At 40.9% G+C, this 288,358-nt stretch overlaps 1 protein-coding gene across 1 annotated transcript; it reads right to left on the reverse strand.

The window, feature by feature from the left end:
- Positions 1-269,313: 269,313 nt before the first annotated feature.
- On the reverse strand, positions 269,314-271,000 carry LOC128833507 (uncharacterized). Its single transcript, XM_054021443.1, has 2 exons — positions 270,551-271,000; positions 269,314-269,493 (listed from the first exon to the last, which is right to left on the reverse strand). The coding sequence occupies exons 1-2, from the start codon at positions 270,948-270,950 to the stop codon at positions 269,417-269,419; spliced, it is 477 nt and encodes a 158-aa protein (XP_053877418.1). The 5' UTR covers positions 270,951-271,000; the 3' UTR covers positions 269,314-269,416.
- Between the last annotated feature and the right edge of the window lie 17,358 nt (positions 271,001-288,358).

Here is a 288,358-nt window from a genome sequence, read left to right on the forward strand (position 1 = left end):
AGAAGTAATAAGGCTATAAATGGTTACAAACAAAATTAAAGATGCCCTTCTAAGACTAAAACTCAACTTAGCAAACTAGAATGTTTTGCTCAAATATGTTGTTCTCACCACAGTCATTCTACCAGCATGGCTGGCCCGTTCTTTAGCCAGGACCCAACATAAACAGAACTCAAAGTGCTTGGTTTCTTACTCTCTGAAGGATGCAAAAAAATCTTTTACTCTCTGCTTGTAACCTCAAAGTTTTATCTTTGTTTTCAAAGTCAGGAAGCCCTCATGGGGGTTCAACTTGCTGTGTCTACCAGAAAGATGACACAATGTTAACTTTTGCAGGCTCTTCGCCCATCAAGATAGTTAAGAGGCCATAACCCCCACTTGTTAGATTAATGGCTTAGTTTATCTTCTATGTAAATGTACTTTCATTGTCCCTCTTTGCTTAATTTCCATTCGAGACACATTCAAGCAGGTGGGATCGTATTCCTTGGTCGAGGGTGAGGTGATGTCACCCGAACTTGCCAATCACATTTAAAGGAAATATTTCCCAAACATATTTATAATTTGTATATATCACCCATACATACACCCCATCATAAAATTAATTACCAGTGTGTTACCAGTTCACCTATGCTACCTTACATGGCACCTTTTAGATACAGATTATGATACCAGTTAGTTGGGGCAATGAGTATGTCAGTTGCTGAAACAAAGTATTTAACCACCAATGGCTTTTTTTCACTCCTGGTTTCATCTGTGTCTACATCCCTGTAGTAACAACAGCGGATAAAATACAACAATTAAAAAATAGACTCAACAATGTATAAAAGGCAGCACTCTCAAACTATTTTATTCTGCCCAGTATAAACATTGAGATTGAGGCACAGATACAGAAGTGTGCACACTGAAATCAGGCAGGCAGCGTTTGAACATAACCTGTTTACAAGCAACACTGACATGACTGAAATTTTCCTTTCCTCTTAACAAAAGTGGTACATTGTTGTATGGCAATGTCATATTATTAACAAAGACCTGGTGCACACACAGTGTTTGTACCAATACAGTTATTTAGTTTGGCTGGGGGAGCAGGTGATTTTTTACTAGAATAGTTATCCTAGTACAAGCCCTAAGTTTTTTGCAAAAAAAGGTGGGGTGCTCTAATGTGTGTAGGTAACAGTTTGGATACAATTATACTAGTGTGAAGGTGTCTTCAACTGATATTCTTTATTCCCTTCCTGTGCAGGAATAAGCTATACCAGTATCAGCACTTTTATACCAGTATAAGTACATCCACATGAGGGGGAGGGATTATAGTGCTTTAACTATACCAGTATAAACAACAAGGAGTCTGGTGGCACTTTAAAGACTAACAGATTTATTTGGGCATAAGCTTTTGGTTACCCATGAAAGCTAATGCCCAAATAAATCTGTTAGTTTTTAAGATGCCACTGGACTCCTTGTTGTTTTTGTGGATACAGACTAACACAGCTACCCCCTGATACTTTATACCAGTATAGTTACGTGGTTTGAGCATTGGCCTCCTAAACCCAGGGTTGTGAGTTCAATCCTTGAGGGGGCAATTTGGGGATTTAGTTAGGGATTGGTCCTGCTTTGAGGACTCCTGCGATCCCTTCCAACCCTGATATTCTATGATTCTAACTGCTGCATGTAGACAAGGCCTTTTTAGTTCTAATTTAATATATGTCAATCAATTATAAATAATTACACACTGAGAGACAACATAGCATGGTCCATTGCCTAAGACCCTGCACTTGAAAGTCAGTGGACCTTAGGCTTCTAAAGCCTAGATTCACAAAGGGACATAGCTGTTGCAACACTCACCAATGTAAGCCTAATGCTGAGGGGCTCCACCGCCTAACTGACTTCAATGCCCTGAGTTAGGCACCCTAGCAGAGGAAAGGGGTGGGGCTTAGGGCCTAGATTCCTCAAGATACTTAGGCACCTAATTTGCATTGATCTAGGTCTCTATGTGCCTGACTGACAGGCCAGAGGGAGGCATCTCCCTCTACACATGAGTCTCAGCCTTCAACTCTTTCCTGGAGTTAGGTCCCTAAGCCAAGAAAGCCATTTCTCATGAAAAGCTAGAGCGAAAGAGCGAGAAAAAAGGGTGATGTGAAAAACACATTTATTCACCATAAAATCACAAAGAAAACATGTTAGAAAATATTATATGACTTAAATATAATATATTACAATATACACATAGCAAGGCATAAATAAAGATAAATACACCCCAGACATCCATTACACATGGAGCACCAAGGAATCGCCATCATCCAGTCCACCCAAAATATTGTTAACACACCAGGTTAACCAAAAGGTATACAAATTACAAGTCCGTTTCTGAGTGGCGTAGTCATTCTGCAATCAGGTGACAGTCAATGCACACAACAACTCCAGTACATCGCATGCCTCTGCCCCTGCCACTCTTTCCTTGTGAAATTTCAAAACAGTCAGTTTGGCCTGACCCAGTTAAAAAATTGCCCAGGCACAAAATAGGTGCTATGCAAACATTGTATCTCACTTCCAGAATAAACATGGCCCTGGAGAAACCCAGTCCTAAATGTCTAAAAAGATGCGGGAAAAAAATCAAAATGAGAAATCAAACAGGAATACTGGAGGGAAAAAAAAGAACACTGTAACTGAGGCCAAACAGGAGCACTGCATCATTACAATGCTGTGCAAGACTCTCCACTGCACGTCACCCACGCATTTAAGATGAAGCTTGTACAGCATCCTTCAGACCAGAGACAGAGTTACTCAAGGGCACATGCATCATCCAGGATGTGTCAGAGAGATCAGAAAGGGTGGTGTAATGCCACACCTTGACACAGTCTTCATACAGCTGCTTATTGCTCATGGATGGAAAAGGAATTTATATCAGGCCCTTCCAGGAGAACAACTTGCCCAACTGTGCACAAATCCTGTTGTCAGAAGGAGAGACAACCAGTGTAGGAACACAGGATTGCCCCCTGTAACAACAGAGCCTGCAGAAACCCTCTGCAGATAGTATGCAGCCTGTTGAGGGAGCATCAACTGGAAATCAGAGAGGATCTTATCCAAAAAAACCCAAACAGACTGGTTTCTGGTCTGAGCAGCAGAAACAGCTGCTAACTTCCATCCTGGGAGCAATCAGATGAGACAGTTGGTAAACCCAGCCTGGGTAAAAGCGGAAAATAGGCTCGTGGGGAGACAGCCTTGGAGGGGAAAAGAGGGTTAAAAACAGAGGGTTAAAAACATGGTTCTTCCAAGAACCATGGCCTGAAAAATGCCTTATCTGGCTGAGCATGTCACAGGAGTTCCCAGGCATTGAAAAGGCCATTGCAGAATGGAGCCAATTCAAGCTCTCTAAGCAACCAGGTGCTGGCAGAAACAAGTGAAAGTCAAAGCTCATTCCGCTAGCATAATGGAAAGAGTGAGTCAGGGACTCTCAGGCCAGAACAGAGCCAGAGGACAGCAGCAGCTGAACAGACTAAAAGTGAAAAGCCACTCCCCTACTGTCCAGATCAATGATACCCTGCCCCCCTCATTTAATGGCGAGATCAGCAATGGAAGGTGCAACCAGTGATAACTGTTTCAAAAAAGGGGTCAATGTCACTCTGAATCTGTTCCAGGAGCTACAGGGGAGGGTCCAGCCACATCAATCAGTGCCACGACACTTAGGCCCTGAAGTTATTGTTAACCAAAACACCCCTCCTAAAGCAAGTCCAGGAAGGAGCCAGTGTCATTTCTGCAGCCAGCCCTGCATCCTCTCCTCAGATCCCTTCAAATTCTTTAACATATATTGTTCAGATTAAAGAACAATCCAACACTTTAATCTGAGACCAGGTTGCACATCAACCCCTGGAAAATGGCAGGACACCAAAAAACACCCCAAGATATAGTTTAAGTGACAAGAAGCCTGGAAGACATATAATTTTTGGAGTACATTATACAGTAAATAATTTAACCTCCAGTATCAACCCCCTCAGAAATGACAAAGCTGATGGTCTAGATGACATGTGTACTGAACAAATCAACACTTTAAACCAGCAATAAAGAACTGGTTACTCAGGTTGTTTAAAACATGCTCAGCTACATAAAAAGAACCCAAGATCTAGCAACAATCATAGAGTCATAGAATCATAGAATATCAAGGTTGAAAGGGACCTCAGGAGGTCATCTAGTCCAACCCTCCTGCTCAAAGCAGGACCAATCCCCAACTAAATCAACCCAGCCAGGGCTTTGTCAAGCCTGACCTTAAAAACCTCTAAGGAAGGAGATTCCACCACCCCCCTAGGTAACCCATTCCAATGTTTCACACCCTCCTGTGTTGTGGCACTCCTGAAGCTAGGTAAGGATGCAATGCAGCCAAAGAATTTCCAGTCTATATCACTAGAATGACACCTCTACAAGCTGTATGGGCATCCCATCCTTAATCAACTATCACCAAAAGGCACCTAAGCCCAGAGGAAGTTGGATTCCACCCAGGCAAGTCATGCACCAGTCAAGTTCTGAACATCAAAGATGGCTTTGAAAAGCATATGGTAACAGGCACCACATTTATCAACCTATCAGAAGCATATAACAGAGTAAATCACCAAAGGCTCCTCACTAAAATATATGCCAAAACAAAAGATCATAACTTTGTACATCTGATACAATTGCTACTAGAGACCCAATGTTTTTACATTGAACTATGTGGGAAGTAGAGCTGATGGTGGCATCAGAAAAAACAACCCACCACAAAGAAGCATATCCTCGACAATACACTTCAGCATCTATATGCATGATCAATTGATCCATCTTGGTACAGGATATTTTGTCTTATGCAAATGTCCTATGCGTTGCTGCCCAAGATCAGAATCTTGCTCAGATTGAAGCTATGCAACATTGATGCCGTTTGCATTCGCAGACTATTACATCAAGAACCAATTGCATGCCCGCATAGCCCAAACCCAAGTGAGTCTCTTCTATCTTCAGAATTGTAAGGCCAATAGACAGCTCAAGATTATCTGGAATGGAGTATGGCTTGCCCACTGCTGGGCTACCTTGTTTTCTTCAAGGCACATGTGGAGAAGACAAAAGGCAAAGTTAGCACCCAGAACAACATACTCAGGAAGCTGTAAATTAAAAATGAGGAACCAACCTATCAATGCCACGATCCACTGTACTTGCACTTTGCTATTCAATGGCCAAATACAAATGCCTAAAGTGGGAAAAATCAGTTCACACAAAGAAGTTGGATCCTGTGCTGAATGGCAGCTGCGGCTACATTACAGGATATCTAAAACCAAAATATCTAACCAGAATTGCTCCACTGGATATGAGAAGAGCAATCACAAATAAAATGGAATGATTATGACAGGTCAAAGATACCAGATAACCACTACATGGCCACATCCTGGCTTGAAATGACAGATCATCTTCTGAGCTGCAACAGGACTGGTTAAAAAAAATCACTGATGGCTACACAACTCAAATTGCTTGATGAGGCTGTCAAAATGCACATCAACATTCTCAAATGCCTTCCCACAGGCAAGGAGAAGGATAGGTCAATGTGGAGATGTTTAAATCACCGCTGAACAAGAGTTGTATGTGTAAGTGTGTTATTCCAACAACCCAGACATATTACTGCAGTGAAACACAAAACCTGGCTCCTGGAGGAACTGTGCAACACAGAAGAGCTCACTAGGGATACAAAATGGGCCAAATCATGTGCCCAACACTAGAAAAACCTATGATTGTGGTGGAAGGACACGAGAATAAGAAGATCTCAAAGGTGCCCCATTGCAGTTGCTGGGGAAGAAGAGGGAAACTGCTGCACTGTCAAGAGGCCAATAAGACCAAATTGCTCTTAGGCCAGTTGATTCAGGCAGAGTTTGCCTGTTCATAAACTTGTGAACAGGTGCAAAATGCCTGCACCTCACCCTCAGATGGGATAAAATGGAGATGTCATTAGCATAGGTCAATAGACACTCTGGTAAGCATCCAACACCCCCGGTGCAAAGATGCTGGTTATTCTGATTCTTGGGAGGTGCAAGAATGACTCCTTGTGCAGGGCATACAATGTCCAAGACAGACGGCACCCCCGATGAACACTTCTCTCAAGCAGGGCCGGCGAGTTATATGGGCCCGTGGTGCCTGGACTCCAGCAATATTCAGAGCCCAGGGGCTCGGCTCCACCAATGTTTGAGGCCAGGTCTCTCCCCCGGCCCTGCCTGCCGCCACGTGCGCCTCCCCAGAGTGTCCCCTGACCCCCACACACCTCCCCCGGGCCCCAGAGCAACCCTGCCTCAAGCCAGTGGTTCCCCCCTGCAATTCCATGCTGCACTACACTCTGCCGGCTCCCGGCATCAACTGATGTTGCAGGTTCCTAGTGCCCCCCAACCACTAGTGCCAGGTTAGGCTGACCCTGACCCTGCCCTTCCACCTCGGACCCTTCCTTTTTCCAGCAGGACCCTCCACCAGCACAGGGGGTCCCCCCTGCCCACAGTCATTGTTACTGTCCCACACTGGGCAAGGGGCAGGCCTATCCACCACCCCCAGTGAGGTTACAGTGAGGGGCAGCAGCAGGGGAGGAGGCGTGTGATGGAAGACCCTTCACCCCCAGTACCCACCACAGGTGAGGCAAGGGGGCTCCTTGAACCTGAGAGGATCCCTAGGAGCACATGTTGAGACAGTGGTGCAAGGTGAATGTGCTGCCAGGAGGGGGAGGGGGAGGGCTGGGGGGGGAGTCCTCCTCTCTGGACCCAGTCCTGGGGCAGCCTGCCTACACCCCAAACTCCTCACCCCCAACTCCATCCCACCCCACCCCAGAGCCCTCACCCCCAGCCAGAGCTCTCTCCCCCAACACCCCAACCCTCTGTCCTAGCCCTGAGCTACTCCCACACTCCAAACCCCTCATCACCAGCCCCACCCCAGAACTCTCACATTTTTACATTATTTTTAAAAATATATATTGGCTTACAAGGCACATGTGGGGGGGTGGGACTTGGACCTGTTATGGGCACCACGAAAAATTATACCAACCTGCCACCCCTGCTTCTGTGTACTGGGAAGCAATAGCCAAGACCCACATCAATCTTTAAAACACTAAAAACATGATGTTACAATTATTAAATAAGCACCCTGGTGGGCCGGGCCAGTTTGTTTACGTGCCGCGTCCGCAAGTTTGGCCGATTGTGGCTCCCACTGGCTGTTCCAGGCCAATGGGGGCTGCTCACTGAAATATGAAACATCTTCAGGATAGTCTGCCTGTGGAAAGTCACTTCCTGAACCAGACAGTCATGACGAAGAAGGGGGTGTAAAATGCACCCTCTTAGCCATCAGCTAGGCTTTGTGTGCATCCGATAATTACAATCCCAGTGTTTCAGTTTCTTTGAATGAGAGAAGCAGTCCTCAGAGGATTAAGCTAAGAGGGCACTCATCAGTATCAAGTATGTCTTTGTCTCTGAGAGGACTGGGTGTGTGTGCTGTAATAGTCAAGTGTTTAGGAAGAGAAGGCTAAGATAGATGTGTAAAATGGAGCTTTTCATTTTGGGGGGAATGGCCAGCAAGAAAGAACCCAGGAAAGCTAAAATGGAGGAGGGTGTACTAAATTTTATACACAGCCAACAATGAGCCAGGGGGTACCAGAGAGCAAGGTTAGGCCTTTGTTGGCGAGGCAGACCCAGAAAAAGAAGCTTCAGCCCCAAGTTGTATTCAGGAAAAAGCCTCTGAGGCTTAAAATTGCTCAAAGGGTAAAGCCAAGCACGTCTGTATTGCAATACTTCAAGAAGCAAGTGAAGCTAGATGTCTAACCTTGGAGGGAAGTTCAAGAGAGCAGAAGTCCAAAGCTCCAGTCTATAGAAAATATCCAGAGATGAGACAGTAGGAGATTCAGCCCAGAGAGCCAGAAGTAGAGTAGCTGTAGGAAGACATGTATGCCCAGAACAGATGTGCACTAATGACTTAAGAATTCCTATTTGGAAATTACTTGTATTGTTAAGTGTGTTATCCTATCAGAGAAAACATGGGCCTGTGGGTGTTGGATCAGGTGTAGACCACAGATTTATTCACTGGCACCTCTTTGAACATTTTTAGTTGTGTTATTTATGTCAAGTTCTCATTTAATGTTCTTTGGTGCAGCTTTTCTTGAACTGCAGGACATGCTAGACAACATGATTTAATTGCCTTATTCCTCAAAGTTTGTGGAGAAGGCCTATCATCATTTTGTAACCCCTCATCCTTGGCTGAACCACTAGGTGTCATATACCCATGAAAGTCTAATGTGTGGAGCACTTGCTGAATTTGCCATAGTTTTCTGCAGCTTCCAAAAGCAATAATATGATATTCAGAGAGGTTCAGGCTTTCACAAGACAATAGGGAGGAAGCTACTGTATGTACAAACTTTGCAATATATAGTAATTCCTACATACAGTACAAGGTGTCAGTTAGAAAAATCCCTTCAGCCCCAAAAACTTTTAGAGCACAGCTACCTTTCTGCTCTTTGCTTGTAATTATTTTTACTCACACTTCAGAGGTTTCAATTTCAGGTCTCTTCAGTTCCCTGCTGTTTTATATAGACTTTCTGAACAGGGTGTCTAAACATCTTCACTCTAAAATATTTCACCTTCAGGTTTACGTTTACTTTATTTTAGTGATGGAGAATAAGCCTTAGCTCTTACTTTACAACGATGTTACATTAAAACATCCATGTACATTTTCCTGGAATTATATAAGGGACAATGTCCAGCAATTATTTTTGTCCACCATCCTGTAGTACATGCCTTTGTAGAATCCAGCTGACGTTGGCGGCTCTGATTCTCCATGACCTGTACCTTGCATAATCAGTTAGGCCAGGTCTACACTAACCCCCTAATTCGAACTAAGGTACACAACTTCAGCTACGTGAATAACGTAGCTGAAGTTCGAAGTACCTTAGTTCGAACTTACCTTGGTACACACGCGGCAGGCAGGCTCCCCCGTCGACTCCGCGGTACTCCTCTCGTCTAGCTGGAGTACCGCAGTCGACGGCGAGCACTTCCGGGTTCGACTTATCGCGTCCAGACAAGACGCGATAAGTCGAACCCAGAAGTTCGATCGCTCGCCGCCGAACTACCAGGTAAGTGTAGACCTACCCTTACACCTGTCCAAAGGAGGCATAAAATGCGCCAAATCAGAAGGCTAAAGTTTTGCACCCACTTTGCACCGGTGAGAATGGCTATATAAGGTACAGTGCAAAGGAGAATCAAGCCCATTGGTTTTCACATGGGAGCAGGGAGCGGGGGGTAGGGTTGCAGGAAGATCATGTTGCGGGATTGGGTCTATATCTGGAATATGTTTTTACACTCCACTTTATGTAACAACCCAGCAACCTGTCATATATTTTCCTACCCTGTGTTTTTTTTATTTATTTTGCAACCATTTTTCTGTAAATTGCCAAACATCTCTGGGAAGGTGCTGAGTGCCCTCAATTCCCATTGTCCTCAGTGTGAGCTGAGGGTATTCAGTACTTTATAAGATTGGACCCATCAAATTTTATGCTGTGTTCTGGATTTATTTAACCAAGATTAAAGGCTAGGATTTATCTGGATCTCAGTGGTTTGCTCTACCTTTATTGACCACATATCCGCTTCATGGCCTATACAGCATTGCTTCAAGGCAATGCAACTTTTTTTGTGTACGTGCATTATCAATCAGTGTTATTAGAGCAAGAACAATAGGTTGTGGTTGGGGCATGCTCTCGATCACTAAATCAGGAAAAGGTGGTGAACAAAGTTGATGCTTGGGCATATTGCCAGCTGTGTGCAAATCACAGGAGAGAATTGTAATGATGCACTTAACCCAAATATCTCTTCGAAAACTAGAATAGAGAAACACAGAAAACATACTATGTTCTGGAACTGTGTCAATGGCAGTGGCGGATTTATGCATGGACTCACGGGGCTCTGGCCAATTTGGGGACCCCCCAGAGGAATCTCATGATGCGAGGGCAGGATGATTTAGCTGCTGCATCCTCTGCTCTGCTGGCCGGGCTGGCAGTGCTTGGGCCAAGGCTTCTTGGATGAGCCTATGGGAGGGGATCAGCTGGTGAGTGTGACTGGAGGGAGCAACAGAAGCTGCTGCCTCTTCCTCTCCTGCTTGTTGTTTTCTTCGCTGCTGCCCATGGCTTCTCGCCACCACTGATGACAAGCTTCTCCTGCATCCTCCTGTGCCTAGCCAGGCGGCTGGGGCTTGGTGGTGAAGGAAGATGGGGATCACAATCTCCTGCTGTAATTTCTCCAGCCCCGAGCTGCACAGGAATGCCCATTCCCAGCTGGAGTCCTACTGCTCCAAGTCAGAGCTCAGTAGTAAGGACATGGGCTGCAACCTGCAGCACATCTGTGACCGGAACAACATAGATGGTAAGAGGGACAGGTGGGACAGGTGGGCCACTGGGATGGGGAGCTCCCTGCAGCTGGAGGAGCCAGGAAAATCCTCTCTACCTACAGATGCAGCCCCCAGGGAAATGCAACCCCTACAAGTGAATGGGGAGCCAAGGTGGGGGGAACTCTCTGCTGTCCTGCTCCAGGGGGGGAACATGGAAATCCCCTACCCTCCCCCCACACATATTGTGGGAGCACCCATCGCCTTTTCCTTGTCTCTCAATGTTCATTCACTTGCCCCAGGGCATGACCTATTCTCTCCCCTCCTCTTCCACTTTTTTTCATGTGTCTTTTGGTGATTGTAAAATATATGGTGAGACAGAGGCTTTGTTTCGGTTTTTTATGCCTCCATCCTTTGGATGCCCCATCCCTGCATCTCACAATGCAGCATTATATACCCCATCCTAATATGTCATAATATAGCTCTGTTTACCCCCACCTGCACCGCTGAGACCTTTGTGGCTCCCACCTCCCCATGCATGTTGTTCACAGCCTTGGGATCTTAGTGTGGATTCTTGCCATGTACATTGGGATAAGGCATTATGTACCTGCCTGCTCAGGTGATATAAGGCCTTTCGTAGTATAATTCTTCCACCTTAGCATTGGATGAAAGCCTGTAGTGCTATCTACCCCAGACTGTACTTTTCAGATCTATGCATGTATTTCCCCCTTCACCCAGCATGTGGCACTGTTTACACTGGTCCACAGCTTCCATATCCAACTCATTCAACTATGAATTTCACAAATAAATTATGGCCCATCCAAATTTACTTAACAAAGATGGTCAGTGGAATCAACTGTTGTCATAAGCTAATTGCCATCTGTTGCTATGTGAATGCCAAAGCCCAGCCTGGTTGGGGGATAAAACATAAAGGAGAAACCCAGATAGTTATAGAAGTGGGAATAATTAATCTTGAGAGGACCTTCAGTTCCAGTGACTTTTTTCCCTCCATTACACTGATTATGAGGCATTGGTATAATGATGAATCTCTCTGTAGTATTATTGGAAAAACTATATTCTTGTTGGTTTAGTAATGATTAACCATCCTGTTGTGTGCTCTGGCTAATCAGAACCTGACCTATTCTTAAAAGTGAGATTTAATGTGTACGTTTAAACTAGTTTCTGATTAGCTGAAAAAGTTAGTCCTAAACTTAATTGGTAAAATGTCAACTTTCTCATGGTTTGACATGAATTGCCTTTGGCAGAAAGCCAAAAGAGTCACTGTGGTATACATCAGATTCTTTCAACAGTTTTTCATAGTTTATGTGATCAGTTGCAAATATTGTTTTAAACCCAGTTCTCACTATTGGCTGAAACTTAAAGTTCTTAATAATAGAGTAATTTTACCTCAGATTAGGATTATATCTTTTAAGTAAATTACTTTCTGGAATTGTGACTGTTGTCTTTCCGACATCTTTGCTTCCGCAGTAGAAAAAAATGGATTGTAACAGGATCAATAGGTGGAAAAAAATGTGTAATAGTCAGTTTTAAGAAAATTGTGGGCAATGAAAGAACCATTTGGTGACCTGTGGACGACTGATTCTTGTAACATCAGTGTTGTCCAGATTAGCAGTGAACACCTTTGTCTAATGGTGTGGATAATATCTAGCCATATTAATTTTCCATGTGGAAAAATTCAGTAGTTAATTTAGGCATAAATAACTGGGATATGATTTATTATTAATGCAGTGTGTAAGCATTGAATGAAGTCTTTGTTTTAATGCATTTTGATACATTTGTGATTTTAATAGGTGTGCAGGGCCCAAATATTCTTTGTGCTCAGGGCCCCAATAAACCTTAAGCCGCCTCTGGTCAATGGCAACTTTTGTTCCAGAGGGAAGAGCAAATCGCCATGAGTAAAGTTAATATTAAAAATTCCCTGTTCAATGAAGATGAAACCAGAGATTATAAGGTTTTTGTTTAGAGTGTAAGACCTTTGGGGCAGAGACAGTTCCTTCTTTTGTAATTGCACAGTGCAGCATTGAACACAGGAAGCGCCGTGGGCTGAGGGATGTGCTGGCTGCCGCTTCCCACTGCCCTCATTGGCCTGGAGCAGCGAACCGCGGCCAGTGGGATCCCCGATCGGCCGAACCTGCGGATGCGGCAGGTAAAGAAACCAGGGTGCTTACCCTGCGAGCCGTGTGCCAAAGATTGCCGATCCCTATTATAGACAGTTGAAGTAGATTCCAAAAGGAGGTTCTGGAATCACTTTGCCCTCACCAGAAATATCCCTGGCTAGACTAGACACCCATATATTTGGAATGGGTTTGGAATAATTAAATACAATCCTTCCATGATGTAGAGAGATGAGCTAGATGACCTGGCCTGGTTAGAACTGCCTCCCAACCAAAATGGATCTATATTCTGATAAAAAATGCTCCAGACAGATCCCAGAATAGTTGTTTTGTGCACCTAACAAAAATTTGCTTTACTTTTTAGGAATAGAATTTTTGAAACTGGATATTTTGAATACAATTGCGTCCCACCCTCCCATTCCCCATTTAGAATGGTGTTTTCAAGATAGGTCACGTTTTGTGCCTCTAAAGCTTATCATTATCCTTTTAGCATGCAAAAGGCATAAGCGTCCTTTTACAGCAAGAGGTCTCCATTAAAATGTAAGTGTTTTCCTTCACCTCAACTAGTTTCATTAGTTTCTCAAAACATTAACACAGCAGAGTGAATTACATTTTACTTTATTCTCAAGTTTTATTCTAATTTTAGAATTCAAGACGTTTTCAAATATAATGTGTGGTGAGAAGGTTTTCACCTTTAAATACCTGGTGCTTGTTTTCTACCTAGATTATAATAGGAGCTTTAAAATATGGTGATGGATGTTCTCTTTCACACTGTTTATAACCACTTGCTTGACTCCTAAGAAAGCTAGAAGTAAAGCTTATGGACACTTATGAAAAATTCATTTGTGTTCCTTTTCATTTTAATATTTTGAATGAGTTTAGGATATATATTCTAGTCTGCACATTAGGAAGCATGACTTTCATTTACTGTGACATATGGAGGGACATTGATTTATGTAAAACAATGTCAGATGTTATTTTGTGTGTAATTATCTCAGAAAGTTGGGCTAGCAGCAGTTTAGAAATTCATAGTTTCCAAACACAAATTTCATCCCCATTAAAATGTATGAACACCACCCCCAACTGCACAAAAAACAACTCTACCTTAGTCTCAAAAAGGTTTGCTTATATTTATTTTGGAGGCATATTATTGGCCACCACTGTTAAAACTGTTTTGAAAGAAAGAGAGGTTTGTATTCGGGAGTGGGGTAGGGGATTTGAGATCTTTTTGAAGCAAAAAAGTAGGAAAGTGGTAAAGATGTATGCCTTTGTGAACACTTAAATGTGTCAACACATTGCTTTCATTACTGAAAGTGTAATTTAAAGCCTGATGGAAATATCAAACTTTCTGTTGTTATAGCTGTCAACATGTCACCTTCAGAAGCAGTTATCCCAGCTTTCATACTTTCTCTGTGCTGCTGGAGAACAATTTATGCTTGAGGTTACAGGTGGGTGAACACTATCTCTAAATCCCATCATTCTGACTCATTCATACTTCTCAAACTCACAACTCTGAGACACAACATGCTAAGCCATTGGTCTCAAACACTTTGTAACCTAATACCTTTATATGTATGGTCTGTCTAACAGAAATGCCATTTCTGCTGTAGAACTGTGTGCATGTATACAAATTCTGATCCTATATTTAAGGCTTAAAAACCCCTACAATATCATGTAAATATTGGCTAAATATTGCAGACAGATTCTCTCCTGATTTGTCTTAAAGACAAAAGGTTTAAGTAATTTGACCATGAATTACAAGCTACTCAATTTAGAGGAATAGGCTGGGCCAAATTCAACCTTGATGTAACTCCAGTAACTCCTTTTAAAATGAATTGCAATGCATTTTCCCGTGAAAATGCAGCTTAGATAATGCAAAAAAAAAAAATTGCACAAAATCTTATTTCTTCAGTATATATTGCAAAGTCAGAGACTGATGCAGAGGCTTGCAAACACTGAGGAAAAAAGAACACATTATGTAATTTAAGCAAAGAGCACAACTGAACATTGTGGCTTCAAAATTACTCATAAATTAATCATTTAGAAAAATTCCATATGTATGACTCTTTAATTTTTTTTGGGGTGGTGCCAGTGCTACACCTTGAAAACTTTCATCATATTGTGGGGGAGATGGGCTTGTTTACCAGTCTGCCCTACTAGAGATAGACTGATTGTGACATTTATTATTTTCGTTATGGTACCCCTAGCCTGATGGAGGATCAGGTATAAATGTTATATATACACATTTCCTATTGCACACCGGCTGTGCTATATTATATTTGTTTGAAAGAACATATAGACATTCCTGTCTTTAATTTTCCTATAACACAGAGTTGGTTGAAGGCATGTGACCCTTTACAACTCTCCAGTTGTTTAGAACAACATGTGAAATTTATATAAATACCCATCAGATGTTTATTGCCTTTTTTGAGCTTGCTTAATATTGTTTCCTTTCTAACCCAGTTTACCTTGTGTTTATAGTCTGTTTTATGCCACATGCTAATTGATGGTCTTATGATTCAGTAGCTCAAGCTTTCCTTTGAGCATCATTACAAATGTTACTGATGAGACAGTGAAACTTGCATTCTGATAGGTGACCATTGCTGATTTCTCCCTCAAATCATGAGCACTGCACAGAATACGAATGAAGATGACTGATATCCTGCTCATTCGGAAATAATTGAAGTAAGCAGGATTAAGTGCTGTGCATCTTATCTGTGCTCTGCTATCTCATTTTTCCTGGTATTTCTAGACTTGTTACAAATCTCAAAACAGAGAAAACACAAATTTATATATATATATATATATATATATAATGAAACATTGTTCCTAATGAAAGGTAGGACAGCATCTGACAGCTATCAAACAACACAAGTCATTTTGCATGGAGATAAAAATTGTGTCTTCATTTTTTCCCTAGGCATTACACAAATCTCTTTAAGTAAGGGAGAATAAGAAAACGGAGGCTGTAAGACTGAAATATTCTTCAAGCAGTAGGATCATGAAATATAGGAAATAGCTACTTGGAAGAGACAAAATTTGAGGAAAATATTTGAAATAGTTCTAGAGGAAAATATTGATGATAATGTTCTAGTTCTTAGCAAATTGCTTACCCCAAAAATATATATCTTGGCCTTCGTCAAGATATTCTGTAATCCATTAGATAATTTGTTCTATTGTGTAGTCCTGAAGGAATGAACATTTTTCAGTATATAAGTTTAATTTTTTTCAGCTGCCAAAGTTTTTTAAATAATTCAGGTATGAGAATTTCAGAAGTGCATGCAAAGTTTAGATGGACATGGATTAATTTGATCCAAAGAACTTGCAGCAACATTGGTTTAAGCAAGTAAGAATAATTTATCTCTGTTCCCTTCTCTCCAAGATGTCATTAAGGTTTGTTAGAAAGAAAAACAAAATCAGACATTTTTAGTTACCATTTTATTCACCATTAAGTAAATATATGGGTTGGAATAGATATTCATCTCACATGCCATCTAGTGGGTGCTCGTATCTCATCTAATGTAAGGGTCAGATCCTTAGCTGCTGTAAATACACATAGATACATTGACTTCAATAGAGTTGAACTGAGTTACAGCAGCTGAGGATCTGGCTCTAATAATATTATGGCAAAATTCACCCTACCTTAGCCAAGGCCTCCCGCACCACTGAAATCCTGTTGTGTGCTGGTACAGGAAGAACCACTGGTTGACATAGAGCAGTGGTGGGTAACCTGAAGTCCGTGGGCCGCAAGACATACCCATTAGGGTAGGCTGATTGTGGGCCACAAGACATTTTGTGGATGTTGACCGTCCGCAGGCACAGCCCCCCCACAGCTCCCAGTGGCCATGGTTCACCATTCCTGGCCAAAGGGAGCTGCAGGAGGTGGCGCGGGCCACAGGGGATGTGCTGGCCACCGCTTCCCGCAGCTCCCATTGGCCAGGGGTGGCGAACTGCAGCCACTTGGAGCTGCGTGGGGAGCATGCCTGCAGACAGTCAATGTCCACAAAATGTCTACCCTGATGTTTACCCTGATGGGCCGCATGCGGCCTGCGGGCCGCAGGTTGTCCACCACTGCTATAGAGGGCAGCAACAGACAAAGCCAGGGGCAAGACAGAGGAAGTGCCACCGATCTGCAATTAGGCAAATACAATCGCCATAATACCATGGAGAGGAGAGGGGGCACTACCCCAACCAGTAGGCTGAGTACTGCAGGCTCATGCTTGGTCCCTGGGTAAAGAGGTATAGATTTTGCTCCCCAGTCCCCACATTTTACCTCCATGCTGCCTGATTACTCAAGTTTCATATGAGTGATGTAAATTTTGTTACCAGTGACCTGTATTAGAAATGAATGAAGCCCCAAAATGTAGAAAATTGTTAAAACACATGTTTTATTTCAAAGTGTTCCCAGCAGAAAGCATGGTACTCAAAACTAACACAAGCTCTTTGGGATAGGGATGATCTTTTATGATGTTTGCACTGTGTCCTGCATAAATGGGACTTGCTCCTAATTGGGACCTAAACACACTTTCACAGTACAAACAAGATTAATACACAAAGGAAAAAAATCACAATCAATTAAAATTTGCAGCATTTGCTTGGTAGTTAATGCTATATTCCAGGTTGCAATTCCCTGTGTTTTCCTACATAATTTAACTTAATCTTCCCTACCTTAATCTTCCACTGCCAAAAAGATGACTTTAAAAGTTTGAGCAAATTCTCTTCATCCTGTTATTCTGCATTCAGTGAAATAATTACACTTTTGCTAGTTATAAGAATGCTTTTCCACGCTTTTTGTCATATAGATAAATCAAATATGACAAAAAGGGAGCTGCCCTTTGAAAATGTAGTGTGGAACCATCTCTCACTGAGGAGTACCTGCATGTCTGAAAATGACTTGATTGGATAGTAATGAAGTTCTGAATGATTCCAAGTTAGCTACTGGGCATATGCAACTGAATATTTTAAAACTTATAGAGAGCTGCAGTGTACCTGCATGACTTCTCTCACATAGAGGTCAACACTAAAAATCAATTCAAGTTTTGGCAGAATAATCACCTCCAGAATTCTGCCATGCAGTCTGTACTAACAAGCTGACAATTATAACAGTTTTTCACTATTCTTAGCATAGACAATATCTGCATTCTCTTACATATCACTGTAAGGGAACTGCTGATAAATCTGGTGTCCTCTCAAACACCTCATGTGAGTATGTGTTTTAAGCATTTTTTTCTCCTTCAAGGTCCTACACAATCTGATTCCCATTTACAGGTGTTCTCTTCATATGTGCTCCTCTTCTTATCTGTGCTACCCTCTCATTACAGCTTTGTTAGCTACCATGGTAATAGTGCTTTAGAAACCTATTACCTATGATAAATTAATCTTCTCCCACTTTCAACTTTGTGCCATCTGTCAGTCCCCTCATGCAGAATAATCTTCCAATTCCTGGCCCTCCAACATTCTTTCACTCTTTCAAAGATCATCTGAAGAAGAATTTCTTGCAAAAAATCTATCTTTTTCTCCTCACTGCCTTTTACCTGAATCTGTGTCTGATGTTTAGACTTGTCTACTTAGACTGGAAGCTCTTCAGAGCAAAAATGTGTCTTACTCTTTGCCTGAGTCATGGAGGAAGAAAGAAAAGGGATGTGGTTTAATTTGGCTGCAGCTGCATTAATTAATTTGAGAACTATCTGGCAATAAATCACACAGTTAAGGCCATGATTCCATCTTTAATCATTTCCACCTCCCCTCACCACTCCAAACCCTTTCCCCATATGAAGGTTAAGAGGCTGGGGAAAAGGGGTTGTCTCCCTACTGTATCAGACATTAGGAGACCCAACCTCATTTTCCAGCTTCTCTAAGGGGATGACTTCCAGTCTACCTCCAATTCTGGTTTATAGATTCATAGATTCTAGGACTGGAAGGGCCCTCGAGCGGTCATCGAGTCCAGTCCCCTGCCCGCATGGCAGGACCAAATATTATCAGGGAAATAGACCTCTTACAGAATACGTACCTGCACTAGACACCTGACACCTGCTAAATCGCAATAACTTTAACACAATCTCTTGATCTTCTCCAGTGAGCTGCTGCGGAGAAGGTGAAAAGACTCATCCTGCCTTGGCCAATCTGGAAGTGAGGGAAAAAATGTTTCCCCCAGTGTAATGCCTACAGCTGACCAGGAACCCAATCCTATCCTGATCACCTAGGTGGGAGGGTGGGTGCTGATGATCTGGGCATGAAAAATGGCTCTGTTTTTCCCCCAGGTGGGCAGGTGCTGGTGGCCTACTTGACCCCCTTCTAGTTAATCCCCCTTCCCCCCCTCAGGTGCTGACATCTCTTTCCTGCACCATTCCCCACCCCAGGAAAACCATTAAAGTCCCCATAAGACCTTTTTTCCCTGCTGGCCAGATAAAGCAGCCCCTCACCTTCAAGGTTTCAGGGAGCACATTGTGTGTAGAAAAATTTTGAACATGAGTATTAATTATGATGGTGTTATATAAATTATTAATTTTTTAAAAAAAAACAGCCAAGTATCTAGATTTGGTATAATTATAGGGACTTATTTTGCTGTGACACCAATTTTACCCCAATAGAGATATCCCTTAATAGTTAGGCTATAGTCAGAATGAGACCCATGGTCTCTAGCTCAAAATCCACTTTTTATCTACATGCATGGATAACATTCTTATCATTTATATGCTTGCCAGTAATGATAGATTACATATTTGACTGATTTAAAATCTATCATGCCCTATAACTAAGGCTAAGATTTTGTCATGGTTATTTTTAGTAAAAGTCATGGACAGGTCACGGTGAATAAAGAAAAATTAATGGAAGCCATGAGTGTCTGTGACTTTTGCTACTGCAGCTCAATGCTTTCACCCACCACTGTGGTAGCTGGGAGTTGTGGAGTTCCCCCTCCACCCATGGTGGGTGGGAGCCGCAGGGTGACAATATTTCCCGAAGAGAAAAAGGGACACCGAAGGTGCTTGTCCGAGGTGCCTCCTTCCCCCCGCACAAGGCTGTTGCCTGTCGCTGGAACCCTCTGAGGAGGGCCCCGTCAGGAGTCTGTCACCTGTTGCTGGATCTTTGCAGGGGCCCCCATCACTTGTCGCTGCTGCCGCCTGATGCTTGAACCCTGCCAGGGCCCCACTGGCTGTCAGCTCCAGAGTCTTGCAGCCCCTAGGGCTGAAGCAGAGAATGTCACTGCGGTCCTGACTTCCATGACCTCGGTGACATAAACGCAGCCTTACCTATAACTTGTCATGAGTTATTTGCTAAACATGTAGGCTATTTAAAAAGTTGTATTTAGCTTTGCTGAAATTCACAACTGCTACCAATAAAGGCACAAATCAGAATCTTACTTGCTCATCATTAAAATATCACAGTACACATCTTGACTGCTGATGTGGCTTATTAAAGCAAAGGTTGCCAGAGAACTGGGTCAGTTTATCATGCTAATTAGTAAGTACTTTCACAGGAAAGTTGCTCTGTCAAGGGCAATGGGGATCCATGAAGAAGCAACAGATTAAGAGTTGCACTTAAAATACAACTGATCTGGGAAACTACAGATATCCTCAGGCTTGTTGTGTTGGCATTAACACATAATGTACAGTGCATTGTAGAGGATTTCACAAAGTCCATGTTGCCTCCATATGTCATCATCTCATACAAAACTTTGAGCAACAGTCTATGGAATGCCATTTTCAAGAGGAAGCAAAGCTGAAACCAATCACAATTCATCTTCCATATTTCCAAATTCATTGCCTCTTTATTTATATTATTTTATTGACTTATATTTGTCTGAAACATTCTTAATTGCTGGGTTGCAAATATGTTTTGTTTGTTCTTTGTCCAATACACTATAAATCTATTACACTCTGTTATTTCATTCTTACTACAACCTCTTCAGCTATGGCTGTTTTCCATTTCAGACCATTCTGATACTGTTGCCTAATTTCCTCTCCATTTGTCATTTGAATCTCTCAGTGACATATTTTGCTATAACTTTGCCTACTTTTACTTAAATGACAGTTATTCTGCAATAAGGTCCTCAGGATTCACCCAGTGGTAACAAAATGAGTTGCATTCATAACAAACGTAAAAGGGTCTGTGATAAATGAGCTATGAAATTAAAATTAAAATTAAAATTTTGGGTTTTTCTGTTTTTTTGTTTTTGTTGTTTATTGTTTTCATAAACCAGAACTTTTTCCAAATTTTGGATTCTCCCCCTTTCACCTTCCTTTTCTTTTTTTTTTTTTTTTTGACATTCAGTGTAATAGAATGAATTCTGTCTAAGTTTATGTTTTGATTGCAGTTTTTTAAGTTTTATTTTTCCTTTGTTCACTTTGTATCTTTTCGAAACTTCTCCAACTTTGCAAAAAGTCACAGTGTCAAAAGGGCAAACAAAACACTGTAATTTTGCAATTTGCTGAGGGAAATTTTAATAAGTTACAGAGTAGCAAAAGGAAAAATGATAAAGTGAAAAAAATTAAGTCCAAACAAAACTCTAGATATGTCATTTTATTTCCCTCCATTCCCTCCGCCCCCCTCCCCCCACACACACACGGAGGGGCAAGCTAGGGGAAAAAAAGATTCAGTAATAACCTCGCCTACAAAACTGTCATAGCTTGACACAGATGTGTTTTAGTGGAGGTTTCTGCAAATGGGATTTTCTATGTGCAGTTCTGGTTACCTCTGTTGAATATAAACAGGTTTTGTGTACATTTTGTAAATGATTGAGTTATACTAGAAAATGCCCCATGTCTGTGTCACTCGTTTCTCTTCTAGTAGTAACCCAGCACTGTGGTAACCTCTTGTTTCCCTGTCTGATAATGATAATTGCAGCACTATCATTCATACACAATGTCCAAGTAGGTTCTCCTATTCTGTACATGGAACACAGTATGTAATTATAGTTGTTTGCATCTGAACTCTAAATTACAGACAAGGTGCTTTTGTCTGTTATAAGTAAACACTCCCCTTTCCTATCCCCTCAGGTAGCTTTTGAATATTCTATACACTTCAGGAAAATAGTTGTTAATGGTTTTTGCCAGCTGTACACTCTTTCTGCTACTTGATCCCATGCTAATTTATCCATTTCATTACTGTACCATGTGGAGTAGCTATTTCTTCACTTTTCCCTTTGTTGTCTTTACATCACCTATTTAAATGTGATCCCATTATCTATCTGTCATTTCTTAATAGTGGTGCTTCTTTCCTCCCCCCACCCCTTCTGTTCTAACTACTGATTTAAAAACTGTTCTAGCTTAAGCTCTTCTTCTGATATAATTTAGCAATGACCTCTCCCTTGTCAAATAACAAATCTTTGTTCTTCCCATTTTTATGCATTTCCAAGAGCTCCAAAGATAAAACTATTTCCTTTTGCACAAGTCAAGAGATTTTAGGTATCTATTTTCAACTGGCTAGGCCGGCAGGTCCCTGCCAATCATTGGTAACTAATTGCTGTCACTGACTTTCCTTCTGTTGCTATTTACTCTTTCCTGGTAGCCACAGAGGAACAACATACTCCTATTTTCTGAACTCCCTTACATCAGTATAAATTTGCAAAAAATACAGATATCAGTGGAGTTTCTCCAAATTTCTCTCTGTATAAGTTAGACCAGAATCTGGCTCAGAACCTCTGCCTTGATCCTATGTATATATTATTGTAAATCTCACTGGTACATACATACTTACAATAGAGAGGCATATACACACTTTTAATTTAGATTAGAGTTTTTGCTGTAATCACTCCCAGGAAGGAACACAAGGTCCATTGTTCTAGGTGCCTAAGCCCCACTCCTCAGCTGTCTTCTCTGTATTTCACTTCTGGCTATCTTAGGCCACTCTTTCCTCAGCATGCTGGCTTCAGAAGAATCCCTTTCTAGCTGGTCAACTATCCCTATTCAGTCTACAGAGATCCTAGACAGCATGGAGCTGCCTTACATGGGACTGAACATTACCTTAGGTGGTGGGCTACCTAGGGATAGATGTTTGTTCAGGCAAAAACCGCCCTATTCCCTTCAAAAATCTGTCTCTAATTGCCTAAATCTCTTAAGCACTTTTGAAAATTTTACCTTAGCTCATGTTTTCAGTATGCAGTCTGTGACTAGAGGTTATGTGAAGATGTTCCACCCTAGGGGCAGCCATGGTATGCTTTGTGCCTCAGATGAGCAATGTCTCTCAAAGTTCCCTGGCTTTACTGGAGAAAATGGTTTGCAGCACCACTCTGTGGGTACAATATACTCCTTATTGTGTAGTTAGCCTTTTGTCTTCTCCATCTCTCTGCCCAGTTGCTCCTAGGAGAAGGTATCTGAGGTGCAGCCCTTGTGCTCTCTGAAGCACCAGTGCTCTCATTCAGGCAACCCTAATGCCAATGGTGGAAGGTATATACATGTGAGGTGGGGAGGAAGGGGTAGAGTGAAAGAGGACGATTAGTCCTTGCTAGTCCCCTGTAGCTATGTTAGACAAGGGTTTGGTCTATTTGACCATGAAAATAAAATCAAAGCCACCTGATTTTCAGAGATGCTGAGCACCTGCATCCTCTCTTAACTTCAATAGGAGCTGCAGATGATTGGCAGAACCTCTGGAAACCAGATTACTTTGATGTAGGTGCCTAAACATGGATCTAAGTGAATATCTTTAATTACCCAGATTTAAAATGTTAAATGATGGAAAGTCTGAGGAGAGGAAGTATTAAAAATCACCATTTTAAATAGAGTTTAGGGAATCCAAAGGCACAATAATTAAGATACAAGACTACAATATCTTTAAGAGAGATGACTACAAGGAGCAAGAAGGAGCCAATGTGTCTTCACATGGTGTAAATTAAAAAATCTTGTACTACAAATGGAAAAGTGCGAAGACAAACAAACAAGAATACTCAGAGTCAGTTAAGGCTTGCAGGAAATAGATAAGGGCAACAAAAGAGCAAAATGAATACATGTTATCCAAATGAGTTACTAGAAACAATAAAGGCTTTTATAAATAGAGCTCAGGGGAATTAAACACTGAAGAAAATGCAGGTTGAATAATAAATAGAAGAGGGTTGAAATCTATGTGGAGTAAACAATGGCAAGCACTTTGGACAGAATGAGAATTCAAAATGATCTTGACAAACTGGAGAAATGGTCTGAAGATGAAGATGAAATTTAATAAGAATAAATGCACAACACTACACTTAGGAAGGAATAATCAATTGTACAAAGACAAAATGGGTAATGATTGCCTAGGAACGAGTACTGCAGAAAAGGATCTGGGGGTTATAGTAGATCACAAGCTAAATATGAATCAACAATGTAATACTGTTGCAAACATAATTCTGGGATGTATTAGCAGGAGTGTTTTAAGCAAGACAATGAAAGTAATTCTTCAGTTCCAGTGACCACTGATAAGGTCTCAGCTGGAGTATTGTATCCAGTTGTGGGCACCAAACTTTGGGAAAGATATGATCAAACTGGAGAAAGTCAAGAGTAGAGGAACAAAAATAATTAGAGGTCTAGAAATCATGACCTATGAGGAAAGATTTTTTAAAATGGTTTGTTTAGTCTGGAGAAGAGAAGACTGAGGAGAGACATGATAACAGTCTTCAAGTGCATAAAAGGATGTTGTGAAGAGGAGGGTTATAAATTGTTCTCCTTAGCCATTGAGAGCAGGGCAAGAAGTAATGGACTTAAATTGCAGCAAGAGAGATTTAGGATAGACTTGTGGTAGTTAAGCACTGGAACAAATTACCTAGGCAGGTTGTGCAATCACCGTCATTGGAGGTTTTAAAGAACAGTTGAGAAAAACACCTGTCAGCGATGGTCTAGATCATACTTAATCCTGCCTCAGTGTAGATGTCTGGACTAGATGACCTATTGATGTCCTTTTCAGTCCTACATTTTTAAGATGCTATAAAAAGGACAGGTCCTTCCTCAAACTGCTTACAGTGTAAAAGACAAGACATAACAGGTGATGAAACAATCAAGTGGATTCAAATGAAGACACAGTAACAAAAATAGGATGCCTATAATACTTATGCAATCAGGAGTCATCTAAACACAACTTTATATCTTCTTTTTCTGTCTCCTCTCATCCCCCCACCTCCCAATTGGCAAACTGCAATAAAAAAATCAAGAAAACTAGAGCTCACCTAAGATTTCCAATACTTCCTAATTTCAGCTGGATCTGAAATTGCACAAAGTTAGACCTATTTCCAGTGATGTATTATTAATCTAAGGATTGGACAGGCAACGGGTCTGGACAGGGGTAATTGAGAAGCAACACCCTGGGTCAAGAGACGCTGAGATGCCATGGTAACAAGGGAGAGAAGGTGTGTGAGAGAAAACACATCAGACTCTTCATAATTTTTTCATTCGTGTTTCCACTTGATTTGTTTATTATTTTGCTTTGACCTACTTTGATCAGTTGGGGTGAAATTCACCTCTGTGAAGAGGACCCTCTCTTAAGCCTACAAAAATAACCCCAGCACAAGTCTCTTATTGTTACATATCAAGGCCACTTCTATTAAAATTCCTTACCTTAGACAGCAAAGTTTGACAATTTTGGTCTTTGTGTGTTTGGGGACCTTAATTCTGGAATTCAGTTGGCACAAAGTAACATCCATTCTCATGAGAGCAAGCCACCTGACTACCTTCAAAATGGCTTTTATTAGAATTCTATAGGTTACATATACTTAACATAACATTCTAGTGTCATTTTAAATTTTAACCTCCTTTTAAGAATCACCTTTAGGAAAATACTTTACGTGATTGTGTCGCCACATTGTTTAAGTTTTATATACATATATAGATTATTGTGTGGCAAATGTTTTATTTCATGTATAGTGGTAATGATGTCCTACAAACATGGATTCAATTGCTTACCTACTAAGTATAATACCCTCTCCAGTGCTTGACTTTCACTATTGGCTTGAATGTTTACTGATGCCTAAGGACAATACACAGTTCTAACTAGAAGCTAAATGATTTCAAATAAATCTGTCCTAGGTTTTTTCAAAGTGTCCATCATTGTTGAATCTAGTAGTCAAAAGAGGCTCAAGATGCACAATTTGAATTTTGAATACATATTTGGATCTGGGAATGTTGGTTTGGCTAACTGGCCCTCCGTAGAGTTAAGCACCATTTACAAAATTCTAGGGCGGTCGATTAATCACAGTTAACTCACATGATTAACTCACAAAAACTTAATCATGATTAAAAAAAATAATCGTGATTAATTGTACTGTTAAACAATAGAATACCAATTGAAATGTATTAAATACTTTTGGATGTTTTTCTACATTTATATATATATATTATTCTGTGTTGTAATTGAAATCAAAGTGTATATTATTCTTGATTACAAATATTTGCACTGTGAAAGATAAAGAAAAGAAATAGTATTTTTCAATTCGCCTCATATAAGTGTTTTAGTGCAATCTCTGTGTTGTGAAAATGCAATTTACAAATGTAGACTTTTTTTGTTACATAACTACATTCCAAAACAAAACAATTTAAAAGTTCAGAGCCTACAAGTCCACTCAGTCATACTTCTTGTTCAGCCAATGGCTAAGACAAAGAAGATTGTTTACATTTACAGGAGATAATGCTCCCCTCTTCTTATTTACAATGTCAACAGAAAGGGAGAACAGGCATTTGCATGGCACTTTTGTAGCCAGCATTGCATCGTATTTACGTGTCAGATATGCTAAACATTTGTATGCCCCTTCATGCTTCGGCCACCATTCCAGAGGACATGCTTCCATGCTGATGACGCTCATTAAAAGAATAATGCATTAATTAAATTTGTGACTGAACTCCTTGTGGGAGAATTTTATGTCCCCTGCTCTGTTTTACCCACATTCTGCCATATATTTCATGTTATAGCAGTTTAGGATGATGACCCAGCACATGTTCATTTTAAGAAGACTTTCACAGCAGATTTGACAAAATGCAAAGAAGGTACTAATGTGAGATTTCGAAAGATAGCTACAGCACTTGACCCAAGGTTTAAGAATCTGAAGTGTCTTCTAAAATCTGAGCGGGATGAGGTGTAGAGCATGCTTTCAAAAGTCTTAAAAGAGCAACACTCTGATGAAGAAACTACTGAACCTGAACCACAAAAAAAGAAAATCAACTTTCTGCTGGTGGCATCTGACTCAGATAATGAAAATGAACATGGGTTGGTCTGCACTGCTTTGGATTGTTATCTGTCAGAACCAGTCATCAGCATGGACATATGACCGCTGGAATAGTGGCTGAAGCATGAAGGGACATATGAATCTTTAGCACATCTGGCGCGTAAATATCGTGTGACGTCAGCTACAACTGTGCCATGAGAACGCCTGTTCTCATTTTCAAGTGACATTGTAAACAAGAAGCGGGCATCATTATCTCCCGCAAATGTAAACAATCTTGTTTGTCTGCGTGATTGGCTGAATAAGAAGTAAGACTGAGTGGACTTGCAGGCTCTAAAGTTTTACATTGTTTTATTTTTTAATGAAGTTATTTTCTGTACATACTTCTACATTTGTAAGTTCAACTTTCATGATAAAGAGATTGCACTACAGTACTTGGATTAGGTAAGTTTAAAAATAATATTTCTTTTATTTTTTACAGTACAAATACTTGTAATCAAAACTAAATATAAAGTGAGCACTGTACAGTTTGTATTCTATGTTGTAATTAAAATCAATATATTTGAAAATGTAAAAAAATCCAAAATAGTTAAATAAATGGTATTCTATTATTGTTTAAGTGTGATTAATCACGATTAATTTTTTTAATCACTTGACAGCCCTACAAAATTCAGATCTATATTTGGGAGCTTAGATTTTGAACATCGCCCAAATGTAAGGGCAGTGAGATCTGAGATATACGTCAGTCTATTTCTAAGTCCATACATAATACATAAAAATGAAAACCCAAATGTATTCACAAGGCAAATGTTTGGGTATTAGTAGTTGATATTGTACTGGTTCAGTTATATGGTGGAAGTAGCTGTGTAACTGAAAGATGATGTTATGTTTTCGGTGTACTGCATCTCTAATATATTGTATTTGCTTGTTGCCTTCCTTAATCTGAAATAAAAGTCACCTAGACTGAGAAATACATATTTAGCTCTTTATATATGTGGAAAGCATAACAATTCACTTAAAGCAGGAACACATGAAGAGGACTTTTCAGTGTTAAGTCTGTCTCAAATACAGAGTACTTTATAGTTTTAGGGAATATCTTTTGAAGAAAGAAGGCTTTCGGAATATCCTAGGTCCCTGACGAAACCGTCTGAAGAGGTGCCTTTCTCAGGTTGGAGGTTATCCAGCTGAAAATCATAGCAGTGGAGCAGGAAAATAAAAGTGGGATCATGTTTAAAATATCTCTCTCTATGTAGCTATAGATATAGATATATCCTTTACTTTCAGTGTTGCATAAAGCAAGGAAAGTACACTGAGCAACATGTATGTGGGAACCCCTAATTAATAGTTGGCTACGCATATATTATTGTTAAAAAGGTTCAGTATTTACGTGGCAAACAATGAGATTATAATAGTCTGGTTGCCATATTTTAATCAGAGCTTGAAAATTATGTGAACTGTACATCTAATTATTGGGTAAACTAAAATGTTCTTCCTGGGACTCAGGCATATTTCATTAAGCTTGCTACAAAACAGACACTTGTGTCCAGAGTACTTTAAATAAGGCAAATGAATACTGATTCGTCCATCCTGACTTTTTTTTAGAATTAATATGTATATCATCCATTTCAAAAGAAAGAACTAGAATTACAGTCTGTGCAATGAATTATTCTTCCCCAGACTAACAAAGACCTGTCTTTCCCCCTTCTCATACTCAATACCATGTGAGTTAATAGCTTTTGCAACAAAAAGGCCTGATCCTTCTAGACTCATAGACTTTAAGGCCAGAAGAGACCATCAGGCTCATCTAGTCTGACCTCCTGCACATTGCAGGCCACAGAACCTCAGCCACCTACTCCCGTAATAGACCCCTAACCTCTGGCTGAGTTACTGAAGTCCTCAATCATGATTTAAAGACTTCAAGTTACAAATAATCCACCATTTACTCTAGATTAAACTTGCAAGTGACCCTTGCCCCATGCTACAGAGAAAGGCAAACAATCCCCAGGGATTTTTCCCAAGGGAAAATTCCTTTCTGACCCCAAATATGGTGATCAGTTAGACCCTGAGCATGTGGGAAGACCCACCAGCCAGACACCAGGAAAAGAATTCTCTGTAGTAACTCAGAACCCTCCCCATCTAGTGTCCCATCACTGACTTTTGTAGATACTTGCTGCTAGCAGTCACAGATTGTCTACCTGCCATTGTAGGCATCCTCATTATACCATCCCCTCGATAAACTTATCAAGCTCAGTCTTGAAGCCCGTTAGATTTTTTGCCCCCCGGCGGTCAATGTTTATGTGAGTAGCCTCACTGAAGTTAATTTCTAGGCGGGAATAACATTATCCAGGGAATAAAAGGTGGGGTCATAGCAGTGGTGATCTCCATTTATTTGTGAGCAAAACTAGTGAGTTGGCAATGTGAGTTTATAATTCAATGTCTGTGATGCTGACACTTCGAGAGAAGATTGATTCCCTCCTGATCTTATTTAAAACAACCTAAAAAGGAGAATGTGGCAATGAAGGCAGATTATTTAACCTATTTTTTTCCAGCAGATGATAAATCTCAGGAGGATTCAAGCTGTGTCCACAAAAAGTCTCTTGTAATAAGGAGCAGCAGAATTTCTGCACCTCATCATGAATGAAAACAATCAACCCATTCATCTGCAATGACCCTAACTAGCAAAAGGTGACAACATATAATCATTATCTGAATTGGTTAGCAAATGGTCCATATCAAGTGATACAATTCATAAATCTCTTAGGCATGACGTTCCTAGAAATAGTAGCAAATGAATATGGGATTGGTCAGTCAAATCAGAAGAAAAAGGCCAATAGTACATATAGAAGTAAAAGTGACATAGTCACAACTCCTTAAAAAATGGCTATTAACTGCAATTAAAATATAAAAATGTATTGTTAAGCGCTGCTATGTTGTGAGTGGTATTCTAGCTCCCTGCATGCCAAGCTAAGAATTTGATTCTATGTTGTATTCAGACTTGGCAGTCTAAGGGAAGGAGTCTTAGGGAACTGGGCACCCAAATCACAACAATGCTTTATGAAATTTGTGCTTCTAAATAGCTTACGCTCCTTTGAAAACTCTACTCTTAGAATATTAACAGAAATACCAAGCAGGTTGCAAAACTGTTTAATTTATGTTTTGGGGTTTAATGCCAGAATTGATATACATGGAATATATTTCAATTATATATGGGCATTCATCCCTGTTGATGAGGTAATAGGTATTTAAACACATTGTGGGCTAAATAAAGTATGAATCTGAAGACCAATGTATATATATGACATGAACTTTGAAACTACCTACCCATTACCACAGAAGCTATGCACCTCACAGTATTTCTTCACAACATCTCTCTGAGATAGGGATGGATTCTTATCACCATTTTACAGATGGGGAATTGAGGCACAGAGAGACTAAGGATAACATTTTCAAAAGCATGAAAGTGACAGGAGACCAAATCCCATTTCTGAAAGAGCCTTGCACTATGATGCCTAGGTCTCAACAAAAGTCAGTGAGACTTGGGCTCCTAAGTCACTTTTGAAAATGGGACTTAGGCACTTCTGAAAACGTTACCCTAAGCAACTTACCCAAGTCACACACAAGAAGTCAATGACAGATCAGGAAAATGGACCTGCGCCTCCTGAGTCCCAGGTAAGATGTTACAGTAAAGAGCAGGAGGTAGAAATCAGCAATTAACCCACTTTGTCCCCCATTCCTATTTTATACCAGTCCCAGACCCTTTATTATTATTTTCTATCCTGTATCTCTGGTCCCAGAGGGAAAGGGACAGAAAGGGAAGTCTTCAGTGTCCTTAGTGCTGAGACCTATTTTTCTTCTTCCTTTTGTCTTCACTTTTCTCACCTCTTCCTGAGACTTTTGCTGTATTATCTATGCTTTTGTCTTATTTTTCCTTTTCCTCACTTTCTCCTCTTGTTTATTCATCTTCTCTCCCCCATCCTTCAGTCTATTCCCACTTTCTGCTCTAATCCTAATACCCTCCTTAATTTTTAGTTCCTGAAACTAGTTTTTATAATGGTCACTTTATTGATCGCTTCTTTCCCCCTGTTAATCCAGAGATGTGTAATAAATGAGCCACGCTGAACTCTGTGTGCTGCCTGGATGTTACATCCTCAAAACAAATCTGATGCATTGTGGATGGTCCTGCTAATGTAAGAGTCCATGTCACACAAAAATAAAATTCTAAAATTGTCCATAGAAGCAGACATACATTTAAATCCCTCCCCTCCACCCCCCTCCCCAGAAAATCTTGCTTTTTGATATTTAATACCTACTGAAAAGAGAAGATTGGAACATAGGCACTTAGCTACTACAGTAATAGAACCATATAGATACCTAGAGATGTAGATGCATGTCTGGTGACTGTAACAGCAGTTTTAGGCAATGGTAATAGACTTTGTTCTATTCAAGGTTTATTTCACTGGTAACATTTTGTTTTGAAGAGACTGGAAAAAGCAGATGCAATTAGTAAATCGAAAAATCATGATACCCTTATGGAAATCAGACATATCTTTTTCAAGGATTTTGTTACAAAATATGACTCCTTAATCTTGGATATATATGTTTATTGATTGCCTGCTGTTTACTACTCTGGCAATCTGCTTGTTTTCAAAGCCATGATCGTTTTGTACACCATTGATATTTCACGGGGGATGTTTTCTGTTTGAACTTCTGCTGGTTTATACAACACAAGCATATGTAAGGAGGGCCATATGTTTGCTTCTCTATTATTCTGAACTACAGATATATTTATAATGTTGATGCTTTGACTACACACAGGGAATGCAACAAAGCAACTAAATTAGGTCTAGTCTGATCTTGATATAGGCACGGCACAGACGCACTTCAGGATGAACAGTGCAAAGGCAGTATGCCTCAAAGACACCCCTCTGAGCTCGAATTCTCCACAGCTCCCCTCCACTGCTGTGTGAGAATGTTAGTGTATACTGCATCAGACTTTTGCAAGACATGGCATAGTCTTTCCTCCTTGAAACCAGACAGGTTTGCTGTCTAACACATGGTGTGGTAATAGGTCAAAGCCATGACTCTGCCTTCTACTCATCCCTCCTACCCATTTGCTTTAAGGCAAAATACCGGGCATGTTTTTTCCCCCATCCCCTCCATGACTGTACCAAAGATCCTTTGACATTCTTACTGTATATAACTACATATACACTTATATGTCAAGTAGGATGATACTTGTGGTGACGACGCAGGAAAGGAAACAGAACGCCAGGTCTGTGGTAGCTAGAGAGCTTTACAAGCCTCTTGCAAAAAGCCTCCCAGGAAAACTTTTCCTGGGGTTTTTATTTCTCTCCTTACTTTGTTTACAACTCTTCTTAGTGGTTACATTCCTGCGCATAGAAACGCCAGGCAGTATACATGCACATAAGATAACGAACCCATCTCTTGAGCGCGTGAACACCAGCTGCGAGGGTACAATCAAATCAGCCAAATAAGTTTCCCAAACACAAACGCTGGATTGAAGGTCACTCCTGCCTCGTAGCCATGGGAGCAGTTTGCCGCGCCTGTGGGCTGGCGATTCGGGAGCTATGCATCTCTACATCTCCCCCTGTTTTATTTTATAAATGCGGTGTTTAAACAAAACACTCTCGCAGGGTAGCATACACAATGCCACTAGATTGGGTATACATTAAACAAAGCAGCAAAGTAAAACGTCAAACATCAAAACTAGGACCCCATACTATAAAAGGGTCTTCATCCACTCTAAGGGTGGCTATAACTAAATATAATCCTACCAAGGAAGGAAAACGTCTTGGCGGATGACTTAAGCATAGCATTTCAGCATATCAATTTGCTATTGCATACAAAACTATTATCAGCAAGCTTAAAACAGCACATTTCTTTCACTGTCTCACACCCCAGATGTTGCTGGGTGGTTTACAGACAGGAACAAGGCAGGTACTTAACAGACCTTGCATTTCCGGGGCAACGGCCAGGCAGAAATCAGATTGATTTAATACTTCTGCCAGGTGGACCCAGGTGTTAAACTGCAGCCGCTGCTCCATCTGGGGTTCGCCTTGGCAGCTAGGGGCCAACAGGAAACTCCCCAATACACACAAAATAAGGAGTGAATTAGCATTAAGGCAAGCTAACAATGTCACAAGGTAATTTTCTGCGGTAGGTTCTAGCTGCTGCTGCACTCGCAGCTGCTCGGCCTGCAATGAAAGGGCTTTAACCTGTCCCCAGGTTATGCGCTGCGGGGGCCCCCGCGGGGGGCGCTGGCGAGGACGCTCGGGATCCTGCAGATGTAGGTTGAACTGTGGAATGGGGTTCGATAGTCCCTGGTGCCAGGCCATCGCCGTGCCACGGGCGGACGTTACGCGCCGGGACCCACAACGGACCTGTAGGAAGAGAAACGGCAGCATGCCCTCGTCCCCACGTTATAAGGGGCACTGGGCCATGCCACTGAGGGTCTGGGGCCTTGCGATATTTAACAAAGGGGCGGGGCAAGGCCTGGTAGCTGCGAAAATGACATTCTGCTGCAGAGTAGTTGTCAGTCAAATTCAAATGATTCAGGGTAAAAAGCACTGCAGCCAGCCATTCCTGGCGGGGAGGAAGGCCTACGGGAATCCCCCCTTTCTGTTTTTGGCGGACCAGGGCTTGTTTGAGCGCACGATTGGCTCGTTCCACAATGGCCTGGCCTGTGGGGTTATACGGGATACCAAACGTGTGGACAATGTCCCACGTGGTACAGAAGGAGGCAAAGGCCGAGCTACAGTAGGCGGGGCCGTTGTCGGTCTTAAGATGGGATGGGTGACCCATGATTGCCATAGCGCGAATCATGTGATTAATAACATGACGAGAGGCCTCACCCTTCTGGGGGGTGACCCACACATAATGGGAAAAGGTATCTACACACACGTGAAGATACTGCCAGGGGGCAAAGGGAGGGAAATGTGTAACATCCATTTGCCAGAGCTGGTTGGCCGAGGTTCCACGAGGGTTAACCCCTACCTCCGGGCTATTGGAGAGAGAAGCGCAAAGGTCACACTGGCGAACAATGGCCTGCGCCTGATACAATGGGAGAGTGAACTGCTTGGCAAGGGCCTTGGCGGATTGATGAAAAAAGGCGTGGCTTTCGATTGGGGAGGAAAAAATTGAGGCCACCGATTTGACCGCCTGGTCGGCCACCGTGTTGCCTTCTGTTAATAGGCCCGGTAGTGTGGTGTGACTGCGAATGTGTGCCACAAACAGTGGGCTAGAGCGGGAGGAAAGGAGCTGTTGCAGGGTAAGAAAAAGGGCCAACAAATTGTCATCACAGGAGGGCGACACATAGGAACCTGGAAGAGACTTAAGAACATTAGTAACATAAAGACTGTCAGTAATCAAATTAAAAGGGTCATCCTGGAAGCATCGGCAGGCCAGGATGACAGCAGCCAACTCTGCGCGCTGTGGGGAGCGCTGAGGCAGGGTAAAGCGGACTTGCCAAGTGCCTTGCACCTGCCAGCTGACCGCACCTCGTGTTGGGCCGCCGTCCGTAAAAAGGGTAAGTGCATCCTTAATGGGGACGGTTGACAAGGACGGCCGGAGGTGAAGGCAACGTTGTTGTAGGAATGAAAGACGGGGGTCAGGGGGAATGTGATATTTAACTTCCCCAACATAGTCAGCAAGAGACAATTGGAGGGTGGCACTGCAAGAGACAGTGCGTTCCCAGTCTTTAGCCGGGATGGGGACAATAATGGCAACGGGGTCCCAACCCAAGAGGGTACGGGACCGTTCTCGCACTTTAAAAATCAGCTCTGCGGCCTGTTGAGGGAGTGTCTGAATAGTATGCGGAGGGGAGTGGGTCAAATAAATCCATTCAATTAAACGAAGACGCGCTGCCGCCCCCTCCTGGGCGAGGACAGCTGTCGGTTGTGAGAGTGTGGGAAGCAAAATGGCAAAAAGGGGCTGTTCCCTTTCTCGGCGGTCGACCCACACCTGGGCCAGGGTCTGGTTAATGAGGGTGACCGCTTGGCGCTGTTCCTGGGAAACGGGAATGATATCTCCGGGGAGACGGCCCTGCCGAAGGCCAGAAAAAAGAGGGGACAGCATGGAGGTAGTCAGAGGGCAAAAAGGACGAATCCAATTAAGGGACCCCAATAACTGTTGAAGCTGTACAAACGTAAGAGGGTTGGGCAATACCAACTCGGGACAAACTGGACGGGCATATGACTGGAGCATGCGGTGACCAAGATACAAAAAGGGTGGCTGACGCTGGATCTTGTCCGGTGCCACAACCAGGCCACACGCCGCAAGCTGGTGGCGCAGTTCGTCCAGCCAGTCATCAGGGAGGACGGGGTGAGCCACCAGGATGTCATCCATGTAGTGGTAAATTAAGGCATCTGGGTGTGCTGCGCGGAAGGGCCGTAGGGCCTGCGCAACAAAATGCTGACACAAGGTGGGGCTATTCAACATGCCTTGAGGGAGCACATTCCACTGATAGCGTGGAGTGGGCTGGGAGTGATTCAAAACCGGAACAGTGAAGGCAAAGTGCACCCGGTCCTCAGGGTGCAAGGGGATGGTAAAAAAACAATCCTTTAAATCTATTACAAATAACCGGTAATCACAGGGAATAAGGTTGGGATTAGGGGTACCACACTGCAGGGGACCCATAGGCTGTATAATTTTGTTAATGGCGCGAAGGTCCTGCAGAAGGCGCCACTTGCCAGATTTCTTTTTAATCACAAACACGGGGGTATTAAAGGGGCTAGTGGACTCCTCCAAACGTCCTGCCTTCAGCTGGTCATTAACCAAGTGCTGGAGGGCCTCCAGCTTTTCTAAAGGAAGCGGCCACTGCGCAACCCATACGGGTTCGTCAGTGAGCCAACGGAGGGGGAGGGCCGTATGCCTAATCATTGATATGGATGGTGGCAGTGAACTGTGTCAATAAATCACGGCCCCACAGGTTGAGGTGGACGGGGAGAATGATAGGCCGGATACGGGCGCGGCGGATGCCTTGGGGCGCCCTAACCTCCAACCATCGGGCACTTCGTTGTGAGTCCTGTGCCCCGCCCACACCCCAAACTGCCGGAGCCTGCTCTGTGGGCCAATGGGCGGGCCACTGCGCAGCGGCAATGACGGTAATGTCTGCCCCAGAGTCGATAACACCCTCGAACGGCTGATCGTTGAGGCAGTAAATGCGTTTGGGTTGGGGTGCTCCAATGTCTTTAACAACTGCTGCCACTTGTGGGTGAATAGTGCGCTGGTCGGTGGACCCGAAGCCTCCGGTTCGGGGAACGTTTCTTCCCCCTGCCGGAAGGGAGTAGGGCACAAGTATGAGTTGCGCCCAGGCATCTCCCTGAAACAGCCGTTTCGGGAGATGACTCCACAGTTGAACATGGATAATTCCACCATAGTCCGAATCCACCACCCCAGGCACCACAAACAGGCCCTGCTTGCTGGCGGACGAGCGGGGTAGGACAAGGCCCACCATGCCCTCCGGCAGCGGGCCCTGAATCTGGGACGGCATGAGGAGGACCTCCCCGGGGAGAGTGATATCCATATTTTCCTGATTAACAAGGTCAATCCCCGCACTGCCCCTTGTGGCGGCGGGGGCGTCGTGCACGGAGAGGGGCGCGGCCTTGGGTCTCGGGCTGGTCGCAGGCCCGCCTACTAGTTTCCCGGGGGGTTGTCTCGGTTAGCAGCCAAGACCCGGCTGTCACCCCCGGCCAAGCGACACTGCGCAGCCCAATGGTAGCCCTTTTTGCATTTCGGACACAGCGTGCGGGGCCTCTGGTCTGTCCGGGGCTTGGGTTTGTTTTTACACATGCCCCCCGCAGGGGCCCGACACTCCCGCCAAAAATGTCCGGGCTTCTGGCAGTTAAAGCAGTTCCCCTGAGGCTTCTGCCCCTTGTGCAGGGCAGCTGCCAGCAGGGCCATCTGATGGGTCTGAGTGCCTACGTCAGCACACGCCTGCAGCAATTCTGCCAGGGTATACCCGGGGCGCCCGACCACTGCCTGCATGGCACGGCGGCAGTCTGCATTGGCATTTTCGTAAGCCAATTTTATCATTAGTTCAGTCTGGGCTTGCGGGTTATCAATCTGCCTCTGGACTGCCTCTTGGAGGCGGTCAATAAACTGGTGGAATGGTTCGGTGGCACCCTGCCGAGTAACCGCAAAGGACTTAGAGGACTCGCCTGCAGCGGGGACCCTGCGGAACGCGCGACGGACACACTGGCCAATGATGGGAAAAGCTACCCGGGGCGTGCCCGCCGCCTGCTCGGGGATGCTCGAAAACTGCCCTGTGCCATATAACTGCTCAGCAAGATAAGCCCCCCCACCTTGCGCTGCTGCTGCAAGCGCCTCTCGCTGGTACTCGCTATCCCACACAACGTATTGCGCGGGAGACAGCACCATGCGACACATGTCTTTCCAATCTTGGGGGAGCAAGAAGTAACCGTTTGACACACCTTCCAAGATCCCCAGGGTGAAAGTGGACCGCACCCCGGTCTCACGAACTGCCTTGCGGAGCTCGCGCAGAACTGAGTAGGGGAGAGCCTCCCAGTCCACTATCTGCCCCCCATTTCCATTATCCCGCCAAGAGACGGGAAACGCCTCGAACCCACACTTGGATTCCTCATCGGTCAAGAGACCGGCCTCACGCGCTTGCCGCACTGCCGCGGCGACAGCGCCCCCCTGCCCGACCGGTAGGCAGGGGGGCGCCGCCACGGGCGGCGGCGCAGGGAGGGTCAGCTGTGGGCAGGAGGGGGGTGGCCCATCACCTGGGGGCAAAAGGGGGACCGGCTTGGGGCTGTTGGGGCCGATCCCCTCCAGTGCCTCCTTACAACGCTGCCAGAGCAGCAGGCACTGAACTGGGGCACGGGGTTTACTATACAAGGTGATCCCAATCTGTATCCAATCAAAAAGCTGCAATGACCCGCAGTCTGGATACCAGGGGCACTGGCGATCTATTTCCCTTAGGAGGTCCTCAATATGAGCGACCGGGACAGCGACACATGATCGCTGTCGTATAATCTCTTGTAACTCTCTTGCGTGCTCCTTCTGGGCACTGGAAAGTTTCCCCCCCATACTCACGAATAAGGGGCGGCAAACAGCCGCGGGCGCGCTCGGCGTATCCAGCCGGTGAGTAGAGGGGTATCACGTCGGGGTCACCAGCTGTGGTGACGACGCAGGAAAGGAAACAGAACGCCAGGTCTGTGGTAGCTAGAGAGCTTTACAAGCCTCTTGCAAAAAGCCTCCCAGGAAAACTTTTCCTGGGGTTTTTATTTCTCTCCTTACTTTGTTTACAACTCTTCTTAGTGGTTACATTCTTGCGCATAGAAGAGCCAGGCAGTATACATGCACATAAGATAACGAACCCATCTCTTGAGCGCGTGAACACCAGCTGCGAGGGTACAATCAAATCAGCCAAATAAGTTTCCCAAACACAAACGCTGGATTGAAGGTCACTCCTGCCTCGTAGCCATGGGAGCAGTTTGCCGCGCCTGTGGACTGGCGATTCGGGAGCTATGCATCTCTACAGATACTCTTCTTGGTGATGCCATTTCCTTAGTCCTATTCATCAGTCTTCCTATCTTTATTTGTTCAGATGCCTTCCCCTTACTCTCTCCCATTACTCTTCCTCTTCCTCTCTCCTTTTCCCCACTCTCCATGCACACTTTGTGTCCTTCCCTCCAGATTTCCACTATGATACTGCACATGATATTGCAGGTCTTCTAAATAGCCCAGGCTCTCCTAGACTACCACATCTCTCCCCCTTCCTCCAAGACAGAATTCTATTCTTCATTTTCCCTAAAACTTCTGCAAGCTACCTCCCAACCTGTAAGAACAGAAAAGATTCCCCAGCTTCCCTGCATCCCCTGCAATCTCTGACAATATGTTTGTTATCCCTAGTCCTTCTTTTCCCCTAAAAAGATTCCCTTATAACTTGAGCTGGGAGAAATTTTTGGTTGAGTATTTTATTAGGCAAAATGTAGTTTTGAGGCAACGTAAAGTATTTATGAATTTGGGCTGAAATCAGCATTAGCTTTCACCAAATAAGAGATGCTAAAAAAGTCAAAAATTGTTTTTTGATATTTTCTAAATGAAATATTTTGAGTTTTCATTTCAAAATTAAATTTTGTTTAGAAATTTAACTATACTCGTTTTAAAAAAATACCCTCTAAAACCTAATGAAAGAAAATGAAAAACAAAACAAAAAAAGAGTCAAATGAAATGTTTTACTAGACCCACATGTCCCCACACCCCATTTTTCAGTTTGGTCAATGAAAAAAAATCATGTATTCACTCAGCTCTACCTATAACTACCATTTCCCTCTAACTATTCACAAGAACACAAGAACGGCCATATTGTGTCAGACCAATAGTCCATCTAGCCCACTATCCTGTCTTCTGACAGTGGTCAGTGCCAGATGCTTCAGAGGAAATGAAGAGAAACGGGCAATTATTGAGGGATCCATCCCCTGCCATCCAGTTCCAGCAGCTGGCAGTCAGAAGTTTAGGAAAACCCAGAGCATGGGTTTGCAACCCTGATCATCTTGGCTAGTAGCTGTTGTTGGGCCTATCCTCCATGAACCTAGCTAATTTTTTTTAAACTTAATTATACTTCTGGTTGCCACAACACCACCTGGCAACGAGTTCTGCAGGTTGACTGTGCATTTTATGAAGTACTTCCTTTTGTTTGTTTTAAACCTGCTGCCTAGTAATTTCATTAGGTGAACCCCGGCTCTTCTGTTATGTGAAGGGGGTAAATAACACTTCCTTATTAACTTTCTCCACACCAGTGTTGATTCTATAGACCTTTATCATATCCCCTCCCACACACATTCATCTCTTTTCTAAGATGAACAATCCCAGTCTTTTTATTTTCTCCTCATATGGAATCTCTACCATACTCCTAATCATTTTTGTTACCCTTCTCTGTACCTTTGCCAATTCTAATATATCTTTTTTTGAAATGTGGTGACAGAACTTCACTCAGTATTCAAGGTGTGGTGTACCATGGATTTATATGGTGACAATATGATATTTACTGTTTTGTTATCTATTCCTTTCCTAATGGTTCCTAATATTATGTTTGCTTTTTTGACTGCTGCTGCACATTGAGCAGATGTTTTCAGAGAACTATCCACAATGACTCCAAGATCTCTTTCCTGAATGGTAACAGCTATTTCAGACCACATCATTTTGTATGTATAGTTGGAATTATGTTTTCCAATGTGCATTACTTTACATTAATCAACATTCAATTTCATCTGCCATTTTGCTGCCCAGTCACACAGTTTTATGAGATCCCTTTGTAAATTTTTGCAGTCCGCTTTGGACTTAACTATCTTGAGTAATTCTGTATCATTTGCAAACTTTCCAATCTCACTGTTTACCCCTTTTTTCCAGATCATTTATAAATATGTTAAACAGAACAGTACTGATCCATGGGGGACCCTGCTATTTACCTCTCTCCAATGTGAAAACTGACCATTTATTCCTATCCCTTGTTTCCTGTCTTTTAACCAGTTACTGTGTTTCCAATAATCAAAGCTCCATTATTATAACTTGCCTCTTCCTAATAACTGGGCTCCCCTCCCTCAGAGAGGTCTCCTCAGTGTGAGAGTATACCATTACTTCATCTGGAAGGAGGGTCCAAACTATGGGATCATTTCCCTCTGCTCCTGTTTGATGTTCTCCTTCCCTGAGACTTTCCTCCTCCTCAACAGCACAGAGGCTATCAGACCCAGGGTGGGACTGCTCTGCTGTGTCCCAGAAAGTCTCATTTGTGTATCTTGCTGTCTCTCTTACCTCCTCCAGTTCTGCCACTCTGGCCTCAAGAGCCTGTACTCATGGCCTTCAGTGACTGAGTTCTTTGCACTGAGTGCACTCATATGCTACCTGCCATAATGCAGGTGATCATAGATGCTGCAATAAATTGGATAGCCCCCACTCTCCTGTTAGACTTCTGCCTGCATTATTTTTATACTTGCGGCTTCATTCAGTTCTGCTTATAACTTTCATTTCCCTCCAAACTGAGGGAAATTACCTTTGAGATATTACCTCCTTGCCTTATGTTTGCCAAGCAGATTTACAACTCCTAAACCCATATAACTCAAGAGCTAGGCATTTATAGGTTGATTATTTTTTAAATGTACTTCACAGTAGTAATCTATTAATTAAATAATGCAATTTGTTGTAATGAAAGCCCCAAAGGTTTGAATTATTACTATTTAAGAATTGCCCAGGCATAAAGGCTGCGTAGAAAAGATAGTACAGAGGGCTGAGAGAGAAAAAAAAATGGCAAGATTTCTTGGGGCTGTCTGAGTAAACTTACAGTCTCTGCAGTACAAGAACGTTCTGTTGCTGCCCCTGAAGAAACTTCCTTTTTTCCTGTCTATGAATGAATGAATGAATTAAAAATAATGTCAAACATTCAGCTATTATATGGTGTGCCAGATACAGCAGTGAAAAATCGGGAACTAGATGGAATCTAATATGGAGATTAAACAAAGTTATATGTATAAAAGGGAAGTTCACTGTAAATGATACAGCTTTGGTCAAAATACTGTAAACTTTAATGACCAAGTTTACTTCATGGGCAATCCTAAAGGTTTTGTTGTTGTTGTTGTTTTTTCATATTGATTTCCATTAGTTTAGTGACAAAGTGAAGAAATAAGGTTAATACTTGCAATCAAGCATGCCTATGCTATCAAGTTAGTGAAATACACCTGTCCTAAAAGAGGCAGTAAATAAAAGGAACTGAAACCAAATAGTGTTTTTATAAGGACACTTGATCACAGAGTGGCATAATGAGAAATGTAATTGTTTGATCAATAATGCACAGACACAGCTCAGCCATACACACTGAGATCCCACCATTATTATTAAAACAAGAACAGAAATGGAAGATTTATACAGCTGTTCCAGCCTGCTGAAACACAATAGTTCTTGAAGTGACTTTGCATTGTCTAAAGCACTGTCAAGCAAGTTTAAAGAGCATCAAAGAATACAGAGGGACTTTGCATAAATTATAGGAACTTTAAACTGGATGTTTTAGCAGCTAATACCAGAAGAACGAGGAGTCTGGTGGCCCCTTAAAGACTAACAGATTTATTTGGGCATAAGCTTTCATGCGTTAAAACCCACTTCTTCAGATGCATGGAGTGAAAATTACAGATACAGGCATAAATATACTGGCACATGAAGAGAAGGGAGTTACCTTACAAGTGGAGCACCAGTGTTAACAAGGCCTATTCAGTCAGGGTGAATGTGGTCCATTCCCAATAACTGATGAGGAGGTGTCAATACCAAGAGAGAGAAAATTGCTTTTTTAGTGAGCCAGCCACTCCCAGTCCCCATTCAAGCCCAAATCAATGGTGTTAAATTTGCAAATGAATTGTAGCTTTGCAGTTTCTCTTTGAAATCTATTTTTGAAGTTTTTTTGTTGAAAGTTACTTTTAAATCTGTTATTGAATGTCCAGGGAGATTGAAATGTTCTCCTACTGGCTTTGTATGTTACCATTCCTGATGTCTGATTTGTGTCCATTTATTCTTTTACATAGAGACCATCTGGTTTGGCCAATGTACATGGCAGAGGGACATTGCTGACACATGATGGCATATATCACATTAGTAGATGTGCAGGTGAATGAGTCCCTAATGGTGTGGCTGATGTGGTTGGGTCCTCTGATGGTGTCACTAGAGTAGATATGGGGACAGAGTAGGCAACAGGGTTTGTTACAAGGATTGGATCCTGGGTTCATGTTTCTGTGGTGTGGTGTGTAGCTGCTGGTGAGTATTTGCTTCAGGTTGGGGGACAGCGAGGACTGGCCTGCCTCTCAAGGTCTGTGAGAGTGAGGGATCATTTTCCAGGATAGGTTGTAGATCGTTGATGATGTGCTGGAGAGGGTTTAGCTGGGGGCTGTAGGTGATGGCCAGTGGTGTTCCGTTATTTTCCTTGTTGGGCCTGTCCTGTAGTAGGTGATTTCTGGGTACCCATCTTGCTTTGTCAATCTGTTTCCTAAGATCTTGTAGGTGTTTGTCTCTGCCTGGGATTGGTTGTATCTTAGGCCTTGGCTGTAGACAATGGATTGTGATGGCATTGTGTCCTGGATGGAAGCTGGAGGCATGTAGGTAAGAATAGCGGTCAGTAGGTTTCTGGTATAGGGTGGTGTTTATGTGACCATCACTTATTTGCACTGTAGTATCTAGGAAGTGGATCTCTTGTGTGGACTGGTCCAGGCTGAGATTGATGATGGGGGTGGAAATTGTTGAAATCCACGTGGAATTCTTCAAGGGCTTCCTTCCCGTGGGTCCATATGATGAAGATGTCATCAATGTTGCACAAGTAGAGGAGGGGAACTAGGGGAAGAGAGATGAGGAAGCACTGTTCTAAGTCATCCATAAAAATGTTGACATACTGTGGGGCCACATGGGTACCCGTAGCAGTGTTGCTGACTTGAAGGTATAAGTTATCCCCAAATCTGAAATGGGTAAGGACAAAGTCACAAAGCTCAGCCACCAGGTGTGCCGTGGCCTCATCAGGGATACTGTTCCTGACAGCTTGTAGTCCATCCTCATGTGGAATATTGGTGTAAAGAGCTTCTGCATCCATGGTTTTCAGGATGGTGTTATCAGGAAGATCACCAATGCATTGTAGTTTTCTCAGGAAGTTGGTGGTGTCTCGAAGATAGCTAGGAGTGCTGGTAGCATAGGGTCTGAGGAGAGAGTCCAAATAGCCAGATAATCCTACTGTAAGAGTGTCAATGCCTGAGATGATGGGGCATCCAGGATTTCTAGGTTTATGGATCTTGGGTAGCAGAGAGAATACCCCTGGTCGGGGCTCTAGGGGTGTGTCTGTGTAGATTTGTTCCTGTGCTATAGCAGGGAGTTTCTTGAGCATATGGTGTAATCAGGGCCACCTTGGGGGGGGGCAAGTGGGGCAATTTGCCCCAGAGCCCGGGCCCCACAGGGGCCCACAAGAGAGTTTTTCGGGACCCCTGGAGCGGGGTCCTTCACTCGCTCTGGGGGCCCCGGAAAACTCTCGTAGGGCCCGGGCTCCTGGAGCTTCTTCCGCTCTGGGTCTTTGGCGGCAATTCGGCGGTGGGGGGTCCTTCCGCCCCGGGACCCACCGCTGAAGACCCCAGGCTCCTTGAATCCTCTGGGCGGCCCTGGGTGTAATTTATTTTGGTACTCCTCAGAGGGATCAGAGGATTGTGGCCTGTAGACTGTGGTGTTGGAGAGTTTCCTGGCAGCTTCCTGTTCATAATCTGACCTGTTCATGAAAACTACAGCACCTCCTTTGTCAGCCCCTTTAATTATAATATTAGAGTTGTTTCTGAGGCTGTGGATGGTGTTGCATTCTGTACGGCTGAGGTTATCGGGCAAGTGATGCCGTTTGTACACAATTTCAGCCTGTGCATATCTGCGGAAGCACTCTATATAGAAGTCCAGTCTGTCATTTCGACCATCAGGAGGATTCCATGCAGAATTCTTCTTCTTGTAGTGTTGGTAGGAGGATTTCTGTGGGTCAGTGCTCTGTTCAGTTGTGTGTTAAAAATATTCCTTGAGTTGGAGATGGCTAAAGTAGGCTTCTAGATCACTGCAGAACTGTATCATGTGCGTGTGGATGGTGGGGCAGAAAGAGAGTCCCCGAGATGGGACAGACTCTTCTGCTGGGCAAAGGGTATGCTTGGATAGAGTAACAATATTGTTGGGTCAGTAAAGGGTACCACTGTTGTAGCCCACTATGGCATGTAGGAGTTTAGATAGTTTACTGTCCTTTTTCCTCTGTAGAGAAGTAAAGTGTGCGTTATAAATGGCTTCTCTCGTTTTTGTAAAATCCAGCCATATGGAAGTTTGTGTGAAAGGTTGATTTTGTATGACAGTCTCCAGTTTTGAGAGCTCATTCTTGATCTTCTCCTGTTTGCTGTACAGGATGCTGATCAGGTGGTTCCTCAGTTTCTTTGAGAGTGTTGGCACAATCTCTCACCATAGTCAGTGTAGTATGTCGATTGCAATGGATTTTTGACCTTCAGTCCATTTGGTATGATGTCCATCTGTTTGCACTTGGATACAGAGGATACACGGCTATCCCTCTGATACATAATACCAGAAGTGGCGCTAGCCCCAGGGGCCCTAAGCAGGAATATTTTGCCTCCCCCAGCACATACTAAAAAAGCAAATAGAGGACCCCCTTAAGCTGCTCAGGGCCCTGAGCAATTGCTTAGTCTGCTTATGCGTAGTGCCAGCACTGGCTAACACAGTTTTGATGGAGAAACTGCAACTTAAGCAAGCATAACTGCAATGCTGGTTAGGGGATGCACAGCAGAAGGGCCCACAGAAAATGACTTGCATTGGTAAATGACTGCGGCAAACCAGCCGGCATTCAAGGTATGTTCCAAGACAGTTGTACCAACTGATATACATCTAAGGCTAGCCTGCCTGCTTACCTATATATCTTTTCTTATAAGTTTCTTATGGGTTTGATTATTTGTTTTATTATAATAGGTTTATATTAGAATATATTTTGGCTGTAATGCAAGGGACCTACAGGCCTCATCCTGTATGTTGAGCTAAGGCAAAGTTAGCATACATACGTTTGGGAGCTTTCACCTAGATAGAGGGTGATGAAGCATAAGGTTCACATATGGCTGAGACCTTTAAGATAGAGTATGCATTGAAGTAGGTTGGCATAGGGGGCTTCCTAAGTTCATACCCTTTTAAACTTAACAAGTACACCACAACTTGGAACTTGGAAAGAACCGAAAGAACCGGTTGGGACAGAATTAACAAATGTGATACCTATCCACAATAGGGCTATGGTAACAAATTGACATATATGATAATATGTTGAGATCATCAATATACTAATCTATAGAAAAAAGACACTCCAACATTAGAAAGATGAGGAAATACAAATAAGAGAAAGGGGGAAAATCCCCTATTGAATATTCATCAAACATAACGGTATCAGTGTAACATATTAAAAAAGTGGCATCCCAGCCTAGGATTGGTAGGAGAGAAAGATGTAGTCCTTGGGAAGTGCCAGAATGATGGCCGATGGAGAAGGTGATGGTGATGAGGAAGATGATGGCTAAAATTTCAGGTTGTTCTACATGAGATGGTATGAGTATATAGATGTGCACACATACTTCCTGTAATATCTCTATCTATCTTACTGAGTTGGGATGTTTGTGACTGTGCTAAATGTATTAATAAACTATATTTGTAAATATAGAAGAGTTCCTATAGTGTGAGCGTTGCAACTGTGCACATCGGGGTTCCTAACTATATTATAATTTGAATATTAGTGGGTCTGATCTGGGGACAAGAACCTGTCAACCCTCAAAGTGATAACTGGTGATTCCTAAGTAATCAATATAATTAATACATAATCTAAAGATTGAACAGCAAACTAACAAGTAACAACCTAAGGCTACAAAAAGAGACCAATAAGATAAGAAATGGGTGGAACCTGTGGTGTTAACAGCAAAGAATAGATGACAGAAGTAGACGTTAAAAGTAAGTTTTTAGCAGGATAAGCAAAATATACTAGTTTAGGTTAGTTATTGTGTTTTATGCAAGATCAAGTTGAGAATAGATAGGTATTCAGATGGGAAAAGTGAGTCTGCACAAAATTGTGGAACAGGGAATAAAAGAGGTAATTGACAACAGGATTGTGGAGAAGACATAGGGAAGGAACACAGCAGAGACCTGAGATTTGAAAAGAGTTGCCATGTCCCCTGTAGAGGCAACTTGAACAATTATCTTTTTTGCCTTATCGGTTTTAGCATGTACATGTAATTCATAGATGATAATAGCATTGTCTTAAAATATTCAAAATAAAAGCTAAAAGAAACAATTTAAGCCTAAATTGAAGTGGACCTTGTTTTTCACCCAACAGAGTGTTAGTCAGATCCTTGGACTCAGATAATTTGTAGGGAAGTAGGTTAAAAAGGTTGACTACTGTAAATCCACTGAGAAGGAGACCTTGGTGAATTAGCATATAAGTATTTGACAACTTGTCTTATACTTTAGCTGTGGAATTCTCCCCCCTGTGTTGTGTTAGCAACACCGGAGTTGATAATCACCTGGCACAAATGCAGACTTATTCTGAGGGAATCTTAGTGAACAACCTAAACAAAGTCACCATCCTAAGATACTGAGTGAGCATAAGTGTTATTTTCTATTGTGGTTGTATGATTTGTTTCTGAAAATTAAATGTTATGTTGACCAAGTTTCTAGTTTGTCTTAGCCAAACCACAGTCCAGTAGGATTTTTGCCTTCTTATACTCAATATTATTAGGGGCTGTTAAGGATATTTAATAAAACTCTATACCAGTAAATTCAACTCTTGAGTCCTTTTCTTAAGTGGGCTGTAGTCCACGAAAGCTTATGATCTAATAAATTTGTTAGTCTCTAAGGTGCCACAAGTACTTCTGTTCTTTTTGCGGATACAGACTAACACGGCTGCTACTCTGAAACCTAAGAAAGATGGTACGAGTAAACAGTTGAGTAGTTGCTTAACTACGATTTGTTCTATGTTCAATCTTTCTTAAAAATTGTTACAGTAAGTACTTTTAACTAATAAGAAAGTAAAGAGGAATGCAAATGATGAACACTTGGCTAGACTGCAAAGCATTTCTAAGTCTGTGTAAGCTATTTTCCCTTTCTGGACTTGATGAACCTTTTTCACAGAAGGCTGCTTGAGTGCACAGAAAGAGGAGTTCAGCATATAGCAAAAGAATGTAATTACTCAGAAAAAGAACATCCCAGTTAAATGGTGTGAAAAGCTTTTATGAATCAGATCCTTAATATAATAATTATATCCTTAAATAACCCTTCTGTTAAACAGAAAATAATGAAGGGAAAACACAAAGGCAAACACTTATAATAACAATCATTGTGTGACCTGGTTACTGCATAATTTGAAAATACCTTCTTGTTTTTCTCCCCTGCTTCAATTAGAGGCATGATCAGAAATCCCATCTTCATTGTTGCTGACTAGTGAAAATTAAGTCAGTTTATATACTATCAATGTTCAGAGAAAACAAAGCTGTACTGGCTGTGATTTAAAGCTCACCACCTCATAAACCATGCATGTCTTTTTGAAATACACAACAGGCATCAGAAGTGAATTTGGCCTAATAAAAGTGATTATTATGTGAAAGTAGAATCAAACCCAAATAATTGTGTTTTCTCACTTACTTGGAAAAATATAAAATGGAAAACATTTCTTTTTTAATTTATTTAATGCCAAAGAAGAGTTTGGTGAAAGAAAATACTAGTAATTCTTGTTCAGTTTTGTTTCAATTATTTCAAGCTAATGTGTGTGAAAGTATGTGGTTTTATATTGGGAATCTTTATTAGTCTGTGTTTTGGGTAAATATTCAAACTTTAAAATTAGACAGTGGATCATGAGACCCATTAGAAAACTATGGGGGCAGGTTTGAATATAACGGCAATTCAATTTAAGTACTAAGTTAGGGCCAGATTCTGATATCCTTACTTATGTTGAGTATGCTTTAGATTTTGAAGGGTCAGATTTTGAAAGGTATTTAGATGCATAAAGTTGCAGATAGGTATATAGCAGGATTTTCAAAAGTGCATACACACTTAACTCCCTCTGAAATAAATGGGAACTAGGTGCCTAACCAGTTTGGGATTATGGGGTAGTAATGTACAGCTCTATTCTTGTCTTTTTATTGAACTAAAAATCTCCAGGGAATGTTCACGAAATGATCATAAATCCTAAACATTGCGTCATAACTTGTACATTTATCAGCAGATATATAATATGGGCCTGATTCTCCTCTCCTGCCAGTGTAAATCAGGAGTGTGAAATAATCAGCCCATAATAACCTCCCAGTTACCTCAGTGTAAATCTAGAATACAGGTTTGTCTACACATGGAGTTATTCCTGATTATTATTGCTGATTAACTCCTGTGAGTTAGGATGTGAGAGGCCCTGGCTCAAAACTCCATACAGGACCAGGGATTTGAACCCAGCTGTCCCCCACTTCTACATGAGTACCCTAGCCTCTAGGCTACAGGCTATTTGGAGGTGGTGCTCTAAAGTTCTTCTGTTGAAACTGTCCAATTTGTATCAATTTCTTGAATAGTCATTGGGCCGAAAGCGAGAATGACTTTATAGTTGCGCACTCACATGTGAGACCCAAATTCAAGCCCATGCTTGAAAACCTAATTATTTATACAAAGTGGAACAACTTCAATAGGAGATATTTAAAGAGACCCACCTTAGGATAATCCAGTAATTAAGTAACTCACCTAAGTGGAGGGGGGGTGAGAGTTGATTGTGATCAGGGTCCTCTTTTTGCCAACTGGCAGACGGGTACATAAAGTTTACAGGGATCCCCTAGGTCAGGGACCTACATACTTGTTTGCCAAAGAATGTCATGTAAGTTCTTCACTGAAAGCCTGTGTCACACAGGTCATCATAGTGATTCTGAGAAAATACACGAGGAATCATGTGTATATATAATAAAAATCATGTTCTCAAGGTCATGAATTAAGGCAAATCACCAAATGGTAATCCACACACTCCTGTTAGGTGGGGAAGACATACTTATTTCACACTGGCTGGTCATGTGCAAACTAAGTATTATATAGTTCACAATGGATATCCACCAGATCGAGAAGAGTAAGGGGAGTTGATGGGAGAGTGTCTCCCATTGATGTTGTGTAGTGTGGACTCCACGGTAAGTAGACCTAAGCTACGTCGATTTGAGTTACGCTATTCAGGTAACTCAAATTATGTGGCTTAAATCAACTTTTTTTCTTTAGTGAAAAGCCTATAACAAGGTTAAAAAAACAATTAGATAAATTCATGGAGGATAGGTCAATCATTTTTTTCAATTTTTGCCTAGTTTCAGTTTTTGTTACAAACTTAAATCCAGCCCAGTTCCATCAAAAAGTTTGCCAAAGTTTTCAGATCTTTTGAGCAAGCTCAAGCTGAATTTTGAATACAACTAGACCAAGTTCCTAGCAAACCCCGTTCTTCTCTTCTGACTTCTCATACAAACCACATGAAAATAGGCAACTTTGACTGATTTTTACTTTGATTTTTCAAATGTGAAACTCAAAATGAAAATCAGGGTGAACACATGTGAACTGAAGAACAATATCATTGCTGAAATGTCTATAAACCAGTATCGCTAGGGATGGTGTCCCTAGCCTCTGTTTACCAGAAGCTGGGAATGGATGACAGGGGATGTATCACTTGATGATTACCTGTTCTGTTCATTCTCTCTGGGGCACCTGGCATTGTTCAGTGTCAGAAGATAGGATACTGGGCTAGATGGACCTTTGGTTTGACCCAGTATGGCCTTTCTTCTAGTCTTAAGTAATTGAGTTTAGGCTCTAGGATGCATGTTATGATTTTATTAGATATGTAACCTTTGTTTCCAATATTTCTGTTTGGTATCATATTTGTTAAATAAACTTATACTTGTTTTCTCTATAAGGAGAGCTAAGTGTACAAGCAGATTAACCAGAGTTCTATTCTAGGGTGTAATTAATAAGCTGTGGGGCTGGATGCAATAACAGGATGCTCAGAGCACTTGGGGGTTACAGTGTGCCTATCGCTAACCTGCATGAGGGATAGCAAAGCCCACGTGGGCTGAGGGGGCAGTGCTTGAGCTATCTGTGGCTGGGAGAGTGAGGGAGCTGACCCCTGGCAGGCACAGACAAGTCTCCTTAACACTGAGTGCAGGTGGTAGGGAGGTGTCTCACAACCCTGGGTGCCCCCGGGAAGTGTCACACTGACCTCAGTTTAAAACCCTGCTGCAGAGCAGCCCTTCAAACCTGGGTTTCTGAAATCAGTGCACTAACCACTGGTTTAGAAGAGGTGGCACCATCCCTTCTTCTGGCTGCTTTTTGAATCTAACTAGGGTTTTTTATTTTTCCTGGCAAAAAAATACAAATATGACTATGTCCATTTCACAAAGAGTTTTGGGTTAATTGACACTGCCTTTTCCAGTGAACAAACTATTTCTCTGAAAATGTTTGTCCAGCTCCAGTTAAGAGAGGGGAATGTACAGCAAATAGGTTTGGAGCTTAACATACTTCTAAGTAAGCAGACCAAACCACATGCTTTTAAAAAGATCCAATGAGGGCAATACAGTGCAACTGTTTGGAACATGGAAGATTTAGAGAAATAAAAGTGGCATGCTTTTGCTGCAATATGTCGACATTTGTGCTGCTTATCTAAGAATACGCATGCACACACACACACACACACACAAACACACGAGATACATATACTCCCTCCTTTGTCTGCTCCACTTTTGTGTAGATGACTGCAGTCCTGCATTTTGATATGGCATTACATGACCCCTACTTCTCATGCAGTTAGTGGGGACAAAAATTAAGCAGAAGGGAAACTAAAACAGAAAATCTGTTGAAACAGAGCCTTTATTTTTTTACTTTTGTCAATATTTACAGCAGGCCCAAATGAACGAGATTTTAGGCTTCTGTTTGTTTGACCTAATGCTACAGTCGTCATAGACCTTGAGGTTAATGGCAATTGCGATAAATTACAACATGGTTTTACGAAGGGCAGATCATGCCAAACGAATCTGATCTCCTTCTTCGAGAAAGTAACGGACTTATTAGATAAGGGAAATGCGGTGGACCTAATATACCTGGATTTCAGCAAAGCGTTTGATACTGTACCCCATGAGGAATTATTGGTTAAACTGGAAAACATGGGGATCGATATGAAAATCCAGAGGTGGATAAGGAATTGGTTAATGGGGAGAATGCAGCGGGTCGTATTGAAGGGTGAACTGTCAGGTTGGAGGGAGGTTACTAGTGGAGTGCCTCAAGGTTCGGTTTTGGGACCCATTTTATTTAATCTATTTATAACTGACCTCGGAACCGATTGCAGGAGTGGGCTGATAAAGTTTGCGGATGATACGAAGGTGGGAGGCGTTGCAAATTCGGAGGAGGATAGGGATATTCTGCAGGAAGACTTGAATGAGCTTGTGAATTGAAGTATCAGAAATAGGATGAAATTTAATAGTGAAAAGTGTAAGGTGATGCATTTGGGGATGACTAATAACAATTTTAGTTACAAGCTGGGGACGCATTGGTTAGAAGTAACGGAAGAGGAGAAGGACCTAGGGGTCCTTGTAGACCGCAGGATGACTATGAGTCGACAATGTGACGTGGCAGTGAAAAAAGCCAATGCGGTCTTGGGATGCATTAGACGAGGTATATCTAGTAGGGATAAGGAGGTCCTGCTTCCGTTGTATAAGGCGCTGGTGAGACCTCATTTGGAGTACTGTGTGCTGTTCTGGTCTCCCATGTTTAAAAAAGATGAACTCAAACTGGAACGGGTGCAGAGAAGGGCGACTAGGATGATTAGAGGAATGGAAAACCTGTCGTATGAAAGGAGACTAGAGGAGCTTGGGTTGTTTAGTCTGACAAAACGAAGGCTGAGGGGGATATGATTGCTATCTTTAAATATATCAGAGGGATAAATACAAGGGAGGGAGAGGAATTATTCCAGTTTAGTACTAATGTGGACACGAGAACGAATGGATATAAATTGGCCGTGGGGAAGTTCAGGCTTGAAATTAGATGAAGGTTTCTGACCGTCAGAGGGGTGAAATATTGGAACGGCCTTCCGAGGGAAACGGTGGGGCCGACGGACCTGTCTGGTTTTAAGATTAAGTTAGATAAGTTTATGGAGGGAATGGTTTAATGGTAAAACATAGTAGCCAAGGAATACCAAGCAATGGTAGGTAAATAGTATAATGGCTAACAGGGGTCAGGCTAGAGACTCTTGCCTACATGCTCGGGGTCTTACTGATCGCCATATTTGGGGTCGGGAAGGAATTTTCCTCCAGGGTAGATTGGCTGAGCCTCTGGAGGTTTTTCGCCTTCCTCCGCAGCATGGGGCAGGGATCACTAGCAGGAGGGTCTCTGCCAATTGAAGTCACTAAAACACAGGATTGGGGACTTCAACAGCAGAGTCCAGGGAAGGGGTAGGGACGGTTTTGTGGCCGGCAGCATGCAGGGGGTCAGACCAGATGATCATAATGGTCCCTTCTGACCTTAAAAGTCTATGAGTCTACAAGTCTATATAAAAATAAAGAATGTGGAGAACAATGCTGTAAAGTCCATTGAAATCAGAGAGGTTCTATGGATGTAAGTGAAAACAGAAAAGAGGCTTCATTCCATGTAAGAAAATTCACAACAGAGAGTGCTGGCTAATTAATTTATCCTGTTCTGTAGATACCATGACAGATTAATTTAATTACTATACCGTGTATGAGGAACTTCCAACCTCCTTATTAGAGTGAATTTTATCATGGGATAGGCAATGGAAAAACAGAAATGTTTAATTATAACAGAGGATATAGGGGACAAATTATTCAAATGCAAATGAATAGTTTAGGAAATGTCTAATTAGCTGAACACCTAAAATATGAACCAGTTAATAGTCCTGAACATGTTTAATAGTCTCTTTCAGATTAAGATGCCAATTAGCTATGGATAATTTAACAATGGTTGCTACCATATGTAACATTGCAAGTTAGATGTGGATATACTATTGTTGCTGTTCATCAGGACATTCTATTTTCTGCATTAAATTCCAGATTGACGTACAGTAAATACCTAAATGTTCCTCAGCAATTTTCTGATTTTGAATAAAACTCTTTTCCAGGAAAACAAGCAGGTGCTTTTTACAGAATGGTTGAAGTTATTTGGAAAAACCCTGCCTAGCTGATTCTAAGGAATGGCTTTGAAGGGAAGGACATGTGTGAAAAGTCTACTTTGACAATGGACTGCAATTATCTAGTCTTATTAATGGGGGGAAGAAGCAGGAAATTATTAATGGCAAGGGGGAAAAAAGGGATCTGAAGCACATAGAAAGAGAAGGAGGAAATATTGAAAGAAACAATAAAGTACTATATTGTAAAATAGTTACCTTTAGGCTTATGTACTTCAAGTTTTTCTGTATGTTTCTGAGCCATGTCTTCAATTTCTTTGCAGATAATGCACACAAGAAATAGCACAGCATTGTCTAGATTTTCTAATCAACTAGGTAATAATTTTTCACCTCCTATATCTTTTTTTTTTAAATCTTCCCGCTGTGAGTGCACAAAGCCAATATGTATCTGTAAGGCAAACAAAGAAAAATGTTGGTTTGAAAATTTGGCATGATATTTTCACTTTATTACATACTCATGTATTATGCTCTGATAGAGGCCTCTCTCAGGGATGGGGGAGTAGGCTGATACCAGGTACAGTGTTGGTATATGATACTCTAAATACTTTTATTTATTACAGTATAAATCCCACTCACTCCACATTCACATCCCAAACATACTGCACCAGAGTCCAAAGATTAGAATGAAGTCTCGATGGCCAGTTGAGGTTCGGTCTAATTATAAGGTGTGGGGAGCAGCCTGCACTGCACACCTCTTCAAAATAAGGGCTGTGGATCAATGTCTGACTCCAAATTTCAGATATGTCAAACAACCATTTATAGACCAATCCATCGCGTCATGAGCTCTATGTCTCTGTTTGCTAGGCCTTTCACCCACAACTCCAGGAAAACAGTTCCGGGCAAGCTGCCACAATCCAAGGCATTCCATTTCCCCCAATTTTTGTGCACAGCTGTAACGGACACATTGTCATTACAACACAGCCAATGTTATTCCCTTATCTGCTGATTCTTCATATTTCCCATGGACACAACAAAGTTGTTTTGCAAGAATAGTTCTTGACCGCTCATGACCTTAAGTCCCTGCTTTGATTGCCAGAACGCAACTCACGTATTCATGTCAAGCACACTTCATCCATATTAGGCATTAATGGCCCATAGCGTATTACAACGTATACTGCCATATATCCCAACACATGTACTGCAATGAAAACAAAATCAGATGGGCCAGAACAAGGAAAATAGAGAGAAAAAAATTGTGTGTGGGTTTGTGGCCTTTTTTTAAAAAACATGTCTTTGTTTTTGGAAAGATCTGTTTTTAACTATACAGAATTTCATTTCAACAACACCTCCCCATCTTCAGTCATAAGTTAATGAAGAAAAGAAATAGCTTTAAATAAATTATCAACAATATTAGCGTTAACATTTTTTTTAACTTATCTGGGCAGAATTACCTGTATGATGATCAGTTATCACACTGGAGACATGCAAAATAAAAGACAATCTATTTTCTGCTATCTGAAGAACTTAATTGTTGATCATTTGGATTTGAAATATTCTGATTGCTGAGAATAAATTGTGTTTTCCTTCATCATCAATATCTCTGAGATTAATCAAAGTCTTTGAGAACAGAGACTCAAAGACTCCCTGCATATTTCAAGGGGCTTTGGATCACAACCATATAGGTGTTTGCAATGGAGTCTTCCTGTTATTAATTAATTATTGTTATTATATTATTAATTATTATTATTACTTGCCACGTGCCACTTCCCACAGCTCCTTTTGGCCAGGAATGGCGAACCATGGCCACTGGGAGCTGCGGGCGGCCATGCAAATGTAAACAAACTATCTGGTGGCCTGCCAGCGGATTACCCTGACGGACCACATGCGGCCCATGGGCCGCACGTTGCCCACCACTGCATTAAACCAAGAAGATTAGGTTTTTAAAAAGGATCAAAACTGGTATTCTGCAGTTGGGTCAACACAAGTTTAGTTTTGTATCAACAATATTTAAATATTCAGCAGGTATGAAACATGTTGGACCTAATTCTCAGATATGTTAAAATTACTTTACACCCACTTTAAGGCACTTTTACACTGCCAGAAGGAGCATTAGTGAAAATGAGAATCAGACCTGCTGTGTCTGTGCCTCCTACATACTAGTTCTACCTACAATTTGTACTTGTTTTGCTCACAAATTGCCTAAAGGATGGGGAGGGGAAAACAAACAAAAAAGATTAAGGATTTTAATCTTATAATTTTCGGTGTGTTATTACCAAAATCTGTGCAAATCCTCTCAGTAGTCATAAACTCTTTGAAATTCTCTGTCTAGCATAGAAATATTATGGGGTATGTGAGTGTATGAGAGAGAAATGTATCAAAACTGGATTATAGAAAAGTGTTTTTGACTTTGTCAGCACCAGGAACCCCTGAGGAGACACCATACACTGAACATTGTTCAGTCCCTGTACCATTATTACTCTGTGCTGTTTTCCTCATTTTAAAATGGAGACATTGGAACCTGCTCAGTCTGGCATTCATGTTTGTTGTTTATATTTATTAAAAGCAAGTCTAAGCATTGAGTAATCATTCCTGTTCAAGATAATGACATTTTGTGTTTCTATACCCTTTTTATTAAATTGTGACATTTGCCATATTTACCATTATTAGCCCATAAAATCTCTAATTTTTCTAAGTCATTTACAACACTGAGGGCCCAACTCTTAGCCAGTGGTACTCTAATAATGTGATGATGCTGTTCTCACAGTGCGGTTACATGTGGTGAGCCAAACCCATCAGTAATGTCATACTTAAATCAGAAATGCAAACAATCCTTTTTTACAGAGTTCTTTGTTTCTTGGGATTTAGTCACCACTACCTTGCATAGCCACCGGCAAAGTGAAAGCAAAAGGGCTGCAAAAGACTACATCTTTCTGATTTGGTAGGGACAGTTTCTCAGAGTCCACTATTGTAAATTGGTATTTCTTGTTGGAGACAATGGAACTACATCAATTTGCATCAGCTGAGGATCTGGCTGGAGTCTTTTGCACTCATATTGAAGTGGGATGCTCCTGCATGTGATTGGTGACTCAAAATCACGTCCAGGAAGAGTTTAGTATAGTGCACCCATTGAACCAGAAGGCTACATCCACCCTTTATGGCAATATTTTTGAGTTTTCTCCCATTAAGAAATACCCTTAATTCCCATTTTTTCTCCCCTGTACAAACAAATGCCAATAAAAAATATTGATGATAATTTTTGACAATTGTTATCTTTTGTGTGTGTGTGTGTGTGTGTGTGTGTGTGTGCGCGCGCGCATGGGGGTGTTCTTAGTACGATCTCTGGGAAATCTGGGTCCAATCCTCAGGCCTCAGTTTCCTCTACGATGTCCAGGCAGCGTAGATAAAAAATTCCTCACTTCCATTTCTATTTTGTGTCAAGGAAGTGGGGAATTTGTAGCTCACTTCAGCTGCTCATCTCCCTTGTTGCATTATTCTCCATTATGCTCACCAGCATACACTTCTGGCTTTCCCGTCTCCTGGCTCTAGAATGGACTCCAGGACCAAGTCTCTGAATTTATCCTGCTTTCTCCATGAAGCAGTGAAGGGAGTTTATACTGCAACCTAACTAAATTGCCCTTGTGAAGAAAGCTAGAGAACAAGAATTAGCTAGCTGAAGGCAGGTCAAGTCCAGTTCGGGAGACAGAAAACTATGCAATGGAATTGGTTGCATAACCACAGCAAAATGGTGAATTCTGTGACAAAAATATTGAATTTCATGGCATTGTGGAAAAATGCCAGATGTTACTGGATCACAGAGTCAATGGAACCCTGATTGAGATAAATGGGGTGAATTGGGCCTCTCAGAATTCATAGAATCATAGAAATGTAGTGCTAGAAAGACTGTTGAGAGGTCATCAAGTCCAGACCTGCACTAAGGCAGGACCAAGTACACCTATACCATCCCTGGCAGGTGTTTCTCTAACCAGTTCTTAAAAACCTCCAATGATGGAAATTCCACAACCTCCTCTGGAAGCCTATTCCACTGATTGAGAAAGTTTTTCTTAATATCAAACCCAAATCTCCCTTGCTGCAGATTAAGCTGATTGCTTCTTGCCCTACCTTCATTTGATATAGAGAACAATTAATCACAGTGGTTCCCCCTCAGTCCTTTTTTCTCAAGATTATACATGCCCAGTACCCTTTCCTCATAGATCAAATTTTCTAAACCTTTTATCATTCTTCTTGCTCTCCTCTAAACTCTCTCCCATTTGTCCACATCCTTCTTAAAGTGTGATGCCCAGAAATGGACACAGTACTCCAGCTGAGGTCTCACTAGTGCCGAGTAGAGTGGGACAATTACCTCCCTAGTTTTACATATGACGCTTCTGTTAATTCAATCCAGAATATTAGCCTTTTTCTCAACTGCATCACATTTTGACTCATATTCAATTTGTGATCCACTATATACCCCCGGATCCTTTTCTGCAGTACTTCTGTCTAGACAGTTATTCCCCATTTTGTAGTTGTGTATTTAATTTTTTCTTTCTTAGTGAAGTACTTTATTTAGTACCTTTATGAAGTATTTATCCTTATTGAATTTCATTTTGTTGAACTCAGACCAGTTCTCCATTTGTCAAGGTTGTTTTGAATTCTAATTTTGTCCAACAAAATATTAACAATTCTTCTCAGCTTGGTGTCATCCTCAGAGTTTATACTGCTCTAGTGCACTAGGATCTCACCCACCCGCAGTGAGTTCTCAAAGATTATCACTAACAGTTCCAAGATTGCTTCAGCTAGTTCCTTAAGTACCCTATGGTGGATTTCTTCAGGCTCTCGTGACTTGAATAAATCTACCATACAAATATTCTTTAGCCCTCATCTGCATTTGTGACATAATGTAGTACTACACAATCATATATGCTGAGATAACTCATGGACTAGTGGCCCTCCAACTATGCTCTTTTAAGACATTGTCACCTAGGCCCATGTACACATTCAAAAATAAAATACTACTACTACTAGTATGGGGGCAAAAAAAGTGTCCCAAATCTGATTCATTGTTATCCCTTTTATTAGTTTTATGTACAGCTGTTTGCTTCTAATGAGAGTATCTTGTAATGCAGTCATACATATATGCTAATTGATAATGCATTGCAGTGACAGTGGTTACTGCATGCAATCACCCTAAGGTAGAAGGTACTCCAATGATGTTGGTCCCCTCAAATATGGGCTTCTTAGGTATCCTCAGTACAGAGTGAACTGATGATGGTTCTCTTTGCCTTACACTTTCTTTGCCTTACACTCTTGAAGAGATTTTCTGTATAGGTATTATGTTCCAAAACTTGCAGACTCAAGAGTCTCTTGAAAGGATTTTTTGGGATGTACAATTCAGGATGGCAAACAAAGGGGCACAATATTCAGCTTCTGACCTTATAAAAAAGATTTGCAACTCTGAAAGCAACTTGTCATGTGATGACAACATATTAGATGATAGTGACTTTGTGCTAGATTGTGTCAAGAGTTGCTCTGAGAGGGAAGACCATGTTTCTGCTGATGATTCATCAAGTTCCTCTTCAAAAAATGAGGAGCTTGTGTTCAGCCCATGTATAAGACTGTAAGAAATGTAGTTGGAGATAACTCTTCACTTTCTGAAGAGCTACTCAGTGAAAATTTGACCTATATTGGAACAATCTGATGAACCAAGACGGATATACTCAGTGAAATACATCCACATCTCAGCAGAGAAAAATTGTAATCAGTGTTTAGGTTTGCTGGACCATTCACCCTGATATCCTGTGTTCCAAAAGAGAGTAAGTTGGTAATAAAGCTGTTGATGATGCATCATAACAAGGTTGTAAAAGGAAATAAAAAGAATCCCCACATAATTTCAATGATACTAAATGTGGTGTCGATAACATGGGTCACCGTGCAAGAATATACTTCTGCAAATGCAAGATAAATAGGTGGTCAATTATTCTTTTCTTCAACATGCTTGATGTTGTTGGCATTACAAGTTTTATCATTTGGGTCAGCAACAATCCTGCTTGGCACCACTCTTTACCAAGACAAAGAAGGTACATGTTTCTTGTCAATCTAGAAGAATGCCTTGTAGATGCACATATAAGAGAAGAGCCTTTGATATCATCATTTGATACCACGTCCATCAAAGCAGAAAACAGCACTCATGTCCATTGGGTATCATTGAAAACAAGCCACCACAACAGCATCTAGCAAACTTAGCAGTGGACAATGCCACATTTGCCCAAGGTCAACGGACTGGAACAGCTGCAAGCAGTGAGGAGAATGCAGTGAATTTGTATGCAACTGACCACTCCACATTGATGCTGATGTGTGAAAATTGCATATAGGTTCACACTGAATGAGACTCTGGCTAATTCTTTCAATTTGCTAGTTAAATAAAGATTTTTTCATCTAAAACATTTAAGAGTTGTTCTTAGTTTCTGAATGCATTTGTGGTACAAAAGTTTCTCACAACACAGCCAAAGTAACTTTTTTCATGGTACTGAATTTTAAATATCTTATTTGTCCTTAAACAGTAAAGCATTGTTCTTGGTTTCTGAATGCATTTGGGGTACAAACTTCCCCCATAACAATTAGCGTAACTTTTTTCTTGAAATGGGATGAAGGTTAGCCTGTTTTCTCCCCTATTTTGTCTTATGTGCATTCCTCTTGTTGTTAATATTAATTCTGTTATGTATCTGGTCACAATTTATCTTTTTAGTGAAGACTGAAGCAAAATAGGCGTTAAACACTCAGGCTTTTTTATTTCATCTATTATTAGCTCTCCTTCCCCACTAAATAGATGACATACACTTTCCTTTCTCTTTCTCTTGTTCCTGTTGTATTTATAGAACTTCTTCATATTGACTTTTTTGTTCCTTGCTGGGTGTAACTCATTTTGTGTCTGAGCCTTTCTAATTTCGTCTCTGCGTGCTTGTGTTATTATTGTGTACTCATCCTTTGCAATTTGTCCATTTGTCCATTTCAAGCCATCTTCAGACTCAGGTACACAGTGTTACATCAGCTACACTCAATTCAGATTTCCAAACTAATCTCTCCAATCATTTTAAAAAATGACACCTGAGATTCTGGACTACAATCATCCAGCAAGGTTGGTTGTATTCTGCATCGAATTCTGTTGAATTTAAGGAACCCTGCTTAAGACCCACTTTGCTGAGACAGCTACAGGAAATTAGCCAACTAAAGATATAATTTAATCATTAAAACAAAACAAAACAAAAATTGTCTATTACTTCATCCTGTGTCCTAGATCATTTTGAGTAACTACATAGTATTATTGAAAAAAGCAACAGAGGGTCCTGTGGCACCTTTGAGACTAACAGAAGTACTGGGAGCATAAGCTTTCGTGGGTAAGAACCTCACTTCTTCAGATGCAAGTAATGGAAATCTGATTTCCATTACTTGCATCTGAAGAAGTGAGGTTCTTACCCACGAAAGCTTATGCTCCCAGTACTTCTGTTAGTCTCAAAGGTGCCACAGGACCCTCTGTTGCTTTTTACAGATTCAGACTAACACGGCTACCCCTCTGAGTATTATTGAAGTTATCACCTTTTCCCCTCCCATAACCTCTACAGATGCCAACATTTTAGTGACCATGTGTGACGTTATTGATATAATCTGGGACCATATAGATCATTGTTGCAACCAAGGTCCTGTAGTGGCACCCAAATCTTGTATAAAGGGGGTCAAATGGGGTGTCTAAGATAAGGTTATGGTTTATTGGTTATGATTATGCTGTCTATATGTGTGTATCAATTTTCTAGTTGAAGTTATGAATATTGGCTCTATACTGTCTGTATTTCAAACTTATGCTATGCTGCTGGGTGACATCCCAGACAAGCTGGTGTTAGCTCTGCCTAGCCTGCTTGATGGCCCATTAAGGACCATCAGCTATACAATGGACCCATTGAGAGAAGGCAAATATGCCTTGAGACTCAGCAAAGTATGCAGGGACTGGCCCATGTGACTCTAGACTCCATTTTGCTGTAATTTTCCACAGTAAAGACAAAGAGGTGTTCTTACACCTGGAAAATACTATATAAGGCTGATGCCTCATCTCCATCTGGTCTTCAATCCTGCTTCATACCTCTGGAGGAACTTTGCTACAAGCTGAAGCTTTGAACAAAGGACTGAGGACCCATCCCAGCGGGGGATGTATTCCAGAGACTTGATTTGAACCTGCTGTTTATTCTATCGCTGCTGCAAGCCTGAACCAAGAACTTTGCCATTACTGTATGGAATTGAGTCCATTTAACCAATTCTAACTCTCATCTTTATCTTTTTCCTTTTATGAATAAACCTTTAGATTTTAGATTCTAAAGGATTGGCAACAACGTGATTTGTGGGTAAGATCTGATTTGCATATTGACCTGGGTCTGGGGCTTGGTCCTTTGGGATCAGGAGAACCTTTTTCTTTTACTTGGGTATTGGTTTTCATAACCATTTGTCCCCATAACGAGTGGCACTGGTGGTAATACTGGGAAACTGGAGTGTCTAAGGAGATTGCTTATGAGACTTGCGGTTAGCCAGTGGGGTGAGACCGAAGTCCTCTTAGTCTGGCTGGTTTGGTTTGCCTTAGAGGTGGAAAAAACCCCAGCCTCGGGCTGTAACTGCACTGTTTGAGCTATTTGTCCTGAGTTGGCACTCTCAGTTGGGTTCCGCCAGAACCGCATCGTCACACCATGTTACCTATATCTTCTCTGAGCAGACTAACATGTGCCAGTAGCTTTTCTACACTAGTGCTTTTCTACACTAGTGCTCCAACTAGGAATGAATTGCACCTGGTTTATTGTTGCTAGGCAGATGCACAATTAGCATTCCATGCCCAGAAGTTTCTGGAACTGGGTGTGATAGTTTTGGGCATGCTCAATGGACTTCCTGTAGCTAAAGTAATAGATTCCATTGGGGGCAAGTAGTCAGACTAGCTGCTTTACAGAAGGATATGTGACTTGCATGGATTGAGACTCCAAAATAGGGAGAATCTCAGCCACAAGAGCAAAAAAACAGACTGCTTCCTCCCTATTTCTGAAGCATTTTGCTGCATGTTAGTGACATTGTTAACTTTTCAACAGGGAAGCCCTGGCAGTGTGAGTTATAGAAAGAGGAAATTGGGAGGGAAAACCAACTTCTTTTTATTTTAATTGTACACCTAAAATGTTATTTAATTTTAGCTAAATTGTTTTAGTCAACTTGTCTTAATCAGTATGGTTCACCAACTCTTTTCTTATTTAAATAAGGTAATAGGGAAAGAGTCATCTATAGTTTGCAATTCTCAGGTTTGTATTTTTCTTGTAACAAGGTTATTCATGTATATACTGAATACGGATTGGTTGGTTAATCAGTTAGAGGACAAGCTAATGGAGTGATTCCATGGGCCAGCAGAGAGGGAGAAAGAGTCTGTGTAGGTTCCAATGGGATATTTCTGCAAGCAGTAGGAGGGAATATATTACTGCAGTGCTTGTGACTCAATAAACAGTTTAAAGTTGATGAACAAAGACTCTAATTGAAACTCACGTGAACTCAGCCTAAGCTTCTGAGTTATGTCTCACTGTGTTTTTGTGGGGTGTAACTCGTTTAGATTTAATTTCATTATTTTTCTTTCTCTATATGTATAACTGTATAGATAATGTATGTGCATTATGAAATAGTCTTGTTACTTATAGAAATAAAGCTATTCTTATTATTAGCGGTGTCAATTAATCGCAATTAACTCACATGATTAACTCACACAAATTAATTGCAATTAAAAAATTAATTGCAATTAATTGCATTGCTAAACAATAAAATACCAATTGAAATTTATTAAATATTTGTATGTTTTTCTACATTTTTATAAATATTGTATTCTGTGTTGTAATTGAAATCAAAGTGTATATTATTCTTGATTACAAAAATTTGCACTGTGAAAGATAAACAAAAGAAATAGTATTTTTCAATTCACCTCAGACAGGTACTGTAGTGCAATCTCTGTGTCATGAAAGTGCTTTTCTGTAGTAACTGTGTTGAAGCACCAGGAGAAGAGTGGCAAAGTAAACTCTAGCCCACCAAAAGTTTACATAGGGTCCTGTGGAGAGGAACTGTACATTCTGCAGAGGAGCACATGGCTCCGCAACAGTGCAGAGAAGGGATTCTTGCTGAGGTGGGGAAACCATGGGCTGGCAGCCTTCACGTATGTCTCGTCTCCAATAGGACTGTGTGTGTTTGGGTTCATGGTGCTCATCATGCAAATGCTGCAAGTCTGCAAGTCCCTGTCTGTATGGATGGCCCTTGCTCTTGCAGCCAACAGTCATTGAGCAATCTTGTAGTGAGGGGAAGCAGGGGCATCTTCTTCACATATGTATTGTCTCCTGGATTGCAATTCTTCAGGAGAATGGTTCAGCTATACCCATCAACATGCTCCTTCTGCCCTCTTCACACTCATGCGGAGCTGAGGGCACGTCTCCTCTATGTGGCAGTCATGCATGCAGGTGCAAATGGGATCTACACCAGCGGGGTCAGGGCATTGTGTTCTTGTGGATGCCATCCATGTGGTAGTGCTACCTATTGCATCAATGGCAGGCGAAAGACTTGATCTCCCCACTGGCTTTGGATCAGGCCCTAAAATACTTGTTTTTTTGGAACATGAAAGCAAAAGGGACATGAATAATTGTAAATTAATTCCATTTCTTATTCAAGTGAATATACAAGAAAAATGTTTGAGCTACTCCTCATCTCAAGTAGAAAACTCGTTTCAAGTGAAGTAACATCTGCTTTTTCTCACCTGGTCTTAAAGTTTGCCCATCACAAGAAACTAAGTTAAGGAATTTAATAATAAGTTAAGGAATTTTATGCCTTAATTCACTCACACCATGCAGGAAATATCACATTTCCACTATCGTATTACTCATTGAAAAAGCAATTCATGATTTTTTTTAAGAAAGGAAGAGGTATAGTGAACATCCATGTTTAATGATAAAAGATTTAAAAAAAACCTCCACATTTTCTTTTGCTAGTGAGAGTACAGAGAGTGCATATGAATCAGAACAACTTTCCTCTCCACCCTGCCACAGGCAACAGAAAAAATAAACTATATATATACTAACAAAAATCCACAACACAGTAAGGACAGCTAAATATGTGGTTTCCCTCTAGAGTCACCAGTTAGGGAGTCTGCTAGATCTGAAATCCAACAGAGAATAGAAGAAGTATTCATTACAGTGTGTTGTCTTCCTCTGGGTGAGTTCTACCCTGGCAGATTTGCAGGACCCTGCAGGAATTCTGTGTACCACTCATTTGTCTTCAGTGCTACTGGCAAGAAGTTTTGCAGGACATTTGCTGATTTGTATGCATTTGATAGCAATACAGTTTATCTCCTCTTGATGTACAAGAAAGCTATGCTGTCTGAATTCCACTCATGCACAGGAACATGAACCACTTCTGACTGTAAAATACAGAAGCAGCACATTTTATATTTAATATTTACAGATGAAGCAATCAACTATTTCTCAATAGAGAAACTGAAGGGTTTTTTTTAAACTTCATATAGACTATAGTAATAACCACAAAGGTATTTTAAAGTATTCTTTTTAATTCAGCAATATTGTAACCAGAAAGGTGAACTTATTTTTTGCAATGTACAGTATACCTCTGTCAGAGAAAAAAAAATGCTTTCTTTCAAGCAATATTAAAACAAATATTTGAGGTGTGATTTTGGCTTGAAAATGGAGCTAAAGTGTTTTTCAATCAGTTCTTAACTATTGTACCATTGTTCTAGAAATGACCATTTCTATCTTTGGTTTTCTACAATGGTCCAGGCATTCAGGTACAGTTCCTCCCTACCACCAGATGGAGAGAATTGCATTTTCTTTCAAGTCTATGGGTTGCAATCACAGATTTTAATCATTTGAGCCACCAAGGAAAGTTTCAAGAAAAAACCTATGTCAGTTTTACGTATCCTATTTGTTACAGTCTTATTCCTAGTGGGTTGTTACTTCTTTTGAGCCAAGTGGTTAGCCAAAATTTGTGGTCTTGTGGGGTGTTTCTATTAGGCGCCGAAAATGATGATGAAGTCAGGTATTTTCTGAGGCAATCCTGTTTATTTACAAAGAATATACACAAAGTCTTGAACACTGTATGAATCAAACAGCAGGACTGTATTTGCTTACAGTTCCAAGCCTCTTTCCAATCAGCACTCTACCCGAAAGTGCTCTCTTTAAGCTTTTTCTCAGGGTCATACTACAGAGTTTCTGTGGCTGTTTCTGTGGCTTCCTTGATACCTTCTCTGTCTGCTTATGTGATGTTTCTGCTGCTCCTCTCTCTCTCTCTCTCTCACACACACACACAACTGCAATTAAATCAATTCTCTGCACCTGTGTTTGTTATCAGACCTCTGGGAAACCCCTTAGACCATATGGCCCAGTCAGGCACGGAGCTGATGAGTGAAAAATTTGGACTTCCAGGGGCCTCATTCTGGCCTCGGGGGAGGCTGCCCCTCACTGCTGGGGATTGTGAGCCCAGGGCATCTTGCTGGGCAGTAGGGTCCCTGTCCCAGGGGACCAGATACTTTTTTCTTCTTTGGGCTCCGGGGGCTGTCCCAACTGGCTGGGAGGCTGGATCAGAGCCCCCTTCAGCCTCATTCCCACATCCTCCGCAGGGATCCAGGGGCAGAGGCAGTGGGTGGAAACTCAGACTTCTGGGGGCCCAATCCTGGCTGCTGGGGAAGCTGCCCATCATTGCTGCCAGGGATGGTGAGCAAGTTGCTGGGCTGCAGGATCCCTGTCTGGGTAGGCTTGAGCCTTTTTCCAATTTTGGGTTCTGGCGCTCCCTTGGTTGGTTTGGATTTTGCATCAGCCCATGAGTGTAGTCTAAGTCCCACTGCGCAGCAGGTCAATTCCAGGCAAACGGGGGAGGATTTTCTAAGTCCATGATTGTATGTGGTCTAGTCCTTGGAGGTGGTTTTCCATTGTTTCAGTTATCACTAAACAAAGGGCTATTTAATTGTTTCCTCATTTAGCCTAAATAGATGGCAGGTGTCATGCCCAACAGCTTCAAAAATGTTGTGTGATTACCCAACCCCCAGCATATGAGGATGAGCTTTAGCCAAAAGAAACCGGAAAATGCAGGTTTCATTCTTTCAGGTAATCTTATAAAAATGTCACCAGGGTAAAATAGACCTCTTTTGAGACCAGAGTGCACATCATCCTTTTTTATAAAACATGAAGTATTTTTGTCCTAATGAACAAGAACTGCAGATAGGCCAAATCAGTTTCAATGGCCTGGTCTACATTTAAAATTTAGATCAACGTAGCTATATTGCTCAGGGGGTGTCAAAAATTCATGCCCCAAGTCCTGTAACAGTGCCAATCTAATCCCCCAGTTTAGACACAGTTTGGTTGATGGAAGGATGCCTCTGATGACCTAGCTACCATCACTCAGTGACGTGCATTACCTACCATGACAGAAAAAAACATTTCCGTCGCTTTAGGAAGCAACTGTACCACTTGTGGGCAACCTGCGGGGTAATCCGCTGACAGGCCACCAGACAGTTTGTTTACATTTGCATGGCCGCTCACAGCTCCCAGTTCGCCCTTCCCGGCCAATGGGAGCTGCAGGAAGCAGTGCGGGCCATAGGGACATGCTGGCCGCTGCTTCCCGCAGCTCCCATTGGCTGGGAACGGTGAACCGCGGTCACTGGGAGCTGTAGGTGTCCGTGTTTGTGGATGGTCAATGTAAAGAAATTGTCTCACGGCCCACCAGTGGATTACTTTGATGGGCCACATGTGGCCCGCAGGCCGCAGGTTGCCTACCGCTGATCTAAACTATGAGGTGCCAATGCATCAGCTATAGCACTGTAGCTGTGATGCTGTAACACATTTAATGTGGACAAGCCCACTGTACAAAGAGCTGTGAAGTTTTATCTTGTAAGAACAGTGGAAATTCATGATTCAAATAAGTGGTTCATGCTCCATATCTGGTGGAAAGGGAGGCGGGAAATTCAAATTCAACCTTGACTGGATGGATAAAATAGCTTTTCAAAGAAGGCTATTTTCATACTGGAAAGCAAATTCTAAATTCAGTTCTAAAATCCTTAAAAGCCCATTCAACCAGTATTGTTATCAGGGTTAGAAAGCAAAGCCATTCCTAGTGCAGGTCTGCCATTTGATCTTCTGCACAGTATATTTAAAGTTTCCCTCTGTTGCTACCACTAATACTGCTCTACCATTACTAGCACCAAATGCTCATCATAGAGCTGGTTGAAAATTTTCCAATGAAAAATACTGAATATTGTCAAAATCATAACATTCTATGTGAATGTATTGATTTCATATAAATTTCTGATGAAAAATTATAAAAAATTTTCATTTCGATAAAATCAAAAGGTTTAATTTGCACGGTATCATTTTGATTATTTTATTCTCATATTATAATTTGTAATACAATATAAAAATCAAACTGTTTACTATAATATACTATGTCATATACTAATATAATATGACATGACATAATATATCACATATATTATTTTGTTATTTTATTTTAGTTACATTTTTAATATTTTTTCTTTTACAATAGGAAATTACCAATCACTAAACCAATTACTAAACAAATTAATAAATCAATTACCAGTTAGAATAGCAGTTACAAATGACCAGTTAGCATATCAATGAAGAAAATCAAGTAGCATGTTGATGAAAAGTTATTTATGTTTGATGATTCCTATAGTATTTTTTCTTTTTTCAGTGTACTGACTGAGGATTCAAGTTTTCTGTCTACATCTCCTGTCAAGTAAGAATTAACCCCAAAATGTGGACTGGTATATAAGAATCTGAGAAAAGACAATTAACAGGAACCAAATTTCTCTTTTCTGCATAATTTGTAGCTATTTTTCCTTTAAAATTCTTCTAGGCTATAATAATAGAGAGAACATGAAAACATTGATAACTTTGCCCGAATAGAGCCAAAAAAGCTCATTTCTGCATCTTGGCAATGGATCACATTACTTGAGTAGTCCTAAATTTTTAATCAGATTCTCAGCTGGTATAAAGCTGAATAGCTCTATTTAAATCAATGGGATAATGCCCATTTACACTACATGAGAATCTGCTTTATGGTTTTGAGACAGTTTTGTGTGTGATTATTTTGCAAACACACATTATTTCATGTTAATTTTATTTTTTTAAACATGTTATGCTTAAAAAAAATAGTTTAATTCCTTTGCCATAACTAGCTAAACTGAAAGCATAGTTTCTTTTTGTAGTATATAATCTCTAGATCTGTTTGTGGTTTGGTTTACACTCCTTCAGATTGTTATTGAGGTCATGCCAGATCACACTGTGTCAGATTTCCTTAAACTGTTAATAATTCATGCCTGATATAGAGTGAAATAAAGGGCGGGAGGGTGGAGGGGGGAGTTACAGAGGGAAAATGAGCCCTATTTCTTTAAAAACAAGTCTAGGTGGATGCAAGTTGACATCTGAGCCAAGTTCATTAACATGCAAAAGGAAATGAGACTGTCAGTGCAAAAAGAATTTTTAAAAGAATAATCTGATATTATCCCTATTGCAAGATTTATCTATTTATATAGCTTATATCTAAATAAACATATATATGTTCTTCTATGCATTGGCTACACCATACTCAATTAAAAACATTTAAAAAAATTAAAAAACTATTGATCTACAAACTCTCAACCAAATGAGCAACCCTAATTAATGTGCGTAATCCTGTTGGGTTCAAGATTGACATATGGGGAGAGATCAATAATCCCTCTAGCCTGGTATCTTGTCTCTGCCCTTCATTAATACAAATACTGCAGGTGATAGTGTAAAACATCTATAATGCATCTACTTATACAATTCGTAGATTAGGGGAATATATCTTTTAAATTTATTCTAGATAGCGTAAGTGTAGTTGCTATCCTTGTGGCAAGGATAAGTATAGGCTTGCACACTACTGGCTTCTACATTTTTTCAGAGAAAGATGTATTAAAATTTGAAATGATTTTCAGCTTTACATATGATCATGTAGAGACATTTTATTTTTAAAATGTAATTATGAAATAAAGCAACTCTATACTTAGTATCCAATACCTCACTGCACATGCAGGTAAAATTCTCATTGAAGTCCATGGGATCACTGCTACATTACAACATAAGAGCTCCTAGAATGAATTTCATTCAGAGGACCAACAGAAAACTTATACAAGACTTAAGTCAGGAACAACTGTAATTTAAGAAAGAATAGGACTTGTGCTGGCCCTCTGCAAAGGAATGAACATAACCGTAACTAATTGAAATGATATTATACTGCATGGTGACACTTGAATCTACTTGTGCTTTCTTGAGAGGTGCACCCAGTTCTAGGAGTCAGAGTGCTCATTTTTATTTTTGTAGAGAAGAAGTGTGGCATAAAAATACCATCTGGGATTACAAGAAATTTATTTTATGGCATAGCCCAGAGCAACTAGGTGAAATATGGAATTTTCCCACCTTCCACTAATATATTTTTAATTTATTATTATCAGAGACAGGATACCAGAACTGGGTGGATCTCTAATCTCTTCTCATACATTATCTTATATTTTTCACTATTAGGTTCAGATTCAAAATACAAGATGTAAAGAAAAGAGAATATGGAGACCACCAGGGGGCCGCAGAACATGGCCGAGTGAACTCCTGAGTGCTCTGGAGCAATTAACCAGCATCCGTCTGCTGGGCACCACTCTTTCCCCTCCAAAATCCAAAAAACACACACCTTAAATTGTTCTGATGCCAATTGAGGACTCAGCAGCAACAGCAAGCTCCTCTCTGATCTACAAATCCAGAAGAGAAGAGACACGCCTTAGTCAAGATGCTTGCCACTGAATACAGTGATAGTGTGCTGACTTCCCATCAAAAAGATGGCTGCAGATGCACTTACTATTAGAGCTATAATCACCACTCTCCAAACAACAGTATCTGCTGCTGAATTTTCTTTGCAGCTACTATCAGGTAGGCTGTTAAGGGCAAATGGTTAAAAATCATACAATCATCAGTCTTAGAATCATAGACTGTGACCGGGTACCTGGGATGGACCACACTGATAATGCCACACTCAGGGAAGACTGCAAGAAATAGGGCAGACAATCCCCCCAAACTGGTGGTTTATTCTATAATTAAATTCACCAAGCCAGTAACAAAAGAGCTTCTGAAGTACCACACTGGATAACCAAAGCCAAACACAATCCCCTTTAGGTATTCAAGCCTCTGGCTCCCATCCAGACAACTTCACTGATTCCCAAGGATTAGACACATACCCTAGATCAATATGTATCTCAGATCTTACCCAAATAGCATGCTGTCAGCTAATCCTTAGTAAACTAAATAAAGCAGTAGTGGGCCTGAGGGCTGCATGTGACTCATCAGGGTAATCCACTGGCGGATGCGAGACAATTTGTTTACATTTGCACAGCTGCCCACAGCTCCCAGTGGCCGCAGTTCACCGTTCCCGTCCAATGGGAGCTGCAGGAAGCAGGTGCCAGCACATCCCTGCAGCCCACGCCGCTTCCCAGAGCTCCCATTGGCTGAGAACGGCAATCTGCGTCCACTGGGAACTGTGGGTGGCTGTGCAAATGTAAACAAACTGTCTGGCAGCCCGCCAGCGGATTAGCCTGATGGGCCGCAGGTTGCCCACCACTGAAATAAAGATTTAATTAAAAAAAAGAAGAGAGTTGTAAATGGTTAATAGATCATATACATACAAATGATTGTGAAGTCCCTCTAGCAGGTTTGTAGCAATGATGGAATAGACAGCTGGCTTGTAAAATCTCCCTGGTAACTGTCAAAAGATTGGAAGGTCCTCAGTGCACAGTTCAAGATTCTTCTTTTAGTTGTAAATCCACAGTCTGCAGAATTAGAGCAGGAAAGAGGCAACATGGAGATTTTTAGGTGTCTTTTTATATCCTATGCTGTGTGCATGGAAATTTACTGTCTCAAACAAAGCCCACAGCCCCTCTATGTGGAAAGTTGCTGGCCAAGATAGAATCCAGGGTCACATGAGCATATCACATGCCTCTACATGTTTGTTGAATCACAAGGGGTGGCCATTGGCTCCTTGCTGCCTGAGGCACCCTCAGGAAGAGCTGTCTGAGCAGGATGAGTTACTTCAATGGCCCATTGTGAAAGTGGAGTGTCCTTGACAGGCCATGAACACATAGTTGTCTAGCCCTGATGTAAATTTTATCTGGAGGGGCGTCACCCAGGAATACAACCCAGGTTTAAGATACAAGTACATAGCCAATATACATTACTTCAGAAACAAAGATGATACATGGATTTAACCAGGATAATCATTCTTGATAGATTGTAACTTTTCCATTGACATCTTACATGACATACTTCGTACAAGATTACAGGTAATTGTATAACAGTGCTAATATTAATGATATAAATGGTCATCTTTAATCATACAGCATCACATAGGCATCCCTGCAGAACAAGGGAAATCTCTGGATGTTATCCTCAGACTTTCATTAGAAACACTTGATCTGCCTGAGGACTTTATATTCAATTCTGACAGAGCCCACAGGTCTCTAGCCCCAAGACCTGCCCCTGGACTAAACCCCGAACCTAGATAATAATTTTTTTCAGGTTCACAACTGAAGAAAGCATTCTGTGCAAGGCAAGGGGGTAAAAGCCCCCATCTAAAATAATGATTTTTCAAGCTTTTGCAAGGGAAATTATGGAGCAGAGGGCAGCTTTTGTCAGGGCCAGGGCATTGATAAAACAAAAGGGGCTAAACTTTTGCATGAGTTTTCCTGCATTGTTTCATATACTATCTAGAGAAGTAACCCATTCGTTTCAAAAGCCTGAGGAGGCAGAGAGTGTCATAAATAATCTATAAACTACTTTTGGTGTATTTTGTTCTTGAATACGCCAACTGCTGGCACTTTGTTTGCCATGACAATGATGCAGATCTCACTAGTCCCGTTATATCTACCCTCCCAACCCCCCCCCCCCCACACACACACACACCCTTTGTCCCTGGATAGGTGTGGTGAAGTTGGAGTCCCTGTGTATGCTGTATGTTTTCTATATGGGGGTTTTGAATTATGACAACAGTAATGGCCAACATGTCTTCAACAACACTGCAAACAATAACATACTGGATCCTCTCACTACTGCATACGTAATGGCACATCCACATGGTGGCTATGATTTACATAACAAGCTGCCTGATGCTGAGAGAGTAGAAATATAAATCTTCCCCACCCAAACCCCACACAGTGGCAGACAGCTGTTGGACAACAACAAATACAATATGAACCATTTCCTAGCAACCACTAGGTGGTTTTAATGCATGGATGCCATGATCTCTGAGGATAGTCTTGTTGGAAATGTTTCTTCTGCTGCAGCACAGAGGAGCTGAGCAACATGGAGATGCACACACAGATAATGGTGAATAGCAATGAGTCAGGGCTGTCTGCTTCACTGGGAACCATGAGAATAAAAGAGGTTAGACTGTGCCATACCATTGCAGGTGGATACCTGCAGCATGGATTTAGAGATGATAGTAAGGATACTTATCCACAGTCACTTTTGTTTACCGCCTTCTATTGCTGCAAGACTGAAATGTAACCATCAAACATGTTTAGTATGCAAACTAAGTGTCTGAGGACACTGGGTTAGCTGCATGCACTGTAAAGTTGTTGCATTAATTGCTTATCGTTTGAAAAATGGTTTGAAATACAGGAGATTGCAACTCCAGCAGAAACTTACCCCCACATGGGAACTCTCACATTTCAAGGACCTACTTGTAATCATTTGGCATATAAGGTCCCTGACCCAACACCCTACTGAGCCTATATCAGCTCAGACTGATATAACCACTTGTGGGATGCTTCTTACATAATGGAAAATAAACTTCAAACCACCCACCCCCTCTCTTTTGGTTATGTAACCCATGTGGAGTTGCTATTTATAACAATTTTTGTACCCATGTAAGGGTCTGGATGCTGGGGGGACACCAGAGAACAGTGACTGGCTGTGTATAGTGTATAGGAGTATGCCTATACTGGAGTAAGCCCTGGAATATGAGAGAGTTTTAAGTATGTTCAGTGAGAAGTGTTCTTTCAAAGCCTGGTAATGGACAGCATCAGTCCTGGGTGTTGTTAAGAACACAAATGTTCATATGTTTCTATAATTTTTTTTTCATTTTTATATTGTTTGGTTCCTTTTTGTCTCTTCCCCTTCCCACTGTCTTGTTCCATCCCTCTTTCTTCCCCCTTCCTCCCTCCTGATCTTCAAAACCCAACTCATGTGTTGGTCCCACTTGCTCCAAGTGGTTCTGACAGGTGAGTTTAAGGATGACATCTATAGTCTCACACCCCACTTCCCTCACAGAAACCCATGGGGGAGGGGGAAATAGAGTAAGGGGAGGAGAATAAAGGGAAAGGGTGTCCCAGACTACTCGTGCAGATAGTTTGATTATCCTTCCTCATTTCTTTGGTGGTCTGGCCTCTACAGCACTGTCTGCAAGGTTATCAGACTATCTTCATTAGATGTCTGGGATCACCTGTCCCTTTACTGTGCCCCACACCCAATGGGTTTCTGTAAGGGGAATGAGGTGGGAGATGACAGACATAATCCTTAAACTATTTATGCACTGCCGTGGCCTGAAACTTTAAACTAATCTCTTAGACCATTAAACAACCTCATTAAATATAAGAAAGTTTATACCTAGTTTAAAAAGACCAACATCAACACAGCATTTTTACAGGAGACTTATTTAACTGCATAACAGTCTAATAAACTGGAGCAGGATTGGGGTGCTAGAGTGCTGTCCTGCTGCCACATGTCAAAAACTACAGAAGTTTTTGTGCTGTTCCACAGAAAAGCAACAATGAATGTTATTGGTGTTATCTTAGACCATCAGGGTAGGTTTCTCATCCTCAGAGGTTTCTTATCCTCAGAGGTACTGTAAATAGGACTGAAATGCTCTTGGCTAGTATACATGACCCCAATATGGATCAACCTGAGTCTGCAGGCGACTTTATTGAGGTTCTAGAGCCAATGCTAGATAGATCCTTTCCCACTAAATGTGAGACAACCAGAATCAGAAGAGTACTGGAATCTATGATTAAAGATATGGGATTGTGTGATATTCAGAGGCTCATGCATCCAACTTAAAGAGACTATACAGCTTTCTCCCCTGTCCATAATACATATTCAAGAATTGTGTTTTTCTTAATCTCAGGGGAGCTAATCCAATCTTTATCCAGCTCCTCAATGGATACAATAGTGATCTCTGATCATGCACCTATTATCCTACAATTTACTTCCGAAACACTGGGCAAGCAACAAAACAGAGGGAGGCATAATACCTCACTGCTTTTATATCCCCATTCTGAGAGGTTTATAACAAAGGAAAGTGACCTCATCCTGGCCACCAAGGAGCCATCAGCTCCCTCTAGCAAGCTTCTTTGGGAAACTTTAAAAGCCTTCCTTAAAGGTGACTTATTAACTTTGGTACAGCTAAAAAAGGTAGAGAAGGAAAAACATAGTGCTCCTTGAAAGGAAAGTCAAAAAGATGGACCAAGTATATACTAAAAATCCTTCCCCAGAACTCCTAAGAACTCTGACCAGAAACAGGTATGAGCTCAAGTATAAACTATATATGGTCAAAAATGAGACTGCATTTTTTTGGTTAAGTCAGGAAAGAAGGCAGGTAGACTGTTAGCCTACTGTGTTAAGCAGAGAACAGTCACAGGAACTATTACTGCAATCCGAGATAAGCATAATAAATTATGCACCACTCTCAAAGGGAGGCTGTCATATTTTAGTCAAATTTTGGTTGTTGCGTTTTGTGATGTTGCACTCTATATGACTTTATGAAAATATGCTAATGTAACTGGAATATGTTTCGTGCAAAAAGTCTCTTGTAAGGTATCATTACAAAGCTTATAATCAATTGAGTGTGATCATCCTATTTGTATAAATGGACCACTCTTGTATCTGAAACTAGAAATATGAAATATAACTCGTAGGGTTTATTGTAATTATGCAACATGTGGGCCATTAATGGAGGTTTGGAATCTTGATGACTCCCATTAACCAGGACAATTGACTGCAGATCACTCTGTTTTACCTGTAAGGCTTCCTGTATACCTGTGTGCTGGCAAGTGGGTAATGAAATCTTACAGTGACATGTGATCATGTCACCTGAACTGGAATCCATCTTTAACCTGGTGTCTTTCCATTGAGAAGGAGTGGGTGGGAGTTGGGCATCTGAGTGTTAAAGACAAGAACACTTCTGTAAGCTGCTTTCAGTTAAGTCTACAGCTTTGGGGCAAGTAATTCAGACCCTGGGTCTGTGTTGGAGCAGATGGGCATGTCTGGCTCAGCAAGACAGGGTACTGGGGTCCCAGGCTTGCCAGGGAAAGCAGGGGTAGAAGTAGTCTTGGCACATCAGGTGGCGGCTCCGAAGGGGGGGTTCTGTGATCCAACCCAACACAGGTTTAACATGCGGGTGCTACATAGCGTTGGTGGCTTGTGTTACGCAGGAGGTCATTCTAGGTGATCTGGTGGTCCCTTCTGGCCTTAAACTCTATGACAATGGTGCTATACAAACAAATAATATTAAAATAATTACAAAAATGTATATAATTCCAATTCCACCCCTTCATATGAGGCCCTGGAATCTTTTTTTTTTCTTGCCAAAATATAAATACCTCAACTCTCTATGGTCCTGTAGGAGACCTTAAAAACATCAGAGATTATCGATGCCCTGAAATCCATGAATCTGGGTAAGGTTCCTAGCCCACACAGCTTCCCTGTTTATTTTTGTAAACACTTTCCTGACCCCCTTGCAGGAAAACTGCTTACCTTGTTCAATGAGCACCTCGAATAAAGTACTCTTCCAGCTACTTGATGGAGGCCTTGATTTCAGCTATTCCCAAGGCAAGTCAGGATCTCAACTCATGCTCAAACTATAGCCCAGTTTCTTTAATTAATAATTATTTTAAAATGTTGGCCAAAGTGTTGGCAGCCAGGTTGGAGAGAGCTGTATCCAAATCATATATTCAAACGAGGTGGGATTTATTAAAGGCTATCATGGGTTGAAACATAAAAGAGTTCATAGAGATAATAGTGATATGGCTTTATGACCACTACCTTCAAGTACTTCTAGTCTTGGATGCAGAAAGGGCCTTGCTCATGTTAACTGGAAATATATCCTATAAACTCTCTGAAGATTAGGTTTTAGACCTGTTTGTAGAAAATGAGTTACGTTACACTTCTATATAATGATCCCACATCTCATATTTTAATCACTGGCATAATTTTAGATTCTTTTAACCTTTTCAGAGGCACCAGAAACTCTTGTCCTCTGTTTCCTCTTGTTTGATCTGGCACCACACCCCATGGCAATTACCCAGATTCCTCATGGCAGTCATCCATATAAACTGGAGCCCCTGGCAATCCCCAACAGGCTCTCTCACAAATATTCAGACTATTAAGATGGGCTTTTTGGCATATCACTTGATGTTATAGGCTGATGATACCCTTGTGTTTATAGCTAATACCAAAACCACAATTCCTGCCCTCCAAGCACTAATTAAAGACTGTGGCTCACTCTCCGGCTATAGAATCAATTGGGAAAAGTCAGAAGTACTTGAGATTTCCTGTAGCAGGGCTTTCACCCAATAGAATTTTCATAGGGAATCAGTGGTAATTAAAAATTTGTAAAAAAGAATTTAAAGCCCTGTCTTCTACAGCCAGCATAAATCGTAATGTCACCAATCCATGACAGGCCTTTTCCCTGAGCCTCTGGGGGAAAATCAACACAATTAAGATGAATGTCTTACCTAGATTTTTGGACATGTTAAATATGCTACCTGTCATCATCTCACCATTTTATTTGAAAAGAATTAATGAAATAATTAAGACATTCTTATGGGGCAGGGGACAATGCCCCAGACTATCTTGAAGGATACTTCAGCTCTCCATTGATAAGTGTGGTTTTGGATATTTGGATTTTCAGAACTGTTATGTTGCCTATATCATATCCCAGACCTCTCACTTGTTCCAACCCAGGAGCAAGAACACCTCTTTCAGGTTGGGATAAAAAAAGAACTAATGAAACCAATCATGCTATTGAGACTCTTAAGACCCTCATCATACTCTACACAGAAAAATAGGTCCACCAGAAGAATATGGGCCAATTTGGCCAGTAGATTTCACACTTACCCTGGGCATCATACAAAAGCCACTATCTGGGATAATTTTGAATTACAGACTGACAACCATCCAATCATATGGAGAGGATGGATAGAGAGAGGCATTGTATACTGCTCTCACTCGGTTGAAGTGGGAGTATAGATCCATTTCAGGTCCTATAACATTAGTACAGACGTATGGCAACATATACAGCTGAATCATTCATTGACTTATCAATTTGGCCCAGATGCCCTGGGATAGGCCCATACCCCTGAAGTACATTGTGTGGTAGAGATGCTCCACAAACTCCTCAGACCCATGCTATACAAATATTTCTTTTTGAGGACTCCTTTTTGCTTCCATAGATTTTTGCTTCTGTTTAATTCAACAACATTTAGAATGTTTTGGATACCACAAAAACTTCATAAGAGTGCTCTCATAGGATACATGCTGGTGCTGTGGTAAAAATAAGAGCAGACTTCTGCACAAGTTGAGGGAATGTCCTCCGGTTAAACGTCTATGTAAAGAAGTTGACATTAGAATTAAGGTGATTTGGGGATTGATCAATACACCATCATTTGATAACTACATATTAAGAAATTTACTTGTGAATTTTGGTCTCAAAAGTAGGCTGTGTCCACACTGTCGTGTGTAACTACACACTGCAGTGAAAGGCTCTGGCAAGTAGGAGGGAGTGGGGAAAGGCTCTGTCAGCTGCCTGCAGTGGGGAAGGGCTCCAGCATTGGGGAGCTACCAGAGTCTTTCTCTGCTGAGGGAAAAGGCTCCAGAAGAAGGGAGGCAATGGGACAGTATACTGTTAAAAAAAGCAGTGTAGATGGGAAGGCACAGGTCAGGTGTATAGAGAGACGTTTAGGGTACACACCCTAAAGTTCTATTGTGTCTTTATTCTACTAGCCTAAGCAGTTCCTCAGTGTCTGCATTGATATTTATACCTGTGGTATAAACTCTATACGCCATCATAAGTTTAGACATAGCCTCATTAGAATTTATAGTTTAATATTATGTTTTTAAAATGTTTTTGCATATGTATATTAACACTATGCTGTATGATATTGATGGTCATAATAAATTCTAGAGTTTATTTTTAATTGATCTTTTTGCATTGTGATGTTTGTATTGAAGAGCAAAAATTAATAAAAAAAATAAAAAAAAGAAGAAGGAAGCTTACGGTAAAAGTACATGTATTACAGTGTATTCATGAGTAAAGGATTCATTTCAAATATACCATTTACAGTTACATACATGGTTAGCAAAACAGAGGAATAAAAACAAAAAGACTTTCTCTTGCAATTTATTTGCTTATAAAAGACCTTGCTTGAAGATGTACAAAAATGGAAGCAATCTTTATATCTGACCTTCACCAATAAGACGTTGCAGTTTGTTTTCTTCAGAGAATGTTTGATGAAGAAAATACAAAGATGTCATTCTTTTTGTAGTTACTTGTCAGATACTCTTAATTCATATTTCTCCAGAGACAAAAAAAAAAAAAAAAAAAAATCCATCGGTATGGCTATAACTGATCATTTAGTCTTATATAGAAAGAAAGAATCATCATAGCCAAGCCCCTACTTCTGACTATCTCAGCTTTAGTTTACAAGTAGAATGATAAATAAGATTTATAAAGACAACTACATGGTTTATACAGTAATGTGAAAAATATACTAGAGGAAAGGTTATCGGAAGAATCCTGAACAGATATTGATTTAAAAAATAGAGATGTTCTTAAAAACATTTGTAAATAAAAGGAAGAAGAAACTCCAATTTTCCAATGGTACAAAGTCACTACTTCTTTTATTTAACATTCAATCAGTATTACAATACTCAAGTTCACAGTTTGTCATAATATCAATAGAAAATAAGTTTTCAAAGTCACACTATTATTTATCTCAGGTTTCAGTTTCTTTATTCTTAACACATTGAGCTTTATTCTTAACACATTGAGGGACACAGATCCACATAAAACTATCATTGTTGAACCACTAATTACAAAATACTAGGGTCAATGTTCCCAATTAATATTAATGGGATTTCAGTACAATCATTGAGGAAAGTGTTGTGTAATAATAACATGCCCAGAGAAATTGTAAATCACAACACCGAAAGTCTATTCACACCTACACTAGCTGTGTCATTATTCTATATCACCTGAAGAGCCTTAGTGTGATTATAAAATATCATTTCTACTCTATGAAACATAAAACAATAAATTTTGTATTTAACCCACTGAGAATCCCATGTGCTGTCCAATTCAGAGCCAAGAGATTTTCTATGGCACCCACTCTGCCATTGTACAAAATTTCAGTTGAATGTCGGGACATTTTGATACATGTAAATATTTATCGATTCAAACAAATACCACTTTTTTGGATTACCCTGAATTTCTCTAGTGTTTTTAAAATAAGAGGAAGAAAACCCCAATGGAATATATTTTCCTTCTGGCCTAGAATTGACATGTAGACCAGAATTGCTGAATAGAGTCCAGTTCAAGACTTCTTTCCTGCTATTCAAAGCCTTTTATGGGGATGGCCTTAATACCTAAGAAATGGTTTTTCCCTCTTTAGCCATGACCACTCACTGCAGATGTGCTCCACTGGAAACAGAAACCTGCTAAGCAATAGGGCAAGGCATGTGAGCGCAGGAGACATAACTATTACAGGCACTGGACCTACATGCCTTCTGGAGAGAAAAAAAAGACAGCAAGAGTGATTGCTACTCTTGTTTCTATTTTTAGGTGCTTGGTATGTGCTCAGATACTGCAGCGATGGAGATCACATTGTAGGGATATTAAAGAAGGTACTAACAGTGATTCCCCCAAGTGACAGTGACCCCCTCATAATTTGGCCCCCATACTTTAAAATCCAACAGTTTCACCAAGTACAAAAATCTCTTGGGTCTTCTGTTAAAACTTGTAAGCTACTGTCTGTAGAAACCATTGATTATATCTATCCTGTAACTACTATGTAAAACTTACAAACAAGTTAACTGACTTTGTTCTTGAAGTAATTGATACAATGTAAACAAACACTATAAGCTGTTAAGTGACTTTCACTTCATTCAATGGCTCCTAGGACAGACCCCCACCCTCTGTGATTAAAGGGCCGGGAGTCTCAAATGAATTAGCACACACTCTGAAAGTGGTGGAGACCATAAATTAAAATATGGTTAAGGGATGGAATGTATGCTGATGAATGCTTGATATACATGGATGGTTAGGGAGGTGCCAGCCTAGAAAAGGAGTATCCATCGGCCGAAGAATGTGTCAAGTGGATGACCAGAAACCCCCGGAGGGTAAACTGGGACCCACCCCATCACCTGGAAGGATGAGAAACACAAACTTTGGACAGTGTGGAGCCACCAGGAATGTGCCACTTTGGACAGGAATGTGCCATCTGCTGATTGAGTCAGCAACAGCAGGATGAAACAGCTCCCATAGACTAACATAGGAATTAATTCCTATAAGAAGGGACTCTAAAGACTGATGACTTTGAGTCTCTGGTTCTGCTGCCAGCCTCCAGGAGCATCAGGTGCACCTGACACAGACTCGGCTCCATCCTCATGACCAAGATACCTGGCCAGTAACTTGGCATGAGCAACTTCTAGGCTGGTAACTATAACACCTATACAGAACTTGAATGAATGATTGTGTGAATGAATCTCTCTCTCTCTCTCTCTCTATATATATATATATGTGTGTGTGTATGTGTGTATGTATAAGAAATAAGTAGTCAAACAACGTTGTTTACTTTTATCTTTTGCTTTATCAGTATATTTACAATAAATGTGGCATCTTTGCCTTATCCCTCTTAATAAGATCCTGCTGGTTTTTATTCTATTGGTATAACAACATAAGTACCCTGATGCATGTCTAGAGAGAAATGCTAAGAAGAGTAAGAAATCCTAGTAATATGGGTTTTTTTTCCCATGCACTTTGCTTTTTATGTGGCGCCTGCCAGTCTAATAAAATCAGTACATTGCAAATATGTTCACCTGGGAGACATAAGGCCAATATTTTCAACCTTGGGTGCCTAAAGTTAGGCACCTGAATATGTGCTGAGGCACCTAAATAACTGGCATGATTTTCAGAGCCCCCATGAAAACCAATTGTGCCCCTGATAATAAAGCTATGTATATAGGTGCCTCAGCACGTATGTAGGTACCTAACTTTAAGTATCCAAGTTTGTAAACTTTCACCTTAAGATTTGAAATTTTTGGTCTTCAGGTTTTACCAAATCAGTTAGAGCTCCATTCTGCATAAACAGCTGCACTGTGAATAATGAATGTGATGGATGCCTTAGATAGGGTGTATGTGCCCGACTCCTGAACAGTGATTAAATGAATGAGTTAAACCTGGCTCAGAGTTTGAGGTATTTCTTTCAGAAAATATGCACACTCCTTTATCACTTTCTGATCACAACTTGTCCTCGTGCTTTCCTTAGTTAAAGGTAACTTTCCATCTCTTCTTTTCCTTCCTTGCTTCAGAGAACCCTGGTCACAGTGACAAGAGAAACAGGATAAGAATTCTCTCTTACTTCCCCTGACCCTTGAATGTTTTTTCTGTCGGCTCAGCCTGTGCACTGTTTTATATAATGAGGTTCTTTGATTCCTGACATTACATTTCTCCAGAAATTTGAGATTTATTTTAACACATTTTATGTGATTTACAAAGTTGATTTACTTACAACTCACTTTGGACCTGATCCAAAGCCCATAGAAGTTCTTTTAATGGACTTCAGTGGATTTTGGCTCATGCCCTAAGGTATGAAGGTTTAGACTTATTCTAAGCACTTGTCTACATAGTACAGCAATCCTCACTACAGGGGTGTGATTGGTAAAGTGCACTAACATCTTACATGTTAATTGATCCATGTAGACCCTCCGGGTGCACACAAAAGGCTCCCTGGTGTGCTTTAACATAGTACTGTTTGAAACAGCACTACTTTAGGGTGCACTAGGGAACTTTTAATGTTCACCAGCAGAGTCTGCATGAACCAATTAATGAGCAACATGAGTGTGCTTTAAAAATTACACCCCTGTAGAGCGCATTGCTGCCCCATGTAAACAAGTTCTAAGCCTACCTGTGATCTCTACCATGCTGCTACACATTCCTTTCTTCCTGGCTATTAACATTTTGTTTACATTTTACAGACACTGAAATCTTCCACATCTTTATATCTGGTTCAAAATCACTTATATGACATTTACACTTGGAACTGGAGATGAGAATCCTAGCTCACATATCAGAGGGATAGCCGTGTTAGTCTGAATCTGTAAAAAGCAACAGAGGCTCCTGTGCCACCTTAGAGACTAACAGAAGTATTGGGAGCATAAGCTTTCGTGGGTAAGAACCTCACTTCTTCAGATGCAAGAAGAAGTGAGATTCTTACCCCCGAAAGCTTATGCTCCCAATACTTCTGCATCTGAAGAAGTGAGGTTCTTACCCACGAAAGCTTATGCTCCCAATACTTCTGTTAGTCTCTAAGGTGCCACAGGACCCTCTGTTGCTTTTTACTAGCTCACATAGACAGACTCACACTAGCTTTCATGAAGCTAGCATGCTAAAAATAGTAGTGTTGCCATGGTAGCACAGGCAGTGATGAGCAGTTGCACAGGTTAGTCATCCCAAGAACAAACCCACCTGAACTCCATGGATATTTTCTTGAGGCGGCTTGACTGCACAGCCTTTCGCTGTTGCCCATGCTACTCTGGCTACCCTAATGGTTTAGTATGTTAGCTTGCTGAGAGGTAGTGTGAGTGTGTCTATGCGAGCTGGAAATCACACTCCTAGCTCCAAGTGTTGACATTCCCTTACTTACAGAAGGCAAACCCTGTTTATAGTGGGAACACAAATGTCTCGAATAGCACGTGGATTTAAAGTGACTTGGGGTGAAAATAACACAGCATTATTCACCTGCAATAAAAATAATTACCTGTTCTTAAATCCAAAGATAATCTGTTTTTAAAGTAATTTCTACCTAAAACAGAAATAATAGAATTTGGTTATCATATTTGTGGATATAAAAATACATATAATGTCATTTTAGTTTAATTATTTTTTTTCATTAGATGTATTTCCTGATTCATTGTCAAGACATCAAGTTTAGAGGATTTTTGTTATTATTATTATTAGAAAAGTACCTTGCAATTCCTATTTCTGTGCTTTCATGATAGGATATGGCACCTCTGATTATGAGGTGTCATTTTCAAAGGACATATAACAGCCCTTCTAACCAAAGTTTATGTCTAAGATCTGCAAAGCTGTCAGAGCTACACAAAAAACCAAGTACAAGGGCACTTATCTCTATAACAAAGAACCAGAGAGAGAGAGAAAGAGTCACGTGGATTCACCAGAGATGAGTGGATGGATATGATAGTTTTCCCTTCATTTTTTTCTGATGGTAATATGGATATGAAGGTTGTGCAACCAGGTGACCAATTACTCAATGTGTATTTCAGTTAATGAGCTGCATTTGTAACGTTAATATAATGTCTCTGGCTCATAATGTTCTGTAACGTACTATTTAGCTGAATGATTTATGAAATCTCTATTATAGTGTAATACATTTCCTAGGGTAATAGATGAGATTGATTATTTTGTGCAGAAGTTTTCTAGTACAAAGTATTTTCTGTTCATTAGCTTACAATGCATTATATTTTATTAACCAATGACTCTTCGATTTTTTTCATAGGTGTCCCTTCTTTATTTAGCTGTCTTTCCTTCATTACATTGTATTAGGCATTTCCTTAATGTTTCCAATATTCACAAGTTTGCTTGTTATAGTATCTGTATATAGCTCAGTATACTAAATATGTTTAAAAATGCACCATATCAGACTTAATTGTCTCATTTCAAGAAAAAATAATAAAATTATCTCTTTCCATTGTTGATTACAATTTTTAATTTTTTGCATTATGATTCCTTGGGAGCTAAGTTTCTGTCCACAGTAACTTGAGGACTGATTTCCGTAGTATTCCACAGTCAAAAGTGGTATCCTCAGAGGTGCTAGGCAAAATTTATGCCTAAAATGTTTGTTCTTCTTTGAATGATGTCCCTGTAGGTGCTTCACTTCAGATGATGGTGCGTCCCTGCGCCTTTGAGCAGAAAATTTTAGCAGCAGGGTCCATACAGGTTACTCATGCGCTATCCCCATCTTGCGGCGCTGTTGGAGCCTCATTAGGTGTATGCAAACTGACCCCCCTCAGTTCCTTCTTAACTGTCCTCGGCCTAAGGCTAGGTCTACACTACCCGCCTGAATCGGCGGGTAGAAATCGACCTCTCGGGGATCGATTTATCGCGTCCCGTTGGGACGCGACAATCGATCCCCGAATCGACGCTCTTACTCCACCAGCGGAGGTGGGAGTAAGCGCCGTCGACAGAAAGCCGCAGAAGTCGATTTTGCCGCCGTCCTCACAGCGGGGTAAGTCGGCTGCGATACGTCGAATTCAGCTATGCTATTCACGTAGCTGAATTTGCGTATCTTAAATCGACTCCCCCCTGTAGTGTAGATGTACCCTGAGACGCAGCTCCCAGCAGTCTGAAATCCATTAGGCTATTTAGTATTTAAAATAGTGTCCGGGTAGTTTTTAATAACTTAGATAGATTTACTTAACTTTTTTCTTCCCCGTTTACCAACCCTTCCTCCCCCTCTCCCCCCCCCCCCCCATACAACTTTCCTTCCCTACCCTTTGGAATAGTTAATGATGCCCCTCAGGGTAAACCACAGTAGCTCGCACCATGCCCAGTTCATCAGGCTTCAAACACCGCCTTTTATGCCGGGAGGCAATCCTGGTTTTGGACAGCCATTGCTTGAGTGAATCACCTATCCTTCAAAAGTGGTCTCACTGCAGCAACCTAAAGGATCTCGCCAGAAGAGACAGATATATGTGTCTCAAACTTATCCTGATGGAGAACTCTCTGTGACAGGCATCTGATCCCAGCCAGCAAACACCCTCTGGACAACAATCTCCAGACACCTCACCCTCCTCACAGAGGAAGGCTCATTCCTCCAAAAAGGCAATGAGAGAAGAGCAGCCAACACTCCTACTAAAGAACAGCCAAAAGATAAATTGTCTCCAGCTCATTCTCTATCCTCAGTACTGAGTGTACTGAGGCTGAGTACATATAGGGCACTGGGATACTCCGGCACAACCTGCACCGTGGCATCTGCTGACCCCCAAGCGAGCAGTGATGGAACCATCTAAAGATGTGGCACCAAGACTCTCACCACCACTATTGGCCCCCGCATGGCCCCAAAATATGCCAACATTTTTATGGCTGACCTGGAACAACGCTTCATCAGCTCTCGTCCACTCATGCCCCTTCTCTACCTACGCTACATTGATGACATCATCATCTGGACCAATGGGAAGGAGACTCTGGAAAAATTCCACCACGATTTCAACAGCTTCCACACCACCATCAACCTCAGTCTGGACCAATCTACACTGGAGGTCCACTTCCTAGACACCACGGTGCAAATAAGTGACGGTCACTTTAACACCACCCTATACCGAAAACCCACCGACACCTACGGCTGCCTTCATGCCTCCAGCTTCAATCCCGGACACACCACACGATCCATTGTCTACAGCCAAACACTGAGGTACAACCGCATCTGCTCCAACCCCTCAGACAGAGACCAACACCTACAAAAGCTTCACCAAGCATTCTCAAAACTATGATACCCGCACGAGGAAATAAGGAAACAGATCAACAGAGCCAGACATGTACCCAGAAGCCTCCTACTGCAAGACAAGCCCAAGAAAGAAACCAACAGAACTCCACTGGCCATCACATACAGTCCCCAGCTAAAACCTCTCCAACACATCATCAGTGATCTACAACCCATCCTGGACAACGATCCCTCACTTTCACAGGCCTTGGGTGGCAGGCCAGTCCTCGGCCACAGACAACACGCCAACCTGAAGCATATTCTCACCAGTAACTACACACCGCACCATAGTAACTGTAACTCAGGAACCAATCTATGCAACAAACCTCAATGCAAACTCTGCCCACATATCTACACCAGTGACACCATCACAGGACCTAACCAGATCAGCTACACCATCACCGGTTCATTCACCTGCACATCCACCAATGTAATATATGCCATCATATGCCAGCAATGCCCCTCTGCTATGTACATCGGACAAACTGGACAGTCCCTACATAAAAGGATAAATGAACACAAATCAGATATTAGGAATGGCAATATACAAAAACCTATAGGAGAACACGTCAATCTCCATTGACACACAATAGCAGATTTAAAGGTAGCCATCCTGCAGCAAAAAAAACTTCAAGGCCAGACTTCAAAGAGAAACTGCTGAGCTTCAGTTCATCTGCAAATTTGACACCATCAGCTCAGGATTAAACAAAGACTGTAAATGGCTAGCCAACTACAGAAGCAGTTTCTCCTTGCTTGGTATTCACACCTCAACTGCTAGAAGAGGGCCTCATCCTCCCTGATTGAACTAACCTTGCTATCTCTAGCCTGACTCACTTTTGCTTGCATATTTATCCCTGCCTCTGGAAATTTCCACTACATGCATCTGACGAAGTGGGTATTCACCCACGAAAGCTCATGCTCCAATACATCTGTAAGTCTATAAGGTGCCACAAGATTCTTTGCTGCTCTTCTCACCATTCCACTCCTGTCCTGTCTAACCAATCGCAAACCTAGGAGATGTATGACCAACACATCATCATGGGTCTGACGTACAATTCTGATATGGGCACCCCATGGATGCCTCCACCTATGTTTTTCCTCACACAGTGGCCTTGCTGAGACCCCTGAATTGCATACAGGAGGCAATACTGTCGACCTCCCAGTCCCAGAGGGAAAGGCTCAGATCTCCAATAGTGCCATCAGAGCCCCCTCAGGAAAGTGTTGAGGAACAGGAACAGGAACAGGAAATGGCACCTCCTGTTCATAGTTTCTCCTCTTCCCAAGATGGGGCCATAATGACTCCACCAACCTCAGCCACGGACGACTTCAGACAGTTCTAGTGAAATATGGAAATACAACTATGTACATTGCTTCAAATTTGCTGAATTTACTAATGACATCCCAGAAGAGAAAAGATATCAAAACAAATCTCTTCTAGCTGAGGGTCAGCTCTTAGCCAGAACCAACCTGCAGACATCCCTGCCATCATTATGCACTGGGCATCATGGCTGCACCTGTCCAATTTAACCAGGGAAATACAGTCCACTGTGGAAGACTTTCCTTTCGATAGCCAGAAACTGTTTACCTTGAAGATCGATAAAGTCCTCCACACCCTGAAGTCCTCTCGAGCAACCCTTCACACCCTGGAGATATATACAACTGGAACCAAAACAAAGCAAAGCAAATATTACCCTTACGAGAATTCAAGATCTGTCCCATACACTCAACAACAGAGACCACCTCCACCTCAATTTCTCAATCCTCCTCTGCCAAACAACAGTTTTGAGGGTTTGGTTGAGGGTCTACACAACCGCTCCAACTATCAGAGCTGATACCATCAACCATTCCCCATTTGGGACATCATTTGAAGCCTTTCTTGTGGGCTTCACATAACCACAGACAAATGGGCCCTAGAAATAATCCATACAGGCTATTCCAACTCATTTACCTCCATTCCCTCTACATAACCTCCGTCCTTCTTCAGGGACCCTTCTCATGAGTTCTTCTACAGCAAGAAGTAAATCATATTCTACATCTGGGTGCTGTAGAATATGTACCACCAGAACACAGAGGGAAGGGCTTTTACTCCCACTACTTCTTAACATAGAAAAAAAGCGGGGGATGGAGGCCTATTCTAGATCTCAAAAAGCTCAACAAATTCATAAGGATCCAATGGTTCAGGATGGTCATACTGGCAACAATAATACCAGCACTAGAACAAGGGGACTGATTTTCAGCCCTTGACTTCTGAGATGCCTATTTCCACTGTTCCACTGGGAACAATTACCAATACAAAGTTTTACCTTTCGGTCTCTTGACAGCACTGTGAGTGTTCTTGAAAATCCTTACAGTGGTTGTGGCACACCTTCGCAAGCAAGCGGGAATAATATTTCCCTATCTCTATGACTGTTTACTACAAGCCCCCACCAAAGCAGATGCCCTCGACGTTAGTCACAGGTAGGATGACCAGACAGCAAATGTGAAAAATCAGGACAGGGAGTGGAGGGTAATAGGAACTTATATAAGAAAAAGACCTAAAAATCAGGACTGTCCCTATAAAATCGGGACATCTGGTCACCCTAGTCACAGGATACTTGCTTTCTTCCTGAGACTGGGCTTTCAGATAAATGTCCAAATCAACTAAAAACCCCATACAGAAGTTAGACTTCATCAGGGCTCATTTCAACTCCCTGGAAGCCAAAGCATCATTACTAACAAACAGGTTCATTACTATGACCAACCTCATCTCTTCAATACTGAACAGTCCACATGTATTGGCACAAACCTGCCTTCAACTGTTAGGCCATATGGCAGCAACCACATTCCTGGTATGACATGCTCATCTTCATATGCACTGCCTTCAGGGCTGGCTAAGAACCATCTACATACCACACAAACACAGCCTAAACAGATGCCTCACTATGCTGATCAAAGACTCTCTACACTGGTGAACACAACTCAACAACATGTGCATGGGAGTCCCTCTCACCCAAACTCCACCTTCAATGATACTCACAACCGATGCCTCCTTCATAGACTCCCTCTACAGCACAACACAGTTCAGGGCAGGGGGGTCTCCACCCGAGATGCTGTTAAACATAAATCTCTTAGAACTTTGAGCAGTTTGCAATGCATGCTTCCACTTCCTGCCATTAATTAGGGACCAGACTATATGAGTCATGACCGACAACACTGTATGAATAATTTATATAAACTGACAGGCCGGAGCCTGATTACATTGCCTGTGCACCAAAGCCATAAAGCTATGGAACTGGTGTATCCAACACAATGACAGCATCTCAATTTCGTACCTCCCAGGCTGTCAAAATACTACAGCGGACATGCTCAGTGGAGAATTTCCTCAAGATCATGAATGGGAGCTATACGACAAGGTCCTACAGAACATATTCAAACAATGGGATCATCTGTCCATCGACCTCTTTGTGATATCCCAGAACCACAAATGCCCACAATTCTGCTTGAGAACAGGTTTGGAGCCCCAATCCCTGGGGGATGCATACCTCCTTAAATGGGCACCTCTATTATATGCAAGTACTGACAAAGCCAAGGTCACACTGAGAGCCCCAACATGGCCCAGACAGACATGGTACTCTTATCTATTTCAGATAGCGGTATGTGCACCATGCACTTTCCCTCCTTTGTCAGATCTATCACAGCATGCTGGACAGGTTCACCACCCAAACCTGGAGAGACTTCACCTGAAACCATGGCTCCTACATGGTTCAATCGGGATGAACTAACCTGTTCCAAACAGGTTAAAGACGTACTGCTAAAACAGTAGAAGGTCAATCACGCCCAATACTTACCTTTGGAAATGGAAGAGGTTCCACGTATGGTGCCAGAACAAATACATCAATGCTGCATCTGGACTATATCTTGGGACTAAAGACATCTGGACTTTCCATTAGTTCATTTAAATTATATCTCGGGGCTATTATCGCCTTTCACCACAAGACTGAAGGGACATCGATATTAGCCCCTCCGATCACCAAATTTTTCCTTACAGGCATCTGAAATGTTTATCCAGAAGCATGCGCACTCACTCCATCTTGGAGCTTGACCCTAATGCTATGCTGCCTCACTGCACCCCAGTTCAAACCCTTGGCAACATGTTCTCTGACACATCTATCTATGAAAGTAGTGTTTTTAGTGGGCAAGTTGGGGCCCTTCATGGCAGACTCACCTTAAATCATCTTTTTCAAAAATAAGGTCACTCTAAGACCTCATCCAAAATTTCTTCCTAAAGAATCTTTGTCCTTCAATATCAATCAACCAATCCATCTTCCCTCATTCTTCCCCAAACCACACAGAAGTACACAGGACTCAGTATTACATACTCTAGTTGTCAAACATGTGCTAGCATTCTACCTTGATAGAACTAAACCTTTCAGAAAATCTCTGAGGCTCTTCATTTCCACTATGGAATGCTCTAAAAGTTCCACTACCTAGGCCAGTGGTGGCAACCTGCGGCCCGCAGGCCGCATGCAGCCCATCAGAGTAATCTGATTGTGGGCTGTGAGATATTTTGCTGACGTTGACCGGCTGCAGGCATGGGCCCCTGCAGCTCCCAATGGCCGGGAACAGCAAACCGCCGCACTGCTGCTTAAATTCTCCAATCAAAGGCACAGGGGCACACCATCACAGAGACACACATCTTGAAGAACTTCAATTATTGCACAGAGTGAGTAACCTTCTCTTTTTAGTGAAATATGCAAATTTGGTGACACTAAAACATTTAGTAAATTCATGACAATTCCTGCAAATTGTTTTGGTTGAAAAAACATTCAAAAAAATTGAAAAAAAAAAAGAAACCTTTTGTTTATAAAATTTCAAAATAAATCTTTCAATTTGAAAGCTGATTTAATTTCTTTTAAATTAAAAAAAAAAGACAATAATCTCCTCAAAATTGTATCAAACCACTTTTTTTTTACTTTTAGATTCACCTAAAATTTCAAACTATATGATTTTCGGTTTGATACAAAACTTTTGTTTTTTTTCAAATTGCTAGCAAACAAAATAATCCATTTTTCAGATAGCTCTAATTCTCAATAATGCAGTGTCAATGAATACCTACAGTAAGCAGATCTTCCAGAAAATATGAGGACGTACCAGACTGAATTAATACCATAAAAGGGAAAGTGGGCTAAATTTATAAAACTCATTGACATAAAACTCTTTGAATAAATTCTATATGCACTAATTGCATGTCCAAGTCTGCGTTTAGCATGCAAATGGGCAGCTGCATAATTGTGGACATAATCAGCATTTAAGCATGCTTTTTCCCATTTAATGTACACAAACATCTTTTTCATGAGCACTGGATGTGCATAATTTTGTGAATGCAATTAGGTGACCAATTTAATAGATTTGTTCCTGAATATACTAAATTGCCTGAGGGAAAAAAAATCAAACAAATCAAATCCACCACAGACTTCTATTTAAAATCTCTATGTGGGGCATAGGACCCCTGTATTTCCATTACTGTATCTAATTCTTATTACACCCACTTGCAAATAGTATGTTTTCAAATTAGAAATCTCCAGAACCATGTATATCCACTGAAAACACACTATTTCCAAAAACATTTTGAATTTATATTCAGGGTCTATTCAAGACCATTGTTTTGATCCACTGATGGCTTGATATGTAGCTCAAGAGGAGATGTATTTTTTCTGTTTATATGAGAAAGACCTTAGCAGCTAGTCATAACTTTAGACCTGAGCAGCTAGTCAACTTTCAGCCCCGGAACAGAAATTGGTGATAGCTAGAAATTATTTTTATGCAGTTTTGTTTATTTGCAAAGAATGCACCAAGTCCTGTGTCTCTGAATGTAGAAGGAATCAAGAACAAAAGGAGCAGTTTCTTGATTTACACCCCCAAGCCTCTTTAACCAACAGAGCCAAAAGCTCTCACTCTAGCTTTTTCCAAGGTCATGTTGTGCTCACAGGCTATTACTAGGCTTTCTTCCTTTTTTGCCCTCCCCCCCCCCGTTCTTGTCTCTCCTCAGTTTTTGTATATTTTCTCATTTCTTCCCCACTGCCCCAATCCTCTTCTACACTTGGTCACAATACCAAGTAAAAAACCGTCACTCACATGGTTCTAGTTTCTGGGTAGATTCTGTTACCCTTTGTTATAGATCCGGCCCCTTAACTGTCTCCTACAACTATCTTAAATGGAGGACTCATTAACACATCAGATTGCATGAGGTTTTTACTCAACCCATAATAAGGTTTCATTCAGCTCGTAACATTATTTTTTCCAGTATATAAAAATTAGGGCTGTCAAGCAATTCAAAAAAATAATTGCAATTAATTGCGCAATTTTAAAAAAAATAATCTCGATTAATCACACTGTTAAATAATAATAGGATACCATTTATTTAAATTTTTTAGATGTTTTCTACATTTTCAAATATATTGATTTCAATTACAACACAGAATACAAAGTGTACAGTGCTCAATATATATTTATTTTTTATTACAAATATTTGACTGTAAAAAACAAAATAAATAGTATTTTTCAGTTTTCTACTGTAGTGTAGTGCAATCTCTTTATCAGGAAAGTTGAATTTACAAATGTAGAATTATGTACAAAAAATAACCGCATTCAAAAATAAAACAACGTAAAACTTTAGAGCCTACAAATCCACTCAGTCTTACTTCAGCCAATCGTGCAGACAAACAAGTTTGGTTACAATTTGCAGGAGATAACGCTGCCCACTTTTTGTTTACAATGCCACCTGAAAGTGAGAACAGGCATTCACATAGCACTATTGTAGCCAGCATCACAAGATATTTACGTGCCAGATGCGCTAAAGATTCATATATCCCTTCATGCTTCAACCACCTTTCCAGAGGACATGTGTCCATGCTGATTATGGGTTCTGCTCGATAATGATCGAAAACAGAGCGGACTGACGCATGTTCATTTTTATCATCTAACTCAGATGCCACCAGCAGAAGGTTGATTTTCTTTTTTGGTGGTTCGGGTTCTGTAGTTTCCACATCTGAGTGTTGCTCTTTTAAGACTTCTGAAAGCATATTCCAAACCTCATCCCTCTCAGATTTTGGACGGCACTTCAGATTCTTAAGTCTTGGGTTGAGTGCAGTAGCTATTTTTAGAAATCTCACATTAGTACCTAATTTGCATTTTGTCAAATCTACTGTGAAAGTGTTCTTAAAATGAACATGTGCTGGGTTAACATCCAAGACTGCTATAACATGAACTATATGGCAGAATGTGGGTAAAACAGAATAGTACACATACAATTGCCCCCCAAGGAGTTCAGTCACAAATTTAATTAATGCATTATTTTTTAACGAGCATCATCAGCATGGAAGCATATCCTTTGGAATTGAGGCTAAAGCATGAAGGGGCATATCAGAGTTTAGCATATCTGGCTACAAAAGTGTCATGCAAATGCCTGTTCTCACTTTCACGTGACATTGTAGATAAGAAGCAGGTAGCAGTATCTCCCATTAATGTAAACAAACTTATTTGTCTTAGTGATTGGCTGAACAAGAAGTAGGACTGAGTGGACCTGTAGGCGCTAAAGTTTTGCGTTGCTTTGTTTTTGAGTGAAGTTGTGTAACAAAAAAAAATCTAAATTTGTAAGTTACACTTTCAGAATAAAGAGACTGCAGTACAGTACTTGTATGAGGTGAATTGAAAAATACTATTTCTTTTGTTTATCATTTTTACAGTGCATTTGTAATAAAAATAATAATATAAAGTGAGCAGTGTACACTTTGTATTTTGTGTTGTAATAGAAATCAATATATTTGAAAATGTAGAAAAACATCCAAAAATATTTAATACATTTCAATTGGTATTCTATTGTTTTACATTGTGATTAATCCAGATTAATTTTTTTAAGTTAATTGCGTGAGTTAACTGCGATTAATGAACAGCCCTAATAAAAATATCTTTAATTACCCATCCTATGTCTTGGGAAACTCACCCCAAAATTAAAATACACTGTGCAATATACTGCCCTTAAATAAATATCCAGCCAAGCCCTCTAATTTCACCTCATTCCCCTCAAAAGACAGAGAAAGAAGATAGGCTTTGGTTATCCAAGGTGCAAGGTGAGTGCGTTCCAGAGTCAAAGATCCTTCGCAAAGCGTGTTACTCTTACTTTGCCCCTCTCCTCAGATTTTACATTCTTTGGGGTCCAAGTAGGGAGCTGACCATGTTGTAAATGAGGCTTTAAAGGCAGCTTCTACACCTGCTACCTCTCACAGGCCAGAACCATCTTATTATTAGGGTACTTCTACATTGTAAGTGAAAGTGTAACACTGCTCTACAGCCAAAATGCTTCTGAAATAAATGTAGTCAAACTTTACTAATTCTGGGTCATTGAGAACGAAAATGATGCTTAAAATGGTTGATTGGCTCTAGTTTTCAAGATATGCTATTGGGTCAGTATATACTACCCTTGACTTGGGAATGACAGAGGATAAGTGAGTTATAAAGGGAAGGGATCTCAATTTAAACCAGAAATGACTAAAATACATCTTTGACTGAATCTATGACTGGGTTTGGACAGTACTTGCTTTTTAGGCAAAACAATGAATGATGCAATCTGAAGCTGGTATTGTGTCATACACAATATGAATTGCATCATGTTATTCCTAGAAGTCATGGATGATGCAATCATAACGAAGCTTACATCACTCTGCTGAACAAATTGCCCTATATCAGCTCTAGAAATCATACAGTGTCGTGCTCTCTTATTTGTCAGTATTTGATTTTGTAAAGGGACACATTTCTGTTTAGCCAAAGTGAGCAGAGATGCCTCATACTTGTGTGAGCAGTGAAGCTAACTTCTGCTATGTTTGTGGTGAAGTGACTTTTGCATCACAAAAGTGCAGTATAACCACTATGGTTAAGAAAGCCTATCACCTTTATTTTGGCTGCAAAATTGGAGATCAGGACAAGAGGTGGGCCCCACACATATGCTGCAACACTTGTGCAACAAATCTTCGCCAGTGGTTGAACAGGAAAAGGAAATCTATGCCTTTTGCAATGCCAATGATTTGGAGAGAGCCAACAGATCATCCCAGCAATTGTTAATTCTGCATGTGTCAAAGGTGTGTCAAAGAAGAAAAAGTGAACTGTGCATTATTCAAACATTCCATCAGCTATATGCCCAGTACCCCACGGAGAAGGACTGCTGGTTCCTGATGCACCAGATTCATTCTCACTTGAGTCAGACGAGGAAGAGGATGAAACTTCTGGTTCTGAACCATCAATGTCACAGGACCCACATTTTCTCCCATCCTCCTCCTGTGAACCACACCTCATAACACAAGGTGAACTGAATGACCTTGTCAGGGATTTGGAACTACCCAAGAGTAAGGTAGAGCTGTTGGGCTCCAGACTACAGCAGTGGAATCTCCTGGCAGGTGATGTTAGGGTTTCCATGTTCCATGACTGTCAAAAGGATCTTGTCCCATTCTTCTTCATGGAAGGTGATCTTGTAGCCTGCAACAACATCGATGGTGTGATGGCAGGCCTCAACATCGTTCACGGTCCAGATGAGTGGAGACTGTTCATTGATTCATCGAAGACGAGTCAATTCCAGTTGGTCATGCAGTCCATATGAAGGAAACCTATGACAACATGAAACAACTTTTGAGGTGCATAAACTATGACCAACATCAGTGGCAGCTTTGTGGCGATTTGAAGGTTGTTGCTCTCTTGCTTGGTCTGCAGACTGGATACACAAAGTACTGCTGTTTTCTCTGCGAATGGGATAGTCGTGCAAGAGTTTCCCACTACATCAAGAAAGATTGGCCACTCCGACAATCATTGGAGCCTGGGAGGAAAAGTGTTCAGCATCCACCACTTGTTGAATCAAGGCAGATTTTGTTACCACCCTTACACATCAAGCTGGGTCTGATGAAGAACTTTGTCATGGCCATTGACAAAACACAAGCAGCTTTCAAGTACCTCTGTGGAAAATTTCCAAGGTTAAGTGAAGCTAAGATAAAGGAAGGTGTCTTTGTTGGTCCTCAGATTCGTGAACTTCTTTGAGATGATGCATTTGACCATGCACTGCGTGGCAAGGAAAAGACGGCATGGAAAGCCTTCCAGTTAGTGGAAATCAATTTTCTCGGAAACAACAAGGCAGACAACTACAGGTTGTTGGTGGAAAACCTCCTCAAGGCATAGAAAAGCCTTGGTTGCAACATGTCACTAATGATACATTTTTTGCACTCTCATCTAGATTTTTTTCCACCGAACTGCGGAGCAGTGAGCGACGAGCACGGCGAGTGATTTCACCAGGACATTGCAACAATGGAGAAACGCTATCAGGGCAAATGGAGCCCATCAATGCTTGCAGACTATTGCTGGACAGTGACAAGAGATGCTCCATTTAATGAATACAAGAGACAAGCCAAGAAGCGCTGAGTAAACACTGAATAGGACTAAACTATGTACATAATAGTTTTTGCCTTTTGTTTCATAATAAATTTTATTTATATAACCCTTTTGCTGATTTTTAAAGTGTCACATAAACAGAACAGGTGAAATATGATCATGTAAAGCAACCATAAACACATGAAAAGACCTAGGTTTACAATTTATGATTAAAACTCTACTATCTACACAATATACATAGACATAAAATGTAAAAACTTAAATATCTCAGAAACAGTAGCCAATCAGTTGTTTTAATTGTCATATTTGAATTCAGCACATCAAAATACATAATAAATAGCACATTTTATCTCTGAAGCAGACGACGTCTCAAAAATTGTAGACCAGTGAATTATAGCACAGGTAGGCATACAAACTAGATTTAATCTAGCTAGCACAGGAACAATAATAGTGTAGTTATGGCAGCATGGGTTTCAACATGGCTAGTAACCTGATTACATGCCCAGGATATTTGGTGCACTTGTACTTATGTTGCTAGCCCATGCTGAAGCCCAGGCCACCACATCTATACTACTATTGTTACCGGAACTAGCTAGATCAGTGGTGGGGAACCTGCGGCCTGTGGGCGGTACATGGCCCATTAGGGTCATCCACTAGCAGGCCACCAGACAGTTTATTTACATTTGCATGACCACCAGCAGCTCCCAGTGGCCGTGGTTCACTGTTCCTGGCCAATGGGAGCTGCGGGAAGTGGCATGGGCCGCAGGTACATTCTGGCCACCACTTCCCGCAGCTCCCATTGGCCAGGCAGAGCAAACTGTGGTCATTGGGAGCTGCAGGCGGACGTGCAAATGTAAACAAACTGTCTCGTGGCCCACCAGCGGATTACCCGGATGGGCTGCATGCAGTCTGCGGGCTAGAGGTTGCCCACCACTTAGCTAGATTAAAGCTAGCCCAGGTGTGCCTGCCCAACCTACAATCACACCTTCACTTGAAGCGTAGACATACCCTTAGATTGTAAGCATTCTATGGCAGGGACTGTTCCTTTGTTATGTGTTTGTATGGTGCCTAACACAAAGACCCTGATCCATCACTGAAACCACATATGATTGACAAATATTGGAAGGTTTTCCCCCCATTTTTCACAAAAAAAAAAAAAAAAAAAAAAAAAAAAAGTGTAGAAGCTTTTATGTTACTATCTCCCTACTGCTGACATACCAGGAAAAAGAGTCATGGCTGGAGAAAATGGGGTGTGGTCACATGTCCCTGTACTGTGCTTTCCCTCATCTCTGTTTTCAGATCCCTGTGGCCTTTGCAGCTTGGTGGAAATTACAGCTTCTCTTATGCACAGAACAGGAAGTGCTAGTTTAAATAAATCATCAGGAAGGCCAGAGAAGAGCAAAAGTGAGCTTTAAGCGACTTTTGCATAGTATTCCCTGTCTTCAGCTCAGTGAAATTTAACTACCTCCTCATTCCTACAATCTCTAAAGTTTTTAAGTCTGGTCCCGCAAAGTTTTACTCATAAGAATAGTCACAGTAAAAGCAATGGGACTACTTTTGTGAGTAAGCATTTACAGAAGCTGAGTCTTTAGTGAAGTATTGGATAGATCAGTGTTATTGAGTTCACAGCTTTTTGTTATTTATATAAATTACTTGGCTGATGGTCCTGAAAACAGCATTTCCAAGTCTGCAGGTGATACTAAATTAAATGACTGGTAAATAACAAGGGACATAGATTCTTGAAGGATTTCTTGGGGAAATAAATGACAAATGCCCATTCAGGACTCATAAATGAATTTTGAAATATAGTAAAACATATCAAATCATAAATGACTATTAAATGAAAAGGTGCTATGGCCTTCAGAAAATTTGTAAGCAGTGGTTGAGAAATCCCTAAAGCCTTTAATTCAGTGTGCAGTTAAGAAAGCAAACAGGATGCTAAATTGCATTATTCCAAAAATACAAAATAAATCAAAGGAAGTGGAAGCAATGATGCATGAGACACTGACTACAGCACATCCATACAACACAATGTTTCATTTCGTGGTAGCTGGTTTCTTCTATAACCTAGTCAGTGTTGTAAGCCAATGTTCTTTTAGGAGGTTATGACAAGGAAACAAATATATGACTGATGCAAATATATGAGCCCTGCAAATCTGCAGATATCTGCGTTATATCCACGGACCATGTTTGCTGATCGTGGATTGTATGCGGATACAAATTTTGGATCTACTCAGGGCTCTATAAGTATATTTGTTTCGGATATGAAAAGTGTCTGAAAAAGTGTCAAAACTGCAGTGATCTGACTAATGGTCACAAACAGGACCAGCTCAAGGGTTTCTGTCACCCCAAGCGGCGGGGGGAAAGAAAAATAAAAAAAAGCCACGATCGCAATTGTGATTGGCGGCACTCCGGCCGCAGCTCCACCGCGCCGCTTTCTTCTTCAGCGGTAATTTGGTGGCAGGTGCTTCCCTCCGAGAGGGACCCGCCTCCAAATTGCTGCGAACAGCCCGACGTGCCACCCCTTCCCCTTGGCCGCCCCAAGCACCTGCTTGCTGGCTTGGTGCCTGGAGCCGGCCCTGGTCACAAAGGGATTGAAATTATGCAGAGATTAATATTTTGTTTCTTAATATCAAGAAATACTCCACAATAAATCAGCATGGTTCAAGAATTGAAGACAAAAATGAAAAATTAAGCAAAAATCAGAGTGCTAAACATGTATTACTAGATTCTCTACTGTATTTGAGCTCTGCTTAGATGCATTGGAGATAGGGAGGGGCTGGAAGGAGCAGCTCTAATTTGCACCAATGATAAAAGTGATCTATGCCAGAAAAGGGATTGGTTGTGGTAGACCTCTGCTCTGCCATGCTCCTCCCTATTCTGGGGGCAAAAGGTACCACTAACTTTTCATTTCAATGTCTTGTCCAGCTTTGTACCAGTGGGGAACTCACCTGCATGGAGGAAATTGTCTGCTGGCCATTGTTGACCAGATTAAATCCAGTTATGCCGCTGCAGCACAAAGCTTTGGTCATTTTCTACAGATAACTAAAAGCAGACATTCTATTGGATAGGTATAACTGAGGGCAGTACAGCACTGCAATTGGAATTTAGTTAATTCTGTTGACTGTTCACAAACTTGAATAAAATCCAGACCACTCTCCTGTAGCTATTGTTTCTTTATTATTTAGCATTTATATGGCAGTAGCACCTAAAGACTTCAAATACATTGGGGCCCATTGTACTAGGCACTGCACAAACATATAATAAAATCACTGTCCCTACTCCAAAGAATTTAACATCTACATGTGAAGATTAACAGGAGTAGACATTTTTGTCACTAAAATAAGCTTATATATCTCTGAGTTCTTACTCCAGCGTTCCCCTCCTTTTCTGAAAGAACCATTTCTGCACGGTTGATTTTCAGAGTAAAAACATACCTCAATGATAAGAGTTGAAATTCAACCCAGTACAGAGTCCTATTCAAAGACCCAGGGATCACATAAACCCACACTTGTTGCAAGGTTTTAAGTAGGATTTAAACAGTGCATATGGTTTTATGTGAGCTGCTATACTGAAACAAATTTCACCCAGCATTTTCTCATAAGCTATATAAACAAACAAACAAAAATAAAATTTGGATCAACGTGAAAAAATTCAGTTCTCAATAAACCAAAAAAAAAAAAAAAAACAAATTCTTTCAGGTAAAATGAAACATTTGATTTTCAATGTTGGGCTCTTTTAATTGTATTTTTTATTAAAAGGTAAAGTACATTTGCAAATGCTATTCACAAAATCAGAGGAAAATGAGAGATTCAGATGGGAGGGGGACACACCTGGATCCTAGTCTACAACCACCCAGCTATAGAGTTATTCTAGGTCTTTTTCTGTCCCAGTGAATGTTTAATTAGTTATATAAACTGGAGCAGTATTAAAAGGAGAAAATGAGACACTCATTATTTCCCTTTATACCAGGGGTGGGCAAACTATGGCCCGGGGGCTGCATCTGGCTCTTCAGACATTTTAATCTGTCCCTCGAGCTCCCTACAGGGAGCGGGGTGTGGGGATTGTCCTGATCTGTATGTGCCATGGCTCCGCGTGGCTCTCTGAAGCAGCGGCATGTCCCCTCTCCAGCTCCTATGTGGAGGCACTCCCATGGCCCATAGGAGCTGCAGGGGCGGCATCTACGGACGGGGCAGTGTGCCGAGCTGCCTGTCTGTGCCTCCGCGTAGGAGCCAGAGGGGGGACATGCCGTTGCTTCCAGGAGCAGCTTGAGGTAAGTGCCACCTGTAGCTTGCACCCGTGACACTTTCCCACACCCCAACCCTCTGTCCCAGCTCTGATCCCCCCTCCCACCCTCCGAACCCCTCGGTCCTAGCCTAGAGCACCCTCCTGCTCCCCCGACCCCTCATCCCCAGCCCCACCCCAGAGCCTGCACCCCCAGCTGGAGCCTGCACTCCAATCCCTTGCCCCAGCCTGGAGCCCCTCCTGCACCCCTGAACTCCTCATTTCTGGCACCATCCCAGAGCCCGCACTTCCACCCGGAGCCCTCACCCCCTCCCGCACCCCAACCCCCAATTTTGTGAGCATTCATGGCCTGCCATACAATTTCCATACCCAGATGTGGCCCTCGGGCCAAAAAACATATCAACTCTTATCATTGAGGTATGTTTGCCCACCCCTGCTTTATACCATATAGCTTTGTGGTTAGAGCATTCACCAAGGAGGTAAGAGACCCATGTTCACTTTGCCTGACTCAAAGTATATGAATTTGAGTTTTCTACTTTGCAGGTAAGTGCCTTAGCCACTGGCTATAGGCTATGCTGGGGACTCCATCACCTCCTCTGTTGGTTTTGTGAAGGGCACCTAAGCCCATCTAGGCTAAAATTATTTTGACAAACTATTTGGTAAATTTGTGTCAAATTCACGGATAGTTTCATTTGACCCAAAGCTGCATTTTTTGCAAATAAACCATTTGTCTGAAAAATATTGCCCAACTCGAATTCTTCTGATATACATTGTTTTAAAGATATCTGAAAGATATATTCTAACTTGAGCTGAGAAAAAAGTGATTGTTTAATAAAAACAACTGTTAAATGAATGGACTCCTTTAAGCTACTAACTGAAAAATGTTCAATATGTGCAATGAAATCGATTCAGTAAATCAGGAAATAAAATGCCTAACAAGGTCTCCATGTACAAGCTTCTTTGGTCTGCTTAAGTGCCTCACATTAAGAAAGTAAAATAAAAATGCAGAGAAGATTAAAGAGTGATAATTTCGAAGAATTGTAGGCAGGTTACTCAGAAATAGATATTATAGTTGTGGTAATAAAATAACACACAAATGGGCACTATGAATCTCTTTCAGGGAAAAGTGATGAGGAATCTTTCCCCCAAGTTGCAAATCAGGAGCAGTGCCTAAGGGAGGAGGAATGCTTTGTAGCATTTGTAGCAACCAACCTGCCCTACATGCCCCATGATGGCGAGACCCTGAAAGACCTGCATATTGGCTGATCTTCTGCCCCTGCACCCTGCCCTCCAAACATTATTAGGCATCAGCTGTCTTTAGAACAGATAGTTTTGTTACTTCTATTCATCAAGGATATAGGAATTATCTTTTAAAATGTTTATTGTCAGCTGGGATGCAATTCTTTCAAAGCTAATATCACCAGTGGAGTCTGTTCTACTGAGTTCTCTCTAGCTAGAAATTATTTTGAGTAGACGTGCTGATTGCAGGTTATACCCATACAGATAAAACATTACATGGTGCCATGACATTATAACCATGTGCTCCAGTGCATTACAGGATAGGATTTAGACCTTAGGTTTTTTAAAGGGCATATCTGCACTGCAGCTGGACATGTGATTTCCAGTTTAGGTAGCTATACCCATGTTTGCTCTGATCAAAAGCTAGCACACTAAAAATAGAAGTTTAGCTACAGCAGCATGAGTGGCAGGATGGGCAAGCCACCCTAATTATCATCCTGTCTGAAACCCTCGGCAGTACTTAGGTAGCTAGCCGGCCTTCTACCCATGTTGCTTCAATTTTTAGCATGATAGCTCAATCAGAGATTAGTGTGGCTATGTCTACCTGAGCTGGAAATTGTACCTTCAGCTCCAGTGTAGACATACCTATTGTGTCCAAGAAAATTGAGAAACTATAATGGATCGTATTCACGGATTTTCTCTTAGTAATATCCGTATGGACCTCAGTGTTTAGCTGTTGTTCACATCCTCAGAAACTAGTGCTATCATCAAAGGGCTAACTCCTTGGGGATAACCTGATTAAGTGCAATTTTCTGTTCAAAAAGCATCAACTCTTTTATTGCCCTAACCATATTCAACCCATAAGTTTCAAAGTATCATGTGTTTGATCACATAATCATAATGTCCAATGTATACCTACAGGGTCTTTAGAATTTGTGTAGAGCTGTTGGGCCTTCAGTGTTCATCTACCAGGGTGCTCAAGGGGTTAAGTAACCAAAGAATACAGGTAACAAGTTCAAAAGGGCACTCAAAGCCAGAACTCCAAATGAAAAAAAAAAATCACAATAAGAAAGTGTAATACTTCGTAATCTTTTAGGCTTCACTGAAGCCTAATCCTGGCTCTGTGTGCACTTGACTGACCACATGTATACTTTTGATTTCCACTGCAGCATGCTTTCTTTTTCATATCACAGAGACTGTTCTCCTGATCCACACCACTGTACAGTAACTCCAGTTCTGACTTATTATAACACAATGACTCCTGACTCCTGTCTGCAGATGCAGACAGTACTGTTTGTTCTGAGTCCAAGCAATGTAATTTCTGACTCATTTCATATTGTGTCTCACCCAGTTTGACTCTGTGCAGAACTGAAGATAACCAATTGGGCATTATGTGCATTTTTTGTTTGGTATCATTTATATAGATTTTCATATATTTTGCAGCTATATTAAAATATTTAATAGTCTTTAAATGTCTCATTGTTTCAAAGCCAAATGGAGCATTTAATTTCTAGAAGGGCAGGTTATGGAGAGCAGAGATTATAAAAAAGGACTTGTTTAGTGATAGCTAAAGAGGGAGAGAGATGGACAGATGGCAAAATGAGAAAAATAAAAGGAAGGAGAATGAGCCACACGCAATACATGGTTAAATTATGTAAATTACATAATTCTGATCAAACTAAGTCGATTCCTACATGTTTTCTGCCCTCTCTCTTTGAAAAGAAAAATGAATTTTGTATCTAATAGCAAAAATACTCGTCTCAAATATGGATGTAATGGAAATTAACAATACAAAACCCGAAAGCAAGAAATGCCATTGATCAGGCAATACCCAGCATAAAGTCTACAGTCTTCTCTGAGTTTAAAAAAAAAAAAAAAACCACGGGTACAGGACAGTGAATTGACCGTTCAAGAGCATGGGACACATAATATAGCTAATTGCTATCTGTAGTATAATATGACTGGTCCAGCTATATAATTCCACTATTTTAAATTAACCTGTAAATGTCAGCCTCTGGGCCAAATCCTCAGCCCTCTCTTTGCCCCCTTTGTACTGATCTGTGCATTTCCTTATACGGATAGAGCAGCCTGAATCACCCCCATATATACAGGAGAGCCATCTAGGACCCTCCTTCTTCCTATATGACTTGTGCAGGCACATCTGCACACTGAGCCCTCTGACCCACAGTATCGGCTCCTTCTCAGACTGTGCTGCTGTGACAAGCTGCAGACCCGCTCCAGGTCCTATACTTCCACCAACATTCACATAGGTAGGGACACACCCAGCTGCAGTTACATGCAGACTCTCTGACCAGCCACTGCATAAACCACAAATAGAGAGTCTGCAGCCAAAATAACCACCAGCTGTACCATCCTGCCTTGGTCCAAACCCCAACCAGTTTGAATTTATTTTCCAGTTTGCCTCCCACTCAATGTAGAGAGGAAATGCAAAAAGACTGTGTTAAACCAACCTGAGCTTTCCAAGCACTTCACTCCAAACATACTGGTTTAGATTAAAACATAAAATAAGTTTTATTAATGACAAAAAGATAGATTTAAGTGATTATAAGTGATAGCAAACAGATCAAAACAGATTACCTAGCAAATAAACAAAAATGCAAACTAAGTTTAACATACTAGAAAGATAGGATTTGAATAAACAATCTCTCATCCTTACTGATGATGCAAGCAGGCTGGCAGATTTTCAAGGTACTTGCTTTACAGCTTGGAATCCCCAGGTTTTTCATACACAGGCTAGAAATCCCTTCAGCCTGGGTCCAGCACTTCCCCCAGTTCAGTCTTTGTTCCTTAGGTGTTTCCAGGAGTTTTCTTGTGTCCCAATTCATTCTGACTAAAATAAATCCTTTGAGTTTATTAGATGCTTCACAAATCTTCATAAAATTTCAAAATAATAATTATCATCAACATTAAGTGAGACTGGCCAGTAGGAAGTGCTAATTTCTTGAAGAAAGTTTTCTAGGAAAAATAATTTCAGCAAATGTGTTGAAAAAAAAGAATTTACAAAACAACAAGAAAGGATGTAACAACAAAAAAAATCCCCCTATATGAAGAACTCAGTATTATGTTAACAGTCAGAATACCTAGTTATCCCTCAACAAAAAGAAAAGAGACACAAAATGATATTGAAAAAGTTATAACTGAATTAGAAAACCAAAACCAAATCTGCAGGTTCTAACACAGAGGTGGGCAAACTATGGGGCCCGCGGGACCCTCCTGCCCGGCCCCTGAGCTCCTGCCCCAGGAGGCTCGCCCCGGCCTCTCCCCTGCTGTTCCCCCTCCTCCACAGCCTCAGCTCACCTCACCTGAACCGGTGCTCTGTGCTGCGTGGCTGGCTCCAGCCAGGCGGCGTGGCTGTAGCACCGCCAGCCACCGGTGCTCCAGGTAGCGTGGTGGGGGTTGGATAGAGGGCAGGGGAGTTCGGGATGGTGATCAGGGGACGGGGGTGTGGATAGGGGTCATGGCGGTCAGAGGGCAGGGAACGGGGGGTTGAATGGGTGCAGAGGTCCGGGGGGCAGTCAGGATGGGGGTTCCGCAGGCAGACAGGGAGAAGAGATGGTTGGATGGGGCAGGAGTCCCGGGGGGCCAGTCAGGAATGAGAGGATGTGTTGGATGGGGCAGCGGGGGGCAGTCAGGAGTGGGAGTTCCGGGGGCAGTCAGGGGACAGGGAGTGGGAGGGGATAGATGGTGCAGGGGTCCCGGGGAGGGGGCGTCAGGGGGAAAGAAGCAGGGCGGGGGATAAGGGGAAGGGCCGGTCCATGCCTGGTTGTTTGGGGAGGCAAGCTTCCCCTAACCAGCCTTCCATACAATTTCCGAAACCTGATGCGGCCCTCAGGCCAAAAAGTTTGCCCGCCCCTGGTCTAACATAATATATTAATCTCTTATTAAATACAGCAACAAGTGATTCTGACTTCACTTAAACCCGAGTAAATCAGGAATAATTCCACTAGAATTACACTGATATAAATCAGATGTATACGAAAACAGAATTAGGGTCTGTGATGAACTGGGAATGTCTGTACAACTTATGAATTCTGTGTGAGATTATGAATCCTATGCATCTGCCTCTGCCTTCTCTGTGGTCTGTTTGCCTCCATGTTGGGTTAGAAATTGCAAGAGCTTATGGCAAAAGAATAATGATAGAGGGTAATTGACTCTTAAGTACCCAATCCTTGGAAATCTATTCACTCTAGAGAAAAGACTGTCCCCTGCACACTACCCTGAAGAATTGGGAGTTTAGCAGGGGGGAGAATCACCTTGGCAATTTACCTTTGCGGGGTAGATTGCATCATGTTGATTATCATACTGATTTCAGATTAAAAAACTTAAAATAAAAGGACAAGGACAATATAATATAATAAATAATGATAATTAGTTCCTATAGAGTGCTTTTCTTCAGTAGACCTCAAAGCACTTTACAAAGAAGCTCAGTACTATTATCCACATTTTACAGATGAGGAAACTGACGCACAGAAAGGTGAAGTGACTTGCCCAAGGTCACCCAGTAGTTTAGTGACCAAGCTGGAATACAATCTAGGTTTCCTTAGTTCTAGTCATTTGCTTTCTCCATTAGGGAACATTGCCACACCTAGATGCATAGGCATAGCCTAAATATTGAGCCCTTTGACCCTGATCCTGCAAGTTATTGTCAGGTTTGGATTAAAGCTGCTTACTCACATGAACCTAAGGATCGTGACACACTGTGGTAGGGAGCAATTCTTCATAACGGTTGCCCTTAAGGGAAAATAAGTCCAGAAGGTAGGCAAAGAGCCTCTTCGGTTGATCAAGCACTGAAATTTGCCAGATAATGATTATTCTTGCAGAACACTGTTACATAGGAGAGCTCAGTGCCCATAAAATGAACAGATTTTTCTGGGAATAAATTGTTTTTATAATCCTAATAAACCATATCTATGTATACAACAACCAGACTGGATTTACAGCAATCCTTGCCATATTGAAATACGCTTCTGTTTTAATTGTATTAAATATCTGCTGTATAAAATATTTCTTAACTAATAAGATCACTTCAGGTGGATAAGATTCTTTTTTTCCCATTCATCCTTTCAGGGCTGCCCTCCCAGAGACAGACCTAGAATAACAAGAAAAACTATATATTTCCCAGGCCAAATCCTAGGCACCTATAATAAATATACCAATATGGAATGATTTACATATGTTAAATAGGGGGACAAACATCTGACTGAGATTATGCTCTGGGTGGAGTGCTTAATAGGGCTGAGTACAATGGAATGGTTTATTGATATGAACTGAAATGAAAAAGCTGAGGATCAGGATGGCAGTTATTTTATATTCACTGGGGCCCAGATCCTCAAAGGTGTGCCTAATTCCCATTATCTGGGCCTAGCTGACTAAATCTAATTCATATCTGAGCTGGAGAATCCATTTCAGAATGAGGCAACATATTATAAAATCTCAAATGCTTTTCAGTCCTTCAGACCTTGAGATGGTTTCCCATTGTAGAAATGACCAAATGGCTTAATCAGAGATGTCTGCTTCTCCAAGCCAGCAATCAACACAATGGGATATACAGCCCTTGATTCATTCAGCTCCCAGGAACAGGTGTTTGGTTCATGGAGGGCAGTATAAAAATCATTTTCAGGAATCATTCTATCTTATCTCACAGGGCTGTTGTGAATAAATTCAATAATTTTTTTCTCAAGATCCTTAGATGGAAGGCAAGCCTTATAACTATTATATTTTCTAAATGTCACACAAAATCAGATCAAGGTGGACGGACCCATATTCACAAGAATATAGATACCTCAGATAATCTGATATCATAAGTATTTATAGTTATTCAAGTCACATATTTGATGGAAGTACATTACAGGGAAAAAAGGAGGGGGGAGAAGAGGGGAAATAAAGAGTGAAATAAAAAAATAGAATAACAATAGCACAAGAATAAAAATGGTATTCATGGCATTTCATCTTTATCTCTTTCTCTTTTTATCTGCATTTGGTGGATTGCGTGGTATAAAATCAGAATTTAGAATTTCACACCTATTTAACACTTGGTTGAACACTACGTAACCTGTTGGCAATAGAATGAATGCATCCATGTAAAACAGAATGTAAGCTATTATTGTCCAGATTAAGGCACTAATATTCACATTCAAGCTAAATCAGTCTCTTGGGAGGTGTCCTAATAAAGCAGCCATCCTAATTAAGCGTGTTACGATTAAATGTTATATATTTCCTAACCACAACATGGCTGATGTTAAGAGAATTATATACACAGGGTTGTCCTTGTTAAAATTTTATGCCTGTTTGAATTCTATTCCGAAGTGGATAAAAAAAGCCACTGTGGAGTATATCATACAAAATATATACAATTTTTTGTCTTTTGCGTTGACTTTGAAATAAGAAGTATACAAGCACGCTGTGAAAAACTGGTTGCCATCAAAGGTCTGTTTCTCCAGGGAACAGTCTAAGTGTTCCTTTACTAGAACAAGTTAAAGAATTATTGCAATAGCACATTTGATGGAAACTAGTCTTTCAACCCCTGTGGTACCTTTTATCTCTACTGGAAATTGGATTAACCCAAGTCTTTCTTTTTCTGCTACTTATATTTCTAGGATCTGGAGCAAAGTCTTTCATCTGGAAATTCATACACCAATCTGCTTAAAATTCATGGCATAGGATCTGAATATCCATTCTGGTAGACATTCCAAAATTTCCCTGTTTTCAGTTCTATTTGAATTGTTATCAAAGAAGTCTCAATATGCAGTATATTTGTATAACTCAATGAGACCAAGCCAAAAAGTGAAAGCACAATGGGGGAAGCCGAGGAAAATCTGTTTATGGTTTAAGCTCATTCAATTAGTTTTAAAACATTAAAGACCCATTATTGTTAGGGATGAAGAAACAGGTTCAGTCAAAATAAGGACCTACCCAAACTAAAACCAGACCCGTGCATTTGCAGGACCCGTTCCACATCTAGCTAAAGCAGAAGAAACAAATACTGTGAAAAAAGTCTGTTCTCTTTGTATTTCTGCTTAGACTGGAAATGAAAAGTATCCAAAACACTTGCAAGAGAGTCTGTTGTGAAGAGATTCCCTGTTCAGCTTCCTGGACATAAAATGGTCAGATTGTTTAGACAGCACAAAACAGAAACATCCATTCTTTTGACTGCTTATCTGAACTAAACTTCAGAATCTTCTGACATTTTCTCATCACTCATTTATATCAATATTTACCGTGCAAAGTTTAAAAAATCATGTAGAGCCCTATTTTACATTCCTTGCACACTGACAACTCCCACTGATTTTAGTGGGACATTTGGGTGCATAGGGAACTTAGGACTTTTGAGTTTGGATAGTGATTCAACCAAAGGTTATAGACAAACTAGGGGATATCTCAACTATAAAATAACAATATCAAGCTCTATTATGGCACTTTTCATCCATAGATCTCACAGATGGCAGCATCCTTATCCTCATTTTATAGATGGGGAATCTGAGGCACAGAGAGGTGAAATGACTGCCCAAGGTCACCCAGTAGGCCAATGGCAGAGCTAGGAATATACACTACATCTCCTGAGTCCCTGTCCATTGCACTATCCCTCTGGGCCACACTGCCTCCCTATGTAAATATGTATTAGACAAGGGTTCGAATTGCTACTCTGAATCTGAACATCCTTTTGGTTTTGGATCCTATCTATATTCAAAAGAGCAGGATGCTGATTTCTGGATCTGAGTGCAGGAGGGAAGACATATTTCTCCTTTAAAGCCTTCCCCAGTTTCTTCCTCTGAAGTTTGTCCCATCCCATTTAATTAATCCCTAGCCCTACTGATCCCTTTGCCTGCCTCATAAGAATATAAAAATGTTCATAATGGGTCAGACCAATGGTCCATCCAGCCCAGTATCCTCTCTCCCAACATTGGCCAGTGTCAGACGCTTCAAAGGTAATGAACAGAACAGGGCAATTATCTAGAGATCCATCCTCTATCATCCAATCCCAGATTCTGGCACTCAGAGGCTTAGGGACATCCAGAGGATGGGGTTGCATCCCTGACCATCTTGGCTAATAGCCATTGATGGAACTATCCTCCATGAATTTATCTAATTCTTTTTTGAACCCTGGTATACTTTTGGCCTTCACAGCATCCCCTGACATTGAGTTGATCATGTTTTGTATGAAGAAGAAGTACTTGTTGCCTATTAAGTTCATTGGGTGACCCTGATTTCTGTGTTACGTGAAAGCATAAATAACATTTCCATATTCACTTTCTCCACACCATTCATGCTTACATAGACCTCTATTATATTCCCCATTAGATGTCTCTTTTCTAAGGTTAACAGTCCTAGTCTTTTTAATCTCTGCCCATATGAAAGATGTTCTAGTCCCTTAATAATTTTTGTTGCCTTTCTCTGTACTTTTTCCAATTCCAATGTATATATTTTTGAGACAAGGTGACCAGAAGCACACACAATATTCAAGATGTAGGTGTACTATGGATTTATATAGTGGCATTATGATATTTTCTATTTCATTATCTATCCCTTTCCTAATGGCTACTAACATTTTGTTTGCTTTTTTGACTGCTGCTGCATATTGAGCAAATGTTTTCAGAGAACTATCCATAATGACTCCAACATCTCTTTCTTTAGTAGGAACAGCTAATTTAGATCCCATCAATTTGAATGTACAGTTGGGATTAAGTTTTCCAGTATGAATTACTTTGCATTTATCAACATTGAATTTCATCTGCCATTTTGTTGTCCAGTCACACATTTTAGTGAGCTCCCTTTGTAACTATACACTGTCTGCTTTGGACTTAACTATTTTACGTAATTTTGTATCATCTGCAAACTTTGCCACATCACTCTTTGCCCCTTTTTCCTGATCATTTATAAATATGTTGAACCAAACTGGTGCCAGTACAGATACTTACGGAACACCATTATTTACCTCTGTCCACTGTGAAAAGTGACCTTTTTCACGCCTTTTGTTTCCTATCTTTTAATCAGTTACTGATCCATGAGAAGATCGTCCCTTATCCCATGATTACTTAGTTTGCTTAAGAGCCTTTGGTGAGGGACCTTGCCAAAGAAGGCCTCCTCCTCTTTGAATTTACTACTATGCTCTAGGTTATAGAGATCCATTTGAGAATTCCTATAATGCAAGTGCAGTACCATGATAAATTCAAACAGAATGAACAAACAATGGTGGGTGATATTGACCCAGAAGACTTCTTCCATCACAGCCTACAATGTGAATGTACACATGTGGACTTGATATGGGGATGGGAAGGTGAGCAACCCCATATTCATGTACAATGGTAGAAGGAAACGAGGGAGTAGTATATGTGGGAAGGCAATAAGGTAGTGGTATATATACATGAGGCAGTGGTTTATGAGCAGCTAAGGTTATATGAGTATGTGAGATCAGAATATCTAGACCTGTGTGCAGAGCAAAGGAGATTCCATAGATAGGCAGAGTAGTGGCTCTTATCTGATGCTCTAAAAAGTCTCTGGTGGAAAATAGCACGCATTAGACTGGGGAGTATAGGCCCTATTCCTCAAAAATGGTTGTTGGTTAGTGTGTGCTGTGTACTGCATGCTTCTATAGAAAGAAATACACTTAAATGCATGCAAGATTAGCCACAACCTAGCAAAAGTTTGATAGCCTACTTCATTCACTTAAATGTGTACTGTCAGTGATGGGGGAAATATTTAGGTATACATACTGCAAAGTTTATTGTGTTCCTCTGTATATGTTGGCAACCAATATGGGGCGGTTTACCAAATATTTCTTTATATGTTCTTGCCATGGTGGGGACTGGTTTATGACATGCTCTTAAATATGTAATGCTGGAGACTGGTTTGCTGCATGGGCTTGAAATGATGGAAGCAGACTAAATGCATGATTCCATGTGTATTTTGACAATGTAATTGCTTGTTTGATGCATGGTCCTATATTTGTAATGCAGGCACTGGTTTCCTGTCTTCTCCTTTGAGTGTTTTGGGTAGGTGGGGAGCTAGGTATATATTGGAAAGGTTAGGCAGATTTAGTGCCTGCACACATATTAAACTCAAAGCTCCCTTGAGTCAATGGCTCATCAGACTGATGCAGTTAAGGCATGTCAGCCAATGATACAGGAGTAATGTCACCAGTATCAGAGTCAATTGTTTTGACCTGGGTAACCCAATAGATCAGGTACTTATTTTGCAGTTGGGTTGATGAAAGGTGACCTTTCAGTATGACATCAAGCAAGACCTGAGCCCACAACCTTCAGAAGTATAGTGGAGCACCTGAACACTCATCTACCATAACACTGGATTTGGATTTGTTCTCTCTCTCTATTTTTTATCTTGATGAGCCTAGGGTTTGTTTTTCTTTTGTTTTAGTTCTGTCATAGCCCTAGAAACAGGGCGGGTATTAGTTAAAGGGGGAAATTAGATTATTTTAGGTTAAGTCCTGACTGAACAGGGGAAATTGATAAATTGCAAAATACTTCTTATTCCTGTAAGCTACTGTCCATAGGTACTGGAACTAGTGGTTCTGGGGGGTATGGCAGTACCCCCCGAATTAAAGTGGTTTCCATCATACACAGGGTTTACATTTTGGTTCAATAGCTCTCAGCACCCCCACTATACAAATTGTTCCAGCATCCCTGCTACTGTCACAGTTACAAGACCTTCTCTGGACTCTCTGAGTTCATCCCCTCAGGTCTCAGACCTCAGCCTTTACCTTAGTTGGGGTTGAATCCTGTGATTCTTTCACCTTTAGACTATGTCCTGGGTATAGCACCCTATGTTTTGACTGTGCATACCTAGCAGGTCTGATTGTTTGGGTACCTGCAGGTCTTCACTTTGGAAGTCTGTGGCCAATGAAGAATACAGTAACCCAATGCAGCCTTCTTAAAAAAAAAGTATTGTTGAATCTTAACAGTAAGAACATAGCACTATATAAGAGAAAGGAATTTTAAAAACACCACAAGGTTTACATGCATGCCTATCTTACCTCAGATGCTATGCAATCCCATTTCATCCCAGATCAACAACTTTATCTCTCCCTTCCAATGTCTTTGAGGGACAAACTTTTAAGCCACTAATTATTACCACTGGAACAGCTTACCAAAGATCTTGATGCATTCTCCATCACTAACAATTTTTGAATCAAAACTGGATGTTTTTCTAAAAGGAATTTTCTAGGAATTATTTTTGGGGAAGTTCTATGGTCTGTGTTAAACAAGAGGTTAGACTAGATGATCACAATGGTCTGTTCTGGCCTTGGAATCTATGAATTTATGAAATCCATACAAAGTTCTTTGATCTCAATTTCATTGGCCTTTTTTGACCCTGCTGCCCTACTCCAGTCCAATGATCTCAGTGGGGTGTTGGAGGAGGAACTTCAAAGCAAACTGCTCTTGCACTGTCCCTCAAATGTTGGTAGATGGGTGACTACCAAAAGCCATTCATGCTTTCCTGCCTATGGACAGCGAAGAACTTCTTGAATTAACACCATGTATTCATATGGCAGACCCCTTAGAAACAAACAATCAGACACACATATAGAACATATTAGAGACAATAATAATATCCTGGGATCAACACTGATACTACAACACTGCAAGCTTAGAGAACATATACATTCATAAAAATTATTATAGGTGAGCTCCAAATATGTCACTGCTACCAATCAAAAATACATTCCAGTGGGGAGTAGTGTTTGTCCTTTGCCTGGAGAGTTTTCTTAGGAATTTAGGCTACAACAAAAAACTCAGAAAACTGTAGATTCTATTAAAATATTAAGGGCTATTGTGACTTTACCTTAAATTCTCAATAGATGGCAGCAAGTAGCTTTGTTGCGCCCAGAAGAAGGCTGGGGAAAAGATTGTGGAAAACAGAAATTTTGGTTTTCCCCCTGGCTTCACAGAATGCACCATTGCCAGCCTCATGCTAAAGCAACATATATCACTTGCCATGCTGGCACAGCTATTCTGGCCAACACATTTGGGGTGAAGCCCCATGCCCCACCAACCTCAATAAAAGGGTGCATAGCAAATCTGTGGAGACTGCCCTTTGCAACTGTGATGCAGGGAGCAAGCCCAGGATGGACCACCACAACCGGGCACTTAACGAGAAGGAGAGAAGTGAAAACATGGCAGTCTTAGAGGTCAGACATTGTGTGTTCAAAAATAGCAGAAAACTGGAAAAATGTTCCAACACAGACCAATAGTAAAAATCTTGTGCTAACCTGATATACTTAAACTTTCATCACTGTTATTATGAAATACATTTAAAAGTTTGGATGGCTCTTTCTAGAAGAGACATAGTTATAATTTTATTTATGAAACGTATTTGCAAGAAATCTGGAATTTTGCCACCAATACATACTTTATGGGGAAAAAATGAAAGTCACACATGTCAGAAAATGTCTAATATCCCAGTTCTAAAATAAGATTCTGCTTGGGTATACTTCACTTTTGAAATACATGTTTCAAGGAGTTAGATAAGACTTCAGCCTCTGCGAATGGAGGGACTGCAGGCGTTTTGACAAATTTCCAGTAATCCTAGAAATGCTTTCATATCGTATGCAATGTTTCTTCAAGAGCAGTAAGACCTTCCAGTGGGAACTTGGCCAGTGTTTTATATCGTATGTCAATCATTCATAGCCCTTTGCTAGAGGAGCAGGTGTGAAGAAAATAACTTTCTTGTATTGGTGGTTGGCTGAATATTATGCAAACATTTTCTCTATGGCATTATAAATGTATTTTTTATAAGTTATTTATTAGAGCTGGTAGTTCTCTGTCTGTATTATCATTCCCTCTGCAAAAGTAGCAGACTGCACTCTTTCACTCTTTTGCTCTAGAGTTAAAAATTGATTTTTTTTTTACAGACTTCTAGACTGTAGTGTAAATGGGCATTCACTTTTTTGTTCCTCTTTAAGTATCACTTCTGAAAGACGGTTTCTGTAGACCTCTATTTAGCCTTGTATTTTCCGTTGTGACCTTTTTTTCATTTTTTTTTTTTAAACTTTGCATTGCCCTGAGTGTCTGCCTCCTCTAGTAACACCACTTCATTGTCATCAGATTCACTTCATGATTCCTTTTTACTGGTAGTTTAGGATGATTGAAGAAACAATCTAGCCTCTTCATGTGGTTGCTGCTTATACACTCAGAGGGGGGAAGAGAACCTGCTTAGCATTGCCTCAACATGTTCCTGCTATGTTTTTCTCTTTGGTAATCACTTTCATAGTAGCTCACTCTGTAGTAATGTCACGAAATTTACCATCTGCAGCATTACCATGGCTCGTCTTTTTTCAGCAATCTGCCTGCTCTAGCCAGTATTGCTTTTTCACAGCATAAACTTTCATATGTTTAGTCATTTTAAAAAATTCAAATTGTTTTTATAGTGTTTTGAAAAAGGGGCACGAAGCAAAATAAAGAATAATGAAAAAGTTACTGAGTAGCTGTATATTTGTGTATATTGTATAAAGATTACCAGGAGTTTTAATGCAATTTTATATTGAAATGAGAAGTTTAGTTATTGCTGTATACTTTTCAAAGTCACTTACTTGTTGAACTAAGTTCTGTTATTTTCTATATACTATCATATTCAAATATTTTACAATGCAAAGTTTCTAAACATTATCTTAAGTAGTTCACTCTGGGACAAACTCAGTTATATCAATGTAAATCCACGTAGAATCATAGAATCATAGAATATCAGGGTTGGAAGGGACCTCAGGAGGTCATCTAGTCCAACCCCCTGCTCAAAGCAGGACCAATTCCCAACTAAATCATCCCAGCCAGGGCTTTGTCAAGCCTGACCTTAAAAACCTCTAAGGAAGGAGATTCCACCACCTCCCTAGGTAACCCATTCCAGTGCTTCACCACCCTCCTAATGAAAAAGTTTTTCCTAATATCCAACCTAAACCTCCCCAACTGCAACTTGAGACCATTACTCCTTGTTCTGTCATCAGGTACCACTGAGAACAGTCTAGATCCATCCTCTTTGGAACCTTCTTTCAGGTAGTTGAAAGCAGGTATCAAATCCCCCCTCATTCTTCTCTTCTGCAGTCTAAACAATCCCACTTCCCTCAGCCTCTCCTCATAAGTCATGTGCTCCTGCCCCCTAATCATTTTTGTTGCCCTCTGCTGGACTCTTTCCAATTTTTCCACATCCTTCTTGTAGTGTGGGGCCCAAAACTGGACACAGTACTCCAGATGAGGCTTCACCAATGTCGAATAGAGGGGAACGATCACATCCCTCGATCTGCTGGCAATCCCCTACTTATACAGCCCAGAATGCCGTTAGCCTTCTTGGCAACAAGGGCACACTGTTGACTCATATCCAGCTTCTCGTCCACTGTAACTCCTAAGTCCTTTTCTGCAGAACTGCTTCCTAGCCATTCGGTCCCTAGTCTGTAACAGTGCATGGGATTCTTTCATCCTAAGTGCAGGACTCTGCACTTGTCCTTGTTGAACCTCATCAGGTTTCTTTTGGCCCAATCCTCTAATTTGTCTAGGTCCCTCTGTATCCTGTCCCTATCCTTTAGTGTATCTACCACTCCTCCCAGTTTAGTGTCATCTGCAAACTTGCCGAGAGTGCAGTTCACACCATCCTCCAGATCATTAATGAAGATATTGAACAAAACCGACCCCTGGGGCACTCCACTTGAAACCGTCTGCCAACTAGACATGGAGTCGTTGATCACTACCCGTTGAGCCCGACGATCTAGCCAGCTTTCTATCCACCTTATAGTCCATTCATCCAGCCCATACTTCTTTAACTTGCTGGCAAGAATACTGTGGGAGACTGTAACAAAAGCTTTGCTAAAGTCAAGGAATAACACATCCACTGCTTTCCCCTCATCCACAAACCCAGTTATCTCCTCATAGAAGGCAATTAGGTTAGTCAGGCATGACATGCCCTTGGTGAATCCATGCTGACTGTTCCTGATCACTTTCCTCTCCTCTAAGTGTTTCAGAAAATCGATTTCTCTAGATCTATACTGAAGTAAATGGAAACCAGAATCTAGTCTATTTTGCTGAACAGTACTCAAGAATACAATACAGTATATTACTATAGCAGTCAATTTAATCTCTTTTAAAAGCATATTCTTACTAACTTCAGTTTATTATTTTATAATGAAAGCCAGAAACCAGTTAAATAGCTTTTGCATATTTTACGTAATCGTTTAAAGTATCCCAGCTTTCATTGGCTGTTCTCAGTGCCTTATTTGTAATGAAAGCGGTGCCAGGGCTCAAGCAATTTTTTACTTCCATAACACAGAGGTGCTGGGGCTCAGCCCTCGCAAGCCCTGCCACAAATCAAGCACTGCCTGTTCTGCTGGATCTGGTTTTCTATCATGTCGTATTTATCAGTTAGACATACAGGCCAAATGTAACCCTGATGATTTCAATGTTGTTGCTGTTTCCTGTTTATCCCAGGACTGAACTTGGTCCATTTTGTTGAGTCCAGCTAAAGGCGACAATAGATTATTGAGCTGCAGTCAACTAAATATATATCAGCTTTTCACTGATTTGATCAAAAGTCCAGTTTTTTTTTTTTTTTTTTTTACATTTAACTAATATCCTTGGCAGGGTAAACAGTTGTCTGGTTTTGAGATGCCACAAACAACTTTCATTAACTACGGTCTAAACAGTTCAATGAAGCATGTATTATCCGTCCCTATGCATTATAATGGAGGAGTTGCTGCCTGAATGGTTTCTACATCTTAATCAACAGATCAATCTCCCCATACTTTTCCAGGTCCAGAACAATTTTCCTGCCTTCACTTCATTGTTCTCTACAATTTAGTTGCAGTCTTGGCTCTTCTTTGTTATCACTTCTGCAAACTGAATGGTGCAGGTATATCATTTAGTGCTCAAATCCCTAATTATTTTATCTTCAGTTGAAGGAACTTGAAAAGTGGACACCTTTAAAATTACAATTAAGTAAATAATTGACAGATTAAACATAGCACTCCCCCTGAACTATATAATCAGCAAAGACAGAAACACCTAATTCATACCAGAAAAGCCAAAAAAAAAAAAATCATATTTTGGTTTGGGTTGAAGTGAATGGTATCTGACAAAGAACAAATAACTTTAATAAATGATGACTGACCAGTGGTTAAAAAAAAAAAAAAGAAGCCAGCCTCACATACTAGCTGTCAAGAGCTGCTCAGCTAGGCGGCCATTTTGCAGTGCAACAACAACTTTATTGAATCTATAACCATGGGGGCTGTCTTACATAGTGTGTACACTGAGGGAATTTTAACCAGGCCAGATAAGGGTCTTTAAAGCCCCTGTATTTTGCCACAGCATTATTATATGCCAGTAGATGGAGTTCCTTATAGGTGATAAAAAGCAGGATGTATGTATAGTTATCAACAGCTCTTGTATTTGACAATGGAATAGTGACACTTTTTATGTATTTCTCCTGTAGGTTCTTGTACTGCTTCTCACTCTTGCTGTACCCTCACATAAGATTTAGTCATGTTTTGTGCGCTGAAGTTTTAATTTCTCTCTACAGTATTTAAGTCTTTAGTTCTCTGGAGACTTGGACTTTGTCTAGTTTAAACTATTTTTCTTTCTTTTCTAATTATTTATGATGAAGTCCAGATTAACAATATAAAGGAACAGCTTTAACATTGTATCCTGTAAATGGAGCCATACATACTTGCCAATACATTACAGTGATAGGAGCCATCCAATGGGACAATATGGCTCTTTTATGAAGGCAACAGGACAGGACATAGCAGATACAAATGAAAGTGGCAAAATAAATAAATTTATAGATTTAAATATTTTAAGGCTAGAAGTAACCATTATGATCACCTAGTCTGATCTCCTGCATAAAAGAGGCCAAAGAACCTCACCAAGTAATTTCTGCATCAAGCCCATAACTTCTGTTTGACCTATAGCATATCTTTTAAAAATACATCTGGCCTTGAGTTACTGTCTTCAAGTGATAGAGAAGTCACCATATCCCTAGGTAAGTTGTTCCAGTGGTTAAATACTGCTTATAAGGTGCACCTTATTTCTAGTCTGAATTTGTCCAGCTTCAGCTGCCAGTTATTGGATCACGTTAGGCCTCTCTCTGCCAGATTAAAGAGCTGTCAGCAACCAGAAAGCTCTTCCTCATCTAGGTACCTATAAATACCTGTTTATACATCTAAAGAGTATGTTTTTCCTCTTTGCTACAGCATAGCACTGGGAGCCCATTGTTAACTGGTTATCTACCTTGATCCCTCTGTCTTTTCAGTCTACACAAGGGGAGAAGAAAGGAAAGATATAACAAGGAATAAAAGTCTGAACCAAGTACTACAAATCTGAATCAAGTCCCACAATTACTTTGAAAACATTGACAATGATATTTTATACTCAGATCAATATCACTGAAAATAAATGGTATACTTATCATATGGAATCATCCTCTACAATCATAAAAGCCCTAAATTCAAAAGCTCAAGTTTGTGGGGGCATTTGGGTCCCAAATGCCAAGAGAATCCAGCAATGTATTTTGTGAATAATTCCGTAGAGACTCATACTGGAGTTCAAAGCTTCTGATAGCAAGATTACTAATCTCATTTAGTTTCACTAAATTTTGTTACTCAGTGAACATTATGTCATTTCAGGGATGAATACGGGTATTTGTCTGGCACAAAAGACTCTCACATGCAAAAGAAAGACATATTCCTGTTACAGTTTTTAGTATCTTTTTTCCATTTGATTTTCTTCTTCTTTAGATCAAAAGTGATGAGTAATCAAACTGAAATAACACTGTAGTACCTCATAAAGCAAACCACTTTCTCACACTTCCTTCAAAATGACATTTCTCAAGGTAAGCATACAAGAGATTAACAGGATCATACTGAGCAATCAAAAAGATTGTGCCCTGAAACCCCTTGGATGTTCTCAATGAGGAGACAATTCCCAATCAAGATAGTTCTTACAAAGAGCTCCCCTCTTCACTAATCTGATGTAGCGGTATCTCAGATTTATTTATTGGCAATCTATTCATTCATTCTTAATCACAATAATGCTCTAGTAAACCTAAAGCACACAAATTGAATGGAGTTTTCATTTAATTTCCTAAAACATCATATGTTCCTTACAACTAGATACAAATATTTCCTAAGTCACACTGCCTGGCCTCTTCTCCCTAAACTATGAGGCCTTTTGAGAATGCCTGAGGAATCTTCAATTATTCCATGCCCTAGATTTCAATCAAATTTGATGGTACACTGAGACTAAAGGCTATAGAGTACCGATCTCCAATTTTATTGACCTTAGATGGTTATTATACTAATGACATATTCACTGAGAGAATAGCTAACAAAACTGAAAATGTACTCTGATGTCTAACTCTGTACATACTAAAGTAGCTTGCTACTACAGATTATATTGAACACATCACTCCTCCACACTTCTGACATGAGGATGCTACAGCCGGAATGGTTGAGAAGATCAGCACAAACCCAAGACTACCACTATATACAGACCCCTTTGACCACTCAAAGATGCACTTATCATTGCAACAACCTGTTGTGGGCCCCATTTGCCCTGCACAGATTTCTCTGCAATGTCGATGTGGTGTGAAGAATGATGTGTAGCTGATATCAGAAACCAGTCTCTTATTACTGACCTGATCATGCATGTACCTGGTTTTGATTTGCCATGCCACTCATGGGCCCTTCTGAAGTGATTTTGAATGGGCCAGAGTCAATGTGCAGCCAGCCTTTGCACCTGAGGCCAATGAGAGGAATCCACATGCAGTTGCGGCCAAAGACAGATTATGTCACATATCACTGATGATTGCTCTGGTGCCATATTTCATGGTGGTCTGAGGGCTCTGCACTTCATTGATGAGGCAGCCAAAAATTGGCTTGGCAAGCTCCACATGCGATAAGAAGAAGATGGAATAAAATGATGTGTTCTATTATTTTATTCTCTGGAGGGGGTGATCAGACCCTAGCTGTTAAAAGTGGGAGAGTTTTCTGGAGCTACAATATTTCTGAAGTTTAATCTTCACAGCCATATCAATGTTGTTGGTGACATGACCGCTTTTATTATTTATAAAGGAGTTTTCTAGTTTAAGTGAATCGTCACTGGATAGACACTCTACCCCAAGGCCTTCCATGGAATTATGAACAGTTTTGTCTAGCTTCAATATAAGCAACTCATTACTTTGATGTTATCAACTACCATGATAGTGGACAGTCAGTCTGTTGGCTTGTTCTGAGATGCAGAAAGAATGTTAGCATGTGTAGCAGTAGAAATGGAAAAAACTGAAATAACAGCAGAATCTACTGAGGCATTCACCTTTTTTATATATATCTCTTTGAAGATCATAGAACTGTACTAAGATATTGGCAATTCATATACTAGCGACACACAAGGAATATGCCTTTTTATATTGAATGCTGTATATAACAAATGGAGGAAAGACCCATGACTCTGCATGAACAAATTGATTTTCCACTACAATATGCCTACTCCTTTGAATTCCTGTATCCTTCCCTTTATTTCACTGTGGCTAAGATCCGTGTGTGTGTGAGTGTGTGTGTGAGAGATTGAATTCTTCATGAAGACAAATGCAAATGAAGCAATATTTGAGTGAACTTGATACCTTGTGCAGAAAAGTCAATATCCAATATTTTACTTATTGAACAATACTTACAAACACATCTGTAAAGATTTTTGTGTAGTTTAGATATAGGACACAAATTTAGCATTCACAGTTTACAGAAGGCAATAGTCACAGTTCATAGTGGCAAGGCAGATATCACCCTAAAGAGCAGTCATAAGCCCTAAAAGTTTTTGTCTAGCCCTGCCCCAATCTTATTTTATTAACACATTAGTCCTCTCATAGCACTAAATGGCTCAGAACTCAAAGGTGAAAGGTTGCTGTACTCACACTGTGCTTAAAGTCTTTTTTCATGGACTCAGTTTTTAAAAAAAAAATTATATGGAGATATCCTATCTCCTAGAATTGGAAGGGACTTGAAAGGTCATTGAGCCCAGCTCCCTGCCTTCACTAGCAGGACCAAGTACTGATTTTTTCCCCCCAGAACCCTAAGTGGCCCCCTCAAGGATTGAATTTACAACCCTGGGTTTAGCAGGCCAATGCTGAAACCACTGAGCTATCCCTCCCCCCATTTTCAGCAATCAACTTTGCTACTTACCTTCTCTCACCATGCCTCTTCCTCCACTCTCTCCTAGTCTACTGGCACACAGGCCATCCCCCCGTGCATGGACACCACTGCAGCTGATAAATGACTATTGGCTGGCTGCTTGTCAGGGTGACCTTGAGCACCTGGCTCCTTTTACAGCTGCTTTTCCCCTGTACACCTTTAGTTGGTATTGGTCCTGATTTAGTTGGTGTTGGTCCTGCTATGAGCAGGGGGTTGGACTAGATGACCTCCTGAGATCTCTTCCAACCCTAATCTTCTATGATTCTATGCTTTGTCCATATCAGTCAGGAGAGCTGGCAATTTGTAAATGAGACAATATAAAAGGCATAACAGCAAACCATCCTGATATGGAGAAAAGATAGGAAGAATAGTAAGAGACCAATATGATTACATTGGGTGCTCTTAAATAACCTGAACATCAAAAAAAAAATCATACAAAAGTGTAAACAAGGACAAATTGCTAAGGATGAATATAATAGAATAGCACAAGCATATAGGGAGAAAATCAAAAAGGCCATACCACAAAATGAATTACAACTATCAGTGGCCATAAAAAAAAAAAAAGAAAAAAAAAAGAACAGGTTCTATAAATTCATACTGTTAGAGAAAGATGAAGGAAAGTGTAGGTTCATTACTTAATGGGGAAGGAGAACTAACAGCAGATGACACAGAGAAGATTGAAGTGGTTAATGCCTATTTTCTTCAATCTTCAGTAAAAAGGTTAATTGTTACCAGATCTGCATAGACCTGATACTTAACCCGATTAATATTAACAGCAAGGGGAAGGAACTCAAGCCAAAATAGGGAAAGAACAGGTTAAAGAATATTAATATAAGTTAAATGTATTCAAATCAGAAGGGATTGATGAAATTCATGCTGCAGTACTTAAGGAATTTCTGAACCATTAGCAGTTATCTTCAAGAACTTGTGTAGGATGGATGAGGTTCCAGAGGACAGAGAAAGGGTAAAAATAATAACTATCTATAAAAAGGAGAACAAATAGGACCTGGGGAATCACAGACCAATCAGCCTAACTTCAACAACTGGAAAGACAGTGGAACAAATTGTACACAATTTGCAAGAAAAATAACTTGATAAATAATAGCCAACACGAATTTGTGCAGAGCAAATCATGCCAAACCAATCTATTTTCCTTCTTTGATAGGGTAACCAACCTAGTGGATAGGGGGAAAGCAGTGGCATGATATATCTTGACTTTAATAAGGCTTTAGACCAATCCCATATGACATTATCATAAGCAAACGAGAAAGATATAGTTTGGATTAAATTATAATAAAGTGAGTGCACAACTGGCTGAAAAACTGTATCCACTTTATTGTATATTGTGGTCATTTGGGTAGAGTCAGCATTAGTTGTGTTTTTTTTTTTTTGAGATAGTCTTTTCAGCGTATTCTATAGGTGTTGGTAAAAGAAGACAAGCAGGAAACATCAAACTAGATTAGACCATACATAAACCTATTTTGAGATATTTATTCTTAGCTTCTTTGGCTTTATCAGGTAAAGAATTTCAGAAACACTAGTTGGTGAACAATGATCCTTGTTTTTGTTCCTTGACATTCAGTGCAAGGTCAATGATTAAACTTACTACTGCTTTTGACCTGGTTAAGCATGAAGACCCTAACTTTGCATGTATAATTGAGGTCTGGCTGAATGATATTACAGCACTAATGCTGATTCAGTTACTATTTCCTTGCTTCATTCCTTTTACAATGATGATTTTAGGGATAATGGTTAGTTCTATTTATTTAAACAATGTGTGTCTGGCCTTGTCAATCTTTTAGATGCAGCATTTTTAAAAGAATGTAATGGGAGAAGACAAGACAGACAAAAGGCAAGAGAATCTTTGGTGGCCTCCTCTAAGTCACAGGGCTAGTACAGAACCCAGGCATGACAGCCATCTTGTAAAGTGGTGCTGCAAAGACTGATTATTTTCCATGGAGTCTGCAGGGCAATCATCCTGTGGAGGAGTTCTGAACTGAAGCCAATGTGTTTTCATTAAACAAAGAGACATTAGTCAAGAAAAGGGGCAATATTTTGAAAAGTGACTAAGGAGTGATTAGCAACAGAGGGTCCTGTGGCACCTTTAAGACTAACAGAAGTATTGGGAGCATAAGCTTTCGTGGGTAAGACCCTCACTTCTTCAGATGCAAGTGAGGTTCTTACCCACGAAAGCTTATGCTCCCAATACTTCTGTTAGTCTTAAAGGTGCCACAGGACCCTCTGTTGCTTTTTACAGATTCAGACTAACACGGCTACCCTTCTGATACTTGATTAAGGTGTGATTAAGTCTCATGGAAAGAGAAAGGGGCTTAACTTTCTAAGTGCCTAAGTCTATTTCAAAAATGGGACACAAATAAAAACCTGAAAAAGGCACAAGAATGGTCAGGTCAAGATTTGTTTTCAAATGTGTTTATTTGTTATTGATGTATGGGCTTTTCTATTGCTCTCATCACTGTAGTAACTGGGCACCTTGTCATGTGCACAGGGATGCAGGCCTCTAGGGTGAAGAGGTGAGTAACTGAATAGCCTTTATTTCCTGTTACCTTAGTGCTTTTATGCTTTGCCTCCAACACCCCCTAGTAATCTGTCTACACATTGGCTCTAGGCAACCACAATAAACACTAATCTCACATACATTAACAAATTCATCCTGATAGCACCTCACAATTGAGAAATATTAGCCTCGTTTTACAGATGGTGAATTGAGGAATGGACAGATTAAATAACTTGTACAAGGTCACAGAGTGACTACTCTCTGGCTGAGCTACGAACAGAACTCCTGAGTCCTAAGCCAGTGACTCAACCACCAACCCAAATATTTGCAGAAATTTCTCCCCTTCCTCCCCATCCATTATTCAAACTACTCTACAAACAGAGAAACAATGTGAATATGAATAAACAATAGACAATTTCTTTTTAGTCCATTTTTGCAAGTATTTCACAATGGTTACTGTGATGACAAGCACTAATGGTTTATTATATGGTAATGAAAATGATTGGGCCTCATCTCAGCAGAAATCACACCAGATCTTAGGAAGGTCATAGATTTCAACTGGGTCATTCTTGTAACTCCTGCCACTCATACTACTTCCCTCTCAAATCATTCCCCTTATGAGTTTGTTGATTTTGATTTGCTTGATCCTGATGCATGATTTATGAGTCTGTTGATCTGGAGGGTAAAATTCAGCAAGCACTAACAATTGTTGTAAGAGTCAACCATTGACCTTCAGCTTCCCTTTCTGCTAGGATGCACTGCAAATGTTTAATTTTCTTCTGGCAAATATAAGCAAAACTACACTGGTGGAGAATTTGTTTGATTTTCATTGAATCTGTCAATGCTTTGCTCACAAATTAATGTTTTTTGCTTGAAGTGTGAAACACAGCATCTAGTTTACACATCTCTGGTGCCCCCTTTTTGTTGGTTTTCCCCTTCTCTTTTAGTTTGGTTTTGCTGAATAGCACTATGAATTACATTGACTTAAGTCATCCCCTTCCATAGAGATATCTGCAGGAGAGGGGACGACGGATCAAGAAACTCTACATGGTTGACCTTGCAAACTTTCCAAACAATTGTCCCTTGTGTGGTTGTATGGGCCATAGATGGAGTGGATGGAGGAAATTACCAACTCTGGGGATCTAGAGAACTTCCGGGAAGGAAAGCTCTAGTCCTGTGTAGGCATTAGGGGTAGGATTTTCAAAACCATTCAGCTATGGCCTAAATCAGTGGTGGGCAACCTGCGGCCCGCAGGCCGCATGCAACCCATCACGGTAATCTGATTGTGAGCCACGAGAGATTTTGTTTATATTGACCATCCGCAGGCACGACCATCCACAGCTTCCAGTGACTGTGATTCACTGTTTCTGGCCAATGGGAGGTATGGGAATCGGCAGGCGGCAGGGACATGCTAGCCACCACTTCCCACATTCCCTGGGAATGGTGAACTGCGGCCACTGGGAGCTGTGGAGGGCTGTGCCTTTGGACAGTCAACATCAGCAAAATGTCTCGTGGGCTGCAATCAGATTACCTTGATGAGCTGCATGCAGCCCATGGGCTGCAGGTTGCTCACCACTGGCCTAAATACTTCATTGATTCCAATTTGTCATTGACTTCAATTTGGAGGAGAAATAGGTCTAGGCTGGACACTTATGAAAATCCCACTCTTGCTGTCCATGTGAAGGACTGACACTACCAGATGTCCCCATTGGTCTCTCTCTCTCCATGGGCCACAGCTTTTTAAGGAATCGGCATGGAATTAGAGGGAGAAGGATGATGAAACAGAAGCAATGCTCCCCTTTCCACACACATTTAGAGAATTCTATCCTAATGGAATCCATTCTGCTTGCATAAGAAGGCGAGGTAAACAGGGAATTAATGTTTAAGTCATAAATAATATTTATTATTAATTCTACTTCACACTGGATATATAACATGCACTAAGGTAGTGCACTATAAGAAAAAGCAGTGATTGATTTTGCTGATATTAATACAACAAATTAAATAAACTCATCTTTCTATTACTAATAGTATATCTAGCAAAAACTTAATCCTTTCCCTGCGATAGAAAACACATTTTTGTTGCTATTCAGTAAAACTTAAAAGAACAGTTAATCACTGTTAAAGACCTTTGGACATATTTTGAATAAATAACTGATGTGCAAGATGCTTTAACAATAAAATCCATCTCCAAGAAGATGAAGGATGAGAGTGCAACTAGCTGCACAGTAGTGCAGATCCAGCTTTAAGCATTAAGCATGGCTAGCACTGATAGTGGCACTAATCACCAGGAAGGGAGCTGGGGGGAGGTGGAGCCATGGTCCTGTTCTTGCTTCCCCAGTAGCTCTATATTCAAAAGTGATTATCCGCTGTTTTGATTGGTAAAAGCAGCTAACAATAATGAAAAATAAGAAACATTTGCCTTTAGGTATTGGGAATTTGCCACAAGTACATTTCCAATTGCAAATAACTGCTGCAATGTGTATATAACCGGCTGTCTCCCGCTGTATGATGGGGGATTAGAATTTGTATCAACCACTGGAGGGATTACAAAAGCAGGAACTGAGTCAGTGGGAGTCTTTCTAATGACTTCAACTGGAGATGGATTGGGCCCAATGGTTGCAGTATATGAAGGGGCAAGAGACTGCAAAATGCAAATAAAAAATAAAAATCCTGTTGATAGGCCACAAAAGGATATGAGTTTAAAGAAGAAACAAGACCATGCTACTATAATGGGTAGGGTTGAGTAAGACTGAACACCAAATCATTTTTGGTTCCCTCTCTATCCCCCCACCCTCACATTTTGTCAGAACGGACAGTGCACTGCAAAATGCCCTTGTGAAGAAAAAGTGACAGATGCTGGTGGCACACATGAGCTCATTTAAAAGTCATTGACAAATACCGGTGCAAAAACATAGGGCCAACATCTTTGTAACATCTAGTGGGCCTATGCAGTGAGGCAGAAGCAGGAGAAAGAGATGGAGAATTCAATTGAAGTTTTCAGTAGGTCAGGAAGCCACATTCGTTAGCTGCAGCTACATAATCCCTCTAAAATCCAGGTTACACTACATTTCCTGCATCAAGACACTGTTAAAAATGGCTTTAAAACCTAGTTTCTGCACACATTGTAATGGCTTGCATGGATGGGACAGCTTTGTTAAAGCTGTTTTTAAACACAATATCGCTTAGTGGAGCAGTGAAGTAGTAGCTTCTTTATAGGAAGAGCGAAAGCTTGACTGATGTTACTGTCACACTTAGGTCACCTCATAAAGCTGATCTGGTGCTTTTTTTCAATTGGCTATCTTTCTGTCATCTTGAATTATGAGACTGTCTTCAAACAAAAAGCTAGAGTTTAACCTTGGGTTTTACACATTATGGCACATAGAACACAAAGATTGTGATGTATTAACAAGGGTTTTTTTATAAACTGATATTTTTGTGAGCTAGTTATGTCTCAAACTTCTTAATTCACTTAAAACTGTGATAACGGCTATGTAGTGGGTTAGCGGTGGTCCCTCCTCCTCTGGGTCAGTGGGAGGCCACTCCACCTTACTATGTCACTGCGTGTTTCCTAGAGCCAGAGGGTTGAACAATTTAAGGCTCTGACCTGCAGTCCCGACAGAGCAGCAAACAGTTAGGGCCTCTGGCCCGTGGTCTGGGCAGAGCAGCACAAGTCTATGAGGCGAGGCCCAGCCTTCAGTCAGGGTGGGGCAGCAAACAGTTTAAGACTCTGGTCTACACTCAGGGCAGCGTAGTTAGGGGCTCTGATCCACGATCCAGGCAGAGCAACAAAGGGGTTGGTCATCCTAGCTCTGGCAGAGAGCCTACAAACACAAGTCTCTTGGCCTAGAGTGGGGAGGCTGCCACCCCAGGGGTGAGGTGACAGGGGATATGGGAGCCCAGGCCCACCCAACTCTTCCTGGCCCCAACCCAGGGCCCTACCAGTGGAGGAGTATTCCACCACTGGGTCAGTGGGAAATCCAGCCACAACACACTGACCGGGTCTCCAGCAGCAGGGCAGCTAGACTGGGGTCGACTGCCCCAGGCCACTTCCTCCCTCCCGTTGGTGTGTATTTGGATCCATGAGTGACTGCAGGGTTGAAGGCTAGTGGCAGTCCCAGTGACTCCTCAGTGCCTTGGTCAGTGGGTAGCTTCAGCGGCTCTGGCCAGTCTTCAGCTCGGCAGAGGTCCGCTATGGTCTCCCAGCTTGTGAGTGGGCAGGAGGCTTCTGTATCCTTCAGCGGCTGCAGCCCAACTGAGCTTCAGAACCCTCCCTTTATATTTTCTGTCCTGCCTCCTGACTGCTGGTGGGGGGAAAGCATGGCCTGGCTTTACCCACCTTGGTTCAGAGGTCCCTCTCCCTCTGGCTCAGTGGGAGACCATTCACTACCTTACCCTAGGCCTGTGCGTCTCTCCATCTTACTATAGGCTGAAGGGAGTAAAACCCAGCACATCTGGTGTGTCAGGACTCTGAATAGCCCAACACAGCAGATTCAAGGTTCCAGGAATCAGGAGGTTTCACTCTGAGGACAAAGCCAGGGAGTAATCATTGTCCATAGCATGATCCTTGGTAGACAAACACATTTCATAGCAGAAATCTGTTTGAGATTATATGCTACTTTAAGCAGCATTAATTCCTTTCCCATTCCTTTGATCTGCTCTAATGGGCATACAACATATGCACAGGGCCTGGGGATGAAAATCTATGGCCACAGTGCACTGCAAAAAAAAAAAAAAACATGCTATCAGGGGAAAGTTGTGGTAGGGGAGCAGTATGGAGCATCCAAGAATCTAAACTGGAACCTGGTTTCTCCGTGGAGCATAAGGCACTGCTGGCATGCCAGGCATCCACTCCTGCCTCATCTATGAGGTCTGCAACCAGCCCTTGGTGACCACTACTTATCATGCTGACCAATATTGTCTCATTGTTTCCTTTTGCTCCTTCACCTGTATGTCTCCTCCAGTTGTCCGCAGGGGACATTTTTTTCTTTTGTTGGTATGGTGCCTATATAAAAGGGTCCTGGTCTATGAATAATAAGAATGAGAAAACAGTGCAAGGATAATTTCATGGTTTTAGCCTTTCTGCTGTTTTTTCCACAGAGTGGGTATTCTGGTTCATTGCTCTTATCTGACTGCACATAATAGGAGAAAAATGCCAATATATTTACCTAAGAAAAATATTGTGCAGTTTGTTATATAAAAGAGTTTCCATGTACTCTAAAATATATACTTATTAAAACCCCATTTGGAATACTTATCCTTTTTATAAATGTTTTCTCATGTCTTAGCTATTCACTGCTGTTTTCTTTCTTGATGTCAACAAGAGAAAACATGTCTTCCACCTTAATTGTATCTGGGAACAGCTAGAGTCATCAGGCTATCCTTATGCTCAGGGTCAAGAAGTAGGAAATGTATATGATTGAATACAGTGTGTACATTTTTATTTGGATTTCCAAAAGTGCCAACAAGAATAGGTGCTGGGCACTTAACTCCCTAAGGTGCCTCTGAAAACTCTCACCTTTAAGTGTCAAGATACATTTCCAGTCTTTTGGTGTTATGTCTCAAGGATATAGTTTGATGTTAGGTCCTTCTTTTCTTGGTCAGAATCAGTATTTAGTGAGATAAAATACAAGACTGAAGAAACCTAAAATACAACATCAGAGCAGAAGATGACATTGATGAATGGAGTAAATTTTTAATACTGTACTGCAGGGCCAGCTGTACAGAGCATTTCTCTAGGATAACTCAACCTCTCTATTAGTTTTTTTTTCCCTTGGATCTCTATGATGTATAAAACCTCTGCCACTTAAATGTCATTGTTTTTTCTGGTTTCGTTCGCCCCTTGCTGCATTCCCTATCCTTCAAATATGCAGCAATGTCCATTTTCAGAAAGCACTGACACCTCAGTGCTATTTTCCAAGCAGATGCCTTAGTGCTTCCAGGAAGAAAATATTTTTTTATCCAAACATTACTTTGCAAGGTGCAGGTTTTTTGCTTCATTTTTAGTCACAAAGATAGGTTCTCTCCTTTTCTGTCTATTCTCTGAATACACTATTCCACATCTATCAATGATGCTATTTATTTTTCAGACATCATTTCACTCTTATCTTTTGGAGAGGTCATTGGTGGTGGCAGCTTATCATTTCTTGCAAGAATTTGTTTGCACAATTTCTAATGGAGTGTCCGTCTTCTGAAAATTTCAGGGGAGGGTCTTCCGCACACAGTTCTCAAAAATGGTGCAGACAGTCTTGTTTGTCAAGTGCATGTCTGGTTCAAGGGCATTAGCTTTCTTCAGGGGCTACTCAGGGCTACTCAGGGAGACCAGGGCTTTAAAAAGCCCGCTCCTAAGTGACCAGGGGAGCTAGTGAACAGGAGTGGCTAACAGGGAGTTTTGCGAGGGAGTTCTCCAGGGGGAGTGTGAGCAGGGCCTAGAATTCAACATTCTTTAAACTTAAAAGCCAAAAAGCACTCCCTTGATACAAACAAAACAACAACAAAGGAACTAGCTGCAGGAGTAAAAAGAGAATGCAGGCAGAAGTCCACCAACAGAGTGGGGGCTACCCAATTACACCCAATGCAGCATGTAGGATTACCTGCCCTATGGGCTGGTGGCGTATGTGTGCATTCAGTGCAAGGAGCTCCTGGCCCTCAGAGACCATGTACGGGCTTTAGAGACCAGAGTGGCTGAACTGGAGGATCTGAGGGAAATAGAGAGGTACATAGATGAGACTTTCCGGGACACAGTAGAATGGTCCCACATTCGGTCTGACAGCCTCTGTGCTGTTGAGGAGGATGAAAGTTCCAGGGAAGGAGAGCATCTAACTGGAGCAGAGGGAAACAATCTCATGTTGGGACCCTCCTTCCAGATGATGATGTGGTATCCTCTCGCATTGAGGATACCTCTCCGGGGGAGGGAAGTCCAGCTATTAGAAAGAGACAGGTATTAGTAATGGGTGATTCGATCATTAGAAACATAGATTGCTGGGTTTGCGATGACCGGGAGAAACATATGGTGACTTGCCTGCCTGGTGTGAAGGTTGCGGATCTCTCAAGATATCTAGATAGACTTATGTGTAGTGCTGGGGAGGAGCCGGTGGTCGTGGTACATGTAGGTACCAATGACATAGGGAAGGATAGAAGAGAGGTCAAATTTAGGGCTGCTAGGTAAGAGACTGAAGTCCAGACCTCCATGATAGCATTCTCTGAGATGCTCCCAATTCCACACGCAGGGCCAGTTAGACAGGCAGAACTGCATAGTCTCAATGCGTGGATAAAATGATGGTGTAGGGAGGAGGGGTTTAGATTTAGTAGAAACTGGGGCAACTTTTGGGAAAGGGGGAGCCTATACAGTAAGTATGGGCTCCACCTAAACCAAAATGGAACCAGATTGCTGGCACTTAACATTAAAAAGGTCACAGAACAGTCACCCTATGTGTAATTCAAGAGTGGCTAGACATAGCACTCTGCTATATATTTGGGGGTAACTTGCATGCTAGAGTCTAGGGTGAGTGGCAGAGTGGCAGTTCACAGCAAAAACAGACATAGTGTACACCAGACTGGAGAATTAAGGGGGCACAATGATCCAACAGTCCAGATTGTACCCTGGGGGATGTCACAATGCTGCAGCGAGCAGCGTGAAATGCATAGCCTGTTGTACTGAATGAGATGTGAACTTCATAGACTGGTGCAGTGATTTTAAAGTATGGTGGCTAGAAGCAGTCCAAGAAAAGGTTGCAGTTTTGTTATGTTCTGTTTGCTAATTTCAGGGAAAGGGAGTAGGAACAGAAAGATATAAAAATGGGTGATAAGGAAACAAAGTTAAAGCGGCCAAATTAAAGGCTGAGGAAAGAGAAAAAGATTGCCAACTTCAATTAAGAGAAGCAGAATTTAAGATAAAATTGAAAAAGTTGGAGATAAAAAAGGAAAAGGAAGCACATAAGAGGGCTTTGGAACTGAAACAGCAAGAAACTGAAGCCCGGAAGCAAACCAAAGAGACTGCAGAGGCAGAGGCTGCCAGAAGATCAACGGTGCATAAAAGTGCCATAGAGCTAAAAGAAGGGGAAATTTGGACCCAGAAGCAAGTCAAGGAGGCAGCACATAAGAGTGCCTTGGAGCTGAAACAAATAGAGACAGCAGCAAAAGCCAAGGAAGCAGAAACCCAGAAAGTAGCCATGGAGGAGAAGGAAAGAGTGAGTGGAAACACCAACTGGATTTCATAGAGAAGCAGAAGCAGAACCCAGGAACACCAATGATTCCCATCTCTCCAAGAGTCTCTGAGTGTGACCTTATGCCCCATTTTCTTAGAATAGAATAGAACAGAATAGAAATATTGTTAGAATATGAACATGGCATAATTAAGATATATTTTATGCAAGATGAGTCATGTGAGGTATCATTGGAAAGGTTATGATTTACTGAATGTGATTATCCAATTTGTATGCATGTATCATTTCTATATCTGAAGTTAGAAATGTAATGTAATAATTACAACTGTGTTTTCACCTGGGGAATGCCCACTAGACAGTATTCAAAAGCCTGGATGGGCCATCAGGAATGACAATAGGTCTTTGAAGATACTAATCTCCCTCCTTCTTGAGAAGTTTCCTAGGATGCTACTTTGACACTGCATGGTCATGTGATCATGTCACCTGATACAAGATACCATCTTGAAATGCTGATACTTTTCCATGGGAAGGGGGTGGGGGTCAACCTGGGAAACAAAGGATTCCCACCATATGCAAATCTTATTTAAGGCTGGGGAGTGAGATAATCTAGTCTCTTCTTCACTGCCTCCCTGCCCAAGAAGGAAGACTGCTCAAAACACCTGAAGAAACCAAGGAACAAAGCTGGGAGAGGCAGAGGCTGAGCCCAGGTAAGAAAGGTCAGCCTGTAATGGGTATACCTAGAGATTTAAGCTGCAGGTCGTGCAGTTTACCTTCAAGAAACTCTGCAACCTGCATAGAACAAGGTTGAGAAATTACTATTTGTAGCCCATTTCTTGAATGTATTAAGCCTAGTTTGTGTATTTTGTTTTATTTGCTCAGTACTCTGCTTTGTTCTGTTTGCTATCCCTTATAATCACTTAAAATTTACCTTTTGTAGTTAATGAATTTGTTTTTTGTTTATTCTAAAACCCAGTTTGTGAGATTCATAACTGGGAGGGGGGGAATCTGTGCATATCTTCCTCCACATTGAGGATTGGAGTGCATTTCATAAGCTTTGCTGGCAAGTGGGAGTTTATGAAAGTAACCCCTTCCAAAAGGCAGAGTTTCACCAATTCCTGACAAAGCTGATTGGACTTTGCTAATTGGACTCTGTCTGTTTAGCTAATATATCCCAGTTGTATTGCTGGTCAGATTCTGAACTGACAAACCCCTGATGTCAGGGAGAAATGCATGACAGGCCTTGTGAACTGCACAAATTTTGAGTACATTGATAAGTATGGTTGCTTCTTGTGCTTACTATAATGCTTAAGTTCATCAATTCCCCAGGTGAGCACCTCATCCTCTCAAAGATGCATCAGTGATAATCATCTTAGATAGAGGAGAATGAGAGAATGGAATGCCTCCATATTCATTGTTCTGATTCATCCACCACTCCAAAGATGCCAGGACAGCTGCAGGTACATGAACCAATATGTCTGAGGGATGCTTGAATGGTCAATAGGCTGACTTTAGCTACCCTTGCAAGCTGCACAGGCAAAGCATGGTATATTAGGTCACATAGTGCCCTTTAGCCTAGTAACCTTACACAGAACTAAACTGTGGTAGTGTATATGATTTGAGAGAAGTACCCAACTGATGAATGGCCCAAAATCTTTCCAGGAACAGATAGGTGGTTGCATTCACAGAGTTGAGTAGAATCCCAGTGAATATGTTTTTCTGTGTTGGAACAAATATAATTTCCCTTTGTTAACTATGAGACCAGGTGATTGACCAGGCAAGGAATGTATTGGAAAACATAGAGAACTTGTTGTACAGATCTGCCTCAAACAAACCAATCATCCAGATAAGGGAAGACATGGATCCCTGTTGCTTTTCGGTAGGCTGCCACTACCTCTGTGTATTTGGTGAATACTGACAGGGCCAACGACAGGCCAAAGGGAAGTACTGTGTTCTGATAATGTTGGCCTATTATCACAAATCTTAGAAACTTCCTGTGACTCAGCAAAACTGCCACATGGAAGTCAGCATCCTGCAAACTGAGGGAGGCAAACTATTGCGATCTAGGGAAGAAATAATCAATGCTGGATAAATCATACAGAATCTTACATATCTGAGGAACTTATTAAGATTTTGAAGATCTAGAATATGTTCCAGAGCCCACTTTGACTTGGGAATCAGAAAGCATTATAAATAAAACCCCCTTCCCTGATGCTGAGGAGGAACTTCATCTACAGGTCCTAGATGGATTAGAGTCTGAAGCTCTTGAAGAGGTACCAGCACACGATTGGGGTCCCTGAAGAGGGATGATGAAGGTGGATGATAATTGGGAATAGAACAAAACTGAATAGAATATCCCAGTCCCAAAGTGCTTAGTGCATTTGTCTGTCATAATGGATTCCCAAGCACAGAGGAAAGGGGATCATCTATCTTCAAACATGGATGGGGGAGTTGGAGGGTAGATTGCTGATAACTGTATTGCTCTCCTCAAGCAGGAAGTTAGATGGATTGCTTCCCTGTGGCTGACTAAGGACAAACTGCTGGCATAGAGTTGCAATTAGACAATCTCCTATGTTGAGATGTATGTCTCTTCTTGAAAATGCTGTCTGCCTTCATGAGTAAAATGGCTGCCTATAATACTGTTGTTGCTGTTATTGAGGCCTATATTGTTATCTCCTGGGAGCTGGAGTAGACATTCTTAAGTAGTGAAGAGTGGCTCAAGAATCCTTAAATGAATGTAAGGTCTCATCCATTTTATCAGAAAATAAGGATTGACCATCAAAAGGAAGACCTTTATTAGTATAAATGTCTGTAGTTATGCCTGAGTTTTGCAATTAGGATGCTTTCCTCATTGTTACTATAGATGCCATCATTCTGGAACAAGCATCACTTATATCAAGCACAGACTGGAGAGAAGTTTAGGCCACCATGCGACCTTCTGCAAAAAAAGCTTTAAATTTCTCCTGCAAGTCCTCAGACAACTTTTCAGTAAACTTTGACATTACATCTTAATTTACAAGGTCATATTTAGTTAAAGCACCTGCTGATTTGATATGCTCATTTGCAGAGAGGAGGTGAAATATATTTTTCTCCCAGAAAATAAAGTCTGTTGTGTTATTTCTCTTTGGAGTTGACTTAAGTCTTCCCTGTTGCAATCTCTTATTGGAAGATGGAACTATTAGTGAGTTTGGTGCAGAATGAGAATAAAAACACTCACATCCTTGCATTGGGATATGATAGCATTTGTTTGTGCACTTAGCTGTAGAGGCCAAAGAGGTTGGTATATGCCATAAAGTCTTGGCTTGTTCTAATAGTGCCTCATTAATAGGGGGTAATCTCCCCAGGGAGGAAAACTGGAGAATGTCTAAGAGCTTTTGCATATTTACTTGTACAAGCTCTACCTGAATGTCCAAAGATATAGCCATTCTTCTTTGAAGCTCCTGATGAGATTTAAAACCATCAGGAACTGAGAAGATGTGTCCGGGATTATAGAATAATCTGGCAGGAAGGAGGAAAGATTAATAGGAGCTGACAGATTCTCCTATGATAAAAACTGTCTCCTTGGGTTATGATTCCTCCCAATTCACAGGCTGCTCTGGAGGAACAGTGTCTTTTCCCAGCTCCAAAGCAGAAGCCTCTAGTAGCTTTGTCACTGGGTACTCTGGAGATCTCCTAGCATGGGCCAGTGATGAAGATCTGTGGGAATAAGAGACACCTCGGGGTTTCCAAAACAGCCACTGGGGAAGAGCACAGGGCATAGGAGGCCAATAGGAAGTTAACCACAATGATCTGTCCCAGCTGTCATAAGGTCTATCCCATACTTGGGACTGAGAAGTCCTTTTTGGAGGAGGTCTAGATGACCTCCTAGAAAGTCTGTTCCTTGGTGGAGACAGTAAGCCACTAGATTCACCAAGCCCAACTGCAAGAAATCATGAGAATAATCAGTAGGCAATGGGGGTACAAAGCCTGATTGGGCTACTAGGTGCCCTGAACGATTGAGCCCACTCTGAAGAGGTCATAGTTAATACCAAAATAGGTACTGATATCAGTACTATAAAGGCCTCATGAGAAGCTGATGATATAGAGTCTCAAGACAGACCCCATACTCAGTACCTGGGTAGAAATTAGAGCTGATACTGAAGAAGATGCTTGCTGCCAGTGGTTAAGAAAAGTCCAAGACCAATAGAGAGGCTAAAGTTCTCGCTGCTGCCAACACAGTATGCATAGGTGCTGAAGTGAGTACTGGTGAAGGAGACCAGAAGAGACTATCATGATATCAGATATCATGATATCCTGCTTTGAGTAGGGGTCTGGACTAGATGACCTCGTGAGGTCTCTTCCAACCCTAATCTTCTATGATCATCTAGTCTGGCATTCTGCACATTGCAGGCCACAGATCCTCCCCTATCCACTCCTATAAAAGACCCATACGCTCTGGCTGATACTGGAGATACTGAAGTCGTCAAATCATGATTTAAATACTTAACATTACAGCGAATAGACCATTTACTCTAGTTTAAATCTGCAAGTGACCCATGCCCCATGCTGCAGAGGAAGGCAACCCCCCCCCCCAAAAAAAAACAAAAATCAGGGTCTCTGCCAAAGACCCTGACATGCTTTTTGTCAGGTACTGGTGTTGGCACAACCAAAAGTCTCTAAACCAGAGCTGACAAAAGTGCCAAGCCCAGCACCAAAGAAGGTGCTGACAGAGTAATTGTCTCCTGATCCACAGAAAAGTCTGGAACAGACAGACAAAGCAAATCCTTTGCCAATGACTCATGGTACCAAAACAGAGCCTGTTGATATTGTATTCAATGGCCATCCCAGAGGTGGTGCTGGAGTTGGCTGTACAGTTCTGAGGTCCTCCTGACATGGTACCAGGCCAATAACAGATCTACCGTGGGTACCAGAGGAATCCCCAAAATATTTTACTGTAGGCTGATGATACCCCCAGAGTCTTTTATTAAGAAGAACTTTTCTTCAACATTGACTGATCTTGATTGTCTGATGGTCTTGACTAGTGTGCCTTGTAGTGGGAAGCATCTGGAGAAGGATAACGACCCCTCTTCCCCCACAGAGAAGAAACAGAGTTCAGGGGTCATTCAGAGACAAATGCAGACATGGTCTCTGCTGGCAAAAGGAAATCTGAATGCTCCCCTGAGGGGCCTGGATCTAAGGTAGGCTCATCACCTGCTCCAATAGGTGGTGTTTGAGGCATAGGTCTATGGAAATTTGCACTCTCTTTTTGAAAGAATGGCAGATATTGTACCAGTCCTCAATAGCGCCCTCAATAAAGGTACAAAAGACTGTATGTGTGAGGATAGCTATTCTGAATAGACACCCCACACAGCAGGTAGTGTTTAAAGCCTGGAGACTGCTGCATACCAACAGTGCTTAGCACCAAGAGTAACTTAAACATCATAAAATAAAATAAAGAAAACAGGTTCTAAATTGGTAACTATTTACAGATAAAAGGAAAGCTAAACTAGCTAATTACGCATGTGAAAAAAAAATGTGGTAAAGCACATATGGAGCTGACTGAGGCCACATATGGTATGAAGGAATGGAGGGGGGTTGGAGTAGAAGCACCTCTATAGCCTCAATGGGGACCATGAGGATGTGCAGGGCACATGTGCTGCGCAAGTGCGTACTACTGCAAAAAACTCTCCAGCATGCTTGGCAGGCACACACCTGTGTAGAATACACGTGTGAGACCACTTGAAGAAGAATTGGTATTGGAGTGGGGGCATCTCTTCACCTGTCCATGCCTATGTTTCTGTTAACACTATTTGGGGCAGGAGGTTGAGGAGAGAGTGACTAGTAACTGTTGGGCTTGTTAAACTGATAGTATCTGTCCATGACTGGTGTTGCCCAGAAAAAATGGTGGAGTATCACCCTGTGAGACATTACCATGGGAAAAAATGCATATTACATCCCTTACTGTTTCCAATTGCCTTACCCAAGCAAACACAAATATTTACTAGGCTTGTCTAGGAGATTTCTAGATTTTCCTGGTCCCAGACTGAGAGATTTCTGCATGAGTCAGCCTATTGTCCAATATGATATCACGAGACAAGACTCTGCTCAAATACATTCACCAAGCGGGATCTTATCTATTATTAACCACACTGTTGGAGTTTGTATATAGTGCATGGTTGTTACATGGGGGGTCAGAAGTATTCAGCGGGTCCCTTGTTTGTCATTGACATTGTCCAGTTACCTAATCTCTGTGACATTGCATCTGTGGGATTGCTTTACCTGGATAGTGAATATTGGGAGGGGGGGGGAGCGGGGGGTGAGGGCTCTGCCTCCTTGGCATCACCAGGGTTGCCAGATATTATGCTATGATGTTCTACATGTTACTATAGATTGTTCAATTTCTTTTTAATGTCTACTAAAAACCTGCCACCCCGACTGCATTTGCATCTTTGAGAATCAGAACACACAGCTGTTGCTTATGGGTTGAAGAGATGTTAGGGGACTGTGTACCAGTAGCACATCATGATAGTGACATCTCACTGATGTTGACATCTATTTCAGCTGTTGCAAAATTAGGTTCTCTCTTCTCTGACTCTAATTTGAAAAGAAGCAATGCTGCTGAGCAAAACCAAAATGTTGGTGGACTGAAGTGAAAATAGAGACTATTTAGAAGAGGAAGCAAATGATAGGGCAGAGATAAAAGGAAAGATAAAGGAAGTGATACATTCTTCCTACAATAAAAGAATTAATTAAATGCAGCAGAGTGGGCAGGACAGATAATAGTAAGATTAACTCCTAGATTCTTAACATGACAATGCATATGTTAGAAATAAGATTAACTGAAAAGAATTAGACTGAGATACATTTATTATTATTTGTAATAGCTGTGGCTCTTAGAAAAGAGTTATTTTCTTTTTGTTCTAGGCATATGTTGGAACTCATTTTTATGACTAAACTTTTTTGTAATTCAAAATGTTTTTACTCAAGTTGCATAGATTCAAAATCATTTCATTGGAAACTTTTAAGAATATCTGATACCCAAACTAAAAGTATTCTTAACTTTAAGGAATTGCTCCAGTGCTTTTGAAGTCATTGACTAGAATTCTGTCCTCATTCACTTCAAATACACAATAGTATAATTCCATTAACTTTAGTAGAATTACTCTAGACTTACACCAGTTTAACTAAGATCAGAATTTGTCCCAGTGGATCTCATTTGATAGGAGTACAGTTGGCCCTAATTTATCTGATTGCTGTGATACTTCACAGATATCAAGGCCTGATTCTCCACTACTTTTTGCTACGAAGGCAAAGTGAGTGGAAACACTACTAAATTAGACACCCACTTTGCATAGCTGTAAATATCTACACAAGGGGCAAAGCAGTGGTGACTCACACTCCATGTTTTTAATAAACATAATAGTACACCTCTTAATTTTCTACCTCTGACCATTACTGACTATATTTTGTCTAGGCATTCACAATCCTTTTACACGTGTGCCATTAAAAACACAATCATGCATTAACACTTAATTAAAATATGCAAACATGAATAAATTCCTTGTGTACTTTGCTAAATGCTTTTATATTGACTAATATATAGCTGAGCATATTATTTGCATTTCAAATAACTTTTGTAGTACTTACTAATAGTTTGTTATTGCCTGTGTATCTGTCCACAAACAATAGCTAATTCCCTAATCTATTAATACATACTCCAGTTCTATGACTGCTTTACCATGTAATTGCTCATTAAAGTCAGTAAATATTAACAAAAGTCTGTTTTACTTTGCTAAATACTTTGTCAATACACTATTTTGAACTTCAGAATGTTTCCCCATATTACATTTCATAGACTTTTACTCTGGGATATAAAACTTTTAAAAAATGTAACTATTGATTTCTTTCTGAACAACAGCTTGTTTAGATTTTTGAGAAAAACCTGTAAAAACTTGGGGAAAAAAGTATCTTGATTTCACAATTACTAGCACTTCCCATCAGTGGGTATAGCAGTGGTTAATACATCAACCTCACTTTTTACTCAGCATGTTCTGAAGATTGCAAGGCTTTGGCTTACTCTATTTCTATAGCTTATTCCAAAGTCAAGCCTGTTCCTTGAAAATGCTGTATCTCCAGTTCTCAGGTTCTTAGTTCTAAGCTGTTTTGGAAAAGCATAGCTGTCATGAAGGATGGTGATGTAGTTATCGATGTAGCTGGATTATGCTCCACTGATAGCTTTTTAGATCTTAAGCCACTGGAGGGCTCATTTTTTGGAAGATCTTATCTATGGGTGTATGGTAATCAGAGGCTCATTGTTTATAACAAAAAGGTGGATCTGGAACTCTTACTTTCTCCTTTTCCCTTCACTCAGTCTTTCCACATCTTTTAATCCATTAATGTAGATAATTTATCACTGTCAACCCTCATTTCCACCTCTTCCATTGACCCAGTAATTCAATCCCTTCACTTTACTCTTTCCTCCACCTCTCTTTCTCACTGCAATGTCTCTCCTGCCAGCCTTCAGTCCTGGCTCACCAACATCCCTTCCTCTGATCCTGTTCCCATGAGTCTAGTGAAAGTCCATGACAACTTGAAATTCCTTCATTATGAATTGTCCTGTCCTCCTCCACTTTGGGAATTTTTGTGATCAAGCAACATTATTTCTTAACTCTCCTTGAGTTGCATAAAATCCCAGCCACTTATGAATCTTTTTTAAAGCTGTCCTCTGCCCCACATAAATGCATGCCCATTTCTTCAAAGAGAAAAATCAACAAGATCCAATGTGCTGTCTCCCAACACTCCTTTTCCTTTCTCCCTCTCTTTTATATTATCTCTTCCTCCCATTACCAACACAGAGGTTTCTTAGAGTTAGATCCAATTCCACCCAGAAACCATTCAATTGAATTCCTGATCTCAAGTGATCTGTAGGGAAACAAAAACTCATCTGAAGCATATTTAGCAGCTGAGATAGCTAACCCAGAATTCTATTCAAACTGGACACCAAATGTTTTCCCTACACTCAGCAGAAAATTAATTCATATCTATAATTCTCTTCTGAAGATAAAATGTTGTGATATATTCACAGTCCAACTGTTCCTCCAATACACAGAGTTATCAGATCTCAAGGAGAAGTTCAAGAATTCAAATACAAAGTATTAAACTGAATTTTTTAAGTTCATTAATAGTTCAAAGAAGTAAAATCATATACTGAGTTAAGGTATATTCAGCTTATATCAATAAACCCTCAAACTCTAAGAGACACAAAAAGTCTTTGAATACATGGTCAGTAATTAATAACAAAAGTTATAAACATTTAAAGAAACTAGTTTTTTAGCTTGGAATTCAGGCTGTAACTACTTTTATTAGACAGAAAATTAAAATGATCAAGGAGTAGCTTTAAGATGTCATTCTATTCTTGAAGGAACATTTCTGGGTCCCTTGGAATGCTTCAAGGATATTGTTCTTTCCAACTGTAATAAATTTGTAGTCAAGAAAACTTGCTAGTTTGAAGTTCATTTTTACACAGTTCTGTATTCACAAGACCCACCTGTAACCTGTTCATGAAATCAGTCTATAGATTCTGCATGATATAAAATACAGAATATTGCTTACTCATATAAGTAAAACATAGTTTAAGAAGGTTTGGCCTTTCATACAAGTTTCATGTCCACTAGATTTGTTTGCAATTTCTATAGTTTTAATAAAGACCTTAATAAGCCGAATTCACTGGACAGCTCATCCCCACTCAATCGCAGTTTGACTGATTCTGCTGCTATTTTCACTACAAATAGGACTGGCTTTTTTAATCCAAAACTGAAAAGAATTTGAGAGATTAGGTCTGAAATGTAAAGCACTTTCCCAAACAACGTAGATCCATCTCAGGGAACCTGGTTGTTTTTCAGAGGATGACTTTTTATGTAGAAGCATTCCGTTTTTTCATGTTATGGCTATCAAGAAACCCCAACTATTTATTTTACAGACAGGATTTAAAACACGTTCAATATCTCAGCATTTTATCAGACACTTCAATAGTATGGCTGGCTTCTCTTTCAAGTACTCTGATTGATATGGTTATCAGGCTTATGTAATTGTGCAAGAAAACATTAAACACTCAGAAACAGAGTGGCAATTGTCATCAGCATGTCTGTGTTCCTGGTCAGAGATAAATTTCCAGTTCAGATGTTGTATTACTTCTTAGGCTTGTCACAGAAAATTGGACTTAAAGCTTTTCAGTTCTTCAGAAGTTAGTCAATGGCTGGAGAAAGTGACGGCTATCCGCTTAGAACATGACAGATCTTTGTGTGCTATCTGGTTTCTAATTGTAGTATTTTGCCTATTTTTGTTCTACAAAATCAAAGCATTCTTTTAGATCTTAAAACCCCATTGCTGAGGTGGAAAACATTTTGCTGGTTAACCTTTCCAGATCATAGAAGAGAACCTTGCATATATGAAATACATAACCATTTCATTTTGGGGGAGGGATAACGCAGTGGTTTGAGCATTGGCCTACTAAACCCAGGGTTATGAATTCAATCCTTGATGGGGCAAAATCAGTACTTGGTCCTGCTAATAAAGGCAGGGGGCTAGACTCAATGACCTTTCAAGGTCCCTTCCAGTTCTAGAAGATAGGATATCTCCATTTAATTTATATAGGGTTGGGCTGAGTAACTTTCAAAATGGTGAATATGGAATTATGCTTTCTCTAGTTAACTGACACTACCTAGATTGTAATTTTTTGGGGAGGGGAAGAGGTGTCTTACCTCATGCCTCTACCTCAGACCTTGCCTCATGTCAGATTTTTGCACAATGTGGAGCTGTTGTCAGGTTTGGTGGCAAGGTGCAACCAAAATCCAAAACAACCAACAGAAGAAGTGTATGCAGCGGTATTATCCAATTTTAAAGAATTCTATGAATGAATCTGCAAAAATTGCACCTGCATTTTTGTCTGTAGTAGTCCTTCAGATATTACTTGACCTTTTGAAAAAATACCTTAGCATAAAGGAAACAATTTCATGGTTTTTTTACATGACACATCACTTGTGGTTCAAAATGGCTTGTTCTTTATCTTTTCTAAGACAAATTCACAGGAATGGGGAGCTAACACATTTTCCAGAAATGTGCTGGAAGGCTGGCAGACCTCCTAGGGCAGAATGAAACTTGTGGCATCTTGTCTGTGATGCATGGTTGTTGTGGTAATAGTGAGGCCTGGTCTACACTAGGCGTTTATGTCGAAGTTATCGCCGTTACATCGAATTAACCCTGCACCCGTCCACACTGCGATGCTATTTAGTTCGACATAGAGGTCTCTTTAATTCGACTTCTGTACTCCTCCCCGACGAGGGGAGTAGTGCTAAATTCGACATGGCCATGTCGAATTAGGCTAGGTGTGGATGGAAATCGACGCTAATAGCTCCGGGAGCTATCCCACAGTGCACCACTCTGTTGACGCTCTGCACAGCAGTACGAGCTCGGATGCTCTGACCAGCCACACAGGAAAAGCCCGGGGGAAAAGTTGAATTTGAATTCCTTTTCCTGTCTGGCCAGTTTGAATCTCATTTCCTGTCTGAACATCGTGGCGATCACAGCAGCACTGGCAACGATGCAGAGCTCTCCAGCAGTGATGGCCGTGCAGTCTGTGAATAGAAAGAGGGCCCCAGCATGGACTGATCGGGAAGTCTTGGATCTCATCGCTGTGTGGGGCGAGGAGTCTGTGCTTTCCGAACTGTGATCCAAAAGACGGAATGCAAAGATCTACGAGAAGATCTCTAAAGACATGTCAGAGAGAGGATACAGCCGGGATGCAACGCAGTGCCGCGTGAAAATCAAGGAGCTGAGACAAGGCTACCAGAAGACCAAAGAGGCAAACGGACGCTCCGGATCCCATCCCCAGACATCCCGTTTCTACGAGGCACTGCATTCCATCCTTGGTGCGGCCGCCACCACTACCCCACCACTGACCGTGGACTCTGAGGATGGGATAGTGTCCACGGCCAGTTCCTCGGACATGTTAGGGGACGGGGAAGATGAGGAAGGAGATGAGGAGGGCGAGGCAGTCGGCAGCGCTCACAATGCTGATTTCCCCGACAGCCAGGATCTCTTCATCACCCTTACAGAGATCCCCTACGAAGCGTCCCCAGCCGTTACCCCGGACACAGAATCTGGGGAAGGATCATCCAGTAAGTGTTGTAAACATCTAAACATTTATTTTTAACAGAACAGGAATATTAACAATTAAAAGAATGGGTTGTTCATGATTACTTTGCCCTAGGCGCTTAACGGTTCAGTCATGGGCAGTGCAAGTTTTGAAAAAAAATCTAGCAATGTCCAGTTTTCCATGATTGTCCTGCCCAAGCCGCTCTACTGTTTATTCCCTACTACTGCAGCTACAGTAAAATGCGGTCTATATGTCCGGGGATAGAGCAGTAATCCTCCTGGGACATCTCGATGAAGCTCTCCTGGAGGTAATTGGAAAGCCGTTGCATGAGGTTCCTGGGGAGAGCGGCCTTATTGGGTCCTCCGAAGTACGACATGTTGCCATGCCACGAGACTATCAAGTACTCGGGAATCATTGCTCTGCACAGCAGGGCGGCATACGGCCCTGGTCTTTGGAGGCTTTCCCGGAGCATTCTCTCTCTCTCGCTCTCAGAGATCCTCATGAGGGTGATGTCGCCCATGGTGACCTGCTTTGAATTAGGTAGGGGAATGTTAGTGTTGGGACTGCTTGACCGTTCCTTTACAGAACTGTAACCGCTGGTTTGCAGCCACGCGGTGGAGGCGGGAGAGGGGCAGCCGAAAGGGATCGTTCCCGGGGACAGCCGCGAGGGGGTGGGACAGGGGCAGAGTTCCCGCTTGCCGGATTGCTGGCAGCAGGGACTGACATTGCTTTAAATGTGAAATGAGGCCAGTGGTAATATAAAAGTTTTAAACTGCCACAGGTCTACGGCTTACCATGTCTGCCTGCAACAGAAATTCCGTTGTGCTGCCCCGCTTCTCAAATGTGCTGTGCAAGACCCCAGGCACTGAATGCGAAGGCCGAGAATTCGACCTTGTGCTGAGTGCGCATGTGATAGGTGCTGTGCATGGTCTTGTTCACAGAGAAAGACTATGTTCTTTGTTCACAAGTACATTTATCTTTCTGAGGAATTCACTCCCTTTTTCCCATTTCCACAGCCCCATCTGCGACTGTCTCACAACCTAGCCTGGCATCACACTCCCAGAGGCTAGCACGGATTAGGCATTGGAAGAAGAGGACACGGGAGGACATGTTCTCGGAGCTTATGGCCTGTTCCCAAGCCCAGGCAGCACAGCAGACCCAGTGGCAGGAGAACTTGACCCAAATGCACCAAGCAAACATGGATCAGGAGGAGAGGTGGCGGCAGGAAGACCAGCAGGTGACTCAAACGCTGCTTGGACTACTGAGGGAGCAAACAGACACGCTCCGGCGCCTTGTGGATGTTCTGCAGGAACGGAGGCAGGAGGACAGAGCCCCGCTGCAGTCCATCTCTAACCACCCTCCCCCGCCACCAAGTCCCATACCCACCTCACCCAAAGTGCAAAGAAGGAGAGGCGGCAGAGTCCCTGCTAACTCTCACTCCACCCCTGCAGAGAGCTCGAGTAGCAGAAGGCTCTCATTCCCCAAAATTTGAAAAGTTCTTTCCTTCCTTCCTGTAATAAAAAATACGTTCATGTTAAGTACTGTTTCAATGATGTTCTTTTGGAGGAGGAGGGGAAAGGGGGTTGGTAATTGGACAGGACAGTCGCCTTTGGCAGGGTACATAGGCGGGGGCAGGCACAGCAGCAGGGCACATACACAGTGCAGTGATGCAGTGACTAGTTACCCTGGTTAGTCTGGGAGGTTGTTTTCATGTTATGTGGTGGGGGGTGGGTTGCTCTGTGACTTTGTGGCGGGGGAGGGCAGTTACAGATCTTAAGCGGCGGTTCTTATGCAGGATCACAGAGCCACGCAGCAGGGGATCTGTAACCGTCCTCCCCCTGCCACAAAGTCACATAGCCCCCCCATACACACAGTCCCGATCAGGAGGGGTGACAGGCTCCGTTGAAACAACCATCCCACCGCAGCGGAGCCTGTCAATCCTTGAGTTTAGAAGCTTCATTCGTGTCACTACACTACACCCGCTCCGCACCACAGTCTGCGTCCCAGTTTTAAAAAATTCCCGCGAAAACAGTAGTAAAGAAAACGGTGTGCATTAACAAAGTAGAACTATTTTTATTTCGACACGTGTGTTGGAGGGGGGGTGAAGGGGGTATGTAACTGGATAGGATAGTCAACATTAACTGGGTAAAGAAATGGGGGCAGGTTCAGCTTCTCTGTACACAAACTTTAAAGTCACAGGTTACCCTGCTCACTCAGGATCTTTGCTTTCAAAGCCTCCCGGATGCACAGCGCTTCCCGCTGGTCTCTTCTAATCGCCCGGCTGTCTGGCTGTGCGTAATCAGCAGCCAGGCTATTTTCCTCAACCTCCCACCCCGCCATAAAGGTCTCCCCCTTGCTCTCACAGAGATTGTGGAGCACACAGCAAGCTGATATAACAATGGGGATATTGGTTTCGCTGAGATCACAGCGAGTCAGTAAGCTTCTCCATCTCCCCTTGAGACGGCCAAAAGCACACTCCACCACCATTCTGCACTTGCTCAGCCGGTAGTTGAAGAGTTCTTTTTCAGTGTCCAGGGCGCCAGTATAGGGCTTCATGAGCCAGGGCATTAGCGGGTAGGCTGGGTCCCCGAGGATGACTATAGGCATCTCCACATCCCCAACAGTTATTTTGTGGTCCAGGAAGTAAATACCTTGTTGCAGCCGTCTAAACAGACCAGAGTTCCTGAAAACACGAGCGTCATGAACCTTGCCCGGCCATCCCACGTAGATGTTGGTAAAACGTCCCCTGTGGTCCACCAGTGCTTGCAGCACCATGGAAAAGTAGCCCTTTCGGTTAATGTACTGGCTGGCCTGGTGGTCCGGTGCCAGGATAGGGATGTGAGTTCCATCTATGGCCCCACCGCAGTTTGGGAATCCCATCGCTGCGAAGCCATCTATGATTGCCTCCACGTTTCCCAGGGTCACTACCTTTGACAGCAGTACATCAACGATTGCCTTGGCTACTTGCATCACAACAACCCCCACGGTAGATTTGCCCACCCCAAACTGGTTCGCGACTGACCGGTAGCTGTCTGGCGTTGCAAGCTTCCAGAGGGCTATGGCCACTCGCTTCTGGACACTCAGTGCAGCTCGCAACCGGGTGTCATTGCGCTTTAGGGCAGGGGACAGCAACTCACAAAGTTCCAGGAAAGTTCCCTTCCGCATGCGAAAGTTTCGCAGCCACTGGGATTCATCCCAGACCTGCAGCACTATGCGGTCCCACCACTCAGTGCTTGTTTCCCGTGCCCAGAATCGCCGTTCCACGGCATCAACATGACCCATTGCCACCGTGATGTCCTCGGCGCTGGGTCCCGTTCTTTCTGAGAGGTCTGTGCTACTCTCAGACTTCAGGCCATCACCGCGGTGCCGTAGCCTCCTCGCCTGACTTTTCTGCATCTGCCTCAGGGAAACCTGTATGATAAGCTGCGAGGCGTTGAGAGCGGCCACAACTGCAGCGATGGTCGCAGCGTGCTCCATGCTCACAGTGCTGTGGCGTCCGCGCTGTCAATGACTGGAAAAGTGCGCGAACTGATTTCCCGCCGGCGCTTTCAGGGAGGGAGGGCGGGAGTGATGGACGGATGACGACAGTTACCCAAAAGCACCCTTGACACATTTTGTTACCCAGAAGGCATTGCCGGCTACACCCAGAATTCCAATGGGCAGAGGGGACTGCGGGAACTGTGGGATAGCTGACCACAGTGCACCGCTTCGAATGTCGATGCTTTCACCGTTAGTGTGGACTCACAAAGTCGAATTACTGTCCTTAGTGTGGACACACACGTTCGACTTTGCAATATCGATTCCAAAAATTCAATGCAAGTAAAATCGAACTACTCTCATAGTGTAGACAAGGCCTGAGGCACAGGTCTTCTGGTGGAAGTAGAGATGGTGTGACACTTTTCATTTCCTTGCTTTTGAGATTGTGTTACATATGTTGTGTTCAGCAGCCTTAATGGATACACAAAACACTACTGTGTATAAGATTATTACTAGATTCTTCTTTCCATTAACTGAAAAGCTAGAAGTTTATCCTTTCTAATGGTGTGAAGCGCTCATTTCTAACCTTGTGAGAACAGAGAACAGAGGCCTTGAAGTCACCAGTGGCCTAGAGCTAAATTCTCCCAAGTGTAATTTTGGAGCATAAATCCCACATTTGATAGGAAAAAAAAAAAAAAAACATCTGACAGTGGGAATGGATTAGTGAGCAGAACACAGAGGAATTTCATGATTGATTGATTGAGTACTTCACATCAGAACCACCACCACGTGCAGTGCATGTGTGTATCAGAGAGACCTGGGAAAGTTTCCCCTGTACTGTCTGTTTTACATATATACAGGCAGAGCATTTTCTGTGTAGATAGGCAATCTGGATTGTAAACATTTGAGTAGTCTTACTTTTTCAAATATAAAATGTTATTCAGGTTGTTGTTTTTATCATCTAGAACCTGGTATGAAAATAGCAATCAGGTTGCCTAAATGGCCTCTACTGGTGACGTACTGGCCAAAACAAACCAAAAAAAAAGTTATTTTTAAATAATTGCAATAATTAGAGTTAAATATAATGCCTCTAATAAGCATCAAGATTTCAAAAGATATTTAAAAATAAGACTGGTTTGACAGCTATATTAGAGCAGGGAATTAGCCTGAAAAGAACAAAGGGTCACACAATGGGATATATTTGCTGTTGAATACTAACACCAATTAACACCTGCTAACTTCTGTGAATAAGCTTGGAGAGGGCAGACATTCAAATGGAGGTGTGGCATAATCCGTTGTTTGAAATGAAGAGCACTGAATTTGTTCCCTTTTGATCATCCAGATTAAGCCAGTGCACCCACCATTTGTTATCTGTGTGAAGGGCAGTTCTCCCTGAAGTCCTTCTTTTTGGACCTGATGTTTTTATTACTGATCTTCACCAAACTAACTCGTAAATGTCACATCATGTATTCCCTCTAGCTGGGTAAACAGAACACACAATCATCAGCGCGACTGAAGAACAGCATTAAAATCAAAGTGCCCCAGACTAGTGTACTATATCTCTGACACTGATTCATCACATCTTTTTTTATTGTGACCCGTACCGAATGGGGCTGCTATTGAAGTACACCAGCCCCGTTCAGATACTTGCTAGCATACCAGGGATACAAAAACTCAGAGCATATTTTATAATACATATATTCTAAGGGATTGAATCTTTATTAGCATTATTTTATTCCTGCCCCCTTTGTGACCAAATCAAGGATGTTAAATCCTCACTTTATAAAGTAATTTATTGCAATTAATGGCTGTTCTATCAGCCCTGTGGCTTACCATTTCTACTTAAGGCCCCAGTCTGGCTTTCTCTGAGTTGGAGTTTTGGAACGCATACAATTCAGGAATAGGTCCTAAATGAAATGATTATGGATTTAACCATTGAACAAAAATATAGCTAACCTTTGCCTACATCAGAACTAAAAGAGCTGAAATTCCTTTTAAATGTAAAATTAACAAGTTCAGCAGAATCCCAAACACCATTTGAATTGTTAACTGCAGCTAGCAGTATTAGGACACAGATAGGAGAATCTATTCCATTTTACTGCCTTGATTTAGAGATCAAAGGCATTGTGAATTCTGAGATCAAAGGCAATGGCTTCAGTATGCACCTTTCTGGGCACAGGGAGGGGAGGTTGCCAAAGAGAGGGAACCAGCACATCACGGAGCCAGCCCCACTTAATCTTCTAAAGCTCATCACCTTAGAAACGGTTTCAGAGTAGCAGCCATGTTCATCTGTATCCGCAAAATGAACAGGAGTACTTGTGGCACCTTAGAGACTAACAAATTTATTAGAGCATAAGCTTTCGTGGGCTACAGCCCACTTCTTCGGAACAAGTACTCCTGTTCTTTTTGCACCTTAGAAACGTAAGCTGCAATTAAAATATAACTTTAATTGTCAAACATTCAACATTCTCAAACCTTTTCAGTGTTACCGGATCACTTTTTTATTTCTGTAGATTTTTCCTGAAGTAAAACTGGGCTGTCTTTCATTAAAAGAGGGAATCTCAAACAGTTAAATATCTTCAAGAAAAGATGGAGGTTATGAATCAGTTTAATTGATTCAATATTTATGTTTGAGTGATTTAGTGACATTAAGAACTCCTTTCAATGAAGTAAAATTACCCAACAAAGGTTTAACTAAAGCCCCATTCAGCTAGCGGCTAGAGAATCAGTTTAAGTTATCATCAGCCATTTTCCATCTGAATGAATTGTCTGACGAAATCCCTTATCTAATATTTAATATATTAACACCTTTTGGATGGGATAGCCAACAGTAAATCTCTGGGCAAAATTTTGTTCCTAAATCTAGTGGAGGTTGTCTATGAAACCAAATGTATTCAAATACCACAATATTTAACCATTAAATCACTGGCTAATCCCCAGGCTGTGGGGGAGGGAGGTTATATCCTAAGGATTTTTAGGATACCTCTAGGGAACATTTTGTTGAGAAAGGGGAGGATTTCTTATTCTTCAAGGTGGAATCTTCACATTCCCACTGTTTGTTGGAGCAGAAGTTAGGATGTCATGTGGTCCACAAACACATTGTTTCCTTTCTTTCTAAAGTTAGCTGCCAGCAAAGAGATTTTTGCCACATGCTCAGAGAAACTTTCTTGTTTTTTAAATGTCTCCTCTGAATTTCTTGTTGTGACTGAGGCATTAGTTAGGCTGTTTTTGAGCTGTTGAACTGTTTAAATTCCTGGGTCATCTCAGTTCCAGGTCATCATGTTTTATTCAGAGTTTGTCTACACAGCAAGCAGGAGGTGTGATTGCAGGATGTGTAGATATTTCCAAACTAGCTAGCTCAAACAACAATAGCAGTCAGGCTGTGGAATGAAGGCATGAGATAGCTGCCTGAGTACCCAGGGTCATGGGTGGGGTTATATTTAGTAGCCTAGCTAGTGCCACCGCAGCTTCACTGCTATCGTTATTCAAATTAGCTAGATTAAAACTAGCTAGATTAAAACACCTGACTGCAGTGTAGAAATGTGGTCAGACTCAAAGAATGCATTTAAGAATCATGTTTCATGCTCCTCCATCTACGTACAAGGAAGATCCTGCTGCCTGATGTGCCTTGGGGATGGCCATTCCCATGTAGTAGTCATTTGAAGCATTTACACCTTAGACCTGAAAGGCCTTCCTCATGGCCCAGATCCACTGATCTCTCCTTGTGTCAAGCTCCAACTATGTATAGAGGCAGAGTAAGCCTTCAATGACTTTGAGTCCCTCCAAAGCAGGGAAAGCAAAAGCGTTCATTGTCAGGACAAGGCATTAGTTTACAGTTCCAGTGTTGCTCCATTGCCAAAAAGGCTGTCTTATTCATCTGAAAAAATATGAGGAGTCCTTGTGGCAGCTTAGAGACTAACGAATTTATTTGGGCATAAGCTTTCGTGGGCTAAATCCCACTTCATCATATACATGGAAAATACAGTAGGCCGGTATAAATATACAGCACATGAAAAGATAGAAGTTGCCTTACCAAGTGGGGGCGGGGGGTCAGTGCTTATTAGCACATCCTCTCTTATAACCTGTTTTCCTGTGAATGTACACTCTACAAAGGGCACTGATCAAGAAGATTCTGATCAAATCTGGATTGCTGAGGATGCACACTATAAGAGGGAATATGCAGAAGAAAAACACCCCAGAACCACAGTTATTGTTAGGCAACATTTCATATTGACTTCCAGGAGACCCTGGATGCAGTTAGCTCCAGTTGGCTCTCCTCTCCCAAGCTTGGCCTCCCTCTAAGCCCCGTTTCTTACTACACCTCTACCTCGATATAAAGCTGTCCTCCAGAGCCAAAAAATCTTACAGTATTCTGTATCTAAACTAGTAGATATAGTATACGTGCTTATACTTGGCTAAGGTAGGCAGAGTGAAAAGTTGGCCTTACTGGGCAGAGTCAAGGGATGTCTCTCTATCAACTTCACTTCCAAAGTGGCTGGTATGCCAAGGTTTGCTGACATATTTGAGATAAGATCAGGAGAGGGCTGCAAAAGTGAGAGCAGGTCTCATCAGAAAGAATAAAGGGAAAGGGAAAGGGAAAGGGAAAAGCAAAGATGGAAGAGAGCCTTGTGCTGAAGAGGTGGAAGAGAAGCAGAAGAACAGGAAGTGAGTTTACTTGATCCTTTTTCCTCACTTTAACAATCTTCAGGAAAAAAATATTCTGTGGCCTGAAAAATGTTGAAGATTTTTATTGCAACTTTTAATACCACAGCATGTTGGATGATGATAAACAGATATTTGTCTGTTTTAAAACTGAGTTTTAATTTATGGCAAAAATATATTTTAATGCAAAATATTTGACATTAACATGTCCACAGGACTTCAAAATTTCAGCATAATCCTGGGTGCTCATTTCCATGGACATCAAGATTTTAAAATTATGTTTTAAAATCCTTTTTAAGAAAATAAGATAATATTGGAAAGTAAAAGTTTCTGCTAATGTTAAGACTGATCTGAATCCCACCTCTATAATTTTTCACAAGATCTCTCTCGCTTTTCCTCTTGAAAGTTAAGGAGCTTTTCGAACTCATTTAGAGTCTTTGCTTCAATCACTTTTCTCATGAAGTTATTCCATTTATGACCATACAAGTGAAAGTTTTGCTAGTGTCATATTTATGCTTAGTGTTGTAATTTTTAAAGATTACATTTCCAAAGTGAATATGAAATACTGTATTTATCCTTGTTAACTCTAGCAATCCTTTTCAAATATCCATTAAGATTTTTCTTTATATTGTGCATAATTCCTGCCTGCATTTATAAGATGCACACCCAACCATCTCAAAATATAGACACAGTACTTAAAAGTTAAAGGGATAAATTATAATGTAAACTTAATTTTCTAAGCTTATTCATTACATTGTGAACTAGATGTGCATTAACACTGAGGGATCAACGAGATATAACTCTATAGAATGCATACAGCTTTCTGAAACAGCTTCCTTCAATCTGGAAATTTGCAAATATGTTCAGAAGCCACCAAGGGACTGGTGGAGCTGAGTATAAATGGCAAGACTATAAAAGACATGAGCATTAACTGATCACACTTTGTCTAGGGAGTAATATTTTGCCATGGTTTGAAAATTTACTATTTGTTCTTATAAATGCTTTACAGATTGCCAGGGTGAATTCTTTTCTTTCCTTGTTAATAGTTATGACAGTTTTTGCTGGAAACTAGATGTGAAATAAATGTGAACAGGATCCACTCTGATTTCTTTCAACCTGCCCCTTTGGGGACTCTAACACTGCTATCCACCTAGAGTATCTTGGAGTACAAGATGATAAAGTTTCTGCTTGACTCCTGACCACAGGCAGAGAAGACTCCTTAATTATCACAATGTTTAAAATGTACACCTTATTACCAGTTTGAATTTGTCTAACTTCAATGTCCATCCATCAGTTTGTCTTAGGTCTTTACTAAATTAAAAAGAGTTCACTACCACATCTGAAGAGAAGCAGAGGGAGGAGGAGGGATAGCTCAGTGGTTGAGCATTGGCCTGCTAAACCCAGGGTTGTGAGTTCAATCCTTGAGGGAGCCACTTAGGGATCTGGGGCAAAATCAGTACTTGGTCCTGCTAGTGAAGGCAGGGGGCTGGACTCACTGAGGGTACCTCTCCTCTCAATCCCAATTGTATGGACCACCTTCTCTACCCTTTGTGAGGACATAACATCTCTGTGGCCACTGCAGCAATTATTTGCATAACAAAAACTTTCTACACAATATAACAGCAGGAAGCAGAGAGGTGGGCTAGCACTCTGTAACTAGCCACCCTCCACAGATCAACAGCTAGTGTTCTCTGGATTACATTTGAGAACCACCAACCCAGGGGGGAAAAGCCATGCAGTGAACCCACTCAGGCAACTATTTACAAACATACTAGAACATTGTGAGTTTGAAAGTTCAAATCAAAATTTTACATTACTGCATTCAAGATCACTGAAGAGAAACTGAAAGCAAAAGCAGAGAAGGTAGAGAGAAAATAATCCACTTAAAACAGAGTAACGGGCAGAGTGAAAATCAAATACAGAGACAGCGATAAAAGCAGGAAAGAGGGAGATGAGAAAAATTCTAATGAAAAAATAAATTTGTGAGGCCTGCTTCTCCACTACATTATTCAAGCCATAGGCCAGTGCAAATCCATTGATTCCAATGGTGTAAAACTGGAGTAACATCCAAAAGTGTATGCAGCATATAGGACATGAATAACCCCTGGGGGAAAAAACGTATATCAGAGTGGGGAGAAGGGTGAGGTGCCAGGGATAGAGAAAGAGCCACAAAATGTAATTTATTTAGCAAATTGAAATCTATTGCTCAAGAAAAACATAAAACCTTGTACTCCACTTATCCCTGGAAGTTGGATTGCTGAAGTAACTTAGTCCACCAGCTATGTCCCATTAATTCACCCCTTTCTAAGTTAAACAAAAGTATAACACACAAAACAGCCCCCACACTGGACCTTCAGCATAAGGTGGTTCTTCCACCCCTTGTGTCAAGGTTTTTTTGCACCACCTTCCTCAGTGGTCTTGTAGGATGACTAAGGATCTCCCTTTTCACTGGGTTCTAACCCACAGACCCTATAAGAAGCAGGGGAGGTCCACCCACTCTTCCTCCTGCTTTACTTCTCTTACCACTTCCTACCTTGGCCTATCTCTTAGTCTGTCCCACAGTCCATTGTTGGGGTGTCTCTGCATCTATCTCTAGGCCACTTCCCTGGGTCCACAACCAAAAGCCTCCCAGAACTTCCTTCCATCCACCTGGCTTATTGTAAAAAAAAAAAAAATCTTCCACTTCCCTGCAGGTCTCCCTATCTACTGAGCTGAGCAAACTGCCTTTTGGATAGCCTAGCACCTGGAGAGGCAGCTAGCTAGGCACTCACTGGTGGACAAACTTCCATTAAAAGTGCCACCCCACACACTGTGACACTCATCTGTTCTTGGTGCCAGTGTGAAGAGGGCTTGAAAGAGGAAAACAATTCACCTTTCTTTTGTAGTATTGGTTTCAAATTTCAATTTGACATTTTTTTTTGTAAAAAAATATGAATTTTGATAATCTCTTGTGGGCTCCCTGCCCAAAAAAAGTAAATGAAAAAATGTTTCATGTTTTACTCAGCCACAGAATGGGTCAAAAAAAAGTTTAAATTTTGAAAACAACCAAAAACTTAAAAAATGTGTACTTTTTAAAAAAACCTGTTTTTTCAATCATTTCTACTCTTTTGCTGCAGTCACTTGAGTCATGTGAGTGGAGAAGGGGGAACATGTTTGTGCCTAATATTGCAATCATATGCAATATCTTTGGGGATTGTGTTCTACTCCATGGGGGAGCTTTACCACAACTCCTGCAGGAACTAAAAATATTTGAAGAGGGTTATTAATGCAGAATCCCAAGACTGGTTATGCAGATACCCAGAAGCTGTGACTTGTTTTGCCTGTTCCAGGAAGCCTGGGAAGAAAGTCTTTTGGGGATATAGAAGCTGAGTTATGAATGGACTCAGCACCTTCTTCTTGATTCAACAAATGGACATGATTTTTGGCCCAAGGGAGGACCCAGCCCTACGGAAGGGTGGAATGACTTTCACATGCCAGACTCCCCCATGTGGACAATGGGAGACTCCCATACATTTAGTGCACATTTAAACCTCTCGGTTTTAGATGTTTTCTCTCTCTGCTTTTGTACTTAAATAAGTATACTCTGCTTTGAAAGAGCTATGTGGTCACTGGTAAACCACTGTCATTGTCCTTAGAGAATAACTAAAGAGCAGGGGTCTGGATGTTTGTTAGACCAGCTTGGGGAAAATCATAGTGAAATTCAAGGGGACTGCAGCCTAAAACTCCTGGTTAGAAGGCAGTGGGACACAAGTCCTTGCCCAGTCAGGGGTGGCAGCTGACAGTCTAAGAACTGAGTGGGTGTTCCTGAAGCTGACTATGGAGGGGTCCATGCTTTGCTTACACATCAGCATTCTATTTATTATTTGTATGGCAGTTTCACCTAAGAGCTCCAGTCTTCGACCAGGACCCCATTGTGCTAGGCACTATATAAAACACAGTACAAAAAATGGTCCCTATCCCCAAAAGCTTAATAATAATAATAAATGTTACACAGTACTTAGCTGGCTGAGGTCACAATGAGAAGATACTTTCACTAGCAATGCAACAGAAGAGCTGGACTTGGCAGCCACTAGGGCAGTAGCCGTGGTACTTTCATCACCAGTCAGAGGAGGGAAGTGAAAAAAGTGCTGCTGAGTGCCACTATCCCTTAGATGTGGAACTTTGCGTATTCCACATTTTTATCCTAACTTGTATAATTAAAGATGTAAATTTAGGAAATGTTATTCAGACACTATTTTAAACACATTTAAGATTGTAAGAACAAGTTTGAGACACTTACTCATGCCAAATAATACCTTACGCTCTGAGTAAACCCGCTGAATTCAGTGAAAATACTTATGAAGTAAGATAATATTCAGTGTGAGGAAGGGAAACACAATGTGTATTACAGAATAGTTATGACATTTAATATTGTAGCATTTTCATATTCTAGAGTCTGATCCTTCAAAACTCCTGATGTCTTTACTGGTGTAAGATTGCAAACTTATTTCTCCTGTAGTGGCAGTATATTAATGTTAAACAACCTATTACTACCTACTTCCCTTTTTTGTATGATGTATATTGTAGTTGTCAGTATGATGAATGGCTATCCTGCCCTTTTTAATTCAGTATAAATAATATTTGTGCAGTATAGGTTAATTAAAACTATACTTATATTAGAGGTCTCTCATAATTATTGTATGAGAAAAATCATTAAAAATGAATGCTGTCAATATGTACCATAGACATACATAACATTTTAGTTATGGGGGCACCTGCAGGTCCACTTGCTCCATTCTCTTACACTTGGCTAGTTAATCTGTAAATGGACAAAAGCAAATGCAACTCTTGATGCCAAACACCCAGTCTCCTTCTGACTTCTGTCTACGGATATGCTGAAATATTCAAAGGTGGCTAGGGGATCTGAATGCCCAGTACTCATTAATTTTAATATGGATGTACAAATCCATTAGGCTGCTTTGAAAACATCAGGCATAATACAAATAAAATCATATGTTAAATTGAGATTTCTGTGTCTATTCCAGTACTTAACTTGGTCAAACTTTTCCTCCAGGGAGGCTGTCTGATTATCCTATTAAAATAAGCATAAAAAGTTATTTTAAAACACCAGGTGAGGAAATATTTTGAAAGCCCTGTGACATTCTACACTCCAAAGCACCTCATATTTGCCATAATGATGTAATTATAATATATTTTGTACAAGTATGCCTTGTGAGGTATCATTCTAAAAATCTTGATCTGTTAAACATTTATATCCGGTTAGATTGTATGTGTTATTGTATGTTAAGTGATGAAGTTTTGCCATGTATAGGTTACTGAAAGATGTTGTAAAGTATAAGACACCAACAACTAGCCTTTCAGATACAACAATGAAGAAGCTAGAGAGTGACAACCTGTCACTTATTTTTGTGTTAAAACAAGCAGAACCTATAAAGAACTTCTTATAAATTTAGCTCATCTTGGTATGAATTGTTCAAACACTGGTAAGTCTATGCATTTCTAAGGTATGTTCCAGCAAAGGATTAGTAAGGCAACAACAATATAAAAGATTATGAAATAGGAATTTACCACATTTACAAACAATTTTAATTCTGCAAATCCACAACATTTTGCAGATCAACCTTGCATGTCTGAGGGAGCCAAAACTCCCCTTGAAGAAACTGGGGACATTTGCCCAAGTAAAGAAGGGCAGCAGTGTCCAGCCATTGATTAATGAGCCTTTGGAAGAAAGATATGAGATAATCAGTCTACCTGGTTTTGCAGTGGTTAGTCTATTTCTGAGATTTGGGAAATAAGTTCTGACTCAAAAATGTTCCTATCCTTAACATAATATTTTCAGGACAGTGAGCAGGATATTTAACATAACCTGGCTTTCTGGAGAATGATGCTGCCTTATTTTCATATTGGAATGTCGACAGCTAAAGATATATGTGGCGGGAGGAGAGAGGAATGGAATTTTTTTCTATAGAATATTTATATTTAATATTAAAAAGTAAAGAGGGAAAAAAGCAGAGGGTGGTGGAAAATGGAGATACATACAGTTGTTCTAATCTATATAACAGTATATTGTAACACAGAGCAAATGGGACAATAGTTTATTATTGGGGATGTTGGTGGCTGCCAGAAGCTGAGGGCTGGTCTACACTGGGGGTGGGGGGGTGGAATCGATTTAAGATATGCAACTTCAGCTACATGAATAGCGAGGCTGAAGTCGAAGTATCTTAGATCGACTTACCTGGGGTCCACATGGCACGGGATCAACGGCCGTGGATCCCCCGTCAACTCCGCTACCGCCGCTCGCTGCGGTGGAGTTCCGGAGTCGATGGGGATCGCGTTCGGGTATCGATATATCGCGTCTTAATGAGATGCAATATATCGATCCCCAATAAATCGATCGCTACCCGCCGATACGGTGGGTAGTGAAGATGTACCCTTAATCTACAAGCAATCACAAGCATTGCTGAAACTGTTGAGCATGCTAGTCAACTTCCATTTAGGTTAAACAAGATAGCTGAAACAACAGAAGTCACCACCCAAAACACTGGACTGCATGGGAAGCCATGAGCAAGAACTAACTCAGGGAGAATAAAAGGGACTGACTGCGAACACAGGGGCTGGAACATTGATTTGTGGAGCTGTGTGTGTCTATGTGTCAGAAGCAAATAGGTCCTGAAAGCCAGGACAAAGTGAGCAGGAAGCCAGAATAGCACTGGTAAGCATGGTCCTTGGAGAGGAAACCGAGAGAGAGAGAGAGCTTCCTTTGGGACCAGTACTGGCTTGGATCTGTGATCAAGAAAACTGCCTCTTGTTGTTTGTTCCTACTGTGTTCACAGACACCGGATTTGGTGTACATTCTAGTTAATACACAGAATTGTTCCTGTCAAGGCTGTATCCCCACTTTGAACTTTAGGGTACAAATGTAGGGGCCTGCATGAAAACTTCTAAGCTTAACTACTAGCTTAGCTCTGGTCCCGCTGCCACCATTCCCAATGGATTCCCTACCTAGGAAGCCTTGAGAAACCTTTCACCAATTCCCTGGTGAATACAGATCCAAACCCCTTGGATCTTAAAACAAGGAGAAATTAACCATTCCCCTCCTTCCTCCCACCAACTCCTGGTGAATACAGTTCCAACCCCCCTGGGATCTAAAACAAGGAGAAATTAACCATTCCCCCTCCTTCCTCCCACCAACTCCTGGTGAATCCAGATCCAAACCCCTGGGATCTTAAAACAAGGAAAAATCAATCAGGTTCTAAAAAGAAGGCTTTTAATTAAAGAAAAAGGTAAAAATCATCTCTGTAAAATCAGTATGGAAATTAACCTTACAGGGTAATCAAACTTAAAGAGCTCAGAGGACTCCCCTCTAGTCTTAGGTTCAAAGTACAGCAAACAAAGATAAACACTCTAGTAAAAGGTACATTTACAAGTTGAGAAAACAAAGGAAAACTAACACGCCTTGCCTTGCTATTTACTTACAAATTTGAAATAGGAGAGACTTGTTTAGAAAGATGTGGAGAACCTGGATTGATGTCTGGTCCCTCTCAGTCCCGGGAGCGAACGCACTCCTAAACAAAGAACACAAACAAAAGCCTTCCCCCCCCCCCCCCCCAAGATTTGAAAGTATCTTGTCCCCTTATTAGTCCTTTGGGTCAGATGCCAGTCAGGTTACCTGAGCTTCTTAACCCTTTACAGGGCAAAGGATTTTGTAGTCTCTGGCCAGGAGGGATTTTATAGTACTGTACATAGGACAGCTGTTACCCTTCCCTTTATAGTTATGACAGTTCCAAAAAATACCTAATTCATATTACCAATTTTCCCTTTTAGCAAAAACAACTTAGCAAGGCCCTGAATACTGGCTAACTGCTCAGGCTAAGGGTGAATGTTATTACTACATTAAGGCCCAGAACCTACAAACACTTAAGCAAGTGAGTGACTTTATTCATGTGAGTTATCCCACCATGTTCATAAAATTTCTCATGTGCCTATGATTTTGTATGATTGGTGCCTAAGTCTGCAAAACTGTCATGTGACAATATTGAAACCAGATGTGGAATTCCATCTTTTCCCTGTCTTGTGCTCTGCTTGCAGATGTGTTCTACATAAGAATTGGTATGGCATAATATTTAAGGATAGGATGCTATCCAAATCTTATAATGCAAAATCTTCATTTAAATACTAAAAAGCTTTCTGATGTGTCATTTATGAGATATTAAAAGATGTGCTGATGGCAGGTTGACATCATTCCACCACTAATGAAGAAGTCAAAGGGATTGAATCAGATAAAGTTTTGGTATAAGGAACATTTAGAAATGCTCAGGATACCTGAAAAAAATGTGACTAAGTTATCTGAGATCAGCTATGTCTCTGTTTTAACATATCCTTTTTCTATTTAAAAATGTATTAACAGAAATGACAGAGCTATATCCTGTGCACAGAAGTATTGATTCATCTCCATAAAAGGCTATCGTGTGCTTTAATATATACTGCTTCTATTCTCAAATTAGTTTAGTTAACTAATTAATATTTATTAATCTGGACCCATTAATCATCTTCAAACAAATGCAAGACAGGATTAGAAGCTTGTCTGTTGACAAAAGCTAAAGAGACGTGAATCTCTCTTATGAATTTACTTATTGAAAGTATACTTTCTTTTAATCCTGAAGCAACAGGTTTTCAGAACTCATTTGTTTTATGTAGCCACAAAGGTTTTAATTGTCAAGGTATAATTTTTTATCTGCCACTTCTGTGAGAAAGGCAGGACCAATAATAATATAGCAGGTAGAGGGTTTGAACATCTGTATCTATATTTGTGTGTTCCGATAGTTTTGTGAGTATACTTATTTTTAAAATGTATTGTTTATTTGTTACTTTGTGGTAACAAAAGAGCTTTAATTTATTTTTAATATCATGTTTTGTAAGAGAGAGTCGTCCTGTATCACCGAGCTACTTTTGCAAATAAGAAATCACAAAATCAATGTTGCTAATCTTGCTTTGACAATGTCTTGCCACATAGTTTACATTTCCTCTTAGTAGTGAGAGTTTTGTGTAGAACAGTATACTCTTTCTGCAGCATAAGGAATTTACAAATGTAACTCTTATTAGGGTTTCTGAGAATCATAAGTAAATACCCCATCAGTTAATGTGAAAACAGATCCAATAACATTTACATTTTATTCTGATGTCTGCATTTTATTCATTAATGGGTGTCCAATGAGCTCCAGGATTGTAAACTGAAGGACTTCCCTTGTGCCAGAGTAATTTTAGAACACAGGAATTCCCAACTATATGTAATCAATAATTTGTATACCCTCTTGCAGCAGTTAAAATATAGACTTTTAAAGTACTGGTAAGAGACCTCTTTATTCTGTAAAGATTGAAAGTGGGGATGTTGAAATAAAAGAATAATTAGCATAATGCAGGGCAGTGCTACAGAAAGCAACTGTGTCAGATATATTATGCATAGTCAGTGGATTAACAATTCTAACCTCCTGGGGTTAAACTGCTCAGGTTCTTAAGAAAGGAAAAGTGGAAACACAAATCCCTAGATAATTGAGTCTCTGATTGTCATAACTATAAAGGGAAGGGTAATAGCTGTCCTGTGTACAGTACTATAAAAATCCCTCCTGGCCAGAGACTCCAAAATCCTTTTCCCTGTAAAGGGTTAAGAAGCTCAGGTAACCTGGCTGGCATCTGACCTAAAGGACCAATAAGGGGACAAGATACTTTCAAATCTTGGGGGGGGGGGGGGCTTTTGTTTGTGTTCTTTGTTGGAGTGTGTGTTCGCTCTCGGGACTGAGAGGGACCAGACATCAATCCAGGTTCTCCACATCTTTCTAAACAAGTCTTTCCTATTTCAAACTTGTAAGTAAATAGCCAGGCAAGGCGTGTTAGTTTTTCCTTTGTTTTCTCAACTTGTAAATGTACCTTTTACTAGAGTGTTTATCTTTGTTTGCTGTACTTTGAACCTGAGACTAGAGGGGAGTCCTCTGAGCTCTTTAAGTTTGATTACCCTGTAAGGTTAATTTCCATACTGATTTTACAGAGATGATTTTTACCTTTTTCTTTAATTAAAAGCCTTCTTTTTAAGAACCTGATTGATTTTTCCTTGTTTTAAGATCCAAGGGTTTTGGATCTTGATTTACCAGGAGTTGGTGGGAGGAAGGAGGGGGGATGGTTAATTTCTCCCTGTTGTAGATCCCAGGGGGGTTGGAACTGATTCACCAGGAGTTGGTGGGAGGAAGGAGGGGAATGGTTAATTTCTCCTTGTTTTAAGATCCAAGGGGTTTTGGATTTGTTTTCACCAGGGATTTGGTGAAGGTTTTTCAAGGCTTCCCAGGAAGGGAATCCATTGAAATGGTGGCAGCCGAACCAGAGCTAAGCTGGTAGTTAAGCTTAGAAGTTTTCATGCAGGCCCCTACATTTGTACCCTAAAGTTCAAAGTGGGGATCCAGCCCTGACACTGATATTAAAGAGTCCATTTAACTTTAACTTTATATATTTATATATTTCTGATCTCTCAATGTCTCCTGGAACTCTGAGTGGTCATTGGAAGTCTACAGTAAAGTATAAGCAAGTAGTGAGTCTTAAACCAGGTTAACCCTCTTTCAGCAGTCTCTGTTTTCCTCTCCTATAAGTCTAACAGGACTGAAGAAATCGGCAAATGTGTTACAATTTACCTAAAGTCTTCAATTATTAATAGCTTATTCACATTACCTTTCCCTTAACTATAACAGAAATATGATGCCCTCAAACGCATATAACAAGTGCTTTCAGAGCGCTCCCAGTTCATCTGTGCCCTTTTGCAGCATCTCTGATTATGCAGAGCATTATAGTTATCAGATTCCAGTATGAAACAACTGGAAGTTAAGGGCAATTCCTCTTAGTGGAAAGCCATAGGCTACTGCAACTACCAGAGATCAGGATTAGAAAATGTATTCTGTCAGGGATGGTTCAAAATGTACCTCTTTGTTCATGTACTCATTTGTTTTCCTTTGTACTAGTTTTCTATGTTGCTTTGGTTAGGAACAAACACTAGTCCATCCAAGAACAATTGAAATTATAGCAGTCACTTATGTATGTATCTCTGTAAAAAAATAATTCAATAAAGTGATGTGAACTGAATCTTTTCTTCTTTTATTACAATTAGTCTTTCTCAGCACCTGAAGATGTTCTAAATTGCCTTTCAGAACAAAGGGAAAGGAAAAGGTTCCTGCCCTGAAGACCTGACAAGCCAATATTACATTCATAACAAAGGAAATTACCACTCAGGGGACAAAAAGGGGGAGGAGGGATGGGCGCGGTGGAAGGGCATGGGAGAGAGAGAGAGAGGGAGAAAAAATTGCATGCATTTGATTTTACCCCTCTCCTTCCAAATTTTGTACATCTTCTTACATTATAAGCTCTTTGGGGCTGGGACCAGGACCTGTATGTGTTTGTGCAGCACATAACACAATGAGGCCTTAACCCAAATTGGGGCCTCTGGGTTTTTTGCAATATAAATGTTCAGTAAATGTATGTTTAGCACTTTTTCCTGCAGGTCTCAGTGATGGCAGAGCAGGATGGAACACACAGTCACTTTTCTCAATCTTTTGCCAGTACATTTCTCTCTTTCTTTAACATTACTCTGCAGAACATTGGGGTACAAAGTATTTACACAATCTCTTTCAAGGAAGAAGATGCTTTAAAAAAAAAAAAATACTGAGCTGCCTTGCTGGCTGAAGAGCTTTGGAGCAATGTGGGCCTTCAGTGAGCTCTGTAATTTTAGACTACATAATGATAAATGTTATTTGTACTAGAAACATAGAACATAGGAATTGCCATACTAAATCAGATCTGAGGTCCATCTCGTCCAGTATCCTGGCTCTGACAGTGGCCAGTACTAGACACTTCAGAGGAGGGTGTAAGAATCTTTGGGATAATCTACCCTCAATGTTTGGTCTGTGTGAGTGATGTTGCAACTACATGTATAATCTTTTGGGGACCATATTATATTTTATGTTGAAAGCATGAAAACCATAAAAAGCCTTTATATTGAGATGTGCTACATAGTATGAGCTGTAGAATATTCATAGATCTTGTATCAGTTCAGATGATGTGTATTTGTGTGTTCCTGGTTCACGCGGAGGGAGTATTCTGCTGAATCTGGAATCACTAGAGGGAGATTCTGAAGGCTGGCTCTGTAAATTCCCCAGCCTTTGAAGCCTGACCCTTTGGAAAACAGAGGCAAGGACTGGTTTTATTTGTTTTCTGGGGCTGATGGACAAAGTAGGACTTTTCGAATACACGACTTGCTAAGAGACTCAAGGCCTTCTTTCTGAAGGAGCAAAACTGTCAAGTCCTTCTGTTCCAGGAAAGGCCACAATCCTTGCTGAAGGCTTGGAAGGGATGTTGGCCTATCAGACTCACCATGCTGAAGATGAGTGATTTCTGGTACGCTTACTAATAAGCATGCAGGAACTTATTATTTTTATGTTTTCTCTGTAATGCTTTTGCCCTAATGTATTTTGCATTGGAAGAGCTGTGTGCTCACTGGTAAAAACACTGACTTTGTCCTTAATAAGAAAGCAATGCATAGGTGCTGGCCTTTGGCGGACTGGCTGCTGGGGCAGTGGGCTGTGCAGTCTTAAAAACCCATGGTCTGGAAAGAAAGAAACGTAGGTCTCTATCCAATAGAGAGGACAGCTGGGACCTCACACCTTAAGTGGATGCCCTCAAGGGGGGAATACAAGTGCAGTTACCCTGAAGCTGTGCAATCTCATCCTAATCTCCAATAGTTAGAGATTGTTTTAAGACCTGAAACATGAGGTTAATATCCCTGTTGACCAGTTATTTTCCTCACTACCCAGAATGCACAGATTCAGACTCGACCTGAAGAAGTATGTTGTTTATTTGCTTCAGTGAGCGATCAGTACAACGAAACAGGCACAGCATAGGGTTAAATGCATGTGCACACCCACATTCATGTGCTCGCCTTAAATACATTGTTACAAAGTTATTATGTATTATATAAACACTTTCCTGTCTAACGATGTTTAGTTTACTAACTCAGTTGTTTACCTGATTGAATTGCTGCCCCCACCCCCATTTTCTGCCTACCAGATTGGGAGGGGGGAGATCGGGGCTTCTGCCCTGCAGCAGGGTGGTGGGGATAGGCGTTTCTGCCAGAAGCATCTGTTGTCTGCTGAGAGTTGGGGGGCATAATTAAAGGTTTCCCCTCATCAACATCTTGAATCACACACACACCCAGGCACACAACCCCTTACCCTCAGAGGCCCCTCCCTGCAGCTCCCAGATGTTAGCTCTGCATGGAGAGGTGGCAGCAAACAGCTGGAAGATGCAGGGAGGGGCTGCTGCTTCAGTTCCGTGGGGAGAGGCAACAACAAAAGCAGTGGCTCTCCCTACAGCTCCCAGCTGTTTTCCTCTGCTTCTCCCGCAACTCCCAGCTTGTCAGCTTCAGCAGCTGCTCTGCAGGGATGGGGCCAACAGCCCCATGGGCCCCCCAGACACATCACCTCTGGCTTCTGCCCAGGGGGAGGGAAGGTTTTGGAGCTTAAGCTCTGTGGGGTGAGCCTGCTAGGACTTGGGGCTACAGTAGGTGTGGAGTTGAACCACTGAACCCTGGCAGGTGCTTCCTATGGGGCTGAAGCCACAAGTCCTGGAAGATGCACCCGGCTCTCCAAATTTTGGGCATTGGCTCCTGGGAGCCGCATATGACAATGCTCACAGCTCCTCTGGTGCAGCTGAACCACCTGCAGCCCCATCCCCAGCCCTGCTCCCAGCCCTGCCACGCAGCTGTCTGCATCTCCTGACTGGAGGTGTGTGCTCTGCTTGAACATAAGAGCGTGATCAGGGACAGCTGCCAGTGAGCCTGGTGCCTACCCCAGTGGGCGAGGCTGGGATGGTACAGCTGTGCCGAAGGAGCTGCAGGCGTGGGGTGCTAGCTTCTGGGAGCGGGGGCCCCATGTTCTGCTCCTTTCACTGCTGTGTTTCCTGGGACAGCACTGCAGTTCTGCGGATACTGATTTATATCCACGGATATAAATTTGTATCTGCGCAAGGCTTTATAAATTTTTCCACCCCTGCTCTATATTAATGTCCAATCCCTTTCTGAATTCTACTAAGTTCCTTGCCCCAGTTAATTCTTGTGACAATGAGTTCCACAGTCTAATTATGTGTGAATAAATATTTTCTTATCAGTTTTGAAGTTTCCACCTTTTAATTTTATTGAATATCCCCTTGTTCTTGGGCAGCACCTGGTTCTTGCTTTTCTAGTAGCACCTAGAGACCACAAACACCATTAGACATTGTACAGTCACATACTAAGATAGTACCTGTAGACCTTACCTTTCCAAATAGACAAGACCAGCTGTGGGTGGCAGAAATGAATAAAACATACAAGTAGTAGCTTGAGAACTGGGGCAGAGAGAGATTAAATGAATTGCCCAAGGAAGTCTGTGGCTAGGAACAAAACTAAGATCTCCTGGAACCCAGCCTACTGCTTTAATCACAAGAATATTCTTACTTCCAAACACAGAGCTCTGAAATAGAATCTCTCTCTTTCTTTTTTGAGTGCACTGTTATTTGTATAATAATTGTACCTACAGACCTTAATCAAAAATTGGGGCCAATTGTGTTAGCCTATATACAAAAGAAGAAACAAAAGAATGTAATCGCTGGTTGACAATGAGAACACTGTGGGGTTTTTTTTGCATGAGATGGTGGTTCCACTTCATCTCAGATTTGGTTAACGAACAAGCAGAACCTGCAGAGCCCCAGAGTCTGGAAATGACTCTGGGCAATTTCCCTTTTTTGATTTTCTCTTTTTTGTTTGTTTGTTTTTGTTTTACATTTTTTAAGACCGAGCAATGTTACAGACTAATCGCTTATGGCAGTCGGCTAATGAGTTGAAACTTCTCTGAGATACAGGACACACAAAGGAAATGTGTGAAAAATTGAAATGACAAGGTTGTTAAGGTAGCTCTATCGTCGTTATGTACTGAGGAAGCTTATTATGAGGGGGTGAAATGAAAACTTCATAAGTGTCTCTAGAAAAGAAAGACATCTTATTTATTAACTTCACATTATGTAAATTTGCTGTTGCTGTGTTGTAATGGAAATGAAATGAGTGGCAAAAAGCACCCAACTTCCCAATATGATTAGCTCTGGCCAGTCAAGAAAACTAAAAAGCATTTTTAAAAATTTGTCTTTTCTTGTTAACTTTGTAACTTTATAAATGATCATTTAAATCAAAATATTCTGCACACTGAGTCCCCTGGGAAAGTTCTAACAGTGCTTTGCAATCACTGCCAGACTGCTTTTTGGTGCAATGTTTTGCTTATTCTGACATATAGGCTCTCTCTCACATTCCCTTTGCGTGCATCCTATATCTCAGAGAAGTTTCAACTCATTAGCTGACTGCCATAAGCTATTAATCTGTAACGTTGCTCAGTCTTAAAAAATGTAAAACAAAATAAAAAGAAGCGGGGGGGGGGGGGATCACAAAAGAGAAATTGCCTAAAGTCACTTCCCAACTCAGACTCTGCAGGTTCTGCTCGTTCATTAACCAAATCTGAGCTGAAGGGGAACCAGCATCTCTTGCAAACATGCACATAGACACATAAAGCCACAAAAGAAATAGACAAATATAAAAATATTTTACCTACCAATCATTCTATCAGACAGGAATCAAGCTGCTTATCCACACAATGAAGCCCACTCAGTGGAAGTTAGGTGCTTAAATACATTTGAAATCCTCACTCAGTGACTACCTGCACCTTTAGGTATCTACCTTTAAAAATCTGGCTCCAGGTTAGTATGCTAGATGCTGTACAAACATGTGACAAAAGGACAGTCCCTGCCCTTGAGAATTTACAAATTTAAGTAAATCAGTTGTCTTATATTCTTATAGGTTTTTGCTTTTTCCTGTGCAGTTTTGGGCAGTTGCCCAGACCTGTTAGCTATAATGCCTGAAACTTGGAATATGAGGGAATAGCAAGCTAATATTCTGCCATTATTTAATAATGGGGTGACCTGAGTACTTATAGACTTGTTTGCCTGACATCAGTCTCAGACAAAAATCATGGAACAGCTGATATGGGATGCAATCAGTAACGTATTAACATATTAAACTTCTGTATTTGAAATGACTAGTACCACACAACATTTTTAATTAAAACAATTATCACTTTACAAAATCAGTGTAACACATACTGAAATGGATTAAAAACTGATTAACAAAGATCTCAAAAAGTAATTGTACATAGTTAATCATCACTGAATGGGGATATTTCTAGTATGTTTTAATCCTGATACTGTAACAAGGATTTTTAGAGAGAGAGGAATGGTCTAATGGTATTTGTGGCTGTGAACCAGGAACTCCTGAGTTGTAATCCTTATTAATGACATTGCCTTGCTCCATGGCCTTAAAGATTTAGATATACTCAGGTTCTTAAAAAGTTATGCATGTCTTTAAGTACTTCACTGAACTGGGGTATAAGTTAGCTGAAAGAAGAGAAATAACAAGTAGAAAGTATGTGTGGAGTTAAAATCTCACACATTTTATAATCCACACTTCATTTTTCCCCCTCACAGTTGCACTAGGCATGCATAATCAATCAAACATGCTTTTTGGAGGGTGTCTGTGTCCCAGCTGGAACCAGTGAAATAATATTTCTTGAATAATTCATGCAACAATCTTCGCAATCTTTTTTTAGCTAAAATATCTGACAATTTTTTCATTATTCACCCATTTTATAGAGCAGGTCGAATAATCTGTGCATATGTGGCCTATCAATTATTTAATGAATTTTGCAGCATTTTTCAAACATAACATTCTATGAATAATATTAATTGAAAAATGTATGTGACAATATTTTTTCAATAAAATTGTTGTCATTGTTCACCCCTTTTACAGAGCTAGTGAAATCATTTGTGAACATATTTGGCATAAAAATTATTAAATTATTTTTCATTTTTTCCCCAAACAAAATGATCTATGAAAACTTCTTCCATCGTTCACTCAGTGCTGATCCAAAACTCAATAGAGTCAATAGCTTTTCGTTAGATTTCACTGGGCTTTGGATCAGGCCCTTAGTCTATGCAGAACAGGAATCCAGCCAGAGAGACTGCTGTGTAGCTCTGAAGTGCATAACTTATTCCATTATCTGGTGCTAATTCATGTGCAGATCTGACATCAGAATGGAGGATATGTCCGTAGTAGAGGTAGCTCTAGGAAGCGGTTGTATTCATTTCTCATTTGAGCAACAGCCACACATAATGCTAATAGGAAAGGTAAATTATTCAACAAGCTTAAATTTTAAATTACTATATTGTTTCAACAACTAGTAACCCAAAGGCTCTGATGATTAGAACAACTTTTCCAGATAAATGTATAGAATGTGGGAGCAAGACAACTAATCATCAGTCTGCCTTGGATACATTTAAAGATTTCAAGATGTGTAAGATTCTTAACTGTTTGCACTGTACAATGGTTCCTACAGAAGCCTGAGAAGCCTGTGAGACACACTAATGCCATTATTTTTCTGCAAAGGCTTGCAGAATTTTAACAGCATCATTTTTGCTATTCAACAGTCAATATGCATTCATTCTTATATTCTCTGACTGTGATTTTGATAGGTTTCACTTGCCAAAGTTACACAGGCTTATGCATTTTTCTTATGTTAATGAATGGAAAAACCTCAGAATTTTAAAATATTTTACCAAAAAAAATAGAAAAAGACAAAAACATAGTAGAAATTGTTATACACTACAAGTTTAGATTTTAAAAGGTTTATTAAAAAACAAAAAACAATGCAGACTCTAAATGATATATATGCAAATTCATTTAACAATTTGAGCCTGTGCTGGAAGGTATTGTATGAACTGCAGCAGTGCTTTTATAGCACAGAAATTGCTATACAGGTCATATTATTATCAGCTGTACATAACTTAACAATCAGGAAAATTAGACTAATCAGCTCAAACATTGCATTGAGAAATAATATTAATAGTTCTTTTGAGCAGGGCATATATCCTCTATTGTGTTTAGATAGCATTCGGCACAATGTGGGCACCACTGGAAAGACACAATAAATAATTATAATAGACTTTAGCATGCTTTCCAAACATTACTTAATTACTCCTCATAACTTATCAAGTTGGTAGGTAAATTATATGATCCTTATTTTAGAGATAAAGAAATTAACAAGATGTTAAATGACTTAGTCCAAAGCCACAGAAGAAATCGGTTTCAGAGTTAGAAATCTGGGGTTTCTGGCTCTCCTTCATATGCTCATACTTCTAGATCATGCCTCAAATTCAGACCACTCCCCACACACAGTGCCTGAGTTGGTGGGGAAGGAGTATAAGTGGGGATGTAATAACTTCATATCTCTCACTGCCAGTTGAAAAAAGAAGATGATGAGAATGGAAGAACTAAGAGAAGATGGGTGGAAGGGGGAACATATTGTCACTTTTTACCTCAACTCTAATATTGGAGAATTACTAAGAAAAAAACCCAAGCGGGGGGATTCCTGTCTTGTTTTAGGTAAAATGGAAAGTGTCTGCCCTACCAGCCCAAAGAGCAGGGCAGGCTAAAGAGAAAATAGCAGAGCCTCCTCTAGCTACCATTTCCATCCATCTTCTCCTCAGATGGCTATGTTTTATTTTTGTGTTTGTTAGCATGCTTAATTAACTTTTTTAAATGGTTCTGTAATCAATTTAAATAAATATGAATAGATAAGAACATTTGTTTTTCCAGGTGATCTGAGGTGAAGTGACAGATTGGGGCCACACTTTGGTCGAGGTAACAGCAAGGACAACAGCCAAGTAAGGTCAGTAGGAAATTCAGGACTTCTTCTCTGTAAAGCACTACACATAATTATGATGCCCTAGAAATAGGTGGCCTGTATAAGCCCTTCAATGATGCATCATTTGCATAACTGCCTTGTTACCCTTAGTTATCCTCTCCTTGCTGCTGGGAGAAGTCCTCTAATTTCAATATGAGATACATTTGTGTTTTCCCAATTATTAATATGAGTAATCATGATATAGTCACTCCCCTGCCTCCCCTCCCATGGTCTATATCAGGCACCATGGTGGTTTTAGGCCATCTTGTGAAGGTGTGTAGTATACTAGGTCTCTATATGTTCAGCATGCATATGTAAGGTTGTTCCTGGGTTGTGGTCTCTTGTGGAAGAATGGAGTAATGGACTGAGGCATGGCTCTGTGTGACCACAAACGATATGTTATATTTTGATCAAAACTCTGTTGAAATGGCTAGGAAGAGCTGTTTACAGCAGCTAATTGGCAGATGGGGTCACCAACAAAAGGTGATTGTACAACTGCTTGAATAGCAATGAAAGTATGTGAAATATATATATTTAATAAACAGCTTGACTATATATGTTAGTTGTATATCGTATGTCTCATATTTGCTATTTGTGAACTGTGAATAACAGAGGCAGGTTCAAAGTCCTTCCCTTTGGCATCTCTGATGCATATGAATATATTTGAGGCAGCTGAAAGGAACCCATTGCCTGCAGGGAGGGATTCAGAGAGTCCTTATGATCTTTCAGGGAAGGATCTCACAGCCTTGAAAATAATCCTCCAGGGATCGATCCAGCAAGGGAATTCACATATTCTTCACAATATTACAGAATGGAAGCTGTTCACATATAGGGACATTTTTTAAATTATGGTTACCAGCCTGCTCCTGATCAACCCTCTGATAACAAAATAGTATGCACAATGAAGGGAAAGGTAAGGAACAATTTTATCTTCTAAATTCTAAAGTGTGATTAGACAACGTGGTAGAAAAACAAGATTTTAAATAAGAAAATATCTTAACTATGTTCTTTTAAGAAAATTCCTAAAATAAGTGTATGAAATTCTGGCCCCATTGAAGTAAACAGCAAGATTTCCACTAATCTCATTCTGATGTCTTTAATATCACCCTGTTTTCTTTGTTTAATGGTCCTATGGTGACGTTGCACTCCATATGTTTTATGAAAATATGCTTATGAGTGTGAATATGATGTAACTGGAAGATGCTTTATGCTTTATCTCTTGTAAGATATCATAACAAAGGTTATAAGCTACTGAATATATTCCTCCTATTTGTATGCATGTATCATTCTTGTATCTGAAGTTAGAATTATGAAGTATAACTCTGAGGTCCTATTGTAATTATGCAAAGTGTGGGCCATTAATGGTGGTTGAGAATCTTGATGTCTCCCATTGACCCAGACAATTGGTTGTAAATGGTTTATTTACCTGCAAACCTTCCTGCCTTCCTGTGGGCCAACCCAGGAAGAATGGAGACTAGGGATCTTACAGTGATATGAGACCATGTCACATGATGCTGGAATCTATTTTAATCCTTGTACTTTTCCATTGATGAGGTGGGGATAAGCACAGAAAAAAGTATAAAAGGGGGTGGAGCAGGACAAAGGGGGCTACCAGTCATGAGAAAACTCCTGCTTACTACCTGAGATGCCTGTTGGAACTAACAAGGACTGTACCAAGGGAAAGGATTGGGCCCAGATTAGGAAGGCGTCTAGTCCGAGAAAGAAGCTTATTGGAACATCTTTGAGGGTGAGATATTACCTATAATCAGTTTCTTAATATATTAGGCTTAGACTTGTGTGTTGTATTTCATTTTGCTTTGTGACTTACTTTGTTTCTGTTATTACTTGAAACCACTTAAATCCTACTTTTTATACTTAATAAAATCACTTTTGTTTATTAATAAACCCAGAATAAGTGATTAATAACTGGGGGAGCAAGAGCTGTGCATATCTATCAGTGTTATAGAAGGTGGACAATTTATGAGTTTATCCTGTATAAGCTTTATACAGAGTAAAACAGATTTATTTGGGGTTTGGATCCCATTGGGAACTGGGTGTCTGGGTGCTGGAGACAGGTAACCTGCTGAGCTGTTTAAAGTTAGAGGCTGCAGCTTTGGGGGCATGGCCCAGACCCTGGGTCTCTGTTGCAGCAGGCTAGCATGTCTGGAGGGCCATTAATGATTAGTTAATGATCTGGAGGGCCAAATCAGGAAGGCCAAATCACACTTGGAGTTGCAGCTAGCAAGAAATGTTAAGAGTAACAAGAAGGGTTTCTTCAGGTATGTTAGCAACAAGAAGAAAGTCAAGGAAAGTGTGGGCCCCTTACTGAATGAGGGAGGCAACCTAGTGACCGAGGAGGTGGAAAAAGCTAATGTACTCAATGCTTTTTTTGCCTTTGTCTTCACAAACAAGGTCAGCTCCCAGACTGCTGCACTGGGCAGCACAATATGGGGAGAAGGTGACCAGCCCTCTGTGGAGAAAGAAGTGGTTCGGGACTATTTAGAAAAACTGGACGTGCACAAGTCCATGGAGCCGGATGCGCTGCATCTGAGCGTGCTAAAGGAGTTGGCGGATGAGATTGCAGAGCCATTAGCCATTATTTTTGAAAATTCATGGCGATCGGGGGAGGTCCCAGATGACTGGAAAAAGGCTAATGTAGTGCCCATCTTTAAAAAAGGGAAGGAGGAGGATCCGGGGAACTACAGGCCAGTCAGCCTCACCTCAGTCCCTGGAAAAATCATGGAGCAGATCCTCAAGGAATCAATTATGAAACACTTAGAGGAGAGGAAAGTGATCAGGAACAGTCAGCATGGATTCACCAAGGGGAAGTCGTGCCTGACTAACCTAATTGCCTTCTATGATGAGATAACTGGCTCTGTGGATGAGGGGAAAGCAGTGGATGTGTTATTCCTTGACTTTAGCAAAGCTTTTGATACGGTCTCCCACAGTATTCTTGCCAGCAAGTTAAAGAAGTATGGGCTGGATGAATGGACTGTAAGGTCGATAGAAAGCTGGCTAGATCATCGGGCTCAACGGGTAGTGATCAATGGCTCCATGTCTAGTTGGCAGCCGGTTTCAAGCGGAGTGCCCCAAAGGTCGGTCCTGGGGCCGGTTTTGTTTAATATCTTTATTAATGATCTGGAGGATGGTGTGGACTGCACTCTCAGCAAGTTTGCAGATGACACTAAACTAGGAGGCGTGGTAGATACACTAGAGGGGGGGATCGGATACAGAGGGACCTAGACAAATTAGAGGATTGGGCCAAAAAAAAAGAAACTGATGAGGTTCAACAAGGACAAGTGCAGAGTCCTGCACATAGGACGGAAGAATCCCATGCACTGCTACAGACTAGGGACCGAATGGCTAGGTAGCAGTTCTGCGGAAAAGGACCTAGGGGTCACAGTGGACAAGAAGCTGGATATGAGTCAACAGTGTGCTCTTTTTGCCAAGAAGGCTAATGACATTTTGAGCTGTATAAGTAGGGGCATTGCCAGCAGATCGAGAAACGTGATCATTCCCCTTTATTCGACATTGGTGAGGCCTCATCTGGAATAGTGTGTCCAGTTTTGGTCCCCACACTACAAGAAGGATGTGGAAAAATTGGAAAGAGTCCAGCGGAGGGGCAACAAAAATGATTAGGGGTCTGGAGCACATGACTTATGAGGAGAGGCTGAGGGAACTGGGATTGTTTAGTATGCAGAAGAGAAGAATGAGGGGGGATTTGATAGCTGCTTTCAACTACCTGAAAGGGGGTTCCAAAGAAGATGGATCTAGACTATTCTCAGTGGTACCAGATGATAGAACAAGGAGTAACGGTCTCAAGTTGCAGTGGGGAAGGTTTAGGTTGGCTATTAGGAAAAAACTTTTTAACTAGGAGGGTGGTGAAGCACTGGAATGGGTTACCTAGGGATCTCTTTGACCGAACCCATCACACCTATGCCTTACTGTAGATTTTTTAAAAATTATTTATTAAACTTTCAATCATTTTTTCTTATGACATAAAACAAAAAATGTACTAGGTGTCAATATCTAAAATAAGTCAAAATTGTTGTATGTGATCCTCTCCTTTACAGCTGGCTCTATTATCCCAGCCTTCATGCCTTTAGGGTGGGGGATTTACTTTTCCAATGTAGCAAAATAACATCTCACAACCAGCCAGCCCCTTTGGTACAGTGGTGATAATCTCCATTTGCTGGGTATATGGCCCAGTATGCAGGTACCTGCTTTGAGGTTGAGGGTGAAGTTTCTAGAATCATGTTAATTCTGGTTTTATTACCCATCCAAGAAGTCTGAAGAAATAGGGCACAATGAAAACATACGTCTAAGCACTTCTCCTTCCCCTCACTGCCAGCATCTATTACTGGGGATAGCTTTAATTTTGTAAAGTTTTTGGAGTGACCAATGCATCCTAAAGATCATTTTTTGTTGAATGAGACATAATTGGAAGTTTAAGATTAAAGACACAATCTCTCATATTGCTGTGTTTCACTATGGTGAAGAGTTATTTATTACCACTTCTTTGTTCCATTTTTGCCTCATTACATCTTTGGTGGTTCATTAGGACCTCACATAGTATAGCTGCTAGTCTGAGGAAATAATATAGCTCTCTACAAAATTTGAGGACTTCTGGCACTTCAGATACTGGAAGGGCCTCGGCCAAATTCCAAGGTGACTGATATGACTATGTTGCCATATTGCAATGCTTGGTAGATTGTATAGCGGTTGAAAAGGAGTATATGGTGTGACCTGGTCCTCAGTTGTTAATGGGGAGATATATATATATACTATGGTACATTCCATCGGATTTTTCCCTATTATCATCTTCCCCCTCATTTTAGCATTGGATGACACCAGCTTGGGGCCACTAAATGAGATGAAGGGTGGAATTTGTGTTTGCATGCTAAATATACCAATATCTGATGGGCTCAATGGATGGTAGGGATTAGGTCTTCTTCATATGTACACTATCCAGAGCCTCATATGGTTGAGAAGGGAGGGTCCCAAAGCTTGGGCTGCAGCCTGAGCCCAGAAGTCTACACTGCCATTAGACAGCCCCACAGCCCACACCCTGGGAGTTGAGTCAGCTGGCAGAGGCCATTACAGGTTTTTATTTGCAGTGTAGACATACCCTCAGTTTCCTTTTTCTTATGCCCAGTGATGAGGGTCCTAGAGCCCAGGCTCCAGCCGAAGCTGGAATGCCTACATTGCAATTTTGTAGCTCTTCAACCCAATAAATTAATAGGGAGCAGGTTTAAAACAAACAAAAGGAAGTATTTCTTCACACAATGCACAGTCAGCCTGTGGAACTCTTTGCCAGAGGTTATTGTGAAGACCAAGACTATAACAGGGTTCAAAAAAAGAACTAGATAAATTCATGGAGGATAGGTCCATCGATGGCTATTTGCCAGGATGGTCAGGGATGGTGTCCCTAGCCTCTGTTTGCCAGAAGTTGGGAATGGATCAAATGATGATTACCTGTTCTGTTCATTCCCTCTGGGGTACCTTTGCATTGGCCACTGTCGGAAGACAGGATACTGGGTCTGACCCAGGATACCTTTGGTCTGACCCAGTAGGGCTGTTATGTTCTAACCCCTTGAGACAAAGTCAGCTGACATGGTCCAGCTGCAGCTGTTTTACTGCAGTCTAGACATACCCTCAGGGTCCCCTGCTGGAATCTATTCACTCCCAACAGTCCCTGTATTGTTTCTCGCCCTAAGTATCTCCCCCTCCCCTGCCACTTCTCTACAGCATCCTGCTGCTTTTTATATGAGAATTAGCACCTCAATACCCAGCTGTTTTTACTAATAAAAACCTACCCCTACCCTTGGTGTGGCCAGCAGAGCTAATTTTGCAGTGCTGGCCAGCTCCAGGCCCCTGGTCCTTACAGGTGAAGGCATTTTATTATTTGTGATAGCATATTCCCATTACATGGCCTGGCTTATTATAAAGGGCATTATGGTATTGGTTCAGATTTGGGATTCTAAATTCCCCAGTTCAACTACTGGCTGAAGTCTTTTGAAGGAGATGACAGGTGGCTCCCTGTTCCCCATAAACATTTGTAGGGATCTCATTGATTTTCTGAAAATATTGTTTGGGTATTTGGAGAGGGAGTCTGAGCACATCTGTTTATCTGTGTAGCATGTTCATTTTTACCAGGTTTGTTTTTTCCCCAGAGGGCAAGGGAGATAGCTTCCCATTTACCAGGTCCATGGTGATTTGTGTGATAATTAGGTCTAAATTGATTTTAACTATTTCCTCTAAATCTCCAGAGATTAGTATTTCTGGATATTTCACTGCCACCAGCTGTCATTAGAAATCCCACTGACGAAGCAAGAGCTAGTATGTGAATTTAGTCAGCCATAACATCTCAGACTTGTTTCAGTTAATCTTTTTAATTAATAATTTGTGAGTAAACCTTTGTGGAGTAGAAAGAAGAATCAGTGTATTGGTCATATTGTTCTATATGACCAAGCTTAATAGCTGTTATACCTGAACACACCAGCAGCTCCAACACTGTGTAAAAGAACAAGGGGGAGGGGAATAGCAAGCCCTGTTCCTCTCTCTAATGAGAATGGGTCTGAAATACAGTTATTAGTGATCACCTGGGAGTAGGGTTAATGTAAAGCAATTTAATCCAGTTGATAAAGTGATCTCTGCATCCCATTCTTTCAAGAACTGTAAAGAGATGCAACTTTATTGAAGACTTTTCCAACACTTAGTGATAATTCTATCAAAGGTTCTTTCCAGTGTTGTGAAATTGCAGTTGTATCGATGAATTACCCAGGGTTGTCGGTCCCTTGCCTAGATTTAATAACTCTGATTATTTTATATATAATTTGAGTAACAATTCCCCCTCCCCGGACTTTGGCAAGAACCTTCACATTACAATTTATCAGTGAAATGGGCCTATAACTTTCACGGTTAGCAGGATCTTTCCCTGGCTTGGATATAATTACCTTTTGCATTGTGGGAGGTAGGTAAGGGGCCACTCATTTTAGTCTCATGGAACAAATATCTCACAGGCTCCTTGTATGTTCAAAGACTTTTTTGTGTGTGTAAAACTCAATTTGAAATCTCTCATTGCCTGATGATTTACCATGCTTTGTTTCTTTCATAGCCAGGTCTATTTCCTGGGGGATGAGAATGGACTCCAAGAATTCCTTCCAGGCTTCTGCTATGTATTACAATGAAGCTCCAACAAGGGGCTGCTTGTTCCTACCACATTCAGAGCAAGAGGACAGTGTACAGTCTTTGTAAATAAACAGGATTGCACCAAATGTTATATCTGACTCATATCATCCATTTCTCCTTCCAATGGAAACAATCCTGCAAAGCCCCAAATACTGGCTAACCACTTAGGCCAAAGGGACAACACTGGGTATAGAGCATAACCCAGGCAACAGTTCATGGAAGTAAAAGATACAGCACAGTTAACTGATGTCTAATAAATTTCTCCATTAGCTATGTTGAAGAGGCCTGCTATGGCTAATATCAAAGGTAGCCTCAAGTGTAGAAATCCCTATGGAAAAGTTAGAGGCAATAGGTTAAATTCTGGCCCTACTGTAGTCAGTAGCAGAACTGCTATTGAGATAAAGAGGGATAAAATTTAACCTATTATTCCAGTTGGTATGAAATTTCTATTTAAGGAATAATGACTGATGCAGTGGGCATATCGTACCACTTAGCACTAAAACAAACCCCCACCTCTGCAACTGTGTAGGATTCTCAATCATTGGAACAGGTATGTACAAGATGGGGTAATGGATTTTAGGGGGATTATATAGATGGCATGCATACTCTGAGCAGTGCAGAGTTTAGCTATGAAGAGGTTCTCTGTAGGCCAACTTGTGGGGAGGTAGTAGAGAAGGTCCTGAGTTGACTGGGGTAGGGGTAAGCAGATTGCCAACCTCGAAAGTTCAAAAAAAAATTCACAAGTCAAAAGATCATGATATTAGAAAATGGTGTGTTTTTGGTTTGGCTTCTGGCTTTTAAACTCCTTCTATCCACCAGGGCTTGTGTCCAATCTGCAGGTTTGCTCTGCTCTTGACCTTTTCATCTCCAGCGCCCAGTCCAACATAGTCAGGCTTGATGCTGGGCTGAGGATTTGGTGTTTAATTAATACAGTCTGGAGGAGTTGAGGATCTGAGGGTAAACTGTGTTGATGGGTTGTAAAAAGGAAATGAATGGCCAGAAGACGAATGTCCTAGTCTGAGAACTGTTGTTGAAAAGACAGCTTTTGTTAGCTGTTGTTGCTTCATCTGCTATCCTGAGTCCATGAGACAACCTGTCTGTATAATAGAATTCAGTCTGCATTACACAAACTTTTTACTTTTGTGTAGCGTACATGGGTTTGAGTTTGTTTTTCTAGACTACAAATGTCAAATATTTGTTATTCATGTAGTGCAAAGCATCATAAAGTCACATTACAATGAACAGGAAACACCGGGGATTCATTAGGCAGCAATCTTCCTTCTTCATTCTGCAGTCTTCACACAGCTTTGAAAAGTGTGTCACACTGCATCGTGGCTAGTCAGCCACATTGCTGATCCACACCCCCCTTAGGTGACCCCTGGCACCTGGCATCAATTGCAGCAAAAAAGACTTACTGCAGTAAATCTTCCTCTGTTCATCTGACCCATCCATCCTGCAAACACAAGCTTCATCCCATCATCTTTATATCAGATATCATTGTCATTATGCTATAAATTCAGATTATTACCTCTTCATTAGTCATGTGCAAGGTCTAGCTAACATTCAGTAGTCACCTGTAACATTTCAATTCAAAGATAGAAGCCTCAATGTCCTGTTTTCTTATCAATAGGTTACATGCTTATAGCAAGATGCTGAAGACAAGAGATTGCATCAATTTCTTTTTATTACTTCACATTTTCATTTTAGACTTTGTTTCTCCAAATGTGGTTGAATGACTCTAGACCAGGAATCTCAAGTCAATTCCATTTCAGATTTTTAGCGTCCCTTGAAGTCATGCTACCCAGGTTTTTGACATGCTTAACACACCACAATGCCTCCTCAGATTTGGGCAGGAATCTTTGTCTTTTCAAGAAATGTAGATGTCATCATTGTTTGTCTTTTCATGTGATATCTTTACATCTGACTTTTCTGCTTCCACCACTACTCCTTCCAGCAATTTTTGCACCTCATCTTGAGACAATCCAAATCAGGTCAATATCATCGAAGCACAGAGTACTAATTTTTTATCCACCGATGGGAACATCTTCATGTAGGTTTCCATCAGTGGCTCTTAAGATTTCTTCAGGATAACAGTTGAAGTGAAGCATACGCTTTTATGGGTGAATGCCCACTTCGTTGGATGCATCCGACGAAGTGGGCATTCACCCATGAAAGCTTAAGCTCCAATACATCTATTAGTCTTAAAGGTGCCACAGGACTCTGTTGCTTTTTACAGATCCAGACTAACATGGCTACCCCTCCGATAGCTGAAATCAAACCAACTATTTTGCTCATGTTCCACAGACACATAAGGTATCAGCCTTATTACATTTTCACTAACTCCAATCAATCACAGGATTGCCCGAAGAGGTTTGTGCCATATGCTGTCAAATACCTTAGTAAAATCCATGCAGACATGGACAACCTTCCCATCATTCTCCAGCACTGTCTCACATAACATATGCATATTGAATATTTGCACCACTGTACATCTTTTGGGTCTAAATCCAGCTTTTCTTAGTCAGAAAGAACTTTAGTCAAGTTCTCTATCTTGAGTGCAATTCTCTTCAGGAAAATGCACAGCAGTGTTTTGCTAGGATGTATCAATAATGAGGTTGTGAGGTAATTTCCACAAACAGCCACATCCCCCTTTAAAAAAAAAAAAAAAAAAAAACCCACGAACCATCAGGTACTATGTCCAAATCTTGACCATCTTCCACACTCACAAATCACATTGGCAAGCTTATGGCATGCCTGAAGAGTGACTCTATCACTTCTAATTAGTTCTGCTTGTATATTATACACTCCAGGGGTTTTATTGCTTTTCAGTATTCATATCAATCTTCAACTTCAATTGTAGGAAGAGGTTGATTGGGATAAGTTGAGCTTCTCACAGAGATCTTCTTTGCCCCTTTCATTTCCAACTTTGAATTAGTTTCACTCATACTATACAGCTCTTGGCAATACCTACACAAAATGTTGGGTAAAATGATATTCTACCTGTGAGAGAGAATCCTTTCAAAATAATATTGATGGCCTAGTACCATGTTTCTCAAACTGGGGTCTGTGGACCCATGGGGTTCCATGAGGGTACTCCAGGGGGTCCACAGGCCCCACTGGTCAACTCCTCCCCCTCCCAGTGCCTTCTGCAAGCCAGGGAATAGTTGTTCCCAGGCATGCAGGAGGCACTGGGAGGGAGGGGGGATGGGGGCATGGAAGAGGAGGGGCAGGGGTGGGAAGAGTTGGGGTAGGGCCTTAGGAGAAGGGGTGGAGTGGAGTGGGGGGCTTGAGGGTCCATGGCAAAATTTTAAATCAAAATGGGGGTCCTTGGGTTACTAAAGTTTGAGCACCGCTGCTCTAGTAGGCCTTCATAGTGACATTTGCGGGGGGGGGGGGAGGGGAGGAGAAAGTTCTGTGTATCAATACACAGTTGTTCAAGCCAGTCTTCTTTTGCCCCTTTAATCAGTGCAATCTTCCTTCATTGAAAACTCAATCTTCTCCATGAACAAAGGAGTCTTATTTAAATCAGTTTCCACAGGGTTCATCCACAGTCTCTGTAATGCAGCAAGGGATGTGCTCTATTTGAGCTACACTACCTATGAAGGGGTCAGTAGCTTGCAGTATTGTTCAATCATCTTTAATTCCATTTGCATTTCATAGACTCTCAGTTGGTCACTGATATAACGGAGTCTGAAAGTACTTGCCAGTCAATTCTTGCTTTGCAGTTTGATTTTTATGTTGGCTATTACTAACTATGATCAGATCCTATGTTGACCTTCTTGAAGGATTGACGCCCACTCATACCAGAACACCACCTTTTTGAGATCATTATGAAGTCAGTATGGCTCTGAGTCTGCAAATCAGGCAATGTCCAAGTCCATCACTTGATGGTGTATGCTTGAACAAAGTATTCATTAATACTAAGTCATTCTCAGGCACAAATTGCATAAAATCACAGCCCTCTGATGTTTGTCTAGCCATATGCAAACTTCCCAATACAGCTGCCACATTCTGAATAACTTAAGACCAATACATGTGTTCCAGTGACCTTGTAGAAAAGAGGTCTCTGTGGTTAACAGCTGCTAACTCCTTCTTGATGTATCCATAGTATTTCTCAATCTCTTCATCCTCAGTCACTAGTTGGGATATAGCACTGGAAAAGTTACATTATAGGGGTGAGCTGCCAATCAGAGTGTCATCATCCTGCTGATGACCAGTTTGTAGGCTATTTGCATAGGGGATGACCTGCTTCCTAATCAGCAGTGCTATCCCATGCTGTCTTATTCTTCCATCACCCTAGGTCAGCATGTATCCTTCCTCAATAACCATCATTCCATTCCAAATACATCTAGACTCACCCAAACCAATCACATCTCACTTATACAATGACAATCACTTTGCATTATCTGGAAGTAACCTGTTTTCATGGGACAGCACACAGAAAGTTCAATGGTGTATACTTGGTTGGCCAATGTAATCAGCTCAGAATTCAGTCACGTCTTATTAAATGAAAGAACAGGAGTACTTGTGGCACCTTAGAGACTAACAAATTTATTAGCGCATAAGCTTTCGTGGACTACAGCCCACTTCTTCGGATGCATATAGAGTGGAATAAATATTGAGGAGATATATATACACACATACAGAGAGCATAAACAGGTGGGAGTTGTCTTACCAACTCTGACAGGCCAATTAAGTAAGAGAAAAAAAACTTTTGTCTTATTGAATGCGCCTCTAGAATTATCTGGTGAAAATAAACTGGTTCCCTCATTGCCATGTCACCATGGATGCTACCAGCATTATTGTCCATAACCATTCATCTCTAGCATCCATTTGCCAGTATCATCTAAGAATAATCATTTGTTCTGAGGGGTGGGGCACCCCAGTTTTGAGTTTCCTTGTCACTGGTGACTTCCTGACAAGTATGAAGAACCCTGCCTGCCCTGCATGGTCTGATTTCTTTTAGAGGGCATAAGACACCTTTCACAACTCCACTAGGTAGAAAGCCCTCCATTGCATGAAGGCAGGTGAAGGGGAGTTTGGTTGTTAGAGGTGGTTGGTTTTGCAGGTCATTTTGTAGGAATTGGATCTCCTCACCATCCTTATCCTGGCTAGAACAGCCCTTTTAAGAGGCCAAAATAGTATGTAGGACAAATATTTTTTTTCCAGGGGTTCTAAGGATTGGGCAGACTTTCTCCTGGTAGATTAAAAAAAGTACATTAAATAGAAGGGCAAAGATTAGAATAGTCTGCACTTACTTTCATACAACAGTATGGATAGCCTGGTAAATGGCAACAAGTAGTTATTCTACAAATACTCAGCATTGACATCACAAAAGGATGCATTTTGTTAGTTTTAAGACTAAGAAAATATCAAGAAAGCACTTCAGGCTATAGAACACTATATAAATGTAAGAGTTTTTACAATAACATTCAGAGACAAATAGTTTCTTAGTAGTAAATCTATTTTATAAGCAAGGACACAAATTGGAAATATTGCAGAAGCCCTATAGAAGTAATTAATTAAATAAAACCACTTACTTGTTTTGCTTTGTTTTACTATATATCAGATAAAAGAAAACAAGGCTATAATAATGCACTACAAAACATGAAATATTACTTTTAAAAGACAAAAGGTCTACTGCATCTATTCCTCTGTAAAGATTTAGTAGTAATAGATTTCTGAATATTGGATTGAAATCATTAATTTTAATGGTTTAAAAAAAGATTAGATTTTTATAAGAATTGATTTGACTACCAATCATTAATAGTATAAGCTTACCCACTTTCACTGGATTACTCACTACCAAGGTCAAAGATTAAATATAGTTGAATTTTGCTGTAATTGTGCCTGACTACTTCATCCTCAATCAAGTGAAAAGTTACATTGTTGGTTGTTTTTTTATTACCACAATTGTGGAAGACCTTTTAAACTAGAATCAGTTTCTATTTGAAAAACAAACCAACATGTTGTTTAATTACTTCAGAAAGAAGAATAGAGGAACCCAACAATACAAAAGGAAATTACATGAATTAAACAGATGTAAATGAAGGCAGGGAAGAGAAAAGTTACAAAAAAAAAAGAAGCAAATTGCCAAAAAAACATGAAGCTTGTAAATTTGCAACAGGTAAAAATGAAAAACCAAGCAAATCAAAATAAGGCATTTAAAAGGAGAATGATTTTAACTATCTAGTAGCTAATTTGCCTCTGAAGCACTTTACTCCTTAGATAGGTTGAGAGTAGGGCTCAGTTCACATAAGTTTGCATATTGCATGATGTCAATCAGACAATCAAGAATCAACATTCTTGATGTTCTACACAGAAAATATTAAAGGAGTTGCATAAAGAATTAGGCTATGTCTACACTGCACTTTTGTCGATCGGGGTATGAAAAAACCCCACATCGCAACCAACAAAAGTTTTTATGACAAAAAGTATTGGTGTGCACAGTGCTATGTCGACAGCAGACGCTCTCCCACTGACAAAGCAACTGCCCCTCAATGGAAGTGGTTTTATTTTTCCAAACGGAGAGCTCTCTCTTGCCGGCAAAGAGCAGCTACACTGCATAGCTTGCAGCTGCACAGCTGTAACAGCACAGCCGTGCTGCTCTCAAGTATGCAGTGTAGACATAGCCTTAGATTTAAAAAGAAAAATGTGACCAACAAAACTTATCTGAATTCACAACATCTTCAGATCTTCTAAAGAATAAGAGAAACAAAGATATTCTTACTAAAATAATCCTGCAAATCCCTCCACAAACACGTATAAAGCAAGTTAGGAAAATGAAAATAGGAAGAAATGCTATGATTTTTAATTTATTATCTTGCAAGTTTGAATGGCTTGAGTATTATTTAATTCAATGCCTTTGTTACATTAAAATACAATAAGTATTATAAAAATAATCAACTTCAGCCCTTGCATATTGCTTTACATCTTCATATCCCTGTAGAAACATTAATTATTAAAGCTGGGTGAAATTTTTCAGATTAGTACTTTACTCAAAAAAAAATGCAGTTTTGGGTTAAAATTTTTTTTGTGAATTTGACACAAATTCACTGAAGTGTTTTAGTCATTTTTGGGGGGGAGAGGTGGGGCTAGATTCACAAGGGGATGAATGCCTTATCTACACTACAGCGTTAGGTTGATGTAAGGCAGTTTCATTGTCTTAATCCTGTAAGTGTTTACACTACAATGGCACTCCCACTGCTGTAAATCAATCACTACATCAACCTAATAACTCCACCTCTGTGAGAAGCATAAACGTAGGTCAATATAGTTAGGGAGATGAAGGGTCTGTGTAGACACCGAGTTACTTATATTGCCTGTTAGCTGAGAGTCAGGAGCCCAGGCTCAGGCTCTCCTCCTCCCTGCCAATCCCTCACCAGGAGGCAGCCAGGTTTGGGCTCCCCTTCCCCTCAATCCCCCACGAGGAGGAAACTTGGGTCTGGCTCTCATTCCTCCCTCAATACCTAAGTGGGAGATAACAGTGGGGCTCCATGCTGTCAGCCCCAGCAGCAGAGCAGGGAGGAGCCAACAGTTAGTGCCCCACAATGCCCCATTTCAGTTGATGGAAGTGCTCCCAGTGAGCATGCACACCGCTGACAGAAGGAGCTAGCGTGAACATGAAAAACCTAACTTAGGTTAACTTAATTTTGTAGTGTATACAAGGCCTTAGAAACTATTCACAAAAGTGGAGGATGAGGCAATGCCCCTAGGCAGAGTCCCCATTCTGGCTGATTCAGAGCTGAAACTTCAATTTGGGTCTTCTACATGGCAGGGGAGTGCCCTAATCACTGGACTATGAGGTATTTAGGGGGGAGAAGGAAAAGGGTTCTCTTGTTGAAGCTGATCTACTTCATATAAACACAAATATTATTTGGACTAGAGAGAGCGAGAAAGACAAAGAATGACTGTATAACCTGGTGGCTATATGGGGACTCACCAGGGAAGGGAGGGACATGTCTAATGGTTCCTGTCAAATAAATAATTATTCATTAAAGTTGGAACAGATTTAACAGGAGAAACTGAACAAAAGTGACACAGAAATGCTTCATGGCGCACTGGTTAGGGCACTCGCCTGCAATATAGGAGACAAGTTCAAATCCTTCCTCTGAATTGGGCAAAGCAGGGATTTGAACCTGGATCTCCCAAGCCCAGCTGAGTGTTCTAACCTCATTCTAGGCTCTCCATCACAGTTTCTGCATCCCACTTTCCTTACCTAGCCTTCACCAGTTCCTACCTACATCTCCTTGTCCGCCATTTCCTTGTTCAATCAGTTACCACTTCTCCTAGCTCATCATCCAATATGCCTCTCTCCCTCACCCTGGCCTGCATGCAGTTTCACAGTAACTGCACCTGTATTCCTTGTCTATGGTCCCCTGAGGGCACTCTTAAGGTTTCTGGCTCCCAGCCTTCTCCTATCTTGGGTGAAGACCTGTGTCTCTCCTGCCTGACTGGGGTTTTAAGGCTGCACAGCTCTCTGCCTGTACTGTCATATCCCCAACAAGCCAGACTGCTGGAAGTCCAGTGCCTGTGCTTTACTTTCTCGCCAACAGATATGAACACTGTATTGACCACATTTATGAGTCATCACACAACTACTTATAAGCAAGCACACTTATTCTTAAGGTAAACGAATTACAGAACAAAAGAAAATAAAGGACAATAAAAAGCTCCTATGCAAATACTAGATGTTTACTAGAGGTCACACACCAGTCTTATGGGGCCCTAGCAGCCCAAAGTGTTTCCAAACCTTCCACAAAGATGGGGTCTCTCTGACGATGGAAAGTCCTGTCTGTTTGATGGATAAAAAGAAGATCCTGAGTCAGTTTAAGCCCAGCCTTTTTATACCATGGTTCCTTTCTTTGTCTGTTGGGCTCTGGAAAACCCAGTTTGAACCACTATATGCAAACCATCCCAGTGGGTGGTACCTCTCTGGAGGTGTTTACAACCTAAGAGATTCACCTTAATCACCATCCCTACCCGCCATACACACAGGCACACACTGTTTTTGGTTCCTGGCAGTGCTCCTCCCTGGTGGAGTTGCATATAATTTTTGGCCACAGTGATACATAAACTTAATGCAGATATAGTCCTCAAAAAGAAGAACAGGAGTACTTGTGGCACCTTAGAGACTAACAAATTTATTAGAGCATAAGCTTTCATGGACTATAGCCCACTTCTTCGGATGCATATAGTCCTCAAAGACATTTCATGGGATTGTGATATCTGTGACACCACAATAACAATCTCCTAGCTTAGCTTTCCAAGTCTACTTCCCCACTCCAACTTCCAGTTTCTCTCTCCCTCCCCTTTCAGCTTCCAGTGTCACACACCCCAGCTCCTTATCCCAATCTACTGCATCCTTCCCTAGATCCAGCTCTAGCAGAGAAACTTTCCATCTTCCTTTTCCATGCTTCCTGGGAGCCAGCAGGGGGAGCATTCAGAGCATAGGAAAAAGCCTGCCTGCTCCAGCTCAGGAGAACTGGGAACTGGCCTGGTACAGAGAATGTCAGAGCTGCAATTCCCAAGAAACTCCTGCTCAGATCTGACTAAACATGCTCAGTGAAATTAGCTTGTAAAAATCTAAGAATTGTGATTTTTCAAAGACTTGCAACTAGAGGGGAGTGAAATTGTGTGTGAAAAACCTTTTTAATTTTTTTTTTTTTTGGTGCAGATTTAAGTTGAGCAAAACAATTTGTTATTTGAGGTCAGTTTCAGTGACTTTTTTGATATCTTGTACACACACCCTCAAAACATCAAATCTCTTTGTTTTGGCATTTCTGATTCAATTATTTTTGTAACATTTTGTTTCAGCAATACATTTCTTTTTAGAATATCCCTCAGTTTTATATTAAACATATACATGCACACCAAATTGAGAATGTTTAAAAGCCCCCCAAATCAAAGAGAAATATTAGAAAGAAAGAGGTGGGGGGGGGGGGTTGACATTTTGGTTCACCTAGATTTCAAAATATTTTAAGTTCAGGTGTTCCCAAAACTAGTTTTATTTTTGATTTTTTCAGACCTACACTTGCAAACTAAATATCCAGTTATTGACAGAGCCCTACTTACAAGATAGTCAGATTAAGGTGGATTTTTTCCAAAAAGCACCACCCTGATAAAAACGGCACATCCTTTGCTATTTCAAGTCCCTGCTCCAAAGCCTGGAAGCACTCAAACTTTTCAAATAGAGGCCATGTAATGAAACAGGTCTTCTCCCTAGTTTGCTACACCCACAGTCTCCATTAGGTAGTTTTATTGTCCAAACTTCAAAACAAATAAATCTTTCCTCAGCTCACCCTCACATCTTCCTCCCAGGCTGTTCCTGCTTCCCATAGCTTCCTGGCTCTTGCACTCACTGTTAAGCACATGCTCTCTCAGGCAGCCCTCCCTCACTGATATGTGCTCTAACCCTTTATAACCCTGCCCTCTTAATTGTCCCAACTGGGAGCACCTGCTGGCCCTGCTTTAGTTACAAACCAGAATTTTCTAACATGGGCAAGACCATGTATTTCCCCTAGGGTCGTGCCTGGAAATGACTGAAATGCTTTGAATGAATTATTTTGGAAAAAAGGGAGCCTATGGCAGACATTTGGCAGGGAACATTTCAGATCAAACAGTTACAGTTTGGCAAAGTTTTAGGCAACTCAAAACATGGCTCTATAATGGGAAGAGCAAACTTAATAACAGGAGGTGCTACCAGCCCTATTTACAATATATTCTAAATCAAAGCATAATCCCTAGTATACCTTTTTTTTTTGCTCCCTGAAGGCAGATTGTGGCTCTGATACTATTTGCACTGAGATGTGGTGACAAGATGTCTGCTTCCATCCTACTGTGTGTGAGGCAGACATACAGTGTTTCATGAGTAATAGAGAAGTTCCCATACCCTCCTTGCACTGGTCCAGTGAGGCAGGCTGGTGCAGAAGGCTCACTCTGGCTTACCTTCCTCTCCCATTCAGGCAGTCTAGAGAGCACCCAACACTGACTGCAGTCTGAGGGGTTTAATTTCATTTCAAAGTGATGCTGTCAAATGGCAGTAAAGCTGTCCTCTCAGAAGTTCGTTTCCCTTCCTCCTTGTTACTTTGTGCTCTAATGTCAGAATCTCTGAAGTTGCTAAAGCTAATTTTAGCAAAAGGTTTTCTTAATCTTTATGAACTCAAACAATTTGTGAAAGACACTTCTCTCCTTCCCCTCAGAATATACAGTTCTCTGCCGTTGTAAGAAGAAGTTGGTTTGGTATTAAAAACTGTTAAGGCCTGATTTTCATCTACTGAGAGGTCTCTTTACACCACTCTAGCAGTGTTGTAACAGGGCCTTAAACTGGGTATAACTTTAATTAACTCCAGCATTAAGGCCGCGTTACACAGCCAGCAGCCTAAGCCTTAGTGTAAATGAGAATCAGGACTTCAATGTTGAGTGGTAGTGAGTGGAGAAGCAGTATGGCAACTGTATATTTGTTTTTTTAAGTCTAATTAGAAATGCTTTGATGTCTGTCTCATGTTTTTGACCTATTAAGCAGAACTAGTCATTGCCAATCAGAACTAAGTTCACTCGTAGCTGGATAAATCCCTTTTCTTTCTTATCAGGAGGCCAGTGATGTGCAGACCAACATGTGTAAATTGGAAATCCTTTTCCTTTATAGAAAAAGCAGTGTAGCCAACGAAATAGAGTCTAACACAAGAAAAGTTTTTCTACTTTTTTTTTTCTTGTTACTGGAATGAAAACCTTATCTAGTGTTTAAATATTACAATTGTTAGAAATGTATCTTGTTAGAGTGATAATGAAGTCTGTACATCATATTTCTTTAATACCGCATGTGCAAGATAACTAAAAGAAGAAAATAATTGTCTGGTCAGAAGCTGTGAATCTGTGGAGAGGAGGGACCATTATATGTAGAATACTGCATTTTAACTGTAAACATCTTTCATTTGTCTGCTATAGAACTAGAAACAGGCTTGGGCATCTACATTTTGAATTTGCAGCCAATAAGAATATGGTGTATTTAATGTTTTGCCACATTTCCCCTGCTCATTTCTGATGTTTTTAAGATAAAATATTAAAAATAATAAGTTCATTTTACTATTTTAAGAATTCTTGCTCTGCATCTAGGACTGTGAGGGGTAATAGGAAGGGAGTAATCAGGAATACAATAAAACCCATACAAATTCCAGATTTATTAACAAAACAAACATAAACAAATAAATGCAATTAACCAGCAAACATTTAAACAGTTCTTTTTTCATTTTGATAGATTACAAAGTCCAACACTATGCCAAGTTTTAGTTGGATCTTTCAAAACAGGATAGACATTTTAAATGCAACTATTATATATACATCAAGCACTTTGCCAGCCCCAAACTTGCAAAATTAAAAGAAGACAGTAAACCAGACACCTAGCATTGCCAAACCAGATGTCAGGCTTTGTGGTAAACCAGCAATTTGTATTGCCAGTGTACATTTAGGAGTGTGTGGTAAATCAGGCCCCAGCATTGCCATTACAGCTCACAATAATCTGGATTCTACTGTTAGTTTGGGCTTTAGGGACTGTTTTCCTGCATGCTGTTGTAGCAGAAATATACACAAGAACATACAGGAAATAGACTCTAATGAATAATGATGATGATGATGATGATGAAAATATATACAAAGGCTCATGACAGAGGGACCTCCAAAAGTTTGGAAACTGGTTCAGATGAGCATTCAGAAAAGAGTAGATGCTTAAAATCCTACTAATCCTCCATAACCCTATCCCAGGCAAGCCCAGCAAGAGCACACACCCCATCAGTTGTTCTCTGGGGGACAGCCCTGTGGCCTGCTACTCCTACTTCTTCTGTTCATCTTCCCCTGTAATATCCTCTCTCTCACCCAGGCCACATGCCTTCCTTTCCTCCAGGCCTGTCTCTCCACATCTACTCAGGTTCCCCCAGTACCCTCCCTCCCACGAAAATGGGTATCTCCTCACTGTCCACAGGGCCATATCCTGCAGTGTAATGAGTCCCTTCAATATTCCCACAGCAGTCAGTAGTAGTTGACTGTGCTCTCTGTCTCAAGGAAGGCGCTCAGTACCTTGCAGGATCCACAATATTGCCAACAGCAAATGTTCAAAACTCATGAATTAGGCACACAAAAAATGTTACAAATTATTTTTATTTGCCTTTCAGTTTTTGCATTTTTAGGTATACTCAAGTCATATTTTCAAGCTTTTCTCTGCAACTGTGAGGGCTAGAAAACATTTTTTTAAGTGAAAGCTGAGATTTTTTTCCACATAATCACTTATCTCCAGGAGCTGTGCCATTACATCAAACACCAAATATCATGATATTTGAGATAAAGTTATGACTGTTGGCAACATGGGATCAGGCTCTGCTCCATCCCACCTCATCCCAGTACTTCTCTCCCTTGAAACCAAGTGACCATTCAACCCTGATTTCTTTTATGAAATGTACCGAAGCTGTGAAGTTTGATTCCGGGTCTGAACTTCCCCAGAGTGCAGACTGTGGAGTTTGGGTCCAATGCTTGAACCCCAAAAGGATCAGAAACTAGAGGTTCATTAACATTTGGCCCTGTCCTCGAAAAAGGTGAACTGGTGGTAGTGAGGGGAAGGGTTTGGTTTTTTATCATTTCCTCCTACGTAAGAAATGTTTTGGTATTTTGCCACAAAGGTTATGTTTTATTAAGGCATTACATTGTACTGTGACATGACATGACATTACAGCTTGACTGCTTTATGTCAAACTGTAGTGATGCATTGTCAACATATTTGGATGCAACCACCACATCATTGGAATACAGCTAATCATCAGATGTAGAAGTGAAGAAAAATGCTGTTTTTTTTTCAACTCATTTAAATAAAGGAAAAAGAATGCATGTCACTGGAAATGTTCAAAATCACAAGAGACTACAATGGAAAAAAGGTAAGATGAGAAATTCTTCAAACAAAATCTTTTTCACAGCATTGCTTAGATTAACATAAAAAGTAGTATTAAGAATCCTAGCTCAGAAAAGAAATAAAGTATGAAATAAAATATGAAAAACCAAATTTTATCTGTTTGTTATTTCTAGTCGAAATCTGGTCATTGGAATAAATTGAGAGTGGCTTAGTCATCTCAGGTTTACAGAGCATATCGAGTTATTATTGGCTTTTTTCATAAATCTAGCTACTGGGCTTTAAAAATGAAATAAAATAAAGCAAAGGTTGATCGTCATTTTTAACCATTATGAAGGGATTATCATATATGGAAATGTTGTCCCAAAACACCATAAAATTCATATCTAAGTTCAATTTTTATGAGCATGTTACTGAATTGTAATTATTATTATTATAACTAATTATTAATATGCTCCAGAGGTAAAACATAAGGGATTGTCAACTTTATTTTTAACAAAAGCGTATAACCTTCTTCAATGGGAATTACTCTTAAAAACCAATTATATCAGCCCATTTCCTCTAACTGTCAAATCTATTTAAGTACGTACGCGACCCCCATCACAATAGCACCCCAACTGCTCAGGATACCTGTGATTGAGGTAGAAATAAAATCCTGAACTGTTCAGTGCTTTAATGACAAGACTTCCTCCCTTGCAAGTACAGATCAGGCTTAGGCTATGGTTCAAGGTTCTGATTCAAGATATGATCAAGGCTAAAATTTGGGCTAGTCAACAGTACCAACATTTCATGAGCTGTTTCCACAAGAGTTTGTCTCAAAATGGCAGAAATCTTAGAAGATGAACTAATCTCGTGAGATTTCTGAATTCTAGAATAGTGGAAATATCACAAGATCAATGGTCCTTGCAAGATTCCTTGCACATACAAACTGGAACCAGAAAATAGATCTCTCCTAGTTTTGAAACTAACCTAGGGTTAATACCATGCTCCCGTCAAAAAATTGCCATGGCTCATATGTGATGTTTTTGTTTACCTCTGATCCTAACACAGCTAGAAATAAACTATCAATTTCTTCTGCATAGACAGAAGCCACTTGTAAGCTTCTTATCCTGAATAGGGGAGTTCTCCTATTTATCTTAATGCCATTTTCTGAAAGAGCATTCCAACTGAGAAGTTGACATGGTTAACATCTGACAAGATAAACACATGCAATTTTAAACACATACAATTAGTATAACCTCTAATTCTCTAACAATACAGGTTTGCATTTCAAAGCCCTAGTCTATTTAACATGAATATGTTAGTTATTGATAAGGAATAGCCCTAATTATCATTTATATGCTTTCTGTCTATTACTATATCTGTTGATTCAGAGATCAAAAGAGAATATTAACATTTAGATTAAACTTGGGTGTAATTTGATTGTCTATATTTCTCTTTGAATTTTGTAGTAAACTGTCTATGAACTGCTTAATGGATAATGGATAATTACCTTATGCAGATATATGCAACTAGTTACCTGTGTATACATAGGAAATAGGTAATTTTACTTCAAAGACACTATTCTTCACCCAAGGAATACTTGCTGTCAAGAGACTATCATAGCCTGCCAGTGATCTAGATCAGTGGTTCTCAAAGCTGGTCTGCCACTTGTTCAGGGAAAGCCCCTGGCGGGCTGGGCCAGTTTGTTTACCTGCAGCTTCCGCAGGTTTGGCCGATTGCGGTTCACCGCTCCAGGCCAATGGGGGCTGCGGGAAGCGGTGTGGGCCGAGGGATGTGCTGGCCACCCTTCCTGCAGCACCTGTTGCCCTGGAGCAGCGAACCATGGCCAGTGGGAGCTGTGATCGGCCAAATCTGCGGACGCGGCAGGTAAACAAACCGGCCCAGCCCCACAGGGGCTTTCTCTGAACAAGCGGCGGACGAGCTTTGAGAACCACTGATCTAGATAAAGAAATATTGGGCCCCAATCCTTTCTTCTTAGATCTGCTTTTGAGGATTTCTTCCTCTAACACAGCAGAAGTGTCTTTGCCCACATTTATTTGGAATGTGTGACCTCCTGAACTGGATTGGAAGTGAAATATAGTACAGTACTTGCTTCTCTGAGATCCACTTTATACAGCCACTGGATGCTGTAAATATTCCTGGATCTTAGTACACAGAATCTTGTCAAAGTCTGAGTAGTGGCAGACTTAATATTTCTGACAAGAACTGAAAAGGAGATTGTATTTGATTATGAAGTCCAACAAAAGTTGTGTTAATCTCCTCCACATCCCAGCTACCCCTTTTTTTCCTTTTGTTTAAAGTCACAAGAAAACTTTGGCAGCTATAATGAGGATTTTATAATTAGCAAAAAAATCTTGTCTAAATCCCTTCAAATTTGATAAAAATTCTTCTCTGGTTCCAGATATAAACTACAAATTTTAGGGCTATATTGATATATTTTGTTGATTTTAGGAGTGGACCGAACTCAGGTTGTTTATTGGAAACCCAGTTACAACATTAACGATGGAGAGAGTACCATCATGCCATATTGTGTACTGTTTGTCTCTCTGTTTAAATGAGATGGTAATTATCATGTAAAAACTCTGTGACAGAATTCTGAAATGTGCTTAGTTTAAGTGTTTGTTCATCTGTTTGTTTTTTTAATAGAAATCAAACCCTTTATGGAAAGTTGCTTCTTTAAAACCAACATGTCCCTTATACCATGAAGATATAGAATGCTAATTAGCTTCTGAAACTGTTTAGAATGATTCAATTAGACCTCTCTTATTTCCCACTGCTGGTTACACTTTTTATTTCCTTTTTTTTACAAAACAGCAACACTGACATCCAGTGTCTAGTTACATTAATTGCAATTGAGTAGTCCCTACGGATATTCCTTGTGTAAATCCTATATCTTTACATATTTTCCATGTCTTCTTAAATGTGACCGTGTCATGACAAGCTGGTAGAGAAGCCATCTAAGAGCAATCTTCACTGAAAGAACAACCCAAGAAGATAAACACAATAAATAATGCTATAAACATGAAATTATTTGTCTATTCTGAAATTATCAGTCTTCATCATTACCAAGAGGGATCCACTGAAGTAGTTATAGAAAGAATATATATTTAAATCAAAAGTATGTTTTTCTTTAATTGACACACTTAATATATATAGTTTGCTAATTTAGGGCTTTTGTTCTGACCCTGCAAACATTTACATGTTTTTAACCATACTACTGGGAACAGTTGTTAAGTGTTTGCAGTACATAACATTTGCAAAATTGGGGCCTTATTATTGTGTTTCCATGCAGATGCATAAGGAAGGATGTGGTGGAAGAAGCCTTATTTTTCTCACATCTCCTGCACAGGAGCTAGTCTCAGTCCCTGTCTACATTAAGAAAATTTGCACTGGTATAAAGGCATTGATGTGGTTATCTGGATGCAGATCCCTATTCTAGATATAATGCATTGGCACTAAACAGGGATTGCACAAGTGCAGCTTAATTAGGTAACTTTAATAGATTCATAGAGTTTAAAGCCAGAGGAGACCATTAGATAATCTTATCTGACCTCCTTTATATTCTAGGCTATTAAATTTCACTCAGTTATCCCTGTATGGAGCCCCATAACTTGTGTTTGGCTAAAGTATATCCACCAGCAATGCATTTAGTCCAGTCATCAAGAGATGGAGAATCCACAACTTCCCTTGTTAGTTTGTTTCAATTAATCTCTTGGAAGGGAGATGAAGAAGAGGAAAGTCTGACTAATCGTCTTGAAGATCCTTTTGGTCCCACAAGTGAGAGAAGGCAGCAAATAATGGAGGTGAACCACAGGATACATGACTGGTGTTAAGTTAAAGGTTTTGGTTTTGTGGAACATTGGGCCACATTTTAGTGGAAGAGAGAGGTGTATGAATGGGGTGGCCTGCATTGTACAGGATGAGAGGGCTAATCTTATCAGTGGAGACTAGCAGGGACAGCCAGGAGGTAGTTAAACTAATAATGCAAGGGGAAGTTTAGAACCCAAATTCAATGCAACTCAGATTCTACACATTGTGAACAAATTGAACTGACACGACAAACAACGTGAAGTGAAGGAATTTTTCAGTTGCTTATATAGCTATGCTAGGAATCTGCAAGAGGAATGGAAATTTACACTGATGAGAAGAAAAATGATATATCTGGCATTATTGAAACCTGATGGGATGTTTTACATGATTGCATTGTTAAAATCACGGATTATAATCTGTAAGTAAGTAAGGATAGAATGGTTAAAAGAGTTGTATGGAGGGTGCGGGGGGTAAAGACACCATTACCATTTTTAGCATAATTGATCATTCAGAAGTGTGGGATCTTGAATGCATAAGAATCAGGGTGTTAAGTAAAAAAGCCCAAGAGAGCCTTCTGGTGAAGATCTGTTGCAGGCCACTAACTCAAACCAGAGAACAGGATAAATTACTCTTTAACCATCTGTTTAAAGTGTGTGGAGAGAAAAATTGTGTTGTTGTATGGGACTTCAATTTGGGATGCATATACTGGAGGCTTCATACAACCAGTAGTGAAACATTAGAGTGTCTAAAAATTATAGATGATAATTTTCTAATACAAAATGTATTGCATTAGGTAACTATTTTGGATCTCATTATGATGGGTAAAGATGAATTAATCAGACTTTATAATATTTAAGATGGGCAAACAGAATACAGTTCCAATCAGTAATATATATACTTGGGGCTTCAAAAGGCAATTTTCCAAAGCTGTGGAAATTTCTGAGTGATATCTATTGAAGAAAAAATTACATAGAAAAATACAAATGGCAGTTAGGAGTTCTTTGAAAAGTGTTCATTACATAGCCAAAAGCCACGATTCTACAATTAACTTTGGATCAAATTAATTTGGGAATTTAAACACTTTATTTTTTGTATACAGCATTTCTACAAACTACTCATTTGAAACACAAGATATGTAAGTAGATCTGGAAATGTCTAGGAAGATGCGATTAGGTTTATCTCTTTTTATTTCTTTATGGCTTGTGGACTCCTCTGTGCTAACCCCAGGTGCTTTTGTTTTACTTGTAACTTTTTTTTTAAATAAAATTTAACTTTTTTAAGAACAAAATTGGATTTTTGTTTCTTAAGAGGTTTGTGCACATGTTGATTAATTAGCTTGTGGCAGCAGCTGATTTCCTTTTTTTTTTTTAGTTTCTCAGGTCTTTCCTGGGGAAGGGGGAGGGTGAAAGAGCTTGGGAGTACCCCACAGAAAGGAATTCACAAGTATGACTTCCTGGGCTCTCAAAGGGGTTCTGCACTTGGGTGGTGGCAGCATTTACCAATCCAAGGTCAGAGAGAAGCTGTAACTTTGGGAGTTTAATACAAGCCTGGAGTGGCAAAAGTATTAATTTTTAGAATCCTTGCTGGTCCCCACCTTCTGCACTTGAAGTGCCAGAGTGGGGAATTAGCCTTGATAGCTTCCTTGCAGGCAACTTCTTTCCCGGGCCTGGGCAAGCTTGTCCCCCTCCCGGCTGGGGTGAGGGATTGGGTGGGAGGGAGAGTGGTGGTGAAACAGTGCCTGCCCTCATGACTGGGGGAGGGGGCTTGAAAACAACACCCCTGGCTTACAGGAAAGCAGGGCAGACCCCGGTGCTGCTTCTGCTGCCTTGGGCTGGCAGCAGGGACTCACAACAATAAAGACAAATGCAAAGTAATATTACACTTAGGAAGGAAAAAACAAATGCACAAACTACAAAATGGGGAATGACTGGCTAGGTGGTAATCCCACTGAATAGGATTTGGAGGTCATAGTAGATCACAAATTGAATATGAGTCAATATGATGCAGTTTCAAAAAAGTGTAATATCATTTTGGGATGTATTATCAGGAGTGTTGCATGAAAAACAGAGAAGGTAATTGTCCCACTTTTCTCAGTACTGGTGAGGCCTCAGCTGGAGTATTGTTTCACAGTCATGGGTGCCACACTTTAGGAAAGATGTGGTTACATTGGACAGAGTCCAGAGGAAAGCAAGAAAAACTATAAACAGTTTAGAAAACCTGACCTATGAGGAAAGATTACAAAAAATGGCCATGTTTAGTCTTGAGAAAAGACGACTGTGGGGGGACATGATAACAGTCTTCAAATATGTTAAGGGCTACTATCAAGAGAAGGGTGATCAATTGTTTTCCATGCCCACTGGAAGTAAAACAAGCCATAGTGGGCTTAATTTGCAACTGTAGACATTTAGGTTAGATATTAGTAAAAAAATATATATATTATTATAAGAGTAGTTAAGTTCTGGAATAGGCTTCCAAGGGAAGTTGTGGAATTCCCGTCATTGGAGCTTTTTAAGAACAGGTTGGACAAACACAGTCAGGGATGGTCTAGGGGCATTGGGCCTGGCTCAATGCAATGGGCTGGACTTGATGACCTCTTGAGGTCCCTTCCAGACCTATGTTCCTATGATTCTTTTCCCTTTCCTTTCTTTCCTTTCTACGTGATTCCCAGTGTCCCTGTTACTTTACAGCAACAATCCCTTTTATCTCTTGGCTTCAGCCTCATGTGCCCCTCCAGAAAAATCCAAAAATGAAGTTTTTGTAATATAAATTAAAGAAGTGAATAAAAGTCCCCAAAACAACCAAGATAAGGAACTAACAAGTTGTATACAAGCTGCCATTACCCTGACTACTTTGCTTGTGTGCCATATCAATTTCCCTCTCACATTATGTTTTTGTCTTATTGGATCCTAAGGGCCAGGTTTTTAAAGGGATTTAGGTGCCTGAACAGGAGATAGGTTCCTAAGTCCATCATGACAGGCACCATTGGCATTTTCAAACCACAGTTCAAAAACTACCTAAGAGGCTCATTCACCTGCACATTTACCAATGTGATGTATGCCATCATGTGCCAGCAATGCCCCTCTGCCATGTACATTGGCCAAACCGGACAGTCTTTACGCAAAAGAATAAATGGACACAAATCAGATGTCAAGAATTATAACATTAAAAAACCAGTTGGAGAACACTTCAATCTCCCTGGTCACTCAATTACAGACCTAAAAGTGGCAATACTACAACAAAAAAACTTCAAAACCGGACTCCAATGAGAAACTGCTGGATTGGAATTAATTTGCAAACTAGACACCATTAAACTAGGCTTGGATAAAGACTGGGAGTGGATGGTTCATTACACAAAGTAGAACTATTCCCCCTACTGTTACTCACACCTTCTTGTCAATTGTTGGAAATGGGCCATCCTGATTATCACTACAAATGTTTTTTTTTTCCCGTCCTACTAATAATAGCCCACCTTAACTGATTACACTCATTATAGTTGGTATGGCAACCCCCATTTTTTCATGTTCTCTGTGTACATATATATCTTCCTACTGTATTTTCCACTGCATTCATCTGATGAAGTGGTTTTAGTCCACGAAAGCTTATGCTTAAATAAATTTGTTAGTTTCTAAGGTGCCAGACATACTCCTTGTTCTTTAAGCACTTAACTATCCCTGAGCACTCTAGGGAGCATGGAGCAACCTAACTTGGGGCTGAAAATTCCATTAGGTCGTGGGGCTGCTAATGTTTAGGCATTGCTCCACTCAATCAAGTGTAACCCGTGCTTCTGATGTTTTTCCTTTAAACAGTAATAGTCAGGGCGGGGGGGGGGGGTGTTTGTTTTGCCAGAAGACTGGAGCAGCTGTCCAATGTCTCCAGCTAGACTGGGATTAGCAGGAAAAAAACAAAAAAAAAAAGTTCATAAAGTCTTGGCAAATACTCAATAGAGTACATCCAAGGTGATGGGGGTAGGAGTAGGGGGGGCACTTCCACTCCCAAGTTTACTGCAAAAAGTGCCAAACTTTTCAGTTTGTTCAGTCAAACCAAGAGGGACACAGTCATACCAGAAGGGAGAGTTCTGCCCTGAGGGCTGAGGCTCATAGACCTGCTTGTACTAATTGCAGGTATGTGTTGGAGCCAAACTTAATTAGGGATTCCCTGTTAGAAATGGTTGTTCTGTTTATGAATATTGTACTATGTTTGTTTGTGATGTATATTTTATGTGTGATGTGTGTGTGTGTGCGGGGGGGTAGTTGCTACTTCTCTAAATTCTTGAGTTTAGTTAGTTCAGCCAGAGCCAGAGGGAGGTGAAGATCTCTGCCTTGAGGGCAGATGTTCATACATCTGCTTTTACTAATTGCAGCAAGAAGGTAACCACAAGGAGAAGAATACCAGCTTAGTCAAACAACTGGGCGCTTGTTGCTTGTTCAGCTCAGGATGGTGTGGTAACATAAATGCCAAATCAATGGTGCACGTTTTAAATGAATGGGATTTGTGTCCTGCCCCTTTTGGTACTGAAAAAAATCAGTATGTTTGATACTGTTATTTTTGTTTGCATAGTATTTGCTGTATCGTTATGATAAGAGTGTGTTTAGATTCATGAGGAGTCCTATGTGACCCTCAAATTGTCGTCTTATAAACGTCAAGATTTTTTTTTTTTAGTCAGAACAGCTTTATTACATTGTGATGTCTTTATTCCAAACTGGAGCAACTCAGTATATGGGAACCCATGACTATCCATATTTGCATATTTATCTTATGCAATATTATCCACGGGTGGGAATTCTGCTATCAAAACACACTGAACCCGCTCACTAATCCTGCAGTAAATGAAATTATAATGGGCACTTGTGTAGTCAAAGCTTACACACAAGGAACACTTAAGTAACTCCCTTTAAATACCTGGCCCTAGCTCTTTGGAACAAAGACTTTGTCTTCCAATATGTTTGTACAGCATCCTAGGTCCTCATCAGATTGGGGCTTTGGAGGCAACCCCAGGATGAATTATAAACAATAATACATTCATCATACATTTGTAGTGGGTATCAACATTTTGCACTGCAAGTAGTGTGTTAGAGAAATAAATCAATATACAGATATAGGCGCTTGGTCTATCATAGAAACAAAATCACACATGATTTGTCTGCTGGGGAAATGATTCTAGGAGGAGAAAGGCAAGAGAGCCAGAAGAATTGTGTTAAAGAAGAACAGGGGACAGTGTGGTTGAACGGGTGCTTGGAAAAAGGACTGGGGTGATGTGGGCAGCAAGGGAAACTGAAAGAGAAGGCAACATTAATCTTAGGGAGTGGTAAACGGTTGCAGGCCACCAGTAAGCACTGTTTTAGCAGGCCAATTGTGTTATTAACTGTTAGTAAAAGCTTTTTCATCAAATGTTATTAAGGCCAAGAGCATCTTGATGTGAGAGTCAGGAACAGAAGAAGTTAAAATCAAGAAATTAACAATAACGTCACAAGAAGTCTAGAATTTGCTATAAAATATAATTTCTAGTTCAAGCATTTGAAAGTGTTGCTAAGGGTAGACTATGCCTTTGGCTACACTTGGTGATTCCCAGCACTGTGAAGCGCGAGTGTAGTCGCGCCGCCAGCGCTGCGAGAGTTCTCTCGCAGCACTGCAAGTACTCCACCTCTCTGAGGGGAATAGCTTGCAGCACTGCAAGCGAGCATGCAGCGCTGCAGGCGCTGATTACACTGGCGCTTTACAGCGCTGCACTCGCTGCGCTCGGGAGGGGGGGTGCGTTTTCACACCCCTGAGCGCAGCAAGTTGCAGCGCTGTACAGCGCCAGTGTAGCCAAGGCCTAAATACAAATGCCACACCATCAGTTCAGATATCTAGGAACACAATAGCTTATCAGATAAACTGTTCAGAATGAGTAGGAGCTGTTACAGTTCATCTATCTGATTTTTAATGTACTGAGGAGACAACAAAACAAAAACAAAAACAAAACACAACCTTATTTCCATGCACAACAGATAAAAAATTCAAAAGTGACTATTGTCCCATTTTAAAGACTCAGGCATTTAGAGCTAACTTTATGAAGCGCTTTAGGTGCTTGACATTGCAGACAGACACCTAATGGGATTTACAAAAGCACCTAAGCAAATTAGGTACCTAACACCTCTTGATAGAAGCAATCAGAGTTTGGTACTTAACCTGCTTAGACACTTTTGAAAAGTCACTTGGCACCTATCTGCATCTTTATGCACTTGAATACTTTTGTAATCTGGTCCTAAGTGCCTAATTCACTTTTGAAAATGGGACTGAGGCTCCCAAGTCACTTGGATACTTTTTGAGGGGGAAAAAAATCTAATGTATATGTGTGAGACAGGCCATACAGTAACATGGTAAAAAGTTGGAAAAAATAAAGCAACTAAGCATAGATAAATCTGTATAAAGACATTTTGTTTTGTTGTTTAGCTTTAAGTTCAGATTTTTAGAGTGGAAATGACTTCTGTTTTGGAAGATGTGTGAGGAATTCTGTTATTTTCCTTTTAGTTCTATTGAGAAACATTGACTAGAAGAAGAAATAGAGAAAAAACTGAAAATGTTTTCAAAATGCATTTTATAAATGGTGAAAGTACTGTACATTGTTGTTGAGCAAGAGGGAGAGAGCCATATATCTACAGTTTCTGATTGTGCGATATTGTATCTGCAGAATTCTTCAGCCACAATGTTGGCTCTATATTTTTACCTACATTGGCCACAGAAATCCCACTGAGAGGAAGTGTTAACAAGTGGATCCTTCAGCCCCCCTGGTTATGCCCCTTTCCTGGGAGGCCCGGACAACCATTTGGGTAATGCTAGCCTCCTATGCTCTCTCAGCAGAGTCCAAGACAAATTGAAACCAGTTTGGGTTGCCATAATCCCTGTTCAAATTCTCCACAGTCAGTGCCTTTGCTTAATGTCTGTTGTAGTCCTGGACATCTTTTCTGATACACCACTACCTCGATATAATGCTGTCCTTGGGAGCCAAAAAATCTTACCGCGTTATAGGTGAAACCGCGTTATATCGAACTTGCTTTGAGCCACCGGAGTGCGCAGTCCCACCCCCCCAGAGCATTGCTTTACTGCATTATATCCAAATTCATGTTATATCGGGTCGCGTTATATTGGGGTAGAGGTGTATATCAGTTAAGAAGTTTAATTAGTCACAATTGGGTAGAAACAAACAAGGATTATAAGCCACATCCTCATCTAGTGAAATCGGTGTAGTTCCATTGACTCAAATGGAGCTACAAAGCTTTCCACTAGCTAATGATCTGGCTCTATAAAAAAAGATGGCTATTGAGAGACTACAACTCAGGCCACAAGCTAAAGCAAACTTCAAGTAAGGCAGAAGCACTGTTAAACGCCCTGGTAAAACAGACTTACAACAAACTATTGGCCATGTGTTGCTATTGTGAGAATCTTTATCAGAGTAGATTGTGCCTTACAAACTCTGTGCCTTCACAACTGTCTATGCATATTGCAGTACTGAAAAAACAATGTGTATCACATCAGTTAAATGACTATCCATGGAAAAGGCATATTTGAAAGTTATGCAAAGAGCCTAGTCATGCTCACTGTCTTTGAATGAATCCAATCACTAAAAAGAGACATGAAGGAAGCAATTTAAACAATGATGTCGAACTACCAGCAACACCTCTAGTGTCAAAAGTCTGGTAGTTCTTACTCATCCAGATGGCATCATTATCCATGCACTCCTCCAAGGCCAAGAATGAATTGAATATTGGTGAAGAGAGACTGAGGGAGAAAGAGTTGTGTTTAATCAGTGTTCTGCTTCTATTCTGTGTTTAGAATTTTACTTACCAGGAGGCTGCATATATACTTAGAACAAGAAAGAACAGAGTTTTGATCCTTGATGGATTTCACATTTCAAATCCCTTGGAGACATGGAAAGATTCTGTTAGTTTTTTTTATAAATTACAAAACAGTGGGTATTCACTGAAAAAAATATGAAGATATTTGATGACAGCAGGGCAGAATTTCAAGGCAGTGTGCTCACAGGCCTACCATACCAATAGGCATAGACACTATGCAGAATAGAATACAAAGATTCATGGCCTGTAAATGCTTGTCCTTCAGTGTTTAAAAAATGTTACTTTTTCCTTTCATATAATTTGCAGAGTGAAGTATAGTTTTGTACCATTCCTTCTCATAGATGAATCTTCTTTCTTCTTCCCTAATTTCTCTCCCACCTTTGAAATTGGTCATTCTATACAGGGTTTTATGCCACGTAAATCACCCTAGTATCTGAGTACTTTCCAGCTGTGCACTAAGCAACGTGACTACCATTTGTCATACATTGTTTATTCTCTCATTTGCTCCCCAAGGACAGCTGCATGTGGAGTGCAGTCTCTTATTTCAGTAGGGCTTTTTAGTGTTTTGATTAATAAATATATGGTATGTGTTTGTGTTATAGAAACGAGGTCAAAGAAATGCACCTTGAAATTGGAACATAAAGTGATGAGATTTGTGATGGTTCCTAGTTCTTGGAGAGAGTTTATTTCACCGTCTCAGACCAGCCCCAAAAAAGGTTTCATTTCCTGCACAGATGTGCTTTATGCTGCTTGTGGAGAATTCTGTTGCTGGAAGTTTCATTGCTGGAGTACCACAGGCATATAGTTTTCCATTACAGTCTCTCTCTGGAAGTTTTAAGCAGTCTTTTAGAGTATGTTTCTACTTTGAGCTGAAGGTATAACTTCCAGCTCAGAAATATGTATGAGCACTAACTTTGATCAAGTTAGAATACTAAAAAGCAACTGTGTAGCCATGGCAGTGCTAGTGGTAGGATGGGCTAGGTGCCCCAAGTACAAGCCCGCAAAGGACACTAGGAATTTACTGGGGTGGCTAGCCTGTCCTGTTGTCCCCCCACCACAGCTACACTGTTATTTTTACTGTGCTAGCTCAATCAAACTAATGCACATATGTCTAACTAAGCTAAAATTACACCTCCAGCTCAAAGCACAAACATATACTTAAGTATCTGGAGCACAAACCATTGAGTGCCTTGATAAGGATTGAGACCCAAACCTGATTTGAAATTCTATGGGAAATCAATGTAGAAAGTAGAGGACATGTTGGCTGTGGTAGCCTGTGTTGCTGAGGAAATGAGCTGCAATCTTCTGTTGTAATTGTAATTTCCTAAGCACTGAAGTCTTAATGTCAAAATATATTGCACTTCTGAGGTCAAACTGAGAGGTAATGAACGTGTGAATCACTGAAGCCAGGTCATTGTTTGCCATGATGCACAGGAATCTCCTGCCTACTCGGCAATGATAGAAGGCATTCTTAGCAGATGCTGCTGTGTGAGAGTTTAGCATCAGCTAGAAATCCATCTGTACTCCTGAACTACGGACTAAATTGACTAACTGCAGCTATATATCTTCAACTAAAGGAGATTCACCATGGCTGCAAACTCTTCCAAATTCTTTCCTCTGCCCACCAGTAACACCTCCATCTTGCTTGGATTAATATTCAACTAGCTGTTCTTTTATTAACTGATTTCATCCAAGCACTGGGTTATCGTGGTGGTAGTAGTGTGATTATATGTGGTTAAGGATAGATAGAGTTGTGTGTTACCTCATATTGTTGGCATTTGAGTCCATGTCATCTGGCCAGTTCACCTAGAGGCTGCATGTAGATTTGAAGAGGACTGGAGAGAGACTTGATAATTGAGGAATCCCACAAGTGAGGGATCTAGAGTGGAGGTGAAATTCCCCATCACTACGCATTAGGTGCATCCTTCCAGGAAGGACTCAACCCATTTTAGTACATTATTCTAAATGCCTCCTACCACTCTCAGATGAGACAGTAGTATCTCATGATCGGCAGTGTCAAATGCTGCACAGAGGTCCAAGGACATGAGGTTATCCAAGAGAGTCACTAAAGCAGTTTCAGTTCTATGTCATGGGCTGAATCCAGATTGTACTGGTTTGGAACATTAGTTTAAATCACAAAAGCTTGAAGGTGGCCTTTGCCTAGCATGTCTATGGGCTTACTTAAGAAAGGGAGGTTGACCCTGCATGGTAGTTGGCCTCTACCAATCTATCCAGGAGGGGCTTCTTCAGTGTTGGTCAGATTGTGTGTTTGAAGGAGGAATGGAAGATTATGTCTCAGAATGGCGTGTTGGCTATTTCAGTTAGGAGTGGCACCAGTTGTTCATGACTCTGTTTCACAGGCCAGGAAGGGCAAGAATCGGACTCACAAGTCTTGGGTTGAGAGTCTTTTAGGGTGACCAGAATTTCTTGATGAATGAATCTCCTTAACTCTGGAAATACAAATGGGCTCTTGATTGGTGGTATAGGCTGAGAAGATCCATGCTGTTTGAGAAGCCTTCCTAAATGTATTGGATCTTTATAGTGAAGTAAGGTGATAATTCTTTGCAGTATTTGGTGTTCAGTTCTGATGACGTTTTAGAGGGATTCAGGATTGATGAAGTGGTTTACTACTCTGAATAGCTCCTTGGGGAGGGATTTAATTGTTTCAATGGAGGCTGATAGGAAGGTTCTCTTGGGCTTTAATATAGTGTCAACAAACTCCTCAAAGCCCATGCAATATATTACTTGTCTGTGTCAGCTTTTGTTTTCTACTATTACCACTTGAATTCCACATCCCTGTATTCATGCAGGGTGTCAGAAAACAAAGGAGATCTGTGGGAGTGGCAGAAAGGAAGGGGCCATTTGGGCCCAGTGTATCAATGGTCGAGACTAGCATACAATAATAATGTTTCACCTCAACTCCTGGTCCTATAGGTGGAGTGTTGTTGTCATTTAGCAGGCTTTAGAATTTGTTGAAGTCCATGAATTTTTGTGGTCAAATCAGGATCATTGGTGTTGTTGTCTAAGAGGTGGAAGGTAACTAGCCACTGCCTTAATGGGATGATGGTCTGTCCTAGGCAGTGCATGGGTTGTGATGTCTAGATCTTGATATCAGCGCCAAAGATCAGGTCCAGAATAATCCTTGTTACCCAATGGGACCTGTTCCTATGGGAATGTATTTTCTAGGTGTTAGAGCTGTTTCCAAACTGGAATTTCCTTGAAAATTCTGACTTTTGGGGGAACTATTCTGGATTAGAACCAAAAGATTAAATTTTGAAATTTTCTATGAAATGAAAATTCTGTAAAGATTTAATTCCAAACCATCACAACATTTTGTGTAGACTTTATCACTACAAGTAATGTCAACTTTTATATTATAATAAAATAGCAACCATCAATAAATAATATATTAAATATTAAAATTAATATACTATAAAAGTTGAAATAATCAAAATAAAATGAGACAATACAATCACTTAAATGTTTTGTTGTCAAAAACTTGTAATCAAATGCAACCCATTTTTATTTTGACACACCGGCATTTTTGGAAGGAAAACTGTTCGACCTGAAAATTTTTCACCAGCTCTGCTAGGGCATGCTCTCATTCTCTGGATTTTCTGCTCAAGGAGCTGATGGGAACAAGATTAGCTAAAACCCAGCAGACCAGAGTTATTCCTACTTGATATATGCCATCTGTCCTTAACTTCTGCTTATAGCTGTAGTACATGTTTTATAAAAATATATGGGTTATTTTGGGGGGACTAAAGCACAATGCTCCAAGGAGTTCCTGCTGAGATGATGCATCAATCAGAGGTATAGCTTAAAGCTATAAATTAGCCCTTTATTTTGAAGGTAAAAAAGATGAGATGATGAAATTCAGAAGGCTGACTTAGCTGTACATTGGAGCTCTATCCAACAAAGCATATGCATAACTTTGATCATGTAAGTCACACACAGGTCAATGTGATTGATGCATTGATATGCTATATTATTATATAAATGATATACTGCTTCTTTTGGTATGACTATGTTAAATAAATTTTCTCCGTAGGTAATTGGTAGAACATTATTACATATATAAACAAGAGGGATGAAGATGATGATGATCATCTCCTACCAATATCCCCTTTTGCCAGTTCCTGTGTTAATCAAGGTCCTAAGAATATCACAGGCCATTAAATTTCACCCAGATACCCCTATATTGAGCCCAATTACTTTAATTAGACTAAATAATTTCAATCCTCAATGGACTAGACTATCTGATACAGGGAGAAAACAGGTGAGAGCCAGCTGCCACCAATGCCTGACCCCCCTGCAATGGCAAAGACTTTATTAGGTGAGATACACCAGAGGATTCTAGCAGGAAATCCATGCTGCCAGGGAAGGCAGAAATCCCCCCAACGTCCCTGCCCAGCTGACCTGGAAGAAATCATTCCTGACCTCAATATGTCAATTTGTTTGACCCTGAGCATGTGAGCTGGAGACACCAGCCAGTCATGTGAGAAAGGATTCTCTGTACCAACTCAGATCACTGGAACATTCTATCCTATGTCTCATCTTCAGCTGTGGCCATTCTCTGATGCTCCAGAGAAAGGCAAAATGCAAAACAAACAAACAAACAAACAAACAAAAAACAGACTACTTTTGACCAATTATGCACTGAGGAAATAAATTGCTTCCTGTCCAGCTGAAGCATGAAACTTGAGCTTGTATTGAAAATCCAGTGTGCATGTGCAACCGACTATATTAAAACCATTATAACTAAAAAAACCCCCACAAAACACTAATTTTCACTAGGATCACCAAAAGGCCTACTGACAACTTAAGGGATATATTCTAGACAAATTTCAAATCTCTATGGCTGAGGCATTAGAGACACACAATATAGTTGCAAACTGTTATTTGATATTTTGTTCTCTATTCTTGAAAATAGCTTATATTATTTCATGCAGCCACAGTGCTGAAATGAGAACAGTCACATGGATGGATTTTAAGAGGCAGGCTGCAACTTTTATTAAACTTAAACACAAAGGAGAAATGCTACCCGCACATCATCCATATTATCTTATACCAGGCATGTAATTGTTCCAGGACAGGTGTTGCAAGGGTCTTTCCATATAATCTGTAATTTGGGGTAGGCTTTCCTCAGGACTCAGATTGTGCTGACTCCTGCCACCCACACCCAGCAAGGACGTCAGAGCATTCTGAAGGGTGGGGACCTCAGCCCTCGAGGGCCACAAGGTCTGATTCTAACCTCTGAGCCCAAGGGCCATAACCAACATCCCAGGTATTTTACCTCTGGGAACAGTTCATTTGATCCTTTTAACCGCACTGGAAATTGGCCACAGGAGGCACCAGAAACTAGCTTGATTGTTCTCCACCAACCATGCCACGATACATCAGAACTCCGCCCAATCCAGACTCTCATGTTCCAGAGCCATATGTCAGCACCTCCAACAGACAAATGTGCACCATCATCCCTGAAAAATTCAGGCCAGTGTTAATAGATGTCCCTATGTTGTATCACTGAGCTCCAAGTCTCCAGGAATATCTTGGTGACCTCCCTATTCACTCTCTTACTAGACTGGTCCATGAGCTTTGGGTCTGCAGCTGCCAGCCAAATCTGCCTTGAAAGCGTTCCTGACCATACTAACCTAATCTCTAGCCACAATTGCCTAAACAAGCTAACATTCCTCTGGATTCTGTCCTTAAGTTGATTCCTGTGCAGCCTCCAAGATCATTCTCCACAAGGTGAATAACCAGGATGAGGGGTGGGGCCACACTGGTTTGTCAATGAAAGCAGAAGTGGCATGAGCTTATCCTGGATGCCTTTTCTGCCACACCACTAGATGCAAGCAACTTCAGTCCTAAAGCCCAGCTGAGATTTGTCTGCCATCCTGGCTTTCCTCTTGTGGGCCTAATACACTATACAGTGCCTGCAAATCCAAAACTTGCATACACTTTGGATACCCTCTGAAACAAAAAAGTGCATTGAATTAGTTACATTTTGCCATTCCCTGCCATCTTTTCCTTGATATGACACAAGGCCTGTGACATCTTGATTTTCAGCACTATATCCCATGCAACTTCCATGAGCCAAACCCCCTGCAGCCACTGATGTTGCTGTCCTGTTCCTGAAAGAAAGAGTACCAAATTTACCAGGTCAAGACCTCAGCAGCTCAAGGTTTTTCTCAGTAACACAGCACGTTGGTACCTTGTCAGGAAGCTGTTGTCACCATTTGTGAAGAGCGGTCCTGGTTGCTGGCTCTAGATTTTTAGCAAGTCTTTTACTGCCTTGATGGGGCATATGTGTTCACCTGCACATTCCTTCAACATAACCTAAACCCCTTTTACTTTCTGGTCAATTTTTGAGTGTCTTAAGTGCAGGTACATTGCTCCTGAAGATAGTTGTATGCCCTTTAAGTTCCATTCATGCTGGGACCTGCCTACAGCTGCCAGAGTCACTCTAAAAGCACCAAAGAAGGCAACAACAAATGCTGCCCTAAATAAAATGGCCTCTCTCCTACAGCTGCAGGCCCATCGTAGAGCCCTTAATAACTTGGTCAGGATTTCTCCTGTTATGGGTAACCTGTAATCCCTCAAATGCCCACACCTCCTTGACCACCCTTCTAAGAGCTATCATAGTATGAAATGTCTCTATGGGTCTGGGAAACCTGCTAGCCTACTCCCACAGGAAAGGCCCACTAGCCAGCCAGAGATAACACAGGTAGCCAAGCCACAGTTGTCCAAAGACACACCAGGTGGTATGATATGTTTGATGGGCCATCCCCCAAAAGAAGCCCTTCCTGTGCCCTAAAGTCCATGAATGCTGTAAGGCTGGTCTTACAGGCCTTCAGAGTCCATGCGACAACTGAGTTCTTGACTAGACCCACACCTGTCACGAGTCAAGGTTCCAGAGTTGTTGGGGCATTGCCCATGGTGATACCAGACACCTCTGTGTTCTTGGGGAACCAGGGTGCAGTATCCAGCCTGACTCATGAAAGACACCCCCTCCCACCCTCTGCTTAAACCAAAACCCATCAGAAGAAGAAAACTTGCAGAGAGCAGTGAAGGGCGTTGGGAGACACACCTAGACCCCTCCTGACAAGGGTGACAAGATTAAGACATCTCCATTAGCATATAGAATGGAGAGCAGAGACAACTCCCCTAGCCTCATCTGCAAGAAAGATGGGACAGGAAGACATCTCAATTTACATACAGAATGGAGAACAGAGAACCACACTGAATTCTGGGACCAGAAAAAGCAGGGAAGCACTGCATCCTGGGAATCTCTGCTCCAGATGCTAATGAACCTATGTCTGCACACACCCAGCTCAGCAATTATCAGACCAATTCTAGTAATGAATCCTTAATTGATATCCAAATACTGAAGCAGCCTCCTTGCATTGTGAGCTCCCTGGAAGAAAACACCACCCATAGCCAAGAGTGATCAGATCCTATTGTCTAGTCTAAAGAAAACCCTTGAGTCATCAGCTTACCTATAAACAAATCTAGTGTTCTCCCTTGAACCATTGTAATTTCTCTACAAAAATCCCTGCTCACTCTCTAGCCAGGGTTCTGATGCTTAGATCCACACTATGTATCAGTTCCACTGGAACTCCATCTCCTGACTGATCGTGCTGGGGGCTCTGCCTGTCTCCAGCATTCAGAACGCTCAGCTACCATCATCATCTGGGAACCCTGACCAGTTCAAGCCTCATGGAGTGGGTGAGATCCCCCCCTCTTTCTCTCTCTCTCTCTCTCTCTCTCTGTTTTCCTTTCTACCTTAGATATTAACCTTTAATCATGTATTTTATGTTGGTTTAGTCCTCTTTGTGTAGTTATTACTATTATTCAATAAATAACTCCTATGGTTAAGTTGGTTGCTTCTCTCTCTCTTGCTGAACTTTACTAGTTTGTGTTTTTAGCTTTCCCCATTCACTCTACAGTAACGCTTCTTTTACCTAAGCTAGAAATCCCTGCAGCGCCCAAAATACTGTGGGGTTTGCTCATCGAGGAGGTTACTGCCAGTACAATTGTGTTGGGGGAGTGGGGATAGGGACGTGCTGAATCTGGGACGCATAAGGGTAACAGCTTGAAAGTGCTGCTTGACCCAGTCCATGGAGCCCAGAGGCATATAAGGAGAGACAGCTTGAAAGTGCTGCTTCCTCCAGCCCAGTGAGTCCAGAGACATATAAGGGGTCAGCTTGACAGTGCTGATTGACCCGGTCCGTTCAGACTTGCTCTGTTAATGTATGTGTGAGTGTGTGGGTGTTCATCTGGTTCTGGGGTGGGAGTAACCCAGCCCTAGGGACCCTAGGTCCTGCTGGATAGCTCCATTGGGAGGGGACTTGCAGAAGGGAGAAGTAGAGCTCCATATGTAAACACAAGTGACACAAGCAGTACATTGACAGGATTACAGAACCCCCTTCCCCAGATGAGTAACCCGAATAAATGAGCATACCCCAAAGTAATGGGCAAATCTGGTAACAATGGATTCCTGCTGACAAGCGGGGTGAGTTCCCAGAATCGGGCAACATGAAATCAAGATAAAGCATTGGCAACAACATTATCCACTCCTGGGACATACAGTGCATATGAGAAAGGATATTAAACTGCAGGCAGTGTAAAACATAGGCCAGCACCAGACTCATCACCCAAACAGTTTTAGTTGATTGTCTATTTACAATATGGAGCACAGATTGGGTTGTTGCACCAAAAACAGATTTTTTTTTGTTCTGAAAGTTTTATCCCCAAATAGTGACTGCTGCCAATATAGGGGGAAAAAAAATGAGGAAGATTATTTCCCTTGAAATGCCCATCAGCCATCCTGCTTTCTGGCCACCTCTGTACACACTGCTCTCCTTGAAAATAAACTCCCAAAACTATGTCTCCCGTAGTGTCAGATTGTACCTGCCACTCCGTCTTGAGCAACTCATCCAAACGCCATATTGAAACCCCCCATTAAACTCCTCCAGGAATGTTTCCCATACTTCAAAGTTTTTCTTCATTTCCCTTGTCATTCTGAGAAGTTGTGGGAGTTTTTCACTCCAGAGGAGGCCAATTCATATGGGCATAGAATGACTGACCAAGAGTCATCACATGTAGTAGTGCCTCCAACCACCTGTAATTCCTTCTGTGTAATTTTCTTTGCCCCTTTAACAGCCCATAATAGTACCCTGACCAAGTCCAATTTCTCTTCAGGTAACCTGGAAACACCCTGAACTGTGTCCAGGCCAGTGTTCAGGTATGTTAAACTTTGGGAAGGGCCTTCTGCCTTCTCCATGGCAAGGGAGACTCTGAGGTGCTCAGCTAGGTTCTGGAATGCTTGAAGTAAGTACTCACAGCTGTATGTCTCTAATCTTTCCACAAATAAGAAGTCATTGAGAAAGTGCACTGTGTGATGCAGGAGAGTCTCGCTCATAATTGCTCATTCCAACATGAAGCTGAATCTTTCGACAGTGGCACATGACACTGAGCACCCCATCGGCATGACTTCATTAAAATAGTAGTGGCTTTCAAACAGAAATCCAAGCAATATAAGTCCCTGGGATGCACTGGAAGCAACTGGAATGCAGAAAGGATGTTGTAGCTAGCTAACGTTGCCCCATGGCCAGCCTCCTTACCCATGGCTACCATAGCATCAAATAAGGAGTATCTCACCAAACACAATTGGTGGCCAAGATAGTCATTTACTGATGAAGCACTGAGGGTAGGAGAAGTGATGAATAAGTCAGTATTTCCCCTTCGCCTTCTTTGGTTCCATACCCAGGGGAACTATACACAAATATGACACTGGAAGGCATAGAAAGGGGCCTGCCACTCTCCTGAATGCCACTTACATAGTGATCTTTGGCTTTACTATGTGCTCAAAGCCTTTAATGGATTTCAAGTTCTCTGCCCAGGAGCAGCACCTCACTCTTTCATATGGCTATTTGAAAACTATCTGAAAATCCATTCCATAAATAAGTTGTGGGTTGTCTGTTGGGGCAGCCAACTGCACCAATGGACCCAGCCCTGGCAGGCCCACCCTGGGACACAGGGCCTTCTTCAGCTACTGTAGTGGCATCATGTGACCCCCTGGCCTCCTCCCACTACAAGCAGGAGAAGGTGGGGGCCACAGCTGCAGGCCCATCTCTGCAGCATCACCCTGGGATCTGGCTGCCCAACAACTTCCCCCTGAGGCCCCAGGCCTTCCCCCACTCTTGAGCAGGAATGGTGGCAGGGAGGAGCTCAAGAGGAATCCCTCCATAAGGGGGATCCTGCTCTGATGCCTGGCACAGTTCCAAAGTTGGGGTACAGGGGTTTGACTCCTGCAGAAACCCAGAGACAGCCCTGCTGGGACAGACCCTCCACCCCTGCGGGAAAGGGGTCCTGTGGGATGTGATATGTAGAATGTATATTTTAGGTGTTGGGACATGTGAAAAGATGCCTGTTTGTCTATCAAGGAAAGAGAGCAGCCTGGTAAAAGCTAAGCCAGCAACATGATCAGGTGAACAACTTGGTAAGCAATGTGATCAGGTAAACAACTGAGTTAGCAAACAAATCGTAGTGCTAGGCAGTGAGAGGCGTAGCAAGCGCCCTCCGTCGCTCTGACCGGAGGGGGCCCCGCAAGGAAGGGGGCCCCTAAAAGTGGCAAAAAAAATGTCAGGTATAACTAGGTAAGTGACATTTATTGACGCTATTGCACAATCCATGTCGGTTTTACTGACAAAACCGTGAAGTCCTTATGATACATCATAATGCTATTGGCTACATCAGTTGTCTGTCGGTCAGTTTCAAATTTTAGTTGGACCCATTCAAAGAATGTGTATTTGCGTTCATAATGGCAGTCGGTGGATAAATGTTATTAATTTAGTTGTTTAATTTTTTATCGTTTGAAACGATTCGTTTCCAATGCAGAAGCGTGCTTTGTGATGTCTAAGAGAACGTATAAGAGCGGAGCTAGTAAACGAAAGGCAGCAAAAGATGCCAAGAAGGAACTTGAGAAAATTCCAAAGTTGTCAACGTATTTTGTGCTGCAATCCAACATACAGATACAGGCACATGAAACGGACAGCGCTAGCAGCGACGAATCGTATCCAGAAGTATCCAGAAGTGCTTCAAGTGAGGTCGAAGGTGAAGCCAGTTGTTCTACCAAACAAACTGGGACAGATATTCCAGCTGCTGCCGGGAAAGAAGTATCTGAATCTGAACCACTGACTAATGATCCAGGAGATTGGCCATCTATAATATCGGACAGGCAAGTGTTTGACATTGTTGCACATGGCCCACCGCAGCAGAATGAAAGTTACGAATTTCCATTTAACGAGGAAAGACGGAGGTTCACAAGTACTCATTTCTATCAAACCATGGCAAATGGCGAGAAAATAAGACGTTCATGGTTAATGTACTCAGTTCAGAAAGATGCCATTTTTTGTTTTTGTTGTAAATTATTTGGCACTGGCGACATACTGCTACATCGTGGAACATCTGCTTGGAAAGCACTGTCAAAAAGACTTCAGCAGCATGAAACAGGCAAAGGTCATTAAGACTGTATGGTGAAATGGTTTGACCTTCGGTCGGGCATAGTAAACCATAAATCTATTGACCAACTCGAATTGCAGGCTTTTCTGAAAGAAAGAGATTTCTGGAGAAATGTTGTCAAACGCATGGTTGATGTCATTATTTTCTTGTCCAAAAAAAACTTGGCATTTCGAGGAAGTAATGAAAAGCTCAGCGATCCTTCAAATGGCAACTTTTTGGGACTGTTTGAATTGCTTGCAAAGTATGATACTGTCCTCAGCGAACTTTTACAGAGGATTAAGAAGGCAGAGACACATGTTCAATACCTCAGTCCACAGATCCAAAATGAGCTGATTCAACTTGTTGCCAGTAACATTCAAGAGGCCAACATAGCGCAGCTTAAAAAAGCAAAATATTATTCAGTTATTTTGGACTGTACTCCCGACATGTCACATGAAGAACAGATGTCTGTGGTGTTACGCGTTGTTGAATGCAATGGTGAAGATGGTGTCAATATTTGTGAAGCGTTTGTTGGTTTTCTTAATGTTCACGATACAACTGGCGAGGGCTTATTGGAAGCGTTTCTTGAAAAGGCAAACAACTTAGGAATAGACATTGCTGACATGAGAGGCCAAGCTTATGATAACGGCTCAAGTATGAGAGGAAAGAATAAAGGAGTTCAAGCCCACATGCTAGAAATAAATGACCGCGCCTTGTATGTACCATGTGGAGCTCACACTTGGAATCTTGTGATCTCAGATGCGGCAAAGTCATAGAAATATGCCCTTGACTTTTTTGGTCTGATTAACAGAATATACGTTATCTTTTCTTCTTCACCTTCACGTTGGGATATACTTCAAGAACGTATGCCAATATCTGTTAAAGGGTTATCGGACACTCGTTGGGAGTCGAGAATTGATGCTCTGAAGCCATTGCGTTATCACCTTGAAGAATTGTGCAATGCTTGTCATCTTTGCGAGAATATGCGCTCGAAAAGAAAGATGGCAACACAGGAACAGAAGCCAGTGCGCTTTTAGACCATGTTACTACGTGGCCTTTTGTTCTGACTGTGTATACGTGGTACGATATACTATTTCACGTCAATAAAACCAGCAAATTAATTCAGTCACCAGATGTGTCAATTGACGTACTGCAGGCAGAAGTCGGTGCTACAAAGAAGTTTTTGGAAGACTATCGAAATACAGGATATATCTCTGTGGTCACAAATGCACGTGAAATAGCAGAGCATACGGGTATTGAGCAGGTGTTTCCAGAAACCAGGGTGCGACGTAAGAAGAGAATGTTTGATTACGAATGTGTTGATGATTCAAGTAGTCTTTCTGACGAAGAAAAATTCAAATTGCAGTTCTTTCTTGTTCTCACTGATCAGGCCATATCTTCTGTTTCGTCACGATTTGACCAACTCATGGAGTGGTATAAGTTGTTTGGATTTCTGTACAATGCTAACAACCTGAAGCAGTGTCACAGAGAAAATGAACTGGAGAATCACAGCAAAAATTTTGAAAGAAAAATGGGAGACATTGATGCCAACGAACTCATAATGGAATTGAATCATTTTATTTATGTCAACGAGAAAGAGAGAGGACCTGTCACGGCAAACAATTTTTAATGTACATATACAAGAACAGCCTTCAGGAGATATATCTGAATCTTTGCATTTGCATCAGAATTCTTCTGACCACACCAGTTACTGTCGCTGGTGCTGAAAGGAGCTTCGGCAGAATGAAACTGATCAAGAATATCCTGCGCTCAACCATGACAGATGACAGGCTTTCTGCGCTTGCAGTTATCTCAATCGAAAACAAGATTCCCAGATCCCTGGACTATGACCCATTGATTAACTAATTTGCGGAGAACAAGGCTCGAAAGAAGCGCTTTGTGTAAATACGGAATACATGTACACTGTAGGCCTATGTATACATAATATGAACCCTGTATATTGTATAAAATAAATACTGCATTCCAGTTTCTGCACTGTAAGGGGCCCCACCCGGGCATATGTTCGGAGGGGGCCACGTTCTTTCTTGCTATGGCCCTGTAGGCAGTAAAAGTGTTTATACAATATATATTGAATAACTTTGTAACAGTATATTTAAGGCAAACTCCTGATGTGGGGGCACACTTGTATTTAACTGTATGATGTGCTGTGTTTCCGTGGATTGATCACTCACTGAAGCAGCGAATAAACATCATACTTTTTCAGCTCAAAAGTCAGTCTGTGAAACTGTGTGTTTTGGAAAAACAACAAGGAGTCTGGTGGCACCTTAAAGACTAACAGATTTATTTGGGCATAAGGTTTCGTGGGTAAAAACCTCACTTCTTCAGATGCATAGAGTTGGGTAGCAATGAAAAGAACTGGTCAACATATCCCAGCATCCTTGCTTAGCTTCTTCTGCATCCTGAGACCAACTGTTACTGCTGCTGGAACAGTGCATAGCCCTTTCTCTGTTGGAACAGTGCCAAAAGAGGCTCCACATAGCCCCTGGCCCAGCTTAAATCCCTGGTAGTTGGGAAATGCGGGCCAATCACCTCCTCTCCCTGCCCATTGGTCAATGGATGCCAGAGACTCCAAGGGGGGAAGGAATGGAAGAGCTACCAAATGTACCTCAGTGAGTGTCTCCCTCCTTCCCTGCTAAGGCTGTCCCCTCAAGTTCCCCTGCTGGGTGAGTGGCATTTTGCTCAAGCTTTCCAGAAATGTTCTTTCCTGAGTTGAGAATTAATCTGCCAAATTGAAGCCTGCACTCTAAATCACTGACAAAGTTATAAAATGATCAAAACGAAATATTTGTGAAACTTAATCCTAAGTGATGTTCTGTGCATTGTAGCTATGACTATGTACCTCCCACAAAGTTTATTTGTTTGTAAGACCAGCAATCCTCAAGCAGATCATGACACATTGAATTCAAACTGTGATTGGTGCCTTCTCTTTAATTTCTTCTACTTTCTTTAGAGAAATGCAGGGCTTTCTTTCACGCACTGTATATAAGTATGCATTTTCATGAAGCTGTTAAAATTCTGAATAAGTATTGCTGTTTGTTGTTTTATTTGAAGTAATTTTCCCTTCATATAAAATATCTATTCCCCTCCACTTGCTTAACTGAGATGAATTAATACAACCTCTTTTAAAAGAAAAAAGCATTTAATTCTATTTAAACTTATTAGTGTTATTTCATCATTTATGTCCATTTATACTTGAATCTGCAGAACCAGTTTTTGCCAGTTGATACCATATTAGAGAATAATATATCATCACAGTAATGGCATTTTGATGATGTATTGCATTAATTCATCACTAGAGCAATAGCGCTTTGGTGATATATTGTAGTATCAGGGCAATGGCACAATGATGATGCAGTACTCACTGATAATGCTGACCAGTGTGAACAGATTCCCATTCTCTCCAAGTTTTAATAAAAGTATACATTTCAAATGGCCTGCTTAAAAAGAGTTCATCAGTTCAGAAAATAGAAAGAAAGTTATCAGAAAGTATCAGTACCCTTCTAAATGTAGAGTTTGAGAAGGTACCTTAAGTACTTTGCTAGAAATGCAGACCATTCAAAATGGCACAGTGTAGCTTTGGGGTTTTAAGGTGTTCCCATTCTGGTTGCTTTGAAGCATAATCTATAAAGGTTAGAAGATACTGACAGCAGTAAAGATTGAGGTTGTCTATTTGTGCACATATCACATACATAAGGAACAGCAGCAGTACAAGTTTTCCTTACAACGTATCTCCATTATACACCAGTCCAGACCTGGAGGGAACACTTTAAAATGCCCATTCAATCCTTAGCATTTCTGAGACTACACACGAGAGTACAAAAGAGAACTAAACATGAGTGTTATTATTGTGGACACCCCTACATAAGAAATTGAACTATACAATCAAACTAATTTAACATAGGTCACCAAGTAGCCCTTAGACTATAGAGACTGAGTATAGATTCAGAATCTACAATTCAGGGTACCATTGCAGTGAAAATTAATAGGAGCCTTTGGCATTCAGGAACAAGATTAATTAGGATGAAATTCCCTGTCCTTGGAGAGACAGATAAATTTAATAACACCTCATAACAAAATTAAATTTTACATTTCCAAAATATGAATGACAATTCAAAACATAACTGTAAATCCTAACAAATTTGTGAATCATTACACAAGAAATTTAATATGATAGTTCAAATTCACTTCTGCATCAGTGGAAAGTAATTTCTCCAGAGTACATTTTTTGAGACTTGAATCATCTCCTGAGTGATTTTTTTTTTCAACAACTTTAGTTTGTAAATATGTGATCAGCCAATAATTATGGCTTTTCAAACAAGTGGCCTGCATCTCCATTCCATTAGACAAGTTATTTGTTGGTGTAACTTCACTGAATAAGTTACACTGGTGGGAAACAATATAACAGACTGGAAATTGAAGGTCAAAGTGATTAAAAATGGAGGCCATGTCTGCAGTCCCAGAAAAGCACTGCAGCAAACCAGGTTGTACCAGTCACAATACCAAACTAAAGGTCAGCAGGATTATTTTTCTGGGGAGAATGTAGTTAGATAGTGTACTCATACATGGAGTGCTGCCCTGTATCAGGAAAACCCACTCTGCTTCACTGAAATATTATAGTTGAAATCACAGCAAGTGTTCTTAGCACTGCCGGGGATAGCTATGAAGGTGAATCCAACAAGACTTGTATAAGCAAAAACACCCCTTTGACTCCATTGGTAAAATATGGTAGTTCTAGGACAAATTTTCGAAGGAGTACTATAACCTTCCTTAGCTGCAAAAGTGCTCATTAACTCAGGGCAATTCTGGAGAGTCCCCTCGGTCACACTGTGGTTGTTGCATTAGGCTGTTTAACTGATTCATATATTCCAAGGCCAGAAGGGACCATTGTGATCATCTAGTCTGACCCCCTGTATAAAACAGGCCATAAAAGTTCCCCCCAAATGATTCCTAGTGCATATGTTTTAGAAATAATGTTCTACAGTCCAACTGGAATGACAAAACTTGTGTGCAGCAGTGAATAATGCACATAACTGAGGTGAAAATAAATGGCTTTATTTATTCTAATTTTTTTTCTGAATGAGGCAGCGTCCCTGGTCCCATAACAAGACTATCCTTTCTGTTAATAGAAAATAGTTCAGATTACTAAAATGCTCAGAAGATGGAATGTAGATGGCATACTAAGCCAAAGTCTCTGATGCATTATCAGCACACATCCATTAAAATATTCATACTTAGACAAGGTTTGCTATAAGCCAGATGAGCTGACTCACGCAATTGAAACACTTAGTCGGGACACTTCTTTAAAGGTATCCTTATATTATATTGCTCAGTGTCTGTATACATAAAGATGCCATCAATCCTCATGTACTACAAAATAAAACATAATCCATCCTGCACTACAGTACTGTGTTTGCTTTCTTTTTCTCAGTACAGTAATCTCTGTTTTATAGTGAAACAAGTTTTTCTGTGCTTACTTGCATAGCTTTTGCTTATTTGCTTTTTATTTCCTTATATTTAATTGCAGTAAATAGAGCAATATTTTTAATTGCAGCAACTACCTGCTTTAAAAGTTTAAAATGTGGCAAATAATCATTCCAAACTCTTTTCCATTTGTGACCTTGGTAAATTAAACGAAAATTTTGCAAAATTCACAAAAACCAAAGGTCACCTCTCCATAATTATGATGAATCTACAAATAAATATACCATATAATACATCTTTTTGTATAAACTGTACAAAAGCTTTGCAGAGTTAAAAAGCAGAGTTACAGAGAAAGGGAGAAAAATGAAGAAATATAAGCTGGGCCTTTCAAAGGGGCATAAAAGAGTTAGAAGCTCAGCTCCTCTTGGCTTTCAGTGGACATTGGGTGCTTATTTTAGGGTTTTACACTCTCAGCCAAGGGTAAAATTGGCAAAGCAAGGGTAAAATTGGAAGGCAGAAATTGGGTACCAGAGCCAAGGGTCAAGATAGAGTCCATAGTCAGGAGCTAGAGCCCAGGGTCAAAATCAGAGGTCAGGAAGTGTATACCAGAGCTTGGGGTTGAGGTAGAGTCCATAGTCAGCAGCCAGAAACAAGGGTCAAACCAGAGGTCAGGAACTGGAGTGAGCAGGGTATCAGAGAAGGAGAGGATCAAGGCAGGGAGAGAACAGGGGCAAGGCTGGGTGCAAGGCAGAAGCAACAGGAACAAGGTAACAGGCACAATGGCTTGAGCATTGAGAAGCCGCTGGTGCTGCTGTTGCTGGTTTAAGAGTCAGACTGTTGGCCTCTGCAGCCAATCAGATTGCATGGCTAATCAGGCCAGCTGTCCAGATTAGGCTTCCTGGAGACTAGCTCTGGTGCAAACCCTGATTCCTGACACCTACATACCTTTAAAAATCTGGTCCATTTGTTTCCCTGTTTCCATTTGAACCACACAGTCAGGAGTCAGAAGGTGGTGTCTGGAGTTGTGGAGACATAGGGCTTCAACATGCATGGCGCCATATTCTGCCACATCTCATAAAATCTGTACATTCTGGGGGATTTCCCCCACTGCCTATTCCAGTGGGATGCAAATCCAACTCTGACAGAATGGTCTAGGCAAATTTCCACTTTGGGAACCTCAGAAAGTTTCCTCCCTCTGACCCTTCCCAAAGGAGAGATGTGGCATATTATTAATAAATGTAGATGAAATTCTACTTGGCAAAGGCTTTTACAAAATGTTCCAACTGTTTTGTGAAAAAAACACAACAACTTTTGCCTTGGCATTCTTTGCTAAAATATTAATTTGCCTGAACTGTGGCCTTTGCCAGCACACGTTCATGTCAGCTATCATTGTCTCTCATTGAATCAATTCTAATTTACATCTGTTCCTTGAGGTCCATAATTTATCTTTGACAAAGTCATAGCTTGTGGGCTCATTAATCATACCAAAATTTTAAACTTTCAGAGTGACTATGGGCCGCTCAGTACCTGATAGAATGGATTTTAATGTTGAGGTTAATCACTGGTGCATTTTGAATTCTGCACTACTGTGGCTGCTTATCATCATGCAGGCAAGCATTGATTTACCAACCTCCTTGCAATGAGAGTAACACCAATATCATGTATATTTACAAAAAGTAGCATCTCTAGCAAGCATTCATAACTGGCATTTTCCAACAGAGCAAGAGTTTGCCCAGCAGTTAGAGCTCATGACTGGGAGACAGGACTTCTGGGTTCTATTCCTCATTTCACCACTGACTGTCATGTGACCATGGACAAATTAGTTTGACCTTTGTGTTCCTCAGTCTGCTCACCTGTGAAACAGGGATAATAATGTTTGTGAATCATTCAGATACCACAGCGATAAGTGACACTGAACACCCTATAAAGGATGAAAAAATTCTCATACAAGCCAAGAGATGGGCCATAACAATAAATATTGATCAGATGTCTCATTGATCGAGCACTATCAATTCTTTTCACTGGAAGAAGCCAGAGCCATGCAGAAAAATAATAATATCTGATCTCTGAATATGGAAAGCCTGTATCATAATGGATATGGAAAAAAGAAGCAGACTAAAGGTTCATGAACTCTATTTTTGATGTTTTTTAACTTTTCAGTGATTTACTTTGCAAAGTAATGTTCTTTAATTGTTGAATTGTGTGTGTGCATGGTGTTGTGTGCACATACGTATGTGTATTTCCCATGGTTCTTAAAAATAGTAATGAGGAAAAAGAAATTTAATTATGTGCATCATGGAATATGTTCAGAAGCCAAGAACACTTCCTTCTTTCATATGCACATTTCCACAGAAGGAGGCTGGTCTCCGTTAGTGCTGTATCAAAGAAAGTCAGACTGTGCCCTGCCTCTTCCCATACATACTTTCACCCATTTTATGGAAGGAGGTATGACTTATATTATATCCCACAAGCACTTACATAATGAAATGGAAATTCTTACTCAAGTTGCTTATGTGCAAGTCCAATGGAATACTAAGAGATCATCTAATCAGCAGAAATTTCCACTCGATTTATATACATAGGCATACATGATTCCAATGGAATGTTGGAAGATCACTACCTTGATTATTTAACATGATCCAGTGAGCTTTTGCAAATTACATTTATAAACCCCTTATAACATGGCCAAATTAAAACTAATCTTCAGCAGACAACTGAAAGGCACATCTAGGATCTAGGGACTATGGATTAAAATTGAAAAGCACCTAAAGAGCATAAGTCCCATTTTTAGGGAAACCTAAATGCCTAACCCATTCCTAAATCAGGGATTTTGTTTAAAAATTCACTCTCTTCCTGCCAAATTTTGGAATTCCAGAATCCCCTGCTGGGAGACACTAGGGCTGATCAGAAAAAATCACACATTTTTGTCTTAGAGTAAATGTACATTTCCCACTCTTTCCATGCTGAATATATCTCACCACTTTAACTTTCTAGCTCAGACCAAAGTTTCCAGTTTTCATCTGAAAAGGTAAAACTCCAGCAAAGTTATAAGAAACTGAAAATAACTCTCTAAAATGGAATTGCTTGGGCAACTTTAATACAGTCATAACTTCATCTTCCACCTATGAATAACCAACCTCAGAGACATGAACTGGTATTGCCTGTTTGTGCTTATGAAACAACTTTGATTAAACATGACCTTCTGAAAATCTGTAATGTAATTATTACTAGGAGTTGGGGAATTACTACTACAACTATGAAAAATGATAGAAAGTTATATTCCTCATCTTGGCTATAAATAGGATTTATATTTTTTTCTGTTGTAAGATATTAAAAGTGATAACACTTCATATGTGGCTTGTGAATCATGTCAAGAATATAAAGACATACTGTGTTCACTTAGGTTCCCTCTTATACATCATAGGCAATACTTTTTAACATTTCCCAAATTAGTTTCCGATATAACTTGTAGTAAATAGATTTATTACTATTTTCTTGCTCTGTAATTTATTAAAATGATAATACCGTATACTGTATATGACATAAAAAATGTAAGGAAACAGCATGTTTTGTTGATAAGAGTCTCATATTTTTCATATATTAGATTTTCATACAGCAACATGTTCCCACATTTGTTATAGCAAACAGTTTATATTGCATTTCCTAACATAATACTTCACATGCAACACATCACAAATGTAAAGAAGCATGGTACATGACTTCTTGGATCTGTCTGGAGGTTGAATATTTCATTTGTAGAGAACCTGATGGATAGAAGCAAAGCACCTTTTTGATTGTTTATCTACTAGCAGAGTTGAAAGATAATGCTATCCATCCCGTGCTCATCACCTCTGTATTTTCATGTCTAATTGCAGATAAAAGCTGCACAATATTGGCATGTCCATTTAAGTTGATTCTACACTATATTACTGAATGTACCAAGGAACAACATGTTCACTATTTGTAGCTCTCATATACGATTTGCAAATTAAATATAATTAACATTCACAGTATGTGGTGATTACTGTCTGATGAGCACTACAAGATGGTGCCTTAGCTGTATTTGGGGAAAGTAATATGTGATTCCTTTTTAAAAAAGCTGTATCATTCTGCCTTTGAGCTCGATGGGACTACTTAGGGCAGGGATGGCCAACCTGAGCCTGAGAAGGAGGCAGAATTTACCAATGTACATTGCCAAAGAGCCACAGTAATATGTACTGATTAAATACATATATGTATATATATGCACACACATAATCATATAAGTTGATCCTGTATATTTATTATACATTTATAATATATAATTATACAATAACAACTTAAGCTTTTACGTAGTGGGACTTCAGGCAATCTTTGCTTTCAACAATTCCCTTGACATTTGGTTTGCATCAGCTGTGCTCATACGCAGCAGTTCTCTTAAGTGGCTGTCTGTCAAAGTGGATCGCTGCTTGGATTTCACATATTTGAGTGTTGAGAAAGCAGACTCACAAAGATAGGTCAAGGCAAACATTGAGATTAATTTTAGGGCTGCACCTCTGATATTGGGGTATTTATCCTTTGGTACCGATTTCCAGAAAGTAAGGGTCCCCTCTGTCTTCTGAACAGATTTCAATCTGTCATCTTCCAAAAGTTCTGTTATTTCCATCTGGGATGTTGCTTCGTCAGTGACTAAAGGCAGCTTCGACAATAGGCTTCAGCACTAAAAGGGTCAATCAGAAATCTGATTTGCTGCAAATCTTGGAATCTTTCCTCAAAACTGTGCTTAAGATCTTTAATCACGCTCGCATACCTAGCTATGCTCCATTTGAGGGGTTCTGCTGCATCTTCTTTTGATCTGATTCGAAGTTGTGACATTGAGGGAAAGTATGTCAGCTCTCCCTCAAGCATTTGTCTGGGAAACAAGTGCAGTTTGTTCATGAACACAAATACAGCTTGCACTAGATCAGACAGCAACCGGAATTTTCCTTGTAAGTCCACATTTAGTTTATCCAAATGCAGCAGCATGTCTGCAAGAAATGCCAAGTCTGGAACCTATCCAGGATCTGTAAGCTTGGGGTGAATTCTATGCTTCTCCTCCATAAACAATTTTACTGGTTCCAGGAGCTCAAAAAAACAGGAAATAACTTTACCTCTCAAGAGCCATCAAACTGCACAGTGAAATGGCAAATCGGCAGGGAAGTCATCTTCATCCAGTTCTTCAATTACATTTTGAAATTGTCTGTGATTGAGTGCATTTGAGAGACTGAATTTCACAATGTGCAAGACAAGTTTCATGAGGTGATCAAATTTGAGATTTTTAGATACCAGTTGCTCCCAATGAATAATACAGTGAAATGTCCAAAATTCGGGAAAGCTCTCATCAGACTTACAAAGCCCTACTAATCCATTCGCAGATCCCCACATGGACGGAGCCCTGTCTGTTGCAATGGCAGTGAGCTTCTGTAAAGGGAAGTGGCTTTCCACAACTACCAACATCAACACTTCCTTTAGATCTCATCCACATGTTCTGTCCTTTAGTGCAGTGGTTCTCAAATTTTTGTATTGGTGACCTCTTTCACATAGTAAGCCTCTGAGTGTGACCCCACCCATAAATGAAAAACATATTTTTATATATTGAACACCATTATAAATGCTGGAGGAAAAGGGGGGGTTTGAAGTGGAGGCTGACAGCTCGCGATCCCCATGTAATAACCTCACGACCCCCTTAGGGGTCCCCACCACAGTTTCAGAACCCCTGCTTTAGTGACACGATATCGAGGAGTTCTTCCCTTACAACTCAGTCGTCAGACACAGTGCAGACAAATACCGATTATAAGGTTTATCCTGTGCATGGAACGAATCATCCAAAGCGATGCTCAAATACTCACACTGCTGAAGTTGCAAGTGCAGTTGCGATTTGATGTCACTGTTCAGGTCAGAGATTCTGCGTTCTATTGTGTGGTGTGAAAGCTGCAGGCCAGAAATTTTCTTCTGTAGATTCTCATTCTCCAGTGACAGGATTGAAATCAAACATCAGTGAGGCACGTTGTTATACGCTCTCCTACAGAGTAGGGCTTTTTAGCGCGGGCTGTGTGCCAGGCCACATATAGGAGGCTAACGTTACAGTCGGTGATCAGATAGCAAATCTGGTGGAGAAACTGGGCTTCTACATCTGTTTGTTTTTTCAAGGTTTTCAGTTTTAAAGTGTGGAGTTCAGAATTCGGAATTCTTGATCCATATGAGCATGGCTCGAAGTGAAATGACGCTGCAAGTTTGAAGATTTGAACTGAGAGATACAGGTCTGGCAAAGAAAACACACAGCCTTACCATTACGCTGAACGAAAAAGTACTTATTCTCCCACTCCTGTTGGAAGCCTCAATTTTCATCTGTGTATTTTCTTTTCTGTTTGCACTTGCCTTACATTGTTAGATGGTGTAAGAAAAATTTAGATTAAAAATGTCCACACCAGCTAGTCACTGTGTGTTTTATTCAAGGAGACACTGGTGCCGGCCAGGACGTGCTGGACCCCTGGCTCTGTCCCAGGCCCTGCCCCCCACTCCACCCCTTCCCCCAAGTGCCCACCCTCACCTCCGTCCCACCTCTTCCCACCCCCTCCCCCAAGTGAGCTGTGTCCTTGCTCCCCCCCACCCCCACCTGAGCATTGCAAAACAGCTGATCGCGGCAGGCAGGAGGCACAGGGAGGGAGGAGGAGGTGCTGGGGAAGGGATGGGGGAGGCTGCGCACTGCATCCTCTCTCCTCCCCTCTACCCCCCAGAGCCTCCTCAATGCTGCGAAACAGCTGATCATGGCGGGCGGGAGGCACTTGGGAGAGAGGACGAGGCGCTGATTGGGGGGGCTGCCAGCGGGGGAAGGAGAAGGGGCTGATAGGGCTGCCGGTGGGTGCTGAGCACCCACCATTTTTCCCCAGAGTCAGCTTCTAGCAGGAGCCACATATTATCTTCTGAAGAGCTGCATGTGGCTCTGGAGCCACAGGTTGGCCACCCCTGATTTAGAGTGACCCTTACGTGGGTTGTACAATGGGAGGAACTCCTTACGTCCTCCTGTCACGGAGTGTGGGGGGACACAAGGTCCCGCACCCCCGGCTTCCTGCAATTCACCATGACTCTCAGCCAGCCAGTAAAGCAGAAGGTTTACTTAGACAACAGGAACACAGTCCAAGACAGGTCTTGCAGGCACAGACAACAGGACCCCCTCAGATAGGTTCGTCTTGGGGTCCCAGGGCACCACAGCCCCCTTGGGGGTCAAAGCCCCATCTGCCTCCAGCCCTTCCACCAGCCAGCTCTGAAACTCCCTCCCCAGCCTTTGTTCAGTTTCCCGGGCAAAGGTGTCACCTGGCCTCTAACCCCTTCCTGGGTTCTCATGTTACATGCTCAGGTATTCTCCCTTACGGCCAGTCTCCCATCCCCCGATGCAGACCATCCTAGCCACACTCCCCTGCCTTCCCAGGCACACTTCCCTCTCAGCATTCAAAGACCACATTAAGAACAGTCCCAGTTCGTCACACCTCCTTCCCTATTCCCTGTGTGTCATGGTCATGTTAGACGGGGCCACAATATAACTCTAGGATAATAATCAAAAGTAGACAATGTAAATTACATATTATACCCAATATCAGTTCAGAAAACACAGACACTATTCTGATGATACAGGGAAATGTTTTAGAACTGAAAATTATTCTGATCCAGGTTTTAAAGACATTTCTTCTTGCTGGCTCAACCAAACCACTGGATGTTAAATTAGCACTAGTGATATGTAGGAGGGAGTAGGCAACAGATTAATAAAAGTCACTGATATTACTGAACTGAGAAGATTTCAGATAGTAGACAGGACAAAGAAATAGGGACCAGAATAGATTGGAAGGGTAGTCATAAAATAACAAAATGAGATTCAACTGGATACCACATTACCAAAAATATATGGACAATTTTGAGAAATTGAGTTATGGGAACAAAACTGATGAAGAGGCTGCAGGATTTGACTTTGGAAAAAAATGAAAAGTTTGTGCAGCAGATTTTTTTAAGCTAGGGAAGAGTCTCCCAAGGGAAGATTCCCAAGATAATTCACAATACCTATGCTGCTTACATTAGGTTGGATTATGTATTTGAAAATATACTGTAGGGAACCCATCCTGTGTTGGCAAGGAGATTGCTAGTTGACCTTATAGATCCCTTCCATCTCTTCCTTGATTTTAATCTGTTTATATAGCCAAATTTACTTTGTGCCATTCTTGGAGAATAACAGACATAGAAGACCAAATTCTGCTCTTAGTTTATGCAAGTGTAAATCTGGAATAACTCCACCGAAGGCAATGAAATTACTCTGGATTTATACACGTGTAACTGAAAGTAGCTTTTGACCTAAGCAGATGTGTGATGTTTATGTGTGACACACGTACAAATTCACTGTAGAGCAACCACATTTTGTAATGAACTGAATGATCATTGTCAGCCAGTACTGGAGCACCACCAACTTTCTTGAAGACTAGGGTCCCCACTGGTGGGTTCCTGTTGAAGAGGATCATTGCAGGGATTATGTCTGCCAGCTGCTCCCCTGATCTTCTTGGCTAGGAAGGAAGGGAGTCCTCCTTTTATTAATATTTATTTCAATTGTTCATGTCTATCCATGGCACTAGACACTCTACATATATTATAAAATAATACAGACTTCATTAATGCAATTCTTTACATCCTTTACTAAGAGACCAAATCAGCGTATAAATTCATACATAATGAAAGTCTGTATCAAACAGATACTTCTTCAGTTTTGATTAAAGACTAAAACGGATGTAGTTCTCTGGTATAAATAAGAATCTGATTTCATAATCATGATTCATAAACAGTACTGATTGTCTCAAATCTATACAGTATTCAGAACAAACCATTAAGCTGACAGAATCTCCAACTAGGAAATGACCAGATACATAAAAAAAGTATCTTTAAAATTTTACAGGTAAGCAAAAGTAGCTTAAAAATCAAAAGCAAATTACACTGATAATCAATGGTCAGACTTGATAAGTGGAACAAGACGATGAAATTAAATGAAATAATGTAATAAAAACTCTGGCAGCAAGATATCATATCAGCTATAATTTCATAACAGCTCTGGCAGGGAAAATATAGAATATTATAATTAATCCCTGAGATACAAAAGGATTTATTAACATCTCCATATCCACTTATTGATCAGGGGACTCAGCTTGGTGATATTAGGCAGACAATATAAAGAAGCCTTGTTAACAGGTACAAAAGCTTATCAAACAATAAATTAAGAGATAATGTACAGTAATACCCAAGGTGTTTACTTTTGAGGATGATAGTATTGCATTATTTATCAGCATTAATTGCCAGAGAAGAAGCAATACCCAACAAGCTTATAAAACTAGTTAATAAAATGTCAGTCTTACTAGAATTTATCTTCATAAAAATTCTTCACCATTCAGACATTAATATCACCCAAACAATCAGTCAAGACTGAGACAGCTCTAGTATAATTAGATGGAAGTGCTGGAGAAATGTTCCTTCCACGTACCAATGTAATCCTAAATCATATTGAGAGGTAATAGATTTCAGTGGCCTCATATACCACAGGTAAACAATAATTCCTGAACTGAATCCCACTGAAGTTAAACTATACATGTTAGGAATTTAAATCTAAACATAGAAAAATTATAAATGTGTTACGATGAAAATATCACAGAATTTGGGGAGGACAAAAATATCCAGCAAAAGATAAGACAAGAGCACTGCCCATTTATACCATCTGAGAAACTGGTCCATAACGTAATAATAACAATTATATATTATTGGATAGAGACTTAGCGATGTATATTCTTTACAGAGACAAATTGGATGAGATAATATCTTTATTGGACCATGGTGAAAGAAACACACTTTTAAGCCTACAAAGAGCTCTTCTTCAGGTCTGGGAAAGGTACTCAGACATACACAGTTAAATACAAGGTGGAACAGATAAGGGGTCAGCACATGTTGCAAGAAACCACTCCAGGTGAAGTGGGCAGTTAACACCTCTACAATCATAGAGTTGCATTTTAAGGCATTACAGATTGCTGTAATGAGCTATCAATCCAGTGTCTTTATTACCTCCATGTTTTTTGTTGCCTAGCAGAGTTCTGAGTTTAAATTCCTTCAAGCTCATTTTTTGAGGATAAGGACTGAGAGGTCAGATATGGAGTAATAATTTTGTGAAAAGTGTTTGCCTACATGTGATAAGGTGTTGTCGTTTAGCATTTCTTTATTTGAGTTCATTTGAGAGTTTAGTGATTGTCTAATTCTTTACAGACACATAAAAAGATAGTCCTCATCTTTATCCTAGACTAAGATGAGAACAGGAGAACACGGTAACATAAGGGGTGATCAGAAAGCTGGAAAACAAAGGTGAAGACAATACACATGTGCAGTAAGCAAAAGAGTAACCCCATGTGAGTAGGCAGTGTGGTATTGGTATGATCTAAGTGGTTCATTCAAAGAAACTCAGTAATTTAAGATGCAGTCAATATGGGAGCTACTTGCTTCCTCCAACATTAGCTTGGCAGGGCACTGGTAATTCAATTGAAGACACTGACATTTCATAGAAGAAAAAAGTCAGAGCAGATTTTGGTGGAAAGAATATTTTGATGGCAGGGGATGACCTAAAGGACCCAGGGACCAGCCAAGATATATATTATTTTCAAGTGCACACAATTTTTTCTCTAATATCTTTACAGATACTGGTCACGTCTTCAGAATCAATTTGCTAGAGTAGATTCACCTAACACTTTATCAAACCAGGCTCCTATATACAACCCTGGGCTTCCTGGTAGCATGATAGGGACAGATAAAAAGGCTAAAAGTTCAGTTTCTCACTGTTGAAGAATTTTTAAAATGTGACATAAATGACTGGGACAAATTGATGGAATATAACTCTTTAAGTATCTGATCCAAAGCCCACTGAAATCAATGGTATTTCTTCAATGGGCTTTGGATCGGGTCTTAAAAATAAGGGCACAGCTATTCTCCACATAGTGTGAGACAGCATGAAGTATACAAAAGACGTACTTCACAGAAGTTCAGGTGTACAGGAAAAGAGGTAAAAAAACCAAACAATCTAAGCAACAAATGAAGAATTTAGAGACCTTTATTTTCCCAATATAAGGAAGACAGAATAGAATTAAACATTTATTTAGTGGATACACAGAGATTGAAATTCTCTGGAGAGAAGTAGTATATGTTAGGTTGAAGAAATTAGTCAGCAAACAATATTTGAGTCTTCAATCAATCCTTCAGCTTCATTCTTAGTTCTGACTGAAGAAAAAAGATGGCTGCATAAGATTCTATGTGGTTTATAGAAAATGAAATAAAGTCACTAAAGGATTCTTACCCTGTACAGAGCTGAGAGAATAGGCTAGAAGCTTTAGAAGAGCTAATAGGGTGTTCCTCACTGGTTCTTATAGTAGATATTAGCATGCCGAAATAGATCCAAAAGAGACAAAGAGAAGACTGCTTTTACAGCAGAACAATGGCTATGAAAATCTAAATTAATACCTTTTGTATTACACAATGCACTGGTGATCTTTAAAAAGGGTTATGAAGAGGGCTTTGCCTGTCATGCCTCTTCCATCCTATCATTTATATGGGGATGATATTCTGGTATATGCTAAATCTTTTGAGTCAGATGAGGTCTTTAACAAATGGGCTGTAATATGCTTTAAAATGCCAATTGGAAACAGCCCAAAGAAACGTGAGCTGTTTCAAAAAGAGGAGACCTACCTCAGTGAGACAATCAGTGAACAAGGAATTTCCAATGACAGAAAATGGAGGCAGTACAAAGCCAACTGCTTCCAAATGATCACAGATGCAGAGAAGGTAGATTTCAGGCTTTGCCAGCATAGCAAAACCATTGCATAGGATCAGTGAGGATGGGTGAAGACCTTTTCAGTTGGCACCAGAATGTAATTTAGCATTTGCAGATATAAAACAGGCACTTGTGTCTGTTCCTAGTTTACTCTATCTGCTTTTCAAAATTCATTTAATAGAGACAGACTGGTGGCAATTTTGGCACAAAAACAACAGTAAATAAATAAATAAACATTCTTTGCAATTACATAGTACTCTTCAGCTATGGACCACAAAGTTCTTTATACATGTGGGTGAGCAGTGTTGTTCCTGTTCTACTGGTGGGGTAACTGAGACGAGGTAAAGTGACTTGCCCAGATCCATAGCAAGCACAGGCTGGCATGCATATCAGTTCTGTGGTGCACAGAAGGTGTAAAGTCATCTCTACACAGCCAAGCCTTGTTTACACTGGGAAATTAAATTGCATTAGAACATGACTGTGTTAGTTACCATGATCCCTCACAATGTTATAAACTCGTGGCCACTTCCTCGCTGAAGTCAGCTGAACCACAGCTATTTACCCCAGCTGATGATCTGGTTCTCTGTGTAGACTGGAGCTATCATGTTTACCATTGTTGTCAAGTATCATGTGTGCCTGGGGTTAACTGAGGGTTAAGTTGTGTTTAAAATGTTAGCTGCTACAACTTCTTAGTCTTATGTTGTAATTTCCCAGTGTAGACAAAACCTCCATGGGGCTAAAGATGTGCAGAAGGCCTTAAACTATCCTCTAGAGCATAGCTGAATTTCACCCACAGTGAAGAAGAAAACCACTCCAAAGTCCAAACCGTCATTGAATGCTAAATTCTGTGTTAAAGTTCTCCAACATCTTTACCCAGCATATAGAGCTCCATCAGATCAATAGAAATTGAAGTAAAATAGTTTCCTGGAAGCTCCTAGATCTACAGTTCTCATTATCACTAATAAAAATACATTAACATATTGCATTGGGAAATCACAACTCCCAAAGTGAACATTTAAAATACTATAGATACAAAAAAACAACATCCCTCAAATCCCAGTCAGTAATGAACTACTGTACAACCAGATAGGTCAGATACATAAAAAGCATTCTCAACGCACTACTTTGTACTTCACAACTATACAATAGAATATTTTTGCATTGTTATATAATATACTGGACAGATTACATTGGTATAGTATATTCAGTATTAAGTTGAGCTATGACTTTTTCATATGCAAATAGGCAAGTTATTTTAACACATTACACTCAAGTGCACCATAAGCTATATTATACATTTCAGATAGTCTAAATAACTCAGAATCCTAGAATACTGAATGTCTCTTTAGCGGACCAGTTTGATAAAAAACTAGTTTACCTCTTAAAGCTTTGACTGCAACCTCATCCACAGTTTTGTGTAAATTATGCAGGTGCAACAACCTGTAACTTTTAGGAAACAAATCATCTTTCAATGAAATTTACAACTTTTAGGATTTCTAGTAGAAATTTTGAATTATTGCAGGGTACAAAAATCAGTAACAGCCTGGTTTTCTTTTATGGCACATTTGAAGAAAGTGCTATTTCAAAGCAAAGTAGGTCACCTAAATTTTGTGTCCAACAATGAATTTTTAGTTATCCAAAAGGTTGTTCTGTGTTTGCATTATGCTCAGCACCATCTGAGGCCATCTGATCCAGTTAGCGAGTAATAATTATTTTGAGATTTGCTCTAAAAGAGAATTTATATTTTATGCAGTTTGAAAGGCCCATTACTAACAAAGAATGTGTGGTATCTAGTAGCTGATCCACTGTGATTTACTGTATTGTATAGAAAAAATGTCCATCAAAGTGTGAACCAGATAGAAAATGTTGCAGTGATATCTGCCGGAGTCTGCAGGCATGTTGAACAATAGCAACAAGAATGCTGTGTGCTACCTCTATTTGTTTTAAGGTTTCACTCTGAAGGGTCACTACAGTTAGTTAATCAATCCAGAATTGGGTTCTGAGCCTCACTGCACAGATTGGACATAATGGGACAAATCTCAGCAGGTACAAGTTGCTACAGAGATTTCCACCAGATGATGATCTGACTAATTTTTTTATGTCCAATAATAAGGAAATATATTATTGGACTTGTCTCTACAGATTCTGTGATGTCTACAGAGATTTCCACCAGCTGATGATCTGACTAATTTTTTTTTATGTCCAATAATAAGGAAATATATTATTGGACTTGTCTCTACAGATTCTGTGATGTCTGTAATGTAATATTTTCTACTAATTTAATATAATGCTATTAAATATTCCCCTGCCCCAAATCCCAGCAATGAGCAAAAATGTTTCTTTGCAAGATTAATGCTGACTGCATAACTCTTAGCAAGGAAGTCACAAAATAGAATAGAGCATTTATGTTTCCATTGTTTTTCTTAATCAGTTTACAAAGACATGCTACAGTTCAAAAAGTTCTACAGGAAGGTTGGTTTGGGTCAGACTACATTTGGAGAAATACATCATCTTATTTTTTTCTTACGTAAAAGTAAGAGACACTAAGGGGCTTTGTTATTTTATAATAAATCATAAACATCTATTTTCTAGAGAAAATATTATAACTTATTTCTAGAGACATTTCTCTGCCGTTGAAGTAGCTAGTTGACCTAAAGATTAGATTTCATTTGAGAACTAATGAATGAAAATGAAATAGTTGGCTTTTGATTAAGGTGGCTTAAACAGAGCTATATTCCATACGAACAGATTTGTTGTTAGGCTGCATATTTTATGATAGTGCTGGCATAGCAGCACTGTTGATCCCATCACAGAACATTTGGAGCTATGAAACCAATACTGTATTGCTTCATAAAACACAAAATCCACAGCAAGTAAAGGGGAGAGCAATAGAATTGGAAGCTAGAGGTAAACAAGTAGAAGGTCAGCAATAGGGACTGAAATTCAGCCTCACCATTACATGGTCTGTGTAAGAAGAGTGTAAGGAGGCTTCTCACTCTGCTGGGCTCAATCATTACTATAATTACATGGCAATAGGCACTCCGTTGTTCATGCCATTAAGTGGGGCTCTCCATTTCCACCTTAATGTCATTCCTGCACAAAAAAGCAATCAGACAACCACAGTGATGGTTTCATAGTGATGGTTTCTGATTGCTGGTGCTTTAAGACACTAAAGCATTCACAGTAGAGATGTGGTAACTCAGACTCCTGTGTTTTATTTTCTGAAACATAAATTTTAAGATGACAGTAACATTTATTACTAAAATATATTGGTGATGAGCAACGTGGCATTGAGCTCTTTCATTAGCTGCCATGTTGCAGCCTTTGCTTTTCACATAATGACAAAGTACTGTGTATGTTATAAGCAATAGAAAACAGGTTTGTAATGTTTACATTTATCAACATAATAAGATAGTTGCTTATAATCCCAGAAACAATTCATATATATATATATATATATATATATATATATATATGTTGTTTGATAAATACTATTTCAATTAGTCTTATGACACAAAGTTATCTTGGTGCTAACAATAGCAAGTAGTGCAAAAATATTCTATTCTAAATAATGTTTTTATTATAACTTTACATATTATATCACATACAGTGAAAAGATATTGTTGTCAAAAATTTTGGTAATTTGTAGCTGCTCTTTTGACTGCTACATTGGCCATTCATTCAATTTCTTCTTTTAGTTATGCTGGTTGGAAGGAATTGGCAGTTTAGGCATATCCAGAGAGTCTTTTCTAGTGGCATCCATTATGCATTTGTTCTTTTACACTGAGATGCAGGACAGCATGATTATCCTGATGGGTGGGAGTGTGATCAGGCCTATGGCCACTGCTGATCCAACTATTTGTATGTGTGGAATAGTAATTTGTGATTAGCAATGCCTGGACTGATTGTACCTTATTGGAAATCATGGCTATCAATAGCATGGTTTATTGCACAGTTTAATTTTATCAATGCATATGCAATTGTGATATCTAAATATCAAACATAATTTTGTTTAAAGTAACACATCTTAATGGACATATTTCTCCTTCACCTCAAGGTTGCAGGCTTTCAGTATTGTTTGTTGATCTTTATATGGAAGTAATACAGTGTTTTAAGAAGGCTTATGAAAGAGATGTCTTATACTCTGGAACATAATCTAGCTAGTACTTAACTTGATTCCATCTCATAAGGAGCTCCAAAGTAAAGGTCATCCTGTTAAGGATGCTGTACCCATGTACTTGAGAAACTAAGCCTGGATCTCTCTGGCTTATAGAGCATACCTGTTTCAATGATCTGTGAATGATGTCTCAATCTCTGAGACAGCTTGATCAGTGCTTATTGGTGGCCTTTACATATTAGGACCAACAATTGGAAATCTGTCTGGATGTGGAAGAAAAGCCCATGTCTTCTTGTCGGTCTTTGTTTTTAAAGAGGAAAGCTTCAGCATGATGCACCAGCTGCTTCTACTGTGTGGTCATTTTCTTCCCTAAGCAGAATGATTTATATAGCCTAACCTGATCGTAACATAGCTCAGAATTGTGCTCTGCACTCAGCTACTGTGTGATTGCAGGTATGTGGGGAGGTTTTAGGCAAAAAGGGAATTCAACTAATAGGGGTACATATGTTATAGTGTGTAATCAGAATATGCCAGATTATAGTCATTAGTGTGACTTTCTGTCTGTTGATCTAGCAACAAGCACATGACATCTTTATCTGTAATCATATTTGCATCTGTGAATCCTCACAGTGCACACAGCCTTCAAATTGTAGGTCACTTACAGCATGTATCATGGCACTTAATATTTATTCATGCCACCCTGTTATTTGAAAGTTTGAGTTTACAGGTTCATAGATTATAAGGGACCATTATGGTCATCTAGTCTTACCTGAATAACATAGAACACAGACTTTCCTGCATTAATTACTGTCTGAACTACAGCCTATCTTTTAGAAAAACGTCTAATCTTGATTTAAAGATTTTCGTTGACACACAGTCCACTGCAACTAATGGGAAATTGTCCCAATGGTTAATTACCCTCATGGTTAAAATTTTGCATTTTATTTCTAGTTTGAATCTATCTTTGAATATATCTAGCCATTGAATCTATCTTTGTCAGCTAGACTGGAGAGCCTGCTATTTTTAAATATCTGTTTCCCATGTAGGTACTTAATGACTGTGATTAAGTCACCCCTTAACCTTACCTTTGACCTGCTAAATAGACTTAAGGAGCTCAATCTATCCCTGTCAGGCATATTTTTCAATCCTTTGAGCACTCTTGTGGCTTCCCTCATCAGTTTATCAACATCCTTCTTGAATTGTTGACACCACACCTGGACACAGTATTCCAGTAGCAGTTTTACCAATACCAAATACAGAGTTAATGTAATTTTCCCTATTCCCACTCAAGATTCCCCTCTTTATACATTCAAGAACAATAACTTTTTTGGTTACAATGTCACATTGGGAACTCATGTTCATCTGATTATCCACCGTGATCCCAAAGTCTTTCAGAGTCACTGCTTCCCAGGATAAAATCCCCCATCCCATAAATATAGCCTGGTGTGGTACCAAGTCAAATGCTTTACAGAAGTCTATTACATCAGTACTATTACCTTTACCAACCAAACTTATCTAATAAGAAAAGTTAAAGTTTGTTTGACAAGTTCCATATTCCATAAACCTATGTTGATTGGTATTAATTGTATTACCATCCTCTAATTTCTTTATTAATCAAATCCTGCATTAGCCATTCCATTATTTTGCCCAGGATTCATGTCAGGGTGACAGGCCTATAGTTACTCTTGCCATTCCATTTACCCTTGTAAAATGCTGACATATTAGCATTCTTCCAGTCCTTTGGAACTTCCCTAATGTTCCAAACGTCCAAATCAGCATTAATGGACCAATGAGCTCCTCATTCAGTTCTTTGTATGGAAGTTTGCCACACCTGCCAATTTAAAAAAAAAAAGTCTTACTTTCAGAGATGCTGTTTCACATCTTCCTGAGTTACTGTTGAAATGGAAACTGTTTCATCATCATAGGATATGAATAAATCTGCCTTTTTTCCCCAAATACAGAACAGAAATATTGATTAATCATTTCTGCATCATTATTGACAATTCTACTATATCCATTAGCAATGGACCGATGCATTTCTTAGAATTGCTTTTCTTCCAAATATGCTCAGCTGTCCATATGTGCTGTATTATTTTTCTAGAAGGGTCTTGTGTGCCTGAATTTTGCCATTCCAACTCCACCTGTGTGTATTTTTCTCCTTCAACAAACAGTATTGTGCTATATCTGGAGAAGAGTGGAATTTATTCTACACTATTTTTTGTACTCAGAACCAAAATCCATCTCCTTCTGTGACAGTCTAACTGCTAGTAAATACATCAACATGAATCTAGAGTGACATGCACCCATTCCTTCCCATCTGGAAGAGTGGATTGGTTTATGGGTACTGAACAAATTGCAACAAAATATCTACTGTTTACTTGCTTTGTGACAAGCACTGTGTTATGACTGGTCTACAGCATCATTTAAGTAGTGACTTGCACTGTCTGTTATCTTTTGATGTAGTCACTGTTAGTCTGTCAGTGGTGGCTTAGGATCTTTGTTCTTATGACAATGTGCCCTTCTTCTGCTGTACCTGTAGGACAGTGTTATGACCTAAAACCTGTGGTAAACCAACTTGAGCAGTCCAACATATTTCTGGGGAAATGGCTCCTGCCATTTGCCAGTTTTGTAGGAAGAAGAGCTATAGTACTCAGCAATGTGTGGACCATGTAGTAGGAAGAGGGCCTGAAATATAAGGCCTTGCATTAGAGGCCTGAGGACTGGGCTAAAGTAATGATCAAAACTTGCTGATATAAAGCAAAGTTAGGTTGTGAGCAAGAGGCAGGCCGTGTTCACAGAATCTGGACTAATACTGCAGAAACACACATTCCTAAGTAGTGCTAGGCACAAGAATATATATGCAAACACATTCTAGAAAGATGGTATCAAGAACACCTTGATACCAGCACATTCCCCAAAGATAACAGAAACACACTGACCCATCCTAAAGATAAGGTCAGGATGAATAAAAGAATGTTTTATTCAAACCAACAGGTACAAAGTAAAGTGGTGGTAGTTAGCTACATCAGAGGGTGGCACCTAACTACGTCAGAGGGGTAATACGTAATTTGTTTGTATCTGTATTAAAGATGTATCTCAAAGGCAATGTCTTTGTCTGGCCGAGAGGAAAATGAAAAGTCCTGCCATTCACTGAGCCGGTCCATTGTCACAAGCATATATGTGTTAGTGTACCTGTAGCCATTGAGCCGGGGCATTAGCACCGTGCTTCATTGGCAATAAATCTAACCAAGTTCCTTCGCTAAAAAACAATCTCTGGATTTATTGAGCAGTTCAATCGGAGCCTGCTGTATGGGCTATCTGACCAAAGTCAATACAGAATGCAGAGAGAACACATACATGCAGCCAAATATCTAACCATACTGGTGACCCCCAACCACTAATCTGGTAAGTAAGCAAACTGCCTTCTGTAGAAATCACAATCTAACATGGCAAAAAACGCACCTGCTCTTTGCTCAGAAATGCCTATCCATCCACTTTGCTGCTGTTTATCGTTAGTTCTCTGGTCACATGTAAAAAAAAAAAAATTATCTCCTATTCATGTTCAGTATGGACAATAGCACAGAGACTGTGTTTGTATTTCCACATGTAATCCACTAATGTCCACTGCTGTGCCAGGTTGCATTGACTTTCTTCACTTGCTTCCACAATAATCAATCAATTACAGGATCATGCATTAAAGCTGGATGCCAATTATCATTTTCAACCTAATGACAGGTGAACTAGTTAATGTTCCCAAGAATTTTAAGAGCAGACCCACATATTGAAGTTATCCAGACTAATCTTTGTATTGTTTAGGCACAATTGTCAAAAGAGTTTTCCTAGCCCCATACCTTAGCATGAATAGTAACGGTCCTGCCACTATCTGATTTAATAATTAATGTTCAAATCTTTCAGTCCTTCCTCAGGTGAAAACCCCATTGAAAACAATTGTAACCTCTTGAAACTGCTAGATGATCCACCTGTTTATTGTGCTTGTTTATTGACCGTACATCCATTTCTGTGATATCTTTCGGATCTTTAATAACTATAGTCAGGACCTGGTTTTTTCGCAGCTCATCCTAAAGATGGACATTTGCCAATTTAAAATCATGGAGATGACATAGGGGGATGAAATGATCAGTTATATTACAAAAGTGGGATCACATGTGACTAAAGTGGATGTATGGCTTTAGAAAGGACTGCAGGATTTTGCCCAAACTGGGGAAGAGAGTGAACTCTGACATTTCATAGAAATCGCTGCTGTAGGTACCCTTGTAAAGTGTATGTTGTCAGGTGAAAGCTAATAAATCTGTTTGTCGGTATATTAAGGCACCTGAAAATCTTTGAGTCCAGTGTTTTAAAACATAATAAAACAAAACATATATCCTGAGATGGAAATAGCACATAAATAACAAAATTCAGTATTCATTATTTGCAAAACCAGGAAAAAACAAACAGACCTCTGAACCACAGAAGACATGCAGGGCACCAATTATTGAAGAGACTAAATAGATAAATAAGTGAGAACATAACTAAGAGTATCAGGGACTAAAATGTACTAAACTGCACAAGTATGCAATAGTTTCATATGACCTGACAACCTCATATGTTTTTCAAGTATTTCTATTAGATGGTGTTATTTTTTTCCCATTAACGAAATATTAGAGAGCTCCCTAAGCCAGTTGTGTATGAGGGAGTAATTGCAGATTTCCATTTTCACAAAATAACTTTTCTGGTCACTAAAATAGTTATTGCAACCTATTTCTTAATGTTAACTGGTAATGCCAGCTTATCCACCACCCCCTAAAATACACAAACTTGGAGACAGAAAGATAGCAACACGAAGTTTTTGAAGGAATACTGAATATGGTGTTCAAGAATACAGGTAGAGGGGATGCGTGAAAGGTTGGCATGTGGCTTTTTGCTGTGTTGCCAATCTAGTCTTAAACAACCACTCTGATGTCCAGCAGTAACTGTTTAGTATTTTGTTCTGGAAGAATCAGAACTATTAGTGAGAGAAAAAATTGGGGAAACATGGAAAGAATGTCAAACCCAATGTTTTATATACCATTGCAAGCTTTCCTGTTCAATTTTGTTTTTTGAACACTGGTGGGCGATTAAAATTCCAGTCACGTCATTCCAAATATCCTAATTACAGAGATGCTTTTCATGACAGAGATTTAACAAAAAAAATGTAATAATAGGAAATCTAATGAAAGTCTGTTTTGATAAAATAAGGAAAGTCTGTTTCATTAATCATTCAAATACCTGTCAGAGTTTAAATTACTACATTAGTCAAAATAGCAACAGTTTACTTGCTAATGATGGCCAAGAGATAGGCTGTGCTGGTCAAAACTCTTATACGGAGTGCGAATATTAAAGGATTATGGCAGTTTCGCAACTGAAATAAATAGACTAACATAACAATACACATAAGACTTTATGATATGCATCAACTATATATTGAAATGTAGAAAGGAAATATTGCATTTGATGAAGTAAACAAACAGAACAGTGCATAATTATCTCATGCAGGTCTAGTATAAAATGTAATCAGAGTAAGTGTGAAGGCTATAATTTGATCTGTTCAAACCTGTAACTACCAACACATATTCAAGCTTTACAAATACAACTCATACATGCTTCTTTCCTCTATTGTCGCAAAAGGAAAACAAAACAAAACAAACTCAACAACACAGAAAACTATGTGAGTTGAAAACTACTCAGTAAAACTTTGCCAGATAAAGGAGTCCATGTCTTTCATAGATGGATGAAACTGGCCATCTGGCAAATAGAATAAATGTTCTGTGAAGTTCATTTTGGTCAGTGTGTAGGGAAAATATAGTAAAAATCTTTTAACACTGTGCAATAAAAAGAAATTAAGGATATAATGATTTATTGGACTGTAGTTCAAAGAAGGAAGAAAGTACATGTTATAGTTTTGAAGATGCAACATTGTCAGTGATCTGTATTTCAATGTGAAAGGAAAGATTTAGGAAATTAACGAGGGATATTTTGAGCTGCCTACTCTATGTAGTTGTCAGTAGAGCCCAGAACATTACATATTGTTTATTATAGTTTTAAAAGACTGTAAAAGAACACCTTAATTTACATCTTAGTTGGATTGTTTAGTTAATTATGCTATATTTTTCACTTGAGTTGTGAACTCCATTTTCATACCAATATTAACAACACATAGGTCTTGGTTATGTGATTTCCACTGGGATACTGCAAGGTGAATATGCACCTGTAATTTATTTAACGGTCTGTGTATGTCACTGCTTCTCACCAACTCAGTGATTCTTTGGAACAAATACTTCAGTGATAACTAGGGCTGTCTAAATTAATCAGTTCTAAAATATCAGCTGAAAAAAATATCTACAGGGATTTAACAGATATATATTAGAAAACTCTCATAATTTTATAACATTAGATTAAATACAGTCAACAAAAATGATACTCAAAGACTAAACTAGTAAAGATTTCAAATAAATTCCCTAATTGCAGACCATTACATTTGGCCTCAGAACACTGTACAGCAAAGCTGTGCATCCATTTGTCCTGCTAGATATGCCCACCAACAAAAATCAGAACATGAGTTTCTCGAAATAACTTTGTTAGAATCATACAAAGTTCTTAACGAAAGTGAATAATATTTTAGTGCTCATCCTTAATGTAAAGGCCTTTTGCAACTTAGCTATCATCTACCCCTCTGCTCTGATCAACTCTTGGTCCCTCACAGTCTTTGCCTCTCAATTCAAGCCCCATGCCCAACCATTTCCATTATTTTCTTCTTCCCACATGCATTTTTGTGCCTTCTTCAATGCAGATACCTATGCCTGGCACCATGTTTTCCATGGCCCATTATGCCTTCACTTTAGTAAAGTAGCTCCTCAAATCCTGTTCCTTCAAACAAATTTCACAGAATTTGGTCTGTAATCTTTTAGTTTAATTTAAACCTTTTTGAGACTTTGGCTCTTTGTTGCATACTAAACAGTAAAAGAAATTGGACTGTTGCTAGTCTGCCTCTCTATACCCTGGACTTCAAAAGCTAGATCACTTTTACATTAGGTCCAATGATGATGTCACTTGAATGACACTTGAATGACATCATCATTGGACCTAATCACATCAGCCATACCATCAGGGGCTCGTTCACCTGCACATCTACCAATGTGATATATGCCATCATGTGCCAGCAATGCCCCTCTGATGTGATTAGGTCCAATGATGATGTCACTTGAATGACACTTGAATGACATCATCATTGGACCTAATCACATCAGCCATACCATCAGGGGCTCGTTCACCTGCACATCTACCAATGTGATATATGCCATCATGTGCCAGCAATGCCCCTCTGCCATGTACATTGGCCAAACCGGACAGTCTCTACGCAAAAGAATTAATGGACACAAATCTGACATCAGGAATCAAAATACTCAAAAACCAGTGGGAGAACACTTTAACCTGTCTGGTCATTCAGTGACAGACCTGCGGGTGGCTATATTACAACAGAAAAACTTCAAAAACAGACTCCAACGAGAGACTGCTGAGCTAGAATTGATATGCAAACTAGACACAATCAACTCCGGTTTGAATAAGGACTGGGAATGGCTGAGCCATTACAAACATTGAATCTATCTCCCCTTGTAAGTATTCTCACACTTCTTATCAAACTGTCTGTACTGGGCTAGCTTGATTATCACTTTAAAAGTTTTTTTTCTCTTAATTAATTGGCCTCTCAGAGTTGGTAAGACAACTCCCACCTGTTTATGCTCTCTGTATGTGTGTATATATATCTCCTCAATATATGTTCCATTCTATATGCATCCGAAGAAGTGGGCTGTAGTCCACGAAAGCTTATGCTCTATAATAGTACACCAGACTTGTAAATGCAACTACTGCACATGCAGCTCATGCTTTTGTATTTGCAAATGGACAGTTAGATGCATGAGCAATTGCTTATGGGGATAATGTATATTCTCAGTTAAGCACACATTTGCACTGGGGTAAGTTAGAAAAAGCAGGTCTTTTATAAGAAATGACTGTCATGATTCGATAGGGTGATATAGTCTGAAAAAGATGGAAGATTTCAAAAAATTAATACTGGACTGATACACTTCTTAAATGTTACTTCATATGCTGAAGGTGTACAGCCAGATTCAATCCATGTTTTCATTCAGTTGAAATTAACAGAGGAAACATCAGGAGTGCATAATTTCCATCTCAAGATAGCAGTTATTTAACTGTGCATAAATACCATAGATGTGATTTAAACAAATCTTAGATACAGTAGACTCATAACATATAATCTAAAAAAAACCAACCCACAACTGTAATTTCCTCTCTCAATCACTGTACCGCTTTATTCATGAGATATGAGAATATGGAAAGAATATTAGACAATCCTGTAAGAAAACATTGTTTTTTGGTAAAATCTCCTTCTGGTTAAATTATTCATACAATAGTGGTAATTTTAAATATATGCCAATTTTCTTAGATAACTAGTTACCCTTTATATGTGTGCTATACAAGGTACTTCCTATAGTAAGAATTAGGATATATGAGGGAATATTACAGATACTGAGGTGACTATCTGGTTATTTTAGGTAAAAATAGCAAGTTTTTAGCACCACCACTTGCCCATATATGGTAGAACTGACTATACACTTCAATTTACAATGCATAAAAATGCTAGACAAAGAAACAAATTCCTGCCCAAAGAACTTGCAATGTGCAGGCATGATCAGGTACAAATCCCCGAACCAATGTATTCTGGCTTGTCGGTGCTGTTAGTCAGAGGCTCCATGGAGTGGTCGTTTGTAGAATTTTTTTTTTTTTTGAAGAAGTGGAGGGAGGGGGCTTAAAGAATATTAACTGAAGGTTTTATGTAAGTGCAGAGAGTGGGATAAGATAAAGCAAAAAGTTGAGAGTGGATGAAGGAGACCCCATGATCAATCAGGAGAGAAGCAAGTGGGTTGAGAGGAGAATTCGGAAATGAAGGCAGAGATACACACAAGAATAGAACTATGGAAGGTAAACTTGTGCAGCAGACTTTCTGAAGTTGATGCTTCTTCTTTTGATGTCAATGGAAGTTTTGTCATTGACTACAACAAAAGTAGACTAGAGCTGTGTTCTAACCGCAACCTTGAAAATTTTATGTGTGGTTCATAACATCTGCTTCAATGAACAGCAGCTGGCTAATAACTTGCCAAAATATCAGCTGAATTAGAAAGCTGTGAATCATTGAACTCTACCAATTACATGCTCAAAAGATTCCATGAAAATCAGAGCTCTATGTATATAAGTACAATGTAACAATCATTCATAGCCCCACTGCCCTGAGAAAATGAAACACTATTAGTGCATTCTGAAGTCCATGCTATTATTTTCCTTGGTAATAATGGTAAAGGGATAATTCTGGGCCCTATGCTTCTGATTAGTTTGTGGTGGATAAGTTTGGGCCATCTGTTGGAATATATTTATTGCCTGTATTGGATAGTGTGAATGTTAATTTATTATACAGGTGCCCAGTGTTTTGAATGAAATGAAATAAATAAATAATAATGGCTCACATTAACATGACCTTTTGAGAGATCTTTCAGGACTTAATCCTGCAACATATTGTTCAGCTCTTGGGGGTTGCTAAACAGCCTCTACTCCAACTGAATTCAGTAGGAGTGAACAATGTTGAACTGCTCCTAGGCCGGGCACGGCACCATGCAAGATGGACCCTCAATATGTATCATATTTTTACATAAAAAGCAACAGAGGGTCCTGTGGCACCTTTAAGACTAACAGAAGTATTGGGAGATATTAATCACGTGCAGTGCTATTTCTGAAGGCTGTTGTCATCTTCTTTTTTGTCTCTTTTTCAGGTTATTACCAGCATTGGCGAACTAGCCTGCATTATTAACTGTCCTTCCCAAGCCACCACAATACTACTTCATATCTGATTTGATTCACCATTCTTAACTTTTAACTTTCAGTATAGCCAACGTCAAAAAGATCAAAAATCATGAGTCAGACCCCCCAAAATCTTGAGATTAGACCAAAATCATGATTAAAAAAAAAAAAAAAAAAGATTATATTGTGTTTTTTGGGTCAGTCTCTTGATTTTTTAATTTCCTCTGCCCATCCTCAGGGTGTGTGCATGTGACAATTAGTTTTGCCCATTCTCCCACATATACTGGATAAGGTGTTTTTGTTCCCTGTTGCAGGAGCTTTCACCCCCACATCTGCCCTCAATTCACCCTCCTAGCACTTCACCCTCCCACCATCAGTACAGCCTCCGCCCATCAGCCCTCACCCTTCTCACTTCAGCTTCCCTGCAACCCCCAGCCTCACCTCTGCTCCTTAGGGTTCTTCACCTTTCCCAGGCCTGGGAGGGCTGCAGTAGGGTCCCCTCTCCCACTTCCCAGGCTGGCAAGGGAACAGCTGCCTGGGGCTGACAGCTGGAGCCCTGGCCATGCTGGGGTGGCTGACACGCTTTCTAAGTAAAATAAAGCCTCAAAATGTCAAATGTCAGGATTTTGTTTTTTTCAGTTGATTCAATTGCTTATTGAAGGATTGGCCCGCTCCCCTTCTTTGTATCTCAGATGAAGTTTCTCTTCCCTGCTGGGGTGTAGCCATTTGGTCTCTTCCCTCTACTTGTTAGCTGGGTAGCTTTGTTTATCTGATATGTAAATGAATTCTCATTGTCTTTCAAAGTACTTTGGAATTAACTGCCTGGTGGAGAAACCCCATTCTTTTGTTTAGAGTGGGGTAAGTCCTGTTTGACTGGAAACATACTTGTGTTGTGGCTGAAAAATAATCCTGACATTTGAGAGTTCTATCCCAAGATCATGAGTGAGGTTTATTTTTACTCAGAACTTGCAGTTCTCATGATCAATTTGCAAGAGTTGGCATGTCTGAGCTTTGCTACAATCACTGTCACTCACATGCAATGCAGAAATCATGTGTATGTTTTCACATACAATTGCCAAGGGAACAGCCATGTACCCTTGCCCATCTCATTTGCTTAATTGCTTCAGTAGAGGCCTCTTACTGGAATTGTAAGCAACTGCTGCTACACTGCTGTGTTACATGTCCCACCATTCTTTACACAACAATATTTCATGTATTTGCCAAGTGCATGTGTGACAAACATGGGGGGATGCTGTCTTTGGCAATTGTTAATGCCATGTCTGTAGCTGCACTACCATGGTGTGTCTGTCCCATGAATGGGGGTGGATATTTCACCAGAGGGATCTGTCTGGTTAGCAGATCCAACATACTAACCTAGAGAAAGAGAGGAGCTCTTTCTAATAGTTGCCTAATAGCTTATTAGCTATAAATAGCTTTATGGGTCATTAAAAGAGAATGTCAGGGCTATTGGCCTTAATGGCTCTAAGGCCACTGTCCTGGGGACTACAGAAATCAGTTTGAACAGGGTGGGTCAGCTTGGGAGGATGAGATGGGGAGGCTTTCAGAGATACGTAGGAGCTTTTCTAGGAGAATGTAAGTGGGTTCTCTTCTGGTCCTGTAATTTATTAGGAAAGGCTACCTGATGTAGCTTGTACTGAGATGTAACATTAGATGAGATTACATATGTTATTGTAAAATCCTTCCCTCTGGTGCTTAATTTGTGCCAGGGCTTGCCAGGACTGAGCCCCGGCACCTCTAGGTTTGGCCAGGGCCGCCCGGGGAGGAGACGGGGGGACAAGTGGGGCAATTTGCCCCAGGCCCCCTCAAGAATATAGTATTCTATAGTATTGCAACTTTTTTTATGTAAGGGCCCCCCCAAATTGCTTTGCCCCAGGCCCCCTGAATCCTCTGGGTGGCCCTGGGTTTCGCAGTTCATAGCCTTGGCACTTCTGGGCTTGCCGTCTCAATTATGAAAGTAAAAAAATTGCCCCAGCACCGAATTGCTTGAGCCCCGGCACTTTTTCATTACAAATTAAGCACCCCCCCACACACACACACACCCCGCCACACACACCTCAGTCTTTGTTCCAACTGCTAAATAAAAATGCTTTGTTTTAAGAAGGTTTTTGGTGAAAATCACTGGTCCGGGGTTCCTAAAGGGAGGTAATGCAGTTGCCCTAAATCCATCTGAACATGCAGGGAGCTAAGCAGTTGGCATATAGAGCTGGTATGCAGATCCCAGTCTAAGAGTGGAAAAATTGTGAGTCCACCCCAAGACAGGAAGGACAAGAGGTCTAATACCAGTGTGGGGCTGCACAAAGAGACCAGAACAAGGACAAAGGTGCAGCTAGCTGCAAAACCAGGACAGTATGGATTAAATTGATTGTCTCCTTTTTCTGTCACCTTTCAGTAGAGTAATTGAATGTGCATGAGTGATTGATGTGCAAAAAGTGGGGATTCACACATGTATCTTGTGTATTTGCTATTGCCTCTTTTCAAGGCCTCTGTCTATGAGGGTTTGCAGTGCTCAAATATTAAGTATCTTTTCCCATTTACAACACTGTCTTTGCCAGGTGCGTTTTTTCAATATACTCATTGACATTCTCTGCCAACTGGCAACATTCATCAGAGTCATTTGTTACAGTTTGGCTCTGGCTGCAAAAGATGTGGTCAGAACTTTCTAACAGTCTGTGTATCGGGGACATCACGAACAAAGATGCCTATTGCAGTGTTAATCATATCAGTTTCTGCTAAACAATGAACAAATAAGATAGTCATAGTAGAGTGAAGATAAAAAGAGGATTGCTTTCTGTGACAGGTTGGATCACAGAAACCCTCTTGGGAACTGCCAACTGATGTGCTGAGACTACCCCGGAGCCCATTTTCCCTGGCAGCTTGGGACTTCAGAACCATGCCTGGTTCTGCCAGACTCACTTGCTGGCCACAAACACAGACCCAGGTCTGAACCACGTCCTCCACAAGCTGTAGGCTGAACTGAAAACATCTTAAGAAGAGTTCCTGTCTCCAACACCCAGATGCCCAGTTCTCAATGGGGTCCAAACCCCAAATAAATCTGTTTTACCCTGTAGAAAGCTTATACATACTCTGGGTTAATTAATAAGTAAAAAGTGATTTTTATTAAATACAAAAGTCGGATTTAAGTGGTTCCAAGTAATAACAGACAGAACAAAATGAATTAACAAGCAAAACAAAATAAAACATGCAAGTCTAAATCTAATACTGTAAGAAAGTGATTACAGATGAAATCTCATCCTCAGAGATGTTCCAGTAAGCTTCTTTTACAGACTAGCCTCCTTCTAGTCTGGGTCCAGCAATCACTCACACCTCTGTGGTTACTGTCCTTTGGGGTGGAGAGGCTATCACTTGAGTCAGCAGAAAACCAAATGGAGGGGTCTCCCAGGGGCTTAAATAGACTTTCTCTTGTGGGTGGAGACCCCCTCCTCTCTCCTATCCAGAAATCAGCTCTAACATGGAGTTTTAGAGCCACATGGGCAAGTCATATGTCCATGCATGACTGAGATCTTTACCAGCCAGGCCACATTCCTGGGAAAGCTCAGATGTGGATTGGTGTCTCCAAGTTCATTGTTAGCTTAAGTATTTCTTGATTGGGCACTTACCAAAAATAGTGTTTTCTCAGGAAGCTGACCAACTGCTTCACTGAGGCTACTTAAAATTAAACAGGTACATAGCCAATATTCATAACTTTGAATACAAAAATGATACATGCTTACAAATAGGATAAATAGATTCAGTAGCTCATAACCTTTACAGGGAGATGTTACATGGCATATGTAGCATAAAACATAGTCCAGTTATGTCATTTCTACATTCATAAGCATATTTCCATAAATCATTATGTGGTGCAACGTCACACTTGCATCTTCTCCAAAACAAATTATTAGGCCCCACGCACATGCTAATTCACAGTCCTAACACAACTTAGTCTTAGCCCAAAGGCCTGGCACTTCTGGTAGTGGCAGACCATCCTGCTGCACAGTAACAGCAGCCTTCTTTGCCTAACTGGCTAGGAAACAAGAAGTAAGCGCATAGCGGCGGTGGTTTTGTTTACTTATCGTTATTATTATTTTTTTAAAAAAACAACAGCATTTATTGTTAAAGTTCCAGGTGCTTGCAAATAATTAAAATATCGAATATATACCATCACAGCTCCCCTCCCCCCCAAAAAAACCTACTAACCCAATCCCCACCTTAATAAATAGTAATGATAATAATGATCATCCAGCTCAATTACAAGGTAGAACAAAATAGATAAAAGGTACCCTCCCTTTGCCAAGAAATCCAGCCACCCTTTACCCCTCAAACCCCAGAAAATTCAGAGAAAACTGATAAGCCTTGCAGTATACCTTGAAGGTCAATACATTCAGTTATTTCAGACCACGAGATGGAGTGAATTCCAAATAATTCAATGGTCTCTCTCTCTAAAAGAACCCTACTACCACCTCATTCCCTTATATATCATGGGACTGAAAGCTCAGCTGTTCAAAACTGTGGCAGTAGCACAGGAGCAGAATAGCCAAAACATCTCTTTAAACTGCACCCAGAAAAAAACCAGGAAGCTAGTGCAGGGTGTGGGAAACTAATACAATGTGCTCTGTCAGAAAAGCTGCTTAGCAAGTGGGCTGCTGCACCAGCTTGAATCTCCACATTAAAGTCAAAGCTCTGTGCAGAGTGCATTGTCGTAATAAAAGTTTGCAGGGACAAAAGCATGCGCAAGAGTAGTGAATCCAGCTCAGAAAAAAAGATGACAACAACTTTCTGGCAAAGGACAAGTGGAAAATGACAGCCTTGACCCCACTGTTATCTGATCATCTGAAAACAGCTGAGGATGTAACAAGAATCTTGGGGTTTGTCTACACTTCAGTTAGACACCCACGGTTGGCATGGGCCAGCAGACTTGGGGCTGGTCTACACTGGAGGGGGGGGATCGATCTAAGATATGCAACTTCAGCTACGAGAATAGCGTAGCTGAAGTCGACGTATCTTAGATCGACTTACCTCCCATCCTCATGGCACGGGATCGATGGCCACGGCTCCCCTGTCGACTCCACTTCCGCCCCTCGCCCTGGTGGAGTTCCAGAGTTGATGGAGAGCGCGTTCAGGATCGATTTATCGCGTCTAAATGAGATGTGATAAATCGATCCCCAATAGCTCGATTGCTACCCGCCAATCCGGCGGGTAGTGAAGACGTACCCTTGGACTCGGATTAAGGGGCTGTTTTATTGCAATGTAGATGTTCAGGCTCAGGCTGCAGTCTGAGCTCTGGTACCCTTCCACTTTGCAGGGTCATAGAGCCCGGGTTCCAGCCTGCACTCAAACATCTACACCGCAATTAAACAGCCCCTTAGCCCAAGCCTGAGTCAGCTGGCATGGGCCAGCCACGAATGCGGTGTACACATACCCTTTTGGTCAGTTGATTTGGGCTTACAAGGCTAACAATTTCAGTGTAAACAGTTGGGCTGGAGCCCGGGCTTGGGGATTCTTCCTCCTTATGAGGTCCCAGAGCTTGGGCTTCAGCCCAAGCTCGAATGTCTACACTGCAATTTTACAGTCCTTCAGCCCAAGCCCTACAGGCCTCAGTCAGACCTAGGCCAGCCGCAGGTGTTTATTTGCTGTGTAGACATACCCTTAAGCAGCTTTTGAGTACAGAGAATTAGTTGCAGGAGTGAAAGTAACTTAAAGGACTTACTAGTACACCGGAGTCGTGAGCGGATGCATAGCCTCAACCGGAAGAGGTGGGGCCTTTCAAGATTTAAAGGCCCTGGGGCTCCGGCTGAGGGTGGGAGCCTTTAAATCACCCTGGAGCTACCAGCTGCAGAGGCCCCGGGGCTCAGGGGAGAATTAAAGGGCCCGGGGCTCTGGCCACCGTGGAAGCCGGTCCAGTCCTGCACGGTGTACTGGCTCTTGCCGGTATGCCATACCAGAACGTACCAGCTTACTTTCACCTCTAGTTAGTTGTTGTCCATATATAGTAGGTTGTAGTTCAGTCTATATGGAGGAGAGAAGGTTCATTTAAAGCTGAATTCTGGCTAAACTATTCTTCTAAGAGAGGAAAAGAAAACAAAAACAAACAAACAAAAACCACTGCTGGTGCCACTATTGTCTTTCTCTATCAGAAGTTACGTATACACAAGAGTCAAGTCACTTCTCAATTTGGCAAGCTAACAAATTGAGTTAATTAATTCTCTCCCTGAAAGACATTTACTCCAGCTGACTTTTCTCTGTGCCCTCTTCAATTTTAAAACATCCTTTTAAAAATGTTGGCACCAGGACTGGATGCAGTATTCCAGTATTGATGCCATCAATGATGTTTAAAGAGGAAAATCACCTCCCTTCTCCCATTTATACATTCGAGGATTGCATTAGTTCTTTTCACTACAGCATCACACTGGGAGCTCAGGATGAATTGCTTCTCCATTTTGACACCTAAATCCTTTTCAGTCACTGCATTCCAGTATACAGAACCCCAATCTGCAGATATAGTCTGCATTCCTTATTCCTAAGTGTATAACCTTCCATCTGGCTGTATTAAAAAGCATTTTCTTTACCTGGGCCCAGTTTACGAACTGATGCAAATTGTTCTGTATTACTGCCCTGTCCTCATATTTACCACTGTGCTAATCTTTGTGTCATCCACAAATTTTATCAGCAGTGATTTTATATTTACTTCCAGGTCACCAATGAAAATGTTGAATAGCCTCAGGTCTAGTCACAATCCCTACAACCACTCCCATAGGTACTTCCCCATTCAATACTGATTCCCATGTACAGCTACCCAGATCTTTTTTTTTTTTTAGATCAGTCAGTAACCCAGTTCTTAAACCATGTAAGGTTTCCTTTATTGATATTGCATAATGCTAATTTTTAAATCAGAACGTCATGTGTTATTAAATCAAGTGCCTTACAAAAGTCTAAGTGTATTACATCTATCCAGTTACTTTTCCTCAACCAAACTTCTCTTCTCATCAAAAAATGAAATTAGGTTGCTTTGACAAGACCTTTTTCCCATAAAACCATGTTGACTGACAATTTTATTTCCATCTTTTAATTCTTTGTTACCTGAATCCTGCGTAAGCTTTTTAGTTATTTTGTCGAGGACTAACTTCAGGCTCTGTCAGTCTTACTGCAGCCCCTGGCGTCTCTGGAGAGTTTTTTCTATAGGTCTCTTCCTGCCCTAGTCCCTGGACTCATAACTTTCAATCTAGTTAAGGGATTTCACAGGCCTTCTTCATGGGGATGTGCACCAATGCATGCAGGCTTCCACAACCTACCATTATCCAGACCAACTCCACAGAAACTCTCCTCTCATTCCAGAGTCAGCTAGCAGATGGGTTTTATCCTGTTCAGGAGGTAGTTCCTTGATTAACACTTGTCCCTCCTCTCCAGCTTGTCTGCTGCTCCCGTAAACACCTATTTCCTTAAAGGGACATGACACTGGAACCAGTGCCAGTGCTAGTCCATTGGGGGCCCTAAGCAGGAATACTCCCCCCCTCCCAACACATACTAATAATGAATGGGGGGGGCATTGATTGCTTAGTCTGCTAATGCCTAGCACTGGATCTGCAGGGTTTACTGTCCCCAAACCACACTACCCCTTAAGCAGGGCAGACCATCCTGTTATAGGACTGGGATGTACTTTATCATCCTTGTGTGATATAAGTGCATCGTGCTGCTGCTGTCCAAATACAGAACAGAAATCTGTATTGAACCCTTCTGCATGGTTATTAACAATTTCACCATCTCCATCTAGTAATGGACCTATACCATTCCTAGGATTTCTTTTGTTTTTAATATAAACTCCTTATTGTCCTTAGTCCTGCCAGCCATGGATACTTCCCTCATCTCGCTTTCCTCTCAGGAAGCTAAAGCCTTTTCATGCTTAGAGCTCTAGCTACACATGGTACCTGGGCCTCATTATCCTCATGGATGGTGGTGATGATGGGATACTGAAGGCCTAATGCCCTTTCTGAGCTCTCTCGCTGCTATGCTCTAGGTCTGGTGAAGGATAGGGGAAAGAGCTGGAATTCACTCACTGACCTCTGATTCATCAGTTCCTGATCCTGCTGCTATATCCCATTGGAGTGTCATTTGAATCTAATGAATGAAAACTCTTTAAAAAGAAGAACAGGAGTACTTGTGGCACCTTAGAGACTAACAAATTTATTAGAGCATAAGCTTTCGTGGACTACTTCGGATGCATCCGAAGAAGTGGGCTGTAGTCCACGAAAGCTTATGCTCTAATAGATTTGTTAGTCTCTAAGGTGCCACAAGTACTCCTGTTCTTCTTTTTGTGGATACAGACTAACACGGCTGTTACTCTGAAACTTGAAAACTCTTTGAATTTCTAACTTTTATTTAGAACAGGGAAGAAAAACGATTAATGCCTACAAATAGAATGTTCCATATGCATATGGAATGTGTGTGCAAGTGTGTATGTAATATGTGTGAGTGTGTGCACGCACACATGATGTGGAAATTGTAATTTATTCTATTCATATATTATTCAGTATGCATAATCAATTAATATAAAATTATTTCTATCCTATTCCTATTTTTAAGATCAGTGCTGCAGGCATACGAACAGTCATAGGAAGTATTTCAAACTTTACTAAAATTAAAATGCAGCCATTTGAAATAGACTACATTTAACAAATTGCAAAATATCTCAAGGCTGATAAAAAGGTTTCATTTAGAGCCAACACCAGTTTAGCCAAACATGTTCCTAGAAGGTGAGAATGACCTTTTTTGAGTGAACAACTTTCTGTGGTTATTTTTCTGCCCGTGGGGAAAGGAATGCTTTATGTGGGCCAGCTGTTGAACTTCACAGAACAGTAAATTATAAGTAAATTACCCTAAACACTATTTGCCAGTTTTTCTCCTCTTTATTTTCATTTTTTAAAAAGAAACTGTATGAACTGACTCTGCTTCAAAGCTGCCCTTTTAACAGCCTTTGAAACTGAAGCCTCTGTCACAGAATAGGTAGCAGGAATGCAAGCTTTCCCATCTTACATAACAATGTGCCTCAGGCCTGATCTGGGTGGGTGAAAAGACTGTTTACATTCCATAATTATTCATTCCTTGGCCTAACAAATTTGCAAATTGTGATCGGCGTGGATGGGAAATGAACGAGAACTACTACCAGTGATTTTTACATAGCATACTTTGAACATTTGGTGACTATTGATTGATTAGACTGGATGAATTGCCCTACAGGTGAAGAGGTTTTTAACATACAACTTCTTCACTCATCTGTTTTCTGAGATGAACAGCACAAAGACCTTCTTCAGGCAAAACAACCCAAAAACATATGAGCCTTTATATCGGTTAAAGTTGCTTTGAACATAAGAACATTAGAACGGCCATATTGGGTCAGACCAAAGGTCCATCTAACCCAGTATCCTGTCTTCTGACAGTGGCCAATGCCAGGCATCCCAGAGGGAAAGAACAGAACAGTTAATCATCTAGTGATCTATCCCCTGTCACCCATTCTCATCTTCTTGCAAATAGAGGCTAGGGACACCATCCCAACTATCCAAGTTAATAGCCATTGATGAACCTATCCTCCATGAATTTATCTAGTTCTTTATTGAACCCTGTTACAGTCGTAGCCTTCACAACATCTTCTGGCAAAGAGTTCCACAAGTTGACTGTCCTTTCTGTGAAGAAATACTTCCTTTTGTTCGTTTTAAACCTGCTACCTATTAATTTCATTTGGTGACCTCTACTTCTTGTGTTATAAGGAGGAGTAAATAACACTTCCTTATTTACTTTCTCCATACCAATCATGATTTTATAGACTTCTATCATATCCCCATTTAGTCATCTCTTTTCCAAGCTGAAAAGTCCCAGTCTTATTAATCTCTCCTCATATGGAAACTGTTCCATGCCCCTAATAATTTTTGTTGTCCTTTTCTGTACCTTTTCCAGTTCCAATATATCTTTTTTTGAGATTGGGTAACCACATCGGCATGCAATATTCAAGATGTGGGCTTACCATGGATTTATATAGAGACACTATATTTGCTGTCTTATTATCTATCCCTTTCTTAATGATTCCCAACATTCTGTTCACTTTTTTGACGGCTGCTGCACATTGAGTGGATGTTTTCATAGACCTATCTACAATGACTCCAAAATCTCTTTCTTAAGTGGTAACAGCTAATTTAGACCCCATTATTTTATATGTATAGTTGGGATTCTGTTTTCCAATGTGCATTACTTTGCATTTATCAACATTGAATTTCTTCTGTCATTTTGTTGTCCAGTCACCCAGTTTTGTGAGATCCCTTTGTAACTCTTTGTATCATCTGCAAATTTTGCCACTTCACTGTTTACCCTTTTTTCCAGATCATTTATGAATATGTTACTGGTCCCAGTACATACCCCTGGGGGACACCAATATTTACCTCACCTCATTCTGAAAACTGACCATTAATTCCTACCCTTTGTTTCCTATCTTGAAACTAATTACTGATCCATGAGAGGACCTTTCCTCTTATCCCATGATAGCCTACTTTGCTTAAAATCCTTGTCAAAGGCTTTCTGAAAATCTAAGTACACTATATCTCCTGGTTTCAGAGGGGTAGCTGTGTCAGTCTGAATCAGCAAAAACAATGAGGAGTCCTTGTGGCACCTTAGAGACTAACACATTTATTTGGGCATAAGCTTTCATGGGCTGTAACCCACTTCATCAGATGCATAGAGTGAAAAATACAATAGGCAGGTATAAATATACAGCACATGAAAAGATGGGAGTTGCCTTACCAAGTGGGGGTCACTGCTAATGAGCCCAATTCAATCAGGGTGGATGTGGCCCATTCCCAACAGTTGACAAGAAGATGTGAGTATCAACAGAGGGAAAATTAGTTTTGTAGGGCTAACGAGGCCAATTCAATCAGGATGGATGTGGCCCATTCCCAACAGTTGACAAGAAGATGTGAGTATCAACAGAGGGAAAATTAGTTTTTGTAAAAAGCAACAGAGGGTCCTGTGGCATCTTTGAGACTAACAGAAGTATTGGGAGCATAAGCTTTCGTGGGTAAGAACCTCACTTCTTCAGTGGTTCTTACCCACGAAAGCTTATGCTCCCAATACTTCTGTTAGTCTCAAAGATGCCACAGGACCCTCTGTTGCTTTTTACAGATTCAGACTAACACGGCTACCTCTCTGATACTTAGTTTTTGTAGTGACCTAGTCACTCCCAGTCTTTTTTCAGGCCTAATTTGATGGTGTCAAGTTTACAAATTAATTCCAGTTCTGCAGTTTCTCATTTAAGTCTGTTTTTGAAGGGTTTTTTTTTGGTTGAAGAATGGCCACTTTTAAGTCTGTTATTGAATGTCCAGGGATATTGAAGTGCTCTCCTATTGGTTTTTGAACTATCCACTGGATCCTCCTTGTTCACATGCTTGTTTACCCTCTCAAAGAATTCTAGTAGATTGGTGAGACATGATTTCCCTTTACAAAAACCATGTTGACTCTTCCCCAACAAATTATGTTCATTTATTTGTCTGATAATTCTGTTCTTTACTATAGTTTCAACCACTTTGCCCAGTACTGAAGTCAGGCTTACCAGCCTGTACTTGCCAGGATCACTTCTGGAGCCTTTTTAAAAAATTGGTGTCACATCAGCTATCCTACAGTCATTTGGTACAGAAGCTGATTTAAATGATAGGTTACATACCACAGTTAGTAGTTCTGCAATTTCACATTTGAGATCCTTCAGAACTCTGGGGTGAATACCATCTGGTCCTGGTGACTTATTACTGTTTAGTTTATCAATTTATTCCAAAACCTCCTCTAATGACACCTCAATCTGGGACAGTTCCTCACATTTGTCACCAAAAAAGAATGGCTCAGGTTTAGGAATCTCCTCACATCCGTGAAGACTGATGCAAAAAATTCATTTAGTTTCTCCACAATGGCCTTATTGTCCTTGAGTGCTCCTTTAGCATCTCGATTGTCCAGTGGCCCCTGTGGTTGTTTTGCAGGCTTCCTGCTTCTGATGTACTTAAAAAATGTTTTAGTATTACTTTTTGAGTCTTTGGCTAGCTGTTCTTGAAATTCTTTTTTGGCCTTCCTAATTATATTTTTACACTTCATTTGCCAGATTTAATGCTCCTTTCTATTTTCCTCAATAGAATTTAACTTGCACCTTTTAAAGGATGCATTTTTGTCTCTCGCTATTTCTTTTACATTATTGTTTAGCCATGATGGCACTATTTTTGGTTCTCTTACTATGCTTTTTAATTTGAAGTATAAATTTATGTTGAGCCTCTATTATGGTGTCTTTAAAAAGTTTCCATGCAGCTTGCAGGAATTTCACTTTTGGCACTGTACCCTTTAATTTATGTTTAACTAACCTCCTCCATTTTTGTGTAGTTCCCCTTTCTGAAATTAAATGCTACAGTGCTGGGTTTCTCTGGTGTTTTCCCTGCCACAGGGATGTTAAATTTAATTATGTTATCATCACTATTACCAAGCGGTTCAAAGTCCCTCTTGGACCAGATCCAGTGTTCCACTTAAGACTAAATCAAGAATTGCCTCTCCTCTGGTGGGTTCCAGGACTAGCTGTTCCAAGAACCAGTCATTTAAGGTGTCATGAAACTTTATCTCTGCATCCCGTCTTGAGGTGACATGTACCCAGTCAATATGGGAATAGTTGAAATCCCCTATTATTATTATTTAATTTTTAAAGCCTCTCTAATCTCCCTGAGCATTTCACAGTCACTATTACTATCCTGGTCATGTGGTCCATAGTATATCCCTATTGCTATATTCTTATTATTCAAACATAGAATTACTATCCATAGAAATACTGTGGTACAGTTTGGCTCATTTAAGATTTTGACTTCATTTGAATCTACGCTTTCTTTCACATTTAGGGCCACTCCCCCACCAGCACAACCTATTCTGTCCTTCAGATATATTTTGTACGCTGGTATTACTGTGTCCCACTGATTATCCTCATTCCACTCAAGTTTCCAAAAGATGCCTATTATATCAATATCCTCATTTAAAATGAGGCACTCTGGTTCACCCATCTTTTTATTTAGACATCTAGCGTTTGTATAAAAGCATTTTAAAAATTGTCACTTTTTAGTTGTCTGCCATTACATGATGTAACTGAATGGAAAGAGAAAGGTTGGTCCAGTGATTAGGGATTTAGATTACAACTTGAGCAAGGGGGACGGATAGCTCAGTGGTTTGAGCATTGACCTGCTTAAACCCATGGTTGTGAGTTCAATCCTTGAGGGGGCTATTTAGGGATCTGGGGCAAAACCAGTACTTGGTCCTGCTAGTGAAGTGAGGGGGCTGGACTTGATGACCTTTCCGGGTCCTTTCCAGCTCTATGAGATAGGTATTCTATACCTTGCTTTACAACAGACCCTGCCCTGGACAGGTCATTTAATCTTTCTGTGACACATTATGCAATGTTGTTGTAGCCATGTTGGTCTCAGAATATTAGAGAAACAATGTGGGTGAGGTAATATCCAATAAAAGATATTACCTCACCCATCAAGTCTATGCATATTAAAATAGGGTAATAGTACTTCCCTACCTCACTGAGGTGCTGTGAGGCTAAATGTATTAGGGACTGTGAAGTGTTCAGGTACTATAGTGATTAGGACCATAAAAATACCTTAGATAGGTGGGTTTAAGACCTTAGTAATAGTATTAACTATAAAAAGTGAATTTGGAAAGAAAGCACAATGGCTGGTCACATGGAGGAGAATGTATAGGTCAAGAAGCAGCAGTAGGGCAAGGACAGAACAGACTTCTTCATGGTGTGGCAAAGTACCTTCTTCTCCTCAGCAGGCTCAGTCCTTTTTAGCCTTGGAGACACAAGCTTGGGCAAAGCAAATCCTCGCAGGTAGCACAGGGTCTGGCTATTCCTTCCCTCAGTCAGTCCCTTGTGCTTGTTTTTCTTCCCTTCTGGGGACAGAGTGCAGCCTTCCTTGCTGCAGCACTGCATTATTGCCTAGGCCGACAAATTTTCAGGGGCGGAAGCTCCCCTCCGCGCCCCGCCCCCCTGCTCCAGCTCACCTCCGCCTCCTCTGCAAGCACGCCGCAGCATCCTGTTTCTCTCCCCTCCCAGTGCTTGCGCCGCGAAGCAGCTGTTTCACGGGGCAGGGAGGAGGGGGAACACCACGTGCTGGGGGAAGAGACGGGCCCAGGGGCGGGGATTTGGGAAAGAGATCCAATAGGGGAAGGGAGGGGGCGGAGTTGGGGCGGGGACTTCGAGGAGGGGGTTGGAATAGGGGCGGGAAAGGGGTGGAGTCGGGGCGGGGCCTGGGCAGCAATTGTTTCCCGGCCTAGGGGCGGCAAAATTATTAATCCGCCACTGCCTTGCTGGAAGGGTTCAGAGCCTTGCAGCTTCCCTGCTTCTCTCACCACCACCCCCTTCCCCCTTCCATGCCAGAGAGGGTTTAAAAAGGTCTCAAGCAGTTGGAGCCAGCTGATCCTAATTAGTTCCCTGGTAACCCCTTTTCCAGCTGAACCTTATTTCCCCATGGTTATCTCTCCTCAGTGGTTTGGGAGAGGCCTTTTAACCCCCCGGGACTAATTACTACCCCCCACCCCCTTGGAGCCATTTGTCCTGGGTTTGCCACATAGGTTATCCAAGGTCAAGATGCATTTGCCTAATATGAATAACTTTAAAACTACTGAACCGATTTTGTCACATTTAATTAGTTGTGTAACTCACATTAAAATTTAAAAATTAAGCCAATTTTGATACTTTTACATATATAATTAATTACATTTGGAAAGTCCTGTTCCAATCTACTAATTTAATGCTAATGAAAAGTTGTAATTTAAAAAAAACCTTACTACTATTAAAGATTGTATTCTGATTTTATTCAAATATTGTTTAATCTTAAATTCTACAAAACAAACTCAGTTTGTATTTATCTATCTGTCAAGGTATTTATATAACCCCCATTATTATATTATGAGTGTTTCCCTATGATCTAGGTGCTTCCATATTACCTGAATGCCTAAAGTGAAGAAAATTACTTTAGAAATTTTGAAGTGATAGGGCCAAATTTTTCAAACATAGGTACCTAAAATCTCATTGACTTTCAATGAAACTTGTGTTTCTCAGCCACTTCGATTTTTTTTTTTCAGGATTACACTCCATGATCGTTATCTAAGCACTTAAATAAGAGTGGCTAGGTTTTCAAAAGTTCTGAGCATCAAAAGCTTCCACTGATCTCAATGAGAGTTGTGTGTTCTCAGCACTTCCGAAAATAAGGCCACTTTTATTTAGGTTCCCATGATTAGGCCTCCAAGTTTGAAAAGTTTGGAATGCTTAAAAGTCATCCCATGAGATTTGAAATGCAAGCACTGAAGGGCAAATCTTAAAGATTTTCTCTGTGGCAGTATGGGAAAAGCCCATGTGGAACAGCACTAAGTAGCCAGTGCTTTGTATATGCAGGGAGAATGAAAGGGGAAGAATCCTCTTCTCAAAGCTGTAGAGCCACTCCATAGATGCTATGCCAGCGCTATGGCTAGAGTCAACTCTGTGGCCCCTTATGCCTCCATCCTCCCATACTCTCACGGGAGGGGAGGGAGAGCGGAAGAGACCATGCATCAATATATCCACTAGCTGTACAGCAAAGCTATACAAATCACCCTTACGTTCTCCTGAGACCAGGGGTGAAAGTAACTGAGGACACTTACCGGTACGGGGGGGGTGGCTCTGGCCCCTGGAAGGGGGAGGGCCTCGGGCAGAAGGGGCGGGGCTGGGGTCAGCATCCCCCAGCCATCCCTTGGACCACACCGCCAGGGGCTCCCGTGTTGATTTAAAGGGCCCAGAGCTCCGGACGCCACTGCTGCGGTAGGGGCAGGGGTGTCCGGAGCCCTGGGCCCTTTCAAATCGCCAGCCCCAGGGCAGCTGCTCCCTTTGCTCCCGCCCCACCCATCAGCGGCTGGGGGAGGGGCGGGCAAAAAGGACAGGGACGTTAAAGCGCTGCAGGGTCCTTTGCTGCAGCAGTGCTTTAACGTTGCTGCGCCTCACCCCGTCAGCGGCCCCGCCAACAGGGGGGCGCAGCAACATTAAAGCGCTGCCACGGCAAAGGACTATCCTTAAAGCGCTGCGCTTTATTGTCCCTTCCCCTTTTGCCTCCCCTGTCGGCGGCCCTGCCGGTATGGACCCTACCGGCAGTTCCCCCAACAGGGGAGGCAAAAGGGGCAGGGACTGGGCTGGGTATGGGCGGGTTCTTACCGGTACGGAGTACCAACCCGTACCAGCTCACTTTCACCCCTGCCTGAGACTCACATATGAAATTGATACACTGTATTTAACTCAGCTTTGGGAAAAGATCTCTCTTATAGTTTATGACAGATGAAAACAGTACAACAATACAGCCAATACCTGGTTGGAACCCACTTTGCTAAAACAGGTCCAACATTATACTGCAAACAAGTTTTGGTGGGCCGCATCCTTAAATATATCTTAAAAGGCCAGAAACATGTTGATCACTGACTTTTTTTTAACTAGCATGGAATTAAGAATAAGTGTGTTCTCCTGGAGGCCACATGCATCCAAATCTCCAGCATGTGACAAAGTATTTCTATTCTCTCTGCCACTCTAAGGTACCATCAGAGATCTGCAGCAGTCACACCTGGACACCCATACTTAGGAGCAGCAGTGGTAGAGATAGAACACAACTTCAGAAACTTTGGGGAACCTAGGGGCGGGGAGAATGGAAGAAGGGGAATGTTTCAGGAAAATTAGTAAACAAAACAAAAAACACAGCCACTATATTTTGTACTTTTCTTAATATTGCCTGTCTGTTACTGTTTGTCTGTCTTGTCTATTGAGATTTTAAGCTCTTTGTGGCAGGGATTGTCTCTTACTATATCTTTGTGCAGTTAACACAATGGAGCCTTGATCCTGATTGGGGCCTCCAGGTACCCACCATAATTAACAGAATAATAATAAATAACAACAACAGCAACTTCTATAGCAGGCTCAAAGCATCATGTTCAACCATAATAACCATCCCACCCTTGCCCAGGAGCAAATCCTAATCCAAGCATATCTCATTCCTAAAGTAATCCACTCAGGAGAGCCCCCAACTCAAACCCTTCCCAATACTAGTATGAGCATCTAATGCACTGAAGAATCAACATAGGAGCTCCTGGCAGACTAGATATCCTCCCCATGCCACTCTCACCCTCCTGTCTATAAAGCTCTCACCTTCAAATGAGAGAGGGTAGGCATAACCTAAAATTCCTAGGTGTTTCACATACATAGCATATAATACCAACAACTGCCTGGCTAGACACGTAAATGAAAGTGCAACTTAATGAGCTTGCCATTATCCCCAGGGAAGAATTTTTATCAGACACTACCCCCCCTTTTGATTTAATACCAATAACATGGGGTTATCTGATTAGGAGAAAGAGCCAAATTCTCTAGCCCTGTCCAACCATGCAAAGCACCTCTGGACCTTCAGTAAGAGCAAGATAGTTGAATGAACTGGACACTACCATAGGGATATCCCTAAACTGTTTTACCACATCAATGTGAATACCTCCCCTAAGCATAATCCCCATAGCAATACTATACAAACTTTTTCCTATTGCCCATCCCAAGGAGAAAAAAAGATAAAGGCTGGAATCCAGAGTAGAGATTCTAAAATGATAACTGTGCTGGAGGCATACAGAATTCTGACTGGCCACATGGTGCTGGTATCTCCTCCTTTTATTACCAACACTACACTAAGTTACACTACAGTAACAAACAGTTAAAAGTGCATGCAATACTTACCTAATTTCACTTAACATCCTTGCAGCAACTGCTTAGATGGGATCTTACTGAGAATGGAAGGGAAGGTGATCTGAGCAACTGCACATGCAAGAAGAGATAGTCCATTAGGAAAAATCTCTCAATTGAAAAGTGGCCCATAGTCTGAAGAAATTTGTGCAGACCTGATTAAGTTGCTAACGTATTTTCTAAGGCACAATTTCCCAAAAAGCAATAGGCTCAGAGAAACAGTTATACATATATTTAAAGAAGATTTTATTACTACCCATCACATCATAAAATACCCCTACCATAAAAACATATAATTATTTTATATACTAATCTCACTGCTAAACAGGTTTTTTAAAAACAATTCTCTCTTTTCCTTATGTGTAAATAATACACAACAGCATCTAAAGTAGTTTAGAACTAAAACAGGCATTAAAGAAAGGTAGCTATGTCTAACTGGTCCTCTGGCCAGATTAAAAAACTAGCCCCAGCATTTATCAAGAGTTTAACATTCATTATGGAGACATTTTTGCTCTCTTCTTCTGGGGGCCCAAAATGCCCCGGGGATGCAGCAGAATTGGAACAATTGTTACTCAAGGAGGAGGTGGGATATGCTCAAGGGCTGTGTACCCCGTGAGTGCCATAGACCCATTTTTTAGAACAGCTTCATCAATGGTGCTGTGAAGGAAGTGTGAGGGTAGGCCAGGTTGAGGGATGGGCTGGTGGACCCATAGCTGTACACTTGTGTGGAGAAGGGGATACAATATTCGCAAGGCCTGTTGGAATCTTGAGGCTGCTACTGCACCCACAGAACAGCTCTGCTATCACTTTATGGCATGGAAGAGGGACAGATGTCTTCCCTCTGATCCCACAGGATTGCCCTACATCAAGTTTATATATACTCAGGCACAGTGCAGGATTTTACCACTTTTATTTTAAACCACCATGATATTAATACTGAAAAAGTTCCCATGCAGTACACCTACTTAGTGCAGCTTGCTATATCAATCACAGAATCGTAGAAATGTAGGACTGGAAGGGATCTTGAGAGTTTATTTAGTCCAGCTCCTTGAGCAGAAGCAGGATGAGTAAATCTATACCATTCCTGACAGGTGTTTGTCTAATCTGCTCTTAAAAAACCTCCAATGATGGGGATTCCACAACTTCCCTTGGAAGCCTTTTCCAGTGTGTACCTATCCTTTCAATCTCTCATGAAATAGCCTTGCTCAACAAGATGTCTCCTCAATAAATGGATGCAAAGGGTCTGTCTCTACTCTGTGAGATGCTAAATCAGTATTTTGTCTTTATTCACAGACAAGGTAATCCACTGTCTGTTATAATATTCCTTTTTAAAACTAAGTGTTTTCAAGCTTTGAAGTTTGTCTTTGATGGTTTTCCCTTGACTTTTCTCTGTTGTTGCAATGCTGGACAATTAAGCCACACATTACATAATTGGTTAGCCAGGGAGTGGTGACAACTCCCTCCCACTTGAATGGGCCATCACTGAGACATATGATTCCCTGGTGACTCACTTCCAGTCCAAAACCATAAGGGTGTAAATTTTCAATATAATGTTATTCCTTAAACATTACCCATGCACATATCTCGCAATCATTATTAGGGTATGTCTACACTATGGGATTAATCCGAATTTATATAATTCGGATTTGAAAAACAGGTTGTATAAAGTCGAAATGTATGCGGCCACACTAAGCACATTAATTCGGTGGTGTGCGTCCAAGTACCGGGGCTAGCGTCGATTTCTGCACCGTTGCACTGTGGGTAGCTATCCCATAGCTATCCTATAGTTCCCGCAGTCTCACGCGCCCATTCGGATTGTGGGTTAAGATCCCAGTGCCTGATGGGACAAAAAACATCGTCGCAGGTGGTTCTGGGTACAGCCTCACCTCCTCCCTCCCTCCCTCCCTGCATGAAAGCAACGGACGGCAGACAACCATTTTCGCGCCGTTTTTCCTGGGTGGGTGAACACTGCAGACTCCATACCACGGCAAGCATGGAGCTCGCTGAGCTCAAGACAGCAGTCATGAATATTGTAAACACCTCGCGCGTTCTCGTGGAGTTTATGGACCAGAAAAACAAGGCGAGGAGGCAGCGGCGGCGGCAGCGCAGCGACAAGCATGATGAGGACATTGACATGGACACGGACACGGATACAGAATTCTGTGAAACCACGGGCCCCGGTGCTTTGGAGATCATGTTGTTAATGGGGCAGATTCTATCCATGGAACGCCGATTCTGGGCAAGGGAAACAAGCACAGACTGGTGGGACCGCATAGTGTTGCAGGTCTGGGACGATTCCCAGTGGCTGCGGAACTTTCGCATGCGTAAGGGCACTTTCATGGAACTTTGTGACTTGCTGTCCCCTGCCCTGAAACGACAGAATACCAAGATGAGAGCAGCCCTCACAGTTGAGAAGCGCGTGGCGATAGCCCTGTGGAAGCTTGCAACGCCAGACAGCTACCGGTCAGTCGGGAATCAATTTGGAGTGGGCAAATCTACTGTGGGGGCTGCTGTGATGCAAGTAGCCAAAGCAATCACTCAGGTGCTGCTACGAAAGTTAGTGACTCTGGGAAATGTGCAGGCTATAGTGGATGGTTTTGCTGCAATGGGATTCCCTAACTGTGGTGGGGCGATAGACGGAACCCATATCCCTATCTTGGCACCGGAGCACCAAGCCACCGAGTACATAAACCGCAAGGGGTACTTTTCAATGGTGCTGCAAGCACTTGTGGATCACAAGGGACGTTTCACCAACATCAACGCGGGCTGGGCGGGAAGGGTTCATGACGCTCACGTCTTCAGGAACACTACTCTGTTTAAAGGGCTGCAGCAAGGGACTTACTTTCCGGACCAGAAAATAACCGTTGGGGATGTTGAAATGCCAATAGTTATTCTTGGGGACCCAGCCTACCCCTTAATGCCATGGGTTATGAAGCCGTACACAGGCAGCCTGGACAGGAGTCAGGAGCTGTTTAACTACAGGCTAAGCAAGTGCAGAATGGTGGTAGAATGTGCATTTGGCCGTTTAAAAGGTCGCTGGCGATCATTATTGACTCGCTCTGACCTCAGCCAAAGAAATCTCCCCATTGTTATTTCTGCTTGCTGTGTGCTCCACAATCTCTGTGAAAGTAAGGGGGAGACCTTTATGGCGGGGTGGGAGGCTGAGGCAAATCGCCTGGCTGCTGATTACGCGCAGCCAGACACCAGGGCGATTAGAAGAGCACACCAGGAAGCGCTGTGCATCAGAGAAGCTTTAAAAAACAGTTTCATGACTGGCCAGGCTACAGTGTGAAATATCTGTTTGTTTCTCCTTCATGAAAACCCGCCCCCTTTATTGACTGATTTTCTGTAAGGAACCCACCCTCCCCCTTCCCCCAGCTTTCTTTCAAACCAAATAAAGTCACTATCATTTAAAAATCATTTATTCTTTATTAATAGATTAGAAAAAGAGGGAGGGAACCCGGGTGGTATTTGGGAGGAGGATTGCTGGGAAGGAAAAAGCCACAAAGAAAAGGTTAAAAAAATGACAGCCTTTTGCTTGGGCTGTCTACTGGGGTGGAATGGGAAGGTGTACGGAGCCTCCCCCCCCCCGCGTTCTTACACGTCTGGGTGAGGAGGATACGGAACATGGGGAGGGGGGAGGGTGGAACAGGGGCTGAAGCGGCAGTCTGTTTTCCAGCAGCCGTTCCTGAAGCTCCACCAGACGCCGGAGCATGTCTGTTTGCTCACGCAGCAGCCCCAGCGTTGCATCCTGCCTCCTCTGGTCTTCCTGCCGCCACCTCTCATCTCGAGCGTCTCTCCTGTCCTCACGTTGGTCCCTCCTCTCCTCACGTTGGTCCCTCCTGTCCTCACGTTGGTCCCTCCTGTCCTCACGTTCAATGGCTTCTTTCCTATACTTTGAAACTGTTTCCTTCCACTCATTCAGATGAGCTCTGTCACTGCGGCTGGATTCCATAATTTCAGAAAACATCTCGTCTCACGTTCTCTTCTTACGACGCCTTATCTGTGATAACCTTCGGGATGGAGGAGGGAGGCTTGAGGAATTTGCAGCTGCTGTAAGGAGGGGAAAAAAGAGAGAATTGTTTAAAAAGCTACATTTTGCAGAACAATGCTTATACTCTTTCACGGTGACCAACACTATTCACGTTACATAGCACATGTGATTTCTGTGCAAGGTCGCATTTTGCCTCTTAATGCTGAGTGCCTGTGGCTTTGCTGCTAGAGATCACAGGTCTGGGCAACAGAATTCGGCTTGCATGCGGCCATGGTAAGCCATTGTCTTACAGCTTCTGCGCCCTCCTTTCCCACATACCAAGCATAGCCTGTAGAGTGCTGCGGTTTTTCTGTTAACATTCAGCAGCACCAGAAAACAAACTAACCCCCCCCCTCTCGCCATGAATTCTCTGGGATGATCGCTATACCCCTCCCCCCCACCGCGTGGCTGGTATCAGGGAAGATCCCTGCAGGCACCAAACTAACCATCCCCCCCGCCGCCGCCCCCCTCCCGCCATGAATTCTCTGGGATGATCACAGTACCCCTCCCCCCACCGTGTGGCTGGTAACAGGGAAGATCCCTGCTAGCCAAACGCAAAAAACTCAGGCCCAATTTCCCATCTGCGCTTGGCTAACTGCAGGGAAGGATTTATTTTCCGCCACAGGCAAACAGCCCAGTAGGAACAGCCACCTCTGTCCCCTTAATTAAGTTCCCGTATTTCAACCAGGTTACAAGGAGTGATATCACTCTCCTGAGGATTACACAACAAGATAAAGAACGGATGTTGCTTGAATGCCAGCAAACACCGGGACCATACGCTGCCAGGCTTTGTCAGGCAATGATACCAGATTACTTGCTGCAAGCATGGCATGGTCAAGTGTCCTACCATGGAGGAGGGAATAAGGATGCACTGCCCAGAAACCTTCTGGCAAGGCTTTCGGAGTACCTCCAGGCGAGCTTCATGGAGATGTCCCTGGAGGATTTCCGCTCCATCCCCAGACACGTTAACAGACTTTTCCAGTAGCTGAACTGACCGCGAATGCAAAGTCAGGCAAAGTAATCATTAAAAACCGTTTGCTTTTAAAACAAGTTTTATATTTTAAAAGGTAAACTCACCTGAGGTCCCTTCCATGGGGTCAGAGTCTTGGGTACTGGCTTGGGAGGCTTGGGAGGGTACTTCAATCAGGGTGAGAAAAAGATCCTGGCTGTTGGGGAGAACGGAGTGCTGTGTGCTCTCTGCAAGCTCATCCTCATCCTCCTCCTCCTCCTCTCCCCCATCGGCAGAATCCTCAGGCGTCGCTGATGAGACTATCCCCGACCCAGAATCCACGATCACAGGTGGGGTAGTGGTGGCAGCCCCCCCTAGAATTGCATGCAGCTCGGCGTAGAAGCGGCATGTCCGCGGCTCTGACCCGGAGCGACCGTTTGCCTCCTTTGTTTTTTGATAGGCTTGTCTGAGCTCCTTGACTTTCACGCGGCACTGCTCAGAGTCCCTATTGTGGCCTCTCTCCATCATGCCCTTGGAGATTTTTTCAAAAGTTTTTGCATTTCGTCTTTTAGAACGAAGTCCTGCAAGCACTGAATCCTCTCCCCATACAGCGATCAGATCCAGTACCTCCCTCACGGTCCATGCTGGTGCTCTTTTTCGATTATCAGCCTGCATGGTTACCTGTGCTGATGAGCTATCTGTGGTCACCTGTGCTCTCCACGCTGGGCAAACAGGAAATGAAATTCAAATGTTCGCGGGGCTTTTCCTGTCTACCTGGCCAGTGCATACGAGTTTAGATTGCTGTCCAGAGCGGTCACAATGATGCACTGTGGGATAGCTCCCGGAGGCCAATACCATCGAATTGCGGCCACACTATCCCTAATTCGAAATGTTAAAATCGATTTTGGCGCTACTCCGCTCGTCGGGGTGGAGTACAGAAATCAATTTAAAGGGCCCTTTACATCGAAATAAATAGCGTCGTTGTGTGGACGGTTGCAGGGTTAATTCGAATTAAAGCTGATAAATCCGAATTAAAGTCGTAGTGTAGACCAGGCCTTAGTATTGATAAGTAACAAGTTTTCAGTAGAGGCCTTCCATGCTACTCTTCATGAATAAATACCAAGAAAGTGGTGTATTAGATGCAGTAAGTTTGTCAGGTCTGAGACAGAAGTTACTTATAAAGCACAGTGAACATTTTGCCTGATATCACCAGTGGGACTCTGAGTCACACCCACCTTATAATAATTTCATCTAGACCTTATTTCCCTAGTTTGCTTATAAGAGTCATGTGGGACTGTGTAAAATCCTTACTAAAATCAAAATATATCATGTCTATTGCTTCCTCCCACCCCCATCCATTAGGCCAGTAACCCTGTCAAAGAAGGGAATAAGTTTGATTTGGTATGATTTGTTCTTGATAAATCCATGCCGGCTATTCCTTATATAATCCTATTATCCTCTACATGCTTACAAATCCATTATTTAATAGTTTGTTTCAGTATCTTTTCAGGTATTGAAGTTAGGATTACTGATCTATAATTCCCTGGGTCTTCTTTGTTCCTCTTCTTAAAGTAGATAGTATGTTTGTCCTTCTCCAGTGCTCTGGGACCTCACCCATCCTCCATGAGTTCTCCAAAATAATCACCAACGGTTCCAAGATTGCTTCAGCTAGTTCCTTAAGTATCTGAACTAGAATTTCATCTGGCCCTGACAATCCATCACATGCCTAGGTAAGTTGATTCCATTAAAAAATGTCCCCTTCTTTTTTGTCTGAATTAGTATAGTTTAAGCTACCATCCATGTTTGTTCTTAAAAAGACATATACTTCTTCTACATCTAACTAATCTAAATATTCTTCAAATTGTTCTTTCCCTATTTTGGCTTGTGTTTCTTCCCCATTGTTGTTACTATTAATCGACTTGAGTATCTGGTCATCTCTAACCTTTTCAATGAAGATTGAAGTAAAATAGGCATTAAACATCTCAGCCTCTGGAGTTTGCTATCCATTCCTAATTTTCTGCAAAACAAGTTATTCTACTAAAACACATTCTTAATTTTTCTATTATGTATATTCAGTGTTATACATTTTTAAGATGTTTTAATCAATAAAACATAATCACCATGTATATAAATGAGGAATACACAGGAGACAGAATTTCTGGAAAGTAGCAGATAGCGAGATTAGCTATATCTGCTTGCCTTCTTTTAATTTTTGATGCATTCAAATTACAACTCTCTTCAGCTAATGAATAAATTATCCCAAACTCTGACTCAAGAGGAATACAAAGTAGAGTACATTTCAAATCTCCTGACAAACTAAATAAACACACCATCTAGTGTCTTTCTTTAAGCCACTTACTCTGAATGTCATATACATTAAATTCACTGATGTACAACTGAAAATCCAAATTACACTGTGACATTGTGACCAGCTCCAGCATCCTTAACTTCAAGTGTCACGGCGCCTTGCATTGGTCAACATTAAATACTTACAATAGTAAATTCTACTGAAGCACTAGCAGTATTTTCCATTCCAAAAAATAGGAGATGTTGTAATTGCTCACTGTTGTGGTGGGGTGGTTCCAATAATAAAAAAAAAAAAATCATGACTGTGACCTTGTGCCTGGAATGGACCACACTGAGAATGCCACGCTCAGGAAAAGACTGTAAGAAACAGGGCAGACAATCCCTCCAAACTGGTGGTTTATTCTATAATTAGATTAACCAAGCCAGTAACAAAAGAGCTTCTGCAGTACCACAGCAGTTAATCAGAAGCCAAACACAGTCCCATGTAGGCATTCAAGCCCTTGGCTTCCATCCAGAGAAATAGGTCTAATATAGTGAGGGGTTACTGAAAACCCATTTCACCATTTCACCCATTAGGTTCTACTAATCCTAAAAGATCAGGCACTTACCCACAGGTCAATATGTATCACAGATCTTACCCAAATATCATACTGTCAGCCAGTCCTTAGTAAACTAAAGATTTAATAGATCATATACATACAAATTTCAGAGTAGCAGCCGTGTTAGTCTGTATCCGCAAAAAGAACAGGAGTACTTGTGGCACCTTAGAGACTAACAAATTTATTAGAGCATAAGCTTTCGTGGACTACAGCCCACTTCTTCGGATGCACGAAAGCTTATGCTCTAATAAATTTGTTAGTCTCTAAGGTGCTACAAGTACTCCTGTTCTTTATACATACAAATGATTGCAAAGTCCCTATATCAGGTTTGTAGCAGTGATGGAATAGACTGCTGACTTGCAAAAGTCTCTCTAGATTTACCCAAACAGATTAGGGGTCATCAGTCCCTGTTCAAAGCTTCCTTGTTAGAAATCCAGTCCAGAGAAATGAAACAGGAAATTAAGACAAAGAAGTAATGTCACAGTCTCCAGTTATATACCTTCAGCCCAAGTATATGGAAAGTTACCTGTCCAAGATGGAATCCAGGGTCACATGAACATGGAAAGTTACTGGTAAAAGATATAGTCTGAGGTCACATGTCCTTATCATATCTCCTTACATGGTTTGCTGAATTACAGGGGCGGCCACTGACCCCACGCTGTCTGAGGCATCCTCAGCAAGGGCCTACTGAGTGGGATAAGTTTCTTCAATGGCCCGTTGTGAGAGCGGAGAGTCCATAATGAGCCATCAACACATAACTGTCTAGCTCTGATGTAAATCTATCTGGGGGGTGTCACCCAGGAACATATGTTTGAAATACAAATTCATAGCCAATATTCATAACTTTAGATACAAAGATGATACATGGATTTAACCAGGATAATCATGCTTGACAGATTGTAACTTTTCCATTAAAAACAGGAGTACTTGTGGCACCTTAGAGACTAACAAATTTATTAGAGCATAAGCTTTCGTGGGCTACTGCCCACTTCTTCGGATGCAAGAAGTGGGCAGTAGCCCACGAAAGCTTATGCTCTAATAAATTTGTTAGTCTCTAAGGTGCCACAAGTACTCCTGTTCTTTTTGCGGATACAGACTAACACGGCTGCTACTCTGAAACTTTTCCATTGACACCTTACATAATGCACTTTGTTCAAGATTTATTGAAATTGTATAACAGTAGTAGCAATACTAATACAAATGGTGATTTTCAATCATACAGCATCACAAGGACTTCTTAAAAAAAACAAAAAAAAGTTTAACAGACTAATTACACAATTAGGTCCATATTAAAGCAGATCAAGAAGATATCCATCATGACAATTCAATCCACAGTTATGCTTCCACAATACATCACTAAAAGGAACATTACATAAAAATATCATTCTTCACTGCATGTTATATAGAAGTTGGCTCAAATCCTAGCCCATATTTGCATGGGAGTAAGAGGTGCATTAGCTTCTAATTCATGTATAACCGACCTCTGTATTGCCCTGGCCAATACCATGACCACTACTCTCTTGATTTCCTACTATCTTCTCTATCAGATAGGAAATATACAAGTGTATTTCAGACTCTGTGGTTTAGATGTATATTTGCTCTTTTTCTGATAAAACTTACTTTACCCCTTCTAGTAAATAATTCCATACAAAAAGGGTGACTTTTTGGACTTCTCTGCACTAGAAAAATATTTAAGGGATTTTCTGCAAAAAGGAATTACTCACATACTCACACCCTGCCCCTCCAGTAGAGGGTCTCCTGGCTGGACATTCTCCAGGCCTGTTTGTGGCCTACCTCAATGAGCCCAAATGTTTTAAACCTCCGGACTCGGAACAGAGTCCACCCACAGCCCCAGGTGGATTTTTTGGCACACTATTAAAGTTGTCATGTGACTGAGAATCCATCACATGCCTAGGTAAGTTGATTCCATTAAAAAATTTCCCCTTCTTCTTGTCTGAATTAATATAGTTTAAGCTACCATCCATGTTTGTTCTTAAAAAAATATATACTTCTTCTAACTCACTTGCAATGTGTAGTGCAAAATAATTGTCAATTAAAACTTTGCTGATGAAACAAAAATCCAATAAAGTATTCCCAAACCTCTACTAATAGCAAAAAAAAAAAGGCAATATCTTTGATAATTCTAGAGGATGTTAGATTAATTTATAATATATTTATACATTAATCACTAAAATATTAGATGCTAAAAAGCAATTGTCTTTTCACCCTGTGAAGAAATTAGTGCATGTTCACTCATTTGCTGATCCTACTGCATAATTATTCAGCCTCACTCTTGTGTGAATAGTTCATTCTCTCCTATAATGTTTTCACATCCATCCACTAATACCTCTTCACCAAATAGTATTTCTCTTGCTTCTATAAACAACCATGATTTTTCATTATATTATATCTATCTATAGCTATCTTCTTACATACGCAGATATATTACCTATTTCTACATGACATGAAGTCAACAATATAGACTTAAATGTACAACTAATCCTCAATGCTCAGTTCTGCACTTTTCCTAGTTATTCTCCATCTCTTGCAATAATCACCCAAATACTTGTCAACCATGTCAACTGTACCATTAAATAGGGTTTTGTAATATTAAGACTGCCCTGGCAGTTCCCAATATCATCCAAGAAGTAATTCCTAACAAATTAATATTATGTTTCTGTATATTAACTGCAGCTCAAAAGAGATTCTTCTATCCCCATGGAATGCCTTTAGGCCTTAGCAATAATCTTTAGATCTAGAAACTGTTACAACTTAAATGGGAAAATAAAGATACATTTTTCTTTAAAATGTATATAAAACCTTTATTCTCCATTAAAAGGTTTCAGGAAAGCTTGCCAGGTTCAGTTTATAACGGAGTGCTAAGATCACATTAAAATGTTTTATCTGCAGGAAAGAGCAAACTATATATTCTAATATTGTACATATGTATATAAAGTGTGTGTAATTTAATTTCCCCTTAGTTGTATGATTTTTTTTTATCATTTGATATTTTGTCAGCTTGTCTAAACATTATTGTGACATTGCACTCCATATGTTTTATGGACATATGCTTATGTCAATATAATATAACTGTAATATGCTTTATGCACAAGGCCTCTTGTAAGGTATCATTACAAAGCTTATAATCTATTGAATATATTCCTCCTATTTGTATGAATGTATCATTCTTGTATCTGAAGCTAGAAATATAAAGTATTACTCTGAAGTCCTGTTGTAACTATGCAAAGTGTGGGCCATTAATGGTGGCTTGAAATCTTGATGACTCCCATTAACTAGGACAATTGGTTGTAAATGGCTCTGTTTACTTGTAAGCCTTCCTGTATACATGGGTGCCAGCCAGTGAGTAATGAAGTCTCACAGGACATGTGAACATTTCACATGATACTGGAATCCATCTTAAACCTGGTGCTTTTCCATTTTGAAGGAAGGGTGGAAACCCAGAGAGAGACAAAGGATTCCTGCCTTGTGCCACAGATATAAAAGGGGGTGGCAGTCATGAGAAAACCCCTAGTTACCACCTGAGCTGGAACAAGGACTCTACCAGGGGAAAGGATTGGGCCCAGATTAGGAAGGAGTCTAGTCTGTGAAAGAAGCTTATTGGAACATCTCTGAGGGTGAAATTTACCTCTATTCAGTTTCTTAAATGTATTAGGCTTAGACTTGTATGTTTTCTTTGATTTTGCTTGGTAACTTACTTTGTTCTGTCTGTTATTACTTGAAACCACTTAAATCCTACTTTTTAGTATCCTACTTAATAAAATCACTTTTGTTTATTAGTAAACCCAGAGTAAGTGATTAATCCCTGGGAGCGCAACAGTTGTGCATATCTCTCTATCAGTGTTATAGAGGGTGGACAATTTATGAGTTTACCCTGTATAAGCTTTATACAGAGTAAAATGGATTTATTTGGGGATTGGATCCCATTGGAAACTGGGTGTCTAGGTGCTGGAGATAGGTGACTTGGTGAGCAGTTTTTGGTTAAAGTCTGCAGCTTTGGGGACGTGGACCAGACCTGGGTCTGTGTTGTTGCCGACTAGCATGTCTGGCTCAACAAAGCAGGGTTCTGGAAGTCCCAAGCTGGCAGTGGAAAACGGGCTCTGAGGTAATTCCAGTACGTCAGGTGACAATCCCAAGGAGGTCTCTGTGACTGAACCCGTCACAATTATGTTGCTAGTGTCTAAATGTAAGCAGGGGAATGGTCCCACTATTGTGGGGAACTTTCCTGGCTTCTGCACTACCCTGGTGAGGTGAGCTAGCAAAAGGATCTGAGTCCTTGCTCCCACTTCCTTTACCCAGAGGCCTCCCTGCTCCCTACCCTTCCACTCTCCTGTCTGGCAGAGTCCTCATAACCTCAAGAAGGCTGGGCTCAGGATTCCTGGGGGGCTCAACCCCCAACCCTGCTGTGGTCACCTAGGACAGGGGATAGGGTGTCCCCACTTTCTGCACTGGGCACTTCCCTGACCCACTGATCATTACATACAATATTTGTATTACAAATCATTACAAACAAATTTAAAGCAAATGCAAGTTATTTAATCAACAATTAATTAAAAAAATAATAAGGAAAAATTGGAAAGGTTAAAGGAAAACACATCACCCTGCTCTGTGGCGGGGAACATTACAAACAGTATATCTGGAACATCAGGGCAGTTCACAGTCCATTCCTTGTAGGTCCCAGGCCTCCTTCTCTGGCCCTGGCTGTGCTGCAGGGATACTGTGAGTTGGACACTTGCTCTAGTGGTGGCCACACACGTCCAGGCTTTGGGTGGTGGGACCCTTCTTCCCAGTGCCAGCCCGCTGTCGGGTTAATATCCCCCTCCCAGTCTGGCCTGCAAGGATCTTTGGCTGACGGTGTCTTTCTGCGCTAGGCTTTTTGCCCCCTTTGGCTGGCCCCAGTTGCTCACCACACATGGCTCCAGCTCCAGCCCCAGCTCCACTCTGCCTCAGCACTGATGCTGCTGCTCTGCCTCCAGCCCGTGGGCTGCTTCTCTGGCCCCTCTAGCTCTGTGGCTGCAGCTCTGCTCCCAGCACAGGATCTGCTCTCCCTGGGCTGTGTGTCTGGCTCTGTGGCTGCAGCTCTGCTCCCTAGCTTAGCTTGGGCCCCTGCTCTTTCCTTAGCTCAGCCCCACTCTGTCTGACCGAGGCAATTCCATCCTGGCCTCCTGACTCCTTGGGTTAGCCTGCCCACCCTGTTAATCAGACTGACCTGGAGCATTGACTTCTCCCCATTGTTCCTGGGGACTGTCAGTCTCAGGTTCCTGATTTCCCATCGACCCTTCCCCTTTTAGTAGTGGGAGCTAGCCAACCAAAACACCCCCACTGAATGTCAGCAATGGGACAACAATCCTCTTACATAAATATTAAATAACAACTTAAACTATATTTAAATTATTATGTCTTACAAAATATATACGGTTTTTATATTTTTACATTTCAGAACAGTTTCTGCTGCTCCTCCAAATTAACAAAAACAACAGGGCAGGTAAGTAGTCTTATTTCCCTTTTATAGATAGGAAGGTGAGGTACAGAATGGTTAAAGGACATTCCCCAGGACACACTATTATTACTACAAATGTTACTCCCAAAATGCATTGTGTATTTTATGCCATAACACCAGAGAACTTTGTGTGCAGGAGGAAGAGTTGCATGGATAAAAAACAGTCACTAAAAAAGAAATAGATTTAAAAAATAGGATTTTTAACTTAAAATTAAATACAGATGTATTTTAAAAAATATTTAAAAATACTCTTGAAATTGACAACATAGGTTAATGTCTAATTTAAATTTAAATTTAATTCAAAAAATCATATACATATTCGCTGCCAAGTTTAAAAAAAAATCAAACCAATGAACTGGTGGAAGTCATTGGCTAAACCCTTGGAAGCACAATTTATTGAAGTGCTAAACCAGCTTTTGACAGAACACCCCCTTCTGCAGGGGCAAAGAGAATATTTTCGTTGTTTCTGTTTATTCAACTAGTTCAATTCAATGACTAGTTCACTTGAAGTTAAAAAAAACAAGTAAGAATTTTTATAAAAGCAGGAAAGCTTGTTGTCCTTTCCAGTCTATGAATAAGAACTTGGTGTGAGAGGATGAGATCTACTAGTTCAAAAATCTTTAAGGACATGATATACAGAACCAATCTGTTAATTTTGCTAACTACAGATAAAACTTCCTTTATTCAATAAATGAGTTTTAAATGTAAAAAAGATGTTTTGATAAACTTTTCTTCTTAAGTATCCAGAACCCTGAAAATACTTTCACTTAATTCATAAAATAAAATACCAGTAAAATCCTGGTTTTGTGCATTTTAATTGAATCTGAATTTCCATCCAAATAGAGCTTGACACACATCACAAGTAAAAAATTAATCAGCATCAAGTAAATAAGAAATGCATCTTTCACCATTTTCTAATGTAATAAAAGATGTAAAGATTAAGAATCTGAGTGAATGCAAGTGTAACCACCAAGGAGCTTACCTAGATTCTTGGGGCTATGTGTGTTGGTAGCTCAGGAAGAAGCATACTATTCCTGGTACGGAGTGGGAACTGAGGCAGATTTAGAGTCCACTCAGCAATCTATAGGGAGTGAGGTGCCCTTCTCAGGGAGCTCAAGAGAGGAGAGAAGACATTTTGGAGCAGTCTAGAGCCAGCCAAGGAAAGGGAAGGACTGGCTGTGTGGGGAGCTGATGAGTCTCAGGCTGCATGCAGGGTTCACCCTGAGCACTGGCCTCTGGGGACCTGAAAGCAAGATCCCTCAGCTTGAGCCTCCCACTCAAAGTTCCCCCAGCCAGGCTCCCTAGGTAGGCAGCTGTGCTCTGACTGCTAGTCTAGGGCTGCTGCCTACTGTGAGTGTGTCTGAGTGCTGGGGTAGGAGACTAAAGTTTGGATTTTAGGATAGTTTTGTAATGTGCACCTTTAGCTCTGCACCCCTTGGTGGTGAGGAGAAATCCTGGGACCAGAAGCAACCTGACTCCTGCATGAAAAGGACACCTGCCAGCAGTGATCATCAGCCCCTCTACAGTGTCTGGGGTGTCCAGTCATCTCTGAACCAGAGGATCATTCACAGAGTTTTTGACTGCACCGTGTTTTAGTTAGCTAGTCAGGGAAATTGTTTGGGAGACCCCTTACTCCCTGAACTATGTCCTCAAGCCAGAGGGTAAGGGTTTGGGGATTTTATTATCTGCTGCCTATTAAACCCAAGGAAGGAGTTATCACCTTATCCCACTTGTGAGTCCTTTGGACTATACTGAACCCAGTCAGCTGCACTGCTAACTGCTGCACAGAAGATATCATTGTCACAGGTCATCAAGGGTCCCAAAATAGTTTGCTATACCAGGTCACATGACTGGCAAAATTCTTGGGTATTATCCGCATGGGAACCGGTGACCCTGAGAATAATTTTTTACCCTGTTATGTTATATTTATCTCCTGTTTAATATAATTACTGTGTTTGTGTTATTTCTTGGGAGTCTCCAACTATTGGTCAAATAAATTCTGTGATTAGAATTTCCCTCCCAACCTGCCCTGGTGATCCTGTCAAGAAAGAGCAATGGAGGTGGAGGCACCACCAAATACATTCATATAGGAAGAAAAAGAAGTCACACCCTGCTGAGTGGGTGGTGGGGTCCAGAAGAACCAAGGCCTGTCCATCAAAACTCATAAGGAGGTTGGCACTAAAGGAGGTAACCGAGTGGATAGGGGGCACTACACAAGTTAAGCTATATAATTGCTCAAATAAATGTTAATCAATGTACTGTATCTTCTTAGTTAGCAAAAAGCAGCACAAAAATCACAATAAAGGCTATATTTAGTTTCAAATCAACATGTTTTAAGGGTTATCAATTAATGAAGATCCATCTTTCTTTAAGAAAATAGCTAAAAAGCACAAATGCAAAACATGATTAGAAATCAGTGATTTAAATCAAGTTTTCCTGCTTGTTGATTTGAATCATTATTAAAATTGGTGATTTAAATCAATCCACCCCGAGGAAAGAAAGAATGGAGATATCCTATCTCCTAGAACTGGAAGGTCATCAAGTCCAGCCCCCTGCCTTTGCTAGCAAGACCAAGTACTGATTTTGCCCCAGATCCCTAAATGGCCCCTTCAAGGATTGAACTCACAACACTGGGTTTAAGCAGGCCAATGCTCAAACTACTGAGCTATCCCTATAGCAGGCCTGAGCTACCCCTCAAGCAGATCCACTCTGGCTGTTGGGGAAAATACTGAATTGTCCTCTACTTTCTACATGTCATGGCATACCTATTATTCTGAATTGCTCTAATCCTTTTCTGTGTGCTTCAAAACATTATGGGCAGAGTTCTATGCATTCTGTGCTTCCCCACACATCCCTTGTTGCAGAACTGTGCTTCAAAATCCAACCTTTCTTTTAAGAGTATATTTGTAATCCTTATGACTTTCTAATTAATAAACATAGAACAAAATATATCATAATTCAATGCACTGTATCTTGGTGTTTTAGGCTGAAATATGCCACTACATCATTCAAAAACTGTCAGCCTCCAGGTGCTTTTCCAGTTAATTGTGACACGTGAAAGAATGATGCTGTTATGCTGAAAGGGGCTACTGGCCTGCTATCAGTGGTCTGGAATAGAAGACAATCACAGATTCACTTCCCCGGGAACAACTGAGAATGCAGATGGATGCAAAGGAAGTAACATCCAGGAGATATTGTAAGCCATATGGCTGGGGGAGAATGTAGAGCTAACTGGGTCTCCTGAAGTGCTAAGGCAGGGGCTGTAACAAGGCTGTGTGTTTAAGCAGTTGGAATGAGAGAGCAGGGGCATTTATATAAATGTGAGGCAGAGGCAGGGGGATAGTCATTTCTTGAGCACAGGGTTGGACTGTCTGGCTTAATTTTCTGCAAAATTCCTGATTTCTATATGGTTTCTACTGCTGTTCAGGGAATCAGGACGTGGTGTATATTTCTGTAAATAAATTAATTACATCATGGATTACCCTACATGCATTTCACCAATTTATTATCTAAATGGAAACCACTCCATAAGTGAGTTGCAGCTTTGTACACAAAGGGGCAACATGAAAGCAGGGTGCAGAATTTCATTCTATTCTAATAATGTATTTTGATAAAGTGAATAGTATCACAATTTTTTTTCTATTTTTAATTGAATGAGTAATCCAGAGAGTACAACTGTCATAATAAAGCAGCTGTCTGGAAAATATAGTACTATAATATTTTAATTATATTTGGATTATTAGCTAACAAATAGATCATAATGTTTCCATATTGTAAGACTAATTATTATAAACTAATAGCAGTTAAACTAATAATATCTTTGGATTTTGTGTGTGGTGACATGAGATTAAACTATACATCAAGGTAATGCATGTGATACACTGTTGTGTGCTAATGATGAATTTCTTGTTAGTGTTAATTATCTGTGCCTAATTCAATTTCTTATTTTATTGAGGAACTGTCCCAGATTGAGGTATCATTAGAGGAGGTTTTGGAATAAATTGATAAACTAAACGGCAGTAAGTCACCAGGACCAGATGACATTCACCCAAGAGTTCTGAAGGAAATCAAATGTGAAATTGCAGGACTACTAACTGTAGTCTGTAACCTATCATTTAAATCAGCTTCTGTAGCAAATGACTGGAGGATAGCTAATATGACAGCAAGTTTTAAAAAGGGCTCCAGAGGTGACCCCAGCAATTACAGGCTGGTAAGCCTGACTTCAGTACAGGGCAAACTGGTTGAAACTATAGTAAAGAACAAAATTGTCAGACACATAAATTAACAAAATTTGTTGGGGAAGAGTCAACATGGTTTTCGTAAAGGGAAATCATGCCTCACCAATCTACTAGAATTCTTTGAGGCCATCAACAAGCATGTAGACAAGGGGGATCCAGCTGATATAGTGTATTTAAATGTTCAGAAAGCCTTTGACAAGGTCCCTCACCAAAGGCTCTTAAGCAAAGTAAGCAGTCATGGGATAAGAGGGAAGGTCCTCTCATGCATTGGTAACTGGTTAAAAGATAGGAAACAAAGGGTAGGAATAAGTGGTCAGTTTTCAGAATGGAGAGCGGTAAATAGTGGTGTCCCCTGGGGTCTGTACTGGGCCTGGTCCTATTTAATGTATTCATAAATGATCTGGGAAAAAGGAGTAAGCAGTAATGTGGCAAAATTTGTAGATAATATAAAACTATTCAGCATAGTTAAGTCCAAAGCAGGGTGCAAAGAGTTACAAAGGCATCTCTCAAAACTGGGTGATTGGGCAACAAAGTGACAGATGAAATCAATGTTGAATGAGTGCAAAGTAGTGCACATTGGAAAACATAATTCCAACTATACATTTAAAATGATGGGGTCTAAATTAGCTGTTACCACTTAAGAAAGAGATCTTGGAGTCATTGTGGATAAGTCTATGAAAACATCCACTCAATGTGCAGCAGCAGTCAAAAAAGTGAACAGAATGTTGGGAATCATTAAGAAAGGGATAGATAATAAGACAGCAAATATCATATTGCCTCTATATAAATCCATGGTATGCCCACATCTTGAATACTGCATGCAGATGTGGTTCCCCGATCTCAAAAAAGATATACTGGAACTGGAAAAGGTACAGAAAAGGACAACAAAAATTATCAGGGCATGGAACAGTTTCCAGATGAGGAGAGATTAATAAGACGGACTTTTCAGCTTGGAAAAGAGATGACTAAAGGGGGATATGATAGAAGTCTATAAAATCATGACTGGTGTGGAGAAAGTAAATAAGGAAGTGTTATTTACTCCTTCTCAACACAAGAACTAGGGGCCACCAAATGAAATTAATAGGCAGCAGGTTGAAAACAAACAAAAGGAAGTATTTTTTCACACAACGCACAGTCAACCTGAGATGCAAAGCAATGCATAATCATACCTTCAAACTTATGCTTGTTAATTCCAGTAAGCCATGGGCTAAAGCATGTTTAAAAATGTTCTGACTAATTTAAATCCACTAAATGACGTTATATAGGTACTTAGCTTACTGAAAAAATTAAATCATTATGCAATTCAGCATTAGCGATTTCCATCATCACAAGAGGTTGCTTCCACAAAAATGTAAATAAGATTAGGGCAAAGAAGGAAAGACAGAGACTGTTCAGATATCATATTTCTAGATTTTATTAAAAGCTTTTTTATTTTCTGTAAAAAAAAATAAAACTGTTAAACATTAAGATTGTACAGTTAAATGCACATAAATCAAGTAGTGAAAAGTTAAATGTGCAGATACAACTCCACTCACCAGGAGTTTGATACAGTGCTAATTATATGATCACCTATTATTTCTCAAATAAAATATAATTAGGGACTTTTTTACAACTTCTGATACATTTGTAATATGTTTTTTCATTCTTGTACATTTACCCTAATGCCGTGATGGTCCATTGCATCTTCATTGAGGTATTGCCTAATTTTCCAAGGTCTTGAACACTGAAGGGCTCTTACTGAAGTCTGAAAATTAGGCCTCTGCTCTCTTAATATAATAATTTCTCTTATCTCTAAGGCATGTATTTTTTTTTAAATGTCTGTTCCTGTTTAATATTACATGATTTCTTTTCAATCAGCAAAGCAGACATCACTAGGTGCTTTTCAGGGAATGAGGCAGATAGTGGTAGTTACAAAGGTAATTTAACTGTGAAATTAGGTGGCTTATATGTGACAGCAAATTTTCCCTATTAGTATATGAACCAAATCCTCATCTGGTGGAAATCAGTTTTCAGTTGAGCTACACTGATTTACACCAGCTCAGGATCTGGCCTGGTGTTATAGTTAATCTTTAGTATATTGTGTAAATACCACTTACAGTGTAATTTTCATATAACTATCATGGACTCTGCTAGAGACACTACTTTTAAACAGCACTAGAAATTCAGATCTTTGAAAAATAACAGTCCTGAGCGCAATCCCCATGCTCTGATCTCAGCAGACCTGTGAGTCCTGGTCTTGGTCAGTCAGTAGGCCAGGCAGCCTGTCCTGCTTTCTTGGCCTGATCTGCTTCCATGTATTGGGGTTGACTTCTTGCTCAGGAAAGCAGGCCCTGTTAAAAATCATTTCTCTCCCCTTCTTGCCCATGTGCTTCAGACAGAGAAGCAACATCCACTTTCCTCACCCAGTCTGTTGAATAGAGAGTTCATTGCTCTTGTGGATGGACAGTATGAGAGAAAAAATCAGAGTTGATGGCCCCTTGATGACTCTCCCATTGTGAATTCATATTAGGTTGTGAGGTGGGACATCTTAGCAGATGGCTAATGGTGTCCAGAATAGGCTGACCTTGTCAGAATTAGACTGGTTTTTAAACTATCTTGGGGGTATGTCTACACTGCACTAAAACACCCACGGCTAGCCTGTGTCAGCTGACTTAGGCTCATGTGGCTTGGGCTCCAGGGCTATAAACTGCAGTGGAGACATTCAGTCTTGGGGTGGAGCATAGACTCTGGGATCCTTGGGGGTATGTCTACACTGCAATTTTATAGCCTTGCAGCCCGAGCCCCTTGAGTCCAAGTCAGCTGTCATGGACCAGCCATGGGTGTTTTATTACAGTGTAGACATATCCTGGATGTCTCACTCCAATGGGAAGGTTACAATGTAAAGTGAAGATTGCAATCACAAAATGGAGTTCACAATTTGATACAGACATACTCGCCAATATGTCAACATACAAGACCTTGTTATATATGCATAGTGCAGCTCTGGATGGGTTCTAAAATACAGAACAGTGAATGCCGTTAGAGGGCTCCAAGTATTTGAAGGGATACTGCCTAATTTCTGTATAGTACATAGTACTCCCCCTTTAATGTAAAAAGACTTTTAAAAGTTACAAATGTACTACTATCATTAAATACACAACATGATGAAAAATAAGTCTGAAAGGTGGATTACAACTTCTATCTGGATAATGTCTCAGGCATCACAACAGAACAGGAACAGTATCTATATTGTCTGGTATGAGCAACATCTTCCTGCTGTGTAGTGTAAGAATCACAGACACATGAAATTCAGTGGTGCTGTCAGAAGTGACTGCAGCTCGATTGTAGTGTTGGCATTTTCAATAGGCATCAGTAGTATAGAACATCCTGGAGAACTCATTGTTAAAGCTGCTTTGCATATTATATTCATGATATGTTTAATGCTACTTCCATCTGATAAAATGGGGACTAGTCTGATGTAATCATGTGAGGTTTCCATTAATTATATCATTAGTCTCTGATAAATCTGTGGTGAAATTACTGAAATTTCAGCTGGCCTTGTACCAAGCTTCATTTTAAGTCTTGTTCACTCCTTTTGCAAAGAAATTCAAGAAGATTATGTTGCATAATGTCTATATTTTAAATTAAACAGTTACATAAATGCTATTACATTCTCAATGGACTCCATATTATCATCTGCAAGCTGAATATCTTCTGGTATTGCCCTTGTGAGAAGGGGGTTGTGCTTTCTGCATTGACTGGCATATTTTCTGCGTGTGCCCCTGTTGCCATTTCTACAAGATTTATCCTTGATCCAGCAATGACTTGCATTGTAACACTGTTTCTCACAATGAAAGTGGACAGTCTGAGTGTAGTCCATGTTGTACTTTTGCTTAACACCCTGCTTATTTGCTGAACAGATGACACGATGCTGCTGCAATCCCTGGCATCTTTAGTAGTTCTCTTCACTGATGTATTAATTTCTAGTGCATGTTGTAGGGTCAAATCAGCTTCAGTCAATAGCCATTTTTGAAGTTCCTCCTTTTGCATACCATATAATAACTGGTCCCTAAATTCTACAAAGAGCTGGATGCGATACGTGGGGTTAACCCCACCTCCACTCCGAGCACCACCATGGACACTTCAGAGCTGGTGCGGGGGGGGGGGGGGGGGGAAGAGGAGGAGGAGGAGGAGGAGGAGGAAAATGGGAGTGATGGTGATGGTGGTGGGCCGGATGGAGATACCCCGGAATCCCTGAAGCCATGCAGCCAGGAGCTCTTCTTAAGCCAGGAGGAAGGTAGCCAGTTGCAGCGGCCGGTACTTGGTGGAGGACAAACAGAAGAACAGGTTCCTGGTAAGCAGGTTTTTTTCTGGGAAGGAATTTTTTCGGTGCAGGCTCTTTGGGAGAGGAGGGTTAGGCATGCATGCCTAGATGCGGAATAGTGCATTGATGTGGTTTATCACATCACGGTAATCGGCCTCGGTAATCTCCTCGAATGTGTCATCCAGAACATGTGCAATGTGCTTGCGCAGGTTTATTGGGAGAGCCACTGTGATCCTTGTCCTAGCCAGTCTAACGTGTCCGCGCCACGGTGCCGTGAGGGGCGGGGGAACCATTGCTGCACACAGGCAAGCTGCATATGGGCCAGGGCGGAAGCTGCATTGCAGTAGAAGACCTTCCCTTGCTTCCCAGGTCACCCTCAGCAGCGAGATATCGTCCAGGATGAACTCCTGTGGAAAATGTTGGGACAGTGTTCAGTTTAGCTGCCCCCTGAAGCTGTTGGCTCTCCCCAAGGCACAGAAACCCAGAGGACAGTGCAGCCCTGAAACAATCAGTCCCCCTTACTCACTATTTTGAGGCTCCCGTGGGATATGTGTGCTCTGTTTCGGACGGGAAAATTATGCAATTGTGTAGACCCTGTGTGTTTTCTACTCCTTAAGTGCGGGGGGAAATCATTACTCTGTCTGGTATAAACAATGCTGCCTCAGTTAAATGTTGCATTTTGCCTATACAGCAGCATCAATTTTGAGACCTCAGCCGTCCCTCTTATCGCCTGTTCAGAGACTGCAAAGACTCAGGAAGAGACCGTGAAAAAGCAAAGAAGACATGCTGCAAGAAGTGATGCGGCAATCTATTAAAGAGAATGAGAAAGCACAGAACTGGAGGGAGAGAGAAAGCAGGATCCGCCAGGAAAACACAGCGCACTGGCAGCAAAGCACGGAGCACCGGCAGCAAAGCACAGATTGGCTCATAAGCATCCTGGAGCGCCAAGCAGACGCTATCCAGGAGCTCAT

The sequence above is a fragment of the Malaclemys terrapin genome, chromosome 3 (genome assembly GCF_027887155.1).
Source record: "Malaclemys terrapin pileata isolate rMalTer1 chromosome 3, rMalTer1.hap1, whole genome shotgun sequence".
NCBI classification, from domain to species: Eukaryota; Metazoa; Chordata; order Testudines; family Emydidae; genus Malaclemys; species Malaclemys terrapin.

Coding starts and splice junctions, on each gene's coding strand:
- LOC128833507 (XM_054021443.1), bottom strand. CDS start 270,950: ATGATGGAGAGAGGCCACAATAGGGACTCTGAGCAGTGCCGCGTGAAA. Junction 269,494..270,550: donor CCCCATGGAAGGGACCTCAG/GTGAGTTTACCT, acceptor CCCTCCTTACAG/CAGCTGCAAATTCCTCAAGC.